The 288,358-nt window shown below is 37.3% G+C and overlaps 1 long non-coding RNA gene across 1 annotated transcript; it reads right to left on the minus strand.

The window, feature by feature from the left end:
• Positions 1-15,451: 15,451 nt before the first annotated feature.
• Positions 15,452-223,617, minus strand: LOC137231634 (uncharacterized). The gene is made up of 6 exons (XR_010946699.1): positions 223,468-223,617; positions 180,621-180,721; positions 168,852-168,945; positions 103,468-103,537; positions 94,792-94,934; positions 15,452-15,532 (listed from the first exon to the last, which is right to left on the minus strand). It is a non-coding gene; the product is annotated as an uncharacterized lncRNA (long non-coding RNA).
• Between the last annotated feature and the right edge of the window lie 64,741 nt (positions 223,618-288,358).

Raw genomic sequence — 288,358 nt, forward strand, 5'->3', positions numbered from 1 at the left:
AAACAGGTATGATAAACAGGTTAAAGGTTTAATGGAAAAAGTAGTCAATATGAAAGAAAAGATAGGTAATGGAAGCAGAGAGATGAAAGTTCTAAGAAAGATTGAAAAGGAAATGCTAGAAGTCAAAAACACTGTGATTGAAATGAAGAGTGTCTTTGATGTGTTCATCAGTTGCCTAGACATAGCTAAAGAAAGAATCACTGTACTTGATGACAGGTCAACAGAAACTTCCTAGTCAGAAATGCAGAGAAAAAAAATAATAAAAAAAGCAAAAAACAGAATGTCTAAGAACTGTGGGACAATTTCAAAAGGTGTAACATAGACATAATGGCAACAACAGAAGGAGAAGAAAGAAAGGGTAAAGCAGAAGAAATGGCCAAGGACTTTCCAAAATTATTGACTGTCATCAAAACACATATTCAGGAAGCTTAGGAAACAATAAGCAGGATAAATCCCGAATAGCAGTGATGAAATCCCTCATGTCTAAGCAAATCATATTCAAATTGCAGGGCTTCCCTGGTGGCGCAGTGGCTGAGAGTCCGCCTGCCGATGCAGCGGACACGGGTTCGTGCCCCAGTCTGGGAAGATCCCACATGCCACGGAGTGGCTGGGCCCGCGAGCCATGGTCGCTGAGCCTGCACATCCGGAGCCTGTGCTCCGCAACAGGAGAGGCCACAACAGTGAGAGGTCCGCGTACCACACACACACAAAAAAAGCAACTGCAGAAAACCAAAGACAAAAAAAAAAAAAAGGGAGAGGAAAAGAAAATACCCTATCTCTACAGGAACAAGGATAAGAATTACAGTGGAATTCTTGTCAGAAATCATACAAGCAAGAAAAGAAGGATGTGTAATCATTACAGTGTTGAAAGAGATGTTGGTATGGCAGTATAGTTAAAAATTTAACATTAATAATGATAACCTTGGGAACTACTTAAAAATACAGAAAGCTTTCCCCAACCTCAGAAAATTCTGACTGAGGGACTCTCATGTGAGATCTGGAGAAATGCATTTCAACCATGTACTCCAGGTGCTTCTGGTCCACACAGTTTATGGATCACAAGTTAAGAAACACAAACAAGGTTGTAAAGCAAATGTCAAGATGGGATTAGACATTCAAGGGTTGCATTAGGGGAAAAGCCTATGAGAGAAAATGGAGAGGAAGCTAGTAAACTTGGAAGAGACATCAGGCCACCATGCAAGTTTAATCACCAGTGAAGGAGAGAGAAAAGGGAGGTTGAGTGGAAGCATCCTAGGTTACCATCTAGTCTAAGGAAAATTCAATCAGGTTGCTGGAGAGTCCTTGAGATCAAGCAGGCTGTCATAGAAGTCCCTTATCTCCCAGAAACAGGCCAACCTTAGTGTTATAACTTAGGCACAATCTTCAGTCTGGAGCAACCCATGAGCAGTGTGGCCTCAGTGCAAATGCTGTGATGGATTTCAGAGCAGAGCATCTGCCATTGTGTGTCTACAACTGTCGTTGTGGTCTACTAGGTATATTCTCATGACTGTCACAGTACAGAAGATAAATAATTATGTCACGTTATGTTTTTATAATTTAATAATATCCTCATGAGGTAATTAACTCTCAGACACATTACATAATTTTCCAGTGATCACATAATGAGTAGACGATTAGGACCCAGGTTTTCTTATTCTTAGGCTAGGATTTATTATTTCTAATACTGGTACTATTTCTATTGTAAAAAGAAAATTGAATCAAAGCATAGAATTTAGAAATTTTTTAATACGGCTAGTCTATATGTGAGGAAGGAAAAATAATTGTCAGAATCAATTTTTTTTAATTGCTGAGAGACAATTATTTCCAAAGTAAATTAGGAAATAAATTCTATAGGAAAATATCTGTCAAATTCTAGTTATTGTTTCACAGCACCAAATCTACCTATCTTTTTTTTTTTTTTTTGCGGTGCGCGGGCATCTCACTGCTGTGGCCTCTCCCTTTGCGGAGCACAGGCTCCGGACGTGCAGGCTCAGCGGCCATGGCTCACGGGCCCAGCCGCTCCGCGGCATGTGGGATCTTCCCAGACCGGGGCATGAACCCGTGTCCCCTGCATCGGCAGGCGGACTCTAAACCACTGCGCCACCAGGGAAGTCCTGCCTTTCTATCTTTTTATAATGGAAATGGGATTCTAAAATCATTTCTGCTTGGCTATCTAGCTCCCTATAGGCTTTGTCAGGAGGAGGCAACAGGAGGTGTCCACATAACAAGTTGGGAGAAGGCACTTGCCCATCATGTTTGTTTCCTGCTGGTGCTCTGCTTTGTTTTCACCTGTTTCTTGTCCCTGCGTCAGCCCAGCAAGGCTGCTTCACCCCAGCAAGGCTGCTTCACTCCAGCAGCAGCAGTTCCTGACGGTAATAGCAACTGAATCCGCAAGAGTTTTTACGACTCTTGTAGAAGCAGCCTCATAGTCCCCACCCTCACCTCCGAGCAGCATGAGCCAGCCAGTGCCCCCTCCTCAGAGGGGAGAAAGTCTGGATCCCAGTCCTCTGGCCCTTCCTCTAAGCTCAGGGACACTGGCTCAAATCAGCAGTGCCTCCCCCTCCTCCGAGGAAGTGATTCCACTCCATTGGTCTTCTCGTAGCTTCTATGTTGTAATAATTCCAGCCTCTTCCTTCTGTTCCCTAGCCCTAGGGATGGAGGCTACTTCCTGAAATACTACCTCTGTTATACCTAGTATTCTTTTCTTACCTTTTGAATTCTCTATTAAACAACTTTACACCCAGTTAACAATTCTTATATTGACAACAAGCGCGGTTTCTGTTTCCTGATTGGACCCTGACTGATAGGATGGAAGAAATTAGAGAACAGATAATCCCATGCATCTGATACATAACATTAGATTATACCTGAGTTAGAATTATAAGAAAGTTGAGATATTTTCAAGCCAAGCAAAAACAGGCATTGGGTAGGGTGTAAAGGTAATGTCACAAAGATTCAGACCACATCTTTTGAATATGTGTGCATTACAAGGCTGATGGAAAAAGTTCATTTAGTAGTGAATAAACTTTGTTGACCATCAATGACCCACTTCTCAGGGTTATCTCTATTCTCAATTTAAAGTAATATTCCTCCAGTTAACCTATACTGGTGATTCTTAATGACGTTGAGAGAAGTGTAATAGAAAGTCAGTTTAAATTATCTAGCTTGAAAAACATGCATAGAGTTGAGATTTACTGTCCAGGTTTTCTCCATGCATCAGTCAGATCTGATAGAGCCCTGGGCATCCCAAGAGTTTTGCTGAAATGACATCAGTAGATGTAGAGGTGTGATCTCAGAAACAAGATTATGAACTTGTGCTGTTTACTATGAAATGTTGTTGAGATTAGGCTTTTTATTTTTCTATTTTCTATTTTCTTGGTAGTTATACGCTAGGATTATATGCTAGTTATACGTCAGGATACGCTAGCTTTGAAGTAGGAACAAACACAAAAGTTTATTGATCATGCACACAACGCTTATGTGGGGTTAGTTAGTAGCTCCGTAGGGAAGCTATTTTCAGTGACTCAGGGATCCAGGCTATTTCCCTCCTGCAGGTTCTGTGATCTTTTTCTCTACGACAGTGAAAGAGAAAGGAGAATTTCAATGTAGTTCTTAAATTATCCCGCCCATTAGAGACACACATGAGTTCCAATTACGGCCCGTCGGCCAGATAATGTATTCACATCATCCTAACTTCAAGGTGGAGGAAAAATGTGGAGGAAGCATATGGATATTCAGTAAACAGTGAGTGTCTCTGTCACGTTAGTCATCACTGATTCATGATAGTACTTGCGGAATCATGCCATAAATATATTTCTGAATTTTCGGATGTGCAAAACTCTTGGGGCAGGTATTTCTTAAATGCCAAGGGTCTACTACAAAGAGAGGAAGAGAGGCAGCTCAGATGTTTATCATAAATAGCTGCGTTGCTGAGAAAGAGTTTTTCTCACAAACCCATTCTGTTATTACCTTCTATTTCGACAACCTTAGAAGGACAGATTTTTTTTTTCACATCTGAATTAGTGGAACTCTAGCAGATATTGCCATTAGAACAAAAGAACAGATTCAAATCTGTAACATACAGCTATAGCATTGCTTTAGATGTGGCAATTAAAAGACATCTGGGGAATGAGATGAAATAGTCACGATGATCTTCATGATAGCTGAGGTCATACATGAAGCTTGGTTTCTCATGTGTGGTGTAATCTTACATGTACTATGCAAAAAAAAATATCCTAAATGGTGGCAGTTGTTACTATGAGACAATTATGAGACTTCAGACACTTTACCAAAAACAAAAGTCATAAGTAAAACACCCCACTTCTTAGCAGGCAGTGTTTCTTGAGCCTTTTTGGCCAATGTTGGTTTGTTCTCCCTGGAAGGTCATTCTTTTAAATAGTGTATTGATAATTACGTTCACTAGAGAACATGTATGACAAATTTAGGTCAGATTAATTTCAGGAGAAGCATTCTCTCAGATAAGGAGCTAATGGATGGGGGATACGGTTGACTAGAAAATATAGTCAACTGCCTGGCTTTGTATAAAATTAAGCAGGGTTTCTCTTGTGAAGGGCTCATCCTTTGAGTTGATTTTTGTCATCCTTTGGGTTTCACAGGAGTCCTGTATTCCAACATTGCTTTTACTACCCATAAGGCAGAAGAGCTCTGTGTGCCCATAACAAACCGACATTGTCTCTATTCGTAGCAAATTATGATTGAGATTAAAATGCAATTAATTTCTTTTCTGGCTCTCTCCTTACTGTGCTGTAAGGTTACCTAAAAGAAGGAGTTGAATCACTGTAAAAATAAAATTAGATAATGTATGCAACATTTTTGAGAATAATAATATAAAAATAGTAATAGTAATAATCATAAAGATAACATTTATGGAACACCTGGTATGAACCACGCACTGGGATTACATATATGATCTCACAAATCATCACAACCTATCACAGAGGTGCATTTATTACCCCAGTTTAAAAATGAAGAAACTGAGGCTTGGAGATTTGCCCTAGGTCATAAGCTAGCTAGTAGTGGAGCTAGGAGTTAACCTAGGGAGTCAGACATTAAACATAAGCTCTTTGGCTTTCCTTATAACCTAAGGGTTCACAGTGGAATCCATACTGGACCACAATTTTCTTATTCTCAGGGTTTTCCCATTGTTATAAGTTAGTTCCATAAAGTTCTCTTGGAAACAGAGAAAATGGAAACTGTCTATCCCTTTCTAGGCTTAATTTGATATATTATTTACCTCTAACACTGGGGTTTTCACTAAGAATGAAAAATAGGCAACTTTCTGACACTACTATACATGTTTTCAGCCCAGTGCCACGGTTTCCTATTTGCTGTAAGTTTTGCCAATTGAGCCTCTAAGTGTCCAGTGCAATCACTCCAAAGAAACCTCACTTTGTTCTGCTTCCTTGATGCAATAAGCATGCAGCTGTAAACTACCCATCAGGAATGTAGAGAAGAACCCAAGGATCATGGCAAGTGTGTGTGTGCTGGACGTGCATGTGCCTGATGATGTTAAAATGCTGCCACCTCCTGTTTAGCCCAAGTGTTGCTGATGCAACTCTTTCCCACAGCTTCCCTGAGTCCTCTAAGCTGATTTATACTGATCCCGAATTGCACTTCTGCAATATATAACATGACAAGTTAAACGAAAAGCCTGCCAAAAAGTCTTGATAGGCTCAGCTTTCGTGCTGCAGCACTTGAAAAGACCATTACGACTGCCATCCCACTAAAGTGTGCTCAGTATTTTTGACAGTGAATTATCTAAGCAGCAGTTTATCTCCACATTCATGGGGTAGGGGTGTGGGGCTTGCCCTTTAAAGATTCTAAAGAGGGAAGATAAAGGGGGTGCGGGTAGGGATATTTTCCATCTCTCAAGTGGTAGTGGGTTACTCCAAGGTTTTCCAGATGTTGCAAGGTCTTTAGGTTTATACTCAGGTGCATTTTCTGCTGAAACACTCATGAGAAATGAAACACGGCATGGACAGGATCCTAGATTTGTAAGCGAGGGAATAGCGCCAGCATCTGAATTTGTCTCCAAACTGAGAGGTTGTATGAAAGAGATACTGTGCGCCTGACCCCAGTAAGCTGAGCCTGGAGCAGCTGGCTTATCAAGGACAATCTCCTCTTGCTTTATCGGCATTAAGCTATTGTTTACCCCAGGACAAGAACCCTGTAGCAATCACGGACACCATACAGTGATTCCTTCCATCTGGAGCTCTGCCAGCCTGAAATCCCATCCCTAACTTCTCTCGACAAAGTGAGGGCGGGACTTCGTTTTATCTCAGTCACTCAGTCCAGCAAAATTAGCTTTGCCCAGGATCATTTTAATAACTAGCACATGACCACCTCCATCCATGTGTATACACTTAGGTCTGGGTGATTTGGGTCTCTTTATATCATCCAAATACCAGAATTGTTTAGTAAAGCTGGAAAGTCAGGAATGGAAAATAGTTTTAGAACTATTTTCTACAGGCCAGAACTGTCTAGTTAAGTGCTTACTGACCAAATTTTTATTGACTAAGAACCCCGTGCTTAATGGTTACACTCAAATCTTCTCTTCAGTCTGAAATTATCTATCTATTGATGTATCTATCTTTCTAGTTTTATGCCTCTTGTCACAAGACAAAAAACAAACATATATATTATTTCTTTCTGAAGACTTATAGAAAAAAAATCACTTTTTCCTTCTAAAATAAATATATTTTTTTATGTTCTTACTTCTTTTACCTCACTTATGCATCATTTTTCTAGAAATGCTTTTCTATATGTTAGGGGTCTTATATATACTAGATGCTTAACATTAGTTGGAGACAATCTTACTGATCGTTGACCTTGCAAGTCCCTAAACTAATTAATAACTTACTTGCAAATATTTTCCAATATAAATGCAGTAAAACAGATTTTCATATTTTTGAAGGGAGAATTCTGTGCTCAAGAAAAATGAACGTCAGTGCAAGGGTGCTATGTAATCTTACAGTGAACATGCATACAGATAGTAGTAATCTCCCACCAGCCTCGGTTGAAATGACATCAGCAGAGAAATTCCTTGAGGGTAGAGCCCCGGTACTTTTCAAGGTTTAATGCCCAAGAGTCAGGCACCTATACTGGGCAAGGACTTAGGAAAACTCAGATGGACCTGAGGTGACAACAATTCAGGCGAATACAATTTCCCTGCCCACTTTTATATCTGGACTCCCATACCTTTTAGAAAAATGTTCATCATCTTCAGTTTCTTCAAGTTGAGTTAATACAAGCACTACTTCCTGGTGCTCTGATTTTATTGAAATATTGTTTAACAACAATCTGTCTTCTCTTGATAGTTAAGCTTTAATCATTTCCACTCAATTTTACTGACTAGCCCAGAAAGAAAATCACACAGCAACTGTGCCCGAAATCATACAGCCTGTAGCTCTAGTACCTTCTTAGCGATCTTGCACAGCATCTAAATTATCTGACTGAAAGGGAGCTAGGAAGACAGGCAGATCCAAAGGCAGGAAGGAAGGAACTCATAGAAAATCAGATTAAGAGAAACAACGTGTTTCAAAGCTAGATTGGGCAGGGGAAATCTTGATCCAATACCCTCATTATGGATGAAGAAACTGAAGTACAGAGAATGACTCAACCATGATGACAGAGCTAGTTTAGCTTCAAATATACCTAGAACCAAGAGACTAGCTGACCTTCTTATCTTTTTCTCCGACATCAATTCTCAGATTAGTGCCAACTGAAAATTCAGAGATATTATCTGATATGAATATTTTATAGAGTAAGAATCAACGTGCTTGCAAACAGACGCCTTCAAAACAGAGCGGTAAGGAGCTCATCTCAGAAAGGTAACAGTAAAGTTTACAAGCCTAAAAGGGGACATTCAAAGAGCTTAATTCTCATTGGTTAGGGTCAGCGGATTATGGCCGTGGCTGATTGGCTACAATGTGCTGAGTCACTACGAGAAGAAACGAAAGCTCGAGCTCCTGCCATTTAAGTGGATACTTTCGGGGAAACGTCCTTACGCAGTTTTGCTGAGCTGGATGTCGGCTGTTTCCTCAGAGGAAGGTGGGTCCCAGCCTCTATTCTGATTTTTACTTCGTTTGTGTGCACAGAAGTCATCTAGGGAATATGGTGACAAGGCAGACATGGGCTCGAGCCGAGAGTCCCAGAGGCATTAGGCCCCAGTGTTGCGTTAGAAGGAGCGAGAGAACCGTCACACCCCAGGTGCTGGGTGAGTCCCTGGGACGGGTTACCAAGTGAGAGTCCTTGGCTTCACTCAGGAAAGAATTCAAGAGCACCCAACGGTGAAAGCGAGTTTATTTAGAGGGATACACACCCCGTAGGACGGAGGTGGTTCAGCGCCACGCCACCCCCGGCTGCGGGGGGTGGTTAGCTTTTGTGGGCCGGGTAATTTCATATGAACTATGTAGGGGAAGGGGTGGGGATTTCCAGGAATTAAGCCAACGCACACTTTTTGGCCTTTTATAGTCAGCCTTGGAACTTTCATGGCTTTGGTGGGTGTGTCATTTAGCTAATGTATCACAATGAGTGTATAATAAGGCTCAAGGTCTACTGGAAGTCAAATTTTCTGACATCTTGGGCCTAACTGGTTCTAACCCATTTTTGTTGTATGCTTAATGGCTGTGTCATTCTTTTTTTTTTTTTTTTTCCGGTACGCGGGCCTCTCACTGTTGTGGCCTCTCCCGCTGCGGAGCACAGGCTCCACACGCGCAGGCTCAGCGGCCATGGCTCACGGGCCCAGCCGCTCCGCGGCATGTGGTGGGATCTTCCCGGACGGGGGCACGAACCCGCTTCCCTTGCATCGGCAGGCGGACTCTCAACCACTGCGCCACCAGGGAAGCCCTGTGTCATTCTTTTAAAGGTTGTGACCTGCCCCCTTCCCTCCTGTCTCTCCATGAAGTCAAACAATCTGTGTTTTTAATGGATTTTCTAGGTGATCATGACACAAGTAGTCTGAGCATGCGGCTTTAAGAGAAGCTGCATTACATCATGCAGTAGTTTCTCATTTATTACTAGAGAAAAACGTGTGGAATCAAAACTGAGAAAGTATTCAGGTGTGTAACCAACAGGTCACCAAGGTCAAACCAACTCATTTGAGTTAACCTGTTTCCTGCTTCTGCATACTTAGAGGATTTGCGCCGATTTCTGGGTAAAGAATTGTGGGGAACAGAGAAATGTTTAAATGTCATCTATGCTTAATTGACCTCCATATTCTCCCACAGCCCCTTACCAGTAGGAGAAGATATGGCCAAAGGCTTCCTTTCTTTCATTGGTCTCTCAAACCTTAAAAGCTTCGAGTAGAATAACAAATATTTTCTTCCTACAAAGGGCTCTCATTTATAAATTGATCTAAGCAATTTTGTGAATATCCTTAACAGAAACAAATTCGGGGTTTCTCTTGCCAGGGTCAAAAAAGAGTGCAGATGTGGAAATTTAGATAAATTGGATTAAATAACAGAATGGACTAGATGGAGTCAAGATTTGAGATTTTGTGATTCTGGAAGCCCCGTGACTCTTTTGCTGTATTAGTATCTCTCCCATAAAGTACCAGGGAAGGATGAACAAATTCATGAAGACCATTCTGATCTTCAGCCACTGGCGGGCCTTCTCCCACTAGAATGAACTCCCAAACATCAGGCAATAAGCAACAGAAGAGCAGCTACCTGCTTCTCTGTCCCTTTCTCCCAGCCCCATTGAGCTGCAGGCAGCAGAGGAAAAGAAGAAAAGTAAAATTGATACGTTTCTTTTGCTTTCTGCCTAAGACAGGGAGCTCTGGCCAGCGTGTCCATTAAAAGTGGGAGAAAAGGTAGACTCGTCCTCTTTGATTAGGACCGTCACCATCACACAGTGGTTGCAATTAGTCCATGCCAGGCTTATTCAGGCCTTGGATTCTTTTCAGAAGTGAAAAAGGGAACACTCAAGGTCTATTGAATTGGAGCGTGGCATCTGCCGCAGACCGAGGGGAGAGGTCGGGGGTCAGTGCTTGATTTTGATAAAGCGTGCCAGATTAATTGTCTTCGGTAATCCTGTTTGTCATGCTAGATATGCAGGGGCGTCTTTGTGGCACAGGCTGACATATGGGCCAGCCTGCTGCTTGCCTATTCAGCCCCCCCAGCACATGCTCTCCACAGTTGGACTGGTTCCCAGGGCCTTGTTTGCCAGGGGAGTGGGGCCTCTTGCTCCCATTCAGCCAGCCCCCATCTCCACAAACAGGCTTCCTAATCTTCAAGCCTGCCTGGGCTATTGAAAGAGCCTGCATTATTCAAAAAGGCCTAAAGAGAGAAAGGGAAAGAGAAGGGGGGCTGCTGAGGAGAGAAAGAAGGGGATTGTGGGGGAGGGAGAAATCCAAGCACCAGAGATGGGAGTGAAAGACTCTCCAGACTGGGGAGGGGGCGGGGGGAGGGCAGAGAAATATAATTACAAAAAATAGCAACCGTGTACTTCAGGCAGAGCCCTTCAGGAGGCTGATTATAGCTCCTCTCCAAATCTGAATCTATCACCAAATTATACCCTGCCTCTTTTGTAAAATAAATGTTAATAAGAGGTAATTTGGGCCCTGCTGATTGTTAAGCTCAATGGAGATAGAAAATTTTTTTTCTGCCTGTGTGTGTGTGTGTGTGTGTGTGTGTGTTTATTGTACTATCTGGAGGGCTTTTTTGTCTTCCAACCAAAATGTGTATTCAGCCACAAAAGATGAAACAAACGTTCAGTGGCCTGACACAAGTGCCAGAAAATGGAGAAGAGTTTGAATTTTATGATAAAGGGTGAATGTACTGATTGGCAATTGGCCCTTAATCTACTACAGGGTGCAGTGGGTGTGCCCTGGAGAGAATGTCCCCTGGATTTTAGAAGAGAGAGGAGCGGGGAGGAAGGAGGGCCGGAGGAAGGAGGGCCGCTAAGCCCTGCCTGGTGCGCGGCGGAGGTTCTTGCTCTAAATAGCTTTGCCTTTCTTTGGTTTAAAAGCAGGATTTTTTTTTTTTCATTTACATAATCATTATTTTGAGTTGCTGACAATTCCTCTGGGGGCTTTTACATGGAAAAGCACAAAAAATGGAGATAATCCTGTGGCAGAGCTTTGGAAAATGTTCCTGTGATGTGTATTTGCGAACAGATCCAGAAATGGAGCAGTTAGAAACAATGAATAATAACCTTCTGATCAAAGTGTGGAGATATTAAAATATAAATCCTTGATGGTAATCTCCCTGAAGCAGTCCTTCCTGTATCTTTACTGTTCTGTTCTTCTCATCCACAGGATAGAGATGGGGGACAATTCAGTCAGTAGTGTGTCTGACCAGAGACTGCTTAGACTCCAGTTATGATTTCTTACTTAAATACTCTGAATACTATTTTTTTGGGGGGTGGGGGGGAGATGATAATTTGACAATGTCATCTATCATTGATTTCAAGAGGAACATAATAGATTTTCAAAATTTAAAAAATTGAACTAGGAAGAAATCATTTAACCCTTCCTTTATTGTAGATATTCAAAGAAAAAGATTTTGTCCCCCCTCTCCCCAAATAGTTGACTGCAGTACTTACTGCTTTTCTGGGATATGTATTTCAACATTTATTTGTTCTGCTTCCTGTAATAAAGCAGGCATTGGACTGAGCAACACAGGGCTGGGTGTGTAGTGGAAACAGAAACAAAGTAACAAAGTTTCTGTTTTCATAGAGCTTATGGTGTATGAGGGTTTTTGGTTGTTTGGCCAGTGCATAGAACAGCGCCAGGAACATCCCATGAACTCATTAAATTTTATTTATTCAAAAAAATGACTGAGTAAACAAGTAGCAAAATTTTTGACATTTCCAAGGTGGAATGCTTGCTCTAACTTATACATGATGCTATAAAGAAGGAGAAAGAAAAGAAGGGGAAGAGGAGGAGAAAAAGAAAAAAGAAATAACACTTTTTGAGCACATAGTTTATGCTGGGTATATACCAAGTGCTTTGTAAACGTTAGCCCTTGTAATCTTTAACAGAACCTATGGGTGGGAAGGGCTGGTAGCTAGTGCACCTGGATGCCTCCATACTAGTTATATAATTGAATTCACCTGATAACCCTGTAAAATGAGTTACAGCTGATGCCCAAGCATCATCACTGAGAACCTCTGGGGTGAAGCCCAGGAATCAGTATTAAAAAAAAAAAGTTCCCAGGTGATTCTAATGAGAATCCAGAAATGAGAATCACTGATTTTAAGTCATATTTTTCAAACTTTGTTGTGCATGCCAATCTCCTGGGGGTCTGGCTAAAATGAGGTTTCCCAGTAGGTTGGTTTGCGGTGAGCGCCTGAATCCTAGAGCTCTAACAAGCCCTCAGGTGATGCTAGTAGTACTGCTGGTCTCTGAACTTCTTTTAAGGAAGCCAGGCTTTCAAGATGAAGCAGCTTGCACAATGGCTGACCTGGATTTCACACCTTGGTTTTTCCAACGGTGATCCTCTGCCTCTTACAGAATGAAATCCAGCCTGTACGGAAGCATGGTGTGATGGGAAGAACGTGCATCTGTGAGTCTGGTGATCCGGAGCTTATTTATAGTTCTTTCACTGCCCTTGACTTTGGGTCTTGCCTCCTAGGGTCTCAGTTTTCTTCTCTGTAATTTGTAGGGTTTGGACTTGATTATAGTTGCTGTCCTTGGATTCTCAAAGTGTCACCTATTTAAATGTCATCCATGAGATCAGACAATCAGACATTTCCTGTAGGGAAAATTCCACTTTAGGAAGAGATAAGAACTTGTTTCTTTTCTTTTTTCCTCTTAGTGAATATGTGGGTTTTCATTATCTGCTTGCTGGGATGAAAAAGGTACAGAAGTATTGGTATTACTGAGAAGGGTCCTTTGTTCAGCAGCGTCCCCAGAGCCACCCCATGTGATGTCCTTTAACTTCCCCATTTTGTTTACCACTCCTTGGGCATTTTTTCAGTAAAGAAAATCAATTAAAATGGAAATCTGTGAAGAGATATTAATTATTTACGTCTTAGCAGGATCTGGTGCTTTCGGAATGCCCTGAGGCTATCTGGATGGGAGCTGGAGAAACAGGGACAGATACAGGTGATATACAAATGGGGGCATTATTAGCCAGGCGTAGGAGACCTGCGCCGGGATGGCTGAAACACAGATATAAAACAGATTCAGAAAGGGATAAATACCATAGCTTGCTTTCTTTTTGGCTGGATTTCAGGGCAGATCTGTCTCAGGGTCTTCCAGCCTTTGCAGAGACTGGCACTGGGACCATTCCCCTGAAGACAATGGAAAATGACCAGCATTTAACTGGCCTGTCCCTCCTTCACCTTGGCACCGCCTGAGCCAAACCCTTTAAACCTGCGTGATTAGGCTCGGTGGGAGCCAGTTCCCTTTCTCTGTTCATGAGGCCAACAGGGGCAAATACTGCTCATCTCCTCTCATGCTCTATAAGCAATTATAACACAAAAGCAGGCCTCTGATTCCTAAGGTAAGCTTATAGAGAACCTGTGTCTCCTATACCTGGGCTGTAGGAATGAGGTAGAAACTAGGCTTTGGTATTTCAAGAGAAGCATGACATTCAGGAAGGTCCAAATACATAAGGAAGCAACACTGTTCTCATGTTTTTCTTCTTTACCTTTATTCAACATATTTGTGTCTTAATTTTTTTTAACATAAATTAGTCAAAAAAGGCTTCTTTGTGGATTTTCAAGTCAGTGTGAAAAGTGAGCCTCAGAAGATGCCTAAGAAACAAGTTATGAACAGGAACAGCCCCCCATCCTAGCCCTGCCCTGTCAAACAGACCGTGACTAGCTTTCACATCTCTTCTTTACTTCTACTCCAGAACAAGCTATAGCCTTGCTCAGTGCTTTTGCCGAATTTTACAAGGTCAAAAATTATGCCATGGGGGAAAACAGTTTGAGGGAAGCAGGAGGAAGGAAAGCATTATTCCTTTCAGGGCTGCCTTTAATGTTGACGTTTAAGGAGTCTTGACGCTTAGAGTGAAAACTTTACTCATCTTCTCAGCTATCCCAAGTGGGCTAAGGACTCTTCTGCTGGTTTTAATGCTTTTTACTAATTCAGTAATACTCAGACTCCTAATGGCCACTCACCCTGCAGGTTGTCAACAAGAACAAGTTAGGATGTCAGAGGACTGTGTGATTCAGTCAGGTTACTTATATAAGATCTATTTCACATCCTGAGATAATACTGATAAATAATCATCACCTCTACCAAAACAATAGCACAAATAGAGGCGTTGCCCGTTTTTTCCATGGGCTTATTTAAAACCAGGTTAAGGAAAGAAGTGCTTCTTCCCTCTGTGCTCTGTATCTCTCTCTAGGGGAAGGGTAATTAATCATCCTAACTCTTCTAAAATCTGGTTGTTAGCCTGCCCACTAACAGTTTTCCAGTGTGCTTTAACAGTGATCTAGCATCTTGGAAGTGAAAGGATTCTGGAAAGATAAAAAGTGATGGTTTGCCTTATCTGCTGCTGGACTTATTTTATCAGCTCTGGTGATTCAGGTATTCTTGAGATATTTAATTCTGGTGTCAACTCTTTTCCTCCTGTCTGTTTTTATTCATCATCCTACTTTTTCCAAGAACCCTCAGCCATTTACTACTACTACTACTAAAATAATAATAATAATAATAAGGAGAAGAAGGAGAGAAGAAGAAGTAATATTAAGAGCAGTTACCACCTGCTCAGTTTTTATCTCACTTTATACTTACCCTCAAATTCACAGGTAGGTACCACTATTTCCTCCACTCATAGTGGAAGACATTGAGCCTTAGAAAATGTACGTAACTTGCCCAGTGTTCCACAGGTTACCATATGGTAGTCAGACTAGAAGTCTGTCCTTGACCATGATGCAGCAGGGCTACAAAGAATCAAATAAGCAAGCACTTAGAAGGCACCTGCAACATTTAATGCAATGTGTTAGATATAAAATAGAATAGAATAGAATAAAAATAAAATAAAATAAAATCCTGCCCTCAAAATTCTCCCAGAGATACTAGGCACCTACCAAAACCTAGTGTCTCTTCTCATAGATGTGAAAAACTAGATAGTTGCTGCCCTCAAAATGCTAGACTCAAAATAGAGATATGACAGAAAAACAAAGCCTCAAATAACTTTATAAAAATTAATAAAACATTGAAGAGGCAATAAAGATATCCCCCAAATCACAAAGCAGTTCTGATGAAATGCCAATGAATGACATATCATATCTAATTTACGTGCTATCAATTAAGGGAAATAATTTAGGATCTGAGAGTAGAGATAACAAGAGCAATGGAGACTCCATTCTGTTGAGTTGAAAGGTTCACATTACTCTGGCTATTTTTTCGTATAAATATTTAAATATGTGGTATCTTCTTTGAATTGATCTGGGTGTATAGCTCTCCCTAAAACACTAAGAGCTAAGCCACTGAATGAATACCTTGATAATTGAATTTCCAAGGATGCAGGCTGCTTGTTCTCCTGAATAGTAACTGATTGGCCAGCTTGTTTGTAGAAGCCTCATGTTTTAGAATTGATTGTGAACGTTAACACTAGAGATAATGAAAAAGTAGTATTAATGCAAAAACTGGTTCATAATTATTGCATTGCAAGGCAAAGTTCCACGGATTTTACAAGTTTTACTCTATGTTAAATGTCGCAAGAACACTTGAGGTACAGAATTCTGGCAGAGCTACTAGATATTCACCAGAGCCTGATTTCTTGTTTTCTGACTACATTTTGTACTCTATCTTGTAGTTACTTATGGCTTTGTGGCTGACTTTAGACCAATGTAACGTGAACAGCTGTGAAATGTTCTATTTCCGGTCTAGAACCATGTACACCTTCCATGCACAGTCCTCCATGCTCTTTTCTATTTCTGGCTGGCTGAAATGGTGATGCTCCCTCCCCTTTCCTCAACATACACATGTGCACGTGCACACATGCAAACATGCAAATGCACAGGGTGGCATCTTTGGGCTCTACATACTAAAGAAGATAACACCACAAAATAAAAGGAGCCCATTTGCAGAAGAGCCATCCAACTGGGGATATTCATTAGACCGTACAAGGAACAAGATACACTGTTTTAATTGGTTAAGCCACTGACAGTTGAGATTTACTCATCAGGGCACCAAGCCTACCATAAAATATGCATTACTGTTTCTCCCATTTTTACTGAGGCTCAGCGAGGTTACGTAACTTGCCTAGGACCTTTTAAAGAACCAAGATTTTAAGCCAGGAGATCTGATTCCAGAGCCCAAACATTTATCTACTATGCTAAGCTGGAATTTAACTCATTCCTTTCTTCTTAGATGTGCCATTAGTTACACTTCTGGTTAAAACTAAGTTAATAATGATACTGTGCAGAATAGTCACTGCTATATTCTTTAGTGTAAGCAAGCTCTTTGAGCCAAGTAAAACTTTAAGCAGCAGCTAGTAGTTTAAGAAAAATGTGAATTTTCCTTTGCTTCTGTAGAGCCTGTGCTTATTGTTTCTGCTGGCTTTAAGTTTGGGAGCATATTCAGTCATACCAACTAAAGGTTGGAACTTGGGGTACACAAAGGTAGATTCAAAGTTAGTGCTCCCCATGAGTATCAGCTCTGCTGTTGCATGGCTGTGTGCATTTTGTGAGAAATGAACCAACCAACCAAAGAAGAAAACAACAAAAAAGTTTCATTGCAGCATTTATCCTTGTTCTGATCTTTAGTATTCTTGAAGGGAATACTAACCAATAAAACTAAACGTTGGAGTAGGTTTTTAAATCGCTATAATAAAATGAATGTAGATGGGATTGCAAGTCAAGAGTGGATGACCAGAGAGTACTTGGGTCGAGATATTAAGCTAGATTTATAATTCCAAACTTCTTGGTCTTGGCTGGGGAAGATTGTCAAACTCTCTGCAAACATAAGGCCATTCCTTCATACCTCTCTCTCATCTGGGCTATTTCTCAATCTCTGCTGGGTTTTTTTTTCCCCACAATCATGTTTCCCTGCCACATAATACAAGTTCCTGGATGGCTGGGGAACCGCTTTTATGCATATTTTCATGCCTTGTATTGTCTATTGTGTTTCCTCAGAATAAGCTGTTCAATAAACATCCCCTAAATCAATGAATATCTTAATGGTCTCTAATGTGAAATGGGATTTAATTTAACGCTTGAGTCCCTCACCAGATATAGCACAGATAGTTATAATATCTCAGGAATCTACTTTGGTAAGCTAAATATTAGCCATTCCTTCCCAGATAGCTGACTCTATGCCTAGGTGTTCATTTTAAGTCCATAAAGCACACTGATTATTCACAGTGTGGAAATGAAAATAAATTTTTAACCATTAGGATTTCAGATTAGCACAGAGTAAAAGGAAAAGTTGGTGGACCATGTCTGAAAGTAAAAATTAATGCAAAAAGATACACAAAATTTGAGGGCATGCAAAATCGGGTACAATCTGAGTAACTGCTGGAGACCAGTTAATTTTGCTGTGCCAATCAATTTCCTGAATTGATCATGCATTTTAGTTTTCTATGTCATCATTGGGGGAAGCTGGGTGATGGGCACGAGGGGCTTCTCTGTAAAATTTTTGCAACTCCTGTGAGTCTATAATCATTTCAAAATAAAAAAGTTTTAAAAAGCAGCATAGGGCTTCCCTGGTGGCGCAGTGGTTGAGAGTCCGCCTGCCGATGCAGGGGACACGGGTTCGTGCCCCGGTCCGGGAGGATCCCACATGCCGCGGAGCGGCTGGGCCCGTGAGCCATGGCCACTGAGCCTACGCGTCCGGAGCCTGTGCTCCGCAACGGGAGAGGGCACAACAGTGAGAGGCCCGCGTACCGCAAAAAAAAAAGAAAAGGGCAGCATAAAACAATTTAGTGATAGAAGAGGATTATCAGAAAATACGTCTACCCTTTTGAGAAGTTTTTTCATTGAGAACTAATATTAAAGTACCTTGTATTTCTGGCTAGTTTAGTCTAATCTAACCCTTCTGTTAATATAGAGTGCCACAGATGATGAGAAGATATATTTTGGTAATAAATACTTTTTGTTTTTGGCTGCTGAGTATGGTATCTATATAGGAATAATTCACACGTTCACATTTTATGCAAATTATGTTAATCTTATAGTCTTCAAACTCATTTGATACTGCTTTTATTGTACTGATGGCAGCGTTTACTGCTTTGTTTTAAATATGCCCTCACTGGTTATGGCACTGGAGATTTCTGCCATCTCAATAGTAATGATATAATTTTATGTTTGTAATACATAAAATTGAAACATACATTCATTGAAACTATATCATACAAAGAGGCTAAATTGATCAAATAAAATCCACCTCATAAACACACAATACAAACATACATACACACAAATATAATATTCCATGAATTTAGATGCATTCAATTAGAAAAAGCAACTTCTGTTTATTTCTAGAATTCTCAAATAAGCTATTTCTTCATATTGCTTATAATTTATTTTTCTTAGACTTATCCTTGATATATTCACTTAAAAAAAACTTTGGTGACATTCTCAGGACAATGTGAAATAGAATGTCCTTCTATAACTAGATTTGAAAGATGGAAGAGACTTTATAAATAATAAAATCCAACTGGCTTATTTTAAAGAATAAGAAACAGGGTCAGCCATGCCATGTGGCTTTGTGGCACAGTCTGGATTAGAAAACAGTCTTCTAATTTTCAGAATAGTGTACATTTCAGTGTCTGACCTTACCTCGTGAGAGAGAATGTGGAAAATTCAAAATCTTAGGGATTGAAAGTTCCACTTAGGTAATTTCGTCACATTATTACCAGATATGTAAGTGGCCTGGGGTTGACATCTAAGATATTTATTAATACTTGTGCGTATTATGTCCCTCCTCTTCCCTTATTCCGATTAATCAGGCTACAAAAAAAAAAGAAAGAAAAATACCTAGGAATTGCTTAGTCTGGGAATGTAGGGAGAGGAAGAAAGGGGCTTGAGAAATATGTCAGGGTTCTTTTTCCTCCAGTGTCATTGCGCCATCTTGACATGAAGAATGGCTGCCAGAAAGAATCTGTTTCATTGTCAGTCTGGAAAACTGCATTAGGCATGTGTTGGCATTCTGTGATTGGTGAGATACCCTACTGTTTTTATGCTTCAAAATTATTTGCCATGTTGTTTAATTACCTAATTAGTCTTTTTTTTTTCCTGTCTTGATGCCATTTCCTGAACTGCAGTCATTTTGGAAAAACAGAATTATAGCCTTTTTTAGTCTCTACGGATTTTCCCTATTCACTTATCTTTGTTTTGTGAGAGCTATACTGAGTTACTGGTACGGAGCGAGAAAGATGGATATATGGATTGGGAAAGAGAAATATACTGATTGGAACTTAGAAGGCTTCTTTTGCCCACTCCCTTCACTCATTCCACCAACACTGATGGTCTCATCAGGCTTCATCTTCCCTCTTTGTATGTTTTCCCTGTTCTTGTCTCCACTGATGTCTATTATCATCTTATATAACCAATATGGAGAAGTTAAGGAGATGATTGATCTTTGAGAGTATCAGAAAAAAATGTGAGGAACTCTGAAATGGATCAAAATGATTACTGGGTATCTTCAGCAGAAAACTATGTGTTGAGGGGTTTGCACTTTTCACTGTGTTTGAACTGTTTTCCACCTCTCTAAGCTGCAGATAACTCTTAGCAATGCAAATAATTACTTTCCATTTGCAAATGAATTCTGTCCAGAGCAGGGACAATTGATTTCCCTCCTCCTTACAGAAAAACCTTTGTATCTATTTGTAAGTTCATTTCAGCATTCCTGTTAGATCTTTATAATTGTGGTCCATTGGATTCTCTTTCAAACTGATTGTAACATTTGACTGGTCCTCTCATCAGTTACATCCAAAACAAGACATTAGGTTTACTATAGCCCTTTAAGTACATTCTTCTAAAAGTAGAGATTGTTGTTACACAAAATGAAGTAGTCTGTCTATTCAAAGTTATACGCTCAATTGTGATTCATTACAACTTCATCATCACCACTGTAATTACCAGTCGGGTATTTGGCAGATTGGGAAAATGAGACAGGGAAAGACAGAGACAGAGAGGCAGATACACACTCATACACCCCACACACCTGCCACACACACACGCAGAGTTCGTTTCAAGTTCACCTTACAGGCTTCTTGGCAGAGTCAATGCAAATGTAGGACTTCTTCTTTAATTTTATAGATTTAGGAACATTATTTTGCCAATATATCATAGGATTTTGGAAAGAAATTCATATGAACTAATCACATTTAATTCCAGACTGGATCATATAAACCAGAATTTTAAAATTTTATCCTGGGAACTAAATGTGATGGAATAATAATTTCTGGTTATTTGAAGAGCCCAAAATGTGCATAAATTTTGAGTATTTTTAAGAGACTATCTGGATGAAGCTAACATTATTTGTCAAGTTAGTGTCTTCAACTGTGTTTCAATCTAAATAAGCAAACATATCACTGAGGCTAAAATCTCTGAACAGCATCTCGGGACAGTTTTGAAAGGATACTGAGAAATTCTGTGTACACAATCCTCTTTTTCTATCCTCCTTATCAGACACTGTTTTCCTCTATCATAAAAATGTGCTCATTATGTATAATTTCCTTTATATTGTTTTTTTTAGCTACATTTTATGTTGACATGATCCATTCAAGGAGGCACCCTTGGCCCATCCCACGATTTAGGAAGCATTTTAGTTTTATCTACAACATACTTTCAAAACACCTATTATCTAATTTTTGTTTTGATAGCATTTACTTCAGTAGTTAATCTAATTTTATACGATTTTTTTTTTGGACTGACTTTTGTTTTAGGGTAATCTTATCTGTTCTTTTCCTTTTATAGAGGAGTTATATTTTACTTGAGCAATTTGCACTTGCTAGCATCAGTCAGAAATAAATATTATTTTTAATAAACTAAAAAAGGGGTGGGGGGGTTAGTGGTTACTTTCTCTTCTAGACATTAAACCCCAGACCAGGATTTCACAAAGATGATTTCCAAGTCAAAACCAAAGTGTAGATCTATGGAGCACATAATAAAGGTGGGCCTAGGGCCTCTGGCCTTTTCAAAGGTGAATTCATGTCACAGTCTCCCAAGTGACAAGTGGAATCATTGAATGATCTTTCATTTGTCCCTGGATCTATAAAAGCTCTAGAATATGTCAAGTAAATGAAATCTCGAGCAAGGATAAGAAGCTAGAAGCAACAACTTAGAGGCTATGTCCATTTTTGTTGGGAAACACCTAATTTAATGCAAAGGGAATTTTTTGGTGTTTTCTGGTGGAGGATCACTTTGTTGAAGGACACTGGTGTCACGTAGAGGAATATGTGTCCACTGCTGATGTATTACTGTTTCTACAAGATGCACACTGCTCATCACCTAGCAGAAAGCAACATAAAAATTTATTGCATGAATGTGAAATTTGGCTACATGATTATACACATAAGGTCTTAAATCATTCGGGAATATCACAAATATGTAAGGAGTACATGCGCATATGCTATAAACCACACGCAGTACATGATGATGATTTTTACCATAAATAGTCAATAGTCTTTTAAAGAAATTATATTTCTACTCACATACACAATGGTATTTAACATGTGTAGTGAAAACAGACCACTTCTGTTTTATCAGATATTTATCCTTTCTGGTGTCCACCATTTATTCCTGAAGGGCTAGGGTCCCCCCTGTATTTATTTTCCTCCAGCCCAAAGAGATGCTTTTGTCATAAATCGTCATATAGGTCTGTTGGACATCATTTTCTTAGCTTTGGCTGCTTAAGAAAGCATTTATTTCACTGTCATTAAAGAAGAATTTTTTTTTTTTTTTTTTGCGGTACGGGGGCCTCTCACTGTTGTGGCCTCTCCCGTTGCGGAGCACAGGCTCCGGACGCGCAGGCTCAGCGGCCATGGCTCACGGGCCCAGCGGCTCCGGGATCTTCCCGGACCGGGGCACGAACCCGTGTCCCCGGCATCGGCAGGCGGACTCTCAACCACTGTGCCACCAGGGAAGCCGAGAACAATATTTTTGATCAATATAAATCTCTAAGATTTTTTTTTTTCCACTTTCAGTACTTTAAAAATGTTAATCAGTTGTCTTTCTGACCTCCATTTTTTCCTGGAGTGGTCAGCAAGCATTCATATTGTTGTTTCTCTGTCTTGAATCTTTTACTTTGGCTGCTTTTAAGATTTTTTTTTTTTATATTTGGTTTTCAGCAATTTGATCTGATTCTTTTATCTCCTATGGTGTTTACTGAACTTCTTGATATATGGCTTAATATTTGGAATGTTCTCAGTCATTATCTCTTTAACTATTTCTGTCCCCTTCTTCTTGCTGTTTCCTTCTGGGACTCCAACTGTGCATATGAAAAACTGATATTTTTCCAGAACTTGGTTACTCTTCTTCTCCTTCTTCTTCATCTTCATATTCTTAAATCTTTTTCTCTTTTTGTTTCAGGCTGGGTATTTCCTTTTGATCTTTCTTCATGTTTCCCTATCCTTTGCCATGTACAGTCTTCTCTTAAACTAATAAACTGAATTTTTTATTTCTCATAATTTACTTTTCATTTCTTTGGATTCTTTTTCATAGTTTCCATGTCTTTGCTAATTATCATCCCTTTATACTATTGTTCATTTTCCACTTTAACAGTCAGTTTAAAAGTGTGATAGTTCTAAGAGCTATGCCTTTCCTTATGCTCTTTCCATTGACAATTTCTTTTCTTGTGTATCTTTTGATTTTTTATTTTTCTTATTTGTTTTTGATTTTAATTATTTGCTGAATGTTTTTATAAAGATATGGTAAATAATATCTATCTCCAGAAAGAACACACCACTTCTCTGTCAGTTTGCTAGAGTAGACACTGAGTCAATATACTTGGTTGTTGAGGTCTGGGCTTTATTAAAATGCCAGTTTAATTTGGTTCAACACTGGATTCAAATGTTTTAAGAGTAGGCTTGGCTTAGGGTTTAGGCCTCACTGAAATTATGGAGAGCTGCCTGTGTTGTTCCAAAGATGAGTCCTTTTCTTCCTCAACTGTGGGGTATCCCTTCCTGCTTTGCAACCTGCTACCACCATTTTGGACAACTGAAGAGTTTTCTTTGCTCTCTAGCTCCACCTGCTGTGTTAAGAGTAGTCTCCTTTGGCTTTTCTGAGACATCCTTGGCTTTTTGAGTTCAGCTGTGGTCACCCTATAATCTGTGAAGCTGGTATTGCCAGGGAGTGTGTATGTCTCAGCAACCTCCTTAGCTGAAAGTTCTAAGTACCTCGAAGGCTTTCTTTCAGCCTTCTTTCCCTGATCCTCTTTATGATCTACTGATTCCAGCACTGGGAGTGTCTAGGACTCATCTGGGTTCGAATTTACCATGTCAGCTCACACATGACCACACAGATTGATGTGTCATATACCCTTTTCTTCTTAATCCCATCTATGGCACATTCTTTAGTGAACATTTTCTCTATGTTTCTTCTAGGAGTTTTGTAGTTTCAGATCTTACACTTAAGTCTTTAATCCATTTCAAGTTAATTTTTGTGAGTGGTATAAGATAGGGGTCCAATTTCATTTTTCTTCATGTGGTTATTCAGTTTTCTAACACCGTTTATTGAAGAGACTATCCTTTCCCTATTGAGTATTCTTGGTTCCTCTGTCAAATATTAGTTGACTGTATACGTGGGGATTTATTTCTGGGCTCTCAGTTCTGTTCCATTGGTCTATATGTCTTTTATGTCAGTACCATACTGTTTTGATTGCTAGAGCTTTGTAATCAAAAAGTATAATGTTTCCAGCTTTTTGCTTCTTTCTCGAAATTGCTTTAACTATTTGGGTTTTTTTGTGATTTCACACAAATTTTAAGATTTTCTTTTCTATTTTTGTTAAAAATGCCACTAGAATTTTGATAGGGATGGTATAGGATCTATCCTTTATCTACTTGGTTAAATGTATTCTTGAGATCCTTTACCAACTTGGTTAAATGTATTCTTGAGAACTTTGTTGTTTTTGATGCTAATGTGAATGGCCTGTTTTCTTTATTTCCTTTTCAGATATTTTGTTATTCAAATAGAGAAACACAGCTGATTTCTATATGTTGATTTTTCTATCCTGCAATTTTACTGAATTACTTTACTAGTTTTAAGAGTTTTTGGTTGAGTCTTTAGGATTTTCTATGTATAAGGTCATTATGCTAAGTGAAAGTCAGACAAAGAAAGTGAAATATTACATGATAGCACTTATATGTGGAATCTAAAAAAGCCAAACTTGTAGAAGCAGGGAGTTAGAATGGTGGTTACCAGGGGCTGGGAGATGGGGGAAATGGGGAGATGTGTGTCAGAGTACAAACTTCCAGTTAGAAGATGAATAAGTTCTAAAGATCTAATGCACAGCATTGCCATTATAGATAGCAAATCTACATTATATGCTTGAAAGTAGATAAGATGTTGAAAGTTGCTTAAATATTCTCACCACCAAAAAGAAATGGTTATTATTTGGGGGGCCAACACAAAAACTTGACCTATCAGAGACAGACCTCACGAGCAGATACATCTAGTCATAGCCCATAGCTGTAGTTTGCCAATGACCTGCTGAGCTGCCATGGCTTTTTACTTGGGTGTCTCAAAAAGAGGACACTTAAGGTCAGTATGAGTATCACCAATGGGTTCTGATTTAAGACTTCATGCATATTATTTCATGAACCTCATGTATATTTAGCACATCATCAATATTTACTTTGTCTTTCCATCTCTTTCTTTTTTCACTCACACATATTTTACTTTATACTTGTCTGACATAAGCAAAGGTATATCATTTAAGGGAAAATTTAAATATCTAGTATTTTAAAACATAATCCCAATTAATTTTAGCATATTATCATTTTCTGTTGTCAGAAACAAATTAATGATTGGTAAATTTATTGATATTTATCATGAGCCTACTTAATGTCTGACACTATACTGGGTATGTAAAATGCAGCTGTGAACCAGAATGTTTTTTAACCGATAAACAGTGCTAATACTTACACAAATGTTCCCCAGTTACATAGATGATCCACTTAATTGAACTGATAACCTTAAACTTTCTAAATATCACAGTCTGCTCTTAAAGGGATATTAGACATGGTATTGTTCCTCAAGGAGCTTATAAAATAGCATGTTTATTCTTTCATTCATCTATCCTGAAGAATATAATCAGGCACTGCATGTATTATGCTTTTTAAAAAAGCCTTATTTGACTTCTGAATGGATTCTTAGGCTAGGCAATATTGGAGGGGTAGGGATCTGGTATATTCATATAGAGGGGTCAATTCTTAGATTTTTTAAACATGCAAAATCTTAGCACAGCATGGATAATACACATATAGGAATTTATGATTGATAGTCACATTTTATGTAGACAGTCACCTTCTAACTAACAAATTCTTTCTTTTTAATTGTGTGTACAAATTTGGGGAAGGAGAAAGTGGTGCCTAAGAAGTAAATCAATTTACCTTCCAAAAAGGAAAAAAAAAGGCAAACAAAAAAAGGAGGAAAGGAAAGAAAGAAAAAAATACATATCTGAGTTAACACATTATAGCCAGTGGGAATGCATGAAATACTAGAAATGGCCATACCCCAAGATAGAAAACACCTATTAACTCACTGATATGTAATATTCGACTCACTGCCACATGGAGAAATTTGGATAAATTCTTAGTCACTATTTCCAGGCTGCAATGTTGACTCTCCTGCTTCTGGTTTTATGTGCTATCATTCTTTTTGCATTAACATATTCATAGCAAGCCACAATTTTCCATTTATAGATTATTTCCATGAAGTTCAATGGCTGTAAGTCTCTTAATATATATTGTGGTGTCTTAATCTTTTCAAATAAGTGGTTTCAAACCACAGCACTCTTCTTTCAGCTATGTAGTTATCTTTGATAACCTTCATCAATACATCATTATTTGATGAAAACAGACCAATCAAATGCTGTCTGTTTTTCACTGTCCAGTCTTTGGACCTCATGGTTTTGTCAGCTTTCAAAAGCTACCCTGCTCCTTCTGGCTTCCCTGAAATGCCAGGTGATTAAGGAAATCTGCTTTGCTTGAATATAGCATAATCAAGATTATATTGTGTGGTGGTGTAGACTCTCTTTCTGCTGCTACATTTATAAAGCCATTGTATTAGAAGTCTATTCTGTGTCTTACTCTTGTTTAAAATAACCTTAAACAGTACTGATACTTACACAGATATTCTACAGTTACATAAATGTTCTGCTAAACTGAATTGATACCTTAAATTTTGCTAAATTTCACAATCTGCTCTTAAAGGGGCAAAAGCGATAAGTAAGTAAGTAGTGAGCAGCTGTTTGGTTTGCATGATGGTTGTACATGTTGATAGGTATAAAAGAAAGCCAGCCATTGACAAATTAGACACACTCAGAACATATTATTTCACCCCCAGTGATAACTGTACACTTTTCCTAATAGTTTCTGGGTCAGTAGGCTTGCAGTCCAAAAGAGTATGGAACATAAAGTAATTTAGAAGCTAATTAAACATAAGAATGTTTTTTAGGAATTTCTGCCTTCTCTGAGATAAAATATATATATATACACACACACACACACACACACACACATGTATAAAGAATGCAGCATTGAATATTTATGCTCACTTTTCATAATTACTGTGAAATCATACACAGTCCTACAGTGATCCCAAAGTGAGACAGAGATATGGGACACAAGGTCTCTGTATATGTAAATCCTGTTTTAAGCCAGGGGTACTGGGATTGCTTATATATGCCAATAAATCTCCACATATAAGCAGAGGAAGCTCTTCACTGTTATAAAATGTAAATCCTCTCTTAAAAAAAACAACTGACTTGAAGTGCTTTTGTATCTGTGGATCATGCTGTCAGGATTTTAGTGTTCTAATAACCTAATTCTAATGAGTTCTTACGATTTATTCAATAAGCATGAAAGGTCTTTTATATGATAGTTACCTTGATGGCTAATACAGTAGGATAAGTATTCCAGTTAGTTATATAGTTCTACATAGAGATATTATTTAGCTCTCATCTTTGAGTAATCAAAAAAATGTTTTAATTGCAATTCTGTATTAAATCAGTTGTCAAAATTATTTTTATTTCTTAGTTTGGAAATCTCTGTTTAAAATTTGCCAGAAAAATCTGTAAAGTATAATCTCTCTTCAGTTAGATAAAAGTCATTTTAACTATAAAGCATGGTCACGCAGATCAAGTTAACAGTTATGGATTCCATTTCTTTCCAAGGAATTAAGTTAATACCTTTAAATCTACCTAAAAACCTGCCACCAGATTTATAATTAGAACATTACTTACATAGAGAGCTGTTTCTAGTATCACATTTTGTTTTATATTCCATAATTAGACAACCAGTCCCTTATTGACAGGTAGGTAGGTGATTTCTAACCTTTGCCATTTCAAACTGTATAACAATGTCCAAGTATTTAAATTTTTCTATCATTTCTTCCTTGATGAAATAGTTGAATTTTATGGTACGTAAGTTGTATCTTAATAAAGTTGTTAAGAAAGAAGACAATAAACAAACAAAAAGAGTTAAGGTTGTTAATAGTCTTGTTTCCCATATCTTTATCAAGCTTGTCAGCAAGACCTATGGATAACTGACAGAATATTTTTTAACTTATCCCTATAATTCTATACATTTTTTGGTTTATATATTTGGTTTTATCTTGACTTTTTCTTTTCCTGGTGTTTAATGAACTAGCAAAAGTTAAAAATAAGCTTTAGATCCCCTCCTGTTTTGGAAAGGTCCTAGGAGAGCATTAAGTAGATGAAAGCTGAGATTTCATCCAATTGGCTGGACTGAAAAATCCTAACTGTTCTACAATATATCCCAGGGATGAGAGTCAGCTGGAAAGTCACAAATGTGGGCCAGAAAATAATGGCAGCAAACAAATAAGGAGAAAAGGAAACTCTCCACACATAAGCCCTAGGGAGATTGAGAGAAGAATGAAATGTCTACGGGGGTCTTTGATGGGAATCAGCACCACTTGCCCCTTGAATCTAATCTGATCCCAGATGGGGAGTTTTACTTATACTTGCTTCCAAGTCGCTAAGAGGAGACACTACAAGTTTCAGTGATTTTTTAAAAAAATTACATTGTGTGCTGGATTCTTATCAAAGAACATGTTAAAATATATTGGAATCCAAGAGGTGAGGACTCTTGTATTAGTGTCAATTTTCACTGTATTTGCAAAAGGCATACAGTAAATTTTGCTACATTTTAATAAAGTACTTAAGAAAAGTCACTGAATTTTGGGTAAAAACAAGTGAATTCTACCGTTGTGTCTGCCAAGAAACACCACTGTAGGCATATTTGGGTATAGTAAAATAAGGTATTTAGTTTGATCAGGGTCTCAAACTAGGGACCAAATCAAATCCACCCACAGAGATGTTTAATTTGGGCAGCATAGGGTTCGTGGAGGAGATATGGGGGTATATGTATACGTATAGCTGATTCACTTTGTTATAAAGCAGAAACTAACACACCATTATAAAGTAATTATACTCCAATAAAGATGTTTTTTAAAAAAAGAATATATTTAAGCTATTATAAATTTAAATAAGAAATAACATTGAAAAAAAAAATTAAGTTCAATTTGCCCTTTGACAGACCTGACATTTCAGCTGACTGTGGGCACTACTGCTTCCAAAGTGCTTCATAGCTTCTGCCACTTCTGGCCCCTGGTGATATGTGGATTTCCTACCTCCAATTTGTGTGCGGGATCTGTTCAAAAGGATAGTGATAAGAGCACCGAACTCCATGAAACACATAACCAGTACAATTAATGGGGTAGATGAGATTGTTAGCTCTAATTCTTCTTTCCCAGTACGTGTCTTCTGCCCAGAAATGTCTTGATGACCTCCCTTTGTGAGTAGGCTTTGATTTTAGGCATATGACATGCCCTCCCAAATAGAATGACACAGACTTGATGGTTTGCTAATGCTCAGCCTAGACCTCAAGAAGTCTTGAGTGTTTTTCTTGCTTTCTTGTACCTCAGTTATTACCATGATAACAACATGACTGGGCTGATCACCAGTCTTAGGAGGAGGTAGCATACAAATTAATATGTTATGATTGTGTATTTAAAAAACATTCACATGTTCAAATTCACTAGAAGTCAAACATTGCAGGTTAAATCCCTGAAAGATCACATGTATATCAAATTGGAAATTTAAAAAATGCTGCATGCCCAGTGTGCTTAGGTTTTGGAGATGGGAGTGAAGATAATTGTGCTAATACATGTTTTTGCAGGAGTGTAGATTACCTCCACCTTTCTGCAAAACAACTTGGAATACAGTATCATAAGCAGTAAAAAAAATAATAATAATTAGAACTTTTTACCTAACAATTCTACGTGGAAGAATTTTTTCCTAAAATAGGATTGTACAGACCCCAAGTACACAAATCTTCATCACAGCTTTGTTTGTAGCAGCAAAACATTAGAAACAACGGTAAATAATTGAATTTAAATGACAACATAAAAGCATAATTTAATTCTATAAAGCTGTTAGGAATATTATTATAGAAGTACATGTATTGACTCAGAAAGAAGTAGAGAAAGAAGTATTTTAATTACAAGGAAAAGAAAGTTAAAAAACAATATCCAGAGTACTATCTCATTTTTGTGCAAAAATATTCAAATACATTTTATATAAAAGAAGTCTATACTGCAAAATGTGAAACAGGTGATACCAATTTTCTGATTTATGCTTATCTGTATGTTCTAGTTTTTTTGTCACTATGGGTTGTTTGTGTAATTAAAAAGTAAATAACAAATGCATCCCTCCCCGCCCCCCCGTTAAAGTAGTTGATTCAATATTTTAGAGAATCTAAAGTACAGATCAAGCCTCCTGTTGACCTGTAAATTAAATCTTGAATTCCATTTCTACAGTTTTTCCTGTTTTCAGAATCTCTCTTCCTTTGTGGCTGTCTCTGTTCTTGATCCTGCTCTATTTTATGTTTGACTGGAACTGTCTTGGGTTACCTGGGTCTTGGTTTTCCCTACTGCCATCACAGCTGAAATAAAAAGGTGAAAAAGGCAATGTGGATTTTTAAAATTCACCATTATAATCACAGAAAAAGTTTTCACTTATCATGTTCTTTTTCTAAATACTCATATTTCAACTTTTCCTAAATTATCCATGTTATCCTTACAATAATTTCATCATCTACAAAGGAGAGCCTTAGAATGATCATAAATTTAGCAGTAAACTTTTGGCAGTTTTAATCATTGAATACTTTTCACACTTCTTATTGACTGTTGTTAACATTATGAGGTGAAAGGAAGCAATCCGACTCCACTAATGACCTTGAAAATAAGGAAATTCGTTTCACAGTTATATTTGGATTTCTAATAAGAGGTATTGAGTCAAAAGTTTTCAGCATTATCTGGCCCAACCACGGCAAAGAATCTCAGGTTAGACTACAAGGGCAAATCAAACCTGAGTTCAGTAATTTCCTCATTGTTCTTCCCTGCTGTGAAATGTCAATGTCCAATCTTCTACAATAACTACAAGAGTAAGCCAGTTCCACTCAGTGCTTTGCTAAACACAGAAGTTTATTTTGCTTAGCTTTTTTGTTTTGTCAGATATTTATCAGTTTTACAACTTTTCATTAAAAGTGTCTGTATTTACTTTAATTGCTCAACCAACAAAACATTTTTTTTTAACAAACTCACAGTCCTTGAGCTTAGAAACATTTCCCTTCTTGCTCTTTTAAAGAATCAAAGTACAGATTGAATGTGGAGTCTCTTTTATAGCTTTAGTTTGTTTTTATTTTTTTCAGTCATTCTCAGAAAAAAATAAACTTTAAATGTATAAAGTAATTATAGAGAGCTTAGAAAATCATGATTTCTGAGTCTCTTTAAGAATATCAACAAAATACTAGCAAACAGAATCCAACAACACATTAAGAGGATCATACACCACGATCAAGTGGGATTTATCCCGGGGATGCAAGAATTCTTCAATATATGCAAATCAATCAATGTGATACACCATATTAACAAATTGAAGAATAAAAACCATATGATCATCTCAATAGATGCAGAAAACGTTTTTGACAAAATTTAGCACCCATTTATGATAAAAACTCTCCAGAAAGTGGGCATAGAGGGAACCTACCTCAACATAATAAAAGCCATATATGACAAACCCACAGCAAACATCATCCTCAATGGTGGAAAACCTGAGAGCATTTCCTCTAAGATCAGGAACAAGACAAGGACGTCCGCTCTCACCACTGTTATTCAGCAGAGTTTTGGAAGTCCTAGCCATGGCAATTAAAGAAGAAAAAGAAATAAAAGGAATACAAATTGGAAAAGAAGAAGTAAAACTGTCACTGTTTGCAGATGACACGATACTATCCATAGAGAATCATAAAGATGCCACCAGAAAACTACTAGAGCTAACCAATGAATTTGGTAAAGTTGCAGGATACAAAATTAATTCACTGAAATCTCTTGCACTCCTATACACTAATGATGAAAAATCAGAAAGGGAAATTAAGGAAACACTCCCATTTACCACTGCAACAAAAAGAATAAAATACCTAGGAATAAACCTACCTAGGGGGACAAAAGACCTGTATGCAGAAAACTATAAGACACTGATGAAAGAAATTAAAGATGATACCAACAAATGGAGAGATATACCATGTTCTTGGATTGGAAGAATCAATATTGTGAAAATGACTATACTACCCAAAGCAATCTACAGATTCAATGCAATCCCTATCAAATTACCAGTGGCATTTTTTACAGAACTAGAACAAACAATCTTAAAATTTGTATGGAGACACAAAAGACCCTGAATAGCCAAAGCAGTCTTGAGGGAAAAAAATGGAGCTGGAGGAATCATACTCCCTGACTTCAGACTATACTATACTACAAAGCTACAGTAATCAAGACAATATGGTACTGGCACAAAGACAGAAATATAGATCAATGGAACAAGATAGAAAGCCCAGAGATAAACCCATGCAACCATGGTCAACTAATCTATGACAAAGGAGGCAAGGATATACAGTGGAGAAAAGACAGTCTCTTCAATAAGTGGTGCTGGGAAAACTGGACAGCTACATGTAAAAGAATGAAATTAGAACACTCCCTAACACCATACACAAAAATAAACTCAAAATGGATTAGAGACCTAAATGTAAGACCGGACACTATAAAACTCTTAGAGGAAAACATAGGAAGAACACTCTTTGACATAAATCACAGCAAGATCCTTTTTGACCCACCTCCTAGAGAAATGGAAATAAACACAAAAATAACCAAATGGGACCTAATGAAACTTAAAAGCTTTTGCACAGCAAAGGAAACCATAAACAAGGTGAAAAGACAGCCCTCAGAATGGGAGAAAATATTTGCAAATGAATTAACGGAGAAAGGGTTAATCTCCAAAATATATAAACAGCTCATGCAGCTCAGTATGAAAAAAAACAAACAACCCAATCAAAAAATGGGCAGAAGACCTAAATAGACATTTCTCCAAAGAAGGCATACACATGGCCAAGAAGCACATGAAAGTCTGCTCAACATCACTAATCATTAGAGAAATGCAAATCAAAACTACAATGAGGTATCACCTCACACCAGTTAGAATGAGCATCATCAGAAAATGTACAAACAAATGCTGGAGAGGGTGTGGAGAAAAGGAAACCCTCTTGCACTGTTGGTGAGAATGTAAATTGATACAGCCACTATGGAGAACAGTATGGAGGTCCTTAAAAAACTAAAAATAGAATTACCATATGACATAGCAATCCCACTCCTGGGCATATACCCAGAGAAAACCATAATTCAGAAAGACACATGCACCCCAGTGTTCATTGCAGCAGTATTTACAATAGCCAGGTCATGGAAGCAACCTAAATGCCCAGCGACAGACAAATGGATAAAGAAGATGTGGTAAAAAAAAAAAAAAAAAAAAAGAAGATGTAGTACATACATACAATGGAATATTACTCAGCCATATAAAGGAACGAAATTGGGTCGTTTGTAGAGACGTGGATGGATCTAGAGACTGTCATACAGAGTGAAGTAAGTCAGAAAGAGAAAAACAAATGTTGTATATTAACACATATATGTGGAACCTAGAAAAATGGTACAGATGAACTGGTTTGCAGGGCAGTAATTGAGACACAGATGTAGAGAACAACCGTGTGGACACCAAGGGGGGAAAGTGGCAGGGGGTGGTGGTGGTGTGATGATTTGGGAGATTGGGATTGACATGTATACACTTATGTGTATAATATGGTTGACTAATAAGAACTTGCTGTATAAAAAAATAAATAACATAAAATTCAAAAAAAAATCATTATTTCCATTTTTGAAATCACCAAACTAAACAAAAATAAAAGTCCATGGTACATACAAATACAAACCATTTAGAGAAGTCAGGCTCTTCCATAACAATTTTTTAAATTTTTTTTAACATCTTTATTGGGGTATAATTGCTTTACAATGGTGTGTTAGTTTCTGCTTTATAACAAAGTGAATCAGTCATACATAAACATATGTTCCCATATGTCTTCCCTCTTGCGTCTCCCTCCCACCCTCCCTATCCCACCCCTCCAGGCTGTCACAAAGCACCGAGCCAATATCCCTGTGCCATGCGGCTGCTTCCCACTAGCTATCTACCTTACTACGTTAGTGTGTATATGTCCATGACTCTCTCTCGCCCTGTCACAGCTCACCCTTCCCCCTCCCCATAACCTCAAGTCCGTTCTCTAGGAGGTCTGCGTCTTTATTCCTGCCTTACCCCTAGCTTCTTCATGACATTTGTTTTTTCTTAAATTCCATATATATGTGTTAGCATACGGTATTTGTCTTTTTCTTTCTGACTTACTTCACTCTGTATGACAGACTAGGTCTATCCATCTCATTACAAATAGCTCAATTTCGTTTCTTTTTATGGCTGAGTATATTCCATTGTATATATGTGCCACATCTTCTTTACCCATTCATCCGATAATGGGCACTTAGGTTGTTTGCATCTCCGGGCTATTGTAAATAGAGCTGCAGTGAACATTTTGGTACATGACTCTTTTTGAATTATGGTTTTCTCAGGGTATATGCCCAGTAGTGGGATTGCTGGGTCATATGGTAGTTCTATTTGTAGTTTTTTAAGGAACCTCCATACTGTTCTCCATAGTGGCTGAACCAATTCACATTCCCACCAGCAGTGCAAGAGTGTTCCCTTTTCTCCACACCCTCTCCAGCATTTATTGTTTGTAGATTTTTGATGATGGCCATTCTGACTGGTGTGAGATGATATCTCACTGTAGTTTTGATTTGCATTTCTCTAATGATTAATGATGTTGAGCATTCTTTCATGTGTTTGTTGGCAGTCTGTATATCTTCTTTGGAGAAACGTCTATTTAGGTCTTCTGCCCAGTTTTGGATTGGGTTGTTTGCTTTTTTGTTATTGAGCTGCATGAGCTGCTTGTAAATTTTGGAGATTAATCCTTTGTCGGTTGCTTCATTTGCAAATATTTTCTCCCATTCTGAGGGTTGTCTTTTGGTCTTGTTTATGGTTTCCTTTGCTGTGCAAAAGCTTTGAAGTTTCATTAGGTCCCATTTGTTTATTTTTGTGTTTATTTCCATTACTCTAGGAGGTGGGTCAGAAAGGATCTTGCTGTGATTTATGTCATAGAGTGTTCTGCCTATGTTTTCCTCTAAGAGTTTGATAGTTTCTGGCCTTACATTTAGGTCTTTAATCCATTTTGATCTTATTTTTGTGTATGGTGTTAGGGAGTGATCTAATCTCATACTTTTACATGTACCTGTCCAGTTTTCCCAGCACCACTTATTGAAGAGGCTGTCCTTTCTCCACTGTACATCCCTACCACCTTTATCAAAGATAAGGTGTCCATATGTGCATGGGTTTATCTCTGGGCTTTCTATCCTGTTCCATTAATCTTTCTGTTTTTGTGCCAGTACCATACCGTCTTGATAACTGTACCATACTGTCTTGATAACTGTAGCTTTGTAGTACAGTCTGAGGTCAGGGAGCCTGATTCCTCCAGTTCCTTTTTTCATTCTCAAGATTGCTTTGGCTATTCGGGGTCTTTTGTGTTTCCATACAAATTGCAAAATTTTTTGTTCTAGTTCTGTGAAAAATGCCAGTGGTAGTTTGATAGGGATTGCATTGAATCTATAGATTGCTTTGGGTAGTAGAGTCATTTTCACAATGTTGATTCTTCCAATCCAAGAACATGGTATATCTCTCCATCTATTTGTATCATCTTTAATTTCTTTCATCAGTGTCTTATAATTTTCTGCATACAGGTCTTTTGTCTCCTTAGGTAGGTTTATTCCTAGATATTTTATTCTTTTTGTTGCAATGGTAAATGGAAGTGTTTTCTTGATTTCACTTTCAGATTTTTCATCATTAGTATATAGGAATGCCAGAGATTTCTGTGCATTAATTTTGTATCCTGCCACTTTACCACATTCATTGATTAACTCTAGTAGTTTTCTGGTAGCATCTTTAGGATTCTCTATGTATAGGATCATGTCATCTGCAAACAGTGACAGCTTTACTTCTTCTTTTCCGATTTGGATTCCTTTTATTTCCTTTTCTTCTCTGATTGCTGTGGCTAAAACTTCCAAAACTATGTTGAATAAGAGTGGTGAGAGTGGGCAACCTTGTCTTGTTCCTGATCTTAGTGGAAATGCTTTCAGTTTTTCACCATTGAGGATGATGTTTGCTGTGGGCTTGTCATATATGGCCTTTATTATGTTGAGGAAAAGTTCCCTCTATGCCTACTTTCTTCAGGGTTTTTATCATAAATGGGTGTTGAATTTTGTCAAAAGCTTTCTCGGCATCTATTGAGATGATCATATGGTTTTTCTCCTTCAATTTGTTAATATGGTTTATCACACTGATAGATTTGCGTATATTGAAGAATCCTTGCATTCCTGGAATAAACCCCACTTGATCATGGTGTATGATCCTTTTAGTGTGCTGTTGGATTCTGTTTGCTAGTATTTTGTTGAGGATTTTTGCATCTATGTTCATCAGTGATATTGGCCTGTAGTTTTCTTTCTTTGTGACATCCTTGTCTGGTTTTGGTATCAAGGTGATGGTGGCCTCGTAGAAGGAGTTTGGGAGTGTTCCTCCCTCTGCTATATTTTGGAAGAGTTTGAGAAGGATAGGTGTTAGGTCTTCTCTAAATGTTTGATAGAATTTGCCTGTGAAGCCATCTGGTCCTGGGCTTTTGTTTGTTGGAAGATTTTTAATCACAGTTTCAATTTCAGTGCTTGTGATTGGTCTGTTCATATTTTCTATTTCTTCCTGATTCAGTCTTGACAGGTTGTGCATTTCTAAGAATTTGTCCATTTCTTCCAGGTTGTCCATTTTATTGGCATAGAGTTGCTTGTAGTAATCTCTCATGATCTCTTTTATTTCTGCAGTGTCAGTTGTTACCTCTCCTTTTTCATTGCTAATTCTATTGATTTGAGTCTTCCATAACAATTTTTAAAAATTTTATTTTATGTATTTTTTATACAGCAAGTTCTTATTAGTCATCTATTTTGTACATATTAGTGTATATACGTCAATTCCAACTTCATCCCACCCCCCCACACACCAACCCACCCACTTTTCCCCCTTGGTGTTCATATGTTTGTTCTCTACATCTGTGTCTCTATTTCTGCCCTGCAAACTGGTTCATCTGTACCATTTTTCTGGGTTCCACATATATGCGTTAATATATGATATTTGTTTTTCTCTTTCTGAGTTACTTCACTCTGTATGACAGTCTCTAGGCCCATCCACATCTCTACAAATGACCCAATTTCATTCCTTTATATGGCTGCGTAATATTCCATTGTATATATGTACCACATCTTTATCCATTCATCTGTTGATGGGCATTTAGGTTGCACTCCATAATAATTAATAATAGAGATGTAGGAATTGATGTAAAGAATACAAATTTTGGTATTTCTTTAAGGAACCTAAGTTGAAGCTAGCAGCATTCAGGTATTTAATATTTTTCCAAGAAGATTTTAGGAAGTATGAACCAGATAGCTGAAGAAAGCATCAGATATAACTAGATTTTATTTATTTTTTCTTTTTTTATAGAAAGGGACATTTTTCCTCTCACATTTGAATTGAAATTATATGTCAAATAATTTTATTTCTCCAATGAAAAGTAATTATATATTCACTCTTGTCAAATGACTATCACCACTTAACTATCTGTATGACTTTCAAGTTACTAACATCTGCAGTTCCACATTTCCAAACATGAAAGGTGTTTAAATATAACCTCAAGTATTCATTCTGCATGAATGCAGATACTCATTTATTCTGTCCTTCATTCTACAGTCATTCTACAGACGCTGGAGATAAAACAGTGAACAAGAAAGGCATAGTGTCTGCCTTCTCAAAGCTTACCTACTGCTAGAAAAATCCAACCCTGAAAACCATTGTAGAACAGTATAAATGGTAGGGTAAACCAGGGTTCCATGAGAGCACTGGGGAGGGGCAACTGGCCCACTATCTAGGGAAGGCTTCCCAGAGACTCTTGATTAAGACCTTAAGTTGGAGTAGTTATGGCTGGTGCAGAGATGTGATAGTATCTCTCACCAACACTTCTAACAACTCTTCTGAAACAATGATCCCCTAACGGACAAGCAAAACTTAAGTGAACAGGATCACATGGAAGAAAACCCATATCTATGTATACAAAATATGGCTAAAATTAATCTGAAGTGATAGTAAAGGGAAAGGTGATTTAACATACATCTATTCCACTTTTTCTCCCCTTTGTTCTGGACATTTAGACTACAGCTGACCCTGGAGGTCTGTGTCTGAACTTGAAAGATACACTGAGGTTAGTAGGGGAGCAATACTGGCATTTCTCTAAAAGGCAGACTGATGATGTTCAAAGTATTTATATATTTGATCTAATATGTACATTGTAGGAATTCATCCTTAACAGATGTATATATATATAGATGTATATGTATAATCTATCTATATATATATAGAAATTTATGCTCAATAATATTTACTGTAATGGCAAATGTTGGGAAAAAACTCAATAATGGGGGAATAAAAATGCTAAGCTCAGAAAATTAGTAGAGATAATGCAAAACAACAAAACCCAAATGGATAAGACAAAGCTTTTCAACAGCGAATATGTATTATTTAAAAAGTAAGAAAAATATAATTTATTCCTTTTAAAATTGTATTTATTATTTTTTATTGAAGTATAGTTAGCTTACAATATTCATTTTAAAAGTGTACAATATAGTAATTTGATATTTTTACAGATTATACCCCAAAGTTATTATAAAATATTGACATAGTCCCTGTGCTGTACATCACATCCTTATAACTTATTTATTACATTTTATACCTGGTAGTTTGTACCTCTTAATCTCCTTCACCTATTTTGCCCCTCCCCCCGACCCTCTCCCTTCTGGTAATCACTAGTTTGTTCTCTGTATCTGTGAGTCTGTTTCTGTTTGTTATATTTGTTCATTTGTTTTTTAGATCCCACAAATAAGTGAAGACATCCAGTATTTGTTTTTGTCTGATTTATTTCACTATATATAGTACCCTCCACCCATGTCCTTGCAAATGGCAAGATTTTATTCTTAATGAGGCTGAGTAATATTCCGTTGTATGTGTATATACCATATCTTTATCCATTCATCTGCTGATGGCCATGAAAATTTTATTTATTTTTAAAACACACATACACTGTTTGTACCAGCTCATTCTGTGTATGTGGGAGCTATACCCACTTCCCTCATGTTCTAATCAAAGTACTTTATAGTATCTCATTGAGTTCACTTCCGAAGCTTGAGAAAATACTGGTTATATTGGTAGCTTCTAGGCTGGTAGAAATGTGTGGAATTGGGGGCAAATGAATGCTGAACATTTATTGAGGATTTAAGTATCTAGAAGATATAAAGCTCAGCAATTTGCATCCATTATTTTCTTTATGCCCTTTGCAACAGCAGCAGCTGTGTGAGCAAGGTGATAGTCATCCTCTTTTTACACTGAACAGCCTAAAATTCAGAGACATCAAGAGACTCTCCCAAGGTGAGGCAGTGTGTCTGTGACAGGGCTGAAACTTGAAAGCAGAATGCGTGTATCTATAACCTAAACGGTTACAGAAAGTACAGGCATAGCTCGTTTTATTGCACTTCACTTTATCGGGCTTCACAGACAGGTGTTTTTTTTTTTTTTTACAAACTGAAGGTTTGTGGCAACTCTGAGCCAAGCAAGTCTAATGGTGCCATTTTCCCAGCAGCATTTGTTCACTTCGTGTCACGTGTCACATGTTGCTGATATTCATATGTCAAACTTTTTCATTATTATATTTGTTATGATGATCACTGACCTTTGATATTACCTTTGCAAAAAAATTATGATGCACTCAGATGATGGTTAGCATTTTTAATTAAGGTATGTACACTACACTACAGTGTAAGCATAATTTTAATATGCCTGGGAAACCAAAATATTGGCGTGACTATTACGATATTTGCTTTATTGTGGTGGTCTGGGACCTGAACCCTCATTATCTCTTAGGTGTATACCTTTATGCTAATGCATAATGATGATACCCATTTTAATTATGAGGAAACCGAGATTCTTAATCATGAAGAAATTGAGCGACCACATCCAACATACAATGTCACACATCTAATAAAGCTGCAGCTGATTTTCAAATCTATGTGTTATGATGCTAAATCCTGTGCTTTTTCTCCACTACGTTATGTCTGTATGCATGGGATACACTGTCCTTTCAGCTACCAGCAATAGATGGATTTTCAACCTAGGTGTGAGGGAAGAGCCTGAGGGAAAAAATGTTCTCAGTGATTTCCCGATCAGCACTCCTAACTCCATAACTTTAACAAGTAAATGTGCTTGTGGTTGGTTTGCCCTGAGGCTCTGAAAGCCTGATTTCATCCATTTAGGCTTAGTGCAAGTCCCTACCTGATTTCTTCTTTAGACCCTACTCTGTGTCATCTCCAGGGCTACAGGGTGGGGCCACCTTGGGTTCTGGAGCTTTCTCACCTTCACATTCTTAGGGCAGATGTCAGCAATATTAAAAATATATCTGGTCTGATTTTATACCAAACAAGTTGAAATAGGTTTTTGAACAAATAAAAACTCAAACAGTATCTTACCTAGTTAGTTAGAAATAAAACAACAGCAATAGCAACAACAAAAAAGACCTTACCTGTCAAATTTTCAATTGTCTTCTTATCCAATTCACCTGGAAAGCAGAGTTTTCACATAGAAAGGTGACAACAACATACGACATCTGATAAATAAAGATAGAGTTTCCCCTGCTTGTTGAAACTGGGCCATCCACAGCTCTATCATCACTGAAGTGAAAACCGATCATCACTCAGCCTGCATTAATGTCATATTATGATTGTGATTCACTCAGTAGCCTGCTGCAGACAGCAATTCTTATAAATAAGCCCGAATGCCACAGAATGTAGTCAGGCGATTGGCAGAGGCAACATAAATATTGATCATCTCCATAATTGTAATTTATATTGGCATAATGTCCTCCTATGAAGCATTTAAGTGGCTCTGAATATTTTCCACAGATCTGTCCTAATTCAAATATAGATGTGACCTGTGTTTGTCTATGCCATGATATAAAAAAATATATAAATGTATGAACACCGTTTGTGTTTGTGAAGGAAGATGATGTCTAGCTTACTTACGAAACAAATTGATTTTATAGTACCTTGAAAAATTACTTGGCAGGTAATACAATGTGGCAGTATGTGTTATGTTAGTAACAAATTATTTTTATTTTCTCATTCAAGCATGTAAGGCTGTTACTCTCTTGGTTAGAACTCCATTAGCCCACGGTTTGAACCTTAATAGTATTTATTTTAAAATATTGTACAAATCAACCTTTTTTCTTCTGTTTCTCTCACTCATCCCAAATTTTGAAATATAAACTTCAAAATAGCTTTAAAAAAAAAAAAAAAAAAAACTTGTATGCTGTGTTCTAAATGTAGCTTATTCTATATGCCGTACCATTATTTCTATATAGTCTCTGCCCCGGGATCCACTCATCTGTGTCATTAATGTTCCTTTCTCTACTGGATCATTCTCATCATCATACACACATGCTCCAGCGTTTCCCATCATAAAGTAAACAAACCAACCTTGACTGTAGCATCCTCCTTTCAAATGCCAATTCCCTATTTACAGAGAATTTCTGAATTCACTTCCTTATCTTCCATTCTCTCTCCCATACTTTCCAACGGCCACTATACCAGTGTTCTTCTCAAGGATATCAAAGACCATTAAGGTTCGTAATTGAACTATATATTTCATTATGCTTATTGGGCACGGCCTCTCAGCAGCTTTTGCCATAGGAGCTGATTCCTTTTTCATGACACACTTCTGTCTTTGTCTTTCATGAAAGCATTCTTTCTTGGCTTCCCTCTTACCTCTCCAGCATCTCTTTCTCCATCTCCTTAGCTAATGTCTTTTCTCAAAATATTTCTTAGATTACTTATTCCTGTTTCATTATGTTTTTTTTTTTTTTTTTTCCTGAGGCTTTATCTCGATCTTTCCTCTGGAACATATTCCTCTGGTTCTTCATTTTTCTTGACTCTCTGTGTTGGTTTTTATGTATTAGACAAAATAAGCATGTCTCCCAGTCTTGGAGGAATGGCCTCCTGTAGGAGATGAACCTGGTGGTCCAACCTTGCCCTGGTTGTCTCTGGAGCTGCCAGACCCTCAGGCAGCAACTCGTAAAGTATGCAAATATAAACAGTCTTGTGGGACTGCAAGCGTGAGCCGTGCTGGCCACCAGAGCCTCCTGATCTGGAGGTGTCCCCTGGGTGGTGGCCACAAAACCTGGGCTACCGGATGCACGAAAAAGCTCCCCTCCAGGAGATACTGGTGCTCTGGAGTGTGTCTGGGGGAGAAAACAAAGATAGTTCCTGCCCTGAGATCTCTGGAAAGGACTACAGTCAGCCCTGCAACTTGTGTTTAATTAGAAGCCTGCCCCTCAGGCTGCAGGTCTGGTAAGCTACTGGGCTGTTTTCACAGAAAGACTGAGTTCTTGGGTCTGTCGCTTCTTGCTGGGCCCTGGAGGGTAGCCATTTAAGAACCCTTTCTCCATTGGTTACGGTCCTGTGGGACCCATGAGTGCAAAGCGCACTGGCCACCAGAGCGAGACAGTATGGGGCTCTTCCCTGGCAGCAGCTGCAAACATGGAGGAGCCGGACAAGGGTGTAAGCTCCTTTCTGGGAGATACTGGCTAAATGGAGCAAAGTGGGGGAGAGCTCAGAGGCTGCATCTCCCAGCCTCCGCTCCCTGAGAGCACTTCTGTAGATCCCTAGACATGTGCCATGCAAAGAGGCCTCTTTCACAGAAAGACTGGGGGTGTGTTTCACTCTGCTCTCTGTGCAGTGCCCTGGAGGTGGTAGTTGGCCAAGACCTGTTTCTCTGACTGTTACAGTTTGTGGACCTCAGGATTGCAAGCCCTCCGCCCCACACTCCTGCCTACAGAGCCAGGTCATCAAGGGCGTCCCCTGAGTGGTAGCCTCAGGAAACCTGTGCACCAGACACTTGTAAAAGCTCCCCTCTGGGAAATGATGGTGCCTTGAAGCACGGCAGAGGGAGGCCATGAAGATGGTGCCCCCCAGCCAGCAGGTCCCAGACATGTGCTAAATTAGATGCCTGCCCTCTGCCGATGGTTTAAGATTAGCACGTGAGCCTTATTCACACCAAGTCTGGACACCTCTGGAGCAGCTGCCTCTGTGCTGGGTCCTGGGATGGGTGAAGCCACAAACAAGTCATTTCTCAGTTTGCTATAGTCTTGTGGACACAAGCCTCATTGGTTTCCAAAGCTAGATGTTTTGAGGGTTTGTGTCTCAGGTTCGGGTCTTAAAAGTTGGGATGCCCAGTGTGGGGTTCAAACCCTTCGCTCCTTAGGGAGAAGCTGCAGGTTTTGAGTTTCCTCCGGATTTTGAGTGTCTGTGGAGGGATGAGGTTTATGGCGAGATCGTGTCCCCAAGTCTCTTATCACCCTGGAGGTGGGCCTTCTCTCCTTTGCCTGTTGCGTAGAAATTGCTCAGACTGTTTTTAGATTTTATTTTCAGAGGAAGTTGTTGCAAATGTAGCTGCAGATTTGGTACATCTGTGGAAGGAGTGAACCCAGGACCCTCGTATATCGCCATTTGAACCAGAGCCCCCCCCCCCCGCAAATATTACTTAATTGTTCTACTGTCCCCAGGGCTCTGGAATAGATCCTCTTTATTGTTCTATGTTCCCTCCTACCTCGTGGCTTTGAATATTATCTGAAAAGACTTCTTACTTCTAAATCTCTATTTCCAGCTCTGACCTCTTCCCTGAGTTTCAGACTCAATTTCCCAACTGTTTATTGGGCAACTCTATTTGGATGTCCAATAATCATCACAAACTTACCATTTACCAAACTAAACTCTTGCATCTATAACCTCCCTAAGTATTTCCTGCCTCACTTCAGTAAATAACACCACCTTTTGCTGACTTTCTCTATCCAAAAGATTTCCCATGAATCCCTTTAGAAAGTGAAATTTACCTCCTAAATAAGTCTCAGGTTTGTCCACTCTTCTTATACTCCAGTCCATGCCATCCTCCTGTCTCACCTAGGCTTCTGCAAATCCTACTATTGGTCATCCATATCTGACCATGACCTTCCCTCCAGCCATTATTCTTAAGAAACCACAGTGAGCTTTTAACAAGATTCAGAACATACTGGTCTCCGACTGAAATCTCTTTGATGACTTCTCATGTCCGTAGAATAAAACACAAAGTTCCAACATGGCACTTAGGAATATTCCTTTTCCCATGTATCTTGTATTTCTCTCACCACTTTTCCTGCTCTCCACTCACACAGACTTACTTTCTGTAACTTGAGCATACCAAGGGTTTTTTCTGCCAAGGATTATGTTGCCTAGAAGGTTCTTCCTGTGGTACTTGGTCTTCTTGTCTCAGCTCACAGTTGACCTCCTTACAGAGTATTTCCCTCACTACAATACCCAAAATACCCCATCTGCAAAACTCCCCCACCCACTCAATTATTCTCTAATACATCATTATGTTTACTTCCTCCATAGCACTCATTTATTCTGCTTTGTAATTAGCCTGCGTGTGTTTAATTTACTTATTGATCTAATAGGAGCGTTCATATTATGAATTCCACCAGAACAGGAACCTTGTCATCTTTTTACCATTTTTTTTCTCACCACCTAGAAAAGTGCCTGTCACGTAGTAGGTGTTCAATAAATATTCACCAAGTATACAATAAGGCTATTCTCATCACATTTTACGTAACCTTAATATGTCCATTCACATATACTGAATGAGAACTTATTATATGTCACGGTTGGTAAGGAATTAACATCAATCATTTTCTAGATAAGACGTCAGCACACTGCAACCTGAAGGTCAAATCTTGCATGCTGCCTATTTTTGTAAATAGAACTTTATTGGAATACACCCATGCCTATTTATTTTATATATTATGTATGGCTGTTTTTGGTGCTATAAACTCAGAGTTGGGTAGTTGCAACAGAGACTGTCTGTCCTGGCTTGGGAATTCTAAAATGTTTGTTTCCTGGTCCTTCACAGAAAAAAGTTTATTGACGTATTTATAGTCCTGAATTTCCCATCAGGTTTTAGGTGAGATTTATCCATTAACATTTGACATTCAGCAAGTTGTGAATAATTTTTAGTTTCAGTTTCATGATCTGCGAGATGAGAAGAATAATACTTGCTTTGACTCACTGAATTCTTGAGAGAGTGAAATGTCACACACCTGTGGCTGAATTTTGTTTTTGACTCTTTCTGATGACTCCTTAAGTAAGAGCGCTTTTCTAACTTTTCCTCTCTTTCTGTTTCACTTCTGGGGAAGGCTCTTTAGAATAGAGGTGTCAGAGAATAAACATGAATTGTGGAATTAGACTGTCTGGATTTGAATTCCAATTCAAGCACATGAGTTTAGTATTTTTATTGAGGTATTGGCATGTAACATTGGCATGTAACATTGTACAGGTTTAAGGTGTACAACATATTGATTTGATACTTTTATATTGCAATCTGATTACCATTATAGTATTAGCTAACACCTTTATTGCATCAATAATTATCATTTCTTCTAGTGGTAGGCACAATTAGGATCCAGTCTCTTAGTAAGTTTAACGTTTATAAAAGAGTTTTGTTGTCTGTAATCACTGTATTGTGTATTAGATCTCCAGGATTTATTTATTTACCAGTTGCAGACTTTGATAATTAACCCCTTCAAGGCTCAAATTCTTATTAGTAAAATGAGAAAATAAGAGCTAATGTTCTTATCGAGGTTACTGTGAGCTAGGTAGTGCTTTAAGCTCTTTAGATATAGTAATTTATTTAATATTCTCAACTACACAATGAAGTCAGGGTTATTATCATTATTATCCTACTTTATAGAAAATAAAATTGAGGCATTGAGAAGTTAAATACTCTTGTCTAAGATTACTGGCCCAGTAAGTAGAAGAGCTGAGATTTGAACCCAGTCCTTGGGCTTAGCCTCATAAAGCATCAGATTCTTGTTAGGATTAAATAAGGGAAATGATGAAAACTTCTTGAAATTCTTGCATTAGAAAGCATATCATAAAGTTAGTTATTATTTTATCCAACCTTGTATAGGTGTCCATTCTGATGGGAGAAATGATCTACTCAATTTTTTCAGGATTACTTTATTTCTGGATAAATTAAATTGAAATGAATATATTTAGTTGATCCACTTGCATGATACCATGTAAACAGCAGCAAAATTCACCTTTAATTGTGTATGTATGTATGTGTGTGTGTGTATGTGATGTCACATCCTCTAGTGAAAGACCTTATTATCCAGATAAAACAAATTTCTTGGTATCCCCTCTATTTCCACCCCCATAATCACGACAAAGTAAAAATTTGCTTTTAACTTCAACCTTGGGCCTCTGTCTCAGAGATGTCTGCAACACATAATAGACAAGGAATTAAAATCTAGAAAAAAATGAAGTGAATGAGATGTTCTAAAATTTGCATTTATTAACTGAATGCTTTTTTAAAATGAGTGTTTACCAGTATCAAATTCATCATTATGGTAAGCCATGGTCAGGCTTTCTTCACTGAATCCTCAAGTAAGTCCAGTGATATACTGTGAACGAAATCATGGGAGAACCTAGGTTATGTAACAACGGCGCAACAAAATTATCCTCACAGTGTAATAACACAGAGGAAATAAAACAATTTGGACAGTCTTTTTTTGGCCTTTATGAATTCTGGGATTCAATTTCATTATTTTACTGCAAATTTGAATACCTTACTTTGCATAGCCTTATTCTCACCACTGCAAGCAGAGGGATGGTATAAGCTTTATTGTGGAGATAATTGACATATATGCAAAAGGGAAAAGCATATATTTTAAAAATCTTTCCCAATTGTGCCTGTGTACTTTTGAGAACATGTTTTAGATTTCAAGGAGTAGTACTTTAAAGCTATGTATGATACATAGTAAATTGGTGAAAAAGATGCACCTTCTCAGATTCTTTTTTGCCCAAAATAGTGTCTATATGATCCTCTTGAAATATGGAAGATGATATCTCCTTTCCATGCTTAGTGCTGTGACTCCTGAGTTCCTCAGAATAAAACTTGTGATTATCCACATAATGGATGGTAGTGAAGAAAGTTCTTCAAATTGAAAAGATAAGATCTGACACAGACAGTGAGAATATTGTATGAGACAAGGACAGAGACTAGTATGAGCAATGTGTACCCAAGGGAATTTGAGATTTACTTTCTAAAAAGAAGAGGTTTAATGCTGAGGGAAAGTGGAAAATACTGTTGACTGAGTAGATAGAGGGCCCAAAGCATAGGGCTTTGAATACAGAGTCAAGAATTTTAGAGTAGTGGGGAAGTATTAAGTATTTCTCTCATAATAACATTGTTATGGCAAAAGGACTCCAGCATTTTAAAACACTTGTCAGCACAACATGTTACCCATTTTGTTCAAAGACATAATTGCAATGAAAGTCATGGATTTGGGTTTTCTCCTTTGAGCCTAGAGGGGGCTCCAATATCATATCTTTATTAATATAGATCAGCAGTTCTCAGGATTTTGGGTTTCAAGACCACTTTACACTTAGTCTGCTCAGGATGTCATAACAAAATACCTCAGACTTGGTGGCTTAAACAACAGCAATGTATTTTCTCACATTTCTGTAGACTGGAAGTCCGAGGTCAGGGTGCCAGCATGGTTAGGTTCTGGTGAGGGCTTTCTTTTGGTTTGTAGATGGGCTTTTTCTCCTTGTGACCTCACATGGCCTTTCCTTGTGTGTGTGTGTGTGTGTGTGTGTGTGTGTGTGTGTGTGTGTGTGTGTGTGTGTGTGTGTGTGTGTGTGTGTGTAGAAAGAAAGCTCTCTCCCTCTTCCTCTTCTAACAAGGCCACTAAATACAGTCACATTGGGGGTTAAGCTGCAACATATGAATTATGAGGGGGGGACACAATTCAGTCCCTAGCAGTACTCTTCAACATTATCGAGAATACCAAACAGCTTTTGTTTGTTTGGGTTATATCCACTGGTATGTACTATATTCGAAATTAAAACTGAAGAATTTAAAAAACAGAATACATAGTGTACATTTCATTAGCTATCTAGAAAACTCCTCCTGTTACTCATGGGAAATTAGAGTGACAAGGACTAATAGCACTTTAGTGTTGCTATGAAAATAGTTTTGACCTCACAGGCACCCTAAAAGGATCTTGAGAATTCCCTGGAGTCCCAAACAAACCTTGAGAACCATGCACATAGAAGAAAGCTGAGCTGCCTAGATATTTTTTAAATATATAAATTTTCCAAAGCAAAGGTGTTATATAATTTTGTGTGTGTTTCAGGGGGCAGTTATCTCAAAGAATCTCCTTTTTTTCCCCAAGGTTAGGATAATACACAAAAATTATGGGACCAGACCCCCTTCCCTCATCCTGCCACCACCATTTTCATACACAAACCCAAAGGCAGTCATAAGTTTTCATTCTTATTTTATGACAGCCTACTCTTCTCTTAGAACAAAGCAACCTCAGAACTGTGCTCAGGGCCAGACAGATAGTTATTTTACCAGGAATGGCAGAATGCTTACATTCTCATTTTCTCTTTTGACATCAAACTTCTGTCATTCTTAAAGTTTGATGTAAACACATACACGTACACACCATCTTGATCTTCAAACATAGTAAAGCATTAGTTGAAACTATTTTAATATGAGAAGACCTGTAGTATTGAATTCCAAATTTGTAAATCACACTGCTTTCTGGAGTAGCTCATTTTGTCTAGTACTAGCTGTGATTTTTCTTACTGAATGTCATTGAATGTTTTGTCACCAAAGATTTGGCCCTATTTTCTTACAATTTTACAGTATCTCTGTGTATTTCTTTCAGTATCAGCAATTGAAATACTTGGGGCTGAGCTTCATTCTAGAATATTATTCTGTTCTTAGATACTGATGTTTTAAACAATTATAAAAACCACTGCACAGTTAATACCAAGTCACTGAAAAATGTCTTTCAGCAACTTGATATGTGGGAAAAATACATACTCCTTTTGTACATCAGAATTTCAATATTATGTTGACTTTTAAAGACCTAATAAAAATAAAGTTTACATTTTGACAACTTGAGTCAAAATTAATCTAGGGCTTCCCTGGTGGTGCAGTGGTTGAGAGTCCGCCTGCCAATGCAGGGGACACTGGTTCGTGCCCCGGTCCGGGAAGATCCCACATGTCGCGGAGCGGCTGGGCCGGTGAGCCATGGCCGCTGAGCCTGCGCGTCCGGAGCCTGTGCTCCGCAACGGGAGAGGCCACAACAGTGAGAGGCCCACGTACCGCAAAAAAATAAAAAACTAAACAAAATGCTTGAAGTGAAGTTGATTTAATAAATTAATAGCAGGGCTTGCGTTAGGGAAGGCATTCATTCTCAATATAAAAGAACACAAATATGAAATCACAAATATTCCTATTCCCATTTTAAAGCAGATATTAAGATAAATGGCCTGGCTTCCCCAGTCTATTTTATCATGTCTTTAATAAATAATTACTTCCATGCAGTCAATATTTTAGTAACATTAAGAAGAATTCACCACCTTAAGAAAGGCATTAGAAATGGAAATTGTAGGGAGTCTGGGGAAGAATGGTTACATGTACATGTATGGCTGAGTCGCTTTGCTGTGCACCTGAAACTATCACAACATTGTTAATCAGCTATACTCCAATATAAAATAAAAAGTTTAAAAAAAAAGAAATGGAAATTGTAGATATTCCGTACTAAAAAGACAAACCATTTTGTGTGAAGCTAGATTTTCCTAGATATGTGTATCTTATTCGAGAAGTCAGGAAATACAATGGCTGTAGACAGTGACAGAGGTAGTAATTGCATAATCAAAATCACATATTTTTTAAAGTTTGGGTACAATTAATAGTGTGTATGTTGATTTAAGTTATTGTTTAAAAAAGAGAAATCCTTCATTAAGAAAACAGGTAACTTCACTACAATCTTTGTGGTTGGAGAATGGAAAACAGATAATTGGTATTAATCAGATGATAATTGGTATTATTTTTATTTCTCTTAATACAGCCTTGCTTTATGTTTTCTGCCTAATTATTCTAAGAAAAAAGTCTATTTTTTTCTTTCTAATATCAACTCTGGTTGACAAGAGAATAGAGAACCATGCAAAAGTGAATGAATAGCTCACTGGTTCTTCTGGCTCACTTTAGAAAATTGAGAAAATTAGAGACATCTCCTTCAAAACCTAAGTCACTTAGATTCCTTCCACCTTGAGAGACCAGTTAATTTATGGTATTCTGTTGTGTTTCATTGGGCGATGTCCTACACTCTGAAATAACATTCTAAAGCATTATTTTTAAGGACAGAATGAGGAAAATAAATAAACACAAAATTACCTGCCCCATAGTTGCAAAAGGATATCGAGTTCAGAGAGATGGGATCTATCAATAGGAGAAGGCAGTTCTGAATGCTAAATCAAATTACACCTTTTCCTGCTGGGATTTCAACATCTGCCTCTGTGTAGATTGATTAGAATAAAGCAGGCCATCAGAGACCCTTTGTCTGTGTTTGACTGGGTGAAACAGCTGACAAGTGGCCATCAGATTACCCACAGAGGGGCAGCTGCGAGATAGGAGTTTGACAGCTGACTTCATTATAATTCCTACACTGCAGACTGCAATGGATTTGTCCTTTAATTGAGCTGGGCCAGCAAACTGCCCAGAGAGGAAATGGGAGGGAAGATGGGTAGATACTGATAACAGAAAAAGTAGCAGGTAAATCCCACTCTAAGACAGAACAGACAGTATCAGCAAAGAAATGTTTTGGTATTTTGGGCACTTCAATCACTTTACTTGAAATTGAACTTGGCTACTGGAATGTCTTGGAAAGTTCTTTTGTTAATCAGGGACTTCCCCCAACCTTAACAAGCAATTTCCAAAATATTTGCCTATCACTTATTTGGCCGCATGCTTTTGAATGCTGTGTAGCAGAAGAAGTTGCTTCAAAAGCATATGAACAATTATATACAAAAAAGCAAAGAAGGTCTGCTATGGTTAATAAGATTCTGGAGGGGGTTATGACAGAAAAAAAACATTTTTTAAATATCAAACTATATAGTTTACCATGATTCAGTATGTATAAGTATATTTGAGAACATAAAATAGTATAAGGTCAAATAGTCCTAAGTGAAATCTTGCAATCTGAATATCAAAGGCAATTGGATGTAATGAAACACATGGGTCAAAATAATCCACTATGTCATATTAAAACAAAGACAGTTTAAAACTGCATACATTGTAAGGTGTTATAGATTTTCACTTCGGGAAAATAACTTTGCAGTAGGCTTTGGCATTTAAATGTATGTGCTTCTGTAATTTGTCTTCATCTGCTTCTGGCAGACTTTTCTCTGTTCACAGTAAGAATCAGTATGAAATAAGCACTAAAAAGATTCATGCTGGTCATGAATACAATAATGCATATTGTTCAATGTCACTGTTAGAAATGCTTCTTGTATTTCCATTTGCATTATTATCATTGTGCTTTATATATTGAAACTTTTATTTAGAACTATAGGATTAACAGAATAAATTAACCAATGATTTTTAAACCATAATTTGTGTCTAATATCTTCAGCTTCCTTTCCCACAAAATTTTTGTGAGTCCATTACAAGAAGACTCTTTATATTTATATTACCATGGTTCACTCTTCTGTGTATGAATGCAAAATCAGAAATGCAAAATAGTAAAGCAATCAAATGAAAAATCTAGATAAATGATATACTGATTATTGTTCTGAGAATGATAGAATTTTATGCACTCAGGTATTTAATAACCATTTACTGAAATAACTCAATTCTTTTTGGTGGGAAAGAAATCAATGTAGAGGGTGGGGTCACTCATCCCAAGACTTAAAACAGAGATTTTCTAAACAGAGGAATTTGAGATCTGGTTTATTGGTTCGGTTTATTGAGGCCAATAGTTGAATGTTACTGTCTTGCTCTTCACAGAACGTCAAAACTTAGGACAGTCATCCCTTTAATATAATATTATAGTGGTTAAAATATGGTCTCTGAACTAAACTGTCCGAGAGCAAATTTCAATGGTACTGTCTAATATTTATGTATTCTTGGGCAAGTCACTTTTAAATCTCTTCCTCAGTTTCCTCATGTGTAAAATTAGGAGGCTTATATTACCTAACTTTATAGTATTACAGGCTTTCTGTGTGTGTGTGTGTGTGTGTGTGTGTGTGTGTAATGATTAAGTAATACATGTAAAACATTTAGAGCAAATATAAAATAAGCCTACTATTAAAGGAACTGTTAACTATGATCCACCTTACCCTCTCCCAGTTAGCCCCATTTTATTTTTTTACATGCTAATTTCTTAGAATATAAGCAAATGAGGAATACAAAAAATACTCATTTATGAAAAGACCATCCGGTAATAAAATTTACAAAATTGTCAACACGTATTACTTAAGCAAATAAATATTACAGAAATAAGATTTCCAAGTCAGAAAAATCAAGTCTAAAAGCAGTTTCTGATTTATTCTTCTTGAGATTTTGTTTCTTTGGTTACAGCCTTTTCTTGCAGTGGTTCCCAGGGTCACTAACACTGACCTCCAAAGGAGAAAAAAATGAAAAAGATAAAGAGAATACTAAAATCCTTTTAGTATCCTATGATATATCTGATATATCTCTTATGACCATGGCAAGTATGATATATACAGATATATCTCTTATGACCGTGGCAAGTATGCTGCAGGTAAAGGAGGCCTGGATCAATTTTATACCCTTGTTTGAATTTTGGCCATAGGGTTCAGATGCTGTCTTGATTTCCACCACGTGGAATCTGGTCTTTCTAGATTTCTTACTTCAATCAAATACTAGTTTTAAAATTCATCTCATTCTGTTGGAGTTCTCCTTTATCTCTGATATAGAGTGATTATTATTTCCTCTCTAATATAAGCATTTTAAACTGTAACTTCCTTTAGCACTGATTAAGCTGTATACCACAAATTTTGATATGCTTAGTCATTATCATTCAGTTTGAAATACTACTAAATTTAATTTTTGCTTTCTTTTCTGACCCATGGGTTATTTAGAAGTGTCTTGTTTAATTTGAAAAGATTTGTGGTTCTCCTAGATATTTTATGGTTTTTGATTTATAATTACACCCCTTGTGGCCAGAGAACATACTCTGCATGATTTAATTAAATTAATCGGGATTTGCTTTATTTTCTTGCATAATTTCCGTCTTGGTGAACATACTAAGTGCTCGTGAAAATAATATGTTTCTCTAGTTGTTGAGTGCAGTGTTCTATAAATATCAGTTAGGGCAAGGTGGGTGACACTGTTACTAAAACAACCTATTGATTTTTGTTTTTGTTTAGGTGTTCTATTAATTCCTGAGAGAATGGTGTTAAAATCTCTAATTGTAAGTGTGAAATTGTCTCTTTAATTCTGTTAATTTCTCCATATGTTTTGAAGTTCTGTTATTAAGCACATGAACAATTATCTGTTATCTATAAGAATTTCCCTGTTTACCTCTAGAAATACTTTTCTCTTAAAAATTAGATCATCTGATAATAACATAGCCACTCTGACCTTCTTAGGCATACTGTAAGCATGACATAACCTTTTCCCATCCATTTGCTTTCAACTTATCTATGTCTTTATATTTAAAGGGAAACTCGTGTAGATAACAGATAGTTGAATCTTGTTTCTTTATCCATTCTGATAATCATTGACTTTTAATTAGAGTGCTTAGTCCATTAATAGTTAATGTAATTATTGACATAGTTGTGATTTATATATATCCTTGGCTATTTGTTTTCTGTTACTTCTATTTTTTTGTTCTTCCTTTCCTGCATTTTTTTGGATTATTTAAGAATCATTAGAATTTAATTTTAATGTATCAGCTTTTTTGGCTTGACTTTTTACATTATTTTTAGTGGTTGCTGTAAATATTACAGTAAACATTCTTTATTTTTCATTCTACTTAATGTTACTATACCATTTTATGTAAAATGGAGAAATTGTGCAGCCATCTTTTATGCTATAGTTGTCATATATATCACATACACATGAAAATATAAGCCCCACAGGACAATGTAGTAATGTTTTTTTTAAACTGTTCTGAAGAATTCCTTTAGCATTTCTTGTAATGCTGGGCTGCTGGATATAAATTATCTTAATTTTTCTTCTTTATTTAAAAATGGTTTCATTTCACATTTATTCTTAAAGGATAATTTTTTGGCATATAGAATTCATTTTTTTCTTTAATAACTTTCAAGATGTTGGTTCACTGCTTCCTCACCTGTATATTTTCTGAGGAGAAATCCATGTTATTGTTCCTCTGTAGGTAACGTGTTGTTTTTCTTTGTCTCCTTTCAAGATTTTGTCTATATTTAGCATTTAGTGTTTTGACTATGATGTGCCTTGGGCATGGTTTTCTTCATAATTATCTTGCTTGATGTTTGCAAAACTTCATTCCTCTTTAAATTTATATATTTCACCAAATGAAGACAATAATGGATATTATTTCTGCAAATACGTTGTCTGCTCAATTCTCTCTCTTGTCTTCTGCTGGGACTCCAATTACATATATGTTAGATCTTTTGATTTAGTTCCACATACTCTTGAGGCTTTGTTTTTTTTCAATTTTTCTCTGTTTTTTTTCTCTCCAAGTTCACTGACTTTCTCTCATCCATATTATTTGTTGGGTTTCTTTTTTAAAATTTTCAGATATTGTATTTTTCATGTAAATAATGCCCATCTGTTTCCTTTTATAGTTTCTATTTCTCTTCTATTTCACTGTGAGCATACTTTCAGTTATATCCTTGAATATTTTTATAATTGCTATTAAAAATACTTGTCTGCTAATTGTAACATGGATTATCTCAGGATTCTTTTCTATTCAAAATGGGTCAAATCTTTTTGGTTCTTCATATGCAGAGTAATTTTGGATTGCATTTTGAGCATTGATATGCTGTGAAGGCTGAGGACTCTGTTTTATTCACTTGAAAACATTTAAAATTTTGTTATTTTAGCAGGTGATTTACTTCTAGGAATTCAATTCCAAATTTTGTATCTCAAATCTCAGTTTAGTTTTGTCTCTTTATCCTTATCTGAGGGCTATCAGAAGCATGTGTAGTTCAGGAGTGAAACTAATTTAGGCAGAGTTTACACACAAAATATAGGGATTTATTTCTCTAGTTCTCAACTTTATTGAATCCCTTTCACTTTTATTTTTTTTAATTTAATTTAATTTAGTTTTATACAGCAAGTTCTTCTTAGTGATCTGTTTTATACCTATGAGTGTATATATGTCAATCCCAATCTCTCAATTCATCCCACCACCACCCACTCCCCTGCCACTTTCCCCACTTGGTGTCCATATATTTGTTCTCTACATCTGTGCCCTCTCACTTTTAAATAGCTGTTAGTTGCCTCAAATTCTGTTCTCTGGCTCTTCAAGGCACAAAATTCCTAGGTTTTCTATCAAAATTTTAGCTGCTATGTATGCAGCTAACGTTGACAAAAAGCCTTAGAAATAAAAATCATATGAGCTACCCCTTTTTTCCAAAATTTTACTCCAGAATTTGTCTGCTGTTGTTCACTTTTAGCATCATTATTTATTTTAAAAAATTGCCCGGAGTTTGTAATTCTTATCTGCAGTAGGATTAGATCCTGTGGAAGAGTTCTTGGTTGTACCAGAAATGGAACACTGATCATTATTTCTTAAAACACAAGAAATGCGAACAATCCAAGAATATTTGAACTTTGGTGGCCGATTACCTAATTCTCTAAATGAGTATAGTTGCCTAGTTATCTTTTTCCCAAGTTTCTATCAATAAATGGAACCTGAGAAACAAAGTCCCTCTGGGGCAATACGAATGCTATAGCCATGTATAAATACCCAAGGAACCAGAGAAATTGCAAGGTGTATCCTTTCTTTAATTCCAATAATAATGAACCCTTTAGAAATATGAGAAATGAAGAGGGAAAATTTGCCTGTTTATGGATATTTCTGAATTAAACTCCTTCTCGTCCATCCACCTAAATTGTTTGGTAAATACTGCAAGGTCCTGTATCATAGAAGATATGGTACAGCCTTTCTTACATAAAGATTGGACTGTCAAGAATATAATTAGAGCCATACTTTCTGATCATAGTGATATTTCTGATACTTTTGAGCCAATCATCCATAGTACCTTACTTAGCAATTTAACTGATAATAGAATTTGCAGAATTGATTAGTAAAACTAGTTGTTGAAAAAACTAGACGTCACAGGAAAAAAAAAAAGGTAGCTGGAGCAAAAGGAATTAATTTCAAAAATAAGATTTATGTTAAATACATGGGAGAATAAATGGTATGGACATATATAAATATTTAAGCCATCCCTATCTAAAATGCTTATCAAGTATATAAGCTACCCAAGACTTAGGACTGCACTGAAAAAAGATGGATATATGTTTTGTCAAACAAAAGATAAAAAACTTATGCAGACAATATTTGGAGTTTTGAGAAAGTATGTGTGTGTGTACACAGGCAGATATGCCTGTGTACATGTGCATAAATTTTTCACTGAATATTTTTTAAGTGAAAATTCTAGTGGAAAGGGAATCTAGCTAATGTCATTCTTTTCTGTGGCTTCTTCCCTACTCATGTCATTCTAATTTATCAATCTTGCTGAGAAGTTTAAAGACTAAGGTTTAGTTTCTTACTGAGTATTATTTTCATTTTTATTATTTAATGAATTTTTATTAGACTTGCTGAATTTTAACACCAGTTTCTCTGCAATATGCTGATGAGTTTCCATCACTGCGGGGCACTGTGTATTGCTATCAGATTAGTAGGTGGAGCACATACTATCAGATTTCCTGTAAGTAATGCAGATTCACTTATGCCATATCAGTCAATACTGAAAATTATTTCTGAAGGAAAGTAGAAGTTATCATGTTAAAGAATAAGAGAATTCAAGCTGACAAAGAAAGAAAGGAGCTGAATTCTTTTTTTTTTTTTTTTTTTTTTTTTTTTGCGGTACGCGGGCCTCTCACTGTTGTGGCCTCTCCCATTGCGGAGCACAGGCTCCGGACGCGCAGGCTCAGTGGCCATGGCTCACGGGCCCAGCCGCTCCGCGGCACGTGGGATCTTCCCGGACCGGGGCACAAACCCATGTCCCCTGCATCGGCAGGCGGACTCTCAACCACTGTGCCACCAGGGAAGCACAGGAGCTGAATTCTTGATCTCTTAGAGTCAGAATTTCTGCTTAGTGTTAGAACACTCTGGGTAAATATTTCCATTACACTTTGATACGTAATACTGAACTTCATATTCAAATGCTAGTCAATTAGAGAGTTTTTCATGGAAGTTGTAGTGGAAGACACATGACCAAGCTACCTAATAACCTACATCTCTGGGTTTTATTTTATAGAAATCAAATAGAAGTGGCAAAAATGACAAGGCACGGTGCTGGTTAGAGTTAAAGACAACTGATTTTTCACTTACCATCAATGAAGTATAACTTTTCCGATGGGCAATTGGGCAACATAAAGCTAATGCCATAAAAATTATAAATTTGATTATATATAGTAATTCTGCCTCTAGAAGTAAGCATTTCCTTGCTTATCCCAATGAAATAATTAAAAATGTGATGAGGCATTAGACATACAGAGGAATGTCAAATATGGCACAGGGCCAGTTGTATCAGAGGAGACTGTATCTGCTCCACTAATATTTTTCTGTGACTTTTGTAAAGATCAAGGCACTCTTCCCCCTAGAAGGCCATCTGATAAATGGATATACATGGTACAAGGAGGGAGCAGGCAAGGTTGGAGAGTGTTGAAAACCTCTTGTGCCCCATTTCATAGCTCTGTTCTCAGCTGCTGGGATTTTTTTGTTTTATTTGTTTGTTTTGGAAACATAGGTTGTCAATTGTTATTTGAAAAATGGTGGAAAGAAGTGGCAACACTGATGGATACAAAATGGCAATTTATTTCCAAGATTTCTTGTGCAAGATTTTGAGTATTTTCAAAATTATGAACGGTAGGTTACTTTTATGTGTTCAAAACTTGTTAGGAAATAATTTTACCGAATCATTTTACTAAAAATGCCAAATATAAAGATTCATAAAATCAGAAAACTCATGTAATGATCTCTTGAATAACTACCAATTAATTTTACTCCTGGAGAGTAAAATTTAGTAATCAGCATAAAAGGTTACATACTGACTTCTGATATATCTTAAGCTTTTCTCTAACCATTAAAGGCTGAATGGTTATACAACTCCAGGGCCATCTTCCAGATTGTAATCTAGGTGAATTTCTGCCTGGATTTGTGCAATGAGAAAAGCCCTCCACCAACATCTGTTTTGAAGAATTCATAGCTATTAGTTTATTTCATTATCTTTCTAGCAAAAACTGAGCATTTCAGGACCATTAAAGTCATAACTTTAAATACATTACCAAACCATGATTTAAGGTCTGCTACAAGCCCATATATTAGAGGAGAAAAACCAATGGGGGAATATTTGGCTCAAGCTCCCCAGTTGAGATCATGGTCAGAGGTGTGACACTTGCCAGAAACCTCGGAAAAACATCACACATCTACACATCACTCCACCCTTCACCACAAGAAAAAATAAGGCAATACAAGGCTAATATCTTTCCACCTTTCCCAAAAGTCAGGGCATTAAAGCTACTCTTTGCAGTCTAGATTGTTAAGTTTCATGTCTGAATGCACAAAGAAATGGCATAGGTCATAGGTGAGATACAGCATCCTGCAACCCATTTTAAAAAGTGATTTTTCATGTGACATTCTCCTTGTACCAGACTTGACCATTTTTAAACACAAAAATATCCCAGAGTATAACTGCCAAAATACTTAAAAGCATATCCTTGAAGAAACTGAGTGGATTATTATTTCCCTCTAGATCAAAACTTAAAATAGAATTAAAAATAGTCTTCTACTCCAAGATAATGCGGAACTTAATTTCTTGCTTTAATTTACTGTGAAGTTTTAACAACATTTGAATAGACTGGAAATAATAATAATTATTATTATCTTTTAGGGGGACATGGAGAGAATCAGATTAAACATTACAACCATTGTTTTAAAATGTAATCTCATCATTGAATCATTCCGTCCTGGTATTTTCTAATCATTATATTATTTTTAATAATATAAGAAGCACCCATGAACACACCACTTAACACAAAAACTAGGATCTTACCAATAAAATGCAGTTAACCTTAAGGTCTTCTCACAATGCATACATCTAACTGTCTCTGCTGGGGTAAGCATCCTCCCAAATATATTTTTACCTTTTCTTACTTTCATTTTTTTCACAGCTTTATTGAGATGTAATTGACATAAAATAAACTGCACATTCCCCCCCCCAAGGTTTATTTAGATGCAATTGACCTATAACATTGTATAACTTTAATGTATACAAAATAATGATTTAATATGTATATGTTGTAAAATGATTACCATAGTAGGTTTACTTAATATCCATCGCCTCAAATAATCACAATTTTTTTCTTGTGATGAGAACTTTAAGACCTACTACTCTCTTAGCACCTTTCAAATGCACAATACAGTGTTACCTATAGTCACCAAGCTGTGCATTACATCCCCAGAATTTATTTATCTTATAACTAGATATTGGTATCTTTTGACCACCATCACCCATTACTCCCCACACCCAACTTCTTGCAGCCACCAATCTGTTCTCTGTTTCTGTAAGTTTGGGTTTTTTAGATTTCACGTGTGAGATCATATAGTATTTATCTTTTATTGTCTAATTTATTTTACCTAGCATAATATTCTCAAGATTCATTCATGCTGTCACAAATGGCAGGATTTCCTTCTTTTGATGGCTGAGTAATATTTCATTATATGTGTATACCGTATTTGCTTTATCTATTCATCCATTGACGGACACTTGGCTATTGTATATAATGCTGCAGTAAACATGGGGGAGCAGATATCTCTTTAAGACAGTGACTTTATTTCTTTGGATGTATAGCCAGAAGTGGAATTATTGGATCATATGGTAGTTCTACTATTAATTTTTTGAGGACACTCTATACTTTTTTCCATAGTGACTGCACCAACTGACATCCCTACCAACAGTGTACAAGAGTTCTCCTTTCTCTACATCCTCACCAGCACCTGTTATCTCTTATCTTTTTGATAATAGTCATTCTAACAAGTGCGAGGTGGAATCACTTTGCGGTTTTGCATTTCCCTGATGATCAGTGATGTTGAAAAACTCTTTCATGTGTCTCTTGGCCATTTGAATATCTTTTTTGGAAAAATGTCTATTCAGGTCCTTTGCCTATTTGTAACCAGATTATTTGTTTTTTGTTTTGGGTTTTTGGGTTTTTTTTTGGTTTGTTTTTTGCTATTGAGTTGTATGAATTCTTTATACACTTTGGATGTTAACCTCTTTTCAGATATGTGCTTTGTTTCCAGACTTATTCCTAAGTATTTAATAGTTTTTGCTATTTTAAATGGTGTTTCTTAAAAATTCAAGTTCTGATTTTTTTATTAGTGTTCCTGATCTTAGGGAGAAGGCATTTAAAATTTCTCCATTAAGTATGATGTTAGCTATGGGTTTTTCTTAGATATCCTTTTTCAGGTTGAAGAAATTCCTTATACTCCTAGTTTTCTGAGAGTTTGTTTTTTTAATCAGAAATGGATGTTAAATTTTGTGAAATGGTTTTCCTTCCTCTATTGAGATAGTCAGATGGGTTTTCTTTTTGAGTCTATTAATATGAGAATTATATTGATTAATTTTCAAATGTTAAATCAACCCTGCATTCCTGGGGTAAATTCCACTTGATATTGGTATATTATTCTCTTTCTCTCTCTCCCTCTTTCTCTATGATTCCATTTGCAAAAATCTTGCTAATAATTTTGCTAAAAATAAAAACTGTAGTTTTCTTGTAATATCTCTGGTTTTGCTAATGTTATTTTTTTCTTTAAATATTTGATAAAACAATGTTGGGTCCATATGGGCCTGGAATTTTCTGTGGGAAGGTTTAGCTACATCTCCAATTTCTTTGATAGATACAGGGCTGTTCAGGTTACCTCTTTCTTCTTGAATGTGCTTTGATGGTTTACATTTTTCAAAAATGTGTCCATTTTTCTAAATTGTCAAGTTTATTTGCATTAAATTGTTCATACTATTCCCTTATTATTCTTTTATTATCTGTAGAATCTTAGTAGTGGCACTTTTCTCATTCCTAATATTGGTAATTTTTAATTTTTTCCCTTATCAATCTGGCTAGAAGTTTATCCATTTTCTCCATTTTCTCAAGAGGTTTTTGTTTGTTTGTTTTTATTGATTTTTGTTCTGATCTGTATTTTTCATCACTCCTGCTAACTTTAGGTTCAGTTTGCTTCTATTCTACTTGCTTAAGGTGGAAACTGAAGTAATTGTTTTGACACCTCTTTTTTCCTAGTATAGGCGTTTTGTACCATAAAATTTTCCCTTAAGCATTGCCTTAGTGGCATATCATATTTTGATGTATTGTATCTTTTATTTTCATTGAATTCAAAATACTTTCTACTTTCCCTTTTCATTTCTTCTTTGACATATGAGTTATTTAGAACTGTATTGTTTAGTTTCTAATTATGTAGGAAGCACTTCACTCTCCTTCTCTTATTGATTTCTAATATGATCCCACTGTGGTTAACGAAAATACTTTGTATAATTCGAATCATGCGAGATATTTTAAGACATGTTTTATGGTCCAAGATAAGTTCTTTTTGATAAATATTCAGTGTTCACTTGAAAATAATGTGTATTTTTCTATCATCAAGTAGAATATTCTAAAGTTAATAATTAAGTAAATTGGGTTGAGAGTATCATTCAAGTTTCTACATCCTTACTGGTTTTCTATCAACTTGCTCAATCACCTATTGAAAGAAGTGTATTGTGATGTTATTGTATTTATGGATTTTTCTATTTCTCCTTGCATTTCTATTGGCTTTTGCTTTATATAGTTGAAGGTCTGTTATTAGTTACATAAGCATTGATAACTTTTATGTCTTCTTGATGAACTGACTTCTTGATCATTATGAAATGAATTTATTTCTGATAATATTCTTCTTTCTTAAGTCTACTTTGTCTGATGTTAATGTAACACCTTCAGCTTTCTTTGATTAGAGTTAGGATGTCATACATTTTTCCATTTTAGAACATTAACTCAGGGCTTCCCTGGTGGCGCAGTGGTTGAGAGACCGCCTGCTGATGCAGGGGACACGGGTTCGTGCCCCAGTCTGGGAATATCCCACATGCCGTGGAGCAGCTAGGCCCGTGAGCCATGGCCTCTGAGCCTGCGCGTCCGGAGCCTGTGCGTCTGGAGCCTGTGCTCCGCAACGGGAGAGGCCACAACAGTGAGAGGCCTGCGTCCCGCAAAAAAAAAAAAAAACAAAACATTAACTCATTTCTGTCTTTATATTTAAACTGGGTTTCTTATAGGTACCATGTGTTGAGTCTCACTATATTATCTAAGCTAACAATATCTTCCTTTTAATTGGGATAATTATACCATTTACTTTTTATTTAATTTGAATACAGCTGTTTTAAATTAAAATTTTTGAGATAGTTGTAGGTTCACATGCACTTATAAGAAATAACAGAGAGAGATATTCTATACCCTTTACCTAATTTCCTTCAACAGTAACACTTTGTAAAATTATAACACACGATTACAGCCAAGATACAGATATTAACATACTTAAGATACAGAACATTTCCATCAGCACAAGGAAGCCTCATTTTGCCCTTTTACAGCCACAACCATTTCTCATCTGCCTCTTCTTTAACCACTGGAACCCACTAATCTTTTCTCTTTCTGTAATTTTTTTCATTTCAAGGTTATATGTACATAGAATGAAATCAGAACACTTCCTAACACCATACACAAAAATAAACTCAGAATGGATTAAAGACCTAAATGTAAGGCTAGACACTATAAAACTCATAGAGGAAAACATAGGAAGAACACTCTTTGACATAAATCACAGCAAGATCCTTTTTGACCCACTTCCTAGAGAAATGGAAATAAAAACAAAAATAAACAAATGGAACCTAATGAAACTTAAGAGCTTTTGCACAGCAAAGGAAACCATAAACAAGACGAAAAGACAGCCCTCAGGATGGGAGAAAATATTTGCAAATGAAGCAGCTGACAAAGGATTAATCCCCAAAATATACAAGCAGCTCATGCAGTTCAATATCAAAAAAGAAACAACCCAATCCAAAAATGGGCAGAAGATCTAAATAGACATTTCTCCGAAGAAGATATACAGATTTCCAACAAACACATGTAAGGAGGCTCAACATCACTAATCATTAGAGAAATGCAAATCAAAACTACCATGAGGTATTACCTCACACTGGTCAGAATAAATCTACAAACAATAAATGCTGGAGAGGGTATGGGGAAAAGGGAACCCTGTTGCACTGTTGGTGGGAATGTAAATTGATACAGCCACTATGGAGAACAGTATGGAGTTTCCTTAAAAACTACAAATAGAACTACCATATGACCCAGCAATCCCACTACTGGGCATATACCTCGAGAAAACCATAATTCCAAAAGAGACATGTACCACAGTGCTCATTGCAGCACTATTTACAATAGCCAGGACATGGAAGCCACCTAAGTGTCCATCGACAGATGAATAGGTAAAGATGTGGCACATATATAAAATGGAATATTACTCCACCATAAAAAGAAATGAAATTGAGTTATCTGTAGTGAGGTGGATGGACGTAGAGTCTGTCATACAGAGTGATGTCAGAAATAGAAAAACAAATACCATATGCTAACACATATATATGGAATCTAAAAAAAAAAAAAGTTCTGATGAACCTAGGGACAGGTCAGGAATAAAGACACAGATGTAGAGAATGGACTTGAGGAGACGGGGAGGGGGAAGGGTAAGCAGGGACAAAGTGAGAGAGTAGCACTGACATATATACACTACCAAATGTAAAATAGATAGCTAGTGGGAAGCAGCAGCTTCGCACAGGGAGATCAGCTTCGTGCTTTGTGACCACCTAGAGGGGTGGGATAGGGAAGGTGGGAGGGAGATGCAAGAGGGAGGGGATATGGGGATATATGTATACATATTTTTCACTTTGTTATACAGCAGAAACTGGCACAACATTGTAAAGCAATTACACTCCAACAAAATGTTTTTAAAAAAAAGATTATATGTACATAAACTGTCCATTACTTTTTGAGACTGACTCTTCTAATGCAAAATAATTATTTGGATATTCATCCAGGATGTTGTGTGTGTCAATCAATAGTCCATTCATTTTTACTAGTGAATGGTATTCTATATCATAGATGTACCACAGTGGCATATATAAGTGGATGAAATTCATTGTTTTTCATCTTCTTTGTCCATTCATTTGTCAATGGACACTTAGGTTGCTTCCACATCTTGGTTATCGTAAATGATGCCGCTTTGAACATCAGGGTGCATGTACCTTTCTGAATTAGTTTTTTTTTGTTTTCTTTGGATATGTTCCCATGAGTGGAATTGCTGGATCATATGATAGTTCTATTTTTAGTCTTTTGGGGAACCTGCATACTGTTTTCCACAGTGGCTGCACCAATTTACTGTAGTGCCAACAGTGTACGAAGGTTCCCTTTTCCCCACACCCTCACCAACATTAGTTATTTGTAGACTTTCTGATGACAGCCATTCTGACAGGTGTGATGCGATATCTCATTGTGATTATGATTTGCATTTCTCTGATGATTAGCGATACTGAACATCTTTTCGTGTGCCTTTTTGGCTATCTGTATGTCTTCTTTGGAAAAATGTCTATTCAGTTCTTCAGAAAAGCTTTCAGCTTTCACAGTTGAGTATTACGTTAACTGAGGGTTGTATTGTCACACTTTTAATTTTTACCAGTTGGCCTGGCATAAAATGGCACTGCATTTTGGTCTTGATTTGCATTTCATTGACTTTCAGAAGGACCAAACTATTAAACATATTGTCCTCTTCTTAAATATTATTTATCTCTCTCTATATCTTCATATATTTTATTTTATTTGTAGAAGGATTTCTTTCTTTTTTTTTTTTTTTTTTTTTTTGCGTTACTTGGACCTCTCACTGCTGTGGCCTCTCCCGTTGCGGAGCGCAGGCTCAGCGGACATGGCCCACGTGCCCAGCCGCTCCGCGGCATGTGGGATCCTCCCAGACCGGGGCACGAACCCGTGTCCCCTGCATCGGCAGGCGGACTCTCAACCACTGCGCCACCAGGGAAGCCCCTGTAGAAGCATTTCAAAACAATTGTTAGATTCCTAGATGTTTGTTATCCTTGGATGCTATTGTAAATAGATATAATTTCTTTAACTACATTTTCCATTTATTTCTTCCTATTATGTATATTTTATATTTTTCTATGTATAATACAACATAGGTAATACAGATTTGATATATAAAATATAAAAATTAGGTATAAATATATATAATTTATATAAAATATAATTTATATGAAATATTGATATTTCTTTAAATTTTATATATGTTTTATATCGAACTTCCTTATAGATAAAGCTTTTAATTTACTTTTATACATTTCTGTCACCTGATTCTTGGTTTTCCAATAATTACAGCTATTTGGGCATAACTTTTCTGAAAGATTCTCTTTTTCAGACCTATTTCTGAGCCTGTTAGTGCTCAGTTATTTGCTAGAAAATGATAAAGAATAACTACTTTGGTGATATTGCTATTAATGGCTATTAATCCTTCAATATATTTTGGTGTTTTATGGTACTAAATATAGCACATTGGTATATATGTATTTGGATATAAGGAAAGAGTAATTATATATGTATTTGGCAAACCTCCCATATCTGATAATTCATTTCTTCTCTGAACATATTTTGGTGTTGAATAGTATTAGTTTGGCCTAGGAGGCTGAATATAATATAGACTCCTAAAACCAGAAAAAACAATGAAGTTGTTAAATAGTGGTTATTTTACCAATAACTACTGAATTAAAGAAATAGATCTGGGACATGAAAGGGATACATTCCATCATGAATTCATTTATTAATTCATATTCTCACTCTATTCCGTAAAGATTTATTTAGTTCCACTTTTTTGCCTAGAAATGTGCCCATGAGTGAAATGTATGAAAGATGCTCTAGACTTGGTAAACCACTGCTGTTTTCTCACCGGGCCTACTGCGTTTATTTCTGGGCATCAGAGCAGATTCAGAAGAGATAGCTTGTGTTTTTATAATTAGTCAAAGATACATTTACCTTGTAAATTCCAAATTCATTCATTTGAAAAGCTATCAGTGTGACAGCAATATAGATTTTTAGAACCAAAGATAACTTAGAAATCACCTTGTTCAATTCCTTTATTTTTTTGTCTTTATGACCTGCTAAGTTTCAGAGGGGTTAAGAAAAATAGGCAGCCTGGGTATAATCTCAGACTCTTAAGAAAATACAGAAAATAAATGATAGACAACTGACTTGGAAATTAAGTCTTAAAGTCTCAGTGTCCTCACCAAAAAATAGGAATATCATTCTACCAGGACTGATACTAAATGGAATGCACTAGCACTGTGCCCAGCACAGAGTAAACAAACATTACTTGCTAAAAATGAGCTAAATATTACCAGCAGCACTGCTAGTTGAACCCACTTTTTTGATTCAGCCTCCAGGGAAAAAACTGACTTCGAATTTTTTTGTGTCCATGAAGTAATAATCATAATCTTCTACACTGGGTGATGTGTGTCAGATTTTGTTATTGTTCCCCATTACGTTCTTTCCCTTCTTGTGAGAGAAGTATAGCTCCCTGAGACATGGATGTCAGACTGGCTTTGGCCAGTGAAATGTGAATGAACCTGACATATATCACTTTCTACCAAAAGTCTTAAGAGCAATTGTGTGCTTCTTCTTTTTTCTTTTCTTTTTTCCGTGAAGCCAACATAACTTGGTAGAGGCCGAGCCTTATGTATTCAGAATGAAGAATTTTGGGAGCAGGATCTCAGCTAACCCATGGTGAATATATATTGTGGTCAAGAAATAAACTATTGTTGTTGTACGTTATTGAATTTTCAGGGTCTTTATTACCACAGAAATAACATTTTTTACTATAGAATAACCTAGTAAAAGCTGACTAATACAGGGAATTACATATATTTTTTGTGCATTGTCTTGCTGTTTGTTTCCATGGCAGCAGTATCTACAAACCCTGCCAAATATATGGTTGAATGTTGTGAATTTTATTTGGCAATTTTATTTTTAAAGTGCTATTCTTTCTGGATTCAAGGGGAAAATATGAATGAGTTTTTTTCCCCCCAATTTTCACCCCAGATGTTTGGCAACATACAGACAGAATAGAATGTTAATGGTTTTGAAATGAAATTAAGCTAGAATGTTAGTCTCATCAGAGAAAACTGTATTTTAAAATAGGAGGAATAGGAATTGTCTTCCTGAGGGCAGCACCTCCTTCATTTATTAAGCTTCTTATTTGTCATCTAGTCTGAGGACAGGTTCATTCAGCTCAGCTGAAGCAAGTTAACTAGATGGATTTTTTTAAATACTAGTCACATAATAGCAGTCAATAAAAAAATATATTTTGAGGCTTTTGCAACACGAAGTATTATTAAATTCAAAAAAAGCAGGATGAATATATTATTGATACAAGTACCTTAAAAATAAGAACGCTGTAAGATTGCTTAGTAGAAAAACGTAATCACCAGAAATCAGAAATTCCTTACAATTGACCAGTGAAAGTAAGCCTTTATAAAAAAAAAAAATTATTAGGTTATCTGCTTTAATTTTTTTTTGATAATGCATCTAAGGAGAGACGCAATGGGGACTTCAAATATCATGGTAGAATTGTGTTTCATAAACTCTGTGTTGGGTATATTGCCATTAAATATCTTTCATACATATTAATACATATTTTTTATTCAATATTTAACAAAATTTTAAAGAAAAATCCAGTAAGTTAAAAAATGGAGAATATCTGTTTGATTTTTGACATATAAATTGTGTAATGATATAGCAGGAGCCATATGGAGAAGTGATGAGGGTAAAAGCCTGATTGGAGATGGTTGAGAAAAGAGCAAAAAGTGATAAAATGAAGACACAGATGGTGCATAACAACTTTTTCCAGAAAGGAGATATGGTAGTAAATGGAAAAGGAAGTAGTTTAGAAAAAGGTGGCTGTTTGACTTTATTTTAGTTTGTAGTAAAAAAGGGATTGACACCTGTTTCAAAGCCAGTGGGGAAGATCAGTTGAAAGGAAGAGGATACCAAAGGGAGGAAGGGATATACCACAGCAAAATGTACTTGAGAGGAAGGGAAGAGAGGAATCCATATTGTCCACAGAGGAAGTCACCTTGGATTGGAAAAATACACGGGCCCCTTTATTGTAACAGGAAGGAAGAAAAAAGGATGTGTATTCTTTCCAGAAAGCTAGGAGAGAGATGCCTCTTTTCTGAATTAGGGAACTAGCAAAGAGAGTGGAATTGGTGAGTGCAATCAAGAAAAATTTAGAAAATACTAATAGGACTTTTTTACCATTTAAATGTTTTCCTGGTTGGCGGGGAGAGCATACATGGATAAAAGAAGAAAACAGGATTAGCTGGACTTCTGGCTTGAAAAGGTTTGGGTGGAGTTTAATGCTATTTGTTATTATCGACCTCTAGGAAGATGTGTAGATTAGAAACTAATCTCAACTTTTTGTGAGGTTCAGACCTGCACAAAAACTCCCAGAAACACAGATCCGGACAACCACATTGTGAACGCTACCTCACCAGTGTGATGGAATCGTCAGAAGAACCAGGAGTCAGAAGACATGAACTCTCTTCTGGTTGCACCTTTACATTACATGGATCTGTGTACACCTTTGGGGATTTCATTGTCTTTATGAGACCATATCAATTTTTGATCCTTTATAATATTTTTATGAGCCTATGTTTGTGAACATCTTCAGAAATCCAAACTTCTGACTTTTCTTCTAGAGGTATATGGCATTTTTTGGATTGAACCTGGTTATAGCAAGATAGTGGTCAAAAAAAAAAATCAATTGTTTTTGGAGCACAGCTCTTAGATTTAAATAGTTTCAGTATTCATTTTATCTTTCAATAAGAATATGTTGAACCCCTACCATATGCAAAGGGCAGTTTTAAATACTTAACACAAGTGAAGCTCCTCCAACCTGCGGAGGGGGGAAAAGAAATCTGAGCCTTCAAGAGGCTTACGTTCTAATAAGAAGAAAAAGCTAATGAACAGTAAACATAATAAGTAAATGATAAATAAATGAGGATAACATGTTTGAAAGTGGTAATTATTATGCAAAGATTAAAAGAGCAATAAATGAGAAACCTGGCATGAAGATAAACAGTAATTAAAATATGATTATCAGCATGGACCACATTAAGAAGGTAACAGTTGAGCAAAGATTGAGGGATTTAACCATTTAGATATTTGAGGGAAAAGGGAAAACCTAGTGCAAAATGCCAGAAAGTACATGACCTAGAACAAGAACACCAGAGTGACTGGATCAGAGGGATCAGGGAAGAGTAGTAGGTGATGAGGTTGGAGGGATAAAGAAGTGATAGTTCACTGGCTGCTTCTTCTGAGTGACATGGGGGGTCACCAGGGTAACTTAAGCAGAGGAGAGACACGAGCTGACTTAGGCTTTATAAAGCTCACTTCATCTGTTGCGTTGAAAGCGTTACTCTATCTGTGGGTGAGGGAGGAGGGCAAAGAGTCCAAGAAGAAAGCCATGCTAGTTAAGGTAAGAGATGACAGTGGCTGAACCAAGGGGGCAGCACATTATGATCCTGTTTTAAAAGTGAAACAGAATTTGCTGACACACATCGAATATGTGTTTGAGGGAAAAAGCAAAGTCAAGAGTAACTTCAAGGTATTTGGCCTGAACAACTAGAAAGATGGAACTGCCATCAGCTGAGATGGGAAGTCTGTGGGTGGAGTAGGTAACCAAGAGTGTATGTACATCAGGAAGTCAGCTCTAAATGATAAGTTTGAGATGTCAAGTAGACCCTCTAGAGAGTTGCCAGCATGGAGCATGTTGTCAATCTTCCACCTGATATCACAGCTCATCTCATTAGTATGTGAATAAATGACTCAGTGTAGTGTATTTGTGCAGAACATATTACATATTTAATGATCAGTTAATATTCAAATTCTTGATATTCTACCAAAGTTGTTTTTGTTTGTATGCATTATGGTAGAATAGAAATACCTTAGGATATCCAAAAAGCTAACTTAGATGTAATGGAAATAGATCAGAATGTCCAAAACTGATTTAGTCAGTTCTTTCAAAATGTATAAAGTGCTTGATTCTTGTTAGAAGAAACTCTCCATGTTATTTTTTTTAATGTAATGTGGACTTTAATATTGCTCTGAAATATCTATCATTATTTGATATCCCAAATTTATTTGCTTTCTATATTGCAAATTTCTAAAATAATTCTGTCATTTTGTGGTCAAAAAGAACATTTCAGTGTGTCATAATATAATCATAAACCAGCTTAAAGACTCAGCCATGTTTCTCTTATCCTCTAAGTAGATTTAGATTATTGCAACAAAGAGGTAATTTCACTCATTCAAGTCAGCAATGATTGCCAGACAGTTTATGGGATGGAAATGCTTACAGATCATACAGGGACTTTGATTGCAGAGTGATATGAAGTATATTTGCAATATTTTCTCTTAGTTATTTTTATCTGCTAGGCTTATAGACCTGTAAATAAAAGTGGCAGATTTCCCCAAAGAATTAAGTTTCAGCTTATGAGTTTATTTTATGGAGCCTCTATTCTACCTGTACAAGTACTTCAAGTGGTAACACAGGCAAATATAAAGCAACATCCTACTTTACTTTATTAGTGTATTTTACCACAATTCTGCAGATACACAAGCTTCAGAGATCATAAACAACGAAGGTCTTGAAGACTTTACCTTCCAATAAAGCGCTTTTTGGAAAGTGGTACTGCCTTCCAACCTATAAATACACTGCTACCCTTGAGGGAGCAAAGATTTATCTCTTCTCAATTTACAAGTAAATCCATTGTTAACCCACCTCACCTCTTCACCAATAAAGGGCTGATTTATGATCGACGGTCAATGAGTCCATCTGAGGCGATTTCTACTAAGGCTAAGAAAAGAAAGTATAAGAAAACCTAGTAAATTGTGCACCGTTTAATGTAGATTAAATGAAGTGAGCTATATTATATTGCTCAGCATCAATCCTAAGGAAGCACTTGACTGTTGTACATTATACCTCCAGGATGAGAATAGTGATGCAAGCCAGTAATCATTCCTCCAGTAGAACATTGTTCATGGTGCTTGGGGACTGTGGCTGTACCACAGCTGTCTGATGAAGTCCTATTCATAAACTGTCACTTGCCCACTGTTTCTTGCATTTCCTTCCAAATAATTTTGGAGTCCGTTTCATTGTCTACCTGAATATATTATTCCATGCTAAAGAACAACAATAGCAGAATAAAAAGAAATAGCACATTATATACTTATAAAGAAGAAATGTTAAAATTAATAAATTGAAATAGGGACGTTTCTCGTGGCTCACAGAAAAGTTCTTGATATTGGAAAGAGTAGCGTCTGGAGTTAGGGGCTACATCTCAAATCCTCCACCAACTCTTCCTTAAATCACACATTCCCTGGGGTGTACAGCATACTTGTATCCTCTTAAAATATATTTTCTGGGGTGTCAACCTCCTAAAAGATCCTTCATTTTTCCTCTTTCTTAGAGAGTGAGCAGCTAAAGAACCGCGAGGAGGCTTTTTATGTGAACCTAACCATGGTCAAAGGACCTTACAATCTGAGACCTGGGACAGATCTTAGCACTTTCCAGTGTTGTCTGAGAAAAGAACACTGAGCAATACTGCATCCTGTATCCTCTTCTTAGAGGTTTGTAAACTACATTAGCGTTTAAATACTTTGAGAAGTTCTGCAATAGAGAATTCTATTCAACGTTGCATGGCCCACCCTCCCTCAAATATACTATATTATAGATTATTTTTGTTGTCGGGTGGATATAAAATTCATTCACACGTTAGTAATGTTAATCTAATCCCACTTCTTTCAAAATGAGGAAACTGAGACCCAAGAAGGTAAATGATATGACCGCGATCTCTCTGACTCTGTCATAAGCCTAAACGGGACGTGAGATCTGTTGATTACCAACTTAGTGCATCCTGGGGCTCTAAAAACTTTGTGAAAAGACTGAGCTGTATGTTAGATCAGGGAAGACTATAGAAAAACAGAAAAAAATCTCTGCTCAATATTTTGAGAAAAAAAAATTGATAAACCTCTTGCACACCAATATTTTCTTTCTTTCTACTGTTATATAAAATGGTTTGAAATGTATTACCTCATTTACTTACCTTCACCTGACAATAAGTTGTTATTCTTAGTGCATTATCCAGAAACATGAATTCTTCATTTTTAAACTTAGAAAATTTAAATTGTATTTTTCTATATTAGTCTGTTTCAGCTGCCATAACAAAATACCAGGGACTGGGTGGTTTAAACAAGAGAAATGTATTTTCTCAAAGTTCTGGAGGATACAAGTTCAAGATCAAGATGTTGGCAGGGTTGGTTTCTGGTGAAGCCTCTCTTCCTGGCTTTTAGATGGCTGCCTTCTTGCTGTGTCCTCACATGGCCTTTCATCTGTGTGTCATAGTCCTGCTGTCTCTTCCTTTTCTTATAAGGATATCAATCCTATTGGATTAGAGCTCCATCCTTATGATCTCATTTAACCTGAATTATGTCATTAAAGGTCTTATCTCCAAGTGCAGTCACACTGGGGGTTAGGGCTTCAACATATGAATTTTGAAGGGGACACAATTCAGGCCAAATCATTTCCATTCCTATATGGTATTTTCTGCTACCATTTGTTGTTTCAGAGAACATTCCTTTTTCATCCCTATTCTTTCAGTTTGCCCCAGGTTAGCTCTTTCTTTCTTGTCTCTAAACTTTCCAAACATATTTTATAACTGAAAAACTGAAGTTTTGGGGATAGACCCAACAACAGTCTTGAAGATTTTCATTACCTCCAACTTTCGTAGACTTTATTTTCTTGCACAGACCAGTCCTTCTCCAGGTTCTCAATTTGGGAATCCTGCTTCAAGGCATCCCCTGCTGTCCTTGCACTTGTCTAACAAGCCCATGGTCCTTCCACAATAATTAGACCATCAACTGTGGTTTTATAGAGTGAGCTGTTGGGAATATCCCATCTAGGAGATGAAACTTTTTGTACCAGCACACTAGTAGTATCAATTTGTTGAATCTTTTCTGTGAAACAGTCTTATATACATGAAAGAAATAAGTATGGTTGCATTGATGTTAACGACCATTTCGAACATTCTGCAGTTATGCAGAGCTAAAAGCACAGTATTGGCTCTATTTCAAATTCACTGCAGCAAAAAGAAGGAAAATATGTAACAAACAGACCAACCGAAAATAAGTAAGTTGCATTTGATCACTTTCATAACAACCTTTACATTGTGCATTACTACTGCGGGATTAAAATAACATCTCCATATTATTCTCAGTTGTGCATTTTTGTTGCCCCTCATAATCATTTGCAAAGCAATAAACAGACATTAAGTAGTTATATGACTTAGCTAGGATCACACAACTATTAACCTCTTGAACCAAACTTAAACATAACTGATTTCAATTGATTTAAACTGAAATTCAGCAGTTAATTCAATCAACACTGACTGTATGCCAGGCTCTGGTTACAAAAAAGTGAGCAAAAAGAGTCAGAGCTTGGATTTAACCCTGCCTTCCAGAAGCTGGTGGAAAGACAGACACATTTAAGCTGAACAGGCGGGGTATCAATCAGGCTTTGATTGGCCACAGAAATTAAGAAAGGGTGCAGAAATAAGGTTATATGGAGGACCAGAGTAGCTAAGTCAGAGAAGAGCATTCCATTCACAGAAGAGGACCAGAGAATGATGTAAGAGGTAAAAGAATGAATGAATGAATAAGATGTTTAGTTTGACACAAAAAAGAGGACACGTCTATGACTGATTATTGGAAATAATTTCTTACCCTTTTTAGTAATTGTCATTACAATGAGAGTTAATCATAACACACACCCGATTTCCAAAAAAAATTATAGTTTGAAACATATTTTTATTTTTTATTAACGCTTACTCTTTTGTCTCAGTCTAAGAATCTAAAGAATATTGCACTAAATCCAGACAATGAACTTCAATAGCCAGATTTTGATGTTTGATTTACGGCTACAGAATATGTGTGGGTGTGTTCACGCCATCAGCCTTAAAGACTGAAGGACACACCCGAAACTCTCCCTTAGTAGCTAATTATGGAAAGTTAGATCTAAAAATTATACCCATCTTGAATATATTTATATTCACTATACCTTGGGGTATAACATTTCTCAAATCATCACTCATTTACTATTGTACTACTTTTCTTTATTTCCTGTCATAACTGTTTTCTTTAACTATCAAGAGTTACCTTCATTCCTATGCAGTTATAACATTTGGAATCTAAACAGTTATTTATTGTCTCTATATCATGTATATTTTTTAGACATATCAGTAACATCAGTTTTCATTTTTACCAGAAAAGTCTTAGCTTATTTGATGGTCTCACAATTTACCCAGGAACATAGCTATTATTTTCTTTCAGATACAGTTCTATGTTCAACAATATTTTTATGATTATTTTGTAGGAGAAACATCAGCATATTTCTTTATAATTACTTTATACTTACTTTATTATTACTTTAAGTTACCTTTCAAACCATCCATTCAATATAATATTAAATATCTATTGTATGCCATCTATTGTTCATATAATTCAGCAACATGTTGATTTTTTCCTCTCTTTTAAAGGAGATTTATTTTGTCTTGCCATAGGAGAATCCAGAAAGATTAAAGGCCCATGTATGCTAGCAAGTAGTTACCAGAAAAGCTTTTTATGATACATGATTTTAACATGCCAGAAGAAAACTGCATTGACAATGATGTAGTCTAAATAATAAGAGATACGTTTGAAATTGAAAATTAAATATACTTTTGCACATCCTGATATGCTACTGTGCTTGCCTCATTTGCATGCAAATAAGGGTTCAATAACTATTTTAATTGCTATATCCTCCCAAAAGCAAGGAAAGAAGATTCAAAATATATGTATTATTTTGTATGGAAAAGAACGTTAATATTCACCAAATAATTACCTAATTTACATAGCGATTAGGCTCATCTGCAGTAAAGTATTTTATAAATATACAGAGGGAACATTAGATGTGAAATTTGACAAGTGAAATAACGAGCAAATCTAATAAGCAAAATTGTATGCAGGTGAAAGACTTCTAGTACATTCTTTTTACTATAACTTTATTACTAATGTCAGAATAATAAGTCAAATCCTTAAACATTCTATGCATCGTATTTGGTAGGTGAGAGGGGAAAAGCAAATATAATATAGTTAAAAAAATATTGAACATGATCAAACACATCTGAAAGAGAGAAATTCCTCAGGGAAGAATTTCCACCTACATAATTTCAAGTGGAGTAATCTATTTTCTAATTAGCAAGGAAAAAAATCTTCTGTATATGACCTTGAATTCTAAAATATTAGCTCAGAGGGAATATTTACAATCCAGAGGCTCAGATGCATAATGAAAATATGGACATGACTTTTACTCTTGTTAAGATTCTTTTTAAATCATTCTTAGGCATAATCTGCCTATGTTGACTGACATTTATAGTATGGAAATTAGCTGGAATACAAATGCAGTGGCTTTTGAAATTAGAAAACACAATACTGAGAAGGCAGGTTAAATATTTGTGGTGTTTAAAGCCATTTTTCTTGGTAGAACCAATACCTTTTTTCATTTTGATCAAGCATATATTCTAAATGAGTTTTACATGTTGAAATTATTTTAGTTCTCTAACGCGACTTCTTTTGTCATTTCATATGTAGCTGTTATTCATTTCAGAGAAATGTGTTTTTCAGCTTTCAACATTTTAAGTATGATAAAGGAGGGAAGACTGTAGGATTTAAACATGGAGAATTTGTTAGATAGAAATGTGTGCGAAATGAACAAACATGAACTTGAATTAGTGAATGAGCAAACTGACCTGATTTTAAGCAATCTATTCACTTGTTTGTGGGTTTAAAGTGATCAAGAAACAATGATTATAAGATGAACTGTGAGGCTGCGCAGATGGATATGAAGAATTAAGAGACTTGATGAAAAATTCTAGTTTATGATCCTTTTCTCCAGAATCTGGGACAAGATAGAGATTCCTGGCCTTCTGGGAGAATCCTGAACTGCTGTCTGCACTGAATTGGAAACTAAAATTATAAGGGCAAGAATGCCACCTTGCAATGTATCTGAATTTTGGTGTCAGCCAGACCTGAGGTGGAAACCTGACTCCTTCATTCGTACATTACCTGATCCTAGGAAATTACTGTTCAGAAGTTCAGGTTGTAGGATGAGAATGACAATCATTTCTTTCAGGGTTATTGTGAGGATTAAATAAGATTGTTAATGAGCATCAAGTCTGTAGAACATGGCCAATTTCATAAATAATGGCAAATATAAGTGTTATAAAAGGTCCAGGAGCCGAGAATCCTGGGATATTTCTCCCTTCAGCAGCTGACTTCCCTTATCCTTTTTTTTTTTTTGAAGGCGTCTCTATTGTTTTCAGCAACCAGGCCAATGCCATTCTTCACCATTTTCCTTTGAAAGTGGTATGTTTTTCTGAATTGTTTAATTTTTAAAGTATTTATTTATTATTGAGGTATAATTGACATAGCATTATAGTTTCAGGGGTACAACATAATTAGATATTTGTAGATACTATAAATGATCACCACCACAATAAGTCTATTTTTTTTAAAACATCTTTATTGGGGTATAATTGCTTTACAATGGTGTGTTTAGTTTCTGCTTTATAACAAAGTGAATCAGTTATACATATACATATATTCCCATATCTCTTCCCTCTTGTGTCTCCCTCCCTCCCACCCTCCCTATCCCACCCCTCCAGGCGGTCACAAAGCACCGAGCTGATATCCCTGTGCTATGCGGCTGCTTCCTGCTAGCTATCTAACTTACGTTTGGTAGTGTATATATGTTCATGCCTCTCTCGCTTTGTCACAGCTCACCCTTCCCCCTCCCCATATCCTCTAATCCGTTCTCCAGTAGGTCTGTGTCTTTATTCCTGTCTTACCCCTAGGTTCTTCATGACATTTTTTTTCCCCTAAATTCCATATATATGTGTTAGCATACAGTATGTGTCTTACTCTTTCTGACTTACTTCACTCTGTATGACAGACTCTAGGTCTATCCACCTCATTACAGATAACTCAATTTCGTTTCTTTCTATGGCTGAGTAATATTCCATTGTATATATGTGCCACATCTTCTTTATCCATTCATCCGATGATGGGCACTTAGGTTGTTTCCATCTCCAGGCTATTGTAAATAGAACTGCAGTGAACATTTTGGTACATGACTCTTTTTGAATTATGGTTTTCTCAGGGTATATGCCCAGTAGTGGGATTGCTGGGTCATATGGTAGTTCTGTTTGTAGTTTTTTAAGGAACCTCCATACTGTTCTCCATAGTGGCTGAACCAATTCACATTCCCACCAGCAGTGCAGGACTGTTCCCTTTTCTCCACACCCTCTCCAGCATTTATTGTTTCTAGATTTTTTGATGATGGCCATTCTGACTGGTGTGAGATGATATCTCATTGTAGTTTTGATTTGCATTTCCCTAATGATTAATGATGTTGAGCATTCTTTCATGTGTTTGTTGGCAGTCTGTATATCTTCTTTGGAGAAATGTCTATTTAGGTCTTCTGCCCAGTTTTGGATTGGGTTGTTCGCTTTATTGTTATTGAGCTGCATGAGCTGCTTGGAAATTTTGGAGATTAATCCTTTGTCAGTTGCTTCATTTGCAAATATTTACTCCCATTCTGAGGGTTGTCCTTTGGTCTTGTTTATGGTTTCCTTTGCTGTGCAAAAGCAGCAAAAGCTTTGAAGTTTCATTGTTTTTGTTTTTATTTCCATTTCTCTAGGAGGTGGGTCAAAAAGGATCTTGCTGTGGTTTATGTCATAGAGTGTTCTGCCTACGTTTTCCTCTAAGAGTTTGATAGTTTCTGGCCTTACATTTAGGTCTTTAATCCATTTTGAGCTTATTTTTGTGTATGGTATTAGGGAGTGATCTAATCTCATACTTTTACATGTAGCTGTCCAGTTTTCCCAGCACCACTTATTGAAGAGGCTGTCCTTTCTCCAGTGTACATTCCTGCCTCCTTTATCAAAGATAAGGTGACCATATGTGTGTGGGTTTATCTCTGGGCTTTCTATCCTGTTCCACTGATCTTTCTGTTTTTGTGCCAGTACCATACTGTCTTGATTACTCTAGATTTGTAGTATAGTCTGAAGTCAGGGAGCCAGATTCCTCCAGCTCCATTTTTCGTTCTCAAGATTGCTTTGGCTATTCGGGGTCTTTTGTGTTTCCATACAAATTGTGAAATTTTTTGTTCTAGTTCTGTGAAAAATGCCAGTGGTAGTTGGATAATGATTGCATTGAATCTGTAGATGGCTTTCGGTAGTAGAGTCATTTTCCCAATGTTGATTCTTCCAGTCCAAGAACATGGTATATCTCTCCATCTATTTGTGTCATCTTTAATTTCTTTCATCAGTGTCTTATCATTTTCTGCATGCAGGTCTTTTGTCTCCTTAGGTAGGTTTATTCCTAGATATTTTATTCTTTTTGTTGCAGTGGTAAATGGGAGTGTTTTCTTGATTTCACTTTCAGATATTTCATCCTTAGTGTATAGGAATGCCAGAGATTTCTGTGCATTAATTTTGTATCCTGCAACTTTACCAAATTCATTGATTAGCTCTAGTAGTTTTCTGGTAGCATCTTTAGCATTCTCTATGTATAGTATCATGTCATCTGCAAACAGTGACAGCTTTACTTCTTCTTTTCCAATTTGGATTCCTTTTATTTCCTTTTCTTCTCTGATTGCTGTGGCTAAAACTTCCAAAACTATATTGAATAAGAGTGGTGAGAGTGGGCAACCTTGTCTTGTTCCTGATCTTAGTGGAAATGGATTCAGTTTTTCACTACTGAGGACGATGTTGGCTGTGGGTTTGTCATATATGGCCTTTATTATGTTGAGGAAAGTTCCTTCTGTGCCTACTTTCTGCAGGGTTTTTATCATAAATGGGTGTTGAATTTTGTCGAAAGCTTTCTCTGCATCTATTGAGATGATCATATGGTTTTTCTCCTTCGGTTTGTTAATATGGTTTATCACATTGATTGATTTGCGTATATTGAAGAATCCTTGCATTCCTGGAATAAACCCCACTTGATCATGGTGTGTGATCCATTTAATGTGCTGTTGGATTCTGTTTGCTAGTATTTTGTTGAGGATTTTTGCATCTATGTTCATCAGTAGTTTTATTTCTTTGTGACATCCTTGTCTGGTTTTGGTATCAATGGGATGGTGGCCTCGTAGAATGAGTTTGGGAGTGTTCCTCCCTCTGCTATATTTTGGAAGAGCTTGAGAAGGATAGGTGTTAGGTCTTCTCTAAATGTTTGATAGAATTCGCCTGTGAAGCCATCTGGTCCTGGGCTTTTGTTTGCTGGAAGATTTTTAATCACAGTTTCAATTTCAGTGCTTGTGATTGGTCTGTTCATATTTTCTATTTCTTCCTGATTCAGTCTTGACAGGTTGTGCATTTCTAAGAATTTGTCCATTTCTTCCAGATTTTCCATTTTATTGGCATAGAGTTGCTTGTAGTAATCTCTCATGATCTTTTGTATTTCTGCAGTGTCAGTTGTTACTTCTCCTTTTTCATTTCTAATTCTGTTGGTTTGAGTCTTCTCCCTTTTTTTCTTGATGAGTCTGGCTAATGGTTTATCAATTTATCTTCTCAAAGAACCAGCTTTTAGTTTTATTGATCTTTGCTATTGTTTTCTTTGCTTCTGTTTCATTTATTTCTGCTCTGATCTTTATGATTTATTTCCTTCTGCTAACTTTGAGTTTTGTTTGTTCTTCTTTCTCTAGTTTCTTTAGGTGTAAAGTTAGATCATTTATTTGAGATTTTTCTTGTTTCTTGAGTTAGGATTGTATTGCTGTAAACTTCCCTCTTAGAACTGCTTTTGCTGCAGTCCATAGGTTTTGGGTCTTCGTGTCTCCATTGTCATTTGTTTCTAGGTATTTTTTGATTTCCTCTTTGATTTCTTCAGTGACCACTTTGTTATTAAGTAGTGTATTGTTTAGCCTCCATGTGTTTGTATTTTTTACAGATCTTTTCCTGTAATTGATATCTAGTCTCATGGCGTTATGGTCGGAAAAGATACTTGATACAATTTAAATTTTCTTAAATTTACCAAGGCTTGATTTGTGACCCAAGATATGATCTCTCCTGGAGAATGTTCCATGAGCACTTGAGAAAAATGTGTATTCTGTTGTTTTTGGATGGAGTGGCCTATAAATATCAATTAAGTCCATCTTGTTTAATGTATCATTTAAAGCTTGTGTTTCCTTATTTATTTTCATTTTGGATGATCTGTCCATTGGTGCAAGTGGGGTGTTAAAGTCCCCTACTATGTATGTGTTACTGTCGATTTCCCCTTTTATGGCTGTTAGTATTTGCCTTATGTATTGAGATGCACCTATGTTGGGTGCATACATATTTACAATTGTTCTATCTTCTTCTTGGATCGATCCCTTGATCATTATGTAGTGTCCTTCTTTGTCTCTTCTAATAGTCTTTATTTTAAAGTCTATTTTGTCTGATATGAGAATTGTTACTCCAGCTTTCTTTTGGTTTCCATTTGCATGGAATATCTTTTTCCATCCCCTTACTTTCTGTCTGTATGTGTCTCTAGGTCTGAAGTGGGTCTCTTGTAGACAGCATATATATGGGTCTTGTTTTTGTATCCATTCAGCCATCTGCGTCTTTTGGTGGGAGCATTTAGTCCATTTACATTTAAGGTAATTATCGATATGTATGTTCCTATTCCCATTTTCTTAATTGTTTTGGGTTCGTTATTGTAGGTCTTTTCCTTCTCTTGTGTTTCTTGCCTAGAGAAGTTCCTTTAGCATTTGTTGTAAAGCTGGTTTGGTGGTGCTGAACTCTCTCAGCTTTTGCTTGTCTGTAAAGGTTTTAATTTCTCCATCAAATCTGAATGAGATCCTTGCTGGGTAGAGTAATCTTGGTTGCAGGTTTTTCTCCTTCATCACTTTAAATATGTCGTGCCACTCCCTTCTGGTTTGCAGAGTTTCTGCTGAGAGATCAGCTGTTAACCTTATGGGGATTCCCTTGTGTGTTATTTGTTGTTTTTCCCTTGCTGCTTTTAATATGCTTTCTTTGTATTTAATTTTTGATAGTTTAATATGTGTCTTGGTGTGTTTCTCCTTGGATTTATCCTATATGGGACTCTCTGTGCTTCCTGGACTTGATTAACTATTTCCTTTCCCATATTAGGGAAGTTTTCAACTATAACCTCTTCAAATATTTTCTCAGTCCCTTTCTTTTTCTCTTCTTCTTCTGGAACCCCTATCATTCGAATGTTGGTGCGTTTAATGTTGTCCCAGAGGTCTCTGAGACTGTCCTCAGTTATTTTCATTCTTTTTTCTTTATTCTGCTCTGCAGTAGTTATTTCCACTATTTTATCTTCCAGGTCACTTATCCATTCTTCTGCCTCAGTTATTCTGCTATTGATCCCATCTAGAGTACTTTTAAATTTCATTTATTGTGTTGTTCATCATTGTTTGTTTCATCTTTAGTTCTTCTAGGTCCTTGTTAAATGTTTCTTGCATTTTGTCTATTCTATTTCCAAGATTTTGGATCATCTTTACTATAATTATTCTGAATTCTTTTTTAGGTAGACTACCTATTTCCTCTTCATTTATTAGGTCTGGTGGGTTTTTATCTTGCTGCTTCATCTGCTGTGTGTTTTTCTGTCTTCTCATTTTGCTTATCTTACTGTGTTTGGGGTCTCCTTTTTGCAGCCTGCAGGTTCGTAGTTCCTCCTGTTTTTTATGTCTGTCTCCAGTGGCTAAGGTTGGTTCAGTGGGTTGTGTAGGCTTCCTGGTGGAGGGGACTAGTGCCTGTGTTGTGGTGGATGAGGCTGGATCTTGTCTCTCTAGTGGGCAGGTTCACGTCTGGTGGTGTGTTTTGGGGTGTCTGTGGCCTTATTATGATTTTAGGCAGCCTCTCTGCTAATGGGTGGGGTTGTGTTCCTGTTTTGCTAGTTGTTTGGCACAGGTTGTCCAGCACTGTGGCTTGCTGGTCGTTGAGTGAAGCTGGGTGCTGATGTTAAGATGGAGGTCTCTGGGAGATTTTCGCCGTTTGATATTATGTGGAGCTGGGAGGTCTCTTGTGGACCAGTGTCCTGAAGTTGGCTCTCCCACCTCAGAGGCACAGCACTGAGTCCTGGCTGGAGCACCAAGAGCCTTTCATCCACACGGCTCTTTTGGGAGTCTGAGGTGTTCTGCAAGCATTCAGTAGTTCTGTAGGAGTTGTTCCATGTGTAGATGTATTTCTGGTGTATCTGTGGGGAGGACGGTGATCGCGTCTTACTCTTCTGCCATCTTCCCCTCCGCTATCTCCCGTTTTCCTTTTGAGATATGACAATTCTGTGTCTGTGAGGGTTTCTCTGGTATATTTAAGCGATCTGACATGTAACATCCACAAGGGCAGAGATCAATCATGCAGGTATTAAAATCAATGCAATAATGAGAAATAAAACTCTATGATTATAATTTACTACTTTACAAAATGTATATTTATCTATAAGTTCATTCATATGTTTTCATTGACATGAGATCATGCCAACCCTTGGTATGAAGTTTCACTGTACCTGACACATACTAGTAACTGAAATTTATTAGGAATGCAAATTTTCTGAAAGTAGAGAATTTAACAAAAGTCTGTGAACTTCGGAGTATTCTAGGACACTGAAGAAATTCCTATCAAGGGAAAAGGACAAGAAAGATGACAGTCAGTAGAGTAATCCTGTACAGATTCATCCAGAGAGAGAAAAATACCTCCAAATAATTTTATAAGGTCTTTATAACCTTGATATCAAAACTAAAAAAGTACTTTGTCGGTCACACAAAATACTGGCAAGGTGAATTCAGCAGTATGTGTGTTGTGAACAAGTTGAGTTTTTCCAAAGAAGTCTAGGGAGGCTAAGCATTAGAAAAATCTATATACTCTTCATATTAAAAGATTAAAGGAGATACTTAAAGAGCCTCTGATATTATCTAATACTTATTTTTAATTTGAATTACTTGCACATTAACACCACAGTGTTCACTGCAGCTCTATTTACAATAGCCAGGACGTCAACCAACCTAAATGTCCATTGACAGATGAATGGATAAAGAAGATGTGGCACATATATACAATGGAATATTACTCAGCCATAAAAAGAAACGAAATTGAGTTATTTGTAGTGAGGTGGATGGCCCTAGAGTGTGTCATACAGAGTGAAGTAAGTCAGAAAGAGAAAGACAAATACTGTATGCTAACACATATATATGGAATCTAAAAAAAAAAAAAAAAAAATGGTACTGATGAACCTAGTTGCAGGGCAGGAATAAAGAGGTAGACATAGAAAATGGACTTGAGGACATTGGGTGGAAGGGGGAAGCTGGAGCGAAATGAGAGTAGCATCAACCTGTATACACTTCTGAATGTAAAATAGTTGGCTGGTGGGAAGCAGCAGCTTAGGAGATGGGCTCAGTGTTTTGCGATCACCTAAAGGGATGCAATAAGGAGGATGGGAGGGAGGCTCAAGAGGGAGGGGATATGGAGACGTGTATGCATATGGCTGATTCGCTTTGCTGTGCAACAGAAGCTCACAGTATTGTGAAGCAATTATACTCCAATAAAGATGTATTTAAAAAAAAAGGAATTTCCTTAACCAAATAACTAGTACCTATTAAAACCTCAATACAGAAGGAACCATTCAAAATATTGCGTTAGGACAATTGTTTATTCTAGATATCTACATTTTGAAAGGCCTGTTTATTCTTTATATTTGTCACGAAACACAGAGCAATTGTCATAAATTGTCTGTGCTCAGAATCATAATCTCTATAAAGGGGATGTTGCCTGACCCCTGTCAAACTTAATGAGATGAATTCAATTAAAGGAGAAAGAAACGAATCTATGCCTATGCTCATAGTCTATGTAAAAAACAAAAAGGATTGTTTTTTCATACACTTATGTTGATATCGGTTCTGTGATCTTGCACCTCAATTACTCTTGCTGTCAAAGCAGATAATATTGCTTTAGCCCCTGGTACTCTGAATGCAGTGGGAAAACAGGCAGCCTCAGCATCACATGGGAGCTGATTTAAATATGCAGAATCTCAATCAGACTCCACCCAGACTTACTGAATCAGAGTCTGCATTCTAACAAGGTCCCCGGGCATTTATCTGCACAATGTAACCCATGAGAAATACTGCTCTAGGCTACTGACTTCCTGCCTTCAGAAACACTATGAGGATCATAATCCCCAAGAATAATTTTACTTTTGGCACAGAGTATATGATATTTGCAAATATTTTGTGATTTTTTTGTTTGTTTTATCTGAAGGTATCGGAATTTGTTGGCAACTTTCCCCATCATGGTGATAATAATAGTTAACAATTGTTAAACTACGTAACTGTCCAAGGAACTGTCCTAAGTATTTGAAGTGCATTTATTGCTTTCATTTTTCCACCTCCCCTGTGAGTTGCATTACCCCATCGCACAGAAGAGGAAACACAGACTTTACATACCTTGCTCAAGATGAAAGTTGTTAAGATCCAGAGTTGGTTTTGGAACTAGGCAGTCCAGTTCCTTGGCCTGCAACTGTTAAAGTCTCTTAGGCTATCTCTCTGATACCACAAATATACTCAACTTTTTTTTTTTTTGCACATTACGTGGGCCTCTCACTATTGTGGCCTCTCCCGTTGCAGAGCACGGGCTCTGGACACGCAGGCTCAGCGGCCATGGCTCAAGGGCCCAGCCGCTCCACAGCATGTGGGATCTTCCTGGACTGGGGCACGAACGCGTGTCCCCTGCATCAGCAGGCGGACTCTCAACTATGTGCCACCAGGGAAGCCCTACTCTTAATTTTTGATCTGTTCCTAACGTATATCAGTATATTTAATTTAAGAGGTAGCACAAGATAATTTTTTTAACCGTATGCTAATCACTCTTTTTTTAAGCATCCGCATTCATTTGCTCATTTAGTTTTCACAGCAACTATGTGAATTTCATTGTTTTGTTTTACAAAAAAAAAAACCCAAAACCCTGAGTTCCAGAGGCATATGACTTGCTCAGCATCAGACAAGTTAGATATTAAAAAATAAAAATTCATAAAGTCATGAATCGCTGTGGAGGTAAATTCAGAGTGATGCTTCTGTTCCAGGATTTTCTACTTGAGCAACTCCATGAAACAACATTTCCTAATACTGAGGTGGGGGGGAGAACAACTTCTCAAAAGTAATTTTAAAACCCTTGCCTGTCCAACACCCTGTGTCTATCTCCTTAGCTGCAGAGCCTGCCCTTAGGCGAAAGCTACTTTGAATGCCAACATGTTGGAGATGGTATAGGATAGAGGTGGCAGGTGAGCAGAAAACATCATCAAATTCTCTAACAGTGCTGTCAACTAGAATTATAATGCAAGCCACACCAGTCACTGTACGTTTTCAGATGGCTAGATGGAAAGAAGAAATAAGAAGTGGGTGAAGTTCATTGTAATCATATATTTTATTTAACCTGCCATGTAAAAAAAAATGTTATTTTAAATTGTCAATATTTACTTTTATGAAAGAGATACTTTGCATTTTTTATGCTTTGTCGTTGGAATTGGCATATATTTTTAAGTCACAGCACATCTCCTTCTGACTAGTCACCGTTACAATGCTCAGTGACCACCTGTGGCTCCTGGACACATTGGTGCACTGGACATCATGGTGCCAAAGACTCTGAGTGACAAAAAACCCAAGTGTGTATGTAAATAAGGAAGGGATAAACCAATAAGTATGTCTAACATCAAAGGAGTAATCCATAATGTCATCATTACTAACACACAGTACTATTCTATTTCCCTGCAAGGTTTGTGCAATTTTATTTTTCATATTTTTCTTCTTTTAAAAAATTGGTGTAAAATTATGTTTTTATTCTGATTTTTAAATTTCAGAATTTGAGCATAATTTTATTCCATCAAAACCTGTGTTAAGAAATGATCTTAATAATTAAATATTCCGTATGGATTTCTGACCAATGTTTAATAGAAAATCTCTGACCATCAGCATCTGGTACAAATTTTCTATATATAAACAATGCCTTGGTGAAGTCCTGCTACAAAAAATTTTGTGCTCATACCTGAGTAAATGTACACATTTGTAATGACCTCCATGATAGGATCAAATTGTTTTCCATAGAATAATACCAATGGTACCCATCAGAAGTGTTCCTTTACCACTCTGCCCAACCCTACTGAAATTTAGGAAATATCTTTGCCACTTTAAGAAATGATATACTTTTTACTTCTAGTTTGTTTCTTTAATTACATGTTAGGAGAGTGTGTGTGTGTGTGTGTGTGTGTGTTTAGAGGCCATTAGTATTTCTTCTCATGCATTTCCTGTTTTTCACCTTCGACCAGTTCTTTATATATTGAAGGGATCGATTTTTTTTTCTTCAGATATGAGCAAATATTTCCTAGTTTGGAGAAAGATATTGAGATGATTTATGGTATTTACAATTATGTAGTTACTATCTACCAATATTTGCCAATTGGTCTACCCTTTCACTTTCATATTTACAAAGGATTTTTTCCTCCCCCAAATCAATCTCCATTTTCCCCTGCTGTTTTATTGTTTTTTCTGTATTTAATGTCTTAACCCGTATGGAATTTATTTTTTGTATGTAAGTGAAATGTAACTTTTAAAAAAATTATCAGCTGATTCCAAGTAGCTTAATATTTGTTAACTTCAGAAGCTTTTAGATGCACAGAATTAGGTATTTAGTCAACTTCAAAAATAATTATTTTGTTTTCTTAGGAAGGTTTGAGCTAGGTTTTACATAAAACCTAAATCAGTCCCAAATGATGTGAGAAGTGTGAGGTTTAGAATTAACACAGTATTTCCTGTACCTGGTCAGTGATCCAGCAAGTGGAGAGGCAGGGAGGGAGGGAGGAAGGGAGAGCCTAATGAAAAGCACATGCTGTCAATTTTTATTTCTTGTGCGGAAACGTTTCTTCTCTGGACTGGCGCCATGTCTTTTTTTCTTTTCTTTCTTACCCTGGCATGGCCTCCTTCATCCACAGCCAGCCCTGCTAAAATCATTGTTTGCCTGGAATAAAGAGCCATGGCAGGTGTAAACATGCGATAAGTGCCTCCGTAGCCTCCAGGCCTGATGTATCTAGAACCAGAATTAGTTTTCAGAGTCCCTGATGGGACCCAGATATTCTTCCTCAGAACAGTCGCCTCCTCGTGTCCCCAGGACACAGCTTCTCCTGACATCGCTCTTTCTCTCTCTCTCTCTCACACACACACACATGCATACCTACACTTCAAGCCTTCAAAAATCATTGTTCAGAAATATCAGTAGCATTCTCCTTCTCCTGAGTTTTCCTCCTCTCGCTTCCCTGCTACACAGATTTTTCCCATAAGAAGAGCCACAGCCCACTTCTCAGTTCAACACTGTCTTGAACAAAGTGGATCCCGCAGAAATGTTTTAAATTTCTTGGCATTTGGATTTCTCTTTTTTCTTTTCAAAGTTTTTTTCTTTCTATTTTTATAGTCAGTTGGTATATTTATTTGGAAATCTGGAGGTGAACAGGTTTAATGCCTGCTAGAGAGAGACAGTATCATTGGCATACTAACTGGATTGGTAATGTGTAACTGTTTAGCATTTGCTTGTGCTACATGCATGCATGTAAGAAAAACAGTACAGAATGTGTCCCAAGCACAAATCTGTCATTATGCCTGCAGGTGTTCTTTCAAAAGCATTGAAAGGGCCAATACATTTGAGTAGCATTGCACTTGCTGTCAGCAATCTCTTCAACCTAGGGAAGAATAGAGTCATGTATGGAATATCGTGCTAGCATACATGGAAAGCATAGACTTTCTCTGTCAGTGCCCATGCATTTTGCACATCTTTTCCATAAAGTGATATACCTTCATTTCAAAAGCCAGTTGATGGAGTCCTATCTGATTTTATTAAGACTATAATGATGAAAAAAGCCATTTCTTTCAGTGCCATCCCTGGGGTTATGCTGCACACCTCTCGTAATAATTGTATACGTAATCACAAGCCAGTGGCTGTGTGGGATAACTGGTTCTTCCCCACTGCACTTATGGGGAGTCAATCTGAGAATTACTGAGATCGAAAGAAAGCCACAGTGACTGCAAGACTGAGGCCCATACTGATCTAGTCAGAACCGGATAGATCTGTCAGGTCGGAGCAGAATACATCATGCTCCTGGTGGGAGAGTTCTTTCCGCAGAAAAGGGAAATAATTATTCCCTCCAATGAAACACTTGAGACGAAAGTACACGTACTCAAAAAACAGTCTAATAGAACCCTGAACTTGGAAAAGAAATTTTTTTTTCTTTTCTTTATTATTATTATTGGTAGTTTCTGCTTGAGAAAACATTACTCTGAGGTTCCCTATGTCTTTCTGAGTCTATCTGGGCATTTGTTTTTTTTTCATCAGTGTATTCACATTTAAAACTATGGTTTAAAAGCCTTTAGTTGAAACAGAAAGAGGCAGATCCATTTGGTATATATGAAGTTGGCAGTAATTGCATTGGAAAACCCCAAAACACACAAACCAGAACCAGCTGTAACCAAACATGTATGGAAAGCAGTGCACAGAATTTTCCATGGCCTGTAGCAACGATGTTATACAAACAGTCCCTGAGGTGTCTCAGCAGCGCCATGCACAGTGGAAAGAAATTAGATAATGCTAAAGACTTACCAGATGGATATTCAAACAGTACTTTCGTGTAAAATTCTCTCCCTAAATTGAATATTGAAGAAATAGCTACACTGAACTTATAAAATTAACGCTGTATCAGTTAACAGGACACGTGAAAATAAGCAGTAAGGATAACCCCAAAATAATTGGGCAAAAACTAATTGAAAGTAGATTATGAGAAAATGCACAAAAGAAATATAATTTTCAGTGCCCTTGATTCCAGATTTGAGGTAACAAAATGCCTTTTTAATAAGAAACAGACTTCTTGTTTCAATCATTGTCTTCTTGCAGAGTGTTGCAACTTTCTAGAACACAGTCATGATGCGGTTCTCCAGATCGAAACACCTAAAATATATGTTCCTTGTTGCACTAAATCCCAAACTTTCTGTTTCATTACTAAGTCCCTTTGTAATCAAACTTCACCTTACCTGGAAAAACATATCCCCCTGCTAACATAGAATTTACTTTTATCAGTCTACTCTGTAATTATACAATGTGCACTGTTATCAGTACATACTCCAAGGCATTGTTTCCTTAGAAGTGCCCTCTTTTTTCCTTCAATAAATTCAAATTCTGGATTTCAATATGTTCAAATCCAGGCTTGGAGGCCCAGACTATGCCCAATCTCTTCCATGGCTACTTCAAACCTCCTGTCTGAAGTCTCCCACTGTAGGAATAATACGGGTTTCATTAAGTAGTAGGTGACTATTTATTGGCAAGCAAGTTAGAAGGACTACCATTCATGGGCATTCATACTGGGAAAGAAAATAGGTATTAGATTCAAACAAGTTGAATTGGGAGTGCTGAATCATAAATGCTACATTGAAGGACATGATTTCTTAGACAAGTATAGCAAATAAAAAGGATGACCACATATCCACATTTGCTCTGCGTGGTTACAGTTTACCTGTTGTCCCTCTATGTTATGAACTGTACCCCCTTTAATCTCAAAGTTATTTCCATTTGGATGATAAATAATATAACTGCTTTGTTAATCCCTGTTGAGCGCTTATTACATGACTGGTAATATTCTGAATTCTCTATGCATTAACTTCTTTGAACTGTACAACAGCCTTATAAGATAATTAGTAAAATTATTTTTGCTTTCTAAATTAAACAGAAGCCCAAGGATTGTATTTCAAATGATCACACAACTATGGAGGTAAAAGCAGCTGTATAGGGCAGCAGCTGGAGAATTTAGGCTAGGTTTTGCTGAATTCTAACATAGGGTTTTTGAGAATAGAGGTAAAATTAATGTTAAATATTTATGAAGGGAGTTAGACAGTGCCTAGAGAATTTTCCGCAGAGCTAAGCAGATCTAAATATTGAAATAAATGACACACAATGTTTTCTAAACAAAGGCACTATGATACTCTCACAGGAAGACCACAAATACTTCGGAAGAGGGGGGTTGAAAGCTAGAGGAGGAGTAGATCCGGCATTAATAAAATGGCTTCTGAGCCTATCAACACCATCTTGCTCTGTTCCTCAATATTAGAGAGTGTCTTACAGCTCTCCAGCATCCTGCAGGTACTTGAATGTATTCAGAATAAGGCAGAAATGGAACGTTAAAAATATAATTACTTTGGAATAATTTGTCTTATGAAATAATATCCATACCCTTAATATCCATACCCTTCTGGGCGACTGTCAACCTAAATGAATCTAGTAGGTATTTGTAAGATATTAGCAGTGGTGGTATTCCTCTAGGATGCACTAATTGGCTCCACTGAGTGTACTCATGAGATGTGTGCTCATAGGTGCTCAATAATTTCTTTATGGATGACTTTTGCCACTGAGTACATTTGGGCCTGTAATTTTCCAGGTCACAGTCCTTCCTCTATTTACATCAAACTCTGATAATGAGTACGTTCAAAGTTTACTTATGTGTCACCTTTGCATCTCTCAGAAAGTTATGTTTTCTCTCTAGAATGGTCTGTAATTTGTTGGCTGCCAGCTTTGCTTCATGCCTTAGGAATAAGTTCGACGTCTCTTTTCTTGATGTTGCAAGTCTTATCATCTTACCTCAGTACTCTATGTCTCTCTCTTGTTCTGCAACCTAATAAATCTGTGTTCTACTTCTAGGTTTAAAACAGAAATAGAATTCACAATTTTGGGCAGTAATTTCTTGAAGAAGAAAAAATATGGATTTCCTAACAAGAAGGGCATAAATGCCATTGTCTATATAATAATAAAAGCATTAAACGTGTTTGCAAGAATTCAGTAACACCTATAACAATGTCATCTTAATTAACAATTACTTTCTCTTCTGTGATTCATAGTAGTAGTAAATGAGCGTTTATATATGTCAACTCAAGCATTCAATTTAATGACATGACATTTACTGTTAAGTACCAGTATGCTTATTTTTTTAATACATAATACATAAGCTAACAATAATATGCTTGCTCCTTTATCTCTAGATCAGGAAAACACTTCCTACTTCTTCAGTTCTTCAGCGTGAAGATGTACACACTTCTCTGTACTAACATCATTGCCAAGCCAACGTCCAGTACCTCAACTCTCCTTCGGATGTCATTTCTCATTCAGGGAGTACATACAGAGGAAGTGGGCCCCCCTTCAGCCCCAGAGGTTTGTCCAAATCATTTGTGGGTAATCTGATATCCCTAGCCAACACAGTTTAGCTTGATTATATCAATATAACCATTAGGATTTTTGTTTTATGCTAAGGAAGGAGATACCTTTGAGATAATTTAAGATATCCTAACCGATATACTTGCATTATCCTTACTTTACTAATTACTTACAAATAGAATATTGCAATTTACATATCTGAGATATTTATAGATAGATAGAGATCTGAGATATATAATCTATCCATCCATATGTATCTGAGATATATATATATATATATATATATCTCCATCCCCAAAATGGTAACAAGATTTTCCCTTAAAACCTCCTGCTAAAGGAAATCAAAGCCCATTGTCCTTGCAGAAAGTTTTATACCTCATGGCAGCTACTATGGCTATAAATCTTTTTTCAAAAACACAGTTAACTAATATAGGACTTTCTGTCTTGGGGAACTTTCTCGACCATGGCACAAGAAGATGGGGCCCACACAGAAATCAGGAGTCTAACTAAGGTACCTAAGCTAAGTCTACCTAAGTTAAGCAGGCAGAAATCTGAGGTCAGGACTGTGGAGGGCCATGGAATTTGTGAAGTATGGTAGCAAAGAAAATGGAGAAGTGGGGAGCAGGGCAGTCTCTGTGGAGGTACCCTTTGGGTCTTTGGCTGAGGACTAGATTAGTTTGCAAAGAGAAATCAGAGGCTTCAGGTCTGGAAATTGAGAGTCGCCAGGATTGGGAACATCTTTAATAGCAAATAAATTGATACAAACAGAACACTTAGTAAGCATCTAAAAGGGGTTATGCATGGTGTCATAAGAGGGAGAAGTAGCCAAAATGGGAACACAGGAAAATACCCAAGATGCAAGCTTCATAATTTTTCCCAGGGCTAATCATGAATAAGAGTATGATTAAACCTAGTGCCATTAGAATTTTATTGAAACAAGTAAACCCTTTTCCCCTCAATCCTTAAAATTACTGTACTATGCAATGACAGTGTCTTAAAATGAAAAAAGATCAATCCCACAAATTTTTAAAAAAATCAATTATCCAATGGGAAAGAGATGGATTACCATTGATTGCATCCTGCCTGAGTTAGAGATGATGGATGACTGCAGTCATGGCATTGATCTCTGGGAGCCGGCTTAACACGGGTCTTGCATGGCTTATTATGGGGCCACCCACTCAGAGAACGCATACACACACAACAAATTCCACATCCACATTTTACATTCTATCAAGGTCTTCCAGCTATTCTTTTGTTCATATAACTTTGATGATGTCCCTAAATTCAAGCAATGCTACCCACCTTAAACGTTTTGTTCAGATACAATGACTATAAAGAACAGACAAGTGCAGTAACAGAAGGAGAGGGGGGCCGTATAAATGATCTTGTGGTTCGTTCCTAAGTGAAGATCCTGAGAGCTCATCTTGTAACTCATACAAATCCTTCACATTTTCAAATAACCAGGAAATGGGTGAAATATTAGAGCTTTATTCCAACCTGCAGCATTTCGTAATGATAAATATGTCCAGTTCAGTTTCAATTTATACACTCCATGAAATACTATGTATATAAATTTGGGGGGGGGATCAATAGTGACTTGTTAGTTAAGTGGAATGCATTGTGACTTCAAGACTTTTTATTTAAATTTATTTAAATTGTACATTCTTTCTTGAAAGGCATCTCAACTTCAGCCTCATCTACTGTTCAAGGTGAAGTTCCATGCGCGGAGGGCAAGAATCACATGAACACAGGACTGGTAACAAGAGACATTTCAGATTCTACAATACATGTACTGTTCCTCCAATTGTTTACCAAATGCAGCAGTTAAAGCTCCACTGCCCCCTCCTTGACTCACTGACTTACTGGCTGATGAACAAAACTGCCAACTGCACATTAACAGGGGTGCTTGTTGGAACTGTGTTAACCATTGTGTTGCCATTTAAACAGGAAAAATCCTCATCACTGTAATATGTGTGCTGCTCTTTACACAAAATAAACAGGAAAAAATGTTGATGAGTAAGAAAAGCAAAAGAAGTAGGAAATAAATATATCTTTGTCTCTGTTGTACACTAACCTAAGTCAATTTGACTGCTTAGCCAATATCAATTTTTAAAAATTTTATCTGATGTTTTTGGTAGATGCTGGTAAACTCCAGAGTTAAAAGGAGGGGCAGTGCCTTATTAAAGAAAGGAGCTCTTATTATAAATTTTACCAAATGTAGAAACATTTATTAGTAAACAGGTACAGAAGAGTCATATAAACTGGTCTGTACTTTGGAGAAGACTTTGCCCTTGGTGCATGGGACTTCACCTTGAGGGAATGGCTATTCCTAACAGCTAAGAATAACTAATAACTGACTGGCATAGATTAGCGTTAATTAGCAATATGTTTAATACATATATTTAATATATTCTGATAGTTACATATTTAGTAACGTATATAAAATAACACTCGATTATTTTAACATAAATAACCAGATAGACATAATAGTTCCAAGTTGAAATTTTTCATGCGGGGGCATAGTTTGACAACATAGCCGGGAGTTACCATCTAACTTGTGAGAAGCATACTTCATGTTTTCTCTGTGTGACATATCACTGTTTCCCAAGACTTAACAAAATTAACCCTGAACTACAACATGGGGAAATAGAATGAAGAACACAATTCTAGTGTCAGCCATTATTTGGAACTGGGGCCTGAACCTAGATGAATTAGATATTATTATCATCACTTTATTATTAACATGTGACTTTTTATATCTGAATTGGTCATGCTAGGCCCAATATTATATAGAAAAGTCCAGAAAATTGAGAAAAAACTTGCTGAGTTATCAAATAAGATGACATGCCAGATTTTTGGCAATTAGCGGGCAGGCTAATATCAATAGATCATTAATGTAACTCATTTTTATAGAAAAATAGTTTTGTAAAATGAAACATCCAAGATCTGTGCTATGGGAAGGAGAATGGAGAGTAAACGAACCTTCATTGAATGCCTATGTTTCAGACACAGTACTAGTGTGACCACATATAATCTTTATTATTTAGACTCTCTCTGTGAGGTAGGGTATATTATTCTCATGTTTACGGATGACGATACACTGTGACTTATGCTAGATAGACCTACTTACATGTACCAAGCAATTATACTGTAAAATTAAATTCTAAAACTTTTGACAGGTGGGGTGTGAAACATCTGGATTTCTCCCTTAAAATATAAGTTTTTAGTGACTTTCCATCATGTAAATGCAGTTGTACTCTAACTCTGAAATTGCCAGTTCTGTTCTGGGGGGGGGGGTTCTGCAGTACTTTTCTTTTCTGGGCACTATCTGGTCATTTTGTCCTGTTATTATGTTTGTATCCTTGAAGAATGTAAAGATGGTGTTTTCATGAAAATGAATATTGCCTTTTCTTTGACTCAGGATGGTTGACTATAATGCTGTCATTATACTTATGTTTAAAACTCTCATTCATCTAGGCACTGAGTACTTGCTGGAATCCATAAAAAAAGTATAACACCTACCTTCAAGGAGCTTATCTTTGCCTGGAAATTAAGCCAACTTCTTCCTTAGTGAGGAACAACTCTAAATATTGTAGCATTGAAATTGATGGGTCTCATCTTAGAAGGCTTTCTTTTTTTTTTTTGCACTTTACTCATAAGACCACCTGGAAACCAAGAGAGTTTATACATGTTATATTTTAATTGACACACACCACCAAAAGCTTGTTAATAGTTCAGAAGATTAGTGAGTGTTGATGTTTACCAACAAACAATATCCTTTGTAATGGGTTTATGGAGAGAAATAAAGAGTTGCGGCCTCACTGCTCTGACCTGCTCCTCCCTTTTACAATATTGATACTTGTTCTGTAGTCACTTATAACCCTCTGTTGTGGCTAATTGGAAGTTCTTGGTCTGACTACTAGCTTCTTGCTGTGATAAATATTTAATCACAGAGGGGGAAGGTCCTTTTTTGAGAACATACATTGGTCTGTAACTCTTGAAAACAGAACAAAGGGCACTGTTACCTGGAAGGCACCTTCCTTCACTCCCTGGTCCAGGGTTGAGAAAGGTCCACCTAATTACCTCTGCGGAGAAACAGCAGTCTCCTTCTCACTTACTGTCTGACATTTAGACATTTCTCCCCTCACCTCTTCGCACTGGTGTGAAAAGGAACTGAATACAAAACGAAAGTCCACTTAGCTAGCACGTTTCCTCTCCATCTCAAAGTTACGCCGTGGATATGTGGTATGTCACTCTATACGCCGTGGATATGTGGTATGTCACTCTAACTGTGTCATTTTTCTCTCCAATTAAAAATAATGGATGCTTTTGGCCTGTCAGCCTGCACAATGTTCCTGTAGGGAGAAAATTAGTTGGTATCTCCACAGAGCCATTGTCCACTAATTTGAAGTTCAAGGTCTGACTGCGATCCATCTCCATGTCCCCCCACGTATCAGAATGTCACTAAGAATCCGCACTTCCCATGGGAAGACTCTGACAGGCATGATTACACCTGAACCCATCTTTCCTGGAACAATTTTCATGCAAACTGGGAGTGAGAAAAGATTATCACATCTTTCAATTACTCAACTATATTTCCTGGAAGAAAGTCTTCTGAATTTGTCAGTAGCTGCTTCATCACAGGGATGTTAATATATTTTATTGGCCAATTTTCTGTGACAAATGCATTTGAGAACACACCCAAAAAAAGAAGCTCTTAATATATCAGGTATTAGAAGAGAACAAAGGATATACAGCCACCATTGGTCAAAGGAAGCTGTGTGTGTGTGTTCTCTTTATATTTCGATTCTCCAATACCTAGAAGAATATACAAGTTTTCAGTTTGCCCACCTTGGGACAGTTGGGCTGCCAATTGCTAGTAGAATAAATGCTGACAACCTGAACGTTGGGAACAAATTATTGAAGAGGTGCAAAAACATTTAATTAAATCTTGTAAGCCAGAAATAAATTTTAATAGTTAAAAACATTTCATTCCTCTTCAATTACACCTATTCAGCCTTCAGGGTTTTCTCTTTGAAAGAGAGTGCAGTTGCCAAGAGAGACAACTTTCCTTGAAGGGAATTGTGTTCTGGGTTATAACTGGGAGACTGTATTAGCTACTGTTTGAAAACTACCATTCTATCCCCGTCTCTAAAGACTGCAAAATATACATAAAAGGAATATAAAAGGAAGAAAAAATTATAATCAAAAACATTAAAGGGATAGAACTTAAATTATTTCATGACATATTCATTAACCCCAAACTTAGAAGTATTCTACTAACTAAAATACAGCTAAGAGGGCATTCTGAAGAGGAAGAAGCTGTGTATGCTTAGCTACATTTTCTGAGATTTCTTATTTTCATATTATGCAATATATTCTCATTATAGTTCTTCAGAAATTTGTTTAGGTATCTCCAGGATATAAGCTACAATAATTTCAAATATATAGCATGAGTAAAGACAAATTTGCAATTAGAAAAGTATTATTTTTTCCCTTTAATCATTAGTTTTTTTCTTTTTACATATTCAGCAAATGTATTTAATATGTTTATAAATTCACAGTTAAAATGATACTTCCATCTTACTTTAGTTCATTTTAAGATTGTATCTTAAATATATTTTTTTATTCCTAAGAGTTGCTGAAAATTATTTTAAGGAGTACCTGCCTAGTATTTCACTTTATCTGACAGTAGGTTGATTTCCATTTTTTTTTTCGTAAGTATAGATAATTTGGCAATTAGGACATTTGTACATATGCATTCCATATCTTCTTGAGCAACTTCTGGAACTTCAGATAAATATCCCCATATAAGAACTAACACATCTAAAATCTATCTCTTTCAAATTATTTTCCCATTTAGTTTATTATAGAGTATTGAGCAGAGTTTACTGTGAAAAAGAATAGATACACATATATGTATAACTGAATCACTTTGCTGTACACCTGAAACTAACACAACATTGTTGTACAACTATACTCCAATAAAAGACAAAAATTAAAAAAAAATAAATAAAATCTATCTCTAAGTTACCCGAACAATAGCTTTGGAAATTAGGGGCTTGCTACCTCAACTACCACCCCTAAAAACATATTGGAAAATTTTGTCAAATCATTAGAAGATGATAGCTTAGAGAACAATTGATTTTTGGATTCGTTCACTAATTTCATTAGTTTTAACTGACGAAGAATTTCCTGTGTGAGAAAAAAATCAAGTAGCACTTCACAGCAAGCCATGGGATAGTTTTGTTCTATGAGTCCCATGAATGCACATCAATTAAGCTAAAAATATCTAAGGGGTAGGAGCTGGAGGAACATGGGACAATAAATCTGTGTAGTTCAAATTTTTAAATTTTACAGAAGAAACTAAGGCCCAGCTAAGATAAGGGTCTTGTGTAGAATTTGTTTCCTTCTTCCCTGTCTAGTAGTCTTTGGACTATAACGATACTTCTTCTTTAATAGAAGCAAATAAACTACAGCATTTGGGGGTAGAAATAAACTCTGATTTTAATTGTGATTAAAACACCAGGCTTTGGAGGCCATGAATTAAGATAAATTTAATGTGGTGTTATAAGAAATTTGACAAGGAGTGTTTAATATAGTGATATGTAAGAAATTTGACATTAACTGGAATGTCAATATCATTCAATTCATTAATGATCACAATTGAATTAATGTATAGTACCTTGTTTTGGTTCCAAGATTGACCTATGGAGTACAACCAAGGTAGAAAAATGAATGTGATTAATTGTTGATTTTTTTCCTTATCTTTCAGGAAAGCACTTTAACCTCTGTTAAGCCTGGAGAGGGCAAAGCTATTGTTGGAGGATGGTGATTACCAAAAAAATTTCAAGTATGTAAAGGAAGATGATTCAGAAGATGTAGAGAGGTGACATATTACTATTAAGACCAGAATAGGAAGCGAATTTGAAAAGAATCAGGAGGGACTTAGGTTAGACATAACAAAATACAGTGTAATGTATTTGAAACATAATTTCATGTTATTTTAATGTGCTATGAAAATGTCTTCCCAGAAGAATTGGAAAAGGCAAAAGGGAAAAAAAGACACTATCAGTCTAGAACATTAATGTAGATGTCTACATAAAGGTAGTGAATTCTGAATTCCCTTCCGTTCCTAGAATTTAGATTATCATTGACTTAAAATGCAAAATCTTGAGGCTAAACCATCTCTCTTATGACTTCACATATTTAAACTAAAAGCAGTAAATCATATGCAGAATCCAGTACAAAGTCGTTTAACTTGAAAATAGAAACAGAGTGATCTCTGTTTCAGAAATTGGTTAAAATAAAAATGGAAAGAAATTTGTGTGTGAGAGAGTTAACAGGAAAATGACTTATGGCATATAAATGCAGATTTGTATGATACACACACACGCACATTCAATAGATGGATTTGTAACAAAGAGTTTGGGATGGCTTTTAATCTTATTTTAGTTAGATGGGATACTGAAGTACATTATTTTGCAAAAAGAAAATCACATTAAAATAAGACCTTTGAAATGAGACTCAATTTTTTTTTAGATTGTACTAAAGTTAGATCATATTTTATATGATAACAATCTGTTGCGACAGCTAACATTGCAAAGGGCATAGAAGTAGAAAAATTTCAAGGAGGCAGTTCTTTTTTTTCTTTTTTGGCTTAAACAACAAATTTATTTCAACAGTTTTGGAGACTGGGAAGTTTGTGATCAGGGAACCGCATGGAACGTTCTGGTGAGGGCCTTCTTGGTTTATAGACAGCTGCCTTCTTGCTGTATCCTCACGTGGGCAACAGAGAGCAAGAGATCTCACTTGTGTCTCTTCTTTTTTAAAAAATGTATTTATTTATTTATTTGAAGTATAGTTGATTTACAGTGTTGTGTTAGTTTCAGATGTACAGCACAGTGATTCAGTTTTATTTATATATATATATATATATATATATATATGTATACACATTCTTTTCTAGATTCTTTTCCCTTATAGGTTATTATAAAATATTGCGTATAATTTCTGGTGCTGTACAGTAGGTCCTTGTTGATTACCTATTTTATATATATAGTACTGTGAATTGATATATGTCATCTTTTCTTTCAGATTACACATATAAGCCATATCAAATGTTATTTGTCTTTGGCTTACTTCACTTAGTTAGATAATCTCTAGATCCATCCATGTTGCTGCAAATGTCATTATTTCATTCTTTTTTAATGGCTGAGTAATATTCCATTTCATATATATATATATATATATATATGTATATATACACATACACACACACACACCTTCTTTATCCATTCTTCTGTCAATGGATGTTTAGGTTGCTTCCATGTCTTGGCTGCAGTGAACATTGGGGTGTGTATATTTGTTTGAATTAGAGTTTAGGGAGACAGTTCTTTAATGACGTGAAAATTTTCTGGGCTAACTTAGGATTTTGTTTCCTCTCTCTCCACTATTACCCCAATATCACTCCACAATGTGTTTGAGACCCCCTGTTCCAATAAAGTACGATATAATTATACAAAACATGACAGTATGGAATGACTGGAAATCTGTATTATTTTCCTACTGCTGCTCTGAGGGTCACAACCTTAGTGGCTGAAAGCAATATGAATTTATTATCTTATAGTTCTGGAAGTCAGAAGTCTGAAATCAGTCTCATGGGGTTAAAATCGAGGTATCGTCAAGGCTGCATTCCTTTCTGGAGGTTCTAGAGAAGAATCCATTTCCTGGCTGCTTCTACCTTCTGGAGGCTGCCCATAGTCCTTGGCTTCTGGCCCCCTTCAATGCCAGTAATGATGGGCTGGGTTCTTCTCACATCATATTACTCTGACCTCTTCTTCTGCCTCTCTCTTCCACTGTTAAGTACTCTTGTCATTATCTTGGGCCCACCTGGATAATGTAGGATTATCTCCCATCTCAAGGTCAGTGATTGGAAATCTTAATTCTACTTGAAACCTTAAAAGTCTTCTGTAGATTCTGGGGAATAGGACATAAGCATCTTTTGTAGGGGGGAAGCGCATTCTTCTACCTACTACAGAGTCAAAATGGCGCATACACACACAGAGAATTGAATTCCATTATTTATAAATAAATTTAGAGACTTTTCTTTGCCTCCTCAACTTTAGATAAGATAGATTTCCCTTTTGCAGTACTTTCTTTGTGTCAAAACTAGGACAGCTGAGTTGCATTTTAGCTAGATCCTCCAATCTCAAGTCACTTGCTAAATGACATACCCAAAGTGAAAGAAAAGAGGAAATTTATATACGTCCTGAAAATGACCCTTTTGTGAACATTGAGTTCCCTTTTATTTACTGACTTTAAAATGCATTGGAAAGAAAGGTAAAAGTGAAAAACTTCTATCCTATTTAAATGTGTTGTGAATTTTTTTATACATGAAGTAAAAGGTCAAGAGTCTCACAGAATTAATTATGGAGCAACACACACACACACACACACACAAACCAAGAGGAAAGGAAAAGTGAACATCTGTGTTCAATTACTGTGCTAGGCAGCGCTACCAGTGGTCATCTTTGTGTGAGCGAATGATCGATAACTTGATTCATGGGAAGAGCACTATAAAGAAATAAATATTTCTGGTGGAGATAAAAATAGCTGATCCACTTTTACATTGTGGTTTTCTTGTTTGTTTCACTGGTGATCCCCCAGGAGTCCCATCCAGACTACCACACAGATTAAAATGCTCTTTAACTATCTTTGAAAAAGCTTTAATGCCTTCCAAGTTGCATTTCAGTTGACTGACATGTCAAGTCACATGAGATGATGTGACATTTGGACCTTTTATGATTGAGGGCCATTCATTAAATTGCTTAGCAAACTTTATGTTCCTGATTCTCTAAACAAAGAGGGTTTAACCAAATATTAAAGCGTGGATGGTTCTATGAGTAATTTATTAAACCTGGCTTTAACAAGTAAGATAGAATGTCATACTGAGTAGTAAGTAATCTATCTATAGTCCACGTCAGAACATCCTAGATGGTACCATTCTTTAGCATTCTAGCATAGTACCTATCCCAGCATTCTTAAATCCAAATGCAGACCCATTGTCAGTTTCCTTTGAAAATTCTATAGCAGTCAAGACAATTTTTAAGTGTTCTATAAAATCAAATAGATTCATGACTGATCAGGGCTTTTTTCCCTCCATATCCAAAAAGATATAGTTATGCCCAATGGCTTAGACTACATTATTCTCTTTTATGACCTCCAGAGGAGTTGACATTTCTAAAACTATTTACAGATACTACATAGTGTACATTTCTCCCATTCTCCTTAACTCGTTATTGACCTATATTCAGTGTGTACGTAAGATGCAGATCATATTTTAAATGTGTGATGCTCTTTATGAAGGACATCCAAAAACTAATGTTTAAAGTGATATTGATGTGCAGTCTAAGAAATAGGGGCAATTACAGAGTTGAGGCAAAAGTCACATATCTGTATCCTGGATAGTAATTTTTGTACAAGATTTACATTTCTATTTGTAAAGTTTAAATTCTAGAACAAACAGTAAAATTTGGTGACCAGTACACTTTCAGTAATTCCACAAATTCATCCAATGACATGTTCTCAGGTAAAGAAGGATGCCAGTGTTTCTTTCATGTGGAAAATATTTGGGGGCATAGGCTATCAGGAGCATAGAAAAACATAGCAAACTTGTGTTCATATAATTTCATTTTGTTTTCTTTAACATAGAATGAAAATGTCTTGGCATTTAAATCTAAGACAGATTGATAAAATAAAAGTGCCTTAAAGTAGTTATTTAAGATTTAGCATCTGCATAAGCTCCAGAGTAAAGTCTGTACTCAGAAGCATCCTATGTTTCTTGAGAGGGGGGCTTGCATTTCCTAATAATATCCCCCACCAGCTAAACAAAAACCCACCTTGTTTTCAGAAAAGATGTATTGAACAGTAGTAAAAATTAGTGATGGGCCAAGATAAATTCTGGATGTCCTTTTTTTCATTGCAAATTACTCATTACTTTCCTCCCTTGCAGTAAATTCAGGGTATAGTTAAAGAAACCCTGTGTGGACTTTGGTTTTGTCCACTGCACTCACTATTTTGTGTTGGGAAGTCCCACGTCTTTAGCATGTTAGACATTTATTACCTAGGTAAGGTCTGGTCCATGTGCATGGGCCTGTACAATCTCAAAGGGCAAGACCTTGGAGTTAGGCCCTTCCACTGGACTGAACATGCAGTGGTGAGATGCAAATACAGTCAACTCTTGCTCAAGAAACCATTTGATTGTGTTGAGTATGGCAGTAACTTGGTCCAGGTTTCAAAGGTCACATTGGTTGGTAAATTCCACATACTGAATTTGGGCTGATTTCCTGCTGCTCAAATGTGTTGACTGGATGTCCCTTGGAGAAGTAATAAGGGACAGCATTACCATGTTTTAGTTTTTGAGATATTGGGGAGCGAGGAAGGTTAAAGAAATAAAGGGAAAGGAAGACAGAGAAAAAACACCGATGCAAATGTCAGTTTTCAAGGGGTTTAAAGTGTAAATAATGAATATGGATAATTTGGCTGTTTACACAGCCTCAGTAGATGCCACATAACTTACTGACATTCAGCCAGTCCCTATCAATATAAAGTCGTAAGAAATATCTTGAGGAGTTAACTGCACAAATGCCTGCAAACTGTAAGCCATACCTCGCACTGGACAGCTTTGCCCGTTAATCCTCAGGTTTTGAACAGAGTTAGGACTAGCTAAAAATTATCCTTTCATTGACACACAGGGAGGGCTGCCTTTAAAACCTCTTATCTTTCCTGAAGTATAGGTGTGCTTTCCAGGAAGGATATCTCACATATGCAAACCTGGGTTGAAAAAGTAGGTAATTTGAAGCAGAAAACTGTACGTGTGTATATTAATAAAATCATACCCTTGAGTTGTGTATGTAAGTTGTGGTTGAAACTCCAAACTGAATCAAATATTTAAAATTTCAGTAACAAAAATGCTACAGCCTCTGGATTCTATTCCTTTATGTATTCATCTATCTATCATCTATATCTGTTTCATCTCTCTCATATTTACTTGCTACTAGATCTAAATATTTTGTGCCTTTAGTATATTAACATAAATTAATATCACAAGTTATGTCTGAGCTTCAAAACAATCTTGTAAGATAGTTATTTCCTCATTCATGAGGAAACTGAGTCTCAAAAAAGTAAGTAACTCACCGAAGGCCACACAGATAACCAGTCCCAGCCATGCTGAAAGCCGTCTTCCTTCCACAAAGGACAGCCTGGCCTGAAGCAAAAGAATGAAAAGGTAAATCTCTTCATAAATGTACCTAGACTTCAGTTCGCTTAGGGCAAATTCACTTTTTGTCTTGATTCATCCAGATCAGCTTTTTGTGAAATCAAAATTCACAGGATACTTGCCAACTAATTCCTATTTGTGTCACGCTAGGACAATCTGGCCTAAGAGGCTTATGATATATTACTATATTGTTAAAAGACATTTATGAAATAGATTTTCCCTCCTACCACTCTGAGTGGAGAAAAATGACGTGCCATCAGTATCGACACACTCTTCCTATATACTATTATTCCTGGACCAGCTTGAAGGGAGGATACAATAAAGGTTCATTTGTTACATGCCTGCAACAATAGATAGGTTTAAGTGGCCTTTCTCTGTTATTGCATTCACAGCAGATTTCTTACTGTGTGATATAACATGATATACACAAGCAAGGAGCAAAATTCCCAATGTGGCTTATCTTTTTTCTGAAAGTGACATTAAGCAGTATGATGTTTCATTACTTGTCTGAGTTTCTTATTGTTTTGATACACTTCATGGTAAATGGTGAGCCACTGTTCATTCCCAACTTGTTTTTAATCTGAACACAGAAAAAAATTTGGCATCCCTTTGTATGCCTTATCAGAATCACTCAGCCATTCAAATGGATTTTTAAGACACTTGTCCCTTTCCATATTGTGTATTATATTAGTTTGTTTTCCTGAATCTTTATTTGTATATAGGTTTAACTCTAGAAAAAAAATACTCTGGAAACAAATCATTTCCCAAAGAATCAACTGGGAAATCTTTATGAATATTTCATTAAAATTATTTCTATTCTGAAAACCAAAACAACATAAATTATCAAATAGTATGATTTACATCTTAGTACAATCATTTTCTCATGCTGACTGTCAATTTTCTTTTTAGAACCTCTGACTGGTAAATATTGTTAAAAGCACATTTAGTTTAAATCAGAATAGGTGAAGTACAGCTTGACAAACATTTAGATGAAGTTGATCAATGATACTATCGTATATAATTTAGGTAAAAGTCCTTTGTAAGGACAGATCCTTTTTTTCTTCTTTTTTTTATTGAAGTATAGTTGATTACAATGTTGTGTTAGCTTCATGTGTACAGCAAAGTGATTCAGTTATACACATATATATTCTTTTTAATGATATATTCTTAAACTTCAGTTATTATCTAAACTTGCTGCTCAATTTGATTGTGTAGAGATGGCAAGAGTAATTGTATTAACAAAACAGTAGACTGTATTTACTGCTGCAACCCTCTGACAATGGGTTTGCTTATATAAATAAGTCCAGACATGCTGGGCTCAGGGGGATCACTGCCCATAAGTGATCAGTCTTCAAGTGGAAAGAGCTGACAAAAGATGCCAAACTCTCTGCCCCTCTGTTAAATCAATATTCTTGAATAGAAAGTTAAAACTCTACCGATCTGCCTAGGAAAAACTTCTGCAGCAAAAGCTTTACTGTTGAAAATGATGAAGTATGGGTTAGCAACATTCACACACCCATGCATTTTTCATTTTCAGGGAATCATAAAATGCAGTTTATGATTTTCAGCAACTGGCAATGGGAATTTACTCGTGTACTGCATACATGTATATCTAGGAAGTAAAAAAGAGTTTGAAGAACACTGATCAAAATACAGTGTCACAGTACTTCTTATACACCAAACTAAATGTCTTCAAACATCATATTAACCATCAGCTTCAAAGAAGGATAAAATCAAAGCTATTCACATTGGCATAAAAATGAATATATATTTGCTTGATTGGTGTCTCTCTGGTCAAACAGATGACTCAGCCTAGTGTGCCAGGCACCCAAAGAGGAGGACTGATCAAAAGACTTTGTTTTGGGTCAGTTAGCCGGGTGGTGGTGTTAAAAACTTCTACAGTTGGAAGGAGAGTGATCAAAAGTGAATTAAAGAGCTAACAGACACGAAATCAAGGCAGCAGTTATCAAAGAGCCAAAACGAAGGGAGCTTCAGTACAGAAAGCAGAGAATGAAGACAGAGACCAGAGTCAAGTCCAGGCCACAACAAACGGGTGTTCCCCGCGTCTACTGCACGAGAGAGAGCCATTCGCCTTGCAGACATAGAGTGATTTGTGTGACGTGGGGATTCTGAGCCTCCCAACCAAGTCCTGGAAGGGAAGGAGAGAAGCTGCTTCTGCATAAACCCACGCTGGCCCTCATGGTCATGCACACATATGGGAGAGGATGCTCAGACACACACACTAGTGCTTGCCGGGGCATGGCTGTGCCCTGTGCTGCCACATACTCTCAGTGCTCCCTGTTGGCATCTGTCTACCGCTCTCCAAAGCCCAGTCTCCACTGGACAGTGGGAGAGTAGAGCCAGAAGCATCCTACCACCCATCTTTTGTCTGCCCTGATATCCAAGGTAAGATCATTTGTGAGAACTCATGGTGGCTATCCCCAAGGTTGAAAGTGACCCCAGCACAGAGCTGTTGAGGGTGATCCATAATATACTAACTTAAAAATGTTTTATTTGAGGAAAGGGGCATCTTATGACTGTATAAACTAGCAGTGACTTGGGTCAAGTTCATGGTCGCTATATCCAGGAATAGGCCAGAGGTCCTGATACCAATAGAAAAGATGGTAGTAATGGAATATTAGGCATTCATTGCCAGGAGCAACTTAGATGTGAAAATCCTTCCCTCAAGGGCTTTGCGTCTCAGCTCTGCACACTGCACGACTCTTTGTTTATTTGCTGCTCTTTAGATGTGCTTTCTCTTACCCCCAGGGCTTTGACACATAGTCTTCCTTCTACGTGGGGAGTTCCCTCTGCAACCCCTCTCCCTTACTTCCCTACATAGATTTTTTTCCTTCTCTACTTAATAAACACGTACACATTCTTTAGCCTTCAGCTCAAACGGACTGTTCTTGGGGTGAACCTCCCTGACAGGTCATGGAGGTCTAGGACCCTTCTTACGGGAACACAGAGTACTGTTCCTTTCTTCCTCACCAGTTTGTCACCACATGTGTACTGAGTGGGATGTTCATGGTTGAGATTACAAGGAGTTGCAATTATTCATGATAAAATCAAGGCAAGATCATGAGACTGCATGGATGGGAGTGGGTGAAGGACAGATATCTGGAAGTCAAAGAATGAAAGGCCAGCCTAAAAGAGTCACCTCTGGATATTTAACTCACCAAGTATGATGGCAAGACGTGGGACATAAAGATAATGAGAAAGGAGCTCAACTTTTCAAGGATTGAAGTATAGTAACTTGAGAGGGAGTATATGTCTGCAAAGTAGGGGAATGGGTATTGTCTGATGGCAGGAGAGTCCAAGATGAGTGACTGCATAGAAGAGAGAATGAAAATGGTCTGAAAGTGGCAACAAGCAGCAAGGAAGACACCTGTCCCACCAGTAGACCCCACAGGTACGAGTGACATGGGACACAAACCATGAGAAGCTTTGAAAAGGCTGTAGGGAAAGAAGCTTTGTAAAGAGGCAGGTATCAGAGCAAGAAGACGGAATGAATATTCAGAGAAGAGGTGAAAGATACATGGGATTTTTACTCATGACTGACTTAGGGCTCCAGAAGCTCAGTGAATTGAGTTTACAGTTTGGGAAATGATAGAAGTGGTCAGAAAAGGCTAAGTTTGGAGTAATAGGATTAGATTTCAGGGGATGAGGGGTGATCTACAGTCCTGAGCTTCTTTTGGTGACCACTATAAGCGGAACAAGAAGTGTGATGAGATTAATCCATTAAGCCTGGTGTGCCCTGAGTTGCCCCTTCGTCTGTATCCCTGTTACATCTTTTACGATCCACATATTAATCCTCATCGCATTGTGATTAAATCAGTATGTTTTCTGCCTCCTCATAAAACTATGGTAACATGAAGATGGGAGTCAGGCCTTCCTGACCCTTTGTATCTCTATCATCTGCCATTTTTATTTGCATATTATATGCCTCCACAACCCATTTAAAATAATCAGATAATAAATAATACAATTGGATAGACCATTTGATTCATTCTCTTGCCTTTGAGTTGACTAATATCTGAAGTTTCTACTGGGTACAAGATTATTTTCCCAAAAGAGGAAAAAAATGGATACATCTTGACTTACTATTTAAGATACTTAAATGTGGAAATGAAAACAATCATGTTTATTCAACAAATATTTATTGAGTGTCTACTATGTACCAGGCATTGTTCTAGGCTCTAAAAAAATATAATTTTTTAAACGAAAGAAAAACATAGTTTTTACCTTCATGGACCATAGTCAGGAAAACATAAACGTATGAAATAATTATGCAAATAAATGTTAAATTATAACTATGATAAGAGCTATATAGGATAGTTGATGGAAAATTACTGGGTGTTTGGAAGTATTTACCAGAAGTTATAGGCTTGTTTGAGGATGGCGGGGAAGCATCAATGAGGAAGTGGTGATTTAATGAGTTTTAAAGGAAGAATAGAAGTTAATAGACCAAGGAGACGGATGAAGAACAAGCACAGTGAGGACCACGGAGCAGAAGGAAGGTCACCCATCAGGCAGACCTTTGTACGATAGTGAGACTTTGGCCCTTTATCCTAAGTGCAGTGACAATCTGTTGAAGCCAAATCTTCATAAAAATATGATCCCAAGAGTTAAAATTTATCCCAGTAAAGATCTACTTAATATAAGTTAAGACAGTAAAATGTTCCACATTTTTATTGTACCAAGGACTATGTTGGGCTCTAGAGGTAAACATGTGAACAAACATGGTCCCCTGACATACAGAAGGGCACACTCATGTGCAAGAAAAGATACGGAAACATTTATAATCACAATATTCACAAGCATTTGTAATAACAGAAGCATATGTAAAAATCACAATGAACAGGAAAGATTATGTCTGAGACTCTGAGGTTTGCCAAAGACTACTCTGAGCACTTGGTCTCTGGGGAGGAATTTGAAAAATCAACAGGGCATTTTCCAGACAGAGAGGCTGATGCAGCAAGGGGACAGCATGAGCAAAGGAACGAGCATACAGAGCAGCATGGTGTGTACCTGTGTGCGAGTTGGGAGGAAGTGGCTATAAGTAACTTAGTATTCCGAGAGCGAGGAGTACACAGGAGGTGATAGCAGATGAGGCTAAAGGGTTGTACCTGGGCAGACCATGATGGGTGTTATTTGCCATGGCATGAAGCTTTTCCTAAAACAAACACAAAAGCAAAAACAAAAAACTGTTGAAGAAACAGTTGGAAGGAAGAGGCAGGTCAAGCAAGGTAATCAGTTGTAACAGGGAACATGGATAGTATAATTTTCCTTCCCCTTAGGCAAAGTTGCTGCACGTAGGACATAGGTTTACTTTGTTCTGGGAGCTTCAGAGCTTTTCTGTGTCTTATTCTGCCTTCTCTAGCTTCCTCTCTATACTCTTCCCCACTCCATCCTCTCAATGTAATTAACTCCTATTCATCTTTCAAAACCCAGAACTCTCTGGGGCTTTGGAAAGAGGTGTGGAGTGAGAGAGATACAGCCTCTCTTCTTGCGTTTCTTTATCCCCTCTGAATGCTAATTTCACATGCCTAATTTGTTCACAGAACACCTGAAATTCTTCCATTGTACTCCTATAAATAACCACCCATGGGAATTGTAATGGCTACAGAACACAAACACTGACTTCTGATTGTCTACCAAATGGGTGTCGGGCATGTCTGTGATCAAACCACTTCCCAAAGTTATAGCGGCTTGCCTTCACAAGTGAACAATGAGAACCAGAGGTATATGGGGAACTCTTGCAATTGTTAAAGGCGTATAAACTACGTTAAAAAAAAAAAAATACAAGCTTTCCGTCTTGAGATGTGCAACTTCCTTAACTCTCAGTTAGCCTCATACCTTAAAGGCAGGAAGGAAGAAATGCAATATTGGCAGAAAATTCACTAGGATTGGCTGCGAATGATGTGTTTCTGGCACTCTGAGATACTTAACACCTTTCAGAATAGAGGAAAAAATCGCTTTGAAACGTTTCAGCAAGGCACACATGGAGAATATTCTTGATCAAGACAAGCTGTCAGCACTGTATTTTACCACTGCTGCTCCCCTACCCATTTTCTTCACTAAATATACTGTGTTATTCTCTCATGCGGGGTCAAAAGTCTAAGAGTCAGCTCTGGTTTCTGCCCTGTCTCAAGTAAATTTATTTGCAAATGATATAGGAAAAGAGGTTTGCTTTTTTTTTCCCCAAAAGAAACAAACATAAAGATATGCTTGGGCTGGTATCAGTATTTAATAAGGCAGGTGAAGATAGCACTACATCGGCATCATTCCAAGGACATACACATCAGCTTAAAAAATAGATTCAAATAAAATAAAATGTTTCTTTTACCTCAGTCAGGCTCACAGTACCTCTCTCTTTTAGAGAAGTATCCTGAAATGTTTTATTATACTGTAGTAATATTTTGATGTCTTGAGTGTATTGTGATTTCTTTTCAACAAGGATACACCTTAACATAGTCAGAACTTAAACAGAGTGTGTTGGAGTCCATTCATGGAACTAGACCACATTTGTCAGAATGATTTGTCCAGAGAGTGGTAAGCAGCACTTCAAATCTGAGCTGATAGATTTAGTCCAAACCGTTAATGCCAAACTTTTGGAAAATGATAAGCAGGTGGGAGTACTCAAATCAGACTGGACACAACCTGATCTGTTTGGATGAGCACTTGTGATTTAACGTAAAAAGAATGTTGGACATGGTATCAGCAGATCTGGATGTGAGTCTGAAGTTGGTTCACTTATTAGATGCTTAATTTTGAGCAACTCATATAACCTCTCTGAACTCCAGTATTCACAGATGTAAAATGGTATAATAATACCTATCTCAGAGTGGTTTTGTGAAGATTAAATTGCTTTATTTTAAAATTTATTTTGTTGAAGTATAGTTGATTTACAATGTTGTGTTAATTTCTGCTGCACAACCAAGTGATTCAGTTATACATATATATACATTCTTCTTCATATTGTTTTCCATTATGGTCTATCATGGGACACTGAATACAGTTCCCTGTGCTATATAGTAGAACCTCCTTGTTTATCCATTCTATATATAATAGTTTGCATCTGCTAATCCCATTAAATTGCTTTAGCATAGTGAAGTGTCTAGCAAAAGCTTGGAGTACAGTAAACTTTCAATAAATGATTGTAGAATCAAAACTGAATGAATTCAACCTGAATGAATGAATATTGGGAAGCATGTTTCTTTCTGGACAAAACTGAGACAAAAGTGAAGGACAATGGCTGAGAAAGGTGACCAGCCCAGGCCAAACAGTGTGTTAAAGTCCTGATCCAGTGTTTACAGAATGCCTACTCTATCTCAAGGTAAGAAGAGTCTTTCCCAGATCTGACCTTGAGTTCTCAGTGTCACACTGGGCCACTCAGAGCCCAAGGAGCCTCCCCAGACTCGTGAAATTATTTGTTTCCATAACCAAGAGAAGAGTTTGCATGGAAAAATGGAAAAAAGAGTTATTGCTTCAAAGCTTAATTGAATGTAATTCAGTCTTACTAACAATGACTGAATACTTCCTATGTGCAAGGACTATATGAAAACCAAGTGAGTATGTATGTCAATAAATGTTTACCATAATATTGTACAATGCAAAGAAAGTTTATGCTGAAACAGAATAAGTAAAGTTTTATTTGTTCATTGAGATAAAGAATGAAGGAGAAAGGTTGGGCTTTTTCTTGGATGCTATTATGTGTGGAGAGCAGAGGTCCACATATAGGGAGATGTTCAAGAGTAATTAGAATTAAGAGTTTGGAGCAACTGAATGGAGACACAACATCACAGAAAAGAGCTTGTCCTACGCAGTCATTTCCATTGTGTCTTTGGTGCTCCCGGCTCCCATTTTTACTCCCTTTATCCCTTTAATTTTTTCTCTTTTTCACCTAGAATTCCTAGACAACAGATGCCTGCATTTGTATCCTGCCTGGGTCTCTCCGATCAGAAGGGAAACCTATTCTGTAAGGTCAGGTAGATTAGAATTAATCCCAGGGAGAATTTGTACTGTATAAGAAGAACCACTGGAATGGAAAATGAAATGAAACGATACTTCATAAATCTCCACAAACACAATGGTTCTGAGTGAAGGACAGGTTGGGACAGAACACTTTCTGCCATGGCCCATGGGTAACTGGCTGCTTCTCCAGACGTAGCTCAGCCCTGTGCTCTCCTGTAATGCTGGTTGCTAAAAGGCACTGGCTTTCTTGGAAGGAGGGTAAGGGTCAAGGGGAAAATGAAGCCATTGAATGCTCAACAGAATTTGCTTCCACCATTTTTAAGCAGCAAGACCCCAGATTGACCTGAAAGCCATAATTGTGAGGAGGTTTCCATAAGGGGGTCAGAACACGGTGGGTGTCTGTGGCCTCCTGGGTGCCCTGGAAGGCTGTGTATTGGGAGTTGAGGGAGGCAGAAGGGATCCACGTAGACAATCCCTTCTGAACGTTAATTCCACCTTCGAACTTTGTTCACGTAATGCCTAACACAAAAAAACACTTTACGTTTCTATAACAGGTTGAGATTCAAACAAGCCTTCACTTCCTGCCCATCACTGCAGTATTCATGTATTTCATTAAACCACTGCCACTTTTTCTCCAGAGGATTCTGGGTGAAGTGACAGCTAAATATAATGGAGCATAAATCAATAGGCAAACATCTGCTCCAGGGGCCTCTGGAAGGAAAGGTGAGGAAGTTTACATACACATGTAGTCTCTCTGTAGCAAGACTGAATTTATCGCAATGCTCTCCACATCCATTCGAGAGCCCAAGAAGTGAAAAAGTCACTTCAGTGGGAAAGGGAAAACCCTGCTTCTTCAGTGTCAGACCTTCAAATCTTTGCAACAGGAAGCATTTCATTAAAGTTATTCATAGTTATCTAGCAGAAGTAATTTTGTGTTTGGGGTAAAAGAACATAACCTAAAACATATACAAAGAATCCTATTTAACATAAGAATAAGCTATTAAAGATCTGTTCAAACATAATCAAGGTTCTACTAAGGAAAAATAATACATGAGATTGTATGACTACAGCCCAAGCTTGAAACTCAAATCTCAAGGTTTATGTTTTCTTTCCTTCTTTTTCCTTCCCTCCTGGTCTCTCTGCCCCCACCCCCTCTCATAAAAGAAGACAATGCAGGTTTTTAAACTACAATCCTCACAATTAATTTATGATTATTTTTCAGCGATATTGCTAAAAAATATTGTACATTTAGCTTTTATTTCATCAGTACGCTAAAAAAAAATCACTCTAAGCATTAGAGATTTTTCTTTCTGGATTCTTGAAAATGAATGTTAATCCAATGGGAAATTGCAAACATGATACAAGGTAAAGGTAATACATCTTAACACATGTTGTGCTGGTGTGCTGAACCATATGAGTTGGGCTCGCAGTTTTATATACTTCAGGTATAAAAGCCCTCTGTACATTTGCTAGGAAATATGGAGGCAATTCAAGAGGGTGCTTTGCTGCGGAGCATGTATTTTATGTGCTTGTCTCCCTAAATCTTGCCAGTAGTTACTGGTTATAAACCTCAGGGTGAATTTGCAATAGAATTTTCTGTCTTTACTAGAAAATCAAATTGGCAAAGCTCCTGCCTGGTAAATAGTGTTTGGGGATTACCCAATCTTAGGGTTGGAAATAACTTTGGAGTTCATACCTATGATTATTTATTTTAAAATCAGGAGGATGCCAATATTATAAAGGAGAGAAAATAAAAGTCCTGCAGGCTACATATCATAAACAAGGAGGAAAGCTTTTTTCACGTTCCCATATTGAGTGATGCACGCCTATTTTTACTATTATGACTGCCTTGACTCTCACAACCATCATATGTATGTAGACTCTTCGGTAGAAGCTCAGATTTAGGGGGTACACCTTGGTTCCAATCCAAGGCTGTCAAATCCTGAAGAAGTTATTATTCTCTGATCTGTGAAGTATGAAACTTATCAGCATGATTTTTGTGGTTGGTAAATGTGATATAATACAATATGTGACGTCCTGATCCAATGTGGACCATGAGACTGTTGGTTCTTATACCCTGCTTAGAAATTGTAATTATGTGATGTGATGGATGTGTTAACTAACCTTATTGTGTCAATCATTTCACAATATATATGTGCATCAAACCATCACACTGTATACCTTAAATATACACTATGTTATATGTCAGAAATACCTTAATATGGCTGAGGGGGAAAGACAATAAATAAATAAAAACACCGATTTCACATTAAAAAAAGGAAATCGGTCACACTTGGTCTCAAGGCACAAATAGGAAACAGTTCAACAAGCAAATGTTGAGCACACACTTTGTGCTAGAAAAATGTGCTAGGTGCTAGGGATATAACTGTGAAGCAATAAGAATAAGAAGAATTAACATTTATTTAAGAGTGCTGGACAGTAATCTAGACATTCTGCATATATTAAGTCCTTGCCCTTTGGGAACTTACAATTTGGTGGGGACACAGGTGAGAAAATGAGCCTATGCAGTACAGTATGATGAGGGCTAAGGGAGAGTTTGCTCAAGGGCCTGGGGCAATTCATCAGAACTCAGGAGGAGCTGGAAGCCTTCTTAGACAAGATGGCATTAGTGTGACCTACTTAGGGGAAAGAGAAGCCTTTACTTTCTGAACTTTTGAAATGATAAGATTAAAAGCCTTCGCATTAGAAGCAGATTGCACACTCTGCCCAAATAGTCACTGGATCATTAGAGTGAGAAGAGGAATTGTGTGTGTGTGTGTGGTGGAGAAACTGATAGAGAATAGATAGAGAATGCCCGACTGGCAGTCAATGGTATGGCTTCATATGGACGAAATACATCCTGTATGAACCAACTAAATAACCACTAAATGAATGAATGAATAAGAGAAGCCCTAGTAAACAAAAAATTACAGTTTTGGAAGAGAAAATAGGTAATATATGCCATTTGAAGAATGACTGCCTGTTCTGGAAGCAAGGCCCATAAAGTCACTTAAACATCATAAGCAAGCTAATGAAGCCCATGGCGAATGGTATTGCTTGTTCACAATTCTTGTGTTTGCTCCCCACCCTTGCCATGGCTTACCTGCCCTATTGTATTTGATCTTGACCATACTTGCTTTGGCCGATAGAAGTCATCAGACTTAGTACCATGTTTAAAAGTAGAGGTTTTGGAGTCAACCTTCTCTGAGTGATACCTTAATTCTGCCACTTCCCACCAGGTAACCTTGGGCAAATTACTTGACTTCTCTAGACCTACCTTTATTTTTTTTTTCCCATTTTCACATAACAATAGTAGTTTTTTCATAGGATGATGAAGATTTTGATAATGTAAATAAAGTATTTAGTACAGTTCCTGGCAAATAGTAAATTGTTTAAAAATTAGATAATCGCAACATGATTATAACTCTTCTACCTCTACCTCAGGTGAAATTTTCAGAATATTTCATCCAGATTTCTTCTTGAGTCCATTATATTTCTTGTGGTATTTCTGTGCCGCTATAACTTTTAGTATCCTTGAGATGGTGGCACCCTGAGGAAGTGCCTGGACTTCTACCCTTTAATTTTGGTTAGCCCGTAAGAACCTGGAAATCCTTGGTAATTTAAACTTATTTAATAAACAGTGCTAAAATCAAGTAATAGTTAGATGGACTCTTGAAGAGACCATAATCTCTGAGGTTCATTTTGGATTGCTGCTGCTTTAGAAACTCTGCGAAGGAGAAAAAAAGTGGCTATTGCTTTCTCCAATGGAAAATTTTCCTCTGGCAAATATACTCTGGAATTGCAAAGCACCATTTAATTTCACACAATGTCAGAGAGAAACAGTATTAGCTCATTTGGCCCTCCATAAGAAACTGTTTTTTCTAAGATCAGGTGTCTTAATGATTAAGGCTTTTTATTAATGTATATTTCTAGGCAGCCTCATGGAGCCACTACAAAGTCAGATTATGTTTCAGAAACATGGGTGTCTTATAATAAAGATGTTTTCTTCATGAGGTAATGTTCCTGAAATACGTGCTGGCTAATCCATGATCCACTAAATCCATGAGGTAATGGGTCTGAAATACATGCCATAAACCACAGAAATTTCTTGATGGGAGAACTGGACGTGGACTATTGCATTTCTCTGTACGTTAGGGCAGTCAGAATGACTAAAACATTTTTTTTTCTCTTTTCCCATTTTCTTTCACAAAGATAGACAAAATTTACACTACCAATTATTTCAGAAGAAAAAGTCATTTATAAAACTCTTCCCACAAAAAAAGGAGAAACAACAATTTGACAGTTTGAAATGTGGCACAAAGTATGTTGTGACAACCTCTCCACTCCACATGCACACATTTAAACCATTAATATGAGCTCTTATCTGTTAATTCAATTACAGAAATGAGAAAAAAAATCTTAACTTTGAAGGAAAAAGCATTAATATGAACTCAAGACAACGGATTTAAAAATACATATATTTTTCCTTAGAAAGAGTCACTCCCTTACCAATGAATATTCTTTCTGGAGGCACAAGAATGAAGCTACTTTACACACAAACCTATAAACATGCACACACATATACTTCAAGACTCTTAGTAACCAACTGGTTTAAACCCTTCATTTCATAAATGATGAGACAAAGAGCTAAAAATGTTAAGTGCCGTCTGTGGTGGTTCTGAAATACATCCATAATTTATGTTTTGTAAGCTTCCCTCAAGAGATGGAGCCTAATTGTTCTGTTACTGGAGAGCAGAACAAACTTAGTGACTACCTTCTGAAAGAATAGAATGTGGCTGAAGTAACAGTACAGGAATTTTGAGCGTAGGTCACAAATGGCAGTGAGACTTCCTCTGTGCTTACTGTCCTGGATTGCTTACTCTGGGACAAGCCAGCCACTTAGTCTGTGTCAGTGAAAAGTCAATGGAATGTGATGAGCAGAATTCCAAGATGGCCTCCAAGCTTCCCACCCCCGGTGTACACATCCTGTGCGATCCCCTCCACTTGAGTGTGGGCAAGACATAGAAATATGTTTGGATATTACTCTCATGACCAAATGTAATATGGAAAAGGTGAATGGGTAGTTACTCCCATGATTATATCATGTTATTTAAGCCTGTCATAGCAGGCAGTGGAGAGATTCTTCTGATGCCTTTGAAGGAGTTAGTGCCATGTTGTGAGAGGGCCACGTGGCTAGGACCTGAAAACAGCCTGTAGGAGCTCAGAGAGATCTCTGACTGACATCCAGCAAGAAGACAGGAACCTCATTGCTACAGCCATAGGAGCTCGATTTGGCAAACAACCTGGATGTGCTTGGAGATAAACCCTGAGCTCTAGATGACAACATAGCCCAGCCAACACCTTGATTTTCAGCTTCAGAAGAGAAACTAAGCAGAGGACCCAATCTAACCTGTATCCTGAATCCTGACCCATGGAAGCTATGAGATAATAAATTTGTGTTGATTTAAGCCATTAAGTCTGTAGTAATTTGTTACAGCAATAGAAAACTAATACAGAAGAGAACTGAGGTCTTCTGCCAATAACTATATCATGTGAGTGAACTATCTCGGAAGTGCATCCTCCAATGCCAGTCAAGTGTGCAGCCCTGCTCAACCTCATGAGAGACCTTAAGCTAGAACCACCCAGGCTAGGCTGCTATATTAGTCATGCTTTTCATATTTTCTGATGTTTTGGCATCTTGAGGGCCCTAGCTGGCTGGGGAGAGACTAGCTAATTCCTAGCGATACTAAACAACATGCCTGCAAACACGAACACATTTCATATGCAAACCAAGCAATCCTGAGTCCATACCCCTAATTCCCTCCCCTTTAACTACCTCCTTCATGTAACTCTCAAACCCCAAGCCAACATTTCCTCTGTCCTAAATCAACCCAGGGCTAGGTACCAGACGACTAGAGATTACCTCTACAGTCCAGAGCCCACAGACATTATTCTACTAGTCAATCCTAAACGTATCCCCTGCCTTTCCCACAGGAAATACAATAAAGGCTTCATACCATACTTTCTCCTTGTCCTGTTACTGCCTCCTGACTAAATCTGGAGCTTCTCCATGTAGCCCTGCATGGAATGACTTACCCCACTTCTCTTGGGAAATCAAAGTAATAAATCTTCTTTCAGTTTAGCCTGTCTGTGTTGTCACTGAGTCACCTCCATGAATGAAAACCCCGTTGAGTATTATTTAACCCAGCAGCTCCCTAATTTCTAATCCACAACACCTATGTGAGATTATCAATATTTACTACTATTTTAAGCTGCTCAGGGGTGAGTGGTTCTTCAGTAATAGACGACTAACACACCATCTTTGCCCCTATTCTTTGGCAGAGCCAGAGAAGCCAGTCCAGGTTCCTGATCCTCCCAGATGTAGGCTGAAGTAGCAAAAGAAGCATAGCCTCTGAACTCGGACCAATCTTAATTTAAATAAAAACTCTGCTGCCTATTTTCTTTTTGAGTTTGGTCAAGTTCCTTTAATATTACTGAGGCTCAACTGCCTCATCTTTAAAATTGAAATAATACTTAAATCTTCAGTATTTTACTAGCAAGATAAAGTTTATAAATGGCTTTGCATGAAGTTCAGTAAATACTAGTTATTTTTTCTAACTGGGTGTTCTCTCCATTGTCGTTGTAAAATCCAGAGTTAATAGTCAATTGCTAATACAAAGAAATTTTGTCAGTCTAAGATCTCTGACAAAATTTCTTTGTGTAAGCAACTCGTATTAGAAGATAATGTTAAAGGACTATGACAGAAATCAGAAGAAGGAAAATTATAAGAGATCAATATGCATACGAACAAAAAGACAAGTCACCATCACCATCTTGAAACGTTTCAGTATTCCTTTGAGTATCTTTTATAACCCTGGGTTGCTGAAGCGAAAGGAGCCAGGTAGTTCAAACAGAGCCCAAGCATCACTTGGGCATTGCTTGTGCCAGAGCATCACTGTTTCAAAAGGAAAAAATGTTGCAGAGGAGGTAGAACACTGTGCTCTCATTTTTCCCCGTATCTCCTATCTGTTGATAAGAACTTCATCCCTATCTTCCTATCTTTTCAGTGATCTATGCTTTTCGGAGAGATATCCTGGAATAAAAAAATGGATAAATGCCAGGCAGTCTACTTATATATTCCTTCACCTAATAAATCATATCAGTAAGATGTATTAAAGATGACTCTCAAGGAGTTTATATCTAGTCAAGAAGGAAGTTATAAATAAAAGTAAAAACCATGAGATTGATGATTAAATCCCAAATGAGTGGTTATTTTGAAATGCAATATTCTCTAAAATCTTAATTAATTTGGTTATTTGTCTTTTCTTCAATGCTGGAAATATGGAAATAATGAAACTCTCTACACTATATATAAAATCAAATTTTCTCTCTTTTGGTTTATGCTATAAAAGAAAATTTTGCCTAAACAAATGCCAGGTTTTATAGTTTTGAATTTAATGTTTAGTTTTATGATCCATTTTGACTTGTTTGCATATAATATAAAGTGTGAATATTAAATTGTTCCATCACCATTTGTTGAAAAGCTACTCTTTCTCTATTGATTTATTGGGCAACATTGCCAAAAATCAAATGACCATGTACATTTGGGTCTGTTTTTGAACTATTCAGTTTCACTGATCCATGTGTCTATCCTTATGCCAATACCATATGGTCTTGATTACAGTAGCTTTATCATAAGTCCTGAAATCAAGTAGTGCAAAGCATCTAGTTTTATTGACCTCGTTAAAAATTATTTTGGCTCTTCTATGTTCTTTGTATTATCAGGTAATTTTAGGAATCAAATTGTCAATTAATTATGCAAAAATTATGTGTTGATGTTCATTGGTATTTTTTTGAATATAAATATCACCATGGGGAGAATTGTCATCTTAGCAATACAGAGATTTCCAATCCGTAAACACAGTCTATGTCTTTAATGGTTTGAATCTTCTTTAATTTCTCTCAGTAATACTTTAAAATTGTAAGATACATGTATCACACATTTTTTAAAGGTATCCCCAAATTTTCATGTAGTGATGCCATTATAAATGCTTTTAATTTTAGTTTCCAATTTTTCATTACTAGTAAATAGAACTGCAGTTGATTTTTATATAGAGAGCTTATATCCTGTGACATAGCTAAACTTACTTATAAGTTCTAGTAGGAGCTAAACTTACTTATAAGTTCTAGTAGCTTTTACTTAGTAGATGATTAGGTTCTTTGCAAATAAATACAGCTTTATTTCTCTTTAGAATCTGTATAGATTTTATTTCATCTTCTTCTCTTATTACCTTGGCTAGGCCCCCAGTACAAAGTTAAAAAGAAATAGTAAGAGTGGACATCTCTGCCTTCTTCTCAATTGTTGGTGGAAAACATACAATTTATCACCTTTGGGAATGGAGTTAGCTGTAGATTTTTTTCATAGATACCCTTTATAAGGTTGATGGAATTCCCTATTCCTAGTATAGATATTGAATTTTATCAAGGCTTTTTGCATATTTATTGAAATAATCATATGATTTTTACTTTTAGTCTATTGATATGGTGAACTACATTGGCTGACTTTTCAAATATTGAACAAACTTTGTTTTCCTGGGATAAACTCCATCTGATCATTTTATATTATCATTTTATTATATGATGTATTATATTATCATTTTATATCATCATCTTATTATATTCTGCATGCAATTTAACTGTATTTTCTTAAAATATTTTTCTTTATTTCTGAGAAATATCTGTAGTTTTATTGCAATGTATTTGATTTTGTCAGAATAATTCTGTCTCATTAAATAATTTGAGAAGTGTTCTATTTTCTTCCATTATTTTATTTTTTTGGGAAAGCGTTTGTTTAGAAGTGCAGTGTAGTGTTGTTTCTCCCTTAAATGTTTGGGAGGAACTACTAGTGAAGCCGGCCGCCCCTGCATAGTTTTTGTAAGCAGCATTGGTTTCTTTGGATTATGAGTTATATTCCTTTAGTAACTATAGGGCTATTCAGATCACCTATTTCTTCTTGAATGAAATTTGATAGCTTGTTTCTTTTACAGAATTTGTCTATTTTTTCTAAATTATTGTTATTTATTGTCTCAATTGTTCATAATGTTGTTCATAATATTCCTTTATTGACTTTTTTTTTAAGAGATGGTTAAAGTCCTATATTTTATTTTATTTTTTATAAATTTATTTATTTATTTTTGGCTGTGTTGGGTCGTCGTTTCTGTGCGAGGGCTTTCTCTAGTTGCAGCGAGCGGGGGCCACTCTTCATCGCGGTGCGTGGGCTTTTCACTGTCTCGGCCTCTCCTGTTGCGGAGCACAGGCTCCAGATGCGCAGGCTCAGTAGTTGTGGCTCACGGGCCCAGTTGCTCCGTGGCATGTGGGATCCTCCCAGACCAGGGCTCGAACCTGTGTTCCCTGCATTGGCAGGCAGGTTCTCAACCACTGCGCCACCAGGGAAGCCCCTTTATTGACTTTTAATGTCTGTAGAATCTATAGTGATACCTTTCATTTCACTTCTGATATTAGTAATTTTTGTCCTCTCTCTTTTTCTCTTGATTTGTCTAGCCAGAAGTTTATCAGTTCCACTGATTTTTTCAAAAATCAGTTTTGCTCTCATTGATTTATTCTATTTAGTCTAGAAAGCAGTTTTCATTTAATTAATTTCTCATTTAATCTTCATTATTTTCTCTATTCTGCTTGTTTTGAGTTAAATTTGTTCATTTATTTCTACCTTCTTAAGGTAATCTGTTAGGTAATTAGCTTCAGATCATTATTTTCTGTTCTCAAGAAACATTTGATGATGTAAATTTCTCCTCTCTTTTTTTTGGATTTCCTTCCCATTTAGGTCACCAAAGAGCATTGAGTGGAGTTCCCTGAGCTACACAGTAAGTTCTCATTAGTTATCTATTTTACACATAGTATCAATAGTATATATATGTCAATCCCAATCTCCCAATTCATCCCACCCTCCCTTTCCCGCCTTGGCGTCCACATGTTTGTTCTCTATGTCTGTCTCTATTTCTGCTTTGCAGATAAAACCATCTATACCATTTTTGTAGATTCCACATATGTGCGTTAATATACGATATTTGTTTTTCTCTTTCTGACTTACTTCACTCTGTATGACAGTCTCTATTTTTATTTGGTTCAAATTTTTTCTTAACTACCCTGTGATTTCTACTTTGTCTTATAGGTTATTTAAATTGAATTAGTTGATTACCAAATAGTAGATGATTTTCTAAATATCTTTTCTGTTATTGATTTCTAATTCCATTGTGATCAGAGAGCATATTTTTTGTGTTTGTGTAACTTCCATCTTATTAAATAGATTGACACTTGTTTTATGGCCAAGTATATGGTTTATTCTAGAGAATATTCCATGTGCACTTGAAATGTATGTGTCTTTTCAAGTGAGTGTTAGTATTTGAGTTTAGTTTTTGAGACAACTACTCTTCCCATCCCTGGTGCTGACTGAAACATTAAAAAGGGATGGGGTGAGATGGAGTATCTGGGGAAAGAAGAATGCTATCACTTTAAAACAGGAGCTGATGTACTGTTAAAAAAATAATCCACTGGCTAATTTAAATGGGACAATCCCTGACTGAAAGTTAGGTGGGTAGGTGGGGTTACTTTTCATCACTGAATATTACAGGAGGGAGATGTATGAAAGAAGACTTGATGGAAGGGCACTGGAAATTGTCATTGATAACATATGATGGTCATTCTATTAGATGCTCTATTAGTTTTCTATTGGTGATGTAACAAATTATCATACTTTGGTGGCTTAAAACAACAAAAATGGACTATCTTACAGTTCTATAAGTTAGAACTCTTGACTTAGGTCTTGCTAGTTGAAAATCAAGGTGTCAGTAGGGCTATGTTCTTTCCTGGAGGCTTTAGGGGAGAATATATTTCCTTGCCACCCAGGAGGGCCCCCCACATTCCTTGGTTTGTGGCTCCATTTCTCCATCTTTAAGGCCAAAAACATAATATCTCTTTGAACATTCTTCTATCGTTACATGTCCTTCTGACCACAGCCAGGAAAGGTTCTTCACTTTCAAGAACTCCTGTGATTAGACATTGGGGATACTCAGGTGATGCAAGATAATCTCCCCATCTCAAGATTCTTCACTTAATCACATCTACGAAGTCTCTTTGCCATCATATGCACATGTTCCATGGATTAGAAGTGAACATGTTTGGAGAGTCTGTTATTCCTCTTACCATGCACTTTTTATATTTTTTTCAAGATACAGAGTTTTAAAATGGTGCTTCTAAATCTGGTTTGTTGTCAAATCTGTGCCTCCATGCAGGAACGCCAAAATCAGTTAAGCAAATGGATTTCCTTGGACTGTAAATGTGATGTCAAAGAATGCAAAACATGATAGGTTGAAATGAATTCCTAGGTCCTTTGGCCATAGCTGCTCCTGACATAAGTCTTTGCGTATAAATAAAAAAGGAGGAACTGTGCTGGAAAAGAGCTATTACAGACAAGCTAGGGACGTGTAGCTGGGCTGCTGTAAAGCCTGCCATGAAGAAAGGCTGTTGACACACAAGAGGCTCTGTCCCAATAAACTCTGTTTAATCCCTGGTTTCTGTGGCTCTCCTTCTCTTCTCCTAAGCATCATTTTGTAATAGGGGAGGGAACTGAAAGAGAAATGTCTAGAAAGTCACAGGGAAGGTGAGTAGCACACTTTGCATTTTGAATCCCTTCACAATGTTCTTATTCTTCTTTAGAATGTATTCTCATTGTGGGAAGTCTGGTCAAAAATCTTCCACAGAGAGAGCAGGAAGATGGCGGAAGAGTAAGACGCGGAGATCACCTTCCTCCCCACAGATACACCAGAAATACATCTACACGTGGAACAACTCCTACAGAACACCTACTGAATGCTGGCAGAAGACCTCAGACCTCCCAAAAGGCAAGAAACTCCCCACGCACCTGGGTAGGGCAAAAGAAAAAAAAGAATAAACAGAGACAAAAGGATAGGGACAGCACCTGCACCAGTGGGAGGGAGCTGTGAAGGAGGAAAAGTTTCCACACACTAGGAAGCCCCTTCGCGGGCGGAGACTGCGGGAGGCGGAGGGGGGAGCTTCGAAGCCGCGGAGGAGTGCGCAGCAACGGGTGCGGAGGGCAAAGCGGGGAGATTCCCGCACAGAGGATCGGTGCCGACCGGCACTCACCTGCCCGACCGGCACTCACCAGCCCGAGAGGCTTGTCTGCTCACCCGCCGGGGCGGGCGGGGCTGCGAGCTGAGGCTCTGAGGCTCGGGTTTCGGTTTCGGACGGAGCGCAGGGAGAGGACTGGGGTTGGCGGCTTGAACATAGCCTGAAGGGGTTAGTGCACCACAGCTAGCCGAGAGGGAGTCCGGGGAAAAGTCTGCACCTGCCGAAGAGGCAAGAGACTTTTTCTTCCCTCTTTGTTTCCTGGTGCGTGAGGAGAGGGGTTTAAGAGCGCTGCTTAAAGGAGCTCCAGAGACGGGCGCGAGCCGCGGCTAAAAGCGCGAACCCCAGAGACGGGCGCGAGCCGCGGCTGAAAGCGCGGAATCCAGAGACGGGCGCGAGCTGCGGCTGAGGGCGCGGACTCCAGAGACGGGCGCAAGCCGCGGCTGGAGGCGCGGACCCCAGAGGCGGGCGGGAGACGTTGGGGCTGCTGCTGCCGCCACCAAGGGACCTGTGTGCGAGCGCAGGTCGCTCTCCACGCCCCTCTTCCGCGGAGCCTGTGCAGCCCGCCACTGCCGGGTTCCCGGGATCCACGGACAACTTCCCCGGGAGAGCGCATGGCGGGCCTCGGGCTGGTGCAGGGTCACGCTGGACTTTGCCGCCGCAGGCCCGCCCCGCATTCCGTGCCCCTCCCTCCCCGCCGGCCTCAGTACGCCAGAACCCCCGAATCAGCGGCTCCTTTAACCCCGTCCTGTCTGAGCAAAAAACAGACGCCCTCCAGCGACCTACACGCAGAGGCAGGGCCAAATCCAAAGCTGAGCCCCTGTGAGCTGTGAGAACAAAGAAGAGAAAGGGAAATCTCTCCAGCAGCCTCAGAAGCAGCGGATTAAAGCTCCACAATCAACTTGATGTACCCTGCATCTGTGGAATACCTGAATAGACAGTCAATCATCCCAAATTAAGGAGGTGGACTTTGGGAGCAAGATCTATGATTTTTTTCCCCATTCCTCTTTGTGTGAAGATGTATGTGTATGCTTCTGTGTGAGATCTTGTCTGTATAGTCTTGCTTCCACCATTTGTCCTACGGTTCTATCCGTCCATGGTTTTTTCTTAAATTTTTTTTCTTAATAATCAATTTTAATTTTAAGAACGTTATTATACTTTACCTTCGTCCTTTCTTTCTTACTTTCCTTCCTTCCTTCCCTCCTTTAGACAACAAATCATCCAAAATTGAGGAGGTGGTCTCTGACAGCAAGATTTATGATTTTTCCCCCTTTACCTCTTTTAGTGAGGGTGTATGTATACGCTTCTGTGTAAGATTTTGTCTGTATAGCTTTGCTTCCAACATTTGTCCTAAGGTTCTATCCGTCCCTTTTTTTTTCTTTTTTTTTCTAAATAAGAATTTTTTAATTCAAAAACTTTATTATACTTTATTTTATTTTTACTGTATCTTCTTTCTGTTTTTCCTTCTTTCCCTCCTTCCTTCCTTTCTCCCTCCCTCCTTTCGTTACTTCTTGCCTTCTTTCCTTCTTTGCTTCTTTCTTTCTTCCTTCCTTCCCTCCTTTCCTTCCTTCTTTCCTCATACTTCTACTAATTCCCTCTACTTTTTCTCCCTTTTATTCTGAGCCGTGTGGATGAAAGGCTCTTGGTGCTCCAGCCAGCAGTCAGGGCTCTGCCTCTGAGGTAGGAGAGCCAACTTCAGGACACTGGTCCACAAGAGACCTCCCAGCTCCACATAATATCAAACGGCGAAAATCTCCCAGAGACCTCCATCTTAACATCAGCACCCAGCTTCACTCAACGACCAGCAAGCCACAGTGCTGGACAACCTGTGCCAAACAACTAGCAAAACAGGAACACAACCCCACCCATTAGCAGAGAGGCTGCCTAAAATCATAATAAGGCCACAGACACCCCAAAACACACCACCAGACGTGAACCTGCCCACTAGAGAGACAAGATCCAGCCTCATCCACCACAACACAGGCATTAGTCCCCTCCACCAGGAAGCCTACACAACCCACTGAACCAACCTTAGCCACTGGAGACAGACATAAAAAACAGGAGGAACTACGAACCTGCAGGCTGCAAAAAGGAGACCCCAAACACAGTAAGATAAGCAAAATGAGAAAACAGAAAAACACACAGCAGATAAAGGAACAAGATAAAAATGCACCAGACCTAACAAATGAAGAGGAAATAGGCAGTCTACCTGAAAAAGAATTCAGAATAATGATAGTAAGGTTGATCCGAAATCTTGGAGATAGAATGGACAATAGAATGGACAAAATGCAAGAATCAGTTAACAAGGACCTAGAAGAACTAAAGATGAAACAAGCAACGATGAACAACACAATAAATGAAATTAAAAGTACTCTAGATGGGATCAATAGCAGAATAACTGAGGCAGAAGAACGGATAAGTGACCTGGAAGATAAAATAGTGGAAATAACTACTGCAGAGCAGAATAAAGAAAAAAGAATGAAAAGAACTGAGGACAGTCTCAGAGACCTCTGGGACAACATTAAACGCACCAACATTCGAATTATAGGGGTTTCAGAAGAAGAAGAGAAAAAGAAAGGGACTGAAAAGATATTTGAAGAGATTATAGTTGAAAACTTCCCTAATATGGGAAAGGAAATAGTTAATCAAGTCCAGGAAGCACAGAGAGTCCCATACAGGATAAATACAAGGAGAAATACACCAAGACCCATATTAATCAAACTGTCAAAAATTAAATACAAAGAAAGCATATTAAAAGCAGCAAAGGAAAAACAACAAATAACACATAAGGGAATCCCCATAAGGTTAACAGCTGATCTCTCAGCAGAAACCCTACAAGCCAGAAGGGAGTGGCAGGACATACTGAAAGTGATGAAGGAGAAAAACCTGCAGCCAAGACTACTCTAACCAGCAAGGATCTCATTCAGATTTGATGGAGAAATTAAAACCTTTACAGACAAGCAAAAGCTGAGAGAGTTCAGCACCACCAAACCAGCTTTACAACAAATGCTAACGGATCTTCTCTAGGCAAGAAACACAAGAGAAGGAAAAGACCTATAATAACGAACCCAAAACAATTAAGAAAATGGGAATAGGAACATACATATCAATAATTACCTTAAATGTAAATGGACTAAATGCTCCCACCAAAACACACAGATTAGCTGAATGGATACAAAAACAAGACCCTTATATATGCTGTCTACAAGAGACCCACTTCAGACCTAGAGACACATACAGACTGAAAGTAAGGGGATGGAAAAAGATATTCCATGCAAATGGAAACCAAAAGAAAGCTGGAGTAGCAATTCTCATATCAGACAAAATAGACTTTAAAATAAGGACTATTAAAAGAGACAAAGAAGGACACTACATAATGATCAAGGGATCGATCCAAGAAGAAGATAGAACAATTGTAAATATTTATGCACCCAACATAGGAGCACCTCAATACATAAGGCAAATACTAATAACCATAAAAGGGGAAATCGACAGTAACACATTCATAGTAGGGGACTTAAACACCCCACTTTCACCCACGGACAGATCATCCAAAATGAAAATAAATAAGGAAACACAAGCTTTAAATGATACATTAAACAAGATGGACTTAATTGATATTTATAGGCCACTCCATCCAAAAACAACAGAATACACATTTTTCTCAAGTGCTCATGGAACATTCTCCAGGAGAGATCATATCTTGGGTCACAAATCAAGCCTTGGTAAATTTAAGAAAATTGAAATTGTATCAAGTATCTTTTCTGACCACAACGCCATGAGACTAGATATCAATTACAGGAAAAGATCTGTAAAAACTACAAACACATGGAGGCTAAACAATACACTACTTAATAACAAAGTGGTCACTGAAGAAATCAAAGAGGAAATCAAAAAATACCTAGAAACAAATGACAATGGAGACACAACGACCCAAAACCTGTGGGATGCAGCAAAAGCAGTTCTAAGGGGGAAGTTTATAGCAATACAAGCCCACCTTAAGAAGCAGGAAACATCTAGAATAAACAACCTAACCTTGCACCTCAAGCAATTAGAGAAAGAAGAACAAAAAACCCCCAAAGCTAGCAGAAGGAAAGAAATCATAAAAATCAGATCAGAAATAAATGAAAAAGAAATGAAGGAAACAATAGCAAAAATCAATAAAACTAAAAGCTGGTTCTTTGAGAAGATAAACAAAATAGATAAACCACTAGCCAGACTCATCAAGAAAAATAGGGAGAAGACTCAAATCAATAGAATCAGAAATGAAAATGGAGAGGTAACAACTGACACTGCAGAAATAAAAGAGATCATGAGAGATTACTACAAGCAACTCTATGCCAATAAAATGGACAACCTGGAAGAAATGGACAAATTCTTAGAAATGCACAACCTGCCAAGACTGAACCAGGAAGAAATAGAAAATATGAACAGACCAATCACAAGCACTGAAATTGAAACTGTGATTAAAAATCTTCCAACAAACAAAAGCCCAGGACCAGATGGCTTCACAGGCAAATTCTATCAAACATTTAGAGAAGACCTAACACCTATCCTTCTCAAACTCTTCCAAAATATAGCAGAGGGAGGAACACTCCCAAACTCATTCTACGAGGCCACCATCACCTTGATACCAAAACCAGGCAAGGATGTCACAAAGAAAGAAAACTACAGACCAATATCACTGATGAACACAGATGCAAAAATCCTCAACAAAATACTAGCAAACAGAATCCAACAGCACATTAAAAGGATCATACACCATGATCAAGTGGGGTTTATTCCAGGAATGCAAGGATTCTTCAATATACGCAAATCTATCAATGTGATAAACCATATTAACAAATTGAAGGAGAAAAACCATATGATCATCTCAATAGATACAGAGAAAGCTTATGACAAAATTCAACACCCATTTATGATAAAAACCCTGCAGAAAGTAGGCATAGAGGGAACTTTCCTCAACATAATAAAGGCCATATATGACAAGCCCACAGCAAACATCATCCTCAATGGTGAGAAACTGAAAGCATTTCCACTAAGATCAGGAACAAGACAAGGGTGCCCACTCTCACCACTCTTATTCAACATAGTTTTGGAAGTTTTAGCCACAGCAATCAGAGAAGAGAAGGAAATAAAAGGAATCCAAATCGGAAAAGAAGAAGTAAAGCTCTCACTGTTTGCAGATGACATGATCCTATACATAGAGAATGCTAAAGATGCTACCAGAAAACTACTAGAGCTAATCAATGAATTTGGTAAAGTAGCAGGATACAAAATTAATGCACAGAAATCTCTGGCATTCCTATATACTAATGATGAAAAATCTGAAAGTGAAATCAAGAAAACACTCCCATTTACCATTGCAACAAAAAGAATAAAATATCTAGGAATAAACCTACCTAAGGAGACAAAAGACCTGTATGCAGAAAATTATAAGACACTGATGAAAGAAATTAAAGATGATACAAATAGATGGAGACATATACCATGTTCTTGGATTGGAAGAATCAACATTGGGAAAATGACTCTACTACCCAAAGCAATCTATAGATTCAATGCAATCCCTATCAAACTACCACTGGCATTTTTCACAGAACTAGAACAAAAAATTTCGCAATTTGTATGGAAACACAAAAGACCCCGAATAGCCAAAGCAATCTTGAGAACAAAAAAAGGAACTGGAGGAATCAGGCTCCCTGACTTCAGACCATACTACAAAGCTACAGTTATCAAGACGGTATGGTACTGGCACAAAAACAGAAAGATAGATCAATGGAACAGGATAGAAAGCCCAGAGATAAACCCATGCATATATGGACACCTTATCTTTGATAAAGGGGCAGGAATGTACAGTGGAGAAAGGACAGCCTCTTCAATAAGTGGTGCTGGGAAAACTGGACAGGTACATGTAAAAGTATGAGATTAGATCACTCCCTAACACCATACACAAAAATAAGCTCAAAATGGATTAAAGACCTAAATATAAGGCCAGAAACTATCAAACTCTTAGAGGAAAACATAGGCAGAACACTCTATGACATAAATCAGAGCAAGATTCTTTCTGACCCACCTCCTAGAGAAATGGAAATAAAAACAAAAATAAACAAATGGGACCTAATGAAACTTCAAAGCTTTTGCACAGCAAAGGAAACCACAAACAAGACAAAAAGACAACCCTCAGAATGGGAGAAAATATTTGTAAATGAAGCAACCGACAAAGGATTAATCTCCAAAATTTACAAGCAGCTCATGCAGCTCAATAACAAAAAAACAAACAACCCAATCCAAAAATGGGCAGAAGACCTAAATAGACATTTCTCCAAAGAAGATATACAGACTGCCAACAAACACATGAAAGAATGCTCAACATCATTAATCATTAGAGAAATGCAAATCAAAACTACAATGAGATATCATCTCACACCAGTCAGAATGGCCATCATCAAAAAATCTAGAAACAATAAATGCTGGAGAGGGTGTGGAGAAAAGGGAACCCTCTTGCACTGCTGGTGGGAATGTGAATTGGTTCAGCCACTATGGAGAACAGTATGGAGGTTCCTTAAAAAACTACAAATAGAACTACCATATGACCCAGCAATCCCACTACTGGACATATACCCTGAGAAAACCGAAATTCAAAAAGAGTCATGTACCAAAATGTTCATTGCAGCTCTATTTACAATAGCCCGGAGATGGAAACAACCTAAGTGCCCATCATCGGATGAATGGATAAAGAAGATGTGGCACATATATACAATGGAATATTACTCAGCCATAGAAAGAAACGAAATGGAGCTATTTGTAATGAGGTGGATAGACCTAGAGTCTGTCATACAGAGTGAAGTAAGTCAGAAAGAAAAAGACAAATACCGTATGCTAACACATATATATGGAATTTATGGAAAAAAAAATGTCATGAAGAACCTAGGGGTAAGGCAGGAATAAAGACGCAGACCTCCTAGAGAACGGACTTGAGGTTATGGGGAGGGGGAAGGGTGAGCTGTGACGGGGCGAGAGAGAGTCATGGACATATACACACTAACAAACGTAGTAAGGTAGATAGCTAGTGGGAAGCAGCCGCATGGCACAGGGATATTGACTCGGTGCTTTGTGACAGCCTGGAGGGGTGGGATAGGGAGGGTGGGAGGGAGGGAGACGCAAGAGGGAAGAGATATGGGAACATATGTATATGTATAACTGATTCACTTTGTTATAAAGCAGAAACTAACACACCATTGTAAAGCAATTATACCCCAATAAAGATGTTAAAAAAAAAAAAAATCTTCCACAATGCTTTTGTCCTTTTCCTACCTGCATAATCTGCCCAATTCAGTAATTCATCTCCATATGGGCAAGAACATTGCTTCCTAACTAATTTTTTGTATTTTTTTCTGAAGATGCAGTGAATACAATGTTGTAACTCACAGAAAATACATTATTATCATCCTATATGAGCATGCTTACACAACTGAGATAGAAATAGTAGGAAAATAGTTCATTCCCCACAGTTTCTTCATATCATTTATATATTTGGACTCACCTTTCCTTACAGTAAAAATAATTAGAAGTGTTCATAAAAGCTCAAAAGTGTCTGTTATAACAGAAGCTGTTGTTTGTTGTCTACCAGCAGAAAGTGTGTTTTCGGGGACATGCATAAATAAATAGGGAAATCTGTTCTTGCTAATAAATGCAATCTTGGCTATATGAAGATAGAATTATGAACCAATAGCTCAGTGCCTCATGTGGTTCTGTGTGTCCCACTTTGACTGCCAGTCTTCACAGTTACAGTCCAACAGGACAAATGATTTTCTGCTGTTCTACGAAAACGTCATCAGTTATGTGCTTACATCCATCAAAACTTAATCTGATTATGGAATAGTATATTTTCTGTTATTACTGTTTTCATGTGTATTGGGCTATTTAGTGCCTATACTTCTTATTCCTCATACCATATCCCCTAACACATGTACACATGTTTAGAGACAAATACACTTAATAAATGCAGCTGTGTTCAGATTGGAATTGTAAAGGAAAATCAGATGGTTTGAATAATCACAGTGTGGAAAGGACATTGCCAGGGAGAGACCTTCAAGATGGTGGAGGGCTAAGATGTGAAGATCACCTTCCTCCCCACAAATACATCAGATATACATCTACATGTGGAGCAACTCCTACAGAACACCTACTGAACACTGGCAGAAGACCTCAGACCCCCCAAAAGGCAAGAAACCCCCCCACGTACCTGGGTAGGGCAAAAGAAAAAAAACAGCAACAAAGAATAGGGACAGGACCTGCACCAGTGGGAGCGAGCTGTGTAGGACGAAACGTTTCCACACACTAGGAAGCCCCTTCACGGGCGGAGACTGCGGGTGGCGGAGGAGGGGAGCTTCGGAGCCACAGAGAAGCACAGCAACAGGTGCGGAGGACAAAGCGAAGAGATTCCCGCACAGAGGATCGGTGCTGACCGGCACTCACCAGCCCGAGAGGCTTGTCTGCTCACCCGCCGGGGCGGGCGGGGCTGGGAGCTGAGGCTCGGGCTTCGGTCCGAGCGCAGGGAGAGGACTAGGGTTGGCGGCATGAACACAGCCTGAAGGGGTTAGTGCACCACGGCTAGCCGGGAGGGAGTCCGGGGAAAAGTATGGACCTGCCGAAGAGGTAAGAGACTTTTTCTTACCTCTTTGTTTCCTGCTGCGCGAGGAGAGGGGATTCAGAGCGCTGCTTAAAGGAACTCCAGAGACGGGCGCGAGCCGCGGCTAAAAGCACGGACCCCAGAGACGGGCATGAGACGCTAAGGCTGCTGCTGCCGCCACCAACAAGCCTGCGTGCGAGCACAGGTCACTATCCACACCCCGCTTCCGGGAAACCTGTGCATCCCGCCACTGCCAGGGTCCCGGGATCCACGGACAACTTCCCCGGGAGAACGCACGGCGCGCCTTACGCTGGTGCAACGTCATGCCGGCCTCTGCCGCCGCAGGCCCGCCCCGCACGCCGTGCCCCTCCCTCCTCCCGCCTGAGTGAGCCAGAGCTCCCGAATCAGCAATCAGCGGCTCCTTTAACCCCGTCCTGTCTGAACGAAGAACAGACGCCCTCAGGCAACCTACACGCAGAGGTGGGGCCGAATCCAAAGCTGAGCCCCGGGAGCTGTGCGAACAAAGAAGAGAAAGGGAAATCTCTCCCAGCAGCCTCAGAAGCAGCGGATTAAAGCTCCACAATCAACTTGATGTACCCTGCATCTGTGGAATACCTCAATAGACAACGAATCATCCCAAATTGAGGACGTGGACTTTGGGAGCAGCTGTAGACTCGAGGTTTGCTTTCTGCATCTAATTTGCTTCTGGTCTTATGTTTACCTTAGTTTAGTATTTAGAGTTTATTATCTTTGGTAGATTTGTTTATTGATTTGTTTGCTCTCTTCCTCCATATATCTAGATAGACAGATACTTTTTATTCATTTTTCTTTTTTTGTGAGTGTGTAGGTGATTTTGTCTGTATAGCTTTGTTTTTACCATTTATCCTATGGTTCTGTCAGTCCTTTTTTTTTTTTAAGTATGGTTTTTAGCGCTTGTTATCATTGGTGGATTTGATTTGGCTGCTCTCTTCTTGTTTTTATTATTACATTTTAAGTTTTTTTAATTTTTAATACTTTTTTTTTTTTTTTTTTTTTTTGTGGTACACGGGCCTCTCACTGCTGGGGCCTCTCCCGTTGCGGAGCACAGGCTCCGGACGCGCAGGCCCAGCGGCCATGGCTCACGGGCCCAGCTGCTCCACGGCATGCGGGATCCTCCCGGACCGGGGCACGAACCCACGTCCCCTGCATCGGCAGGCGGACTCTCAACCACTGCACCACCAGGGAAGCCCTAATACTTATTTTTTATCTCTTATTTTAGTAACTTTATTTTTTTCTTTCTTTCTTCCTTTTTTTCTCCCTTTTGTTCTGAGCCGTGTGGCTGATAGGGTCTTGGTGCTCCGGCCGGGTGTCACTCCTCTGCCTCTGAGGTGGGAGAGCCCAGTTCAGGGCACTGGTCCATCAGAGATCTCCTGGCTCCACGTAATATCAAACGACAAAAGCTCTCCCAGAGATCTCTATCTCAACACTAAGACCGAGCTCCACTCAACGACTAGCAAACTACAGTGCTGGATGCCCTATGCCAAACAACTAGGAAGACAGGAACACAACCACACCCCTTAGTAAACATGCTGCCTAAAATCATAAGGCCACAGACACCCCAAAACACACCACTGGACACAGTCCTGCCCACTAAAAAGACAAGATCCAGTCTCATCCACCAGAATACAGGCACTAGTCCCCTCCACCAGCAAGCCAAAACAGCCCACTGAACAAAACTTGGCCAATGGGGGCAGACACCAGAAACAACGGGAACTATGAACCTAAAGCCTGAAAAAGGAGACACCAAACACAGTGAGTTAAGCAAAATGAGAAGACAGAGAAACACACAGCAGATGAAGGAGCAAGGTAAAAAACCACCAGACCAAACAAATGAAGAGGAAATAGGCAGTCTACTTGAAAAAGAATTCAGAGTAATGATAGTAAAGATGATCCAAAATCTTGGAAACAGAATGGAGAAAATACAAGAAACGTTTAACAAGGACCTAGAAGAACTAAAGAACAAACAAAAAATGATGCACAACACAATAAATGAAATTAAAAATTCTCTAGAAGTAATCAGTAGCAGAATAACTGAGGCAGAAGAACAGATAAGTGACCTGGAAAATAAAATAGTGGAAATAACTACTGCAGAGCAGAATAAAGAAAAAAGAATGAAAGAATTGAGAACAGTCTTAGAGACCTCTGGGACAACATTAAATGCACCAAGATATTCAAATTATAGGGGTCCAAGAAGAAGAAGAGAAAAAGAAAGGCTCTGAGAAAATATTTGAAGAGATTATAGTTGAACTTCCCTAACATGGGAAAGGAAACAGTCAATCAAGTCCAGGAAGGACAGAGAATACCATACAGGATAAACCCAAAGAGAAACATGCTGAGCCACATATTAGTCAAACTGTCAAAAATCAAATACAAAGAAAAAAAATTAAAAGCAGCAAGGGAAAAACAAAAAATAACATACAAGGGAATCCCCATAAGGTTAACAGCCTATCTTTCAGCAGAAACTCTGCAAGCCTGAAGGGTGTGCCAGGACATATTTAAAGTGATGAAAGGGAAAAACATACAACCAAGATTACTCTACCCAGCAAGGATCTCATTCAGATGCAATGGAGAAATTAAAACATTTACAGACAAGCAAAAGCTAAGAAAATTCAGCACCACCAAACCAGCTTTACAACAAATGCTAAAGGAACTTCACAGGAAACACAGAGAAGGAAAAGACCTACAATAACAAACACAAAACAATTAAGAAAATGGTAATAGGAGCATACATATCAATAATTACCTTAAATGTAAATGGATTAAATGCTCCAACCAAAACACATAGACTGGCTGAATGAATCCAAACACAAGACCCGTATATATGCTGTCTACAAGAGACCCACTTGAGACCTAGGGACACATACAGACTGAAAGTGAGGGGATGGAAAAAGATATTCCATGCAAATGGAAATCAAAAGAAAGTTGGAGTAGCAATTTTCTTATCAGACAAAATAGACTTTAAAATAAAGACTATTACAAGAGAAAAAGAAGGACACTACATAATGATCAAGGGATCAATCCAAGAAGAAGATATAACAATTGTAAATATTCATGCACCCAACATAGGAACATAGGAGCACCTCAATACATAAGGCAAATGCTGACAGCAATAAAAGGGGAAATCAAAAGTAACACATTCATAGTAGGTGACTTTAATACCCTACTTTCACCAATGGACAGATCATCCAAAAAGAAAATAAATGAGGAAATACAAGCTTTAAATGATACATTATTCTAGATAGACTTAATTGATATTTATAGGACATTCCATCCAAAAACAACAGAATACACTTTCTGCTCAAGTGCTCATGGAACATTCTCCAGGACAGATCATATCTTGGGTCACAAATCAAGCCTTGGTAAATTTAATAAAATTGAAATCATATCAATATTTTCAGACCACAACGCTATGAGAATAGATATCAATTACAGGGAAAAATCTGTAAAATATACAAACACATGGAGGCTAAACTACTTAATAACAAACAGATAACTGAAGAAATCAAAGAGGAAATCAAAAAATACCTAGAAACAAATGACAATTAAAACACGATGACCCAAAACCTATGGGATGCAGCAAAAATTTATAGCAATACATTTCTACCTCAAGAAACAAGAAACATTTCAAATAATCAACCAAACCTTACACCTAAGGCAACTAGAGAGAGAAGAATAAAAAACCCCCCAAAGTTAGCAGAAGGAAAGGAATCATAAATATCAGATCAGGAAAAAAGAAAAAGAAATGAAGGAAACAGTAGCAAAGATCAATAAAACTAAAAGCTGGTTCTTTGAGAAGATAAACAAAATTGATAAACCATTAGGCAGACTCATCAAGAAAAAAAGGGAGAAGACTCAAATCAATAGAATTAGAAATGAAGAAGGGGAAGTAACAACTGACAGTGCAGAATTACAAAGGATCGTGAGAGATTACTACAAGCAACTCTATGCCAATAATGTGGAAAACCTAGAAGAAATGGACAAATTCTTAGAAAAGCACAACCTTCCCAGACTGAACCAGGAAGAAACAGAAAATATAAACAGATCAATCACAAGCACTGAAATTGAAACGGTGGTTAAAAATCTTCCAACAGGGCTTCCCTGGTGGCGCAGTGGTTGAGAGTCCGCCTGCCGATGCAGGGGAAAACGGGTTCGTGCCCCGATCAGGGAAGAACCCACATGCCACGGAGCGGCTGGGCCCATGAGCCATGGCCGCTGGGCCTGCGCGTCCGGAGCCTGTGCTCCGCGATGGGAGAGGCCACAACAGTGAGAGGCCTGCATACTGCAAAAAAAAAAAAAAAAAAAAAAAAAAAAACTTCCAACAAACAAAAGCTCAGGACCAGATGGCTTCACGGCAGAATTCTATCATAAGTTTAGAGAAGAGCTAACACCTATCCTTCTCAAACTCTTCCAAAATATAACAGAGGGAGGGATACTCCCAAACTCATTCTACGAGGCCACCATCACCCTGATACCAAAACCAGACAAAGATGTCACAAAGAAAGGAAACTACAGGCCAACATCACTGATGAACATAGATGCAAAAATCCTTAACAAAATACTAGCGAACAGAATCCAACAGCACATTAAAAGGATCATACATCATGATCAAGTGGGGTTTATCCCAGGAATGCAAGGATTCTTCAATATACGCAAATCAATGTGATACACCATATTAACAAATTGAAGGAGAAAAACCATATGATCATCTCAATAGATGCAGAGAAAGGTTTTGACAAAATTCAACACCCATTTATGACAAAAACCTCCCAGAAAGTAAGCATAGAGGAAACTTACCTCAACATAATAAAGGCCATATATAACAAACCCACAGCCAACATTGTTCTCCATGGTGAAAAACAGAAAGCATTTCCACTAAGATCAAGAACAAGACAAGGTTGTCCACTCTCACCACTATTATTCAACATAGTTTTGGAAGTTTTAGCCACGGCAATCAGAGAAGAAAAAGAAAAGGAATCCAAATCGGAAAAGAAGAATTAAAGCTGTCACTGTCTGCAGATGATGATACTCTACATAGAGAATCCTAAACACTGTACCAGAACACTTCTATAGCTAATCAATGAATTTGGTAAAGTAGCAGGATACAAAATTAATGCCCAGAAATCTCTTGCATTCTTATACACTAATGATGAAAAAACTGAAAGAGAAATTAAGGAAACACTCCCATTTACCATTGCAACAAAGAGAATAAAATACCTAAGAATAAACCTACCTAAGGAGACAAAGGACCTGTATGCAGAAAATTATAAGACACTGATGAAAGAAATTAAAGATGATACAAATAGATGGAGAGATATACCATGTTCTTGGATTGGAAGAATCAAAACTGTGAAAATGACTATACTACCCAAAGCAATCTACAGGCTCAATGCAATCCCTATCAAACTACCAATGGCATTTTTCACAGAACAAAAACTTTCACAATTTGTATGGAAACACAAAAGACCCCGAATAGTCAAAGCAATCTTGAGAATGAAAAACAGAGCTGGAGGAATCAGGCTCCTGGAATTCAGACTGCACTACAACACTACAGTAATCAAGACTGTATGCTACTGGCACAAAAACAGAAATATATATCAATGGAACAGAATAGAAAGCCCAGAGATAATCCCACACACATATGATCACCTTATTTTTGATAAAGGAGGCAAGAATATACAATGGAGAAAAGACAGCCTCTTCAATAAGTGGTGCTGAGAAAACTGGACAGCTCCATGCAGAAGGAATGAAATTAGAACACTCCCTAAACACCATACAGAAAAATAAACTCAAAATGGATTAAAGATCTAAAGGTAAGGCCAGACACTATAAAACTCTTAGAGGAAAACAGAGGCAGAACACTCTATGACATAAATCACAGCATGATCCTTTTTGGCCCACCTCCTAGAGAAATGGAAATACAAACAAAAATAAACAAATGGGACCTAATGAAACTTCAAAGCTTTTGAACAGTAAAGGAAACCACAAACAAGACAAAAAGACAACCCTCAGAATGGGAGAAAATATTTGCAAATGAAGCAACTGACAATGGATTAATCTCCAAAATTTACAAGCAGCTCATGCAGCTCAATATCAAAAAACACAAACAACCCAATCCAAAAGTGGGCCAAAGACTTAAATAGACATTTCTCCAAAGAAGATATACGGACTGCCAACAAACACATGATAGAATGCTTAACATCACTAATCATTAGAGAAATGCAAATCAAAACTACCATGAGGTATCACCTCACACCAGTCAGAATGGCCATCATCAAAAAAACTACAAATAATAAATGCTGGAAAGGGTATGGGGAAAAGGGAACCTTCTTGCACTGGTGGTGGCAATGTAAATTGATACAGCCACTATGGAGAACAGTATGGAGGTTCCTTAATAAACTAAAAATAGAACTACCATATGACCCAGGAATCCCACTACTGGGCATATACCCTGAGAAAACCATAATTCAAAAAGAGTCATGTACCACAATGTTCATTGCAACTCTATTTACAATAGCCAGGACATAGAAGAAACCTAAGTGTCCATCGACAGATGAATGGATAAAGAAGATGTGGCACATATATACAATGGAATATTACTCACCATAAGAAGAAACGAAATTGAGTTATTTGTAGTGAGGTGGATGGACCTAGAGGCTGTCATACAGAATGAAGTAAGTCAGAAGGAAAGAAAATACCATATGCTAACACATATATATGGAATTTAAAAAAAATTGTTCTGAAGAACCTAGGGGCAAGAAAGGAATAAAGACGCAGATGTAGAGAATGAATCTGAGGACATGGGGAGGGGGAAGGGTAAGCTGGGACGAAGTGAGAGAGTGGCATGGAGTTACATATACTACCAAATGTAAAATAGATAGCTAGTGGGAAGCAGCCGCATAGCACAGGGAGATCACCTCAGTGCTTTGTGACCACCTAGATGGGTGGGATAGGGAGGATGGGAGGGAAACGCAAGAGGGAGGGGATATGAGTATATATGTATATGTCTAGCTGATTCACTTTGTTATAAAGCAGAAACTAACACACCATTGTAAAGCAAATATACTCCAATAAAGATGTTAAAAAAAACTAAACAAAAAAACCAGGGCTTCCCTGGTGGTGCAGTGGTTGAGAGTCCGCCTGCCGATGCAGGGGACACGGGTTCGTGCCCCGGTCCGGGAGGATCCCACATGCCGCCGAGCAGCTGGGCCCGTGAGCCATGACTGCTGAGCCTGCGCATCCGGAGCCTGTGCTCCGCAATGGGAGAGGCCACAGCAGGGAGAGGCCACAGCAGTGAGAGGCCCGCGTACCGCAAAAAAAAAAAAAGTCTATATCTTTCTTCTCAGGGAAAAAGACATTGTCTATCTACCTCTAATTTATCTATCCCTCTACCTATCTATCTATATCTAGTTATCTATCTAGATACAGATAAGATTATATAGTCCAAATATATACAAAGATAAATTATTGATACGTAAATAATTAGAGATAATAGACACAGACATATGTAGGTAGACAGAATAAACACACACACACATACACATGCCTTTTTAAAATATAATTAATTCACTTACATATGGGACATGCCTAGACTAGGGGAATGTGTATATGTATATGTGTACTTGGTGTGTGTGTAGTGAAACACAGACGACAATTTTATTTCTGTAGGTTTAAAACCCATTTCTGAATAATAAAATGAATTAGTCACCCCTGTCCTTGAAAGACTAGCCACTCACTCATTATGGCTTCACATTGGAATTTGATCAAAGAAAGAAATGTTACCATAATTTCAATTAATTGAAATAGCTAGTGAGTGTCTCTGTGTTGAGGAAATACCATCAGAATTCAGGAGTCCAACAACACTGGTCTTTGTAATATGGTTTTGAAAGATGGATCCCATGTCTTACTATAGAAGCATACCTAAGAACAATTGCACGCAGCTCTGAATCAATAAGAAACAAGGACGAAATAAAAAAAATAAAGTTGGGGTGGATAAACTGCTGAGAGCCATCTCCAGAGGGCCATATAAATAAAGCAACACAAAATTTCCCTGAAAATTGACAGAATCAGGGCAAAATAGAGATTTTTGAAATTTATAAAACGATTTGGTAAAAATAATTCAGTGGAATGCATAGACACACAAACACAGGAAGAGTGTGACTATAAAGTAGTGAGACCTATTTAACCAATCTCACCTACAAATGCTTTTCCATTCAGATGCTATAAATTGAAAAGTGTCAGTTTTCCTATGGACCATTATGGCACCTACGTATAAACAGGCACTTTCTGTATTCACTTGGCTATAAAGGATGCTGACTTGCTCTACTTTCTGGTTTCAAATGGAAAAATTGTATTTTCCAGTCAAGCTTAAAATAGGTCACACCGAAAGTTTAATGAGATTTCTTCTCATGAAGAACTTCTCCCTCAAGACTTCAAAGCCATTCTTCTAACCAAAGAACAGGAAGTACTCTTTATACCTAGACATTGGGACTCATATTCTTAATAAATCAATTATCCAAATGCTGTTCTCCATATGAGGCCAAATAATTGGACGCTATTCTTTCTTTTTTTATGCTTCACAGAAGCAAACCATTTCTAGTGGTAGTTGTGGGTACAGATTGTGAGTCTTATATGGTTTAAAAAAAAAAAAACCTTTGGATTTTTTTCCCTTAAGCAAAGCTTTAACATTTCTGAAATTCAGTTGATTTGAATGTCATAACAACCTTTGACATTTGACTTTTACCTGAAAAGAATCATGTGAGTCTCCATTTTGAGTCATTCACTTCTGGATAAATGGCAAGACAATATCCCTGGTAAATCTAACACAAGAAAGTCCTATTCCACCACCTGTGATTATATTCAGGAAGTCTGGTATTTAAACAGTTTGAAAACTAATGTCCACTATCAAATAATCAGATAACTTGGCAAATTAACAATATCCTCTAAATTACCTCCTAAAGCAATTGTAATATTTATTATCACTTAAATTTGCAGAAGAGATGTTCCTACATTTGCTTTTTGATGTTTATCCCAATATCCAGGATCACTCGTGTTAATAAGTGGAAATCTCTCATCATCTATTAATTCTTTTCAACTGTTTGGTTTGAGGGTAGGTACCAAACTTTTAATGTTCCAGTTATTTTTGCATATTTTTTAACTTTATTGATTTTAATACTACAAGCCTTTCTGTATATTTCTTTACTAAAGGCAGAGATATTATATGTTAAAATCGATGCAGGAAAGAACCAAGAGGATTTATTTCAATGGGATATCTTCACTGAAAACCACTGACCATCATTGTGGTATTTGCTATTATTCAGTTGGATCACTTTTTTTCTAAACTTTGCTTTGGAAAAATACTGGATGTTTTAGAAGAAGGATGGAGTTATTATTGATAAATTGCTAAGATATATACTCAGCAAGTGTCAGTAGCCTAACAAGGGTTGTACTTCTTCAATGATACAGGAATCCTCAGGAGAGGTGCAAAGCAATCTGCAGATGCATCTGTGAAGAGAGACAGGGAACGCTTCCTTCTTTAAATAGGAAATGAGTTGATTACCTATTAAAAGGCCAGCAATTTTGGTCAAAGCTTTGAATCATCTCAGTCATACATGGTCTGAAAATCAGTTCAAGCAGTAATGCCCAAAAGTCTACGGACTGTTTCCTGACACACATTAGTAATCCCAAGTATTGTGCAATTAAACCAGAATCAATGTTGGTATAGGGCTTGGGTAATATATATTATTGCTTGCTTCATGGTTTAAATCTTGGATCCATCGCTTACTGCTGTGTGGCCTTATTCAACTACTACACTTCTCTGTACTTCATTTTCCTCATCTATAAAATGGGTAATAATACCCATTTTGCTATAAGGATTCAATGAGATAACATGTTTTTCAGTGCCCTAGTGACTATGATCTAACACAATCTTCCTACAGACTATTCTTAACATGACAAGCACACAGCTGCTGTAAAAACCTAAGTCATTTCATCTCATGCCACTCAAGATTCCTCAGCAGTCCCCCATTACTTTTAGAGTGAAAGCTGAAGTCCTTAAAATGGCCCACAAGATCCTATACAATCTGTTCTCATTCCTGGTCTGCTATTTCTTTATCTTCATTTCCTGCAACACTCTTCTGGCTCAAGCTACTCCAGACACCCTCTGTTCTTCTTGATTCTTATAAACCTTATAGCCGTGCTTCTGCCTCAGAGCCCTTGCACTCTCTGTTGCGCCCCCCAAAACCCCATGAGATAATCTTCCTCCAAATAGCCACACAGTTCACTTCCTCTCCTCCTTCAACACTTGGCTCAACTGTCACTTTCTCAGTGTAGCTCCATTAAAAGGACACACTCACCCATACCCCTCTCGATTCCCTTTATCCTGTTCTATTTGTTTCTGTAATACCTGATACTCTGTAACATACTATATAATTGATTCATTATGTTTATAATCTGTTGTATTTTCTCTCACTTGAGTGTTAAATCATGAAAGTGGATTTTTTTTGTCAGCTTTGTTTACTGATTCATCCTAGAACAGTGCTCAGCGTAAAGTACTCAAAAAAATTTCGATGAATGAATAAAAATGGATAAGTGGTAGTGAGTTTTTGTATTATTATTTGGCTTATTGTACCGTCTTATGACTTGGTTCACTGCCATCTCTGCTGCCATTTTTTTTCCAGGCTGTGGCATATGGCAGGTTAATCATTCTCCCCAGGTTGGAGCAGGCTGGTCAGGAGTCCATGCAGCTTCCTACCTTGGAACATAATCAGTCCCCATTTATCTGCATTTACAAAATAGCTGCGCAGCAGTATGCCTTTGAGTGAGCATTCAGGAGGCTTCCAAAGAACACTGCTTTCTTTTGTCTCGCTGCAGGGAAAAAAGGTCTCAACAAAACTCAGTCTTGCCAAGTGCCACAAGTTCCCTCCTTTTCATGCCCTGGAATATAAAGTCAGTTCAAGATCCACTTCAGCTGCAGCTGACGGTGCCTGGGTCCCTGTGTCTCCAGCAGACACAGTGACCACTGCCTGTGAGTAGAGCTTCTGGTGGACTAAGCCCAGCTTAACTGCTGATGAGAAGAATCGCATCATAGTTGCAAAAAAATGCTCCCAAATGCATCTGGACATGCAAAACATGTTAGAGCATAGGGTAAATAGTGAAGACTTTTAAGAGTACTTTCTCTTAAATAAAATTCTATAATTTACCTCTCTCTTCCTCTTTCTTTATCCTATAAATACAAAGAGTGTAAATTAGCTTGAGGGAGATGACAGATGGTCTCAGAGAGAAAATGTGAACAACAGTTGCTTTGTTTTTGTTTGGGCAAACAGAATGAGAGACACACACCACAGCATTTGAAGGACAGGTACGGTTGCTGAAGAATGATTTACAATATTCTAATAAGTTTCTTTGGGGTTAAAAATAGATGGCTGTACATGGAATCTAAGTAGCTCTGCTCTTAAGTAAAACTGAAGAATAAGCAAAAACACCTTACCCAGCAAGTGGGTTGGACAGCATACCTCCCTAAGTTACCACTTTACCACGTTTAAAGTCACGGAAGGGAACGTGACTGTGTATGAATAACAATATATGAAATTAGTCCAATAGGATAATTCCTGTAAGTAGGTGGAAATATAAGCATAAGATAGGTACAGCTCAGTGACTGGCATGTCAAATTTGTGACTAACACACCGAACCCATTCATATGGCAAACTGTTTATTAAGCTTCCTCTATGGGTGGCACCGGGCTAAACTTGGGGGAAAATAGGAAAACAGCCTTTGCCATTAAGGAAGTCACAGTTGAATGTGTAAGAAAGACAAGGAATGTAATGATTTACCATATACAGTTGATGTTTGAGCGACATGAGTTTGAACATGCAGGTCCACTTATATGCCTATTTTTTTGTATAGTAAGTACTATCTATTCTTTTGAATAGTAAGTACTACAGTACTACACTGTCTATGGTTGGTTTAATCCCTGGATGCTGAACCCTGGATAAAGAGGAACCACGAATATGGAAGGCCAACTATAAGTTGTATTCCAATCTTTGACTGCATGGAGTGGCGAGAGGGAGGGCACACATAACCCTGCCTCTCCCCACCCGCCTCAGATGTTCAAGGGTCAACTGTAACGTGGTTATGGTCAACGACAAAGGAATGGTAAGGGAACATAAAGAGACATTGAGGGCACCAATCTCAAGCATGAAGGCAAGCACAGTAAATATTTCCAAGAGGATGTTACAGGGCAGCAAAATCTTGAGAAATGATAAACTAGAGTTGGCTAGATAGAGAAGGGATTGAATGAGACAGAATATGATTAGCAGGCAACAGATTGTAGAAGATTTTTACCTCTATTCTAAAGAGTTTGGATTCTTACGGAGAGCTGCTAGGAGAATTTACACAAGGGAAGGATGCAACTATTACTGTTTCAGAAAATAATACCACTGACAATACCAAAAATTCAAGCAACTGGATAGATGATGGCTTAATTCATTGAGAATGAGAATACTTCCTTGGGAATGGCAAAGCAGAAGCAAACTGATGCTGAATTCAGTTTGTGTTATGTAGAGTTTAAGTACAAAGGGGAATGTTTAACAGAATTGGAAAGATAGAGTTTGAGCTTAAGAGAGTAATAAAAATGTGAGAAAGAGAGTTGAGGTCATGAAGTACTTCATCACAGCACATATGATCTCTTGACACATTATTTCCTATCTTCCCCTACTAGAAGTAAAATCCATGAGGGCAAGAACTTTGCTTATTTATTTCTGGATTCTCAGCATCTAGAACCATGCATGAATCACAATGGGTACTCAGGGAATATTTTCTGAAAAGATTATCATTCAGAATTGTAGTTGAAGAAGATGTGTGTGGCTAAGATCACATCTTATCTAGAGTGGAAATGAACGAGGTCACAGAATGGAATTCTAAGTCAAACACTGGGTGAGCACCAACGAATTAGGAGAATTAGGAAATAATGGTGTTAGAGGCCAATAAAAGAGACTGTGGAAAACTGTCTTAAATGTCACAGAGCATTCAGAAGGAATTTATTAATGACTTTCTAAAGAGGTCCAGTGTGGCTCCAATGCAATAATTCCTAAAATTGTGGAATTAAATGAGGTGAAAGTATCACTACTCTAAACAGACACACGAGATGGAGAAGGGAGTGAGCAAGACTGCCCGGAAATATTGGGTCAACGAAGAATTCCATGTCTACCTATTTACATTTTGATTGGGAGCTGTTTAGTTATAGTTAAGGGCTTAGTAGTGAAGTAGTGATTGAAGATAGGCAGAGTGGCCACTAGAGGAAGACGATCCATAGAAGGTTTAAAAACAGGTCTGCCTTGTTGCTGGCTGTTTCCTGGGTTCCCTGCAAGCACTAGCTACATAGAAAACACTCTATTAATCCTCATCAATTGAGTTAATATACTATTGAGTGAGGTAAGTGAATATACAAGAGTCAGGATCAGGAAGTAGGCAGAATAGTAGCTTTTGGATAGGAAGGAGGCTCATCTGTCTCTTTGTCTTACTTCTTCCAGGTGATCATGGCTTGACTCCCTACATACATTTGTTCCTTTTTTTCTGGATATTAAGGGGCTGATCGCTTTTTGAGACTTCATCTCCCCTCCTTCTCCTAAACTCATACTTTTGATTCTTTCTTCACACAAAATCATGTTTCCACTTTCCTTCTCCTCCAGCTTAATTTCTTCAGTTCCACCTGGCTCCACCAGGCTTTGCATCACCCATTTTATTTTACTTACATGTGAACATGTAAGGAACACGTCTTCCTCACCTCCAGGAAGACAAACTCACCCACCCTCTTGTGGCTTCCCTATCCCACTTCTGAACACTGAATTGATTACCTGAGATTCCTAGGCAAGCTTTCTCATTGTTTTGCAATCAAATCCCTCCCTGTCTCTTGTAAACGCACATGAAACCCTCACCCTCCTTTATGAAGTTATCAGAGACTCCTCACAAAACACCCACTCAATGGTATAACTCATCTGCTGTTTTTATGAGTGGATTAACTTCAAATTGTTTTTCCATGGAGACACACAGGACTGTGACATTTACTAGCAGACATACTAGCAAGGGTACACCTGAGAATGCTGATCGTTTTCTTGAACACATGCAGTAACTTCTCCCTTTTTCTCCCACTCATAATGGGTGTGAATAAGAACTATGCTATGGAGATAACGCTAAATTATCTCTAACTAAATACTTTCACAAGCTTCAACATAACTATTAGTAACAAATACTTTTGAAAAACCACACCAACATTCCAGACTCTGTGAGTAGGTGAGAGCACCATTAAGGCAGACTTAAGTATTTTAAAGGGTAGACAACTTTACTCTGTATGGCTACAGATTATACCCTAAATCCTGCCCAACCATCCTATCTATTTGAATTTCTAGCAATGAGACAATTTAGAATAAATTCATCACTAATCTCATAAGCAATTCAAAGCTTATGCCTTGTTCTTGACTGAAGTACAGTGTGGATAATGTTGACTTATATTACAGAAGTTATATTGGTTATCTGTTATTGCATAATAAATTACCCTAAGACATAGACATTTAAATCAACTTTTTCAACTGTCTTGCTCGGTTTCTGTGTATCAGAAGGAATCCAGGAACAGCTCAGGGTTTTAGTTAAAATGAGGTTTTAGCTAAGCTGTCAGCTGGGACCGTGGGCATCTAAAGGGTTGACAGAGGCTGAAGATGTGCTTCAAAGTGGCTCACTCCCAGGCCTGGTGAGTTGGTGCTTGTTAGTAGGAAGAGGCCTCAGTTCCTCATGGCGTGGACCGCCCCTATAAGACAGCTGGAGTTCCTGGAGTGAGTGGTACATGGGAGAAAGGCAGAAGCCTCTATGTCCTTTATGCTTAGCCTGAGGTCCCATCTCATCATTTCTGCAATATCTTATTAGTTACCCAGATTGGCCTTATTCACTGTGGAAGAGGGTTCCACAAAGGCATCAATACCAGGAACTGAAAATTGTTGGGAGTCCTCTTGACTGTCATGGAAGTGGTATCCCTGCGTTTCATTTATCTGTTTTTCCTACTAGGATTTCCCTTATAATAAAGATGCCTTGTTTACTTCAAACTCTTTTCACTCTCATAATTCTTACCTTACTGCATTTATAATAATTAAGCTCAATAAAGACTTATCAATAAGAAAATATACATATATAGGTATACATATTTTTTAGATTTGCTTTTAAGTATTTCAGAGAGAGCTAAAAGTCCAGATTGGTTTTCATTTCAGCCAAGTCAGTAGGTTGTATTTACTCCAAATGCCCATGAATGATTTCAAGGGCATAATGGATTTTGCAGAGACTTTTAGTCCTCCTCCAAAAAAACTGGAAGCCCTGCTGGGATGGGGCTAGCAGATGTGCAATCCTGACAGGAGGGACTGTGTTGTATTTCTGGATTAGATGTTCATTAAGGGAAAGTGGTATAGATGAGCTATATACTCAGGATTTACCACTAATGCCTTCCAGACCCACAGGAATCTTCTCCACTTGTTTTTCTCCACTAACGTTAAGAGACTTAACAACTGTCCTGGGAAGTCTGACATCAGTTTTGAATCTCATGATGGAGAGATTTTTGTCATTTAATTTTCTAACTGACTTGAAGCAGCAGAATGGCCTCACAAAATCTTTTTTGAACACCTGGTTACGTGAGTTCATCTGCCCTGAACACAGATATGTAGTCCAGAAGAATGGCTGCAAGCACATTGGAGCACTGTTCAGCATTACCCCACCCCCATCCCACTGCAATGACACTGTACTGTAACAGGCCAGCAAGGACTTGGAGCCCAGGGGCAAATTATTTAATGCATCCCTGTCTCTGTTGCCTCCCTGCCTTGTAAAAATAGAAAGATGATGGCTGACATGACTCACAGAACTCTTGTGACAAATGACTAATAAAAACCCAAGCAAAGGGCTTCCCTGGTGGCGCAGTGGTTGAGAGTCTGCCTGCCGATGCAGGGGACACAGGTTCGTGCCCCGGTCCGGGAAGATCCCACATGCCGCGGAGCGGCTGGGCCCGTGGGCCATGGCCGCTGAGCCTGCGCTTCCGGAGCCTGTGCTCCGCAACGGAAGAGGCTACAGCAGTGAGAGGCCCGCATACTGCAAAAAACAAAAACAAAAACACCCAAGCAAAAGCACTCTATAAATACAAAATGGTATTATATGAAGCATGCTGTGACATGATGAGACGATCTAAGGGACCTAAATGCTTTCAGGATATTTAGTAGATTTTGGCAATGTCCTAAATGTCATTGAGACCTGAGTAACCATGTCTTCAAGAAACACGTCCTGTGATTGACTCAGGTGCAAGACTCTTCCAGCTTATCAGGAACTACCTTGACACTTTTCTGTGGCAGGATGAACATTGTTTGATTGGGTTGGGTTACATGCCGCCAATGCCAATGAAACATGGTGAGTCAGGTAATCAAAAGAAAAAATCCAGACCAATGTAGTCACACTGATAGACTTTGGTTCTGATATCATTTTACTCTGCCCACATGACCCCTTCTGAATTCTGTTTTGTGAATAATGACACTTTGGATTTGCCTAGTAGAGAAGACTACCGGCTCTCAACCAGAATGTTTTCTAAACTCTTCTGTATACAAGGTAACTCTTGGGTGACTTGGTCATGCACATTTATCCCCCATAAACAAGGGCAGATTTATTGAGTGAAGATATCAAAACAATTTCTATTGAGCAAGCAGAATGGAAGTGGGAGTCTATAATCATATTTGATTTTGTAACACCTTAACCTTTTCTTATAAATATACTTTTTGACAACACATTTTTACTAAATTGAAATTTATTTCATTCTGAAGGGTTGGAAGAGGATTAGGAAGATGGGAAAGAATTGTGTTAAATCTTCTACAATAAGAGGAAATTGTTTGAAAAGAAGCCCAGTTACATGGAAGGACATCAAAATTGGAATCCCTGTTTTGTCAGCTATTAACTGTACAAAATGGACAAGTCATTTATCATTCTAATTCCATCAATAAGAAAAATTAGACATAAATATTAACACCTACCTGTGTACAAGGATTGAGTGAGATAAATCTCGATCTCTGTTTTGAGCATTTTGAGGTCAGCAGTGGATTACAGCTGTTTTAAAAAATTACGTGGGCCTATCTAAATGTATGATTAAAATTTCTCAGAGGTTTATCGTGTGGTATTTACAGTAAGATAAGAATGTATTCTAAATTGATCCTTGATCACATTTTCATTCTTTTAAACTTGTTCTACCTCATTTTCTCTGTGATAATAACTATAATTATATCCATTCCTCATTATAAAGCTACTCCTTTTTCTTTCTTGACATTCTGCCCTCACTGGCTAATAATGGTGAAACTACCCGAGATTATTTATAAAATTCAGGAGAGCACGAAGGAATGTCATATGCAGTCTGCGTTGTATGCATTATTCTAGTTTTCTTACCTACAAAATAAATTTGCCAAAATTAGGATTTGTAACATACGCTAAGTCCCTATTTCTACATGTGTTAGCTTCTGAGGCTTAAGTCAAAACTCCTAATTTTGACCAATGCTTCATCATCTGTCCTTAAAACATCTGGGAAAATTTCACCATTCTTCTCTCTTCTGTCCCCTTAACCTTTTCAGTTATTACTGGAATACATTTTTAATCCCTTTCCCTTCCTTTTGTTCTCATACCTGGAGTCCTTCGTAGAGACTTCAGATGGAGAACATTCCACTTACAGTCTAGCTTTTCATAGTTAAAATTAAATTTTTCATCAATGGGAGAAGTGTTGGATATTATTCAGACTTTTAGAGCTTTGGAGAGTGAATTTGTAGGAAAAAATGACTTCATATTTGCTGTTAGATAAAAAACTATGTGTCTGTAATCAACAGAGATCTTCTATATGTAATTTATCTTTTTCTTATGCATTGTCTGTGAAAGATGATCTTGTGTTTCCTGACACATTTTCAAGTGAATGATCTTATAAGAATGCGTCTCTATTCTTCCATTATTTTACCAAATTGCATGTCAGTTTGGCATTTTCTCTCTTATAATCTTAACCTTTCCTTTATTTGAAGTAATTGTCTAGTTCATGTAAAACTATTTACTTTGGTTATTTTAATTACTTCAAAGGGAAAGAAATTCTAACGTAAAATGATCTTTTTCTATATCTCTTACAGACTTAAAATGTACTCCACTACTATGAATACCTTCCCCTACCTAGCTCACATCACCTCCCCACTCCTACACCATGGTCCCCTAGCTTATTGAATGCACTTATAGCATTCCTTTTCAGTCTGTATTGTAATCATGTTGTTTTTCTAATCTGCTTTCCATAGTAACCATGCATTCTTTGAGGACATGAGCTCTTATTCAACTCTATTTCCAGCACATAGCTTTGTGAGTGGCCATAATTAGTTCAATAAATATCGATGTATAGATAAATAAATATCAGCTAATTTTTACTTATATTCCAAGATAAAGTTTTATTTATTGCCATCATTATCTTTACTCAATCTAAATAACTACATAAACAAAAAAGTGGTAATATACAAGTTCATCCTTAGACTGATACCCAATACCCAAAGTTTAGAACAAGTTCCACTATATAGTTTATTTTTTTATTCAAAACATTTGTTTCTGTATTATTTAACTGTCTTCCCAAAGAAACCTATGAATTAAATATCAATTTATCAAATTTCTATTTAGGTATCTTTAAGATACTCTCTAAATCCCAGCAACTAATCTTGGTGAAAATTAGTTAAATTACATCTAAAACATTATAAAATCCTACTATTTAAAGGCACCTTAGAGTTCATCTAATACTCTTTTTAAAAAAAAAAACTGCTTATGAAACGTATTTAGACTGATCAATGTTTATGCAAACAAGAAAGATAGGCAGAACATTAGTTCACTTCAATCACTTCAAAGAGAAGATATGCAAATAAACTAGAACACATTTGAGTTTTCAGAACTGAGTTCATGTTTACAAGACTGAGAAGTCTGGGCCATAATGTGATTTAGTGGTGATATATTAGCTGTACAACAATTAAATCTCAGTAAGTCACTTACTGTACCGCAAGTTTATTTCTGGTTCACACAAATCTGATGTATTTGGCAGGGGCTTTTCTCCATTTCAGGCTTTGATACTACATGCATCTTCCAGCATGGATATAACAGTGTAAGCAAACGATATAGGTGGCATACCAGCTACTAATCATCTTGGACCAAAATTATGTCCATCATTTTTGGTTCCGTGTATTTGGCTAAAACTAGTCCTATGGGCCTGCCAGACCTTACCCTACCAAGTCATTTGTTCAAGTCACACCACACATTAAATTCATTATCTTCCTGTGTACATAATAGACTGACCTCTCTCCAAGAAGCCAACACAAATACCATCCACTCTCTGCATCCAGTTCAAAGAGCAGGGTCACTAATTGTGCCCAGTAAGGAGAAAGAGACCAGAAATGAGAACTCACGGGTAGTCTTTACTATAGATTGTTTTGATCAAGTATGCTACATTGAATGCCTTTCATGATCAAACACTATACTAGGTGGCGAATCAAAATTTTATAAATGGCAATTCAATTATCTGTAGAGACTAAGAACGAACAAACAAAACCAACCACGACATTGCTTTTTAAATCAGTTCTCATAAGAAACATCAGTATTGTTGCTTTGTACCCTTAGAAGGACTAGATATAGTCAATCAAGGTTTAATATCCGTTGAGTTAGGACCTCTGGCTTGCTTAACTGCTTTATTTTTTAATTTTTTTCAATAAAAAAAAATAGGTGTGCATTTTTATGAACGAGAAAAGAGTGAGGTCATTTCACGAGCCATGAAATGATCCCTGCATCTCCCATTCGAGTGCTGCTGTCCAAAATATGAGAATGAAAGAAGCACAATTAAAATTCATACCTTTTTATGAAAACTTTGAAATAATAAAATTATACAAAGTAGCCTAAAGATAATTTGCTATGTGGTTTTTGCTTCCCTTCTCTTTCCATTGGATCCTCAGAATATCTGTATAAAAACCACAGGCTGCAAAATGTAGCAAATGATGGCCCTCCAGCAGTGAATGTTTTAAGGTTTATCTTCTCTGAGCTCTTTGAGGCTAAGTAAACATGGTTAGCAATGGAACATTTCTAAGCTTACATTTGACTAAGACCTAGGCTTAAACCAATTAGCAAAATCATCTACACAACAGTAGGATCAGAAAAAATGATTATAGGGCCATTTGACACCTCTTTAGGAAAACAACAGTTATTAGCCCAAATCCATCACTTAGAATTTTTCTAAGGATAACATGTAACACCAAATAGCTCAATCAGAATTTTCAGTCTAATTGTTTCTTATTTAAGGGATAAACTATATTTTTAAATGTAAAAAGGACTCCAGTATTGACTTGAGAAGCTGCTTAGTTAATTCAGGTGATTATAGTGGCCTTTTATACAACCCGAGAAAATTTTTTTGTCAGTGCCTTTTTTTACCTATATGTAAAAAGGTATAATTTACCTTTTAGTATAATTTTTAATTTTTTTGATAGCATAATTGGGAAAAATATATAGGGCTTAATTTCCAATAGCACAAAGTTCTAAGGACTTTGAAAATGAAAATAAATTAATTTAGTAATTTATGCTTTGTCTCATTCTACAAAAAAATCAAATAAAATAGAATGGAGGGAGCTTATGACAGAAACATTCTGAAGAAATATTCAGAACCAAAAAAAATGAGAAAATGAGGATAAAAGTAAAATATAATATACCCAGGGATTATGTTAGTGAACCATCACAGCCTCACATTTGAGTCTGTGCTTTGCAGCAGCCAACAAAAAGAAAAAAACATATACAGTTAGTGCATATAAGTAAATTATTTAATTCAAAATGAAAGAAAGAAAGGAAGAAACAAGAAGGAAAATCAGTCTTCTCAGTCCTAAAGTATTTTCTGGAACTGACAACTGGAAGAAATTTCTCCTTTGGATGTATGTACATGCAGGAGGATTGGATTAAGTCTTTTGAATACACAGACGTAGAAAATGTACTTACAGATACAATGGTGGAAGGGGAAGCTGGGACGAAGTGAGAGAGTGGCATTGACACTACCAAATGTAAAACAGATAGCTAGTGGGAGGCAGCAGCATAGCACAGGGAGATCAGCTCGGTGCTTTGTGACCATCTAGTGGGGTGGGATAGGGAGGGTGGGAGGGAGACGCAAGAGGGAAGGGATATGGGGATATATGTATATATATAGCTGATTCACTTTGTTGTACAGCAGAACCTAACACAACATTGTAAAGCAATTATACTCCAATAAAGATATTTAAAAAAAAGTCTTTTGAAACTTCTTGGTAATACATGTGATGTTAAGTTTCCCATGACTTTTCCTTTTAATGTTTCATGATTATAGTTATAATGTCTTATAATGTCCCATAATCCATTTATTTAACAACCATTGATTGCCTATATAACTAGTGCTCGGTATTAAGGGAGAAATGGTGAATGACACACTGTCCCTGCCCTTGTGGTGCTCACAGCCTAGCAGAGACATGGTAATATAGGCAATTAAATCCTATAATGGGAGAAGCCAATCAAAGAGGAAATAGGAAGAGAGTGGTGATGGGAAGTATCTTCTAAGCCTCTGGGCAAAACCTGCAAAGGTCCTGACGGGAGAACGTCATGGCCATGCCAGCAACTGCAAGTCTGCACAGGGGGTATGGAGAACAGATAGAGATAAGACTACAGACATGAGCAGGTAATTATGAAAGACCTTGTAAACTGTGTTCAGTAATCTGGCCTTAGTGGTGAGAACAGTGAGCCAAAGTGAAACTTAATCAAAGTGATTCTGTCATTTACAAAAAAGAAAAGAGAAAAACCAACCAAACAACAAAACATCACTACAACAACACTGAACTCCAATCACGCCATTATGATGACTTTTAACTAAAAAAATGCTTATAAAGTGTCAGGGGGACAGGGGAATTTAACGCACGTTCCATGTGACAGTGTGTCCTTTTATCAGCCTTAACTGAGCAGTTGGTTCCTACTCCAGGAGAGACTGGATTGCAAGGGACACAGCCAGTTCCCTTGCAGTCCTGAGGCCCTTACAAGAGATACACAGTCTACCATCCTAGCAAAGGTCACATGTCTGGCGTGGCTGCTTATGTCAGCAAGACCTGTAAAAATGCCCCATGGGCCAAGAGCATCTGTTTGTCTTCATGACTTGTGGTAATGTCAGATGCTTTATATTCCCTGCCTTCCCGTGAAGGAAGACAGTTCTCTGCTATTAAAATTAAAGCAACAGCATTACAAATTTTCTGCAAGTTCTTTGTCCTAGGTACGTTCTCAATGAACTGAGGAGAGAGCTGTGCTTTCCTTAGAAGACGTGGACTTAGAAACTTCTCTGTGTGTCAGGAGAAAGGAAGAATACATGTCTTCTGAATGCAAGCCCTCACTTTTTCCCACAAGACACCCAGGTCTCCTCGACATGGCAACCCCATCCCTGCCTAGACACATCCACCCATGAGAGAAAATTCTCTCTCAGAGAGCTGGAATTTAATTTCTTTACCCTACCCAAAGAAAAATTAAAATACTTAAGTAATAACATTCACTAACATTGTCTGCCATCTGACACTACACAGAAACAGGGCAAGTATGCTTCGCCTTGGGTGGCTGATGAGGCCACTTCCAATTTCAGGCATTATCTAACAATATCCTTGCCTGTATCTAAGTGCATTGTTATAATTAGTAATCATAAAGAAAATGGGGTGTATGTATGGGGGAAATAGTTTTAATTATTTAATATGATGGTATAACAACACAGCCTTGCTGTTCCCATTCCTGCAAATTCACATCAAGCAACAAACATGCTGTACATCCATAGCTTGGTACCTCTCTGCATGGCCTCTAATTTAAAGTCTGGAAAACCATATAATTATCACTTCAAGTGAAGAGGGCTTCAGAGTGTAACTGCTATCAAGGATGTGCTAAAATGAAAGTAAAAACGTACTGAGGGACCAGAGAGGATTGTGAAGTGTCGGGCAATAGAACTACATCACGAATTTCAACGCTTAAGTCATTCACTAATGATCTATTTTGGTAGCTTTCTTTTCTTTTACAGACACTGTTTCAGAAAAGTCTTAATTTATTTTTTGGCTGATAGAGTGTGGGGAAGTAGCCATCTTTAATAAGGTGGTTGTGTGTGCTAAAGAGAACAGGAAATAGTGTAGAAGCACTTAACTTTGAAACCAGTAAGCATGGTTCAAACTCTACTACAATCCTCTCGATGACCTCATAAGTCACAAAGCTTGAGAATATCTCTCCAGGACAGTGGACTTCCAAATACAGTCTGTCCCACAGATATGTGACGTTAAGCTATTTTGCTCATGCAAAACAACTGCAAATAACAAAGCCGTGCATGTTCATCTTAGAAAAGGCAAACTTAGAAGATGTCTTTGTTGTCCTCCACTACTGCCAGGTGTGTCAAAAAGAAATTAGGATTTGATTCGTTGATCTTCATTGCTCCAGTGGGCAAACTATCTCCAAGAGGTAAAAGATACTGCAAAGCAAATTTTCCCTCAATATATGATTGATTTTATGTTTTAATTTGAGCCTGTGATAACCATTTGTCATAAATATTTTGTAGAGAAGTTTTCTGTGCCGGGTGGGCAGCTGCATAGAACACTTGTAGGGCCTCTTCTAATTTTATACAATCCAAAATTGTGTAGAATGGATAAGGGACAAAGAAAAGGACTAGCATTCATAATCTATTAGTGAGTTGAAGTCTATTTCATTGCAATGAGTCTTTGAAGGATAATAACTTGACTTTCCCCCTCTGTACCTCTGCTCCCTCCTCCCATTACACACCCACTAATGGTTTCCAGTGGCAGAAATCCAAGATACAGTAATCCTGTTTGTTTGATGACTAAACATCCTTTTATGCCTGGAGGATCAACTCTAACAGTCAAACAAACTGAATTAGTGCCTAATGCCAAAACCAGGGCACTCTCTGGACTTTAAAGAGTGGCCCAAATCACCGACATTCCCAGCTTGATTGGTGTCTCCCTGGAGAAAAAAATCACTTTGTTTCATTTTAGTTCATTATGACAAACTTTGGGGGATTTAATTGACCGAAAGGGCACTGAATTTAAAATGCATGCTGAGGTTCTTGGGTAGCATGAATCCACAACGAGTGTCCATACAGGCCATGAGCTGACATATGTTTCTGAAAATGTTTTGATTTGACTTGATTTGCATTTGGGGTAAGTGAAGTTGAAACAAAGATGAAAGTGTAAGCTGTTTGGGAAAGAAGGAAACTAAGTCTGATCTGATTTTACCTAATGTAAATTAGCCCTTCAGGGAGAATAATTTAGTGTTATTTATTTGTCCTGCTCATGGCCTAGCTAGAACTTACGCTGGCCAAGATAACGTTATTTCATGAAATCTCCCTCATACTATGTGAAAACCTTTCATTCATTCAGATTGCTGTCCCTCCAAACCTACATGAGATAACCTTCTCTAGAAATGTGACTTTGCAGGGAAGACCTGACCTTAAAAGAGATTCTGTTGCTGCTATTTATTATAAGAAAATAATACCAGACTCATTGGTTGCCTGTGGGTCTAGCAGATGAAAATAAAATCCAGAATTACAGAAGAGAGGATGAGAGGAAGCCAAAGACAGACAATTTCCGCTTCACAATATGGCTTCACGCAGATTTTCATGATTCAGTCCTAATACGGAGAGTAGTGATTTATGAAGTGGCAGCATATTGAATGGTATCCCTTTCCCTACTCTTAGGTGTTTTGCAAATTCCCATAACTCTAACCTCAACTGACTTTTTAAATAATGAAGACCACGTAGACAGGAATAATAGTATCATGGCTATTAACACAGTAAGAACAATATTCAAGGAAAACTTGTATTTCATATATCAGACTTTAATTATTGTTCTCCTTAATATGGAATCACCAATATTTAGAAGAGTACCCTAGGTCATTTCTTGCTCTACAGACTCAGTACTTCACTGCTATTAAAAATGAGGACTCCAATTGAACTTGTTCTAAATGAATCTGAAATTTTTACTGAAATGGAAAACAGTGCCTGATAATGAACTTCCGGTTCTCTTGCCAAGAACAGACCATGACCAGGAAGTCCCATTTTTATCACAGGTAGCCCCGAATGTCACTTCCTACCCACATTATGTCATATATTATGTATGGAATATAACTTCTTTCAATAACCTCAACTCTCACTTTGCCGTGAACCATCTTTAACACTCTAGAAACACACAGCATCCAAAACAGCGTAGGTCTGTTTTGTTATGTTTGTCTCCTTGTATGCTGGTCTGAATAATTTATTCACTTCATAGAAGAGGAGGGAGGTAAAAATTAAATCAGAATAATTTATCTAAGCATCGCATTCACCCATAATATGTGGCTTCTTAATTTCCAGCCCAACATTTGTCTTTAATTGAGAAGAAAGAATACACATGTTATATTACCAGATCAAGTTACTCTCTTGTTTTTTCTTTATCCCCATCCATTTTGGAATAAATGTTATTCTCTATTCATTCTGATATTAGATTAAGTGGACAAATGTAAAGACCTACTAAAAATTTTTCTCTGACTTAGGAGATTGAGATAGGGAATTCACAGAAAGATGGAGTGCAAAAGAGAAGAATTGAAATTCTGAGCAACGTTTTTATCTCTTTAAACTGTAGCAAATATTTATTCTAAGTACATAAGATTGTTAAACAATTATAAGTATCATTTGATTATCACCACTTGCAATAGAAGCCAAACTCTGAATTACATCAGTCTCTTTCTCTATTTAGGTATCTTCTCTATTATCTTACAGGCAGCTTCGGCATACGTGGATGTATCTGGTTGAAAGGGACCATTTACCCAGTCAGATTCTGGAGTCAATGGAACCATAAACTACTGTTTTCCTTTATTTTAAAAAGATTTTTTAAAATATCTTATTTTAAAAAGTAATGTTTCTCACAGCATAGCCTTCTTGATTCTCCTTCTTAAGAAATAATATTAAAATTTGGACTGGTGAAGTGCATGTAAGTTAATTTTAACCATCAGTCAGAATTCAGATATTGAGTTTCTAGTAAGTGATTCCTTATGTTCATATGCAACCTGCAATGCCGTTTCAATTTTGGTTGTTGCACAACCCTGTTTTTGTGTATTTGGACAGCAGAAATGTCCCAAAATCTTTCAGATGATCAACCAAAATAGTAGAGGGTTTTTAAACTATGACCTGACATTTCAAACTATAACATAGCAACACAATAATCCTAATTATTCAAATAATCATCAATAATAAATATTGAGTATAAACAGAGAATTTTAGAAATTCAAGAACACCTATAGCAAAGACATTATGCCTAAGTCATAATCTACATTTTCAGAGACAGAAGGATAAAATCATAGTTCCTCCTTACCTATGATGGCTAAATACAATTGAAGTAAAAAGATATTCAGAGTTGTCCATCAGATTAAAAAACAAACAAACAAAAACAAAAAAAACCTCACTCTGAAATGCGTCCAGTCTCCCATGATTTACTTTGAGAAGTCTTCTGACAAAGTAAATCACCCAGGTCAAAAAGTCAAACTGTTGCTTGGACTCTGAAGAAATATGTCATAGTAAAGAAATGATGGCCTGATTTGTTTCTTTTCCTTAATCAGTTTGAGTAATCTGAAGACAGGTGGTGTTGCCAATAGGGAATTTCCTAAGCCAGGTTCTCAAAAAAATATCCAGTTTAGTTTTTTGCTGCTGTTGTTGTTGTTTTCTCTTCTTAAAAGAAGGACTCCCAACAAGGGCAGATATTTTCATTGGATTCCTATTCATGTGCTACGTTTTTGGGCCCCATTACCCTTCCTGTCTCCTTTCCAGGCCATACACCCTCAATCTCATTTCTTGACCTTATTTAGAGGAGAGAAAAAGAGAGGAGTAAAGGTAGAAAGCAAAAGCATCATTTGCATAGATGGACAGATGCCTTTGAGAAAGGCAGAAGAAAAGTGTATGAATTTCACTTTCCAGTGCAGGTCTTGAAAGATGGTGTGTACTTCTAGCCAATAAATAGATGATTGATGGTAAAAAATCACAAACCAGTTGTGGTTTCGGAGGGAAACAGGAAATGGGCAAAGAAACTTTTGATATTGTCATGGTCTGTACACTTGAGAAATTTAAGAATTTTCTTTATTTTGAAATTAGCTGTTAAACTGTTGAACTGGGTTTCCTGAATGTGATACACAGATTAAAATAACAGAATACCATTTATTAGAATTACAATTGTAAAAGAGGACTCTGAAAATGTCTATTTTTTAGTAATATCAAAGCTCATTTGTTACATGGCACGGCTCTTATTTTTTAAAGGAATGCTTTGTATTGTATATTATATAATTGCTTGATTTTTCGTTCAGAATTTTGTTTTGTTTTTTAATACCTTGAACAATGCCTTTTATATTATGTTCAATAATTATATACTACTCTACATTTTAACATTTTTTATGAGAAAGCTTTAAAAAAAGTATAGACCTCAGTGAGTCTTCTTTATTTCTACTAAAAACTACCCAAATAACTTAAATCAGCACAATCCATTTACATAAAATAAAACATAAAGGCCTTTCTTGTTTTCTTGGTCCTCATCCAAGGATTTGGATTTTTGTCAAAACAATTTAAAGGAAACCCCCCCCAACACACAATAATGTATCTTCTGTCATTGTACAAAATATATAAGTGCTATGAGTTCAAATTAAATTTAATAAGCAGGCATATAATAAAATGGACAACCTGGAAGAAATGGACAAATTCTCAGAAAAGCACAACTTTCTGAGACGGAACCAGGAAGAAATAGAAAATATAAACAGGCCAATCACAAGCACTGAAATTCAAACTCTGGTTAAAAATATTCCAAAAAACAAAAGCCCAGGACCAGATGGCTTCATAGGTGAATTCTGTCAAACATTTAGAGAAGAGCTAACACCCATCCTTCTCAAACTCTTCCAAAATACAGCAGAGGGAGGAACACTCCCAAACTCATTCTACAAGGCCACCATCACTCTGATACCAAAACCAGACAAAGATGTCACAAAGAAAGAAAACTACAGACCAATATCACTGATGAACATAGATGCAAAAATCCTCAACACAATACTAGCAAACAGAATACAGCAGCACGTTAAAGGGATCATGCAACATGATCAAGTGGGGTTTATCCCAGGAATGCAAGGATTCTTCAATATACGCAAATCAATCAATGTGATAAACCATATTAACAAATTGAAGGAGAAAAACCATATGATCATCTCAATAGATGCAGAAAAAGATTTCAACAAAATTCAACACCCATTTATGACAAAAACCCTCCAGAAAGTGGGCATAGAGGGAACTTACCTCAACATAATAAAGGTCATATATAACAAACCCACAGCCAACATCATTCTCCAGGGTGAAAACTGAAAGCATGTCCACTAAGATCAGGAACAAGACAAGGTTATCCACTCTCACCACCATTATTCAACATAGCATTGGAAGTTTTAGCCACAGCAATCAGAGAAAAACAAGAAAAGGAATCCAAATTGGAAAAGAAGTAAAGCTGTCACTGTTTGCAGATGACGATACTATATATAGAGAATCCTAAAGACTCAACATAAAGCTACTGGAGCTAATCAATGAATTTGGTAAAGCAGCAGGATACAAAATTAATGCCCAGAAATCTCTTGCATTCCTATACACTAATGATGAAAAATGTGAAAGAGAAATTAAGGAAACACTCCCATTTACCATTGCAACAAAGAGAATAAAACACCTAGGAATAAACCTACCGAAGGAGACAAAAGACCTGTATGCAGAAAACTATAAGACACTGATGAAGGATATTAAAGTTGATACAAACAGATGGAGAGATATACCATGTTCTTGGATTGGAGGAATCAACATTGTGAAAATGACTGTACTACACAAAGCAATCTACAAATTCAATGCAATCCCTATCAAACTACCAATGGCATTTTTCACAGAACTAGGACAAAAAAATTTTAAATTTGTATGGAAACACAAAAGACCCCACCCGCACATAGCCAAAGTAATCTTGAGAAAGAAAAATGGAGTTGGAGGAATCAGGCTCCCAGACTTCAGACTATACTACAAATCTACAGTAATCAAGACAGTATGGTTCTGGCACAAAAACAGAAATATAGATCAACGGAACAGAATAGAAAGCCCAGATATAAACCCATGCACATATGGTCACCTTATCTTGGATAAAGGAGGCAAGAATACACAACGGAGAAAAGACAGCCTCTTCAATAAGTGGTGCTGGGAAAACTAAACAGCCACATGTAAAAGAATGAAAATAGAAAAATTCCTAACACCATACAGAAAAATCAACTCAAAATGGATTAAAGACCTAAATGTAACATCAGACACTATAAAACTCTTAGAGTAAAACATAGGCAGAGAACACTCTATGACATAAATCACAGCAAGATCCTTTTTGACCCACCTCCTAATCAAAATACAAACAAAAATAAACAAATGGGACCTAATAAAACTTCAAAGCTTTTGCACAGCAAAGGAAACCATAAACAAGACAAAAACACAATTGTCAGAATGGGAGAAAATGAAAATGAAACAACTGACAAAGGATTGTTTTGCAAATGAAACAACTGACAAAGGATTAATCTCCAAAATTTACAAGCAGCTCATGCAGCTGAATGCCAAAAGCACAAATAACCCAATCCCAAAATGGGCAGAAGACCCAAGTAGACATTTCTCCAAAGAAGATATACAGATTGCCAACAAACACATGAAAGAAGGCTCAACATCATTCATCATTAGAGAAATGCAAATCGAAACTACAATGCGGTATCACCTCACACCAGTCAGAATGGCCATCATCAAAAAATCTACAAACAATAAATGCTGGAGAGGGTGTGGAGAAAAGGGAACCCTCTTGCATTGTCGCTGGGAATGTAAATTGATATAGCCACTAGGACAACAGTAAGGAGGGTCCTTAAAAAACTAAAAATAGAACTACCATACAACCCAGCAATCCCACTACTGGGCATACACCCTGAGAAAACCATAATTCAAAAAGAGTCATGTACCACAATGTTCATTGCCGCTCTGTTTACAACAGCCAGGACATGGAAGCAACCTAACTGTCCGTAGACAGATGAATGGGTAAAGAAGATACGGCACATATATACAATGGAATATTACTCTGCCATGAAAAGAAATGAAATTGAGTTATTTGTAGAGAGGTGGATGGACTTACAGTCTGTCATACAGAGGGAAGCAAGTCACAAAGAGAAAAACCAATACCATATGCTAACACATATACATGGAATCTAAAAAAAAAAAAAAGGTTCTGAATAACCTAGGGGCAGGACAGGAATGCAGATGTAGAGAATGGACTTGAAGACACAGGGAGGGGGGAGGGTAAGCTGGGACGAAGTGAGAGAGTGGCATGGACTTATATATACTGACAAAATGCAAAATAGATAGCTAGTGGGAAGTAGCCACATAGCACAAGATCAGCTCGGTGCTTTGTGACCACCTAGAGGGGTGGGATAGGGAGGGTGGGAGGGAGATGCGAGAGGGAGGAGATATGGGGATATATGTATAGCTGATTCACTTTGTTATAAAGCAGAAATTAACACACTGTTGTAAAGCAATTATACTCCAATAAAGATGTTAATAAATAAATTAATTAATTAATTTAATAAGCAGGAATATATTGTATATATCTAATATGTATACAACAATATTCTGGATACTGTTATGGTTGTAGGAAATATGCACTTACAGCAAATATTGTACTTTTCTAAAAAACACTGATCAATTAAAAGGAGAAGCTATATGGTACCTTACATTTTATATAAGCTCTATTATTTCTGGTTTGTTAAAAGTGTCTAGACTACAAATTGCTTAGGAGTATGAACACATATATATAAACACATATTCATTTTATGTATATTATATTTTAACATACATGTGCAGATATATACTCATGTATATATATATCTTATGTATGAAACATTTTCTATAAGATAAATATATTTTATATATATGATTTTAACACAATACTGAAAAATAACACTTTCAAAAAGGCTTTAAATGAAATATTTGTAAAAATCTGCACTGTAAAGCTGTTGTTAGTTTACCAGGTGCTCATCTACATAAATTGGAATAAAACAAATGTCTTGACCTGACATGTTTATTTCATTCAAGTAGGTCTAATAATTGAGCTGTGAAAACTTAGAAGCTTAGAACCATTTGGTTTACTCTATTTACTTTCTGTTCTTTAAAGTCTGACACTGTCCTTCATCTGAATGAAAGTTCTATTGAAATTATCCTTCTTTTAAAATATCCTGGCATCTTAGAAGCGTGCTTCACAAGCAAGTTTTCTATTACAGTACTTTTTTAGTATCAGCAACAATATAAAAAGTACTCTCCATGACTAAAATGAATTAAGCCATAATTGTCCTTGGTTTTCATGGTTTGGTAAAACCATAGAATCAAATACCTTGGAGATTTCCTTAGACGTGAGTTTGTGTTTCCACTTCAAGTGTCTGAAGTTAATACAACCAAGCACAAAGAAAATTAAGGGCAACTGCAGAAAAAACGATAAAAAGTCAGTTTAGGGCTTCCCTGGTGGCGCAGTGGTTGAGAGTCTGCCTGCCGATGCAGGGGACACCGGTTCGTGCCCCGGTCCGGGAAGATCCCAAATGCCGCGGAACGGCTAGGCCCGTGAGCCATGGCCACTGAGCCTGCGCGTCTGGAGCCTGTGCTCCACAACGGGAGAGGCCACGACAGTGAGAGGCCCGCGAACCGCAAAAAAAAAAATTAATTAATTAATTTAAAAAAAGTGAGTTTAAAGGGTGCCTGAATTTGCTGATAAAAAGTGAAAATATCAATCATCTATATTTTTGTGTAATGCTAAACACCAGTAACTCTGTTCCAACCTGGAGTCACAAATTATTGAGAATTAATTAAGTGATCATTGAATCTTCTAAAACATGTGGATATTTGATAATATATAAACATGTAACTAGGCAAGAAACACAAAAGAAGGAAAACACCTACAATACCGAACCCAAAACAATTAAGAAAATGGGAATAGGAACATACATATCGATAATTACCTTAAATGTAAACGGACTAAATGATCCCACCAAATGACACAGATTGGCTGAATGGATGCAAAAACAAGACCCATATATATGCTGTCTACAAGAGACCCACTTCAGACCTACAGACACATAAGGACTGAAAGTAAGGGGATGGAAAAAGATATTCCATGCAAATGGAAACCAAAAGAAAGCTGGAGTAGCAATTCTCATATCAGACAAAATAGACTTTAAAATAAAGACTATTAGAAGAGACAAAGAAGGACACTACATAATGATCAAGGGATTCATTCAAGAAGAAGATAGAACAATTGTAAATATGTATGCACCCAACATAGGTGCATCTCAATACATAAGGCAAATACTAACAGCCATAAAAGGGGAACTCGACAGTAACACATACATAGTAGGGGACTTTAACACCCCACTTTCACCAATGGACAGATCATCCAAAATGAAAATAAATAAGGAAACACAAGCTTTAAATGATACATTAAACAAGATGGACTTAATTGATATTTATAGGCCACTCCATCCAAAAACAACAGAATACACATTTTTCTCAAGTGCTCATGGAACATTCTCCAGGAGAGATCATATCTTGGGTCACAAATCAAGCCTTGGTAAATTTAAGAAAATTTAAATTGTATCAAGTATCTTTTCCGACCATAACGCCATGAGACTAGATATCAATTACAGGAAAAGATCTGTAAAAACTACAAACACATGGAGGCTAAACAATACACTACTTAATAACAAAGTGGTCACTGAAGAAATCAAAGAGGAAATAAAAAAATACCTAGAAACAAATGACAATGGAGACACGACGACCCAAAACCTATGGGATGCAGCAAAAGCAGTTCTAAGAGGGAAGTTTATAGCAATACAAGCCCACCTTAAGAAACAGGAAACATCTCAAATAAACAACCTAAACTTGCACCTAAAGCAATAAGAGAAAGAACAAAAAAAACCCAAAAGTTAGCAGAAGGAAAGAAATCATAAAAATCAGATCAGAAATAAATGAAAAAGAAATGAAGGAAACAATAGCAAAGATCAATAAACCTAAAAGCTGGTTCTTTGAGAAGATAAACAAAATAGATAAACCATTAGCCAGACTCATCAAGAAAAAAAGGGAGAAGACTCAGATCAATAGAATTAGAAATGAAAAAGGAGAGGTAACAACTGACACTGCAGAAATACAAAAGATAATGAGAGATTACTACAAGCAACTCTATGCCAATAAAATGGACAACCTAGAAGAAATGGACAAATTCTTAGAAATGCACAACCTGCCAAGACTGAATCAGGAAGAAATAGAAAATATAAACAGACCAATCACAAGCACTGAAATTGAAACTCTGATTAAAAGTCTTCCAACAAACAAAAGCCCAGGACCAGATGGCTTCACAGGCGAACTCGATCAAACTTTTGGGGAAGAGCTAACACCTATCCTTCTCAAACTCTTCCAAAATATAGCAGAGGGAGAAACACTCCCAAATTCATTCTACGAGGCCACCATCACCCTGATACCAAAACCAGACAAGGATGTCCCAAAGAAAGAAAACTACAGGCCACTATCACTGATGAACATAGATGCAAAAATCCTCAACAAAATACTAGCAAACAGAATCCAACAGCACAATAAAAGGATCATACAAAATGATTAAGTGGGGTTTATTCCAGGAATGCAAGGATTCTTCAATATACGCAAATCAATCAACGTGATACACCATATTAACAAATTGAAGGAGAAAAACCATATGATCATCTCAATAGATGCAGAGAAAGCTTTTGACAAAATTCAACACCGATTTATGATAAAAACCCTGAAGAAAGTAGGCATAGAGGGAACTTACCTCAACATAATAAAGGCCATATATGACAAACCCAAGCCAATATCGTCCTCAATGGTGAGAAACTGAAAGCATTTCCACTAAGATCAGGAACAAGACAAGGTTGCGCACTGTCACCACTCTTATTCAACATAGTTTTGGAAGTTTTAGCCACAGCAATCAGAGAAGAAAAGGAAATAAAAGGAATCCAAATTGGAAAAGAAGTAAAGCTGTCACTGTTTGCAGATGACATGATACTATACATAGAGAATGCTAAAGATGCCACCAGAAAACTACTAGAGCTAATCAATGAATTTGGTAAAGTGGCAGGATACAAAATTAATGCACAGAAATCTCTGGCATTCGTATACACTAATGATGAAAAATCTGAAAGTGAAATCAAGAAAACACTCCCATTTACCATTGCAACAAAAAGAATAAAGTATCTAGGAATAAACCTACCTAAGGAGACAAAAGACCTGCATGCAGAAATTTATAAGACACTGATGAAAGAAATTAAAGATGATACAAATAGATGGAGAGATATACCATGTTCTTGGATTGGAAGAATCAACATTGTGAAAATGACTCTACTACCCAAAGCCATCTACAGATTCAATGCAATCCCTATCAAACTACCACTGGCATTTTTCACAGAACTAGAACAAAAAATTTCACAATTTGTATGGAAACAAAAGACCCCGAATAGCCAAAGCAATCTTGAGAACGAAAAACGGAGCTGGAGGAATCTGGATCCCTGACTTCAGACAATACTACAAACCTAGAGTAATCAAGACAGTATGGTACTGGCACAAAAACAGAAAGACAGATCAATGGAACAGGATAGAAAGCCCAGAGATAAACCCACGCACATATGGTGACCTTATCTTTGATAAAGGAGGCAGGAATGTACAGTGGAGAAAGGCTAGCCTCTTCAATAAGTGGTGCTGGGAAAACTGGACAGGTACATGTAAAAGTATGAGATTAGGTCACTCCCTAACACCATACACAAAAATAAGCTCAAAATGGATTAAAGACCTAAATGTAAGGCCAGAAACTATCAAACACTTAGAGGAAAACATAGGCAGAACACTCTATGACGTAAATCACAGCAACATCCTTTTTGACCCACCTCCTAGAGAAATGGAAATACAAACAAAAATAAACAAATGGGACCTAATGAAACTTCAAAGCTTTTGCACAGCAAAGGAAACCATAAACAAGACCAAAAGACAACCATCAGAATGGGACAAAATATTTGCAAATGAAGCAACTGACAAAGGATTAATTTCCAAAATTTATAAGCAGCTCATAACAAAAAAACAAAAAACCCAATCCAAAAATGGGCAGAAGACCTAAATAGACATTTTTCCAAAGAAGATATACAGACTGCCAACAAACACATGAAAGAATGCTCAACATCATTAATCATTAGAGAAATGCAAGTCAAAACTACAATGAGACATCATCTCACACCAGTCAGAATGGCCATCATCAAAAAATCTAGAAACAATAAATGCTGGAGAGGGTATGGTGAAAAGGGAACACTCTTGCACTGCTGGTGGGAATATGAATTGGTTCAGCCACTATGGAGAACAGTATGGAGGTTCCTTAAAAAACTACAAATAGAACTACCATATGACCCAGCAATCCCACTACTGGGCATATACCCTGAGAAAACCATAATTCAAAAAGAGTCATGTACCAAAATGTTCATTGCAGCTCTATTTACAATAGCCCGGAGATGGAAACAACCTAAGTGCCCATTATCGGATGAATGGATAAAGAAGATGTGGCACAAATATACAATGGAATATTACTCAGCCTTAAAAAGAAACGAAATTGAGCTATCTGTAATGAGATGGATAGACCTAGAGTCTGTCATACAGAGTGAAGTAAATCAGAAAGAAAAAGACAAATACCGTATGCTAACACATATATATGGAATTTAAGAAAAAAAAATGTCATGAAGAACCTAGGGGTAAGACAGGAATAAAGACGCAGACCTACTGGAGAACGGACTTGAGGATATGGGGAGGGGGAAGGGTGAGCTGTGACAGGGCGAGAGAGAGTCATGGACATATACACACTAACGTAGTAAGGTAGATAGCTAGTGGGCAGCAGCCGCATAGCACAGGGATATTGGCTCGGTGCTTTGTGACAGCCTGGAGGGGTGGGATAGGGAGGGTGGGAGGGAGGGAGATGCAAGAGGGAAGACATATGGGAACATATGTATATGTATAGCTGATTCACTTTGTTATAAAGCAGAAACTAACACACCATTGTAAAGCAATTATACCCCAATAAAGATGTTAAAAAAAAAATGTACGTACTTTCCAAGTAAAATGATTGGAGTTTAGCAATTATTCATCGTACTGTTACACTTTCTACTAATTTCACTGCATTGAATATAAAGTGCTTTACTGCTATTTCTTTAAGAGGGTCAGTTAAAAACTGCACTTATAAATTTGTTTGAGAGGAGTTTTAAAGTGGTTTTGAAACTACTGAAGTACATGTCTAAACATCTTACCTCTTGGGACTTCCCTGGTGGTCTAGTGGTTGAGACTCTGTGCTTCCAGTGCAAGGGGTGTGGTCGGGGAACTAAGATCCCACATGCCGCACAGCTAAAAAAAAACAAGAAGAAACATCTTACCTCTTGGTCCTTCTCATCACTACTCCTTGTCACCTGGATTAAACTTGCAGATTTATAATACCCACAGACACAAGACTCTGACAAGAAGTCATTACTCTAGTTTTTTTTTAAGTACTCTATGAATGTATCAACTGGTATAAATGAGTTATGACTTTAAAATCCCATTTAATGATGAGCTCTGTTGTTCAAAGCTAAATAATAATTTTAAACAAATTTTGTACTTTTAAATCCATGATTTTTGTATCAGGTAAATACTTTTAAGAGGAATGAAAATTTATTTATGTAACATGAAGATTATAAATTAATGATAAGAGAATACTTGGAAATGACAGGATATTGACTGAATTAGTAAAAATTAACCAGTCATTTTAATAAGAGAACAAACATCAAGGCTGTATGTTCATACTGCCCATGCAAATAGTTCTGGATGTTGAAAGGGGAGTGTGAGTGCTTGAGAGAGTAGGGGGATGGAGAGAGGGTTAAAACACTTGTATACTACATAATGGGAAAAGGTTAAAACTAAGGTTTTCATTTATTCACCAGTGTTTTGATACATATGGTTACAAGTATGCATTTCTATTTTCTATATATTTACCTTTCATCAGGTCCAAAACATGAATCTGAAATTCATTTCAGTGTTTGGCTTCCTAGCAAAATGTCTCTGTGATCTCTGCGGGGCCACACAGAATGCTCTCTAGGGATCATTGTACCTGTTAATGGGCTGAATTGCACCCTCACCCCCTAATTCATATGTTGAAGTTTGAACCCCCAGTCTCTCAGTATGTGACTCGATTTGAAGATAGAGTATTTACAGTGGAAATTAGATTAAATGAGGTCTCTAGGGTGGGACCCCATCCAATATGACTAGTGTCTTTATAAGAAGATATTAGGAGACAGATACATAGAGAGGACACCTTGTAAAGACACAGGGAGGAGAAAATGGTTGTCTATAAGCCGAGGAGAGAGGGCTCTGAAGAAACCAACCCTCGTTACACTTTGGTCTTTGGACTTCTAGCCTCCAGAATTGCGAGAAAACAAATTTCTGTTGTTTAAGCCACCCATCTTGTACTTTGTAATGGCAGCCCTAGAAAACTAATACAATACCAATTCCAAATCTAAACCAAGGCAGGTAGAATTATGCAGGACAAAGAGGAGTAAAATCTTAATAAAATCATCCCTATGACATAAGATTTTCTGAGAGTTAAGACATGAATAATTTTCTTCTTGGTTTATGTTATGTCTTCTCTATGATATTGTACTAAAATTGTAAGCCTACCAAGGTTCTCTAATTAGTGCTTCTAAAGTATTCTTCTACTTGTATATTAAGGTTTCGGTATTTTCTGTAAGAGTTAGAAATGTCCTGATATTGATTGCTTTGCACCACTATAGCTTCAAAGCTTGGAATGATGTTTAATATAATGATTTTTTTCCTGACTCTACTATAATGCAAAAGAAATAGGAATACCTGCCATGAAATCAAAGGAAGACATTGATTTATGCTCTGGGAAGAACGAATTGAAAATTAAATAAAGAGAAAATAAAATTTCCTAGACCAGGAGCAAATGGAAATTGATTTAATTTAGTGAAAAGAAGTCACCTCTTTGAGTAGTCAAGCAAAGCATTAGGATCTTGCTGACTACCAGGAAAGGACAAATTAGAATTGGAAGAAACTATGAGTACGTAGCCTCCAAATTACCATAGTACTTTTCTGGTAAATTTCCCGTTTTACACAAAACATTATGTAACATTTCAGGGAATCATGATTTTTCCACCAGTAAAGTATAATGATATTAAAATATTTTCCTTGCCTTGTCTTTTAAAGAAAGATTAAATTATATTCTATCTTGCAGGCATATAACCCATGCATTTTTGAGAGTGGTGCATGGAACATACGGACATTTCAGCTGTCTATGGTTTTCCTCATACCTTTTGACACCCCTTAAACAAACTTTATTCTTAGAGCCATGGACTGAAATCTTTAGAGAGTGAGAGATGGAGATAGTCATAGGTAGGGGACAGACTTCTTGCTAGTAGAAGACTGACACCACGCACCACTTTTAGACTGACAAGAAGAAAGGGTCAGAGCAACCTGGCAGTCTGCCAGCTGTAAGAAAGTGACACCACTGGAGACTGAAGAATAAATTTATATTTAAATACCCTCAGTTCTGAAGAATTATGTGGTGGAATCAGAAGGGAAATATAGCAGGTAAAATCCTGATGACTTGAACTTTTAAAATCTCATCTTGGAGGAAAATTGCAAAAAAGAAACTCTGTGGGACTTAGCATAGCACAAAATGTATTGAAGAGTTGGCATCAGGTGTGTGGTGTAATTTCAGACAGAATAGGGCAGATATTGGAAAATATATATGTGTTTCTATTTGAAAGCCACCTCCAAACTCTTTGTTTTGCAGTAATTCTCCCTGAGGGGAAATAGCTAGTCTCATATCAATCATTTCAGGCAGGAAAGGAGGGAGGAAGGTTTGAAGTGGTAGCTAGGAGGATTGCCTCCTGCCCTAGCTAGACCCAGAAGACACATCCCAACAGTTGAAGTCACTCTCTATAATTTACTTTTGTTTTTCCCCAGCCTCCTTCAAAGTGGTCTTACAGATAGCTTAGTGGAAGCTATGCTTTGGGCAATTAAGAGACTAGTTGTGTCCATACCTGGGGTAAAGCAATTTCTGGCAGAGCAAGTGGCAGAAATATCGAAAAATTAATCTACAAGGGTTCAAAGTTAAATGCTTTTGCAGATTAGGAGGCTAAAGTGACAAGTGACCACCATCGTGGACTTTGAGAGTTCACAGTAGTCACTTCTCGAGAGGACTCGGTAGAAGAATGGGCTTCCAAAATCTATGGGACAGAAGCTTGCAGCATTACTCTTTGGGTATTACAGGAAGTACTTCCTAAAGACCTCAGAGAGACCAAAGATCATCAGCTTAAACTTTCTGTCTGTACATGAAGATCATCCAGCTCCCCAAGAACTTAGAGAACAGAAAACAATTTACTCTCCATTAAAATGTAAAAGCAAAGCACAGCCAGTTTGTGCCAAGTGTCCTGGAACAATGAGACATCATAATAACTTTAGTAGAGTTATTACTTGTTTGTAAATGAAGAAACTGTTAATCAAAAACAGGGATGGTCAGCCTGATGGAAGCATGGAAAAAAACGCTCGAAATGAACTGACGATAGTGCCCATCTGAGGACTATCTCAGTTACGGAAAATCTAAGTCAAGATTAATCTTATTATGGTGTCATTGACAAGATTATTTCTACTGTGAAATGAGTATATCTGGTTATGTTCGCCTGATCTACTCAGGCTGTTTATTAATATTTAATACACTCAGATCTCTTTGTTCCAAACATATGCTTACCAAGCAACATTTTCATTATATTTTGGCTTCTCATACACACTCACTTCATCAGCAGCTTCAAAATTTCTTTATATGGGAAGATATTAGGGGTAGTGAAGTAGTTTAAAGCATGGAACTGACGATGAGAATCAGGCTGGGCTTACATAATGGGCACATCTGAAGAAATTTATTGTGTTTCTAATTGGGGAAGTTTGCAGAAGGACTAATAGAAACTGTTGGATAAAGCTGTCCAACCTGCCCTTATACATGGCATTTTTGGCACTGAAATTATTTATAAAGAGAGAATGGTTGGTCCTGTCCCTTGACACTGCATATCTTATTTAGTTTTACTTTTTTCTTCTTGGTGCTTATTACTCTTTAGCATACTATACATTTTACTTAATAATCTGGCGTTTTTGATCTCTTGCATTAGAACACTGGCTCTATTAAGTCAAGGACATAGTAGATATTCATAAATATTTTTAGTTAATCTTGTAACCATATATCTATTAGCAATAAGTGTTATCTTTGCTATGGGAAGCCTAGGACAAGGGATTCCAAATATTTTGTTTTCAAATAGGATCTCTCCTATTGTGAGATGTACTGTTGTCCAGAATGACCTTAAAACCTTTGCCATTCAATGACCTTAACACCTTGGGATGTTACAACTCATCTTTTGATTATATAGACATATGTTTAATTCTGTAACTCCAAATACTATATTTATTTACTGACATGTCAATTTCTTCAAGCCGAAGTTTTTTTCCGCTTTCTGTTTCGTTCTTATTTTTATTTCCTTTAAAGGCATTATTATTCCATATTATATTTGGAAGTATATCTCTTCTCAACCAAATCTCATTTTTCCTAATAATTTTGAGGGATAATGTTTCTGTTATAATTTCTCAGACATTTCTTATTCTTTTTGCCTTCTAATTAGCCAGGAGTTTAGTTTGTTTAATCTCACAGGAGGTTCTCTGAATCTGTATATCTCAATCTTAATCTGTAACTGCTAATTTAGTATTTAAAGAACAAGAAATTCTGATGGAAATGTATAGGAATATAAACATAATCCCTAAGTCTTCTCTAGTTTGCATAAAGTGGCCATTTCTCCAAAGAATTCAGATATTAAAAACAGCATCTCCTTTTTCACCTCCCCACGGGAGCTTAAACCCATGTTATAACATCCTTAAAAACTGAAAATCACCTTGAGCATTTCTGTTGACTGGAAACACATTATCTCCTAAGTAGTCCATTTCATTGTCAGTTCCGAAAGATAGGAAGTTCTCAATACTGAAACCAACTCTATCTCTTCACTCCTCAAGCAACTCTAGTCTGGCTCTTGTCCTCACCGTTCCTCCAAATTGACCACCTGTGACGCTTATGACAGTAAGTCCAGTGGATCTAGGCCAGGATCATCTTACTCTCTCAGCAGCATTTGACCCAGTTGGCATTCGTGACTTCTGGAAGGCTTTCTCTGTTTTTCACTCTCACTGTGCCACTTTCTCCTGGACGTTTGCCTATGTCTCTGGGCATTGCTTCTCAGTCTCCTTTGCCAATGTATCTAACTTAATTCCCCCGCAAAATAGTTTCCAGAAATGCTTTGAACCACCTGAAATATGTACCTAAATGTTAGAGTTTTCTTTTGGGTTAGAAGTAATTTACTTAGAAAAGCATCTAGTATTGAGCCTGGGACATACAAAGCACTCAATAAATTAAAATGATTCATTTTTCCACTCTGAAAGGTAACACTCATTAGGATGCATATTCTATGTTTGTTTTTGGACTTGATTGAGTGATATTTAATATCTGCAAAATTCTGAAGTGTCTTTTTGGTTAACTGATGCTTAAGGAAGGATATCATTGCTGGTTAATGATTGAAACAGATTCAAGATACACTTACTTAATATTTTTCTCAATTTTCAATTATACTCATACTTTAACCTGTAGTAATTAAAAAGAAAACAAATCCTTCTGTAATGAAGAAAAACTATACAAGCTTTGTAATCCACAATTGTAACCAGATTTGCTTTAATGGGTTATATGTCTTGAGAAGATAGCTTAATGCAAAGTATGTGAAAGATTTAAAGGTGAAGCAAATTCCCTTGTCCTTTTCTTTAATAAACACCATCACAATTGACCTTTAAAGCTTATAAAGCTATAAGGAAAGACAAGGGCAGATGCAGTAATCTGCCAGACCTATTCGAAAATATTTAACAGATGGCCAAGGCAATCACTCTTCCTTTATCCAAAGAAATTTCAAGTTGATTTTAATTCTTATGCTGGTACTTCATAATATCAAGGTTTTTCTTATACAATAACTTGAAATAGGAAATGAACTGGAAAATAAAAGAACCATTTCTTTTGCTGGTCTTACAGAGGGTTTGAGGTAAATAGGACAGGAGCTTCCTGTGCCATAAAGAGGTGAAATATGCCAGCAAGCGTCCATGTTTGCTGGTTCTATGACGTGCCCAAGAAATGATCTCAGCACTGTTCACAAAGGTGTGGGAATTAGGGTTGCCTTTTATTTGACCTCAACGCTTTTTATTTGCTATATTGTCATTTAGTCTGTGAAAACGTTCAAGCTAATCTTTCCAGACTCTTATAATCAACTAGAGTGGTATTGATTTTCCTATCATTCCCCTGCCTTTGGAAATCATGAACGGGTACGAATGTGCACACTCTTATAGATGATCTAAAGCTATTCAATATGTCCTTAATTATAAATAGCTCTTTCTAAATTTACTACTGTTATAAACATCATATACTGATATATACATACATATTCTCTCTCTTATCCATCCATGTGCATTTATATTCATAGTTTTATAGTCACATATGCTACAAATTTCACTCCCAGATGTCTCACTGCCACATCTATTTGGTGCTTACCCTCTAAACAATCTGAAGCCATTAATAGACACCTGGCTATAAATGAATTGCACACACAGCTCCCTGAGAAACCCTGAAAGGAAATAAGTGTCCCTAAGCTGGCTTCAGCTCATCTATTTTCAAATCTTTCAGCTATGGGTAGGAGATATCACTCAGCATCTACTAAATGCAAAGTTGAAATACAGCACAATGAACATTCATCTGCCCTTCACTATTTTCACTAATAACGAATATTTTGCCATTATTGCTTTCCTTCTATCTGTATGTTTTAATACTTTTGTTGTTAATGGTGGAGGTCAACCATTTGGAAGTAATTTGCAGACATGATGACAATTCACTTCTAAATACTTCATTATGCATTTCTTGAGAATAAGAACATTTTCCTACAAACCCAGAATACAAAGAAAACACCATTAAAATTAATTTAACTATATCTATGTTATTCCACAGTGTTGAGACATGACATGAATTTTTTGAAGACTTCAGGCCAACTTTCATGCAGATTTTCCTATAGTCTGGCTCTCTTTGACCGTTTTCTCATGACTGACTACATTTATACTAACTTTTTTTTGACGAAAACACCATATAAGGGGGCTTCCCTGGTGGCGCAGTGGTTGGGAGTCTGCCTGCCGATGCCGGGGACGCGGGTTCGTGCCCCGGTCCAGGAAGATCGCACATGCCGCAGAGTGGCTGGGCCCGTGAGCCATGGCTGCTGAGCCTGCACGTCCAGAGCCTGTGCTCCGCAACGGGAGAGGCCACAGCAGTGAGAGGCCCGTGTACCGCAAAAAAAAAAAAAAAAAAAAAACAACAAAACACCATATAGGGGATGTTGTGTATTTTTATTTGTTTGTTTGTATTGCCTTACATCACATGGCACTTAAGTTTTATTTCCCTATTGGTGAAGATAAATTTGTCACTTGGTTAAGGTGGCACTACAAGATCTGTCCACTGTAAAGGTATCCATTCAATTTATAATAAATCTCCCAGACATTGGCTTTATTTGATGTACCCAAGTCTTAAGTTTCTCAATAAAGAAAAAAATATCCATAAAAAATTGTGAGTGGTATTTTTAAACCCAATGAATATGCAGTATCCTAACATCATTTACCCAATGATTTTAGCATCTACTGATTATCTTTATCAAAAGATAATTCAATTTACAAAGTTAATTCATTTGCTACAGTTCAGCAACAACTGTATATATATACATATATATATATGCCAAATAAAATGATTAAATATGAATTTCTTAATCTTAATCTCTCCATAACATTATCCACTCCAGGATAACATAAAATACTGAGGCCAACAAACACATTTAGACACATGTAGTTGTTTGTTGGCATATAAACGATAGGTTGGGTAAAGCCTTGGGGACCAGAGCTACATTGTTTATGAACCAGTGCTAATTAGAAATTAAGCATCTGCAAAATACCAGTTATCAATGGGAAAATACTGTTAACATTTTGAAATTGCTCAGAAATTACCTGGATTGTTTTTCTGTCTCTCTCACTTTAATCAAGCCCTGTCCAGATTGTTTATTTAACTGGATAGAAAATGAAAGCAGAAAGGGGCATTTGGAAAGCAGAATTATGATGTCAAAACCCGTCTATAAATCTTTTATTTTCTTTCACTTTTTTTGTTACACCCAGTGTGACCCAGTAATCTATTTGGAATCAGAATTAAAAGAGCATTTGGCAGTTGTGAAATGTATGTTTAAGTTGATACTTCTGATTAGTTGTACAACTTATCTTGAACAAATTACCAGATTAACTACATCATATCTTCAATACTGGGGGTATTCCACGATTTCAAAATTGGGGTCTTCTTCAAATACGAAGTTAGGGAACGTAGGCATGTCTCCCTTACTGTACACTTGCTTGAGCTTAAAAAAGCTCCCTCTCCCCCTCTGGCTGATACTCCAGGCCAATGTCAACAGATCCTCCAGATGCCTATTGCTTGGATTTGTATTCTCTAATCTTGTCCATGAAGATGAAGCTTCTATATAGGATCGATTTCTTTATTAAATGCCATGCTCTAACACCAATGTCACTCTGCAAATGGACTGACAACGCCAAGGGAATGACAGAAGACGCTTGAAGAGGCTCTGAGGAACAATGGTGCTTCTATTACCTGCACTCAGTCCCCAGCTCCCAGAACCACTGCAGCTGCCCTGGATCACCCCACCCGCCTACCTGCCAAGGCAATGCATTATGGGCCACCACTTCGGTTTGTAGATTCTCATGGGACAGGAAGCATCTGGGAAACAATCAACTTGAATTTTTTCACTGAGGCATTTTTAAGAGAGGCATTAGAAATAATACCGGATGCACTCTCTTACCCAAATTTGAAAAAACGAGAAAGACACAGTGGACAAACACTTCTTACACAGGTCTGGTCAGCACTCCTACTAGGGACAGTCCTAGAGAAGGCAAGTAAAATTATGAAGGAATTTGAGCAATAGGAAATTACACTGAAAAATGAAAGCGAGACCTATGATTTTGGAAAGTCAAAGACGAAGTGACATTATAAGAGCAACACAAAACATTATGGAGGGTGCCAAAGCCAAGAATACTAAAAACACTTGCGACACAGCAAAGGAGGCAATTTTAGGGTCTGTAAAGTTTCACGTAGTTGCAAGTAAAAAACTGAGAACACATTTCCATCTAAAGACTTATAGGCTGAAAATATAAATTTAAGAAGTTTGACATAAATTAACGGGTGACATATTCATACCTGAGGGTAAATACAAGCTAAGAATGTTTGAGAAGAACTATGTGAAGGGCAACTACCTTTCTTTCTCATTAAAATAAAAATTTTCATCTATTTGCAGAGATAGGCTCCTGAAAAAGTAACACCAGGGAGCAATATAACAAACCTTATAGTTCTATATTTTAGACCATGTACTTCCTTATTTTTGAGATTTGTATTACTTCTGCTTTCAAAAACACCACAATAAAGAAAAACCACAATTATACTTTTGTGTGTTGATTTCCAAATTATTATTTTTCTAATTTAAAAATAAAACACATTCATTTCTGAGAATAATAATAAAGAGGATTAATGCATTATCTCACAACTAAATGGTTGCTACTAACATTTATTGTATTTTTTTCCATTTTCTTTTTCTAATTATTTACTTTTATATTTGGTTCACACTGTATTTACTATATTTGTAGTTGTATATGCTCATATATTGATTTTTTTTTTTTAATTTGTGAGGTTGGAGTCTATTAGAAGAGGAACATCTGTCTATATCACATATTTGGGCTCTTGACAGTAAAATGAAATAATGTAACAAAAACTTTACTAGGCCAATAAAATAGGTCTCCTGGTAAGGTGAGCTTTCAAAATCCTGCCAGAGCTTCTCCGTTCAGCATCATAGGTAAAAGGTCATTTGTGTGCAAATTTTTTTTGACTCATTCTAAACCTGCTGAATGATCTATTTTAATTAATGTAAATCTGTAAGGCGTCACTTTTCTATAGCTTAGCCAATGTCACCATTCCTAACTGTCCTTGGGTGGCATAGCTCTCAGCAGGCACAAGGCAGTTTTTCTTTGGATTCTGGGGACCTTCTGGGAAGGAAGCTTTAAAACTGACTCTGAGATTTGGTGACTGGGTTGGGGTGGCCATGACTGAAATCTGGGGGCAGGAAAGAACAATAAAGGTCCCGGAGAAGAACTCACTGTGAGGAGAGCAGAGCCATCTGGGTTTTCTAACAGGCTCCGGAATTTCATGGAGAAGACTTGATAACAGGGTGTGTCTGAAGCTGGTACAAACAGAGGGCTCAGCTACCTTATCACAGGATCATGTTTGGGAGATACCAGCTAAGCCTAAGTGTGAACCAGAAGATCTCTTTCTCTCACCCAATTCTGCAGCACGACCAGGGCCTGTGCAGAGATCTGGGCTGCCAAGGGCATTGTAGTGCACACTGCCCCACACACAGCACCAGCATGGGAGCTGTGTAAGCAAGACCACTGTCATTGATTCCAATTTCATTTTCTCCTTCTCTTCTTAGTTTTGAAAACAGGTCTTTAAATTGAATATGACTCCATGAGTCTTTAGACATTTCAGACAGTGGCTTGAGATGGACATCTTGGACTGTCTGTTATAACAGCCAATTATTAAAGGTGGAAAAACAAATGCAAACAATTCAAAAAAACAATGTCATTGATATATCCAGTGATGCAGATTACAAAATTCTCCTCAGGCATGAAGGAGAGACAAGAAGGCCGATGGCCCTAAAGAGTTGCCTTTGTCCAAATTACTATTGTTCCCGATACAGAGGAGACTAACCAGGTAGAACCATCTGACATCATGAAAGATGTACCCATTCCCCAGCTGATATTTGCAATTTTTTAATTTTGATTTTTTAAACAAAAGTTTAACCATTAAATGCACAGAGGTAAGACTGTTTTTTAATCCTATTTTCTCAGCATTGTTAACTAATTAATATAATTCCATATGAGGAGGAAGTCCTTATATTTTAGTTTTTAAAGGCATAAGCAATTATTGCTACTGTGCTCTCCATTTTAACTACTATGCTCTTCAAGTCTGATTGAATGAGAATACATATTTGCCAAAATCTGTACCCTGTTAATTTTTAATATTCACTTGGCTTATTCACACATTATTGGTCACAGCTTGACCAATGATCTGTTTATATTTTATTTAAGGGTAAGATTATAATCCACCAAATAGCTCACTGCGACCTTTGTTTACTGAATGATTGTCTTGGTAAATGTAACTCTCACTTTTCAGACAATTAAGCAAAGATTTTCAGAAATACAGAATCTCCCCAATCAATAAGGCTTTGAACATTAACTAAATTTTAACTGTGACAAGTACAAGACTAATATGTTCCGAGGTCCACCTCCCAACTAGTCTATGTGAATAATTTTTTTTTTAAGGAAAAAGAAAAGAAATTCCCTATGCATTTAATCAGGATAGACTAGCCGATTTGGAAGCTGTCACTTGAAACAGAGGTGGTGTCACTTTTCTCGAATGGATGAAAATGTACCCCCTAAATAAATGATAAACAGGAACCAGCAGCCGCAAAGTGTAAAGAAGAGGGTAAGGGGGTGGGGTAGCCATAATATAAATAAATAAATAAATAAATAAATAAATAAATAAATAAATAAATAAGAAAGCCAAAGGGGTTTTTACCAAGTGCAATGATAAATCTCTCTGGGCTCTTGTTGTTGGGTTTATTTGGAAGACAGGAGGCATCATTTGGGTGCTCCTTGAACCATGTTATCTTTACCTGTACTCAGTTGGGCAATTGCATTTTTACTTCAGGGACAGCGAAAAGGATGGAAGAAATCAAAACAAAAGAGGGCAATAAAAAAAGAGACAGTGCTCACAAACTTGAGTTATTGCTAGCATCATAATAATGTCCCTTTCAGCTAACCTTTTCACCAGGCTAGGATCCAGGAACTGAGAGTCTGTGGGAATTTTGCATCCATTGCTTCTTCAACTTGCAAAGATGGAACAGTCAGGATGAGTTACTACCTAGACAGAAAGAAAAATGAAATATTTAAAGCTGCAGAAAGTGGTAAAACTAATAAATTATATTATATCCCTGTCAGCTATTTTCTTACTATAAACTCTGCGATTGAAGTAGATGTGTTTAAAGGATAAGTGAACAAAAGGGACTTGAAAGATTTGAAAATATTTATTGGGAATGTGGTAGCATCACATATGGGGAGAGATCTCTTTTCATTTGTGAAAGCATCCGAAAGATCATGTTCATTTTTTTCCAAAATAAGGATTAGTTTAGAGCATTAATATCATTTCTCCTGTCTTTGTTGAAACTATAACTCAGTACCAAAAGTAGACAAGTCAGGGACCAGCAGAATGGGAAGGACATTAAAGTGGGATCTTAGCACTAATGCTGTCAATGAGAATGCTATTTTCCCAGTAACCATTACATAACGTCCAAACTTCCATCTTCCGATCTACCATCAAGTCAGGAAGCACTTCAAGTCATGATCACAACCAGGACTCTTGTGAATTCTTGGTTATTATTCTGGACTGTGAGTAGGAAGAGACAGGGCAGACTCTCCAAGGTCCTTCCAACTTCGGGATGCCACTTGGCTCCCAACCACGGCCTTACTTTTAGCTTTTGTAACGGCAGACCCCTTGGTACTTCCATGTGCCAAAATCTCTTCCAGTTACTGTGGCTGCATAACAAACTATACCCAAATTTAATGTCATAAAGTAACCATTTCTTATGCTCATGGATTGTGTGGTTCAGGAGTTCAGACAAGATACAGCAGAGATAACTTCCTCTGCTCCATTATGTGTGCCTCAGTGGAAGACCCAACGCTGGAATTAGAATCATCGGAAGGCTTGCAAATTCCCTGGTGGGGTCCAGTGGTTAGGCCTTGGGCACTTTCACTGTGGTGGCCTAGTTTTAATCCCTGGTCAGAGAACTAAGATCCCGCAAAACGCAGAGCACGGGCAAAAAAAAAAAAAAAAAAAAAAAAAAAAAAAAAATCATCATCAAATAATCTGAAGGCTCATTCACTCAGTGTCTGGCTGTTAATGTTGACTGTGGGCCAGGAGCCTGGGTTCCTCTCCCTGTGGGCCTCTCCATTTGACCTCTCTAAGTGAACTAGTCTGGGCTTCCTATCAGGATAGTGGCTGGATTTCAAGGGCAAACATTCCAAGAGAAACAGAGAGAGCCAAGAGGAAGTCATATTGCCCTTTCTAATCTAGCTGTGCAAGTCATGTATTGTATTCGTACCATGCTCTATTTAATGGAAAAGTCAGAAGGTGAAGGGGAGGGGGAAAGGAGGCTTCACCTCTTCATAGGGAGGAGCAAAGTTCTGGAAGAGCATGAGAGAACAGAAGTATTGCTGTGACATTTGGGGGAAATTCAATCTGCCCCAATGAGGAAACTAAAGTGCAAAATAGTTGAGATGTACTCAACGGATGCATATCCGGCAGGTGGTGGGGCGGAGAACCAATTTCTCTTTCTTAGACTGCAAAACCTTTCTTCTTTCGAATATACAGCAGTGAGGAAATATAAAGCCCAGCTGAATGGGAGCTGTTCTCAATGCGGAAGTGACATCTTTAGGGAAATAAATGTTTATCAAGAGACAAAAATGAAAACACACTGAGCTACTTCACAAAATTGACATCATACCTGCCTGGCCTGAAGGAATTAAATATTATTTGAATGTGTTCTTGTAAATTTTAGCCATGAAGCTTTTAACTCTAAAACTCTTGAGTTTTAAATTGGTAGATATTATAGCTAAGGAATCTGAAGATGTAAACTGTATTATTGACTTTAATATGTAAATATGAAAGGAATACTCAAGGTATATATAATAACAAATCAGGACCTGAACAAAATAATGTGATATATGAGATATTTGCCAGTATCAAAGGAATGCCATTGGACAGAACAAACATTTCTGCTGTTACTCTAACAAGCTAAAATATAAAGCATGCTGAATTAAATCTGACCTTTAAAAAACTGTTAGTGATTGTAACTTAATATTATTGATGAAAGACATAAAATGTTTTAATCAAGTTATTCTACATAAATGTTATACTATGAGGGCAATCACTTTATTGAAAATACTATAGCTAAAGAAAGAATCAGTATTAAGAAAAAAAATATATATATATATATTACCAGGGAATAAGAGATACATTTAATACAATGACATCTTAGCCTGGCTTTTACCCAAGCAGAGCAGTAGTCAAATTCTTGTATGCAGTTAGTTGATTTGGGAGTGTGTTGCAAGGAAGCAAGGATGCAGAGAGTGAAGTAAAAGAGCTAGCAGGAAAAAACAACACACGGGTGAGTTTCTGCGTTAGTCACCCAATCCCAACAGAAGCTTCTGAGAACACTAACAGACCAGATCTCTCATCTCTATGCCTGGAGAATGAAATTCCATCCCTCCGTAGACAATGATGCAAACGGCAATCACTCCTGGGTTGCACATGCTGAGAGCAGAGCAAGTCCCAACAGTGTCCCGCCCCCTTTATATCAGAGGAGCCACAGGGCAGGGAGTGAGAGGGATGCAGCAGAGGACGGAGGCAATGTGTACGGTCCAAATATCCCCGTGCAAGACTAGAGTATTAAAGTGTAACTGATATAAAATGAAATGCACAGACCTTAAGTTTTCAGTTCACGGAGTGTTGACTGTTTTATATACAAGTGAAATCATCATTCTAAACAAGAAATGATTGTCACCATCACCCTAGAAAATTTCCTAAAGTCTCTTTCTCATCAATGCTCTCAAACACTTTATTATTTCTATCACATAATATTGAGAGGTTAACTTAAATTTGTTAGTCTGCTTTATAACAATATAAATGTAATAAAAATACATACTCCAATGTATGACTTTTTTCACTCAACATGTTTTTGAAGTTCATCCCTGTTTTTATGTGCATAAGTTGTACATTTGTTTTTATGGTTGGGTAATAAATTTTTTTGTTGGAATATGCCACAATTTGTTTTTCCATATTTTTTTTTAATTTTATTTTATTTTTTATACAGCAGGTTCTTATTAGTTATCTATTTTACACATATTAGTGTACGCATGTCAATCCCAATCTCCCAATTCATCCCACCACCACCCCCTTACCACTTTCCCCCCTTTGTGTCCATACACTTGTTCTCTACATCTGTGTCTCTATTTCTGCCCTACAAACCGGTCCATGTGTACCATTTTTCTAGGTTCCACATATATGCATTAATATATGATATTTGTTTTTCTCTTTCTGACTGACTTCACTCTACATGACACTCTCTAGATCCATCCACATCTCTACAAATGACCCAATTTTGTTCCTTTTTATGGCTGAGTAATATTCCATTGTATATATGTACCACTTCTTCTTTATCCATTCGTCTGTCGATGGGCATTTAGGTTGCTTCCATGTCCTGGCTATTGTAACTAGTGCTGCAATGAATATTGGGGTGCATGTGTCATTTTGAATTATGGCTTTCTCTGGGTATATGCCCAGTAGTGGGATTGCTGGGTCATAAGGTAATTCTATTTTTAGTTTTTTAAGGAACCTCCATACTGTTCTCCATAGTGGCTGTATCAATTTACATTCCCACCAACAGTGCAAAAGGGTTCCCTTTTCTCAACACCCTCTCCAACATTTCTTGTTTGTAGATTTTCTGATAATGCCCATTCTAACTGGTATGAGGTGATACTCATTGTAGTTTTGATTTGCATTTCTCTAATAATCAGTGATGCTGAGCAGCTTTTCATGTGCTTCTTGGCCATCTGTATGTGTTCTTTGGAGAAAAGTCTATTGAGGTCTTCTGCCCATTTTTTTGATTGGGTTGTTTGTTTTTTTAATATTGAGCTGCATGAGCTCTTTATATATTTTGGAGATTAATCCTTTGTCCACTGATTCATTTGCAAATATTTTCTCTCATTCTGAGGGTTGTCTTTTCGCTTTGTTTGTAGTTTCATTAGCTTTGCAAAAGCTTTTAAGCTCCATTAGGTCCCATTTGTTTATTTTTGTTTTTGTTTCCATTACTCTAGGAGGTGGATCAAAAAAAACCTTGCTGTGATTTATGCCAAAGAGTGTACTTCCTATGTTTTCCTCTAAGAGTTTTATAGTGTCTGGTCTTACATTTAGGCCCTTCATCCATTTGGAGTTTATTTTTGTGTATGGTGTTAGGGAGTATTGTAATTTCATTCTTTGACATGTAGCTATCCAGTTTTCCCAGCACCACTTATTGAAGAGGCTGTCTTTTCTCCATTGTATATCCTTGCCTCCTTTGTCATAGATTAGTTGACCATAGGTGCATGGGTTTATCTCTGGGCTTTCTATCCTATTCCATTGATTTATATTTCTGTTTTTGTGCCAGTACTATACTGTCTTGATTACTGTAGCATTGTAGTATAGTCTGAAGTCAGGGAGTATGATTCCTCCAGATCCGTTTTTCTTTCTCAGGATTGCTTTGGCTATTCGGGGTCTTTTGGATCTCCATACAAATTTTAAGATTTTTTGTTCTAGTTCTGTAAAAAATGTCACTGGTAATTTGATAGGGATTGTAATGAATCTGTAGATTGCTTTGGGTAGTATAGTCATTTTCACAATATTAATTCTCCCAATCCAAGAACATGGTATATCTCTCCACCTGTTTGTGTCATCTTAGATTTCTTTCATCAGTGTCTTATAGTTTTCTTAGTACAGGTCTTTTACCTCCTCAGGTAGGTTTATTCCTAGGTATTTTATTCTTTTTCTTGCAATGGTGAATGGGATCGTTCCTTAATTTCTCTTTCTGATCTTTCATTCTTAGTGTATAGGAATGCAAGAGATTTTCTGTGCATTAATTTTGTGTCCTGCAACTTTACCAAATTTATTGATTAGCTGTAGTAGTTTTCTGGTAGCATCCTTAGGATTCTCTATGTATAGTATCATGTCACCTGAAAACAGTGACAGTTTAACTTCTTCTTTTCCAATTTGTATTCCTTTTATTTCTTGTTCTTCTCTCACTGCCATGGCTAGGACTTCCAAAACTATGTTGAATAATAGTGACAAGACTTGACATCCTAGTCTTGTTCCTGATCTTAGAGGAAATGCTTTCAGTTTTTCACCATTGAGAGTGATGTTTCTTGTGGGTTTCTCATATATACCCTTTATTACATTGACGTAGGTTCCCTCTATGCCCATTTTCTGGTGAGTTTTTATCATAAATGGGTGTTGAATTTTATCAAAAGCTTTTTCTGCATCTAGAGTTGATCATATGGTTTTTATTCTTCAATTGGTTAATATGGTGTATCATATTGATTGATTTGTGTATATTGAAGAATCCTTGCATCCCTGGGATAAATCCCGCTTGATCATGGTGTATGATCCTGTTAATGTGTTGTTGGATTCTGTTTGCTAGTATTTTGTTGAGAATTTTTGCATCTATATTCATCAGTGATATTGGTCTGTAATTTTCTTTTTTTGTAGTATCTTTGTCTGGTTTCGGTATCAGGGAGATGGTGGCCTCATAGAATGAGTTTGGGAGTGTTCCTTCCTCTGCAAATTTTTGGAAGAGTTTGAGAAGGATGGGTTTTAGATCTTCTCTAAATGTTTGATAGAATTGACCTATGAGGCCATCTGGTCCTGGACTTTTGTTTTTTGCAAGATTTTTAATCACAGTTTCAATTTCATTACTTGTGATTGGTCTGTTCATGTTTTCTATTTCTTCCTGGTTCAGTCCTGGAAGGTTATAGCTTTCTAAGAATTTGTCCACTTCTTCTAGGTTGTCCATTTTATTGGCATAGAGTTGCTTGTAGTAGTCTCTTATGATGTTTTGTATTTCTGTGGTGTCTTTTGTAACTTCTCCTTTTTCATTTCTAATTGTATTGACTTGAGTCCTCTACCTTTTTTTCTTGATGAGTCTGGCGAAAGGTTTATCAATTTTGTTTATCTTCTCAAAGAACCACCTTTAGTTTTATTGATTTTTGTATTGTTTTCGTTGTTTCTATTTCATTTATTTCTGCTCTGATCTTTATGATTTCTTTCCTTCTACTAACTTTGGGTTTTGTTTTTTCTTCTTTCTCTTGTTCCTTTAGGTGTAAGGTTAGATTGTTTATTTGAGATTTTTCTTGTTTCTTGAGGTAGGATTGTATTGCTATAAACTTCCCTCTTAGAACTACTTTTGCTGCATGCCATAGGTTTTGGATTGTTGTGTTTTCTTCGTAATTTGTCTCTCGGTATTTTCCGATTTCCTCTTTAATTTCTTTAGTGATGTCTTTGTTATTTAGTAATGTCTTTTTGGGCTTCCATGTGTTTGGGTTTTTTACATTTTTTTTCTCTGTAATTGATTTCTAATCTCTTAGTGTTGTGGTCAGAAAAGATGCTTGATATGATTTCAATTTTCTTAAATTTACTGAGGCTTGATTTGTGACCCAAGATGTGATCTATTCTGGAGAATGTTCCATGTGCACTTGAGAAGAAAGTGTAATCTGCTGTTTTTGGATGGAATGTCCTACAAATATCAATTAAATCTATTTGGTCTATTGTGTCATTTAAAGCTTGTGTTTCCTTATTAATTTTCTGTCTGGATGATCTGTCCATTGGCATAAGTGAGGTGTTAAAATCCCCCACTATCATTGTGTTACTGTCAGTTTCCTCTTTTAGAGCTGTTAGCAGTTAGTTGCCTTATGTATTGAGGTGCTCCTATGTTGGGTGCATACATATTTATAATTGTTATATCTTCTTCTTGGATTGATCCCTTGATCATTATGTAGTATTCTTCCTTGTCTCTTGAAACATTCTTTATTTTAAAGTCTATTTTATCTGATATGAGTATTGCTACTCCACCTTTCTTTTGATTTCTATTTGCATGGAATATCTTTTTCCATCCCCTCACTTTTAGTCTGCATATGTCCTTAGGTCTCAAGTGGGTCTCTTGTAGACAGCATATATATGGGTCTTGTGTTTGTATCCATTCAGCAAGCCTGTGTCTTTTGGTTGACACATTTAATCCATTCACAGTTAAGGTAATTATCAATATGTATGTTCCTATTAACATTTTCTTAATTGTAATGTGTTTGTTTTTGTAGGTCCTTTTCTTCTCTTGTGTTTCCCACTTAGAAAAGTTCCTTTAGCATTTGTTGTAGAGCTGGTTTGGTGGTGTTGAATTTTCTTAGCTTTTGCTTGTCTGTAAAGCTTTTGATTTCTCCATCGAATCTGAATGAGATCCTTGCTGGTTAGTGTAATCTTGGTTGTAGTTTCTTGCCTTTCATCCATTTAAATATATTGTGCCACTCCCTTCTGGCTTGTAGAGTTTCTGCTGAGAAATCAGCTGTTAACCTTATGGGAGTTCCCTTGTATGTTGTCATTTTTCCCTTGTTGCTGTCAATAATTTTTCTTTGTCATTAATTTTTCTCAACTTGATTACTATGTGTCTTGGCATGTTTCTCCTTGGGTTTATCCTGCCTGGGACTCTCTGCACTTCCTGGACTTGGGTGGCTATTTCCTTTCCCATGTTAGGGAAGTTTTCGACTATAATCTCTTCAAATATTTTCTTGGGTCCTTTCTCTCCCTGTTCTCCTTCTGGGACCCCTATAATGCGAATGTTGTTGCATTTAATTTTGTCTCAGAGGTCTCTTAGGCTGTCTTCATTACTTTTCATTCTTTTGTCTTTATTCTGTTCCACAGCAGTGAATTTCACCATTCTGTCTTCCAGGTCACTTATCCATTCTTCTGCCTCAGTTATTCTGCTATTGATTCCTTCTAGTGTATTTTTCATTTCAGTTATTGTATTATTCATCTCTGTTTGTTTGTTCTTTAATTCTTCTAGGTGTTTGTTCTTTAATTCTTCTAGGTCTTTGTTAAACATTTCTTGCATCTTCTGGATCTTTGCCTCCATTCTTTTTCCAAGGTCCTGGATCATCTTCACTATCATTATTCTGAATTATTTTTCTGGAAGGGTGCCTATCTCCACTTCATTTAGTTTTTTTTCTGGGGTTTTATCTTGTCCCTTCATCTGGTACAAAGTCCTCTGCCTTTTCATTTTGTCTATCTTTCTGTGAATGTGGTTTTCCTTCCATAGGCTGCAGAATTGTAGTTCTTCTTCCACAATTTGTTTATTTATTCCCTCATTGATGGCATTGCATTTTCCACTTTTTAGGAATCAATGAATAAGGTTGCTATGCAAATCCTTGTACAAGCCTTTCTGTGGACATTTGAGGAGTTCTACATGTGATGATGCCATTTTATAGTCCTATTAGTTGTTCCAAAATTCTTGCCAATTATCTTACTGTGGGCTGCTATGGAAAATACCATAGACTGAGTGGATTAAACAACAAACATTTACTTCTCACAGTTCTGGAGGCTAGGAAGTCCAAAATCAAGGGGCCAGCATTTAGTGTCTGGTGAGAGCTCTCTTCCTGGTTTGCAGACTGATACCTTCTTGCTGTATCTTGACATGTATCTTCCCTCTCTGTTCTTATAAGGGAACTAATCTTGCTCGTGAGGGCTCCACCCTCATGACCTAGTTACCTCCCAAAGGGCTCCACCACCAAATATCATCACATTAGGGATCAGGGCTTCTACATACACATTTTGGTGGAACACAAATATTTAATCCATGGCATCAATGTTGTATATTATCTGTTTTGTTTCATTTTGTAACAATACTCATTCTAGTGGGCTTAGAATGGTATCTCCTTCTGGGTTTAGTTTGCATTTCCCTAAAGAATAACAAAGTCAAGCATCTTTGTAGGTGCTAATTGGCTATTCCTTTATCTTTTGTGTCATATCTGTTCAGTTCTTTGCCCATTTTTAATTGAACTGCATATTAGTTTTCTATTGCTGCTATAACAAATTATCAATACCATAAAACTTAGTTACTTAAAACAATGCAAATTATTACCTTTCTAACCTCTGTAGGTTAGAAATCTGACACAGGTCTCATTGGGCTAAAATCAAAATATTGCAGAGTTTTGTTCCCTTCTGGAGGCTCTAGGGGAGAATCCCTTTCTTTGCTGTACCAGATTCTAGAGGCTGCTCACATTCCCTATCTTATGGTCCTTCCTCCATCTTCAAAGCCAGGAATGTTGTGTCTGTCCCTCTGACCATTCTTTGAAGTCACATCTCCCTTTCTCTCTGAACTCAGTATTGAAAGGATTCTCTGATTTTAAGAACCCTTGTGATTAGACTGAGCCCACCCAGATAATCCAGAATAATCTCCTGCTCTCAAAATCCTTAATTTTTATTCCACATTCATTTTGCCATGCAAAGTAACATACAGGTTCCAGAAATTAGGAAGTGGGTATGTTTTGGGGGACTCATTATTCTGCCTACCACAAGTCACTTGTTTTCTCATTACTGATCTGTAGGAGTGTTCTGTATTTTCTGGATACACACACACACACACACACACACACACACACATGCAAACACACACACACTGTTTTTCCTCATCTGTAGTCTCTTTTGGTGAGCAGAGAATTTTGATTTTGATGAAGTCCAATTGATAGATTTTCCTTTCATGTCCTTTTCATTTCTGTACTTTTCACATCTTTAAAAAAATTTACTTACTGCAATATTGTGAGGATATTCTCCTATGTTTCCTTCTAGGAGCTTTATTATTCCAGCTTTTATGGTTAGGTTTATGACTCTCCTTGAATTAGTGTATGAAGTGATAACACACTTCACAGTTCTTGTCTTTCATAAAAATATCTAGTTGTCCCAGTACTGTTTGTTAAAAGATATCCCACTAAATTGAATTGGTGTTATGGCCATAATTTAGTTCTGTAGGTCTCTTTGTGGTCTGTAGGTCTGTTACATTGATCTCTTTGTCTATGCTGATTCCATTGTCCCACTCTCACATGATTGCAGCACTGCAATAAGTTTTGAAATCAGGTATGAAAAGCCCTCAATTTTGTCCTTCCTTTAACAATTGTTGTAGTTATTCTAGGTTGTTTACATTTTGATGTAGATTTTAGAATCAGCTTGTCAATTTCTACCAAAATCACAATGAAATTTTGATTGGGATTGCAATGTTTCTGTAAAGAAATGTGAGGAGAAGGGATATATTGAAAATAGTGAGTCGACAGATCCTTGGATATAGTAATTCTCTCCATTATTTAAGCCTAAGAGCAAACATCCACTCTTTTTACCAAATTTGGGAAAGCACTTCCAATATTTCACTATTATAAAGTTAGCTGTAGGTTCTTCATAAATGTCCTTGCTATTAAGGAAGTTTGCCTAATTCTGTAATTTGCTGAGAGGTTTTATTATAAATCGGTGTTGGATTTTATCAAGGGCTTCTTAAATCATCAGTTGAGATAATCATAGGGTTTTTCTCTTCTGTTCATATGGTGAATTACATCAATTTATTTTTATAATGTTAAACAAACCATACATTTCTGATGTAAACCCCCCTGGGAATGATACATTATGCTTTTTTTCTGTATTGAGGGATTTGATTTGCTGTTATTTCTTATAGAATTTGCATCTGTATCATGAGACTTTCTGATCTGAAAGCCTGAAATACTTTTCTTTGCCTGAACTGTCATTATCAGGTTTTGTTCCAGTTACACAAACCTCATAAAAATGAGCTGGGAAGTTTTTCTGTCTCCTCCTAAAATTGGTATTGTTTCTCACTTCTTAAAGTAGAAACTGAGATAGTTGTTTTTACATTTTTCCTCTTTGCTAGTAAATATACTTCTAGCTATAAATTTCCTTCAAAGCATTGTTTTACTATCATTCTACAATTTTTGATATGTTGTATTCTCATATTCATTCCGTTTGAAATCGATTTGAATATCTCTTGTGATTTTTGTTCTTGACCATAAATTATTTAGAAGTAATTCTGCTTAAATTCCAAATATTTGGGAATCATCTGCATCAGTGTTTATACAACGTAAATATATTGTGAGCCACAGATATAAATTTATATTTTCAAATATTCATATAAAAAAGTTCAAACAAAACAAATAAAATTAAATCTAGTAATATGTTTTAAGTCAGTATCTCTAGCATAAATCATTTCAACAGGTAATCAATGTAAAATTATTTAAAAGATACTTTACACTTTTTTTGTACTAGGTCTGTGATATTTAATGTGCATTTTACCCTTACAACACATCTCAATTTAGCTTAACCACATTTTAAGTGCTCAAGAGGCACATGTGGTCACACGTTACCATATGAGACAGCATAACCCTAGCAAGGTGGAATTCTCCTTTTTCCTAGGAGTCCCCATCTTAGGTCTCTGTCTCTGCTAACATACTTGATTTAGAAATATTAAAAGAGAAACTAAGGTCTGCACAGATCCAATTTCCTATTACAATATCTGTACAATACACAATTTAGTAAGCTCAGACCTGAGTTCTATTTGTGAGTGTAGAAATTGAGTAGTAACTTCAAGCGGTCATTTAACTTTTCTGTTCTCAGTTACTTTAGCTGTTAAAAGATAAGCCACCTTCTTATGTTTCAAGGCATCGTTGGACAGATTAAATAGAATAGCAGATGTGAAAGCAACGTCTAAATGTATAAATATATCTTATATTCGCACAACATGTATTATTAATATTTTCTCAAGTTCTTAGAAGATGAGTGTTTGATAACAAAAACATCACTCTCCCATGCAAATGCTCACTCCTTTGGATAAAGTCTGTATCAGTATATGGGTAGTAAAGTGAGAAAGCACTGACATAACATGTATACCTCACTTCAGGGATAAAGGACATTTTCTTTTTTTTTTTTTTTTTTTTTACCCTACCCCCTCCCCATAGCCTCAAGTCCATTCTCTAGTAAGTCTGTGTCTTTATTCCTGTTTCACCCCTACGTTTTTGATGACATTTTTTTTTTTTTCTTAAATTCCATATATATGTGTTAGCATACGGTATTTGTCTCTCTCTTTCTGACTTACTTCACTCTGTATGACAGACTCTAGGTCTATCCACCTCATTACAAATAGCTCAATTTCGTCTCTTTTTATGGCTGAGTAATACTCCATTGTATATATGTGCCACATCTTCTTTATCCATTCATCCGATGATGGACACTTAGGTTGTTTCCATCTCTGGGGATTGTAAATAGAGCTGCAATGAACATTTTGGTACATGACTCTTTTTGAATTATGGTTTTCTCAGGGTATATGCCCAGTAGTGGGATTGCTGGGTCATATGGTAGTTCTATTTGTAGCTTTTTAAGGAACCTCCATACTGTTCTCCACAGTGGCTGTATCAATTTACATTCCCACCAACAGTGTAAGAGGGTTCCCTTTTCTCCACACCCTCTCCAGCATTTATTGTTTCTAGATTTTTTGATGATGGCCATTCTGACTGGTGTGAGATGATATCTCATTGTAGTTTTGATTTGCATTTCTCTAATGATTAGTGATGTTGAGCATTCTTTCATGTGTTTGTTGGCACTCTGTATATCTTCTTTGGAGAAATGTCTATTTAGGTCTTCTGCCCATTTTTGGATTGGGTTGTTTGTTCTTTTGTTATTAAGCTGCATGAGCTGCTTATAAATTTTGGAGATTAATCCTTTGTCAGTTGCTTCATTTGCAAATATTTTCTCCCATTCTGAGGGTTGTCTTTTGGTCTTCTTTATGGTTTCCTTTGCTGCGCAAAAGCTTTTAAGTTTCATTAGGTCCCATTTGTTTACTTTTGTTTTTATTTCCATTTCTCTAGGAGGTGGGTCAAAAAGGATCTTGCTGTGATTTATGTCATAGAGTGTTCTACCTATGTTTTCCTCTAAGAGTTTGATAGTTTCTGGCCTTACATTTAGGTCTTTAATCCATTTTGAGCTTATTTTTGTGTATGGTGTTAGGGAGTGATCTAATCTCATACTTTTACATGTAGCTGTCCAGTTTTCCCAGCATCACTTATTGAATAGGCTGTCCTTTCTCCACTGTACATTTCTGCCTCCTTTGTCAAAGATAAGGTCACCATATGTGCGTGGGTTTATCTCTGGGCTTTCTATCCTGTTCCATTGATCTATATTTCTGTTTTTGTGCCAGTACCATACTGTCTTGATTACTGTAGCTTTGTAGTATAGTCTGAAGTCAGGAAGCCTGATTCCTCCAGCTCCATTTTTCGTTCTCAAAATTGCTTTGGCTATTCGGGGTCTTTTGTGTTTCCATACAAATTGTGAGATTTTTTGTTCTAGTTCTGTGAAAAATGCCAGTGGTAGTTTCATAGGGATTGCATTGAATCTGTAGATTGCTTTGGGTAGTAGAGTCATTTTCACAATGTTGATTCTTCCAATCCAAGAACATGGTATACCTCTCCATCTATTTGTATCATTTTTAATTTCTTTCATCAGTGTCTTATAATTTTCTGCATACAGGTCTTTTGTCTCCTTAGGTAGGTTTATTCCTAGGTATTTTATTCTTTTTGTTGCAATGGTAAATGGGAGTGTTTTCTTGATTTCACTTTCAGATTTTTCATCATTAGTGTATAGGAATGCCAGAGATTTCTGTGCATTAATTTTGTATCCTGCTACTTTACCAAATTCATTGATTAGCTCTAGTAGTTTTCTGGTAGCATCTTTAGGGTTCTGTATGTATAGTATCATGTCATCTGCAAACAGCGACAGCTTTACTACTTCTTTTCCGATTTGGATTCCTTTTATTTCCTTTTCTTCTCTGATTGCTGTGGCTAAAACTTCCAAAACTATGTTGAATAAGAGTGGTGAGAGTGGGCAACCCTGTCTTGTTCCTGATCTTAGTGGAAATGCTTTCAGTTTTTCACCATTGAGGACGATGTTGGCTGTGGGTTTGTCATATATGGCCTTTATTATGTTGAGGAAAGTTCCCTCTATGCCTACTTTCTGCAGGGTTTTTATCATAAATGGGTGTTGAATTTTGTCAAAAGCTTTCTCTGCATCTATTGAGATGATCATATGGTTTTTCTCCTTCAATTTGTTAATATGGTGTATCACGTTGATTGATTTGCGTATATTGAAGAATCCTTGCATTCCTGGAATAAACCCCACTTGATCATGGTGTATGATCCGTTTAATGTGCTGTTGGATTCTGTTTGCTAGTATTTTGTTGAGGATCTTTGCATCTATGTTCATCAGTGATATTGGCCTGTAGTTTTCTTTCTTTGTGACATCCTTGTCTGGTTTTGGTATCAGGGTGATGGTGGCCTCGTAGAATGAGTTGGGGAGTGTTCCTCCCTCTGCTATATTTTGGAAGAGTCTGAGAAGGATAGGTGATAGCTCTTCTCTAAATGTTTGATAGAGTTCGCCTGTGAAGCCATCTGGTCCTGGGCTTTTGTTTGTTGGAAGATTTTTAATCACAGTTTCAATTTCAGTGCTTGTGATTGGTCTGTTCATATTTTCTGTTTCTTCCTGATTCAGTCTTGGCAGGTTGTGCCTTTCTAAGAATTTGTCCATTTCTTCCAGGTTGTCCATTTTATTGGCATAGAGTTGCTTGTAGTAATCTCTCATGATCTTTTGTATTTCTGCAGTGTCAGTCGTTACTTCTCCTTTTTCATTTCTAATTCTATTGATTTGAGTCTTCTCCCTTTTTTTCTTGATGAGTCTGGCTAATGGTTTATCAATTTTGTTTATCCTTTCAAAGAACCAGCTTTTAGTTTTATTGATCTTTGCTATCGTTTCCTTCATTTCTTTTTCATTTATTTCTGATTTGATTTTTATGATTTCTTTCCTCCTGCTAACTTTGGGGTTTTTTTGTTCTTCTTTCTCTAATTGCTTTAGGTGCAACGTTAGGTTGTTTATTCGAGATGTTTCCTGTTTCTTAAGGTAAGATTGTATTGCTATAAACTTCCCTCTTAGAACTGCTTTTGCTGCATCCCATAGATTTTGAGTCGTCGTGTCTCCATTGTCATTTGTTTCTAGGTATTTTTTGATTTCCCCTTTGATTTCTTCAGTGATCACTTCGTTATTAAGTAGTGTATTGTTTAGCCTCCATGTGTTTGTATTTTTTACAGATCTTCTCCTGTGATTGATATCGAGTCTCATAGCGTTGTGGTCGGAAAAGACACTTGATACAATTTCAATTTTCTTAAATTTACCAAGGCTTGATTTGTGACCCAAGATATGATCTATCCTGGAGAATGTTCCATGAGCACTTGAGAAAAATGTGTATTCTGTTGTTTTTGGATGGAATGTCCTATAAATATCAATTAACTCCAACTCATTTAATGTATCATTTAAAGCTTGTGTTTCCTTATTTATTTTCATTTTGGATGATCTGTCCATTGGTGAAAGTGGGGTGTTAAAGTCCCCTACTATGAATGTGTTACTGTCGATTTCCCCTTTTATGGTTGTCAGTATTTGCCTTATGTATTGAGGTGCACCTATGTTGGGTGCATACATATTTACAATTGTTATATCTTCCTCTTGGATCGATCCCTTGATCATTATGTAGTGTAACGGACATTTTCATGTTTTGCTTTCTTTGTGCAACTGAGCTCAATATTCAGTATGCATTTCTCTTTGATGTTGTTGTCTTTTTATATATATATATATATATATATATATATATATATATATATATATATGTATTACACGTTCTCAGGAAATATCCACAACTTAACCGATTCCTGGTTTATCATTTCTTTGAGGAGGATTTATCCTAAATGAATATTTGAAATGAGCTACTTTCTAACTGTATGAGAGAAAAAGAAACAGGGAGTCTCACATAGAATGTTTGCACATGATTAAAACAAATTCTTCACTTCCTTAGGCCTCATGACTTTCAACCCATCACTCTTCATTACACTGAGTTCCATTTTTACATGCTTTTATATTAGAAAAAGAAAGAGTTAGCGATTCCAGTAGTTCAGTATCACTTTCTGCCTTCTTCTTTCATCTTGGTGGAGAGCAAAAACATTTGGAGGTCGTGTTTATTGAGTCACCCTACATAAGGCATTAGAGGCTCCAACAAGTCATATTTGCAGGTAACATGCCTATTGTTCTGGGGCAGCATTCATTTGTTTCAGCCTCCTCACCTTCCACTCTCTGTCCTCACCACACTCACACAGCCCTTGGGTTTTATTGAGTTTAATGACTGCTCTTAAATGTTATGGGAAAGAGAGCAGAGTCAGGAAAAAGTAGGTGCCATAAAAAATGTGCAAGCAAAGTAGCATTGTCACTGGTACTGCTGGAGTGCAGATCCCAGCGTGATGGCCTCTGTGTAAGTCTTTCCTGCGCCCAGTGAAAAATGAAAACAACATTGTAATAAATTAGCTGGAACTACACTTCCCTAGGGTTCAGTGACAGCATGATAAATAACCCTATGCATGTACGATCTGGCTTTCCCTCTTCCAAGGTTTTCTACCATAATATTTTCAGGCCTTAAGTCATGGTCATCAACACTTGATTAATACAAGGAGGGAAAGTTAAGATAACACTAGGGTGTATTTCCTTGGACAATGCAAGATATTAACAGTATAATATTGTATCTGGGTTAAGTTTTTATTGGTCATTATAAGGATGATCATTTTCATATATAATTAGTAGTTGAAATGTTCCAACCTTTCTCATAAAGTAAATACCTTGAATAAACCTAGAGGCACCTCTTAAGTTTGTTTATCTCTGATTTTTGAGGTGTATTTCCTGGACGTTATTTTCTAATTTTTGTGAAGAAGGTGCTTAAACCTCGCAGCATGATTTGTGTGCAAAATTTATTCCTCAGTATATTTTCCATTACATATATATGGAATATATATGTATAAATATATAAATTATGTGTATAATACAACTGTGTTTTATAAATATGTATATCACATTCACTTAACCCAAATCCATCAAATAAATTCAGTTATATTTGTATAACTTTCACAGGGAAGGATTAACTTAGCATATAATTTTTCTAGCTAAACTACTATTGTTAGAAATAAATCTGTATTTACTCGTTCTAGTCCAGTCATCTTTTTCTTCTGATGAATAAAAGGTAAGCCAGAAACATTTCTTTGCCATTAATTATTGCACTAGAGAAAATGAATGTTCAAGTAAATAACAATAAAACTGATTTTTACTGAATGCAAAGCTGGATAAAACAAGAATACAGGGCTTCCCTGATGGCTCAGTGGTTAAGAATCTGCCTGCCAATGCAGGGGACACAGTTTCGAGCCCTGGTCCGGGAAGATCCCACATGCCGCAGAGCATTTAAGCCCGTGCGCCACAACTACTGAGCCTGCGTTCTAGAGCCCACGAGCCACAACTACTGAGCACACGCGCTGCAACTACTGGAGCCCGCGCGCCTAGAGCCCATGCTCCGCAACGAGAAGCCACCGCAATGAGAAGCCGGCGCACAGCAATGAAGAGTAGCCCCCACTTGCTGCAACTAGAGAAAGCCCACATGCAGCAACGAAGACCCAACACAGCCAAAAATTAATTAATTAATTTAAAAAAAGAATACAAATTTTGTTTTCATTTTTTGAGAGATGGCTTCCATAATTAACTCCACTATACTGACATAAGTTAATCACTATACATACATGTAATTTTTGTCTTATTTGGTCTCCTCTTTTAGGCCTTAAAGAATATCATGAAATCAGATTCTCATGATTCTTTTTACTTGGACTGAATGTGTTTGTATATGTGTGTGCACAGCTGTGCTGTGTGTTTCTGTATTTAAAGAGAGTAATAAAGGCATCTATTATGTTTTCAACACTTAATATATACCAGGTACTGTTTTAAGAGTTCTGTATTTTTTAAATCTTATTTAATTTTCAAAATGACTATATGGGTAAATACTATTATACCCTCTTTTTAAAAATGAGGAAAGAGAAGCAAGTAATAAGTTTGCTGAAACCATTCAGTGAGAAAATGGTAAGACCAGAATTCAAAACCTGTAAGCCTGTCTCGGGAGCTTCAGCTCCTAACCAGTGTGCTATGCTTCAAAAAGAAAGCAAAGGCAGAGAAAACAGCATAATTATATCACATGGCCTTTCCCGTGAAATATACTTTCTTTATTCTCAAAGCCAGGTATAACTGGATTTCATGGAACTCTTATAAATCATGCTCAAGGAGAGATCCTTCTGATTAAATTCACCACATTTCCATCACTCCTTTACGATGCCCATTCCACTTTATTTAAATAAAAAGTCAAATTAAAATTGGACAGATCTGAATGATCATAAAAATTGCCACAGTACATCCAAGCTTTATTAACATGGAAACACACTGTATACTGAAAATTTATTTAGTATAAGAAATGGTCAGTAAAGGGGAGTTTCTTTTGTCTGACCCAAAGCAGGATCTGCGTTTACTCATCTTGCAGAAAAAAAATACTTCACCAGATAGGAACCGCATCTTATTCATCTTTATAGCTCCAGGACCCAGTTCTGAGTATGACACCTAACAGGCACTCATTAGATATTTGTTACATCAGACATGCCTAATTGACTCCAACATATTCATCAAAATATTTTATTTCATAATTTGGGTCATAGGAGATTTCACATGGAATAAGTAGTCTTCAAAAGACTTTGGGTCGCAAATGACAAAAAAAAATTCTTGCTCTAAAATAGGAATTTATTAGAAAGGACACATGGAACTCAAGATCAAAAGATACTGGATTTTACCAGGCACTAGAAACAAACCAGAGTGGCCCCAGGAAGCCCAGTTGATTCTTTCTCTCTTTGATCACATGATCTATCACTGCTTGTTCTCTCCTCAGAATCCCTTCCCTCATCTCCTTCTTCAAAGCCTATATTTTTCTGCTACTTCATACACATGACAGAAAACAGTAATCCAACCCGATCCCTACATGAGCTCCCAGCTTTAATGCCAGCAACTAACTGACTCAATCTCTCCATGGTCCAATTCTAAATTCCTGGGAGCAAGAATTCAGTTGATCTAGCTTGGGTCAAGAATCCACCTCATGGTTCCCTGGTTTACTGCTACTCAGCAAGAGGCCATGAAAAACAGGTTCTGAAAGGTGAGGGCAGGCGGCTCCTCCAAAAAAAGACAAGTGTGAGGGTGTGAAGATCATAAATGATAGAGAAAAAACGTCATTTTTAATACCTTTGTAATCACCTCAACAGAAAAGTACTAGGCTGGGATCTTTACTAAGTCATAAATGTAAAGTCATTTTGCAAGGAAATACAATTATATCCTCACCTGTAATTCACATTTTTGAACATTCATATATTGGTACCTACACAATACCTAACTCTCCGGAAAATTTAGGGAAGACTCAATTAAATATTTATTTGAAGAACAAACGTTCTAAATTCAGTGACGTAGTAGTGTGTTGCTTCGATTTTCATCAGTTTATCTATGTGAAACAGAATAAATATAAGACACCAAAACACTTCGGTCATTCAGTTTGGACCTCAGGTGTCGTTATTCAATATAGATCAAGCCAGCGTATTCACATGAAGAAGAAAATTATGCAAATGTTAAATCAAGATGCAACCTTTTTAATCTGCATTTTAATTTCAATAAAACTAGAGATAACAGGATAGAGATAGCTAAAGATTGTGTTTGCCATTCTAATTTCTTTGAAAAAAATGTCTCTTATTCTGTGATCATGTCCATCCTCCATTTTGTGTGTGAGTTAAAATGGATATGCTGTTAGTTCTGTCTTTTCATATCACTACTTGGTAAATTAAAAGACTGTAGTATTAAAAAAAAAGACTGTAGTATTAAGTAGGCATTGCATATATTATTTCTGTTGAATTTACTTGTTAGTGATGGGAAAAATAAAACAACTATAGCTATAGCACAGGTGCATTAAGGAACTTAACACAATAAAATCAGAAAATAGAGAGTAAAGGGGTAATGGCAGAGAAAAAGTCAAGAAGGGAAAGCATAATTTGAAATGATGACAACTGAGTATATATTTTGTAGCTCTGAAGTTTGTAGGAGTCAGGAGAAACCTGTTTTCTCATTCTCATTGTCACACACTGTGGTAGGCAGGAAAATGTTCCCCAAAGATACCCAGGCCCTAATTCTTGGAACCTGAGCACAAGTTACCTTACATGGCAAAAGGGACTTTGCAGTTGTCATTAAGATTAAGCATCTTGAGATGTGGATAGTCTGGATGGGCCCGATCTAATGAGTCCTTAAAAGTAGAGAAACTTCGCCAGCTGCAGAAAATAAAAGCAATGACAGCATAAGAATTCAAGGCCCTTTTGCTGATTCTGACATGCAGAGGGATACATGCAAGGACTAGAAAGAGGCCTCTAGAAGTTAGAAAAGGCAAACAGATTCTCCCCGAGATTCTTCAGAAGGAATGGAGGCCTGCCGACACCTTCGTTGTAGGACTTCTGACTTCCAGAACCATGAGATAAATAATGTATGCTGTTTTAAGCCACTAAGTTTGTTGTTATTAATTACAGCAACAATAGGAAACTCATACAGACACACAGGTGCAAACTTGTTCATAGAAAAAAGAAAAGGTTTCGGTTTCCCTGGTCCTGAACTCCAAAAGAAAACATTATACCTAGAAGCTTTATAACAGGATAATGATCCCAACTGCAATATTGAAAAAAAAAGTTTTGCAAAGGTAGTCTTCATATGGCATTCTTATTTATTTATTAATTTTAATATTTTTACTTTATTATTTTTGACAATAGCTTTTTAGGAAAAAAACACAGTAAGAAGAGTGAGGGATTTGGTTCATAGGAGAACTTTTAGCAAAGAATAGTTAATATCCCTAACTTAAAAAAAAAACCAAAACGAGCAAACAAACAAAAACCCTACATAGTAAAATATCATTCATCTGTTACAATAAAAATAACCAAAAAATAATGGAAACACTGTACTCTCCAAAAGGATCATTATTTTGACATCTGGACGGTAACTTTTTTGATTTGAATTCCCTGGAACATCAATTACAAAGAACACGTTTGCAAAATGGCTTCAAAACAAGGCATACCCAGATTTGTATCAGCCAGTGTGCCATTAAGTATATGCGACACTGAGATACAGGAAGTGTTGTAAATATCTCGACCTAAGAGACTAAATTTACAGAACTACAACTTTTCTATTCTTTAAATTTTTAAGTGCAGGCAGCCCTCGCTTTGCACAAGAGTGAGGTGCTGTATAAATGGCAGTACAAGCTGAAACCATGCAATGTGATCATGATAAGCAATGGGAAAAAACACAATTGTTCTATTCCCTCTAAAAATTGTGTCAAAACATTAAAAACTCAATGTCAGTTATAAGTATTTAGAGGAATAAAAAACAGTAAAACTAATATTTACTTACTACATTATAATTTCACACATTAGAAACACTGAAAATTAGTGCTTTAGTTTTTTGTAAAAAGCTTATCAAGTTAGGCTTTGTGGGCCGTACAGTTTCTGTTGCAATCACTCAGCGGTTATGTTTCATTGTAATGTGAAGCAGCCATAGACAGTATGTAACATATGTGGGTGTGTGCCAATAAAACTCTACTTACAAAATACAGGCAGTGGACCTAGACCATATGTGATCTGGTCTAGGCCTCTGACTCTGATAACTTGGAAAGAGCAGACACACAAAGCTACATAGTGTGAGAAGTTACTTTAGGAGTTAATCAAATAAACTTCATTTTGTAGATGAATCAGATGAGGTCCTGAGAGGTTGAATGATTAGCTTAAAGTAACAAACTAGGGGCAAAACCAAGACTCAAACCTGTAGCTCCTGACTCCTAATATATTTTCTTTTTGCTTCACTGTATTGCCTTTACTGTGCTGGGAGTAACAGAATTTATTATTAAATTGTTGAAATATGTAAAAAAAAAAAAAGGAGTCATTTGAACAGTGCTTGCTTTCTTCTCATAGTATAAATTACAGTCAAGAGTAAGGAGCGCGCATCTTTTCTATGCTTTAGCAAATTATCACACTCGTTTCTATGTTTTCATCAGCTTTCAACATTTTATCTTTTGCTCTTACAGCAACAGGAAATAGCTCTGAGTTCCTTTTCTGTGAAGTTTTATGTGGGTGTCATTTGCTCTGGGACATTTTTACCCTTTTTATCAGTCACTTTTCTTATTTATATCAATGAGTTTGCCTTCATAAAGTTTTTCTGGTTGTGTACCTAGAGTCTAGGCAGCTTATCCACAGTCTAGAGTCTACAGCAGCAAGGTCAACATCCTTCGGATCTGTGTCTTCAAGTACATCACTTATGTTTGATTCAAATTTCACTCCCAATAATATCACGTTTTTTTTCTTTACTGAACCTTCATTTTCGTTGGCAAATTTCCAACTTCAGGTACCAATATTTGTACCTTGTCACTTGGTTTTAGCACTGAGAGATAAGAAAGAAACACAGCTACATGCTTTGCTGTCTGTGTGTGAACCGAACGATAGCTGTGCAGGGACCAGTCAATAGACTTTGAAAGAAGTGATGCAATCGGTCATTACCAATGATGCTCCTCTGTTGTTTACATACGAGTGATCTGTGGGCTGAAGAGCTATCAGCAAAGTTTGTACTTCATGCAATTGCTTACAGTTAATATACTGTGGCAGTTGATACTTGAATATGCCATTCAAGTACTAGTGTTATTTAGCTAAACCTAAATAACTGAAATCCATGCATATCACAACCAGGCAAAGCAAGGATTGTCTGTATTGGGATCTGAGGACACAAAGAAGCTGAACAATGAAAACTGTCAGTTTTAAAAAGACATGAGGGAGGAAGAGATATGGGAACATATGTATATGTATAACTGATTCACTTTGTTATAAAGCAGAAACTAACACACCACTGTAAAGCAATTATACCCCAATAAAGATGTTAAAAAAAAAAAAAAAAGACATGAGGGAGAGGAGAAATGACTTTTTAAAACAACAAATAAAGTTTTTAAAAAGACATTAAAGAAAGTAAACTTGTTATTGAACAAATATAGATAAGTCCATTCAACATGTGATTGAGAAGTACTAGGAAATAGGAGATAATGTAAAAGAAACATTCTTTTCTTGAATATAAGTGACAAAAGGAGATCCTTAAAGAAATCAATACAGCAGGCTACAGAGAAAAGGACTGGGGGAAAATCCAGCCAGCAGATGCACACAGAACATAAAGACAGTTTTATACAGGCAAAACATGCTAGAATTTTTTCCATAAAGCCCTTGAATTATGATAAATGTGAGTGCTGTGTATATATATTTGGAAAACCAACTGTGCCTTCTGCTTTAGTTGCCTTTTTTGCACCAATAATTTCTTAAACAATATTCTATTTCTAGAGCATAACTCTGTCACCGTAGTGTAGCCAAGCTTTTCTTTGACAAATCAAGTACTAAATAATTCATTGGTGCTCTGAGGGGAAAAATATCCACAGCATACTGCTACAGAAAGTTTTCCTTCCTATAAATAGAAGAGCTTAACAGAGATATGCAGAGGCATGTCCTCTGTGTGTACAAGCGCCTTCAAAATGAACCAGGCTGGAGTACTTACAGTAGGGAGGAGCTGGACCTACTGGGCAGCCGTCTGTTCATCTTATTATAATATTTTGCCTCCATTGTTCTTTACCTGAGGTTAATGGCATTACACTGGCTTAATTAGCTGGGCATAAAATATATTCTTTCACTAAAGAAAACTTAATGGTTTTTCTAAGAACCAATAGTAATTCATAGGGCTTATTTTATGTTATTTCCAATCTTTTATTTCAGATAGTTTCCTTATTTTTTTTTATTGAAGTACAACTGATTTACAATGTTGTGTTAGTTTCAGGTGTACAGCCAAGTGATTCAGTTTTATATATATATAAATATACACACACACGTATATTATATACCTATATATACACATGCATATATATTATATACATATATATATAATATATTCATTTTCGGATTCTTCTCCCTTATAGGTTATCACAAAATATTGAGTATAGTTCCCTGTGTTGTACAGTAGGTCTTTGTTGGTTATCTATTTTATATATAGTAGTGTGTATATGTTAATTCCAAACTCCTAATTTATCCCTCCCTCCCTTTTCCACTTTGGTAACCGTAAGTTTCTTTTCTATATCTGTGGGTCTATTTCTGTTGTGTAAATACGTTCATTTACATCATTATTATATATTCTTAAAAGAGATGGGAGACTATAGGATGGTAGGGAGAGAACGCATGTGCGTGAACCAAAAAATAATTGTGAGACAGAATGGTTACGATGGCTCTTTCCAAGGATGAAAATATATTAGCTATGGGAATATGCAGTAAAAATATGGATATCATATATAAATCACTGATGAGGACATGAAAAAAGTAAAAACCTTTTTTAAAAAGATTTATCTTTTCTTAAAATCTGAAGAATGGAGTCAGTAAAATCTGATTTTATTTTAAAAGAAATATCAATGTTTGTTAGACAAATGCATCTATCTTCCTTTCCCATACCAGTTACAAAACAAATTGAAGGAATAATGTAAACACTCATAAGGTATTTATGTTGCATATCTCTAGGGATCTTGGCATGCTTGACAAAATTCATACAATTAATTCTTCCTCTCTCCCTATGAGATGGGAAGCTAGCAGATATTATTAGACAGTAACGCAGCTAATGTGCATATGTGGAAGCAGGGAAGCTGGTGAGTCTTCAGAGGAGCCTGGGCCTGCTGGTTTTCTGCCTTTGGGGGAAGGAGAATGGCTGCAGGGAAACTACTCTCCGAAGCCACCAGTCCCTTCCCCTGCACAGGGAACTCTTTTGCCTCTAGTTCTTCAATCACTAAATTTATTTGAGTAACTCCCTAAACCGAATACAAAGTCTTCAAGTAAGTAAACTTTCTGGCTCTCTTCTACTCACTTTCACCCACTTCCTAAGAGCAGATTGTCCTGTAGTTTTGAGTCCCTTTCTCTGTAACCAATTTCCAAGCATTAACTGTTACTAAATTGTACATCTCAAGCTCTGTCTCCACAGGCTCAGAAGGAAATCCAGACCCTCTTAATTTTATCTGCACTATTTCTGCAAAGCCACAGCAGTTGTCCCTCTCATGTTGATTCCTTGCAAATGCAAGTCTTTTCGATATTCTATTGAAAAACTCTTAAGTTTCTATACATTTGTATTGCTATTCCCTCACCAATGGACCATGGAAATTTGGCTGTAACAAGGAACACCTGCATATACTACGTTGTGTGATACTCAGAATCACTTCTGCCTTGACTTTGGCCTTGAAAGAATGGTGGTGTTAATTATCTTAACAACTGAATCTCTCCGGTAATAATATGTAATCTAGAGCTTACGTTACATTTACCACGTGTTTTGCAATGTACTAAGCACTTTACATTCATTACCATATGAAATATCAATATCTATGAGGACGGTTTTTTTATTACATGTATTTCCAGCTTAAAGAGACTTTGAGTTCAGATTGTAAATCGTCCACAGTCCCACAAAAGCAAGTGTGGACTAGAACTCAAGCCATGATTCTTTCACTGTGAGTGTGTTCTGAACCACTAAAATTTAATACTACTAAAATTGTGTGCTAAACAATTATTTATTAGATTACTAATAAATAACCTCAAGGGGACAAGAGAGAGAGATTCAAAACTGAGGTGCTGGGATTAGCTGAGTTATATGCCATATTTCTCATAGTTTTTCTTTTTTCATCTTCATGAAAAAGTTATATTTTTACAATGTAACAGAATGGACTTAAGTGTCACAGTTTATGTAGCTTCTTGCATATATTTTTGATAGCCCTATCACATTTCCGACAGATACATTTGCTCCCTACCCCACCTGCGACTCGAGGCCTTGAAATATCAGAAACAGGTTTTACCTCGTTGCAATGTGTATGAGGTGACAGAGGGCACATAATGAATAAGTAGAAAATGTAGGAATATGACTCCATCTTCCTGTCATTTTGAAGAGGACACAATAAGTTCCTAATGCTCTCTTATCAAGAAAAGTACACCATATTTGTGTGGTAGCATTGTTCCAGCGATACGTAAGGGGGTATGTGTTGCTTTGCTCTTTTTCTTCCAATACTGAAGTTGAAGCTTTAGGTAAAGTATGAGAATGATATCATCATTATGTGAGGAAAAAGAGTATAGTTGATATCAAGGTTTCCCTCACCACTTAAGTCATGAATAGAATATAAGCCAGGTGAATTCTGACTGTGCTCTATAATTTATTTAAATATACTTTCACTCTTCTGGAAGTCTTAGGGGTTTATTTGCAGAATTATTGTTTTGTAATACATACAGGTAATGCTGGGGTATTAAGAGCTCTTCGTTTAGAGCTTTACAGAAGTTTAATTTCATATAACAAGAATATGAGGGATCACAGACCTGCTGGGTCCCAGTTTTCAGGTGTACATTACAATAAATCAAACCAAGGATGGGTAAAGTAGGCTTCAGGGTGTTTGTCAAAATACCCACAGCCATTTTTCAAACACTATGAGATTAACTCAAACAGAAAAATGTTTACCAATTTCCCTTTTGCTCTATCTTTTATGTCCTTCTGAACTTTATTGAAAAATGAATCTGTGTGTTGCTGGTTCTTTTTGACTTTATTCATCTCAATTTCATTGGTTTATTTATAATTTTAAAGAGCTCGATTTTGTCTGAAAAAATAGCAAGTTATTATATGCCTCAAAACATAATTTTACATATTCAACTACATAATTTTCATGGTGTTTCCTCTTACAAGATTTTTATGTTGCAGGATCCCCTTCTTTTTTAAGGCTAAATAATATTCCGTAATATGTATATACCACATTTTGTGCCCATTCATCTGCTGATGGACATTTAGGTTGTTTTCACATTTTGACTATTGTAAATAGTGCTGGGATCAACATGGAAATGCTAGTACTTATGTGAGATCCTGATTTCAAAAAAAAGAAAATCCTGCAATATGCCACAACATGGATGAACCTGGAGGACGTTATGCTAAATGAAATAAGCCAGTCACCAAAGGACAAATACTGCATGATTCTACTAATATGAGGAATCTAAAATAATCAAATGCATGGAAGCAAAGAAGAGCATTGCGTTTCCAGGAGCTGAGAGGAGGGGGAAATGAGGAGTTGCTAATTGATGGGTATAAAATTTCAGTTCTGCAGATGAATAAATTCTAGCAGTCTCCTGTACAATGTCATACCTATATATTTTAAAACTGTATTATACACTTACAAATCTGAGAGGTAGGTCTCATGTTAACTGTTCTTATCACAATCAAACATTTTTTAGAAAGATTTTTGTAACACAAGAAGAGCAGGTCAAGTAGGTCAAACTAATCTACTGATTACTAATTAATACTAATTACTAATGAGTAATCATACATGAAAATAAATAATAAGGCATCATTGACACTATAATATAAATTATTTTAAATTTATTCAAATAAAATTTACTGATCAGTTACTATGTGTTCTTTGTAAGACACTAGAAATATGAAGATGAAAAATTACAGTCATCGGTTTAAGAAGTTTAAGGCGATACACAAATCACAGTAGATCTTCAAGGGATGAAGTCATCAGTTATGCTTGGGTCAGAGTCAGGGAAAGATAACAGAGTTGTTGACAACTGAGTCTTAAAAGCGAAGAGTAGCTTACCAGATGAAAGAGGGATTGGAAAGTAAAGAGATTTCTAGACTAACTAAAAATACTTTTAAAGGGATGAAGACATGAGATGAGTACGGGTCTTCAAATGATTTAGTATGCTTGGAACAGGTGTAACTGAGACAGTAGGAAATGAGGGTGAGGGAAGCAATAGCCATGACTCCTAAGTGATGAAGCGATGGGAACATGCTAGATCTTAATTTATTACGGCGGGCCAAGGAATTTAATATTTATTCTGTGGTGATACAAAGGCACTGAAAGATTAAAACAGGGGTATATTATATTAAGGTTTTTTGTATCAGTAATAAAATTACAGCAGCAATATGAAGGGTAGATCGATGGCAAAAATGACCAGATCTAGGGGTACCCCTCAACTAACCTTTGCCATGGTCTAGACAAGAGATGATAGAGGCTTGCATGAAAGTAGCAGGAGTCCGGATGGAGGGAAAAAGTAAGAAATCAAAATTATTTAGTAGTATAATTTGAGAGGAATTAATAACCAATTATATATAGCTCATAAAAAAGAGAGAAAGATGAATAATGGCTGAATTAACTGCTTTAGGTTACTGTGTTGATGGCAGGACTCACTGAAAAAGAACATGAAATTTTAGAATGTAAACAGATTCCAGGGAAAATAATGAATTCAATTTTGGAAAATTCATAATCTGTGATTCATAATTTAGAAGTAAAGCAAGTCATCAGAGTTAGATTTATGAGTCATTAGCATTTATGTGGCAACAAAGTTACTGGAATAAATAAGATTGTCAAGTGATCATATAAAAAAAGCAATAGAGAATCAAGGACAAACATGGGTAGGCACTATCATTTTAAAGGACATATAAAAGGGGAAGAATAATGGAATCATGGCCAGAAAAACAGAGGTAGAGACAGAGAGAGGAGAATCATGAAAGAAACATGTTCAAAAATCCAGGAAAAGGTAAAAAAAAAAAAAATTCCAAGACTTAAGAAAACTAAATAAGAATTCAAAAGTGTCCATTGGTTTTAGCAATTAAGAGATCACAGATCATCGATTTAGCAGCATTGGTGAGGACAGAAACCAGATAAAATGATGGGAGACATATGAGATTTAAACTTGTGGAGAGAGCAAGCATAAAGGTAGGAGAATCTGGTCTGTGGAGGGGGAGAGGGAGGCTGATACTAGGAGGAGAAATACAATTTAGACAGTAAGAGTGACTTCATCATGTTCAGCATTTGAGAACTGAGCCAGAAGAAAGGTAATAAATTAAGATGGGGAGACAGAATATGAGAAAAAGTCCAGGAGAAGCTGGAGAGGAATGAAATAGAGTGTAGTTGGAAGGATCAGCCTTGAAGAGGGTGGGGGAGAGAATGAAGATGAAGTTACAGGGCTCTCTTGATGTGTAGAGGCAAGAAGGTGAGAGAGCTCTTGCCTAAAGGCCTCTGTCCTCTGCCAAGGTGTTTCCAGGTTGTCAGCTGAAGGGAGGTGAGGAGGGGACAAGGTCTGATCAGAATGGTTGAGGTTTAGAACCACCACTGAGAGGGCAAGCAGGGAAAATTAATGAAGGAAGCACTGGTGGCCTGACTGAGATTTGCTTTAATGAAAGTATAGTAATATTTGTTCATTCATGTATATATTAACATATTCAACAAATATTGATTGAGCATCTACTATGCCCAGGGATTGTCTGGGTGTTACGGAATTAGCAATGAATAAAAACAGAAATTTTCAATTGCATGGAATTGGAGGGGTAAATGAGAAACACAGTACATAAGTAAATGATATACTATTACATACTCTGTCATTATTCTCTGGCTTTTTCCTAATTGGGATCACAGTTTCTGTCTTTACAGGTTGATGTTAGCTCTAAGTGAGCTAACTTATTGTGAATGCACTTTTTAAAAGGTAAAGGGTTTCAGAAATGATGACCCAGATCCTGAAAACAAATGCTGTCATTGATGAGCGGACCATATAGATACAAGAAAAATAATAGAAGAGAAAAAAATGCATTTTCACCACAGGGTAAAACATGTACAGTATTAAATTATGAATGTGTTTTAATATCAATAGGGTGTTTCTTGTGTGCACACTAAGCTTTGTATGTGCCTGCAAGCGACATGACTATAGCTCAGCCACTGTGGTACAGGAGGACCAGGGTCTGGTCGGGGATACAGGCGCTTGAACAGATAATTCTAACACAATGTGACGTGTGTTTTGGGAGGGATCCAGAGAAAGTACTATGGGGCCACAGAGGGGTGACTTGTTCTCCCTGGTGTAGCCAGTGAAAGCCTTCTAGCTAACAATACGAAGGCTCCTGCTTGAATAATGAAAGGAGTTTCACAGAGAAGAAGCCAAGAGACAACAGGAACAATTCACATACTCTTTTTCCACAGTAATATTATGCAAAGATAGGACGTTAAAGTGCTCCGTGATAAAACTGACATTTCTTGCAACAGTCTTGGCCCAAAAGAAAATGCAGTTCAGTGGTGCATGTCAGTTTCAGCAACATGCCTCAGGCCCCGTGGGTGTTAGTTTCCTACTGGACTACATAAAAGGGAGGGGACCAAATAAAATAGTATGAACCCATCCATCAAGAGCACAGTTCTCTTAGGAGACAAAATTTTGATTGAATTTCCTCAGAAGACTATTCAGGTCTCCATGTTCATCAAAGGATTTCATTTAAGTTACCATTAAAGTAAAATTAAGTTGGTATTAACCTTGTCTATTCAAATGATGCCACTGCAAGGTAAACACACCATTCTGACGTGCACGAAAATGAAATGATAAATTGATTCACGTACCACTTGGAATGGATGGAGTCCTTCTAATGAGTGATTACCTGTGGTATAACTGTATTGATTGTGTTTGTACATGTCAAATGAGGCTGGCAAGGATGAACTTGAAGAAATCAATCTTGGAAACTGCTAGGATAGCAGCCTCCTACTTTCACAGGTACTAAATCATGAACTTAAAAAAAAAAATGAGCCAAAAACCTGCAAAAGTTTGTAATCTCTTCCCCAAACTATTTGACTTAGCAAAGGATCCCTTGTCAACTTTAAAAGACAAATATGCGCTCAAATAATGATTTACGGAGGACAAATAATTACAAGAGTTCATTTGAAGACTCACACTCTTCCAACTTGTGTCCCCTTGATGTTATGAGGGGGAGTTATTTATTTCTATTTCTATTTATTTTCTTATAATTACAAAAGTACATTTGGAGACCCACATTCTTCTGTCCACTCTTGTCCCAGTATAACGAGTTATTTCTACTACACGTGGGTATGCACATACATCCACACACAAACCACATCCACACACAAACATTCATGTGTGATAATGTGTGTTATTCAGTAATAGTCTGCTGGCAGAAAAAAGTGTCACCCCCCCACCTGCCCTCTTACAATGCTGGAATTCACATTAAGAGAGTCTGAGGGTCTGGGGAACTCCAATCCACATGAAATAAGTTTGCATGTATTCTGGAGGAAAATTTCTTAAGGACAGGTTTGGAGTGAGGACTGATATCAGAGCAGATACAACAACACAGGGCCTCGGTCCTGAATACACTCCACCACTACTGAAGCGTGCCATCCCCTTGGTTTCTGAAGAAAGGCTTATGAAACCTGGGGCTAGAATGCCCAGACAGGAACTTACTGACCCAAATCTCTTCCTTATGCTAGAGAATGATGTTTTCATGTTTCCTTAAAAAGGAAAGACATGCATAATGTCTAGATCATCTGACACAGCAGCCTGGCAGAACAATTCATTTTCAAGCTTGCCTGGTGATTCTTCTTCCCCAGGGTAGTGAAACAATGGGCCAGTTCAGGGACGAGAAGGACTTTACAGCAAAGAGAGAACATCACCTACTGGCATGTCACTTTCATTGCTTTTAACTCATTGCTTTCAGACATTTTAGAAAAACCCTTATCTTGGGAATCTCTGGTTAAAAAGAGTTCACTCCTTTTATCCTCCTTTACCAGTTATTAATATAACTGTAGCAGTAGTTATAGAAAAATGTAAAGAACAGGATGTATTTATATAATGAATTTGCCAGTGATTCCTGTTTGTCAACATCATGTCATCTGATGCAACATTAGCTTAAAAAGCCAAATCACAGAATAGTCACTCTTCTGTGAACCATCCTTTGAAAAAGCTGACACACAGAGACTTTGTTGGTGGCTACATGGACAATCCGCCTTTAGTGGGCAACGGATGTTAGGGACTGTAATACGAATACAGGAGGTTAGCATATTCATCTCCTTAGCTATATATCTCAATTCCTACCATGATTTTATAATCATCTCTTTCTCAACCTTTGGCGCTGAAACAGATGAAGGTGCGGCTCATCACAGGATCAGACATTTTTCTCAGGAGTGATACAGAGTCTGAGATACAGGGATTCTGATTCTATAACTTAACACAGGGCTTTTAGCCAAGGATATCTTAAAGGAAAATTACAGGAGATACACCTTCTCCTTACTCTCTCAAATATTATATGTATGAAATACAGGTGAAATGAAATCTGAGAGCTTCCCAAAGGGGAAAATTTAACAAAAAGACATTGCTGTATATGTGAGGACAGAGGGAGGATGAATCTTTCAACACAGTAGAGGATGTCTTGCAACAGTCACCCCTGACTAACTTAGAAAAAAGAAAGAAATAGATAGATGTATATTACTTGGTTTTACCAATTTACAGGCCTACTAATTAATCCTAAATTAATAAATAATATTGCAATGTAAAATAACTGTTTGAACGCTTAGAGGCTTAAAGATTTTTCTCTCTCTTCTTTTCCCTTTCACCTTAATGAATATTATAGATAGTTTAAAAGATGATAGCTTCCTCAATGAAGCAATGCTCATATGGGCTAGATATCAGGTACATTTTAAAAATCACTTTATCAATAAAATTCAGCCAAACAGCTGAACCAAAGTTTTCCATTTTCAATTTTTGGATGAACAAGGGTGTGAGACTCATTTTTGTTTTTTAGGTAGTAATGTATATAATTAAATTATTGTGACTATGGATTTTTAATTTGGTCCAGCATGTTGGTATACTTAAAATGGGGTTGGTTTATTTTTAAAAGTATAATAGAATGGTAGCTTTAAGAGAATAGTCTGTGTGTCTGAATCTGTACACATTTTGTAAGTGAAATTAGTACTGAAGCCTAACCTTCTCGAAGGCTGCTAGACAGAACTGATCTGTCTTGGAGGCATTGTTGATTCATCTCTAGGATAAACTCTTGGGCTGGGCAAAAAGAAACTAAAATAAAAACTGAGAACCCACACTGAGCACTAAGGTCAAAGAGCCTGAAGAAGTAGTCACTGTGGCATGAAATGGAGGTTTCACTTTCCTTTCCACTTGGATAAGGATAACAACACCAGCAATATATTCTCATTAAATAATGATATATTATAAAAGTAATTTCCAAATTGTAGAAAATTTGCAAAATGCATAGAAGCATTAAGCAAAAAATGAAAATCACCTGTAATCCATTGCCTGTCAGACAGGCAATGTGAACACTATGCATTCTATATCCGCTTCCAGTGTTTCTCTTTGCTTAATTTCCAGAAAACTAAAAACTATGGAGGGTTATATTCTGCTCATTCACTAAAAGTATTATGGAAGCATTTCCCATACCATTGAAAATTAGATAATTGAACGCTGAATCTCAAAAATAAGGCAAGAGGGAGGTGATTAAGGGCACTGCTTTATTAAGTAGTGAATTTTGTGTGTGTTTGTAGTGCATTTTGCGTGTGTTTGCGTGTCTGTGTGATGTTTAGGGAAAGTGTCATATTTAAAGCATGCATTGTGTGAATCTTGTATTTCATTTTTAGTAGAATCTCAGAATTAACTCAAAAATAGATTTAGGACCATAGAGGTCAGTCATCTGTAGTACAGGATAATCCTTTTGTAAACAGAGGTCCCATAATAATCCATTTCACTATTATAACATACTACATCTAAATTAGAAATATCGATAGTTACCAAACACTTTTTGGTATTGTTACATCTATAAAGTCCTTTCTGCACATGAGTACATGTAATTTTCCCCACCTGGCCATCCCCACCTCCTTGTTCTGTATTCTCCCATGTCACATTTTTACATATAGAAAATAGCTCTGGATTTTCCTTACATGCTGAAGCTCAAATTGCTTGTCCTAAAAACCAAAATGGACCATTAATATTAATTGCATAGCCACATCTTTTCCAATAATCAAATCTATTTCCATGAGTAACTGTAAAACTAACTTTACTGTTAAAAACTTGAATTCCACAACTCAGTGTCATTATAGTTGAATCGGCCATAGGTTCAACGGCTTCCATAGAAAACCCACTGTTTCTATCCTCTTATTTAGTTCTTCTCTAGATCACTTCCTCACTTTTTTCTGCCACCCTTAGTCCTCCTACCTTTTTCATACCTGCTGCCTTTCTCATTACCTTCATTTTTCATTTATTCCTTTTCTCTTTCCATTTTTTCTTTTTTTGCACCATTAGTCCGTTAGCGTAGTTGCACTTTCAAATTTATGGAGGTGCACTGAATGCTTACTCCATCTGCACAGCTGTGTCTTCTGCAACCTAGAGGCAGGCACTTATTTCACCAGAGTTACAGACATGACTCTGACATCATGAATGGCCATATCAGTGCACCAAAGTCTCTATTACAAACTCAACTTCTCTTATCTGGACAGAACAACAGATGAACCGAAAACTCTACCAACCTTGGAGAGCCCTCAAGGTGCTAATGTTTGACAGCAATAAAAGCTTTAAATGGTTTGGGGACCATCGGTCCCCACTTTGTAAAGTATTCATGAAGTGGAATTACGATGACCTGCTACCTTGATATGATTTCCAGTTGCCTCAAGCTCTCTGCACTCAGTTTGACCTCCTTTGCTACCTTTGACATTGATCTATTCCTGAGATTGTAGCTATAGGCTTTATGTGTGAACCTGAGATTAAAGATGGAAATAAAAGTCACCATAATGCCGCTGCCTATAAGTTTAGGGGCTGGTATTGCAGTCCTTTGTACTAATCAGGGTGGCCACTGCAGAGTCCATTTGGAAAACAAGATCTTCAGGGACTCAAGTTGTGATGAAACTACTGCAGAATATTGTGGGAGAAGAGGAAGAGACGGAATGGTTGTGACACTAAAGACTGCTCCTGAATTGTAGAAGGAAATCAGAGGGAGATGCTAAAAATGGCCACAAGCACTTTGTATTTGATATTGGCTTCTCTAATACATTCAGCTTGAAACGACCAGATCCATTTATTTTCCTCCTCCTATGGGACTTGCTAAGATGCCTGCCTGAGTTTCATTTCCATGACTCTTTCCAGTCTATTTGCTTTAGCTTTTTCCTTCTATACCCCAGACACAGTATGGTCTGGCATATTTTTATTTCTCTGTGCTTCATCATAATTTATTACATTCTCCTGTGCCCTCTGTGCTTTTTTTTTTTTACCATGATTAGCAGTTTGCAAAAGGTAGTAAATTTTTCTTGTTTTTTTTTTTTCTCTTGCTTTCTTCATCTTTCACCCTTTCTTCCTCTTCGCCTTTTTCTGAGACTATCCTTCAGCTTCTCAGAATAAAGGGAAAACTGCATAATTAAGAATGTGGTTAAAATACAATTATACCTTCCAGATTCTAAAAGGAGGAGAGGAAGGTAGCAGAGCAAGTCTGATAACATGGGAGCCCTACGTTTCAGGCAAAGTGGCTCCTTTCTGTAGCTAATTTCTACTTAGAAACAAAAGCTTTTTCAGAGAATGGGGAGAGACAGGTGACTGAATGATGCTCCAATTTGCATTTCTGTTCACATAATATTCTTGTTCAACTGACTAGAGAAAGGTTTTTTTTTCTTGTTACAAATGGAAGTACCTGTTTAAAAATAGCTGAATCAAATTTTATTCACAATTACTATTTTTCTCAAACTCGTCTCATAACCAAAGAAATAAATTCTAAAACTTATTAGGTTTCTTTTCTTTTCCCCAAATCTACACTAAATAACTTGAGGTAGTGTGGCATGGTAAGAAAGAACATTCTTTCCAATGTCAGAAGATGTAGGTTATAATCTAAACTCTGTCATGAACTGTATGATATTAAGTAAATCGTTTAAAATTCTAAGTCTCTATTTCTTTTCTTACAAAATTAGGAGTTTGTATTAGATAATCTGTACTATCCCTTCCAGTTAAAAAAAAAAAAGTCTTCTTTTACGTTTACAATTCAAAACTCTTATCTCAGGAGCCGAAAGTGGACCCCATCTGTCTTAGGAAAGCCACCCGACCCCCTCTGGGACAACAGTGCCTAGAGAAGCTTCATCACAGGGGCTTTTTGATGTTTTTGCTGACCTGAACGAATTGGAATAGAGAGAATGATTTTGCCACAGAAATCGTAAGGGGATTTCTGTAAATTATCCATAGCCCTTGTAAGCGCCATCATCTAAGAACCACACTGTCAAAGGCTTCTGTTTCTCAGACTCTTTGGGCTGCCATCTGCAGTGGCTGAGGGAAGTCTAGAACAATCACTGGTGGTTTGAAAATATTCTGGTTCTTTACTGCCAAATTCTGTTGCATCATTCCGTAAGGAGTTGCCACTGTGGCAGGGGACTGGAAAGGAGGATTATGTTAGTAATGATTTGAAAAAGAGGAAATTGTTTTTGAACATCCAGTTAAACTAGGAATCACTAGTTTCTTCCATGCCTCCTTGAAGGCATGAAAATAATTTTGTTATCTGTATCTCCTGATGGGTAAATTCGGCATCAGGCACACATACTGATGACTGGGAAATGCTGAACATTCTGGCATTAAAAAATATATATTTCAAAGTAATGGTGTCCTGAAAGTGTTTCTTTTTTTGTCTTAAAATATTCAATATACCATTCATTCTGTGGAAAAGAACTAATAAAGTCTGCTAAGCATTTGCTTATTATTTTGATTTAACTTTCTTCTTTCCTTTCTCTCTCCCTCCACCCTTTCCATTCTTTCTCTCTTTGTTCCTCCATTGTGAAAGGATTCAGGACAGATCTAAGTGAGATGGTCCAGGCTGAAACTTCCTCTCTTTGAGACATCCTACTGCCTCCTGCATGCCCCTCCCCCTTCCTCTTCCCCTCTTCCCCCCTCCAGTTTTTTCTTTGTTACTGAGTTCTGGCTTTGCCTCTTCCTGGAAACCTTCATTGACAACCTCACCTGCTAAGATGTCTTTCTGTGTGTTAACACAACATCCCAAGCTTACCTTTTCTGGTAGCACTAATCAGACTCACAACTAATATTATGGCTTCATTTGTAAAAACTGGGGACCTATATCCCTATACAAAAATGGCTTCTGGAATCTGCTTGATGACTTCTAACACTGATAACATTGCAGTAGAGAGACTTCAGCCTGGTCCACTCATTTTCCCCGGTTTTCTCCTCTATCAGGAACACCATTTTCCATGCTCCACAATGTATGTGTTAATGCACAGTCTTGCTAGTATCCAAAAATTTTTATAGCAAAACAGAAACTTCACATTTTCCTCCCAATTCCCTTACTCAATTCTCCTTTTCCTATCTGGCTCATAAGAGATAGTGAAGATGCTGCAGAGCTGTCTGCCCTTTCAACCTTTATGCAAGACACTGTTATGGTCACTAATTGTCCTGAAGATTAAACACAAATTTCTATGCATGGATTTCTGGGGGTATATTATTTAGGGTCATGCTACTGACTTCTGCTGTAAATAACTGCTCTTTCCTTTTTAGGTACATAAGCATTCAAGCTTCCCTCTCCCATGTCAAGATGTTTACATTCTTTTGTTTCTTCTCATACTTTAAACCTCAAGTCCTGAGAAACTTTCAGCAGTCTATTCAAGAAAGTAATTAGAAACACAGACACACACACATAAACCCCGAAGCCTCTCTGATGGACAGGTTTCTGATATACTGGAAAACTGCACTGAAGACTTACTGAAACCTGTGCAGAAGAAAATAAAATAACAACAGCCAAAAGGAAATCATCTCATTGGGTGGTTTAGGCATATACTTATCAAAAGGATGGAATAAAACAAGGTTTTTTAAAATTTTCTTTTATATTTATTTTTGCACTGTAACGTGACTCACATTTCCCTTTTGAATTCACTGATAATTGTGAAATATAGTCTCACATCAGATCCTGCCACAGTAAAACACACAGCTGGAAGAAAACATTTATACAAGCTACTAGAAGGATTCTGCTAATTCAAGTCATGTGGTATTGCATAATGAATTCATTTCTAAGTATTCTAATATTGTATAATAAAATGCACCTGTAATATAAATTAAAACATTTATAATAAGATATACATTGCAAGAATCCCTTGACATTTCAAGTAAACAAAAGATACATATTTGCCACTTTTTTAACAAATGGATGTTCAAACAATGTATTTTCACGCATATGCTAATTATTGTACTGTGAATAGACAAAAATTGGTTAAAAGATACTTTGCAGATGTTAAATCTGTGCAAATACATGATCGTCCAAAGAATTTTAAAAACTCAATGGCCAAAGGCAGAGATAGGAAAAATATCACCCTAATTACTTTAATAAATGAACTGAAGATATAAATGTCTTATGAAACACTAATACAAAATGTGTTTTTTATTACATTTCATGAGTCTAGTCTGATATTATTGGAATCTAATGTGGTAAACTGCCTTTAATTCACAAATGTGGGAGCACTTCTACATATTGAAACACTGTCAAGAAAGGTAAGTGGGTGAATGTATGTAGTACCAAAAGTGAGATAGTCTTGAAATTTACAAAGTAGTTGTAAAAATATGGAGTAGTGTTAAAAACAAACATCTATATCATCTATGGAAAGATATTACTGAGTATTTTTAATCTTTTCTTTTATATGTTGAAGTATTTTACGTTAACCCAGTTGTAGGATTAGGTGAAGGAAGTCTTTATGGAGACCTCATGATGCCAAATGTTATCACATAGGAGATCTATCTATCTAACTGTCATCTATCTATCTATATCTATCATCTACCATCTATCTAGTAATATTTTTATTCACCCATCTATACATCTATTATCTATCTATTCTCTCATACCTGTTCTTAATTGCAGGGGTTGTAATATATTTATTAAATTCATATTCACTGGCAACATGCTTGTCACACAGAAGGCCCTCAACAAATATGTGTTGAATTGAACTGGAAACATGCTTCCTGTGCTGGTTTAACTAAATTATAATCCCAGATGTTCTAACAGTCTCCATCTTGTACAAGACAGTAAAATGGAAATGTGGACTGGTATGAATTGACCTAATACTACTTGACCAGTTATTTTCCAAAGTCCTCATGGTTAAGTTAAACATCACCTGATATTAACTCAATTTACATGAGAACAAAGGGAACTTTCACCTCATGACTTTCATTTTGGCATGTGCAATTTCCACATCCTTTTTTTTCCACCCCATCATTTGTTTCTCCTACACTCAGGAAAATTTTGTTTCTCCTATTTTCAAAACAATGACAGTCACTGGTTTGGCTTGTTACAATTTTATATCTTCACTGTGTGCTAGTGTGCCTGAAATTCAACACAAAGTAAATAAATTCTATTAGCACAGGGTTATGTTTATCATCCTAGTCATACATGTAGGGAAGTGTTACAACTCACAGTGAATGTTGCTGGCATGAATACAAACACTACAGTAAAGAGATGTATTTAAAGTGACAGATGCTTTTACACCTTAAGCTTTATCAGGACATACTGGGGAAAGTCCCCTTTTAACTGCGTTCATTGTCCTGACTTGCACAATAATTATTTTCCCTATAGCTACCCCTGCAGGCCAATAAAGAAAAACTTTATATCAAGTAAAAATCACCAAGGGCCTCCTGGGATCTTCGAATACCACAATCCTTGGGTCCCATGGATCCAAGCTGTCTACAGCTGGATAGCACAGCAGTCAGAATGACAGAAAAACTGGAGAATAAATAGCTTTCTCCTCTTCCCCTTAACTAACAAACCCCACTCTTTTAACATAAGTTGTGGGTATTAGATAGTTTTTATACTTGCTAATAAAAGAAACTCCACTATGTCTGTTGAGATTGAAGTGTAGAAAATAACTTCATCTCCATAGTGAGTGAATGGCCAGGAATAGGCATCAGCAAACTATGGCTTTGGGCCAGATCCATCCCTCCACCTCCTTTTGTATGGCTCACAGACCAGGATTTTTTTCTTTTCATTTGTAAAAGGTTAGTCAAAAAAAAATATGCGACTTTAAAACTTTTAGATGTTTACATTTAATCTGGTTCTAATCTACGGTTTAGACTCTTGACTAGGGATTAGCACATTTTAGTTTTTTATGTAAAGGGCTAAATGTTGAATATTTTAGGTTTTATAAGCCAGGTACATTTGCATATTCTACTTTTTCTCTCACAACTCCTTAAAATGTAAAATTAACAAACAAAAATTTTTACAAGGAGGCTGTACTAAAATAGAAATTACATTTGTGGGCCACAGTTGGCCACCAGGCAGGCCCTGGCCCTAGTGGATGGTTGACCCATAAGATAGAATGAATCATCACATAGAGAAAAGTACTCCATCAACCAAGAATTCTTCCCACCAGGATCACCTGCCTTGGACCGTTGTGAGAAATAAACATCTACTATATTTGAGTCAGGATACATGTTTAAGTTACGTATTATAGTAGCTAGCTTACCCTAATACAGAAAGGACATCTAAGGCAACACTTCCCAAGGGGTGACAGTTAACATAGATTTGAAGGAAAGAAAGCCCTGCAGATATCTGGAGGAAGACTTGCAGGACATTTGGTCCTGTCCAAAATGTTCATAAGACATTTGACCCATGCCAAAAGGTCTTTGATATTTGATCTTGTCCAAAACTAGTTGGCATGGGCCAAATATGCTCATGGACATTTTGGATAGGACCAAACGTGTTTTGGCGTGAACCATGGATATTTGGGACAGGATCAAATGTCTGCTAACCAGAAGAGCATTCCAAGCAGATGCCCTGAGTCAGGAACACAACTTAAAGTTTGAGAAGCAGAAAGGAGGTAAGTGAGTTTGCACTCAAATGATCAAGAAGGAAAATATTAAGATTTGAGGTCAAAGAAGAAAGGGGCAACTATATTTTGTAGGTCCTCGTGTATCATTGTTTGGTTTTTACTCAGAGAAAAATGGGAAGCCACTGGAGACTTTCAAGTTGAGTAGTGACATTAAAAGACTCTCATTTTGGGCTTCCCTGGTGGCACAGTGGTTGAGAATCCGCCTGCCAATGCAGGGGACACAGGTTCAATCCCTGGTCCGGGAAGATCCCACATGCAGTGGAGCAACTAAGCCCATGTGCCACAACTACTGAGTCTGCGCTCTAGAGCCCACAAGCCACAACTACTGAGCCTGTGCATCACAACTACTGAGCCCACATGCCACACGTCACAACTACTGAAGTCTATGTGCTCTAGGGCCTGCGTGCCACTACTACTGAGCCCACGTGCTGCAACTACTGAAGCCCGCATGCCTAGAGCCCTTGCTCCACAACAAGAGAAGCCACCACAATGAGAAGTCCACTCACTGCAACGAAGAGTAGCCCCCACTCGCTGCAACTAGAGAAAGCCTGCACGCAGCAACTTAGACCCAATGCAGCCAAAAAATAAAAAATTTTAAAAATTAAAAAAATTTTTTTAAAAGGCTTTCATTTTAACAGCTTCACCCTGGCTGCTGTACTGAAAACACATAAAGGGGATCAATGGTGGAAATGGGAGACTAGTTAGGAGACTATTGCAATCATTCAAGTGAAAGATGATGGAGAGTTAGAGTAAAATTGCAGCAATGGATAAGGTAGAGCCCACAAGATTTGCCAGGATTGATGGGGTATATGAGAGAAAGAAAAGCTTGACATGACTTCATATATTTTGTACTGGGTGAAGTTGATATTTACTGAATTAAGGAAGACTAGAGAAGGAGTAGTTTTGAAAAATATTAGGGTCTGAGTTTTCTACATGTTAAGAGTGAGATGTCTATTAGACATCAAATGGAGATGTCACATTAGTAGCTGTACATATCTATAAAAATTTGGGGCTCAGAGGAGAGGTTCACGGGATCCCTCTCTAATCTATTCCTTTTCCTGAAGTACTCCTATGACAGTTTTTAATGCATAGGAATATAACGTTTTGTTCGCATATTTTCTTCTACTTCCAGTTTGTTTACTCATTGAAGAAAAGACTGATTTATTTTTAAACAATTTTGGGTCCTGTATAGCATGCAGCACAATCAATGAATGTTTTTCAAATGAATAACTGAGTGTATCTAGCTGAGTCTACAAACACCACAGTGGGTTCCTAAGTAAGTTTCCATACTTGTGAAATATAGTAATTGTCCACACTGCTTCTATTCTGAAACATAAAACACTTTATTTTTTAATGGGGAATATCTAAGATCTTTAGAAAATAGTGAAGAGCGTATGTCTAAAATAGTCATGAGCTCTCTAGGTAATTGTAATGCTAACTAGAGTTTAGGACTATTGCTACAGAATTGTGAGTACAATCATACATTTTTCTTTGTGAAAGTATTAATAAAGATTATATTCAATATCCTAAGTTTCATAGGTAAATACCACCAATTAAGCATTTTATTCCCACTCCCACCCTAGAGATCTATTTGTGAAGGTTATGTCTACTTAAATATAGAAAAATAGCCTGAGTTATGTTATTTTCAAAGAAAAATAATAATAACAAATTGAAAGGCAGAAATCGTCATCATTCATCATGCAATGTCACAAAAGTCTTAGTGAGCTTCCGGGAAGATGGCGGAAGACTAAGACGCGGAGATCACCTTCCTCCCCACAGATACACCAAAAATACATCTACACGTAGAACAACTCCTACATAACACCTACTGAACGCTGGCAGAAGACCTCACACTTCCCAAAAGGCAAGAAACCCCCCACGTACCTGGGTAGGGCAAAACAACAAAGAATAAACAGAGACAAAAAGAATACGGACGGGACCTGCACCAGTGGGAAGGGGCTGTGAAGGAGAAAAAGTTTCCACACACTAGGAAGCCCCTTCGTGGGCGGAGACTGCGGGTGGCGGAGGGGGGAAAGCTTCGAAGCCGCGGAGGAGAGCACAGCAACAGAGGTGCGGGGGGCACAGCGGAGAGATTCCTGCAAAGAGGATCAGGGCCGACCAGCACTCACCTGCCCGAGAGGCTTGTCTGCTCACCCGCCGGGGCGGGCGGGGCTGGGAGCTTAGGCTCGGGCTGCGGCCGAAGCGCAGGGAGAGGACTGGGGTTGGCGGCGTGAACACAGCCTGCAGGGGATTACTGCGCCACGGCTAGCCAGGAGGGAGTCCGGGGAAAAGTCTGGACCTGCCGAAGAGGCAAGAGACTTTTTCTTACCTCTTTGTTTCCTGGGGCTCGAGGAGAGGGGATTAAGAGCGCTGCTTAAAGGAGCTCCAGAGACGGGCGCGAGCCGCGGCTAAAAGCTCGGACCTCAGAGACAGGCATGAGACGCTAAGGCTGCTGCTGCCGCCACCAAGAAGCCTGCGTGCGAGCACAGGTCACTATCCACACCCCGTTTCCGGGGAACGGGAGAACGCATGGCGCGTCTCACGCTGGTGCAACGTCACGCCGGCCTCTGCTGCCGCAGGCCCGCCCCTCACTCCCCCGCCCCCGGCCTGAGTCAGCGAGGGCCAACGCAGCAGCTGCTCCTTTAACCCGGTCCCGTCTGAGCGAAGAACAGATGCCCTCCGGCGACCTACACGAAGAGGCGGGGCCAAATCCAAAGCTGAGCCCCAGGAGCTGTGAGAACAAAGAAGAGAAAGGGAAATCTCTCCCTGCAGCCTCAGAAGCAGCGGATTAAAGCTCCTCAATTAACTTGATATACCCTGCATCTGTGGAATACCTGAATAGACAACGAATCATCCCAAATTAAGCAGGTGGACTTGAGAGCAAGATTTATGATTTTTTCCCCTTTTCCTCTTTTTGTGAGTGTGTATGTGTATGCTTCTCTGAGATTTTGTCTGTATAGCTCTGCTTCCACCATTTGTTCTAGGGTTCTATCTGCCCTTTTTTTGTTGTTGTTTTTTTTAATTTATTTTTTCTCTTAATAATTATTTTTTAATAACTTTATTATACTTTCTTACTTTATTTTATTTTATCTTTTTTTTCCTGCCTTCCCTCCTTCCTTCCTCCCTCCCTCCTTTCTTTCTTTCCTTCTCTCTTTCTACTTCTACTAATTGTTTCTTTCTACTTTTTCTCCCTTTTATTCTGAGCCGTGTGGATGAAAGGCTCTTGGTGCTACAGCCAGGAGTCAGTGCTGTGCCCCTGAAGAGAGACAGCCAACTTCAGGACACTGGTCCACAAGAGACCTCCCAGCTTCACATAATATCAAATGGCGAAAATCTCCCAGAGATCTCCATCTCAACACCAGCACCCAGCTTCACTCAATGACCAGCAAGCTATAGTGCTGAACACCCTATGCCAAACAACTAGCAAGACAGGAATACAACCCCACCCATTAGCAGAGAGGCTGCCTAAAATCATAACAAGTCCACAGACAACCCAAAACACACCACTAGACATGGACCTGCCCACCAGAAAGACAAGATCCAGCCTCATCCACCAGAACACAGGCACTAGTCCCCTCCACCAGGAAGCCTACACAACCCACTGAACCAACCTTAGCCACTAGGGACAGACAGTGGGAACTACGAACCTGCAGCCTGCCAAAAGGAGACCCCAAACACAGTAAGATAAGCAAAATGAGAAGACAGAAAAACACAGCAGATGAAGGAGCAAGATAAAAACCCACCAGACCTAACAAATGAAGAGGAAATAGGCAGTCTACCTAAAAAAGAATTCAGAATAATTATAGTAAAGATGATCCAAAATCGTGGAAATAGAATAGACAAAATGCAAGAAACATTTAACAAGGACCTAGAAGAACTAAAGATGAAACAAACAATGATGAACAACACAATAAATGAAATTAAAAATACTCTACATGGCATCAACAGCAGAATAACTGAGGCAGAAGAACGGATAAGTGACCTGGAAGATAAAATAGTGGAAATAACTACTGCAGAGCAGAATAAAGGAAAAAGAATGAAAAGAACTGAGGACAGTCTCAGAGACCTCTGGGACAACACCAAACGCACCACATTCGAATTACAGGGGTTCCTGAAGAAGAAGAGAAAAAGAAAGGGACTGAGAAAATATTTGAAGACATTATAGTTGAAAACTTCCCTAATATGGGCAAGGAAATAGTTAATCAAGTCCCGGAAGCACACAGAGTCCCATACAGGATAAATCCAAGGAGAAATACGCCAAGACACATATTAATCAAACTGTCAAAAATTAAATACAAAGAAAACATATTAAAAGCAGCAAGGGAAAAACAACAAATAACACACAAGGGAATCCCCATAAGGTTAACAGCTGAACTTTCAGCAGAAACACTGCAAGCCAGAAGGGACTGGCAGGACATATTTAAAGTGATAAAAGAGAAAAACCTGCAACCAGGATTACTCTAACCAGCAAGGATCTCATTCAGGTTTGATGGAGAAATTAAAACCTTTACAGACAAGCAAAAGCTGAGAGAGTTCAGCACCACCAAACCAGCTCTACAAAAACTGCTAAAGGAACTTCTCTAGGCAAGAAACACAAGAGAAGGAAAAGACCTACAATAACGAACCCAAAACAATTAAGAAAATGGGAATAGGAACATACATATCGATAATTGCCTTAAATATAAATGGACTAAATGCTCCCACCAAAAGACGCAGATTGGCTGAATGGATACAAAAACAAGACCCATATATTTGCTGTCTACAAGAGACCCACTTCAGACCTAGAGACACATACAGACTGAAAGTGAGGGGATGGAAAAAGATATTTCATGCCAATTGAAACCAAAAGAAACCTGGAGTAGCAATTCTCATATCAGACAAAATAGACTTTAAAATAAAGACTATTAGAAGAGACAAAGAAGGACACTACATAATGATCAAGGGATCGATCCAAGAAGAAGATATAACAATTGTAAATATCTATGCACCCAACATAGGAGCACCTCAATACATAAGGCAAATACTAACAGCCATAAAAGGGGAAATCGACAGTAACACATTCATAAGAGGGGACTTTAACACCCAACTTTCACCAATGGACAGATCATCCAAAATGAAAATAAATAAGGAGACACAAGCTTTAAATGATACATTAAACAAGATGGACTTAATTGATATTTATAGGACATTCCATCCAAAAACAACAGAATACACATTTTTGTCAAATGCTCATGGAACATTCTCCAGGATAGATCATATCTTGGGTCACAAATCAAGCCTTGGTAAATTTAAGAAAATTGAAATTGTATCAAGTATTTTTTCCAACCACAACGCTATGAGACTAGATATCAATTACAGGAAAGGATCTGTAAAAAATACAACCACATGGAGGCTAAACAATATACTACTTAATATCTAAGTGATCATTGAAGAAATCAAAGAGGAAATTAAAAAATACTTAGAAACAAATGACAATGGAGACACGATGACCCAAAATCTATGGGATGCAGCAAAAGCAGTTCTGAGGGAAGTTTATAGCAATACAATCCTACCTCAAGAAACAGGAAACATCTCGAATAAACAACCTAAACTTGCACCTAAAGCAATTAGAGAAAGAAGAACAAAAAAAACCCAAAGTTAGCAGAAGGAAAGAAATCATAAATATCAGGTCAGAAATAAACGAAAATGAAATGAAGGAAACGATAGCAAAGATCAATTAAACTAAAAGCCGGTTCTTTGAGAAGATAAACAAAATAGATAAACCATTAGCCAGACTCATCAAGAAAAAAACGGAGAAGACTCAAATCAATAGAATTAGAAATAAAAAAGGAGAAGTAACAACTGACACTGCAGAAATACAAAAGATCATGAGAGATTACTACAAGCAACTCTATGCCAATAAAATGGACAACCTAGAAGAAATGGACAAATTCTTAGAAATGTACAACCTGCCAAGACTGAATCAGGAAGAAATAGAAAATATGAACAGACCAATCACAAGCACTGAAATTGAAACTGTGATTAAAAATCTTTGAACAAACAAAAGCCCAGGACCAGATGGCTTCACAGGCGAATTCTATCAAACATTTAGAGAAGAGTTAACACCTATCCTTCTCAAACTCTTCCAAAATATAGCAGAGGGAGGAACACTCCCAAACTCATTCTACGAGGCCACCATCAACTTGATACCAAAACCAGACAAGGATGTCACAAAGAAAGAAAACTACAGGCCAATATCACTCATGAACACAGATGCAAAAATCCTCAAAAAATACTAGCAAACAGAATCCAACAGCATATTAAACGGATCATACACCATGATCAAGTGGGGTTTATTCCAGGAATGCAAGGATTCTTCAGTATACGCAAATCAATCAACGTGATACACCATATTAACAAACTGAAGGACCAAAACCATGTGATCATCTCAATAGATGCAGAGAAAGCTTTTGACAAAATTCAACACCCATTTATGATAAAAACCCTGCAGAAAGTAGGCATAGAGGGAACTTTCCTCAACATAATAAAGGCCGTATAGGACAAACCCACAGCCAACATTGTCCTCAATGTTGTAAAACTGAAAGCATTTCCACTAAGATCAGGAACAGGACAAGGCTGCCCACTGTCACCACTCTTATTCAACATAGTTTTGGAAGTTTTAGCCACAGCAATCAGAGAAGAAAAGGAAATAAAAGGTATCCAAATTGGAAAAGAAGAAGTAAAGCTGTCACTGTTTGCAGATGACATGATACTATACATAGAGAATCCTAAAGATGCTACCAGAAAACTACTAGAGCTAATCAATGAATTTGGTAAAGTTGCAGGATACAAAATTAATGCACAGAAATCTCTGGCATTCCTATACACTAATGATGAAAAATCTGAAAGTGAAATCAAGAAAACACTCCCATTTACCACTGCAACAAAAAGAATAAAATATCTAGGAATAAACCTACCTAAGGAGACAAAGGACCTGTATGCAGAAAACTATAAGACACTGATGAAAGAAATTAAAGATGATACAAATAGATGGAGGATATACCATGTTCTTGGATTGGAAGAATCAACATTGTGAAAATGACTCTACTACCCAAAGCAATCTACAGATTCAATGCAATCACTATCAAACTACCACTGGCATTTTTCACAGAACCAGAACAAAAAATTTCACAATTTGTATGGAAACACAAAAGACCCCGAATAGCCAAAGCAATCTTGAGAACGAAAAATGGAGCTGGAGGAGTCAGGCTCCCTGACTTCAGACTATACTAGAAAGCGACAGTAATCAAGACAGTATGGTACTGGCATAAAAAACAGAAAGATAGATCAATGGACCAGGATAGAAAGCCCAGAGATAAACCCACGCACATATGGTCACCTTATCATTGATAAAGGAGGCAGGAATGTACAGTGGAGAAAGGACAGCCTCTTCAATAAGTGGTGCTGGGAAGACTGGACAGGTACATGTACAAGTATGAGATAAGATCACTCCCTAACACCATACACAAAAATAAGCTCAAAATGGATTATTAAAGACCTAAATGTAAGGCCAGAAACTATCAAACTCTCAGAGGAAAACACAAGCAGAACACTCTATAACATAAATCACAGCAACATCCTTTTTGACCCACCTCCTAGAGAAATGGAAATACAAACAAAAATAAACAAATGGGACCTAATGAAACTTCAAAGCTTTTGCACAGCAAAGGAAACCATAAACAAGACCAAAAGACAACCCTCAGAATGGGAGAAAATATTTGCAAATGAAGCAACCGACAAAGGATTAATCTCCAAATTTAACAAGCATCTCATAACAAAAAAACAAACAACCCAATCCAAAAATGGCCAGACGACCTAAATAGCCATTTCTCCAAAGAAGATATATGGACTGCCAACAAACACATGAAAGAATGCTCAACATCATTAATCATTAGAGAAATCCAAATCAAAACTACAATGAGATATCATCTCACACCAGTCAGAATGGCCATCATCAAAAAATCTAGAAACAATAAACTGGAGAGGGTGTGGAGAAAAGGGAACCCTCTTGCACTGCTGGTGGGAATGTAAATTGATACAGCCACTATGGAGAACAGTATGGAGGTTCCTTAAAAAACTGCAAATAGAACTACCGTATGACCCAGCAATCCCACTACTGGGCATATACCCTGAGACAACCATAATTCAAAAAGAGTCATGTACCAAAATGTTCACTGCAGCTCTATTTACAATAGCCCGGAGATGGAAACAACCTAAGTGTCCATCATCAGATGAATGGATAATGAAGATGTGGCACATATATACAATGGAATATTACTCAGCCATGAAAAGAAACGAAATTGAGCTATTTGTAATGAGGTGGATAGAGCTAGAGTCTGTCATACACAGTGAAGTAAGTCAGAAAGAGAAAGACAAATACGTATGCTCACACATATATATGGAATTTAAGAAAAAAAAAGTCATGAAGAACCTAGGGGTAAGACAGGAATAAAGACACAGACCTACTGGAGAATGGACTTGAGGATATGGGGAGGGGGAAGGGTGAGCTGTGACAAAGCGCGAGAGAGGCATGGACATATATACACTACCAAACGTAAGGCAGATAGATAGCTAGTGGGAAGCAGCCGCATAGCACAGGGATATTGGCTCGGTGCTTTGTGACAGCCTGGAGGGGTGGGATAGGGAGGGTGGGAGGGAGGGAGACGCAAGAGGGAAGAGATATGAGAACATGTGTATATGTATAACTGATTCACTTTGTTATAAAGCAGAAATTAACACACCATTGTAAAGCAATTATACTCCAATAAAGATGTAAAAAAAAAAAAAGTCTTAGTATCTGCTGAAATAAGTTCACAAAGTGTGTGGGTTACCTATGGGATATATTTGTTTTGTCAGGGAGAAAATCTTGTTGTGTTTCACAAATGAATTATATATGAGTTATAGCTTTCTTCAGAAAAATAAATTTAACAGATATTAGATGATATATTTGGATTCACAGATTCATTTCAGCAACGCTTTTTTCCCCTAGCTTCCTAGAAAACACTGCCAGGGGCCTTCGTGGTGTTTGTTGCCATTTGCACCTGTAAGAATATTGTAGTAGGTGGAAATGAAGCTTCTTGTTTTAAATAGATTAAGGAGTAAGAAGGGATCTTTAACAGGTTAAAGCAATTACTTAGTTTTCCTGGTTGTGACAGATTTTCTTTGTTCCCAAACATAACCCTCCATGCAGAAGGGAAGAGCATGCTTATTTATTTTTTGGCTTGATCAACTGACTCATCTTTCTTTCCCACCCTCTATACCCCCCAGAGGTGTGCGCACACCCACACCCACATCCCCACACCCCCGACACGCAAAAAATCCAAACAGCTTGCAAACTAGCCGTTCTTCAAATCTATTTGTAGTTTGTAATTTTAAAATACTTTTGAGGTAAAAGAAAAAAAATTTTTTGGCTCCGTCACACATCTTGTGGGGCCTTAGTTCCCCAAGCAGGGATCGAACTCAGGCCCTCAGCAGTGAAAGCGCAGAGCCCTAACCACTGGACCACCAGGGAATTCCCAAGGCAAAAAATTTTTATATCATTGATTATTTATGAATATTCTTAATTTATGGTTCCCACTCATCACAAAGAAAGGAATCTATCTCAAAGAATACTCTCACAATAAATAGAAATTCTACCAATTTATTCATATTCCTAGAGTTTTAAGCTAAATGGTACTAGTAGGTCTAGCATATGAATTTACTGTATTTCACTTCTAACATACAGAAGTTTCAGAGTTACCCTTCCAGGTGAGTAATGCTTTAAATTTAGAAATTAAAAAAATGAATTGATTAGATCATAAATGAAACAAAGGGCAGGATAAATAAATGGCAGGAAATAAAAGTAGAATTTAAAACTCCAATGAATATGGCAATGATAACTCAAGAAATTATATCCTAATCTTCCCTAAATTGAAGTTCAAAAAATTATTTTTTTCTTCATTGCCAGTGGTCTGGGCAGAGCATAGTAACAGAATAACATTTTCCTTTTCACATAGTTAGCCACATTAGTTTGAGACAAGGCAGATGGCGGGGGCACAACACACACACAAAAGCATCTTGCAGTTCCCTGTCAAACTAACAGGTGAACAAAAGAAGGTAAGGGTAATTTTTTTCCAATTTTATTGAGAAATAATTGACATACATTCCTGTATAAGTTTAAGGCATACATACATCCCTGTATAAATTTAAGGCATACATCACAACTGTTAGATTTACATATATTGTGAAATGATCACTACAAAAGGTTCAAATAACATCCATCATCTAATAGAGATACAATAAAAAGAAACGAAAAAAGAAGAAAAAAGAGAAGTTCTTGTGATGAGAATTCGACAATGTTAGGTATAGTCATCATGTTGTACGTTACATTTCCAGTACTTAGTTGTCTTATAACTGGAAGTTTATACCTTTTGTCCACCTTCCTCCAACTCCTCCTCCCCACTCCCCACATCCTTCACCTCTGGTAACCACAAGTCTAATTACTTTTTCTGTGCGGCTTTTTTTTTTTTTTTTTTGGTTTGGTTATTTTAGATTCTACACATAAGTGAAATCATACAGTATTTTTCTTTCTCTTCCTGACTTATTTCACTTAGCACAATGACTTCAAGGTCCATCCATGTTTTTGCAAATGGTAGGATTTCCTCACTTTTTATGGCTGAATAATATTCCATTGTATATATGTTTCACGACTTTTTTATCCATTCATCTGTCAAAGGACACTTAGGTTTATCCCATGCTTGGCAACTGTAAATAATGCTGCTATAAAATGGGGGTGTAGATATCTTTTTGAGTTAGTGTTTTCATCTTCTTTGGAGCCCTTTATCATTATGTAATGACCTTCTTTATCTCTAAACCATTTTTAGTTTAAATTCTCTTTTGTCTGAGAGACAAAGAGTATAGCTACTCTTGGAGGGGGGGTTGTTTTGTTTTGGTTTGGTTTTGGTTACCATTTGTTTGGAAATGTCTTTTTTTTCATCCCTGTCTGTGTGCGTCTTTAAGGCTAAAGCAAGTCTCTTGTAGGCAGTATATCATTGGATCTTGTTTTTTTATCCATTCAGCCATCCTAGGTCTTATGATTAGAGAATTTAATCCATTTTTGTTTAAAGTAATCATTAATATGTAAGGACTTACTTTTGCCATTCTGTTCATTGTTTTATTGTTGCTTTATAGATGCATTGTTCCTTGTTTCTTATCCTGCTGTTTTTTTCCATGTTTTCTGTCTTTTTGGTATCAGCTTTGACTTTTTTATCATTTTTTTTAATAAATTATGGCAGGTCTTTCCCTTGTGGTTACCGTGAGGCTTGAGGCTAACATAAAAAAATCTTAAAATCATAGCACCCTACTTTATGCGGATAATGATTTCAATAGAATTTCTAAACTTTGCACATTTTTTCTCCTGTCCCTGAAATTTTAGGTTATTGCTGTTACAATTTTCATATTTTTATACTGTGGAACTAGTAATAGATTATTATAGTTATAGTTATTTTCACAACTTAATTTAAAAATATTTTTAAACTAGAGTTTCAATGTACCACCATTGCTGAATTACAGAATCTAACTTTGAATATATATTTACCGTTACCAGTGAGTTTTACATTACCTTTTTATGTTTCTATGATGTTAATTAACATGTTTTCACTTCAACTCAAAGAACTCCCTTTAGCATTTCCTATAAGGCAGCTCTACAGTAATGAACTCCCTCAGCTTTTGATTGTTTAGGAAAGTTTGGGTTTTTTTTTTTTTAATTTATTTTATTATTTTTTGTGGTACGTGGGCCTCTCACTGTTGCGGCCTCTCCCGTTGTGGAGCACAGGCTCTGGACGCACAGGCTCAGTGGCCATGGCTCACGGGCCCAGCCCTGCTCCACGGGATGTGGGATCTTCCCGGACTGGGGCACGAACCCGCGTCCCCTGCATCAGCAGGCGGACTCTCAACCACTGTGCCACCAGGGAAGCCCTGTTTAGGAAAGTTTTTATCTCTCCTTTATTTATGAAGAACAGCTTACCCAGGTATAGTATTCTTGGTCGACAGTGTTTTCCCTTCAATGTTTTAAATATGTTATCCCATTTTCTAATGACCTGAAATGTTTGTATTGAGAAATCGGTCAATAATCTTAGGGAGTTCCCATGTATGTAACTTCTCTCTTTTCTCTTGATGCTTTTAAAATTCTTTCTTTGTGTTTGTCTTATGACAATTTCATTATAATGTGTTTCCATATAGCCCTATTTGGGTTCACCATACTTGGGCCTCATGGATCTGGATGTTCATTTTTTCTCCCAGGTTTGGAAAGTTTTTAGCCATTGCTTTAAATATACTTTGTCTCTTCCTTCCTTCCTTCCTCCCTTCCTCCCTCCCTCCCTTCCTCCCTTCCTCTTTCTCTCTCTCTCTCCTTTCCTCTCTCTCTCCTTTCCCTTTCTTTCTTTCTTCATTCCTTTCCTTCCTTCTTTCCTCTTCGTTTCCTTCTTTCTTCCTTCCTTCCTTTCCTTCTTTCTTCCTTCCTTCCTTCTTTCTTTTCTCCCTTTCCTTCTTTCTTTTTTTCTTCCTTCCTTTCTTTCCTCCTTTCTTTCTTTCCTTCCATCTTTCTTTGTCTCTTTCTGGAATTCCCATAATGCAAATATTGTTTCTATTAATTGTATTCCATAAGTCTCACAGACTTTCTTCACTTTTTTTTTTGTTATTATTCCTTTGACTGTATAATTTTAATGTTCTATCCTCCAGGTCACCAATTCTTCCTTTGCTTGGTTGAGTCTGCTTTTGAAACTTGCTACTAAATTCTGCAGTTCAGTTATTGTATTTTCTAACTCTAGGATTTCTGAATTTTTTTGATGATTTCTATTGCTTTGTCATATTTCTCATTTTCTTCATGCATTATTTTCCTAATTTCATTTAGTTGTCTGTGTGTTCTTGTAGTTCATTAAACTTCTTTAAGAGAATTATTTTGAATTATTTGAGAGACAATTCATAGATCTCCATTTCTTTAAGATCATTTATTAGGGCTTTATTAGTTTCCTTTGGTGGTGTCACATTGTTTTTTCGTTTTTGCTTTTTCTAATCTTTGTTTCCTCAAGCTGGTATCTGCACATTTGAGTAACACGGTTCCTCTTCCAAATTCTACAGGTTTGCTTTGGCAGAGACAGATCTTTACCAGTCAGCTCAGTTTGGGTTTCTGGGTGTGTTTGAGGGTAATATCCCTGGGCAGGTGGGGCCTACTATTATAGTCTAATTTTGGGTGAGGCAACTGTTTGAGTATGGGAACAGGGGTGTGTGTACCTGACTGAGAACTGTTGCATAAGACTGCTGGCTTTGTACCCTATCCAAGTGAGGCTGTAGGATAGGCCCCATGCTTGCCTGGATTCTCTGGCCAGGCTTATTAGATGACCTAGATTAACTAGTAAATGGACCTATGAATTAGCTTCCCTTCCTGATAGGACAGCAGGACTAGACCCGAGGCCAATACGGCTCATTGTTTGAGGCCTTGAATTAGGCAAGAATGTGCAGTGGACTCCCTGGTATTGCTCTGCAGATGAGTAAAGCCTAAGGCTGTGCTTTCTGTTCAAGTGTCATTGTAAGCAGAGCTGCCGAATGGGTTACACAGCTTCCTCTGTGCTCTTTAGGTTCCTTGGTCAGGCGGGCTGAAGGCTGCATTCAGTAATAAATAGAGCTGGAAACTAATTTCCTTGCCTGGGTGCAGTGTGAGAAGCAGCTCTAAAGCCTGTAAAGCTCTTTGTTTGTTGTGTTAACTCAAGCCAACCTGCGCACCAAATTCTCTAGCCAAAGAGGTCCACTGGTTTTGCTCTGCAAACTCTTGGCTCTGCCTGACCTTCTCTTAGCTCAAGTGCCACTCGGCAACACAGCTTCCAGGTGTTCTTGCCAGCCCTTTTGGTCAGATGGGACTGGGAGCCACAGAAGGTGTGGCTTTATCTTAGATTCCCTTGCCCAGGCAGGAAGGGGAGGGGTCACTCCAGGTAACTCAATTTTCTGAACAGGCTTTCTGTTTAGGAGAGGCCAGGCACTATCCTCAGCCTGTTCTATGAATTAATTCCTCTGCCTGGAGTAGCATGAGAACCCTCCACTTCAGTTACTAGCTTTGCTCTGGAGGCGATCAACCCTGCCTGCCTACCTCTTGGCTCAAGCATTGCTGGACTACACAGCTTCCACGTGCTCTGCCAACACCTCTGGTCAAATGTGTCTGGGAGACACTTTCCACAGCAGTCAGGGCTATGACTCAGCTTTTTGCCTGGGTGTGGGCAAACCAGGCTCTAGGGTTGGCAAAACCCCTTCTTTGAGAATCCCTGAGTTCCTTGGTCAGAGTGCACCACGAACTTGGTTCTGTAGGTGAGCAAAGCCGCTGGCGGGAATTACTACTTAGGCCCTGCAGCTATGAAGTCAGTCTCTCAAAATTTGTATGCTGGTTGTTGTAAACTCCTGCCTTCTTCTCTGTCACAGTCAGGTTCCCAGTGATTGAGCCCTAAGAATGCCCCTGAAATCCCCACAGGGTCAGATCAGAGTAGGGGCTCCCACAAAGAGACCCACAATGTCTGTGGAGGGAGCTGGTTGTCCCCTCTAGGCTATCTTTTCCCACAGGAGGAACAGGAGTTTTAGCAGAGCTCTCCATGGGGTGCTGAGCTGCTCTTGGGGAGGTGCAATGTGGTCAACATGTAGTTGCTTCTCTTGCCCTCTAATGCAGTCTGTCTTGGTCTCTGCTCTGCATGGGGGGAGGGTGCCTCAGCCTCACCCTAACATTCTAGGATTCTCTCAGTGGTATCTTGTTCGTGAATAGTTTTAGTTGTTCTTCTTTGAGAGGTAGCAAAGTCAAGAATGACCTATGTTGCTATCTTGGTCGGAGTTAAAGTTTTTAAGGACAGTGAGATAAATGACATTTAATGGGCAGGATGTCTCATTGCCCACACAGCTTCTCTTTGAAACTGGAAGATGTTCAAGTGTCTCTAAAATATGTTTTCACATCTGAGAAATGACTTACGTGATTGAAACCTGGATCAGTTTTGTCTCTTAAGCTACCAATAAGCTCATTCTTTTTCAGACGCACAAATTTTACCCATGGTAACTGAATTACTGTGATCTTTTTTAGTTTACATTTTAAATGTAAAAAGGACTAAAGAGTGAGAATGCACTCCAAAAAATGAACAGAATCCATAGGCATTAGTTCTGTTGAAACAATATTCATAAACTCTAGATATGATACAACTCTATTTTCTATGAACATCACCTTGATAGATATGGATGTTCATAGAAAATAGAACAAAATTCACTTATAAAAAAGCACACAGTATATTCAAATGTATGAATGAAGGCTTGTAGCTAACAATCATTTCTCTTCATTCATATTACAAATTGATCTAGAGATTTAGAAAAGTCTTTTTATACATTCTCTTCTAGAATGCAAGGGCTAGGAAAAAAGGAGACACAAATTGGTCACATGATTGAGATTGAACCACAAATATTTTGGCCCTTGATTCTTAGCCTCTTTTTTAATACTGTCATTCAATCTAAAAGCAATTTAAAAAGCCATGTCTAGAACAACTGAAAATTGCCAATACAAATCAGTGGCAGGAAAACTAGAAATTATTTTCAGCTCAGTTCATCAAAGTGTATCAAAGTATTTTTTCAAACATTAATCAACAAGAAGTGACTTTGATTCACAAAAGACTTGAAAAGTGTAAAATATAATCAACAAAGACCACGAATAACATGGGGCTTTCCCCCTCTTTTCATAATTAATTTTACAATGGTGATTATATAGTTGATAAATGATATTATATAATTTTATAGCAATCTATGTCATAGCACTTGGCTCAATATGACTATGTCACAATGTAGAAAACTCACATGCCTTAAAGTGCTCTGCAACCCTTTCCATGTCCTTGGTCAATCCATGCATCTAAGCAAGACAATATCATCCCTAAAGATGTGAGCTTCAAGGAGGTATTTCTCTGCATCTGAAGCAATATCAGCAGACACTGCCAGCCAAGTGCAGTGGGGCCACAAGTCCTTCCTTGAAGGGGATCTGCATGGCACAGCTCCAAGCCTATTACCAGCAATGTATTATTTTATTATTAAAAAAATTACTGAATGCCAACTACGAGCTAGATACTCTGTGTTCTACATGCACTATCTCATTTAACACTTATAAAAACTCTATGATCTACAATAATTTTTTGCTCCACTTTACAGATAAGGAAACTTTGACACATTAGATTTCTAAAGGACACATAAATGGAATTGGGACCTAGGGACTCTTGCTGTAGATGCAGAACTTTTTAACCCTACAGTACAACTGCTTTCCAAAAAGAATGCAAAACATCATGTAAGTCAATAAATCATCTGGAATGTCCCAAATTTATTTTGGCTCAGTGTGCTTGTTTCCATTTAGAATGTATTAAGGTGAGTTACATTTGTATGAAAAAGAAAATTTTCCCTAATTGTGCTATTTAACATGAGAGGGTGACCCTTGTAGTGATTAATGTTTGATGTCAAAGATAGGACAAATACAAATAAATACATAGAACCTCATGTGAAAACAAGAAGCCAATATCTCCATCCAAATGTGCTATGCATGTAATGAGAGATTTAGAAGGCAGAATGATGGACGGTCCCTGAAGTAATGTTTTATACTTTTACCTCACCAGGTGATTGATAGGAGATATAATACTCTGAGTAACAAAACAAATATATCCTAATAAAACTGAGCTTTAAGGATCTAACTCTCAATGAGATATCATGTTAATGAAATAATTTAAAGCATATTGCCATGTATTTTGCAGGTGCTCAGAAATATAAATCCAAAATGTACTATACATTTATTCCCATTGAGAATATTTTGTACAAACTTCAACCAACATATTTTGTTATAAATATTAAGGGCTAATTTCTAATGTTATTAGAAAATAAATTATCTAGACATTGAGAACCAACAGTGTGTGGACTACTTTCCCACAGAATACGACAGATGAACCAACACTAAAGTTATTGAAACCAAGAATTAACAAAATACAAGTGTTGGGTATAGAGAAAGCAGAAAGGGACAGGTTACCTTAATGGTTCATTACTCTTTCTGAATTTCTAGAATGAATGGTTATAAATGATATTAAATAGATAGAAAAAGTATGAAATAGACAAAGCTTATTAGATTATCAACAACCACTAAAATGCACTTATTTCATTATAAATGGTTTTACAAACTTACCTAAAGTATTTAATATAACAAGCAATCTTTAAAAATAGAATAAAATAAATGCATTTGAAAAGGCTTGATATGTTATAACCACCATATTCCCAAATAAGTTATTTCCAAGATTTTTACATACAACTCTACTCACACCATCCTTATAAATATATTTTTACATCATCATAACTCAATTCATATACAATAAGTAACATAGTTACTCCAAAAAAATTAAAAATAGAGTTTGAAGGTGACATAGACTTAGAAGGATCTCTTAGACCGTGTGTGTGTGTGTGTGTGTGTGTGTGTGTGTGTGTGTGTGTGTGTGTGTGTGTCTCACATACACTTCCTTGGATGCCTACAAACACTACTCTTCTGAAAAGATTCATGATAATGTAATGTGCTAATGCCAAGTGTATTGAGAAATCAAAAACAGCCAGGAGATGATGATGGTTATAATGTACTTTGCACCCAAGTGAATTTAATGAAAGCATGAAAGTTTTACTTCTAACCTTCCCATCAGGACTTGCTCCTAAACATTTTAGCACATGTGTAGACCACCTTGTACTTCTCCTTCGAACATTTGTTAAATACATACTATGAGCATTATTTTAAGAGACAGAGTGAAGAAGACAGGATACTTTTGTCTTTTATGGGCACAACCATTCTCTTCCCCTTACTCATTTTCCAGTCCTTGATGTACATCTTCCAAGCTTCTTTTCTGTTTCCACCATAATCCTGCAATGCCCCACTCTCCTCTGTGCATTAAATTCCTATTCTTGTACATCTAGGTATCACCTGAATTACTTCCAAATCAAATCCTATCAAAAGAATATTTGGTAATTTCTCAGGAAACTTTCAGTCTAAACACATTACTGCAACTTGCTCTCTCCCTTGAGTATCTACCTAACAAGTGACATCCTATCCTCTGTGTTTCTTTCTGAATCAATGTCCTTCATCATAAGTTTCCCAAGGATAGAGGCTTTTTTATTTAATTCATTTTGCATTAATTCAGTGGTGCTAATTCTTACTGTGAATAGTAGAAAGTATACTGAAGTTCTATTTCCTAAGAGATCTGAATTTGGGTCTCAGTTATACATTTTTAAAAATAGTAATTCAGTAGTGAGCCAAAGAATTCCTTTGAGATCAGAAGCATCCTATTTGTCAATTTAGAATAAAATACCTAAGCTCTTTTCCCCCTCTCCATGAGCTCGTATTTTCTGCTGCATGGTATGCCTCCAATTTGTAGCCAGGCCTATGAAAATGCCACATTCATACTTCTAAACACGCCCAAAGATTAGAATAGAAGAGATTTGTGGATGACAAAACACTGCTGTCTGGATTAAGCTCTGTGGGCATGACTCACGGAAGCCTGCACAGCTGATAAGGGTGGAAATTTAATTTCTGCCTAAATAGAGACTTAATGGTAGAGCATATCTCTGAAAACTTCACAGGTAAAAAGCTGGTGATTATAATTTTACCAAGATGGACTTTTTATTTTGTATTCCAACTAATGTAGAGTAAAATGTCTTTAAATGGGTTATTTCATTGCAGGTGTCCATCCAGAATGTATCATGTCTCCAGTATTGATCTGTATTTTTGAAGAAAACTCCCGATTTTCTCAGAAGTATACTTTTTGCAATTGGGCAACCAGAAGCTACAGAAAAGAAGGTTGTAAACGGAAGTATAGAGTCAGTTAAACTTTCCATCTCAGAGTATCATCTATCCCATCACCACCATGACAATTTCAATCTCCTAATACTGAGTGACCTTTTTCTTTACATCTAAGAATAAGATATATGAAATATATAAGAATATGAAGCAGGTAACAGTAGAGTGAGGGTGCTTCATTTTCTTTTTTTCTTTCTTTTTAAGAATTCTCTTCCAGCTTAATTGTAAGCAATTTCATGCAATGAAAAACAATTTTATCTTTAACATGCACTGATCCATGTACCAAAAAGGTGGTCAAATAAATGGTTCCAACATCACAGTAAATGAAGCTAAAAGAACAGGTAAATGGATGGGGTTGAAAGACTTAGAAAGTCTGCCCTGAGCTTAGCTATTTATTTATATGCTCACAGTGTGAAATTAATGAAGAAACATTTGATGGCCAATTTTCCTATTACTCTGAAATACTGTAATGTAGGTAAGTATATAAAAGTGTTTTAAAACACTCTTACTGGAATCCATACCTTGTCTTTTCAGGAAATAAATTCAAATTTATTTGTTTCATTAATGAGAAACCCCTAATTCCATTTAAAACTCTGCAAAGCACACTCCAATGATAAGGTGTATACGGCAGTTTTGCTCCACAGAAGTTTAATTCCACCTCTTAAATGGAACAATACTTAAAATGCGATTGTTCCAACATTTCTTGGCAAACAGTTTTCCTAAGCATTGGCCCAATTTCTTCATCACTGCATTTAAGTAAGTTCCCAACTTTATTAAGACTTCTGGCTCTTTGTTGCCAAGAAGAAAACCCACTGAAATGGCAAACAATGAGAGTTGGGTTTTAAAATAAATTTGGGTTTGCTTATTAGGCTATTTAAAATTTGGTTTGGAACAAATCAAACATTATTCAAGCTTCGAGACAGATGAATTGTGTCACAGTATCCCTTTTTATGAGTTTTCAATTGAATTATTGCCTTTGGATTGAAAAAATTTATTTTCATAATCATTGCATTAGCTATTCCTTTTATTTTGATGAGTAAGAAGTAAAAAAGTGAAATTCAGCCTGATTACTTCCAGTTTTTTTTCTAAAAAACTTTTTGGAGATACTAAATGTAGGGTAAATTGTTATCCGTGAGGAAGTAATTTTTATTGCCAATCTGGTTTCATATGCCAGAAGACTGTACATCATCTACCAATGAACTGTGAAATACTTCCTAAGGAAAACGAACAGTGCATTCCTTTGTGATAGTTTGGTGTGCCTCATTGTAAGTGGATACAAAGTACCAAGCACTTAAAATTTCACTCTGTAGAGATAATTAGTGTCATACAAAAATTAAAGATGAGAGGATAAGGTGCAGGATGTTCTGTTCAAAATTGTCACTAAACTTATTGTAAAACTCGGCAAATGCTATGTAAGGTCCAAGGGTCACATACCTGTAAGATGTTTTGAGAAGTCATCCAGTGTTTAAGCCTTAAAAGAAATGACTTATTTTCATTCTCTCCACATTAGCTATATGAATCTCTTCTCTATTTTAAAAAATTAAATAAACCAAAAAGAAAACATAGTATCATACTTTGACCATCCATTCTATCTTTAGTCTTTGAAACCTCCGCCTTACTGTATGTTTAACCCAAATCTCTCAGGTAGCATATTTTGCCCATTTCTTCTCATGCTGGAGAATAGTCAGTCACCACCATCAATTAGCTAACATAAAGCTATTATGAAACCACTTTTTAAATAACCTTGTTTCCAAACTAAATAATCCCAATTCTTTTAACCTATCCTCAAAGGTCCCATTTTACACTCTCTAATCATCTCTGTGGCTCTTCTCTGGATTCCCTGCAAGTTCCCAATGTCCCTAAGAGGCTTTGGAACTCAAAACTCAGTAATAATTTGTCTCTCTTTCATCTGTTGTCAAGCAGTGGGAGCTGCGGGTTTGGTTTCTCCTATGACCTAGATTGTAGACAACTTAAGGGTAAACCCTATGTTTCTTTGCTTAAGAAGCATTTTTGCTGATCGTAATTTCCTACAGAATTAGGTATCATGAAGCTAACACGTTTATTTTTTGTTTTGTCTTATTTTGTTTACTGTAGTACTCTCATTATCATTATGAAGAGAAGAATCATATCATGGATCTTATATAAACTTATTTAGGTAGTCTGAGCCCTTTGCTTATTTTGATCTGCCATATAAAAAGTCAAAGACTATCCAGTCTGTTTATAAGATTCCAGACACAAGTTCTTTGTAACAATTGTCAATTATGACCTTAAGTTTTATATTTGTCTTTGAATTTATTAAAAAGGAAAGAGGTATTTGGAGTAAATATTTGGTAACTTCTTCTTAAAATGGAAAATGCATGATCTTGTCAAGATCTACATGATCTTGTCAAAGCTCTAATAAAGATATTTAAATGGGAAAAAAATCCAAAACATTGATTTCTCCTTGAATTATGTACACTTGTATTAAAACTGGCTAGTTGGAACACATGGCAAAAACCAGCACACAACCAGAAGTAGCATTTAATAATTTTTGAAAAAAGACTAAGAAAGAAATAGATGGCCTATTGAGCATGGAATCTAGTCTCTAAGTGTAATAATGGTAAATCATAGAAGATAAAATGATGAACATAGAAGATAAAATGATAAAATTATAGAGCTTCATAAAGAATTTACTCCAGAAAGAACTTTGGAGGAATGGACAAAAAAATATTGGCTTGGGCTTCCCTGGTGGCACAGTGGTTGAGAGTCCGCCTGCCGATGCAGGGGACACGGGTTCGTGCCCCGGTCTGGGAAGATCCCACATGCCGTGGAGTGGCTGGGCCCGTGAGCCATGGCCGCTGAGCCTGCGCGTCCGGAGCCTGTGCTCCTCAACGGGAGAGGCCACAACAGTGAGAGGCCCGCGTACCGCAAAAAAAAAAAAAAAAAAAAAAAATTGGCTTGTGTTAAAGACATGAAAAGAACAATAATAGCAATACTTTATGCAACCTAAATTGTTTATTAAAAGTACTTTCAAAACATATTCATGGAAAGCAGCGCTTCATTGTTTATCGAGTATATTTATAGATTCTGAATTACATCAAGGCTATACAATTTATTCATTAAACATTTATGTATTGAGTACCTATGGTATGGCAGGAACTGTACTAGATTTTGGAGATATAGCAATAAACAAACAAAACAGACAAAATCTCTGCCATCATGAAAGTTAAGTTCTACTTATGGAATAATTTAATAAAGGAGAAAAAATATAATTCATTAGTAGGTTGTATATATCAAGAAGAAAGGAAAAGATAAAGCAGGTAGAAGTTAGGAATGCCAGGGATGGGCAGGTTGTTTTTTTATATAACGTGGTTAGGAAAGGTCTCTCTGCTACGATACCATATTAGCAGAGACCCAAAGGAAGTTAAGGGAATAATTTTTTTTTTGAGCTCTGGGAAAAGACAGTTTCTAGCACCAGAAACAGCAAGTGCAAAAACTGTGAGGCTAGAATATAATTGGCATGTTCAAGAAACATCGAGAAATGCAGTGGGACTGGAGAAGAGTCAGTAAGAGAAAGAGATAGAGAGAGAGAGAGAGGATTTGAGAGCAGAGTGAGAGTGGAGTCCAGATCAGATCGCGCAGGAATTTTTAACCCCGTGATCATGATTTTGGTTTATACTCTTAGTGAGATGAAAAGCCATTTGAAGACTTTGAGTCAAGGATTGATACAATGTCTTAACTGTCAAAATAACTCCTTTGGCAACTGTATGGATTATAGACTATAGAGTGGGAAAGTGTAGAAGTATTGAGGCCAGTTTCTATGACAACAGTTTAGATAAGAGGTGATGATGCTCCAGACTGTGGTGCTAACAGCAAAGGACGTGAGAAATAGATCCTGGATATGCTTTGACAGGGTTTTCTAACAAATTAGGCAAAGGTGCGAGAGAAAGAGCAAAATCAATGATGACTCTAGTTTGGGGCTTGACCCAAAACTGAGACTTTGTCAGTCTCAGCCTATGGATGTATGCTCTCAGCTAGGAACGCCTGGGCCCATATTACTCACAGTGAGTCCCCACAGACATTTCCCCTATTGGGGCCAATATTTTTGTTATGATCACAAGAAGCACTTCTGCAAAAATTCTTCAGGGAACTTTGAGGAACAATCTTTATTACTCACAGGTTCTGGAGGGTACAGACATGCTCAAGGGTCATACAGTGATCTCATGGGCAGAGAGAGAGATTGTGAACCTGAGGCTCTGCCTTAATTAGGGTGTGAGGCTGGGAAGTCTGGGGTTTCTCAAAGTCATTCATTATTGGCTAATTTGAAGCAGACGAGAAGGAACTAGGGTGTGGGAGAGTGGAGGCAGGGTCACTTAAGCAGTCAGTTATTTAGGACACCCAGCATTTTCTGAAAGGAGAACTTCATGGGTGGAGGCAGCCTAGTTCCTTATCTGGTTGTTTTATTAGCAGCTGGGTCATACAGATGGCAATATGTTTATTCAAGATGGATATCTTTTGGAATGGGTGCCTTGATAATCAAAAACTTAATATCAGGCTCTTATACTGTGATCAACTTAAAGGACAAAGATTCGATTCACTGTCATAGGCAGACTGGGTGAAGATCGGTCCTTCCTTGTTGAAAGTCAGCTGTAGCTATTTGTATTAATTTGTTCCGTTCCATTGATCCACCTGTCTACCCCTCTGCTAGTACCACAGTTTTGGTTACTGTAGCCATAAATGTCTTAACATTGTGTTTTGTGATTTCTCCAACATTATTCTCCTTTTCCAAAATTGCTTTAGCTACCCTATTTCCTTTGCCTTATCCATCTTCATTTTAGAATCAGTTTATGTATATCTTCAAAAAATCCTGTTGGGATTGTGTTAACAATTGCATTAAACCTATAGATCCAGTGGAGATGTATTATCATCTGTATCACGTTGAGTCTTTCAACCCCTGACTATATTCCTTCTCTCAATTTATTTAGGTCTTTGATTGTCTTCATCATTGTTGTATAGTTTTTACTATACAGATCCTATACATATTTTATTAGATTTATACAAGTATTTCACTTTCTTGAAAGCTATTCTGAATCCTATTTTAATATCAGTTTATAACTGTGCATTGCTAGAATATGGAAATACGATTGTCATCTTCAAATAGTGACAGAAAACTTTTTCTTTCTGATCAACATACATTTTATTTTATTTTATTGCCTTATTGTATTGGCTAGGATTCCAGTTTTATGATCAATATGAGTGGGGGGAAAAGACATCCTTAACTTGTTCCCTATCTAAGGAAGAAAGCATTCATTCTTCAACCATTAAGTGTGATGTTAGCTGTAGGGTTTATGTAGATGCTTTTTATTGGGTTGAAGATGTTTTCTTCCATTCCAAATTTACTGAGAGATTGTATAATGAATGGGTGTTAAGTTCTGTAAAATGCTCTTTCTGCATCAATTGATACGATCAAGTGCTTTTGCTTCTTTTGAATCTTAATTTGTAGGTTACTTTGTATGATTTTTAAAATACTGATACATCCTTGCTTTTTTTTATTTTTATTTTTTTTTGCGGTACGCGGGCCTCTCACCGCTGTAGCCTCTCCCGTTGCGGAGCACAGGCTCCGGACGCGCAGGCTCAGCAGCCATGGCTCACGGGCCCAGCCGCTCCGCGGCACGTGGGATCCCCCCGGACCGGGGCACAAACCCATGTCCCCTGCCCTGGCAGGCAGACTCTCAACCACTGCGCCACCAGGGAAGCCCCATCCTTGCATTCTTGAAGTTCCACTTGATATCAGTGTATTATTCTTTTTACATATTATTAAGTTCAATTTGCTAATATTTTGTTAATAATTTCTGTGTCTATACTAATGTGAGGTATTGTTCTGTAGTTTTCCTACGTTTACTGTCTTTGTCTGGTTTTGATATCAGAGTAATGCAGATCTTCTACCATGAACTGGGTGCTGACCCCTTCTCTTCTGTCTTCTGGAAGAGATTGTATACAATCAGTGTTATTCTTTCTTTAAATGTTTGGCATGAAAATCACTTTAATAACCTTGTCCTTGATTTGCTTTGCCTGTACACCTCCTCAATTCAGTCTGCCAGAGTGATCTTGTACATTCAACATTAGTAGAAAAAAAAATTTGGCATGACTATGTTTTTAAAATCCATCCTGGCAGAATGAACTGAGGAAGTGTACAAGCAAAGCAGAATTAGGGACGAGGATATTGAAGTTATTTTCCTGAGAGATAAAACTGTCCTGGACAAGTCTCTAATAATAGGAATGGGAATAGATAACTGTGTGTATATATAAAGCCTAGGACACATTCTGGTACATAATAGTCAATCGATGTTAGTTTCTTCTACATTTCCCCTTAGCTTAACTTTCCTGGAAGAAATATAAAGAAACCAGACTAACCCTCTAGGTTACAGATTAGCAAACTAGCCTGTGGGCTGCTTGCCTGCTTTTGCAAATAAAATTTTATTTACTCTTATTTTATGTGTATTGCCTATGGCTGCTTTTTGGTTACAGTAGTGAAGTTGAGTTAGCACAGATACCACATGGCCCATGAACCTAAAATATTTATTATCTAGCTCTTTATGAAAAGAAGTATCATCTCTGCTACAGATCTAAGTCTAAGGATGTGAATGACATGATTTTGGTAACTTATTTGCAGTGGGTTTTAGCAGAAAATTTCCTCCAAAATAAAAGCCAACATCCTTATGATTTCTCACAATGGCATACTCCAACACACTATCTCACTCCCACCCTTTGACTTCATTGCTTATTACTCTAGCATCATTCACTCTATGTCAGCTTCCTTGTCCTTCTTCAAACATCCAGACACATTTCCTTTTTTGGGACCTTCCTCTGGAGATTCCCTCTCGCTGGCATCTTCTTCCCTCAAATGTTCCCATGACTCATCCCTCATTTCCCTCAATTCTCTGCTCAAATCACCTTCTTCATTTCTTCTTGAGTTTCATCCTGACCACCCTATTTTCATTAGATTGAGGAAACTCTGGCTTAATCCCTAACACTTTGAGAATCCCCAAATCTCCAGAACCTTTAAGTTTTCATAAACCCATTAACAAATTACAATAAAAATGCTATGTACCTGGATGCCTAGATTTTTCTATCTTCCAGTATAAATCTAGTCATTTCAAATTGTTTAAACTTCCCCCTTTGCTGCACAGAACATAAATTCTGCAAGTAGTATGAAACTGTTCAAATATGAATTGATACTAGTGAGAGAACAATTAAGACATGGTCTTGAATTTTCCCTAGCCATATTTTCTAAAACTCTTCTATTGGTAGTTCTAAAATATGAATTGAACTTGTAGTGAAGGAAAAACTAGGATAAAAAGGCCAAAGGGATCCGTGATGTCTTTTATGTACCAAAGGACTATTCTGTCATATGACACCTGACACATAGTTGACTCACTAAAACAGTTATCTTTCTTCCTCAAAAATCACCACATTAGGAAAAATCATTCCCACCCCTATATCATCCCTGAACTCTACACATGTACTATCTCCTTTAGTTAAATGTCAGTCTTATTCTGCAAAGCGTAGCAATGCCATGATGTTTCTATCTGAGAATCCCAGTTGAGGAATAACAAGAAGGGAGAATGGAAGATTTGAACAAAAATAAATCATAATTTCATTATCTCAGTTTGGACTTGTTAATATTTCTTGATTTCACCAAACCACTTATTACAATGTTGGCCTCAAAAAATGATACAGTGAAATGTTTTTCTGAGGACATCACTGTTTCTACAACCTAGTCTATTTTGTTTCAATGGTGATTTAAAATAGGGTAACCATGTCCTGATGGGAAGAGAGACAGTCATGGGGTTTGATGTCATTGAAGCAAGTCAGTCTGTAGCTGGGTTTTCTCTCTCCTTTGCTTGAAAACAAGAGGAAGACAAAGTCGGAGAAGGGCTGGAAGGATATTATCTAAGGCAGATCACACAGCAGAGGAAAATGTGCAGCAGGAAGTCAAGTATGCTCTTTGCAGAACTGCACGGATAGGTAAAATAATATAATAACATCTCACATTAATAACTACACTGCAGTTTACAAACATTTCATTACCTCTCTTGTTCTGGTAGCTCCCCAAGTTATGAAATTTACAAACATCTTCCAATGTTTCTTCTCTAAAAACCCTTCCACCTGGTCTCTTTCAAAGTGATATCATGTCTCCCTTTCTCATATTTTTCATGTTTTCCTCTTCCTTTCCTTTCCTACGTCTATTTACCATACTCCAGAGCTTCATCAATTCAAATGCGGATTTTGGCAACAGCTAATTAGCTGGTTTCCTTGATCCCAGTCTCCTTTTCACCCCAACTGTAATAGCTCTTTTCCATTTCCATTAGATTTAAATTAAATTAGATAACTTACAGGAAGTGTTTAGCACTGTGCCTGAACTTAATAAATGTTAGTTATTTTTTATCATTCAGTTTAGCACACAAATAGACAGCTATAATAGGATCAGTCACTGCTTTGCCTATATGTATATGTATATATATATATTGTATTCATATATCTATATAGACACATAGCTACATATATCCATACACATATACACATAAATACATATATATACACATACATACATGCATACATATATATGCATATACGTATATAAAGAGAGAGAGAGAGAGAGAGAGAGGCTCTTAAACAGAAATCCATTGCTTAGCTTCAAGGGCTTTGCATCCTCTGAAATTTATGCATCCATCTATGTATATATTTTCACTTTTATGCATGAGTGGCCCCCAAACCTAACCCCAACCACAGCTGCAGTTGCCAACCCTACCCAGAACTTCTAGCTCCAACTCTAGCCTCAGTTCCCACACTGCATCTCAGCCCAAAATATGAATTTCAAATTCCAAGTGGCTTCCTGCTTTAAGTCAATAGCGTTCTGTCCAGCAATAAAGGGTCTGTGTGATCAGCCCTGCCTCCCTAGCCAACCTGATTTATGTGATGACACATCTCCCCACACCAAGGATGCTGGTTCCCTTCTCATTCGGTGCACAATCTCTCCCTCCCTCCATTTCTTTGCTCACGCTCTTCCTCTAACCCTGGGTAGAACCATCTTTCTGCTCCCGTCTCTTCAAACCCAATCTATTCTGTGAGACTGACCTCAAAGCGCTTCCCTGTCATAGGAACTTCGCTTACTTTAGTCCATACAGATCTTTTTCTGGTGAAAATTCACCACTCATGTTAGGAGTATAATATTATTTATACACTGGTGAGAGGGCCTGGTATGCCTTCTAAATAACTAGAGCTGGATTAAAGAATTGGGACTGATGTGTGAGAAAGTAAGTAAATATAGAAGGATAAAATGAGGCGCTTGAGTGACCGTTTGCTTAAAGCCTTAACGAACCCACGACTGACTTCATTGGTACTTAGTCTAGGCCAAAGAGAAATATTATTCTATCACCCACTGTGCATATAAAATTCTACATGGAATCAAATAACTGAGAAGAATAGAAAGTTTTCTCTGTGCCGAGAATGGAACATTTTACTTACATCATATCATTTAAACCTAATGGTGACCCCATAGTATATTATTATTATTATTTTTATACCAATTTAGGAGGTGAGAAAACCAAGTCTTAAAGAGAAACCTAAGCAATGGCATACATTTCGTATGCAGTGAGGCTGGGACTAAAACTCTAGATTTTCTCACTTTAAAATCTATGCTTCTAATAGTGGATCTTATCCACATACCTTCCCAGGATGCACAAATGATTGCAACACTGCTTTCCATTCATACATTGGTTTTACTATAAATTCAATCTCTGATCTTTTTAATTGGTCTGGAAACATCTCGACGTAGAGGTGTTTACTCAAAACAGAGATGTCCTGAGATGCTTGCTTTGCACCATCCTGATTCCCATGGGCTTTGGTGATAAGTTCTTGCCAGTTGTCCTCTCACAGAAGGCCCTTTGCCACCTTTTATTATCCTGAAGTCTATTGCCTATTCAATAGGGACACTTCCTCCTGAATGTTTTGACTTTGTAGTATTTTGTTAAAATGAAGGATTTCTGTTATTTTGACTGATTTCTGATCTACTGCTCCCGGATGCAGGGAAAGATAGAAAGGAGTAAAGATTTCAAGGAAAGCCCAGATCAATCTAAAAATGTTCAGTATTCATGGAAAGTAATAATGGCCACAAAATCCTTCGTTTTCACAAGAATAATATGTGAAAACTTCAAATCAAAATTGAAGGGAATAGAGGAGACTAGAACAGGGAAAGATTATTAAAAGGAAGAATGAGAGAACTTTTTTGCTTTTGTTTTGTTTTGTTTTACATTGTGCTTATATGATGGCGTCAAGAATTTTCCCTTTTTCAGGATCCTTCTAGGGGAGACAGGGAGAAGGAAGGATCTGCTTGGCACATAGGGTTATTTTATTACTGACCTTGTTTAGAATTGTTGGTGCATGATGATAATAAAAACAGACCTATTTTTAGTAAGGTTTCCTATTGTTTTTAAATTTTCTGCAGACAATGTTACCCCCTTATTGCCTGCACTGGGGTGGCTCACTCCCCCTAATCTTCCCACCATATGCCACTGCCTGTTTAATGCTAGAAGAGGTTCAGGACCTCAATATCATGTCTCAAGATTACTTGAACAAGCAGGTCTACATCTTTTGTATAATACAGGAGAATCCAAGGGACACACATATAACAAAATGGCCCAGTATAGGTAACCACCTAAAGGTACGGAATTCTGCAATATTTTACACACACACACATATATAAGCATTTAGAAATATTTAGAAGTAATTTTCCATTGGAAATTTTAAAGTAAATGCCCTAGGATTCCAGTATTTTCTTATAAGTCACACTATCATTGAGTCTGCTTTACTCTGGACACTGGAATATATGGAAACAACTTTGGCAAAGGGCAGAAGGCAAGGTTAATTGCGTATTTCTCTTAGTAGAATGATTCATAGAATTTAGGGAGAGAAAATGTGAACATAGCAACACCCCCCAACCCCACGCACTGTTTCTGATCAAAATTAATGAGTTGTGATCAAGTTGGATAAGTGAGTAGCTGGCTAATTAAAAAAAAAAGTTTTCACTGTTCCTTCCAAGTTGGAAAATACATCTAACTCAAAGTTCACCAACTCTATCCAAGAAACTGTCAGCCAGGATTATCAGAATGGCCTCTCAAGACTTAACCCATTGCCTGGGAGTCCAATGCATGACCTTGATCTCCGTGGTAAAACAACATCTATAAATAATGCATTAAGCATTTTCACATGCAGGCTGAGTAACATTCTTCATATCTGCTCGTGAATTCACGCTGCTCTTTAGGATGCTGCCTCAGTTTTCTCCCTAGTAACCTTTAAAAGGTGATTACATGCTTTTTAAAAAATGAGAGCATAGTGCCTATGAATTCCACAGCCTAGGGCTGTCAACTGTGAGAGGGAAAAAATAACATTCCTGTAACATCAAGTTAAATGTTTGCCAAGTCTGTTTTGATAAAAACATTTTACCTTTTTACTACTTTATATGCAAAATGAATTAGTGGAATCAGAGTAGGGCCATTTCTCGCACAATTTCTCTCAGATGGTTTCCACTTAGTAGGGTATTCTGGGGCTCTGGATTAGCTGACCAAGAATATTTTACAGAAACTGAATTTGTCTCCCTCCAAATCCTCAGCACGTCTCCAGATTTACACAAGCACAATGAAAAGGGGTCTTTATTGTATCAGGAGCTTTTGCTTTGGTTTTGTTTTCCTTCCAATCATTCTACTCACTGTTAATGGACGATTCACATAGGGCTCTGAGCTTGCATCTGATGGTCTCTGTCTAGAAAATCCAGGTTAATGTTGCATAAAAGCACAGCCAGTCTGCTGGAAGAAGCACAGGATTTGAGAAAACATAAGCAACTGGCATGGCTGAATTTTCTTTTCTCAGAAATACACTTTTACCTTCTCACATAAGCTTTGATTTTTAGCCCAAGAAATTTCCTTTTGTAATTAAACTAAATCTGAAAAACAGTAACAAACAAAGAAACAAACTAGAGGATCCCCACCCCCCAGACAACCCCCCCAATGTGTGAGTTTTCAATATCGTTTAACATATTTTTTTCCTTATCCGCTCTAATTGTATACCAGCTTTTCTGAATGAACCCTGTACAAAATGAACAGATTTTATTTGCATGTTTTATTCCATATTATTTTGGACAAGAAAAGGTTGTGTGTGGGGGAGATGTAAAATGGAATCCCAAACTGGGGTGTGACTGCCATCTAGTGTGATGTACTGTAACCCAGAAGGGAACAGGAAAAGTATCTGTGGGACAATCCTATTGGAAATTGCAGAGGTTAGAGGAGGGACGAGACCACTGCACGGAAGAAATATCTCCCACACCAGTGGTGCAGTCACCGTACAATGAATTCCTTTGCTGCAAAAGCATTAGTGTGTGGTCAAACAATACAAAGTAGTCTATTTCTTCCAGCAAAATGGAAAAACTCTGGTCAATTTTAAAAGCAAGTTCTTTATGAGAAGGCACGTCCCAATTGTAAAGGTTGTTAAACAGCAGGAAAGATTTATTCAAGGGAGAAACGTCCCCATCCTTTGAAAACAGTCCAGATACTCATAGGTCCACAGCTTTCTGTAAGGATGGTCACGTTTGCACACAGCTAGGCAGACAGTTTTGATGACACCTGAGTTTCCCTTCAAGCCCTTGATTATATGAAATGAAAATGTTTGTCATTCATGCCCATAAGCAATTCATAAGGGATTTGTTGCTGACAGATGTATGACATTGGTAAAGACTTGCTGTAAAGGATTCCAAACATTAAACCTAACCGCAAAAAAACATAGGACATGGTACGTGAAACCCTGGTTAAATATTTTTATTTATTTTTGCTTCACATGGCTCCAGAATACACATAAAAAGGCAGAAAGATGAGGGAACAAACATTATCCTTCTGTAACGTTTTACAATTCTCCTCCCTTTTCAGACTCTTGTCCTGTTCTGACACAGATTCAGTCAGGTATTAGCTAGTGCCTTTGTAATTGATACTCAGCACCATTTCTTCTACTCATCATAGGACAATTCTTCAAGGCTTTATTTCACTAACTATAACTCCACCCAACCCTACTAACGTACACACATATCCCCTCCCACCCTGTCCTACAACAGTTTGTGACCTTCTAAGCTAAGGACTTCAGTGCCCTGGTTATATTAGAAATTTAAGACTCTAAAAGCTCAAAAGGCAGAAACCTGTGGGATACGAGAGCAAATTTGGGGAACAGTAAGCGTAAAATCTAAGCTCGGAGGAATTACCTATGTCAAAGTAACCTAGAACTGCAGGGTATTTTTGCTGGTTAAAAAATGTGAGCTGGGGGCTTCCCTGGTGGCGCAGTGGTTGGGAGTCCGCCTGCCGATGCAGGGGACACGGGTTCGTGCCCCGGTCCGGGAGGATCCCGCATGCCGCGGAGCGGCTGGGCCCGTGAGCCATGGCCGCTGAGCCTGCGCGTCCGGAGCCTGTGCTCCGCAACGGGAGAGGCCACGGCAGTGAGAGGCCTGCGTATCGCTACAAAACAAAAAACACTGCTATCCCACACTGGACCCAGAAATGCTGAAGGAGGAAATAACATTGCCAGCCATGTGCTTGGTAGATAAAACATATCCAGGAGGACATGCTGACATCATAGCCCAGACTGGCAGAATCTCCAACTTCTTAGGCCATCTTTTCGATAGAAAAATGTAGAGGGGATTGCCCATATAACCATTCTCAAGTTTTTGTTGCCACCTGTGTTTAAGAGGGGAACAGGTAAATTTCCTGTTGGTGTCCTCTGCCTGTGAAACAGGAAAGCAATAGAGGGAGGCGGAGTTACCTAGTGAAAGGGGACACAGAGATACTGCAGAGTGAGTTTAATGTACATCTGATAGCATGCGCATGAAAATCAGGGAGCAGATTTAACTGCCCTGCATATTACTTATAGGAGTGGTATAGAAGTTAAGCCCCTTTTCATCCGGCAAGTAGAGAGAGGCACAAATAAACGGTGTGTCTTGGATCATAACCTAATGATCTGCCCCTTGCTTAGATTAAACATAATATATAGTTGATTATAAAGGTAAATCTGTTAATTCATCATTAAACATAGATCAGAAATAAATAACATCATAATCCTAGTTACCACAGGGTTAAAATCTACCAGAGACCCTCAAGTTGAAAACTGAGCTCCCCTGAAAAAAATCTACCCCTTGGCTTCTAGCACCATAGCCCAGATTCCCCATTTCCCGGCCTCATTTTTTCCTGCCGCTCTGTATTTGTCCTTTTGCATCTGACATGAATAATGCCACAACCTGGAGAATACACAGCCCTCTGGTAAGGCACTCACCCAGCTTTTCTAGGATTAATCACAGACTAAAACCCTAAATAACATACTGATATATTAACTCCATTAAAATCTAATTCAGTGGCAATAACTTTTAGAAAACCAACAAAGGGCTTATGAAGAACAAAGTGAGAAGAGACTAAAAAAAATAAATCAATGCTCTGACTGGAAGTAAATCAGAATTAGAGACAAGAGTATGAAATAAAATAAACCAGGCTAGAGTCCCAACCTTTGCTACAAAACTCATATATTCTTGCGAGGTCTACCTTTGAATCTATATATATATATACTTAAGCAAATAATACTTGGGAGCTCTTAGCTGATGAGAGGCTTTCAAGTGTTAGGATGCCCAATTCAATATTTAGGAACTGCAGTAACACCAAAGAGATTCCATTTATGCTCTCAAAGACCCTACGTAAGAGTTTCATTGTGGATATTCACTAAGTCATTCCTTTGAACTCTTCTACATGGGCAGCACTCTTCTAGATTGGGGCATGAAGGAACTGAAGAAAACAGACCATCTCCCAGCTCTCACAAAAGGTGTAGGGATAGAGAATACATGGAATAGCATTGGAAAAAAACGAGGCGGCAGAGACCAACGCATTCCTTTGAGAAGGTACAAAGGGAAGATGATGTTAAGACAGAGGGAGAAGACAGCCATCTACAAGCCAAGGAGAGAGGCTTGGACCAGATTTTTCCCTCGCAGCCCTCAGAAGGAACCAACACTGCTGCTATCCTGATCTCAAACTTCTAGCCTCCAGAACTGTGAGACAATAAAGTTGTGTTGTTTAAGCCAGTCATTTTGTAGAACTTTGTTGCAGCAGCCCTAGATTGAATCTGGTATCTGATGCATAAAACACAGTCCAAGACTACCCCAGTCACCCGGAGAAAGACATTCCAGGAGGCTGGGACAAGATGAGCAAGGGGCACTAGGCAGGGACTCACGGAGGACTTGTGAGGCCTGACTCGAGATGGCCAGAAATACTAACCACATCATTCCTATATCCCCAAAGTTCCCATTCCACTGGCTGCTATCCTGATTTTACACGAGACAGAAAACCTTCAATCCCAAATCGTTTCCCACTGGAAATCACCCCCCTACACACACATACACACACGCACACACACACACACACACAGAGAGATTTGGTATTTAAAAGAGTTTGGGACATGGACAAAAACAAAAAGGAGAAAAGAAATGGGTGAGATAAGATATTTCTGAAAAGGTTTCCCGCCCCCCCCATTATATGTGGCATTTGGCTACCTCTAGTTAATGCCAAGGTTCTAGATAAAAAATGGGGAATTCTGTAAAATAGGTAGCGGCAGCATTTGATTTCATTTAGCTGCTGCCTCTGTTCTGACATTTCACCAAGAAACAAAAATTAACATAAATATTAAATGTAGCAAAATTAAAAAACCAGAAGAAAAATGTTGTCCTTTTTTGGTCCCATAAATTGCCTATGTCTCTGTGTGTGCATGTGCACCTGTGTGTGTGTGTGTGTGTGTGTGTGTAAAAACCGGCACTAATTTTCCCTGGTCTGATTAATTTAGTCTGTGATACTACGAATCACAAGTTTGTAAATCTGCTACACAATGCATTGAAAGAGTGTTTGTGTAAGACGCACATGTTCAAGTTCTCGCTGAACCATCCACTAATATTGTGACTTTGGGCCACTTCTTCCTTCTGAGCCTCAGTTACTTCATCTGTACAAGTTGTGAATTTAAAATGCACATCCTGCTTATCTTAAAAGTTGACTGTGAGATCCAGATGGTATTCTGTAATTGGAAGTGTTTGGTAATAGCAATAATGCGATATTGATAGCAAGTCACTGGGTCACTATCCTTTAGAAGCATATTAAAAAATGCTGCCAGTTTCAATTTTCAAGGAGCAGTGCATTTCAATATCCTTCTTATTGATGGTATCAGAACCATTGTTTGTGCTGAGCTCTGCGTTCTTCAAGAAATGTCATGATGTAGAAAATAAAAGCATTATCTCGATACATATACTGCTCCACGCTATTCAAGAGTGGATCAGTTGATTTGGGTAAGTATCAGAAAGCTCCGTGTTTATCAAAAAACAAAACCAAACCCAAACACAACCCTCCAGTGTTTTATACGTTCAAGAACACCAGTTACCTGACATCACATCTCCCCCAGGGGAGGTATGAGTGAACAGCAGAGAGAAGACGACAGTATCAGCCTGATTGGAAGTCCCTCCACAGGGAAACAGGAAAGGAGAGGTGTTTCCCCTGCCCCCAGATAGAAACCATAATATTTATTTGAAATGGATGCAACATAAAGAAAACGGCCAAAGACAAACCCTTCATTATCACTCACACCTGTTTCTCTCCCAGCTCTCCCCATCTCAGTCATTTTCACCCCCAGGTACTCAAGTACTCAAGCCAGAGATCTGGAAGTGGTTCTCAGCACTCTCTCCTCCTTTATCTGACAGGTTTGATCTATCATCCCAAACTGTTGATTTAATCTTAAAATCATGTCTTGATCTGTCTCTCTCTGTCCATCGCCATGCCACTCTCACGGCCCAGGTCCAGCCCACTGTCATGTCTCACCTGATCTACTGAGGTGGCCTCCTAACCAACCTCTGGCTCCTACTCTTGCTTCTCTACAATCTATTCACCACAGCAAGGATGATTTTTTAAAATATAAATCAGATTATGTTACCTCCTGATTAAAATCCTCCAAGGGCATCCTCCAAATCCTAACCACAGTTTGCCAAGCCCTCAGTCGCTCATGACAAAGCCATGCCTATCTGTGTGTTTGTCTCCTACCACACTCCCTATTACTCACTGTAACACAGCCACACTGGCCTCCTTTCTCTTCTCAGAGCCAACCTCCTGCTGGCCTTATGGGTCTGGCACTTCCTACTCCCTTTGCCTTAAGTGCTTTTACATTCATGCACCTTTATGAGACAGGATCTTTCCTGTAATTTCTAGTTTCAGTTCAAACCCCATTTCCTCAGAAACACCTTCCTCATGATCTCAGGTAGTTCCCCGCCCACCTCTCACTCACTCTCTATCCTATCACCTAATTTTATTGTCTTTAAAGACCTTATTATATTAAAGCTTCTTGTTTATGAACATGCTTATCATTTATCATTCTCACCCTGGAATCCCTTCTCCACCCCCATGGCATATTAGAAATTAAATTGCACGAGAGCAATTTAACAGGCACCTTTGCTGTCCTGTCCCATGTTTTGTTCCTAACATGTTGATGCATACGTGAAAACAATATAAGATGGAAAGATCTGGGTAGAGCTACCTGGGTAAAGGCGCAGCCAAGGGAGACCAAGGGGAGACATCCAGTGCAGAAGGAGAGAATGAAGGTACATTGGTGGATGAGGTTTCACACATGTAAGGAAATAAAGAACTTAATAGGAGTCGGGATTTATCCTGAGAGGACAAGATCCAGTTCTTTCTCTCAGATAGAAGACATGCCTGCAGCCCCTTAAAAATCTGCTTTCCATAAGAAGAAGTGATTAATTTTTGCTACACTTGAAAAGAACACTTTAACCAAAAGGAAGTTTCTTATTGATTGGGATATTTAGATGTCCCCGACACTGGCCCCTGAATTCTCAGCGTGTGGTTAAGAACGAATCATAGCAGAGAAGATAATTTTACCTCTTCCTTGATGACACCTTTAAACAGGACCTAGGCACAGAGAACAGCCTAGTCCAGCTGTTAAGGCCAGGGATGTGAATTCAATCAGTGAATTATAGGATTTTATGTTAGAAGGAACCTTAAAAATCATCTGGGCCAACCACTGCCCATACTACAAATAAATCAACCAACCCATAATTCAAACAAGGAAAAAAGCCCAAGAGGTTGACTACATCTCTTCTTTCTGCTTTTGCTAATTTAAGGCTGTTCCCACGCTTCATTCCGTGAAGAAAAAGCCAAAAACCTTGCTCATCTTCCTTCTCTACCTAAGAAGGTCCCAAAGTGCGACATAAGCTGGCACACGGCATGGTGGAAATCATTTCTGCGGAGATCTGCCAAATGACTTGAGTGTTTCGCTCTAAATTCAGCCAAACCCGAGGAAGTTCTTTGACAGGTTTCTCAGGCCTCAGGCCCTTTTGTGCTGCACCCTTTTCAAAGGATCGTCAGAATACATCCATGAAGGCACAAAACATTGGCAGGATTGAGTAGCCAATATGTCCATATATACCATGCGGTAATAACACTCTCTGATTCGTTTTTCATGCTTAATCCAGCTCTAAGGGTTTTCAGATACAACAATTCCTCTTTGTTCCCAGCAGTTGAGGTGCATACAATAGATCCAGCATTAAAAAATATCACTCAGACACTTCCTGTGTCACCTGCACAGAGTTTTCGGGAGATCAAGGCTTCTGTCTGAGCCCTGGGGAATGTCTCCTCTCTCCAAGGAAACACATCAAAGATAAAAGCTCCCTCCTCCACAAATAATCAAAGAAATCCAAATATAAGCAGGAAGTGAAATGGGAAAGTGAGATGCTGCTAAATGCATGAGCTACATGTGTGCTTTCAGAGCATCCCATCTCCTGCTTTGTCTTCTCTCCCGTGGCTGCTGCCCACAAGGTTGGAACACTGAATAGTGACACTGGCGTGTGATGTATGGGGCTGTCTGATTTGTCAGTTTTCAATTGCTGGGTGGAAAAGCTGAGTTCTTCATCCCTACCGCCATCCTCCTCCCTCTATCTCTTTCTGCTCTTCTCAGAATATAAGACAAGAATTTCTTATTATCTTAGGGATCCTTGTTGCCTCTTTCTCGTGGTGTTTTGTCTGCTAGAATCTGACTGATAAGTGCTTCTGTTCCTCCCCCTATTGGAGCCCCCAGAAAACTGGCAGTCTTGACACTTTTCTGACATTTCTAAACAACTCAGGCTCTTCCTGCCAACTCCCAGTGGCTCTCTAAACCTTTTTAATCCTGCAGAAGGCAAACTAATCTACAGAGAGAAAGGTGCCAGGCCTGGTCTGGCAGCTGGAGCTACGAATGTCAGCGTGGGGAAAATGATAAATACACCTGCCACAGAGAAAGGGAGAGACGTGGCCAGGCTCGGCACCACAATAAGGTTATTTAATGTACAGAGATAGGCAGGACACTCTCCAGTACCCTCGAGTGCAAACGGTATGGAGGCGATTTGTTCAGAAAGAAAAATGACAGCTCTTAATAACGCGCACAGTCTGGAGGTGGCTGTGTTTGGGAAGACAGGGAGATAAGGAGCAGAAGTCCTGTGTCCCCTCAGATCCCTCTTAGCTTTTCTCTGTTTGATCCAGGGCTACAGAAATCACTAGTGCCTCATGATCTACACATCCATGCTGTGGAAGAAGAGGCATGCTTGCCTCTCACATAGAAGCAACTGGATTAAGTTAATATCAGGCTGGGCCAGAAGCAAAAGTTGACATTGGGGAAACAGGTGTCTTCCTGTGTTCCCGACACTTCTCCCTGGTCAGGAGTGGTGTGCTGGGCAAAACCTTGAGTTTAGAGTTAGATGTGAATTGCAAATTGTGAAAATGTTTCTACCATCTTTTTTTTTTCTTAAGTCAATCAAGCATGCCAGGTCTGTGGACTAATAAAGTATTTCCACTTAAGATATGGATCCAAAACTTTATGTGTGCATGCATACACACACACACACACACACACACACACACACACACACACACACACACACACACACACACACACACACACACCTCTTCCAATAAAAGGCAAATCTGGAGATAGAGACTTAGGTCTCAGGAAAAAAATCAAATGGAGGTCTGCCAGTTTGCCTTAACCAATTTTTCCTAAGATTATAATCTCCTAGAGGGCAGAGACCATATCACTTTACTTAATTTTAGACCCCCAAACATGGAACCAAATACAGTTAAATAGTTGTGAAAGTATTTGGATGACAATGACACTAGTGACAATATAGCTTAAACTGTTAAACTCAAATGAAATTATGACATAGGCAATTTAATCAATTTCTTAGAGCAAAATGAGACTGATTGATACCTAAATGGATAATGACAGATGGAATACTGGGAACTAGACTCTTAGGAACCACAGGAATATTGAACTTAAATAAAAAGCCAGTCTTTCCTTTCCCCTCAACACAGACAAATCAACTAGATCTTCATAAGGAATCAGAGAATTCCTGAGTCTCTCATTCAGGAAGTAATATGATAAGGAAACAATAAGGAATCGTTTTCCTTCTTTTCTTATAAAGGGACTATGGCCCCAATCTTATCAAATTTACCTAGGTTGAAAATAATGTAGCCTAATGAATAATATGCATCCATTTTCTTTCAAAATGTTGGCCTCATAGGAAGCTAATAAAAAAAAATGTCAACTGATTTCCTATAATACTATTTTTCATAGAAAAATCACAAGTATGTCCTAAGGTGCAAAAGCATAACTGCAAGCTATTCTGAAGCTTACACTACAATCTTAAAGTAATACATTTTATAGAACATTTTGTAATAATGTAAATATTGGCCACCGATAAAATTTTCATTTGATAATTATTTTTCTTTGACATTAAGGTCAATATTTGTCAATGTTACAGCCACAAACCTCAAAGGAAATATGTGTCTGACACTTTATATTTCTTATCTAAGCATCCAATGGAACAGCCAACTGACCACTGAGTTCAATATAAACCAACATCTGAGGTAGTATGTTTGCAATTATTACAATTTTTAGAACCAGACATTGGTGAGTTTTGATCAATGCTAGACCGCAGGCAACTGAGTTCTTTCCAGACCTTTCCATCTTTGAACTCTTTCCAGAGATAGCTGGGGAAAAAAAGATCATATTGACTTCATGCAAGGGAGAGAGAAAATCTTGGAAAAAATACATTTAAAATAAATAATACTTTATAAATATGTATAAAATTTATGTCTCTCTATATACAGTAGATATGTAGATAGATAGGTAGAGATATACTCATATAAAACTACTGTGGAAAATGACTCTTAGTGCTCCCCAAGTCAGGCTTGATTTTATGAGTTTCTGAAAAAACAGACTGAGCTTGAGAATTAAACAAGAAATGCTATCTTATCATAATAACATTTTATCCCCCATGATCCAGAAAAGATGAAAGCCATCAAGTAATATACAGGACTCTGCCTTTAAAAAGTCAGTTAAAGACAGCCTATGAGAACTCTTATCTCCGAAGATGATTCTGTGAGATTTTCAGGGCATTGTATCAGATTTATATGAGATATTTATTAAGGAAATATTATAAAGTTCATCAAACTCGATTTAGAGTTATTGAGCACTTATTAAACACCCAAATTAAGTACCCAGAACACCTGCATTAAGCCTTGAAAACAAAATTACACCAAAATACTTTAGAATCATCTTGATACCTCAGATACATGTCTGATTCATCAATATTTAAATGTCCAAACAATATATACTAACCTTAAACAAATCTATCTCAATAATATTATTTGAAAATTAAACATAAAAAATGCACTTGAGGTCATCTGAATAGCTCAGTGGCCCTCTGTCTACTGAGACAAATTTTTTAAAGTAATTAACAAAAATTTTAATCCAAGTCAGAAGTACATGACTTTCACTGCAGAAATGATAGTGTTCTAGGAACTCAGAACTGACAATTAGGAGTATCAAATACTTAGTTTTGATTTATGAGTAATAACATTCTTGAAAAGAATGTGTTATTATTTCCCTATCTGCTTCTTTAGTTTTATATCTCCTGCAGACTCCATATATTTCTACTGTACTTTTACTGAAGTGATTCTTTTCTTTTTTTTTGGCTGCTCTGGGTCTTTGTTGCTGCATGGGGGCTTTCTCTAGTTGCGGCGAGCGGGGGCTACTCTTCATTGCAGTGCACAGGCTCCTCACTGCAGTGGCTTCTCTTGTTGTGGAGCACAGGCTCTAGGCATGCAGGCTTCAGTAGTTGCAGCATACAGTCTCAGTTGTTGCGGCTCGCGGGCTCTAGAGCATGGGCTCAGTAGTTGTGGCGCACAGGCTTAGTTGCCCTGCAGCATGGGGGATCGTCCTGGACCAGGGATCGAACCCATGTCCCCTGCATTGGCAGGCAGATTCTTAACCACTGGACCACAAGGGAAGTCCCTATTGAAGTGATTCTGATTAATGAAATCTTGTGAAAAAGATCAGAGCAAATAATCGTAAGATAAAGTGGTATTTTAAGTGAGTCACTACTTCCTCCTAACAACATATGAATTTGAGTATAAACTTATTTCTTCGTATTAAAAATAAATCATCCCTCATGTAAGATACAAAAGTTTAAGTAGAAGCAACAACAATCCATGTAAACTGTTTGAAATTTACAAAATGTCTGATCTTGGAACGTCCACTACAATAAGCAAGTATTACATGGTTTTGGTTGAAGTTCATTCATATTCATAAAATATGGTTCTGTGAAACCTGAGATTATACTGAAATAGTCTATTCAGTTCAGTCTAGCATCATAGTCATTCAAAAAACATATTATCCTTAGTAACATATTATAGGAAGTAACAATAACCATCTGTATGAAATTTATAATTTTATAAGACCAGGAACATAATTATAATCATTTTCTATTAAAGGCACAGGTCAATAATTCAAAGACCATTTTCCATATCTAGATAATACTACAATAGCAGCAATTATTTGCTTTGGCTATTAATCGACTCTGACCTAGGGTTATTAATCTTTCATTTACCCTCCACTCTTACTTACGTAAACATGTTATTTTAAATGTATGAGAGACCACTTTCAAGCATTAGAACACTCACAATTGTTACTTCCCAAGTGTTGTTCTGCATTTGTAGGTATGTAATCACTTCTTAACCTACCTTGTTATAAAACTGGAATGACCTTGGAATGGGCTGCTGAGGCTCTAAAGAGATTTAAGAGAAAGCAGTATCATGGGAAGACGCCTTTGATTTAATACTAAGTGCAAGAGGAAAGTACAACTTGCATGAATTATTATTATAACTATAGTAACATCTTAGGCATGGGAAATACCTGAAATACCTAAGAACTGCCTCGTTGTTGTGTTAAGTTGTTAAAACTGTATAATTTCCATTTTCTTCATTCTGCTTTTCAATATTGCCAGTTTTTCTTACTTAGTGTTTATTACTTTATATATTTACTCCCTTTTTTGGAAAAGTGAAAGTAAAGGGCTTCCCTGGTGGTGCAGTGGTTAAGAATCTGCCTGCCAATGCAGGGGACATGGGTTCGAGCCCTGGTCCAGGAAGATTCCACATGCCGCAGGGCAACTAAGCCCGTGCACCACAACTACTGAAGCCCATGCACTCTAGGGCCTACGTGCTGCTACTACTGAGCCCACATGCTGCAACTACTGAAGCCCACACGCCTAGAGCCCGTGATCTGCAACAAGAAGCCACCACAATGAGAAGGCTGCACACCTCAACGAAGAGTAGCCCCTGCTCGCCACAGCTAGAGAAAGCCTGCATGCAGCAACAAAGACCCAATGCAGCCAAAATTAAATAAATAAAATAAAAATTTTTAAAAAGTATATAGTAAGGATATATCATTTATATTATATATACTATGTAATATATATATATATATGTATATATTTTTAAGTATAAAGTAGTGTTACTGTGTTTCAGTTTTCCTGGTTTCTGGACGATTTTATTTTCGACCTTCAGAAAAGCTCACTTAAAGTAACAGTTAAAGCAACTGGTTTCAAACATCTCCTTAAACTGGAATAACAACAAAATGTTTCATAGAATTCAACAAATGAGAAGAATTTAAATGCCCCAAATATCAGAACCAAATGGTACAAATAAAAATGTCTAAATTTGTTCCTGAAACCAAAGGACAAGATGGTAAAGGAAGAACATCACCTTTTCTATAGAATCATCAGACCTCGAGAGAGAGGGTCCACTTTGCCATAGAAACAGTTAAAGAATAAATAAGCAATCGCAGCAGCATTATGGAGAGTCAGTTACGTGTTTTAAAATCTATGGAGTGATAATGCTAATTCAATATGAAAATCTTCCCAATTAGCCATTTCAGTAAAAGGGCAAATTAACCAATCTCTTATTATAGAAAGTGCCATTTGCACAATTTAATAAAACACAAATCTATTATGGCAAATAAGGTTAATGTGGAAAAATGCCATAGACATTTTAAAAATGAGACTCTGTAATGTGCTAATGAGCCCTCCTAAAAAAGTAGGTCATTTTGGCTCTGCTGTGCCACTGTTCTGAAACTAGTCTAGGAAGAAATATAGAGTAATAACATCTAAAACATAGAAATAAACACTAATTTGTGAATTCATTTAGACTCACAAACCTCTTTGCATATTCTTATAAAATATTTCTTTCAACAACAAAGAAGTTGCTCACAGCCTAGGACTTAGAAGGAGAGAGGATAGAAAAAGTGTCCTGTCTCCTCTGTATCAAGGTGCTTACACAGCAAGTATCCTCATCCTTCTCCCATGTCCCCAAATATCTTGCTATCTCGTCCGTCATCTGTTAACTATGCACTCTTAACAAATTTGTTTTATGTGCCCATAAAGGCAAAATATATGTTTGGGGCACCAGCAATGCAGGGGTTAACAAAAACAACAAAAAACAGGAGGTAAATTTCAGCTTTGATTAACCTGTCAAAGTTTTTGTGATCTAAAATAAGGCTATTTTTATGTTACGACACAGATTTGGGGCTTTATAGTTTAATGTTATTTGTTTCATATTGGAAGAAAGAGGATTAGCATGTACTCATTGTACTTGGCCTTTAAGGTGGTGACAAGTCTGTATGGAGAAAGAAGAGAGAATCAGAGATATTTGGACAGAAGTTATAACAGGCTTTGTGATAGACTAATATAAAAGGTGGAGAAGAATACAAAGTCAAAGATAGTTCCAAGGTTTTGAGCTGGGCAAAATAGTGGAAGTGTCTCCGGAAATAAGATGGGAGAAAGGATCAGAGCAGAACAAAAGATAAGTTACTTTTGAGCCCTGTTTAGTTTGAAGAGACCACTAAGGAGCATTAAATGATTTGGTCCCAAAGAATAAATGTAGGACACTGCAAATTCTGAGTCTGATGGTGAGACACAGGAGGTCATTTTTATGTGTACACGGCCAATCAAAACATATTATTATGACTTGCCCATGACTAACTCAAACCTTTCCAAGCCCCTGTGCCTAAAGATCTAACAGTATAATATTAAATAAAACAATCATGGAGACCAACATATTGCATTTTGTTTATGATGGTGTTGTTTGGTTTGGTGTCTCTTTCATTATCCTAGAGATATTAACCTCTAATCTTAGACACTTGTGAGGATGAGTGATCATCTTAGGTAATTAGGCCAAGTCACTGAACCCTTCTGTCATACAAATAAGCAAAGAAACACTTGTTTGGCTTTTTTGTTTTTTCTTTAGTAACTTTGACCATTTTTATCATGAGAGTAGCATAACCTTCTAATTAATTAATTGACTGTACCATATTGGTTGAGAGTGAGAAGGTAAGGAATAAAGAGTGAATTCATGGGTGGTTAGTAAATTTTAATTATTGGAGTAAGTTTTTAACCTCCGTTTTGAATTCTGACTTGATCAGTAGATTTCAGGCCTCCAGTAGGTAAAGTATGAAAAAGAAAATGCTCAGGAGTCATGAAAATGCATTTTAATACTGACAGTGGCTTACCAATGTTCAGTTAAATCTCTATACCCTGTCAGCGACTCTAAAATACCAGTGTTGCTGAGGCCAGTCTTTAGGTTTTCATGTCCATTAATCCTTTGTAGTCCTACTGTATTTGCTTGAAGGGAATTTAGAGTGCATAATCCAATCTTATTTTTTTAAAGACATGATGAAACTGATGGTCAGAGCCTAAATAATAAGTCCAGGACCACATGGCTAATTAAAAGCATGGAGCAGGGCTTTCAGTTTAAGCTCCAGCATATAAAGAGCTTGTAAATTGTCACTTCCAACCTTACAACAAGAAAAAAGCTGAAGTAACTGAAAATCAATGACTTTTCTTGAACAAATCCGATAACTGTGGTTCCAGGACAAACCACCACCCCGAAATCTAAAGAGACAGATACGTCAAGAGAGATACAGCTTCTGAGCTTGGCTTAATCTGGAGCAGAAGCCACTGGAATCCTTATTTGGTAGGAACACTTGAATGACTATTTTGTTAAATTGGTAGAGATCGAATTCAGACTGGTATGAGAGTGAGACATTCCTGGGGGTAGCAGTCTTAGGGAGGTCTTAACTTTATGTGAGCTTTTAGTCCAAAAACTCCACTGAGGTTTCATGGTAAGGATCTGAGAAGGATCCCCTTATGGCCCAGGCTGGGGGAAGGGAGGAGTAGTAATCTTAAAATCCACACATATTCTATGCCCTAACAAGAGTCTAGTCTCCAGAGGGAAGGGATTAACCACAGGGCAAGCTTGCAACCTTAACCCCAGTTCAGAAAAGGGATCCTGCTCCAATTCCAGCCTTCCTGTCTCATTCAGAGAACAAAAATGTCAACAGGGTACCAGACGTTGAGGAAATAGAGACACTGCAGTCAGAGAAAGGGGTAGGAGAATGGGGGGAATAAAAAGCTACATTCCTGGAGGAGGAACAGCAATACTTGTGAAGGTTTCACCTCTGAGACCCAAGCTCACGAAAAGGTTGAGACTTAATAAGAAGATTATAGCATGCCCCTCCCCCCTCCACATTTTAGAACATCAACAAGACTCCAACATAATAACAGTGGATTATAGCGGAAAGACACATAGTTATAGTTGGAGGTTTCAACATCCCTCTGTCAGTAATTGAAAGATCAAGCAGGCAGAAAATCAGTAAGGTTCTAGATAACCTGAATAACACTATCAGTCAACTTGATCTAATTGGCATTTATAAAATACTCTAAACAACAACAAAATACACATTCTTCTCAAGCTCACATGGCATATTCATCAAGATAGACCACATTCTGGTCCGTAAAATGTAACTTAATAAATTTAAAACAACAGAAATCATATAGAGTACGTTCTCAGACGAAAACAAACATAAACCAGAAAGGCTTCAAGGACCTACAATAGTTTCTTCTAGGTCCTTTGTTCTTCTGAAAGAGAATAAAGTTGGAGGACTCAACTTGCCCAATTTCATGACTTACGAAGCTACCAGAAACAAGATAGCATAGTATAGGCCAAATAAAAGACATATTGGTAAATGGAACAGAATATAGAGCCCAGAGATAGACCCACACAAGTATAGTCAGCTGATTTTTGACAAAGGCACAAAGTCAATGCAATGAAGAAAGGATCGTCTTTTCAACAAATCTCCCATGCAGAAAAATTCCAAATAATTTTGGTAAATGCTCACGCCTCAAAGTGTTGGCACATAACTCCCCACCCCTTCAGATGCACTCCAGGTAGTGACTTCCTTCCGAAGAGTACATTATGGAAAGGGGGCAAGAAGGGACTTTACAGTGGAGGAACCTGACAAATACTTTAGCCAAGTGATCAAGGTTCAGAGCAACAGTGACAAGTCATGTTGAGAACAAGTACCATTGATATGCTGTAAGAAGGACAGCCTTCCTCTGTGATCTTTCTTCTCTCTTGTTTAAAAATGAGAAACATCAGAAAAAAAAAATTGAGATATTTCACAAAACACCTGACCCGCAATCCCCAGAACTGTCAAGGTGTTCAAAAACAAAGTATGTCTGACAAATTTTTTTTTTTTTTTTTTTGTCTGACAAATTTTTACAGGCTATTGGAGCTTAAGAAACATGATGACTAAAGGTAATTTGATATCCTGGAACAGAAAAGGGACAGTCAAGAAAAAATAGTGATATTGGAATAAACTATGGGTTTTAGTTATAAAGATATAGCAAAACTGGTACATTAGCTGCAACAAATGTACCATAGACATATTAACAACAGAGAAAACTGGCAGCTGGGTATACAGAAACTCTGTAATATTTTTGCAACTTTGCTAAAAATAAAATTTTAAAAAAAGGTATAGCCAATTGCCTGATTCAGCTCATTTGGTTTTTTGGAAAATACTAGCCTGACTCACACTAGCCTGCTCAACTCATCCAGGTTTTTTTTTTTTTTGCTAATGTGACACATTGCTTATGTGTCAATGTAGCAATCTATATTTGTTTGATATTACATTTTATTCTTTCCTGAGTGCTGGGTACCTAGTAGTCACTCAATAAATATTTCCTGAATGCTAGCAGATTGTCTTTCCTTAAGTTTCCAGGGAAAAATATTATTTTAAGGAAAAAAAGCTACAGGCATCAATAAAATGAAACCTGTTCACCTCTGCATCCATTTAAAAGCAGTTTTTTAAAAAATTCCTCTTATTTGACAAAAGAGAAAGAACGAAATTAATCTCTATTAAAGATAAACTCCATAGAGGACAGAAACCATCATTTTCTTTCACAAAACTTTTTGGTCTTTTCAGAATTAAAAAAAAAAAAAAAAAGCCATGGGACATTTTAAAAGAGAAGAAAGCAAAAGAACAATCCATGTAAGTCTACAAATTTGCTGAGTTGTAGGGTTCTTGAAAGCCTTTCCATTACAAAATTAATCCTGGGGCAGAAAAGAATTCCAGATGCTGGAGCTCATGTCTGAGAAACTTATTTTTCCCTGGAGCTTAATTCTTAAGGGGTCTCAAAGAATTAGGACTTCAGGGCATACAAACACAGAATCACTGAATAATTCAAGTTGCAAAGCTCAATATGCAGATTACATTTCAGGAATATTTGCCCCAAATTTCATATGGACAAGAGAATAATCATCTGTTGCTAAGTATTACTTAACAATAATATATTCATGAAGAGTTTCTATTTTGCCAATCTGGAAAAAAATAGAAAACAAAAAGAAAAATGACCTTCACTATCTTTCATCTGCAATAAAATGTGGGAATACTGCCCTTTGGAAGGGGCAGGAGTAAGAAAGAAAAAACGAATCTCTTTGTATCACTAATGATATTAGAACAGCTTGCTTCTATATTTTAAATCCCTAGAGATCTTGCTGGGATCTTTTTCCTCCATAGCTTACTTCCTTTTATCACCATTTCCTTTATGAGAATAGGATATGTACTGAATGGACCCAAGCTTGAAAGGTAGTTTTCAGAATGGCTTAGAAAATTCCCAGTTTATATGATACATTGTATTTTTATTTCCTAGTTATATACTTAACATGCTAATATTTAAACATTTTATAGCTTCCTCTTTTAAAGCCCTCTCTTTTAGTGGTTAAGTATCTTGAAGCCAAGATCTTACGTTAAAGGAGAATCTAATTAGACCTTTCAATTCAGACAGGCTGCTGAATGCTTTTAGCTCCACTATAGAAATGTACAGTAAGACCTTTTTTTGGTCTCTGTGGTGAAAATAGTAGTTATCTTCAAGGAAAAAAAAAAGGAAAAGACATGAATTATCCCCCCTCAATTTAAGCCTGAGAAGCAGGCAGGTGACCCTGCCTCTTTGTCCTTCTACATAAGAAGGAAGGTGGTTTTCAAATTTTGAGACAGCTACTAGGAGTGGGGGTAGGGAAAAAGTGTGTTGTTGCTGCATTTAAACCCTTAAATACATCACATCTAAAATGCCTTCACACTGAAAGCATGAAAATTGCAATAACTACTTCAATAAGCAAGTAGTTTAAATATAATTTCTGGCACCATGTATATGTTCACAGAGAAAATGAGTTAAGAAAGACAGAATGTAGTTTTACAAAAATGAAAGCATAAAATGCTAAATATGCTTGCAAGTGTGTATCCATGAAAGTAATGTCATTTAAGAAAAAGAATTAGCTATTGACAAGGAAGCATATTTCTTCCTAACCGACATTTGGCATTAAGCTAGCTTTGAGAAAGAGGGTAGAAAAGCCTTATAACAGAAATTGCTATCATCAATATCAAATGAAGAATGTCAAGCTTGCAGCCAGGAACTCAAAAGGACTTGGGATGCAAAGAGGGTGGGGATGGGGGGAGAGAAGACAACCTCTATAAGGTTAAATCAGAATGGCTTACATCACTTCTGAATGAAATAAACTTGAAGATGATGCTCAGGAAGCTGATATGGTGGATAATGAAGAATATAAAGAACGCCCCCCCCAAATGCAGACTCAAAGAGTACCAGAGCTACCATACAAACTTTGCACCTTACCCTGTGACCCTTGGCATTATTTGGGAAAAAATACAAAAGGCCAGATTCTGTCTTTACTCAGGGTGACTATTGTAGGATGTTAATAGACTAGAAGTCTCACACAACAACTCTGTAGTCATTACCTCCATTACTGTGTTGGGCAGTGAAATCCTTGCAGAGTGTTGACAAATTATGTTTCTCTTCATCATATACTTGAATGCTGGAGGATCATGCTTTTAAAAGTTATCCATAATTGTTTCAAAGCAATAGTGTACTTTAAAAGGGCAAAACTACCCCTCGTTATCTAAGCCAGATACTTATAAAATTCTGAGAATCAAATTGCTTTCAGTGCTTGATGATCACCCTTTGAAAAGCAGTTATATGCCTTTGGATTAAAAGCCCTCACTTTGGCAAATCATTTCTCTATTTTCTTACCTCCCTAGAAATTAGAGGATGAACTAAAGAGATAAGGAGGAATCCAGTGTTAGAACATAGATCTATCATGGGTAAAAGGAAAAGCCAAATCAGGAAGATACCAGGAATTCTTTAATGATCCCTCAACCCATTCCTTAATCCTCATGGTTTACAAACTTAAACCAGAGACTCTATAAAAATAAATCTTACTGGAAGCTTGTCAAATAGAACAGATAAATAAGAAATTCATTTGATTAAGGTGAAATGGAATATTTAGAGGGTGGGGTGCTGTGCTGAGGTGAAAAGACACTTCTTAAGATCTGGAGACTAGCAGAAGCATATTTGAAAACCACCTCCAAGTTCCACCCTAGCAACACATCTCTACCTTTCCATTTTCTGCTGGAAATTAGCACTTACACTGGTACCACAGGTTCCTTGCTATAGGATAGTCTGTGGAAAAAGGCTCAGTGACAAACTCCAAATACATCCCAAAATATTTTGTTCTGGTCCCAAAGCATTTTGTTTGGATATTAAAAGATGCTGAAGTCCTAAAATAAGATTCTTCAAACAGCAGTGTACCAACGTAGACAATCAAGATACGTCCATTGTCTGTAGCCAGCTCCCCTCCTGGAGCTCTGACATTTATGACTAACGTATGATTGGAATTCAATAGTGAGTATTTGAGTCAGGAAATTCAGACAAAACAGAAGAGGAGGAGACAATAGTCATTTCCAGTGGGGGCTAAAAAGGTGCCCAATTTTTAAGTTGTCTTGACACAATAGAAAGAGCACAGGATTTAGTCAAAACACCTTGGTTCATGTCCTGATGTCAACACACAATGGCTGAGTGATTATTTACAACTTATTTATTCACTCTGAATTTCAGAGTCCTTATTCACAAGATGAAAACAAGAGTAGCACCAACCTTTTAGCATTGTTTCAAGGAAAGGTGAGATAGCATAACCAGGGTCTAGGATTCTATGCAAAGTACACGTTCCTGAGGACCTCACATCCTTTATCCCTCACAACATATAAGACTAATACTTACAAAGATGGTCTCTATTTTGAGTTGCCTACTAGAGTGCTGACATGATGATGCAATAGTACAAAACACAGTTTAAAATTCACTTGATCTAAAGATTTGGAACTTCCTGATACTTATTGGATTTTCAAATTGGAGAGGTTTGCAAAATTTCAAAATTTTTTTATAAGACTTAATTAGTAATAATTATTACTGTTATAACAATATGTCAATTTTTCACAAAGTTTAATCACACAGAACCTACTGATGCTTTTTTAATTGTGGTTGCCATCATCACTATTATTATAAGTATGAATTCAGGTGAGTGAATGCTATTTTCACTTGCTCACTTTCCTCTAGACTCAACATGTCATGGTTTCTAGTATTATGGGGAAAGAGGATTAGGCTGTATAGGGGTGGTTTTGTGATAAACATTAATGCTTGTGGATATACTATTTCTTACATTAGTTCAATCCATTTTTAAAAATTCTTTCCAAAGGCAGAATTTCCCTGTACAAAGCATAAAGTGGGCAAACTAGTGCTATTGGAGACGTAAGCACGGTAAGACAAACAGCATGTAAGCTCGAATGTTCTCCTTGAGGTGTTACAGAAGTGTCTTCTTTCTATGTGTCTGCTTAAGCTGTTGGTTTGGAAGACCACCTGTGGAAGACCTTGCCTTAAGCATGGAATCTTTAAAAAACCAGAACTTTGCTTGTTTTTCCATGTGTTTATTTTTGTTTTTGCTGTCATGGTTATTTGTCCTCCATGGTATTATAAGACACTTCCAGAATGGAGGCGGCTATATAGAAGAATAAACTAAAACGGACATGCAGTTCTCAGAAGTAAGAAGTTAAACAGCTTTCTTTGTCACATGGCCATAATTTAAGCACCACAAAGACTGTTCTATTTAGCAATCTTTTTGGCAATGATCAAAAACTCTGAAAAAGGTCTAAATCATACAAGAGAGAAAACACTAGAAAGACAATGCTCAGGTGAACCAGGAAATTATTTTCAAATGTGTCATTTAATTTTATAAGGTCAGTGACAAAATCTTTACATTCTTTCAGAAAACACAATTTATTGCTTGAAAAATGTTCATGTGATTCCTGAAAAGAAATTATTAATGCATTCATCCAAGTATCAACTTTGCCATTTCATCCCATTAAAAAAAAAAGTACAATCTATTTCAGCAGAATCTGGGCAAACTTGATGTCTTTTTTCTTTCAAATGAGGAAATTTGGAAGGGACCTTCAAGATGGTGGAGGAGTAAGACGTGGAGATCATCTTCCTCCCCACAAATACATCAGAAATACATCTACATGTGGAACAAATCCTACAGAACACCTACTGAATGCTGACAAAAGACCTCAGACTTCCCAAAAGGCAAGTAACTCCCCATATACCAGGCCGTGTGGCTGACAGGGTCTTGGTGCTCTGGCCAGGGGTCAGGCCTGAGCCTCTGAGGTGGGAGAGCAGAGTTCAGGACATTGGTCCACCAGAGACCTCCTGGCCCTATGTAATATCAATCAGTGAGAGCTCTCCCAGACATCTCCATTTCAATGCTAAGACCCAGATCCACTCATTGACCAGCAAGCTACAGTGCTGGACACCTTATGCCAAACAACTAGCAGGACAGGAACACAACACCACCCATTAGCAGAGAGGCTGCCTCAAATCAAAATAAGGTGACAGACACCCCAAAAACACACCATTGGACGCTGTCCTGCTCACCAGAAAGACAAGATCCAGCTTCATCCACCAGAGCACAGGCACCAGTCCCTTCCACCAGGAAGCCTACACAACCCACTGAACCAACCTTACCCACTGGGAGCAGACACCAAAAACAACAGGAACTACGAACCTGCAGGCTGCGAAAAGGAGACCCCAAACACAGTAAGATAAACAAAATGAGAAGACAGAGAAACACACAGCAGATGAAGCAGCAAGGTAAAAACCCACCAGACCTAACAAATGAAGAGGAAATAGGCAGTCTACCTGAAAAAGAATTCAGAGTAATGATAGTAAAGATGATCTAAAATCTCGCAAATAGAATGGAGAAAATACAAGAAACGTTTAACAAGGACCTAGAAGAATCAAAGAGCAAACAAACAATGATGAACAACACAATAAATGAAATTAAAAATTCTCTAGAAGGGATCAATAGCAGAATAACTGAGGCAGAAAAATGGATAAGTGACCTGGAAGATAAAATAGTGGAAATAACTAGTGCAGAGCAGAATAAAGAAAAAAGAACGAAAAGAATTGAGGACAGTCCCAGAGACGTCTGGGATAACATTAAATGTACCAACATTCCAATTATAGGGGTCCTGGAAGAAGAAGAGAAAAAGAAAGGGACTGAGAAAATATTTGAGGAGATTATAGTTGAAAACTTCCCTAATATGGGAAAGAAAATAGTCAGTCAATCCCAGGAAGCACAGAGTCCCACACAGGATAAGTCCAAGGAGAAACATGCCAAGACACCTATTAATCAAACTATCAAAAATTAAATACAAAGAAAAATATTGAAAGCAGCAAGGGAAAAACAACAAATAACATACAAGGGAATCCCCATAAGGTTAACAGCTGATCTTTCAGCAGAAAATCTGCAAGCCAAAAGGGAGTGGCAGGACATATATAAAGTGATGAAAAGGAAAAATCTACAACCAAGATTACTCTACCCAGCAAGATCTCATTCAGATTCAATGGAGAAATTAAAATATTTACAGACAAGCAAAAGCTAAGAGAATTCAGCACCACAAAACCAGCTTTACAACAAATGCTAAAGGATCTTCTCTAGGCAGGACACACAAGAAAGAAAAGACCAAATATAACAAACCCCAAACAATTAAGAAAATGGTAATAGGAACATACATATCGATAACTACCTTAAATGTAAATGGATTAAATGCTCCAACGAAAATACATAGACTGGATGAATGGATACAAAAACAAGACTGTCTACAAGAGACCCACTTGAGACCTAGGGACACATACAGACTGAAAGTGAGGGGATGGAAAAAGATATTCCATGCAAATGGAAATGAAAAGAAAGCTGCAGTAGCAATTCTCATATCAGACAAAATAGACTTTAAAATAAAGACTATTACATGAGACAAACAAGGACACTACATAATGATCAAGGGATCAATCGAAGAAGAAGATATAACAATTGTAAGTATTTATGCACCCAAAATAGGAGCACCTCAATACATAAGGCAAATGCTAACAGCCATAAAAGGGGAAACCGACAGTAACACAATCATAGTGGGGGACTTTAACACCCCACTTTCATCAATGGACAGATCATCCAAAATGAAAATAAGTAAGGAAATACAAGCTTTAAATGATATATTAATGAACAAATTCTTAGAAAAGCACAATATTCCAAGACTGAACCAGGAAGAAATAGAAAATATAAACAGACCAATAACAAGCACTGAAATTGAAACTGTGATTAAAAATCTCCAACAAACAAAAGCCCAGCGCCAGATGGCTTCACCGGTGAATTCTATCAAACATTCAAAGAGCTAACACCTACCCTTCTCAAATTCTTCCAAGATATAGCAGAGGGAGGAGCACTCCCAAACTCATTCTATAAGTCCACCATCACACTGGTACCAAAACCAGACAAAGATGTCACAAAGAAAGAAAACTACAGGCCAATATCACTGATGAACAAAGATGCAAAATTCCTCAACAAATCCAACAACACATTAAAATCCAACAACACATTAAAAGCATCATCACCATGATCAAGTGGGGTTTATCCCAGGAATGCAAGGATTCCTGAATATATGCAAATCAATCAATGTGAAGCACCATATTAATAAACTGAAGGAGAAAAACCATATGATCATCTCAATAGATGCAGAAAAAGCATTCGGCAAAATTCAACACCCATTTAGGATAAAAGCCCTCCAGAAAGTGTGCACAGAGGTAACCTACCTCAACATATTTAAGGCCATATATGACAAACCCACAGACAACATAGTTCTCAATGGTGAAAAAATGAAACCATTTCCACTAAGATCAGGAAGAAGACAAGGTTGCCCACTCTCACCACTATTATTCAACATAGTTTTGGAAGTTTTAGCCACAGCAATCACAGTAGAACAAGAAATAAAAGGAATCCAAATTGGAAAGAAGTAAAACTGTCACTGTTTGCAGATGACATGATACTAGACACAGAGAATCCTAAAGATGTTACCAGAAAACGACTAGAACTAATCAATGAATTTGGTAAAGTAGCAGGATACAAAATTAATGCACAGAAATCTCTGGCATTCCTATACACTAATGATGAAAAATCTGAAAGAGAAATTAAGGAAACACTCCCATTCACCATTGCAACAAAAAGAATAAAATACCTAGGGATAAACCTACCTAAGGAGACAAAAGACCTGTATGCAGAAAACTATAAGGCACTGATGAAAGAAATTAAAGATGATACAAATAGATGGAGAGATATACCATGTTCTTGGACTGGAAGAATCAACATTGTGAAAATGACTCTACTACCCAAAGCAATCTACAGATTCAATGCAATCCGTATCAAACTACCACTGTCACTTTTCACAGAACTAGAACAAAAAATTTTACAATTTGTATAGAAACACAAAAGACCCTGAATAGCCAAAGAGATCTTGAGAAAGAAAAACAGAGTTGGAGGAATCAGGCTCCTGGGCTTCAGACTATACTACAAAGCTACGTAATCAAGACAGTATGGTACACATATGGTCACCTTATCTTTGATAAAGGAGGCAAGAATATACAATGGAGAAAAGACAGCCTCTTCAATAAGTGGTGCTGGGAAAACTGGACAGCTACATGTCAAAGAATGAAATTAGAACACTCTCTAACCATATACAAAAATAAACTCAAAATGGATTAAAGACCGAAATGTAAAGCCAGACACTATAAAACTCTTAGAGGAAAACACAGGAAGAACACTCTATGACATTAATCACAGCAATATCCATTTTGATCCAGCTCCTAGAGAAATGGAAATAAAAATAAACAAATGGGACCTAATGAAAGTTAAAATCTTTTGCACAGCAAAGGAAACCATACACAAGACGAAAACACAACACTCAGAATGGGAGAAAATATTTGCAAATGAAGCAACTGACAAAGGATTAATCTCCAAAATTTACAAGCAGCTCATGCAGCTCAATATCAAAAAACAAACAACCCAATCCAAAAATGGGCATACGACATAAATGGACATTTCTCCAAAGAAGATATACAGATTGCCAACAAACACATGAAAGAATGCTCAACATCACTAATCATTAGAGAAATCCAAATCAAAACTACAATGAGGTATCACCTCACACCAGTCAGAATGGCCATCATCAAAAACCTACAAACAATAAATGCTGGAGAGGGTGTGGAGAAAAAGGAACCCTCTTGCACTGGTGGTGGGAATGTAAATTGATACAGCCACTACGGAGAACAGTATGGAGGTTCCTTAAAAAACTAAAAATAGAACTACCATATGACCCAGCAATCCCAGTACTCGGCCTATACCCAGAGAAAACCATAATTCAAAAAGAGTCATGTAGTATTATGTTCATTGCAGCTCTGTTTACAATAGCCAGGACATGGAAGCAACCGAAGTGTCCATTGACAGATGAATGGATAAAGGAGATGTGGCACATATATACAATGGAATACTACTCAGCCATAAAAAGAAACGAAATTGAGTTATTTGTAGTGAGGAGGATGGACCTAGATACTGTCATACAGAGTGAAGTAAGTCAGAAAGAGAAACACAAATACTGTATGCTAACACATATATATGGAATCTAAGGAAAAAAAATGGTTCTGAAGAACCTAGGGGCAGGACAGGAATAAAGACACAGATGTAGAGAATGGACTTGAGGACCTGGGAAGGGGGAAGAGTAAGCTGGGACGAAGTGAGAGAGTAGTATGGACACATATTCACTACCAAATGTAAAATAGATAGCTAGTGGGCAGCAGCCACATAGCACAGGGAGATCAGTTCAGTGCCTTGTTTCCACCTAGAGAGGTGTGATAGGGAAGGTGGGAGGGAGATGCAAGAGAGAGTAGATATGGGGATATATGTATATGTATAGGTGATTCAGTTTGTTATAAAGCAGAAACTAACACACCATTGTAAAGCAATTATACTCCAATAAAGGTGTTAAAAAATAAAATATATTTTTTTAAAACTGTAGAAATTTATTTACCCTAGGAAGCCAAAACATAATGCCACATGAAGGTTATGGTTCAGTCAGAAGGGATAGTAAAAATGAGAGGAGACAGGCTGAGTGGTAAAATTATAAATATATTGTGGTTAATATCAATAGAGATATATGGCATTTTTCAGTGTTTTCCAGTTTTGTGTAATGCATATCCATTTTCCTCCCATATTAGGTTTGGGTTGTAAAGCCAGCTCTATAGAAGATGATAATACCCTTCAAAGGCCTATCTGAAAAATGAGTATAGTAGAACCAGTTAGAATATTATTCATGGAGAAAATACATATTCTATTCTCTAAAAGGACCCTCCTCATTCACCCTCTGACCCCTCCCCTACACCTCTGGTTCCTCCCTTATTCTCCAGCCATACTGGCCTCCTTGCTCTTTCTCAAACACTCATGTTATGTGTCATTTTAGAACTTCTGCTTTGGTTCTTCCATCTTCCTGGAAATATCTTTCCCCAGGAATATGCAGGCCTAAATCTCTAATCCTCATACCTCCTTGAAGTCATCTTTCAATGATGTCTAAAGTGAACACCCTGTTGAAAATTGAGCCCCTATCCCAAGGACAATGCTCTTAGTTAATTTTAACCACCCTCAATATTGTTTTCTTTTTTCCATAGGTTTTCTAACCTTCTGACGTACTGTATAATTTACGTGTTGTGTTTTTTGTGTCTGGTTCTCTCATGTAGAATGAAAGGTCTATGAAAAAATAAAGGTCACTGTAATTCACCATATTAACCAACTAAAGAAGAGAAAACGTATATCGCTGAAATAGATGCAAAAACGAGTTGACAAAATCCAACATCAATTCTGATTTTTAAAAAACTCTTAGAAAACTTGGAATAGAAAGGAATATCCTCAATCTGAAAAAAGGACATCTATGAAAAACCTACAGCTTATATGTTATTTAATGACAAAAGATCTAATTTTCCCCCATCATCAGGAAAAAGACAGGAGTATCCACTTTTATTCAACATTGTACTCAAGGTTCTAGCCAGTTCAATAAGGCAAGAAAAAGAAACAAAAGGCATCTATATTGGAAAGAAAGTTGGAAAATATTTTTTAAAAAGAATAAAATCTTAGGACCTATAGAAGAATAGCAAAACAACTAATGTCTGAGTGAATGGAATCCCAAGAAGAAAGAAGAGAAAGGGGCAGTAAAATATTTAAAGTAATAATGGCCACAAACTTCCAAATTTGGGGAGAGACATAGATTTACAGATTTAAGATGCCCACCAAGTTACAAACAAAACAAATAAAATGAAAATGACACTTAGATATATTATCTGCAAACTGATACAACCAAATCAAAAGGAAGATATTAAAGTTGCCAGAAACACATAATAACAGGTGACCAGTGATGTAAATAATCACAGTCTTCTTTATTGAAACACTGAAGACCAGACATCTTTGAAGAGCAGACAGACAAAGAAAAAAAGAAAAAACCCTGACAATCCAGAATTCTATACCCAGAAAAAGATTTCAAATATTAAGATAAAATAAAGACATTTTTATATATTAAAACTAGGATAATTTATTGCCAATAGATCTGCAGAGCAAGATGTGATAAAGGGAGTTCTTCAAGCTGATAACAGATCTCCTGGAAAGAATGAAGAGCACTGGAAATAAATGTATGGATAAATATAAGGTATTATTGATTTCCTCTTAATTTAAAAAAATATATGTCATAGTTTATTCATATTATGATTATTATGAATAAACTTCTATTTCACAGGATGGCCTTTCTGCTTATTTGTACAGCCCATAATGCCAGGAGTAGCAGTCTGCACTTTAAAAACTTTTTGTATTTTTTTATGAAAAGCCCATACCTAGACCAGTCTAGGAATGATTGATAATTCCCAATAAGACAAACAAACAGCATCCCTAGGGGAATTCCCTTGCTATCCAGTGGTTAGGACTCCACGCTTCCACTGCAGGGGCACGGGTTCGATCCCTGGTCAGGGAACTAGGATCTCATATGCCGGGCAGCGTGGCTGAAAAAAAAAAAATTAGCATCCCCATTCAAAGTTATATATGTTTGTTTGTTTAAGTCTCTTTAGCAACATAGTTTTCCCAGAAATGCTTACAGGCTTTTTTTAATGGACTTTAAAAGAAAAAATAGCTTAAAAAAACCCCCACAGAGGTATATGTTTCTAGTATCTAGTGGTTTGTAATGCTGGCTGCTGTAATAAATAAGCCATTAAATCTCCATGCCTTAACACAACACAACTTCATTACTCAGTCACTTAAAGTCCGATTGTTTGCGATAGGGAAGATCTACCCAATCACTGAGGAAAGCAGGCTGACAAAGACGCTTTCATTTTCAGCTAGAAGCTTCTAAGGTCACCTTGCCTTCACATTCAGCTGGAAAATAACATGACTAAATTCGGGTTGTTCTTCCGCTAAAGTGTCCACAAAGTCATGATTTTTTTAAGAGACTAAGGAAAAGAAAAGAAAAAGGCACGGGAAAGTTTTATTATAAACGACGGAGAATGTCAAGCTTTATAAGCTGCTCTAGGCCAGAATTTCCATAATAACCCATCTCATTCATATCCATTTTTAATACCAACAATGCTTTCCCAATCCAATTAGTCTACATAATTCAAAGTGCTCATATATATGAGGTAAGCAAATAGTCGTTGGACAGTGGGGAAGCCAGAATGATTAAAATGAAGGGCATAACATGAACTAAGCAATAAGTAAAAGACAAATTAGGCCAGGTCTCGGATATAAAGACAAATAATAAAGGTGATAAAGAAGAAAATAAAGCATGAATATATTAAAAACTGTGAGATTTTAGAAACAGGAGACTCTTTCATTAGGGTAAAGATCAGCTAAGTCTTTGAAACTTAGGAGTCAGTAGATTTTTTTTTAATGTAAAATAGTTGGCCTGTATCAGCTATGTTCAGTCTTCAAACTTTTTTTTTTAATCTCTCTTTCCCTTTAGGCAAAGTCTTTTTTGGTAGCCTCTGAAGTCCTTAGGGAAAATCTAAGCCTTCAAGGGCTCTGTTTAAAAACCACTGACTGGTATGTAACCTGAGGTCATCTCTGTAAATAAAGGCTACCAATCATTTTATTTTTGGTAAAATCCCACTCACATTACAAGGACTTGCTCTAAATGCACCTTGTCTCTGACGCAGCTCCAAAACCCAGGTAGAATTCACCACTCTCCTTCTGTCATCCTGTGGCACCAGGTGTGACCACCAGTGTGACAACACTGCTTTGTGTATCTGTCGCTGGTCTAACAGACGTTTAGCTCCTTTACCAACTTTATTTCCTCCGTGACAAGCACAGTGTCCAGTCTATAGCTCTGTAAGTGTGAACTGAAATGTCTGAAACTTAACTGAATTGATTTGAATTGACTTGAGTTGCACTGAGTAGAACTGAGTTGACTAACTGGAACAGAATATAAAGAAGAACTAGAAAAAGAATACTGATTTGCCTAAGAAAGGGTGTAAGCTCAGCTAGAGCAGAAGCAGTGCAGAACTGCAGTGATAGAGGTTTCTGGATTTCTTTGATAATCCAGTAATGAAGCACTTAGATGACAGGAGAAAAGGGACAGGATTTTAAATATCACACATCCCAACCTGTGCCTAACTGGTTTCAGTATTAATAGTCTGAACTGATGATTGGATATTTGTATATAATTTTTATGCAATAAAAAACCACACAATGAGAACTAAAGTTCATTCTATGCATTGAGAATTACGGATCTCAGAATTCGGTACGATTGGTGCCTTAATATTAGGGAGAGTGGGAGAGTGATGAGAAATTTGTGTCAGAAGTGGGGAAAGACCATATTTCCAACACAGAAATGTGAAAAAAAAGGAATACTCCAGATAATGTAGTATAGCAATGAAACTGCAGGAAAGGAAAAAGAAAACGGTAAATTATAGAACATTTTTGAACACCCCCTATGCCAGGCATTCTTGCTAGGTACTTTTAATACATGATTTGATTACTTCTCCCAACAACCTGGAGATTTTATAGAGGAAAAAAATGAAACTTGGGACAGTTAGGAAACTTGTTCGGGATTTTGCACCTGGCAATTCGAACAGAGATATATTCACCTTCAAAACCCATGCCCTCACCAGAAAATCAAACATCAATCTGCATGTCTCTTCATTATTCTGTTATAGGGAAATGGTACCTGTACTGCATAGTTTCAGACACCAGGATCTTAGCTACATTTTTCAGTTAGCTTTAGCTGTTTCAGGTTAACAATTCTTGATATTTTTTTGAAGTTGTTGATTAGTTTGTATATCACTTGGGCACATATTCCATTATAAGGGATTATGAATATAAAGGATTATAAATATAATCCAGGTAGCTTCAGGCCACACTGGATGTATAATAAACAATTTCCCCACATCTCCTTCCCAACAATATGAAATAATTTCACATATATGAAAATTCAAAACAAAACTACACTCTCAAAATTATTTGAAGACATAGAAAGTAGAAACAGCAAAATAATTACATGTAAAATAAGGAAAAGAAAGACAAGTTCCATATCTCTGCCCTCTGTATGGCCAGCAGAACAGATTGAGAAAAAACCCAAGGAGATCAGAGCAGAAATACTAGTTATGGGGCCTGGGTGTGACCTGGTGTGATCACCAGAAAAAACAAATGCAGTCTAAATCTTAAGGAAAAAAGTAACTGGGAAGATCAGAGCAAAAACTGCAGAAGGGATTTCAAAGTACAAGAGTCTTAAAGGGAAAAAAATTTTTATTCAAAAATTGAATAAAACATTTACCACCTTTATGAAGCAAAAATTTCAGTTGACGTAGAGAGATTAGAAGATGTAGCTAGACTAGGGTGAAGCACGTGAGAGTGTAGTAGAGTTCAATAAACGTCTATAGGGCTTCCCTGGTGGCACAGTGGTTGAGAGTCCGCCTGCCGATACAGGGGACACGGGTTCGTACCCCGGGCCGGGAAGATCCCACATGCCGCGGAGCGGCTGGGCCCATGAGCCATGGCCGCTGAGCCTGCACGTCCGGAGCCTGTGCTCCGCAACGGGAGAGGCCACAACAGTGAGAGGCCTGCGTACCGCAAAAAACAAAAAACGTCTATAAGATCTACACTAATATAATCAAAATGAATTTTTAAAATCTATGATGACTAAATATAAAATGCTAAATAAAGACAAGACCTAACTCTTTACTTTTACAACCCTGCGTCACTCACATCACCATAATCCTGGCCCAGAGTCCAATAAAACTTTATTCATAAAAACAGAAGTCTGTCCCATAGGCTTCAGTTTGCTGATTTGCTTTTTTAAAATATTCCATTAAATATTATTTATCTTGATTACTAAATTTTTTGGTGCTCCATGAAACTTTGTGTCTAAGGTACGTCTGTCACCTCCCCTTTGTCTGTCTTGCTAATAGAAGATTGTAATACACCACTCTCAATATAAGACACATACAATTCACAGAAAATAAGTAAAAAAACAAAAGGTTGTTAAGAAAATACCCTGTAAAAAAAAAGAAACAAGATGGTTTCACAGGGAAATTCTACCAAATTCTTCCAAAAAAAAAAAAAAAAAAGATATTCCCAATACTCTATAAATTATTCCAGAGCACTGGGGGGAAAATTGCCCAATTAAAAAAATTTCTTTTGCAACAAGAATAAATCTGATACCCAAACCAGATAAAAACAGTACAAAGACAAAACTGCAAACTGATATTACTCCTTAATATTAATTCAAACACTCTAAAGAAAATGTTAGCAAACAGAATCAAATATTAATTCAGTAATTTTGAAGAAAATATTAGCAAACACACTCAATACCACATTAATGATAATAATACACTAAGACCCAGTGTCACTTATGCCAAGAATACAAAATAGGTTCAATATTTCAGACACCTGGCTTTCAGAACTATGAGAGAATAAATCTCTGTTATTTTACGCTAACAGATTTGGGGTAATTTGTTGCTGCAACCCTCAGAAACTAATACAGTTAGCATGCAGGTATGTATTTCCCAGCTCTGCCTGCTTTGAGGGCCTAAGACACTGACACTGCAGTAGCACTGAGTTCTAGGTTTCTAAGTACTATTCTCCCAATAAAGGAACTAGGATTCTCTGGAGAAATGACTGACTGCAAGCCTAAGGCAGGTGATATACAAGATGCATCTGGGACATCTGATGGTATCAGAAAGTAAGGACATACAAAACAAGATGAAGTCTTCTTTAAGGAAAAGGAGCCAACCTGTAGGAACTCCCAAAAGACAAACCTGGAATAATATGAGTAACAAAATATAGTAGTGTTAGAACTTAATCCATAGACTAAATTTAAAATAAATAATTATTTATTATTATAAAAAATAAATAAGTAGGAGAGAAGGGATAGTTCTTCCTTATAGTAGAATTCCAATTAATAAATACAGAAGCAAAGAGGAAACCCAAACGATTAGGCAAACACCACAATAGTAACTGTTGCAGAGACGGTCCACTAAGAGTGCTGAATTCTGTGGGTAAAAGTTTGAGGAGAAACAGAATTTATATAGTTTCAAAGGATCTTCCTCAAGTTACTTATTAACTACAAAGTGTAGGACAGTAACTTTACAATGGGAAAATCAGTAGAAACCACCTTAAACGAGTAATCAAAATCACTGCCACCAGTAATGACACATCTGAACATCATGAACCCCCTGATAGGATGCACTGATAAGGACACAACATGATTTCTGTGATATTCTTGTCAAAGATATGTAACCTCAGCCCAGTGATTAGAAAACATTGAACAAATCCAAATTAGGATAAAGGGAAAAGGATACTGCATATTTCAACCATGCATTAGGCAATATGTTTAAATTAGTTTAAATTAGCTTAACCCCAAATTAAGGACCATTTGAAAAATAACTGATCAATAGTGTTTAAAGGTATCAAGGTCATGAAAGACAAGGCGAAACTGAAGAACTCTATGGACGGCATGAAGCTAAGGTGAAGTAACTAATCACAAGATAAGATAGTGGATAGGACCTTGAAACAGAAAAAAGAACATTAGAAGAAAGACTGGTGAGATTCAAATACAGTAGTTATTGTAGTTTTGTAATAGTGTTGTACCAATGTTAAGTTCCTCGTTCTGATCATTGTACTATGGTTATGTAATATGTTAGTATTAGTGGAAGCTGGTTGAGTAAAACTACTATTTTTGCAACTCTTCTGTAAGTGTCAATTTAGTTCAAAATAAAAAGTTTTTTAAAAATTTAAATTAAAAAATTTACAACACCCAAGATAGATGAAAATAATACAGCTTCCTGCACAGCTGTTTTACAACACACAAATCAAATCAAATCAATAATGCTAGATGGTGAAGTTTCACTCCCTTCTACCCTCCTTTCTTTCTGTCTTTCTCCCTTCTTCTCTCTGTCTTTTCCTCTCTCCTTCCCTCCCTCCCTCCTTCCCTCCCTCCCTTCTTCCCTCCCTCTCTCCCTCCCTCCCTTCTTTCTCTCTCTCTCTCTCTCCCTCCCCTCTCCTTTCTCTTTTCTTTTATGCTTGATGAAGAAACACATCCCATAGCAAAACACTTGTTCAACCTTGTCATGGTTTCAGAACCCTTTTGATGGCCTCATTACAAGGGTTCTAGAAACAACTGTCTGATTAAAATCAGGCCTGGAAGTAATTTGTTTCCATTGGGCGAACAATATGTTTTTCTCTGAGCCCGGTTTAACTCTGCTGCTCAGGGTGTTTGGGGCAACTGTAATCAATAACTATCTACTTCCACTATGCGGAGGAAAATAGGAAAGGAACAGAAAAATAGAATGTTGAAATGGGGACAGGTTTTCGAGAAAGGAAGAAAAGAGATAAGGTCAGTAAAATTTATTTTCAGAAGCTTTTTTGTTCTGGTATTTGCTTATCAAAAAATGGACAATTTGCAATAATTATCTTAGATTGGTTTTTTATTGTGTAGGGTTTTAAAAATGTACATTCTCTGAAATAAATATTACTAACATTTTTTGTCTTATTTAACTTACAAGATTTAGAACAATATCCATTATTCCTTTTTGTCTGTGGATGTATCTGTGTTTTGTGGGAAACACTGAGGTCAATTATCAGTGTATTCCTACCCCTTCTAAAATTTTTCAACCACCTCACCATCACCACTATCTTCAAAAAAAATTCTATGTATGTCATTACCTCATCATCCACACCACTCTAACCACAATTAAATAAGCAGGACAATGCCACAGTCATTAAAAAAAAAAGAGGAGACTGTTTTTCGTCTTGAAGAAAAGAAGAATCTATTGCCAAGTGGAATATTAAGAACTAATCTATCATATCATACAATTACAAGGTAATGTCAGGCATTTTTCATGAAGGGGAGCAAACTAGATAAAAGACTTAATAGAAAATGATTTGAAGGTCATGTGCCATGTAGTGAAGGGAAAACATTGTGCAAATAACCAGAGCACAAGGTAGTGGGTCCTTAGACAAGTTGACTTTTTCACATTTCATTTTCCCCCTCTAAAATTAGGAAGTATAATTACATTGGTAAATATTGTCCAGACCTGTAAATTTGTGTAATTTCAATAAGTCTGTTGAATTTGACTTCATGTTTTGCGATAACTTACTCATTCACTCAATTCTTCTCCCCTCCAAAGCTTTTTTATGTCTATGATTCAGTTCACATATATATATATTTTTTTTCTTTCTCTAACCATCACACTGTAGTTGATAAATTCTGTTTCTAAGTATAGAGAGAGCAGGTATTATATATAGTGCACTTACCTAAGTATTCTCAAGAGTACAAATTATATGCTTAGAGTTATGTTCTTAAAGATCAGAAATCATAGCTTTCGATGACTTTTACCTGAGGAATCTGAGGAAAGAAAAGATCACCAGGGAAAACTGATATCCATAAATATTCTCTAACGTGGCTTGGGATTCTACCATATCCACGAAACACTTTGTTAATGTCATTAGCAATAACTTCATTTTGCAAATCAGCGGACACCTTTTCAGTCCTTATTGTAACTGATGTGGTTAACAACTATCTTTATTTGAAAATGATGATGCTAATAAGGCCTAGCTCTCCTGGTACTTCTCTTATTAATTCTATTCCCTGATGCTCTGATGCTCCCTATTCCCCAGGCTTCTATTTTTGACCCATGCTTGCTTCTCACCTCCTCATGGACTGCTTGTTTCAAGATTTATACGTGGGATTAGTTTTAATCAGTTAGATGACAAATATGGAGACAACTGCCTCTGAAGGAAGAGTTTATTACTTACATTTCCAAATAGAAACGGGCAGGGCCACATAGGGAGGCACCAGAATTTGCAAGGGGGGAGAGGCAGGAGTGAGGAGATCAGAGTTTTACTGCGGTTATTCATGGGCTAAACAGTTTAGGATTGGTAAATTTCAGTAATTCTGATGGGCTTTTGGACATCGGGGTCTTTGTCCCTAGTTGTCTATATGTGGCCCTGGGTTGATTTAGGGCAAGGGAAATACTGCTTTGGTGTGTGAGTTAGCTAAGGAAGTGGTTCAGAATATGGGCTATAGAATACAGGAGATGTAAACATCTTTAGCTATTAGCTTGGACCTGTAATTAATTAATGGATACCAAGTAGAGAAATATAGAAGCTAAGAAAGCACAGGTAGAACACTGCTATCTTGTCTACTTCACTTTTTGTTAAATTTTTTAACACTTACATTCATCTCTTAAATCTACTAGATTTTGCAAGCCCTCTCTCTCCCTCCCTCTCTCTCTCTCTCTCTCTCTCTATATATATATATATATATGGAAATATATATTAAGATACATATTTTAGATATCTGTTTGTGAATGTAAATGGACACCTTAATGCCAAGAATTCAAAATTGAAGTTGTTATCCATGGCCTCCAAACCTGAGCTTTGTCCTCTATTCCTTACTTTGGTTGTTGCCATCATTATGCATCCAATCACCCAAATCATAAATCTGAAAGACAGCATTGCCTTTTCATTCTTCCGTATATGTATGAACAATCATCAATCCCTTCTGTCTTTATCTCTTAAATATTTTTGGATTCTATACAATGCTTCCAATTCATGATCCTTTAATTTATCAGTCTGACTGTTACTGTGTAACCTTGTCAAAGGTCTCTCTCCTTCTGGTCCCAGAGGCTATGGACCCTGGTATGTCCCTACTGACCATTTTTACTGGCTTCTCATTACCTCCAGGGCAAGTCCAATCTTCTTAGCAGAAGACAGCTTTTCCTGGTAACACATGTTATTATTTTTCCCAGTCTTATTTTCAACTAACTTTCCTT

The sequence above is a fragment of the Pseudorca crassidens genome, chromosome 10 (genome assembly GCF_039906515.1).
Source record: "Pseudorca crassidens isolate mPseCra1 chromosome 10, mPseCra1.hap1, whole genome shotgun sequence".
Classification (NCBI taxonomy): Eukaryota; Metazoa; Chordata; class Mammalia; order Artiodactyla; family Delphinidae; genus Pseudorca; species Pseudorca crassidens.